This window comes from Magnolia sinica, chromosome 10 (genome assembly GCF_029962835.1).
Source record: "Magnolia sinica isolate HGM2019 chromosome 10, MsV1, whole genome shotgun sequence".
In the NCBI taxonomy this organism is placed as follows: domain Eukaryota; kingdom Viridiplantae; phylum Streptophyta; class Magnoliopsida; order Magnoliales; family Magnoliaceae; genus Magnolia; species Magnolia sinica.
The window spans coordinates 39,412,683-39,701,040 of record NC_080582.1 but is presented as its reverse complement, the minus strand read 5'-3'; the positions used below and the strand labels follow the sequence as shown (position 1 = coordinate 39,701,040).

General features: G+C 40.9%; 2 protein-coding genes and 3 non-coding genes across 7 annotated transcripts; 2 read left to right on the top strand and 3 right to left on the bottom strand.

Annotated features, from left to right (window-relative positions):
- The first annotated feature begins 97,935 nt into the window (after positions 1 to 97,935).
- On the top strand, positions 97,936 to 103,154 carry LOC131258320 (auxin-responsive protein IAA9-like). 3 transcript variants are annotated; one of them, XM_058259560.1, is made up of 5 exons: positions 97,936 to 98,157; positions 98,493 to 98,663; positions 99,036 to 99,232; positions 99,354 to 99,456; positions 102,979 to 103,154. In XM_058259560.1, exons 1-5 carry the CDS (start codon positions 98,111 to 98,113, stop codon positions 103,031 to 103,033), a joined length of 573 nt encoding a protein of 190 aa, XP_058115543.1. In that variant the 5' UTR covers positions 97,936 to 98,110; the 3' UTR covers positions 103,034 to 103,154. The 3 variants fall into 3 exon arrangements, with proteins under 3 accessions (XP_058115543.1, XP_058115541.1, XP_058115542.1); XM_058259558.1 differs by lacking the exon at positions 97,936 to 98,157 and having other exon boundaries at positions 98,278 to 98,663; XM_058259559.1 differs by lacking the exon at positions 97,936 to 98,157 and having other exon boundaries at positions 98,282 to 98,663; positions 99,039 to 99,232.
- A 19,431-nt stretch (positions 103,155 to 122,585) lies between these two features.
- LOC131258319 (uncharacterized) lies at positions 122,586 to 259,957 on the bottom strand. The gene is made up of 11 exons (XM_058259557.1): positions 259,560 to 259,957; positions 233,548 to 233,616; positions 203,292 to 203,381; positions 202,808 to 202,929; positions 178,067 to 178,262; positions 172,507 to 172,682; positions 132,537 to 132,666; positions 131,022 to 131,182; positions 124,481 to 124,572; positions 124,143 to 124,242; positions 122,586 to 122,958 (listed from the first exon to the last, which is right to left on the bottom strand). The coding sequence occupies exons 1-11, from the start codon at positions 259,842 to 259,844 to the stop codon at positions 122,913 to 122,915; spliced, it is 1,467 nt and encodes a 488-aa protein (XP_058115540.1). The 5' UTR covers positions 259,845 to 259,957; the 3' UTR covers positions 122,586 to 122,912.
- On the bottom strand, positions 141,445 to 141,551 carry LOC131217867 (small nucleolar RNA R71). Its single transcript, XR_009157454.1, has one exon. It is a non-coding gene; the product is annotated as a small nucleolar RNA R71 (small nucleolar RNA).
- Positions 259,958 to 276,421: 16,464 nt separating the features above from the next.
- On the top strand, positions 276,422 to 276,530 carry LOC131217971 (small nucleolar RNA R71). The gene has a single exon (XR_009157550.1). It is a non-coding gene; the product is annotated as a small nucleolar RNA R71 (small nucleolar RNA).
- A 4,182-nt stretch (positions 276,531 to 280,712) lies between these two features.
- LOC131217855 (small nucleolar RNA R71) lies at positions 280,713 to 280,820 on the bottom strand. Its single transcript, XR_009157442.1, has one exon. It is a non-coding gene; the product is annotated as a small nucleolar RNA R71 (small nucleolar RNA).
- Positions 280,821 to 288,358: the final 7,538 nt, after the last annotated feature.

The following is a 288,358-nucleotide window of genomic DNA, read 5'->3' as shown; positions in this document are numbered from 1 at the left end:
ACCATCCAAAGATCATCTCAACTGTTGGAATCATTCCCTTGGAGTTCTAGAGGCTATAGGCGGAAGAAGGAAGAGGAGATCAAAGATGTGTGTTCATAGTACTTTTTCTTTTGATTTAGGGCCCACATATGGTGGGACCCATCTTGATGTATGATTTGTATCAATGAGGGACCCATAGTGGATGGGTCCCTCCGCTATTTTATCCCTCTCTCTCTCTATTTTTTTGTGTGATGGTGTGTGTCCCACTTGATCCATGACATCCACGAGATCGACCCCACCTTGAAAATGGATTGGCTGGGTACCTCACACTAGTTATATTGCTGGTGTATTGACGCTACCAAGCTCTGTGGGTCCCATTGACATCAGCAAGTGCTGTGGGTCCCACCATCCACACTATCCATGAACTGGACAGGTGGGAACCACCATGATATATGTGTTTTATATCCAGGCTATCCGTGCCTGGATGATCCTATGGGACCCACGCATGAAGTATGTATTAGATCCACACCGTCCAGCCACGTGGACGGTGGATCCACCACCAAGGTATATGTTACATCCCACCGTCCATCGTGGACCCACCTTTGATGTGAATAAATCGAAACCGTTCATTTGGGCTAGCAGCGTGCTGGATCCATGTCAACAAGTTTTGTGGGTCTGACCACAGGTATGTGTTTAATCCAAACCATCCACCTATCGTCCAGATGCACGGACGGTGGGTCTTGCCCTGATACGTGGGACCCACCTCTTTCTATGCTCCATCCGTCCATGGATTTCATCCACGTGGCCTACCTAGATGTATGTATTCTATTCACACCGTCCATTGACAGTGGGATTCCACCATGACGTGTGGGATCATTTGGACCATCCAGATCACATGGGCTAGTACGATGTATGAGTCATATCAAACTGTCCGTCCGTCCATTTGGAAGCATGGGGCCCACCCCACACATGTGACACGTGTGGGTTGGTGGGACCCCACTGTGATGTATCTGCCCTTCATCCACACCGTTTATTGGGATGTTGTTGTGGTTTCACCTTGACGTATGTGTTTTATACATTCCATCCATTTGTTTGGAACGTGGGGCCCACCCCACATATGTGACACGTGTGGGGGTGGGTCCCACCTTATTTTATGCATTGTAATCCACCCCATCCACCTGTTAGGACGACGGTGTGGACCCCACTGGGATGTGTGTGTTTTATCAACACCGTCTATCCAAGTTGTTGGATCGGTGGGCCACCACGTGGCTTCACCTAGTCTATGTGTTTTATCAATACCGTCCATCCCAGTCGGTCACACCACCATGATGTATTTATTTTACCCACACCGCCCAGATTGTTTGGATGGTGCAGATTTACATGGAAAGTGTTTGGACGGTGTTGGACAAAGTTTGGACAGTGCTGATTTACATAGACAATGTTTGGACAATGCCGATTTTCATAGACAACGTTTGGACAGTGCTGATGTCACACCCTAAACTCGGAAACTGGGCTCACAAAATTTTCGATCGCCGAATCCGGTGTCGATAGCCTCCGTAGTACCCCATTCTTGGCTCCTAGCACCCATTCGACAGGTTTCGATCCTGGGATGCTACGAGGAGGATTTTCAATGTCAATTTGATTTATAATAAGCATAACCAAAGGGATAACTCACAAACAACCAAAAACTCCATCACATTTCCACTATGATAAAAAACTTTACAAGTACAATGAGCATAAAGGGAAATACAATGATAATGGATAAAAAGCTTCAAGATGATCTGTTATGCGCTCCTGCCTCAGCGCTGCTGCAGTCCAACATTACCTGCACACAACGGTCATGCATAAGCTTATAGAAAGCTTAGAGGGTGGTGTAAGTGTGTGCGTAAGGTTGTAATACAATTATGCTGTATTAGAGTAATGCGGAATATACTGATGAATCCATGAATGCTATTAGCCGTACCAAGGCCATGCAGTACAAGGCATGAATGATGTTGGTCATACCAAGGCCATGCAGTGCAAAATGCAACTCAAGCATGCGAATCCTCATCTAAGTCCACATATTAATATAGCTTAACTCTGGAATATTACCGGGGTCTAGTACACTCCAACTAGATTATCGCCCCATCGCGCATAATAAGGTGAGTGGAAGAGACCTTACTATCCACCTGCCAATATCAGGCTCGGCTCATCGATAGCGGACCCATTCCTCGAGCTGGTCAAACTCAGCCTAGTTTTGCCCCCTCCTCTCAGGCGAGTAAGGCCGCACCCCCCTTCCAACCGACCACGACACAGTGGAAAGCGTGGCCTTCTGGTAATCGGCACTCAACGCTCATGCACCCACTCGGTCTAGATGTTAGAGCAACCTCCTGGTACCATAAAGGTTTAGGGACTTTCACCCAGGGATATCTATAGCACCCCATGTAGAACAAAATTTTTGGTATCCAATCCTGCCAACCACGATATGCCTGTGGCGGCTATGGCCCTGATGTCACTAGGGTATACAGTATACATGTCATACAATGCAAGATGTATGAATCATGCAATCCAGTCATACAGCAATCATGCGCATACCGCGTGCTCATGTGGGTATCTCCCTTTTCCAGGGAGTCCCATAACAATATGCCCAATGGCATGTGCTATGATCAATCACTCATCTCATCCCAAGCATGCAGATGATGCGTATGGGCATGTATTATGATGTTATGTTGTCACATACTCATAATCGGTATTAATAATTAACATCGATAATCGACACTGATAATCAGGGTCGATAATCGGCATCGGCCTCGACAATCGGCACTGATAATTAGGGTCAATAGTCGGCGTCGATTTCGACAATTGGCACTAATAATCAGCAGACAAACAAAGCGGGGTCCATAGATGATCAGTCGATCAACCCTAGCATAAGGATCGACACTTGACCGTGGCTATATCAAATCCGATAGCACAGAGTCATCCATCTACGGCGAATGGGGCCCACTTATTTGAGTTAACCCATGAAGAGAATGGGCCTAACAAGGCCTAAGGGAAGGTCATAATGAGGACATCCAACCATCATTGCCGATCAATGTGGACGTCAAACCAACATTGCTCCCAAGGGGTGACCTACATACGGCTAAACATATAGTGGGCCCATGGCCTCACGTACAATCATGATGGGCCTCATTTACGTCACATAGGCCTCCTCATATGGGCTAACATACATCTCATTGGGCCTCAAATACACAACAGGTGGGCCTCACACCTGGGCCTCAAACATATCACAATGGGCCTCTTATGTCATGCGAGCCACATCACATGGGCCGCATTATATGGGCCGCACTGATGGGCTTCATGTATGTCAAATAGGCCGCACCGATGGGCCTCATTTATATCAAATCGGGCCTAACCTTATGTATATTTGAGGTTCGACCTATTCACAAGTTAACATAGAGATAAATGAAGTGGAACAATATTGGGAACTACAGTGGCCCATAGAAGTTTTGAATGGTGGATGTCACGGTCCATTATTTAAATGGTGGGGTCCACTTGAACTTTAGATCTGACCCATTCTTTTGCTCATGCCCTAAAATAATATCTTAAATGGTTGGACGGTTTGTATACAAGACATGCATCATGGTGGGTCCCATAGATAGACGGCGTGGATGGAACAAGTGGGACCCATTAAACTCGATACTGTGTACAGCAGCTGGCGGTGGAGTCCACCTGCTATTGTGCACAACAGAAATAGGGCAGCTGTTGCTGCCTGAAAGGGCAGAGGTGGGTCCATGTAGGGCCCATTGTTCTATACATATAAGGTATATAATATATTTTTATTTTATATAAAGTAGTTGCTGCTGAGCAGCTTTATGCATTAAAGGGGCAAGGTGGGTCCCACATAGGGCCCACCCTTATGCATGTATATAATAATAATATATATATATTATAATAATATATATATTATATAAATGCAACGTCCATGCCGTGGCCTGTACGGTCACATACATTAAGGAGGGCCCCACACATGGGGTGTGTCCCACCGTCAGATGGACGGTGGACACAATACATGCATCACAGTTGGGCTATCTTAAATGGATGAATGGCTTGGATAGGTCTCATGGACCCCACAGTCTATTCACACTTCACTGATAGCCACCCGCACTAAGGAATCGTACCAAGACCTCAGCATTGAAATGAGGTATCTTTTACTCAGCCTACCACTGGAGCTATGGAGTTGGGTGGGTCCCAGCATTTAAACGAGGTGTCTTTCACTCAGTCTACCATGTGAGCTATGGAGCTGGGTGTGCACATGCACCAAGGAGGGCCCCACACGGATGTGGGCCCCACCGTCCAGGGGTGGTGGACCGTCTGGATAAAGCACATACACCATGGTGTGGCCCATCTAAAAGGATGGACAGCGTGGATGGGTCTCATGGACCCCATGTCAGTCCACACTTCCCTTGCTAGAACACCCACTGTCAGTGCACACCTCCGCTGTTAGTACACCCATTGTCAATACACTACACTTTCAGCACACCCATGCCAGTCCATACTTCACGGTTAGCACATGTCCAGCGTCCCTAGACGCTGGACAGTATGGATAGAACACAAGCATCATGGTGGGTCCCAATGGTCGTGGCCCACCTGATGTGATCATTCTAATATTTGGGTTTCTCCTACATCCCGGCCCACCCAAAGATGGTTAGCAAGGTGGGCCCTACGGATGGGACGGCGTGGACCATACATCATAGTGAGGTCCACAATTCATGAGAAAGAGAGAGAGAGAGAGAGAGAGAGAGAGAGAGAGACATTGGCGAGGATGGAGGGGTCCCGCCACTATGGGCCCCTCTTTGATACAAAGCTTACATCAAGGTGGGTCCCACTACAAGTGGACCCTTAAATCACAAAACAAAATAAATAAGTGGAGATCCAAGGTCACCCACCGTTCCTTCTTACTCCCTAAGCTTCCTTTGCTCCTTAGCTTCGATCCTAATGGAGGAGATGGAGTTTGGATGGTTAAGATGGGAGATGAGAGGGTAGGAAGTGGGCCACACACAAAGTTCTCATGGAGAAGGGAAAGAGCTTGGACGTGGGATTTTCTTGCTTGCTTGGGAAAGTGAGTTGAGAAATGAGAGAGAGGGTTGTAAAGAGAGAGAGAGAGAGAGAGAGAGAGAGAGAGAGAGAGAGAGATGAGTGATGGATGTGGTGGTAATGGATGTGTAAGAGACTTTTTGACTTTTGTGGTAGATGGTGTAAGAAAAGTATGGGCTTGTAAGAAACTTTTGACTTAAGAGGTTACTTAGGAAAGGGTGAGAGGTGATGTGTATTTGACATGTACTTGACCCTTGATGGGATTGATTGATGGATTGAGGTGACATGTTGTAGAGATTCTCTTGGGTTTTGCAACGTGCGACGTTTTCCTTGAACCAAACATGGGCCCACATCTCCTGGCCGTGAGGTTGCTAAGGTATAAGTTTCGGGTTAAGTCGACTCGGGTTGACGGCATGTGAATCAGGGTCACGCGTAAATATCAGTTAAGGGTCGAAGGTTGCCGAAATTTGACCGGGAAGACCGTGGAAGTTTATGGAACGGTACGGTCTAGGATATGGGGCTTACAGCTTCCCCTCCTAATAAAAACTTCATCCTCAAAATTTACACAATCATCACAACTAGGCATAACTCATGAGGAATAAGAAACATAATCATCATCATATAATATCAGAGATAATATACAATACAACACATAATCAATCATCAAAGAGATGGGGATAGTTCTCTCGAATCTCGGCCTCGCGCTCCCAAGAAGCCTCCTCAATAAAGCGGTGACCCCACTGAACCTTCACCAATGAAATGACCTTGGTACGGAGGACCTGTTCCTTCCGATCAAGGATATGAACTGACTACTCAATATAGGAAGCGTCCTCCCAAACCTCTAACGGCTGTCAATCAATAATAGGAATAATGTCTGACCCACACTTCCTCAATATAGAGACATGAAAAATGTTATGGACGCTAGACAACTGAGATAGGAAGGCAAGCTGATAGACCATGGCGCTAACACACCTAGTGATCTCAAAAGGTCCTATGAATCTCGGGGTAAGCTTACCCTTCACTCCAAATCGAACTACGCCCTTCATGGGCCAGACCTTGAGATACACATGGTCCCCTACATCAAACTCCAAGGGACGACGTTGGCGATTAGCAAAATTCTTCTACCAGCTCTGAGCTGTGTACATCCTCTGCCTGATGGTATCGATAGCCTCTGACATCTGCTACATAAGCTCGGGACCTAGGAGGCAGTGCTCTCCAACCTCGGTCCAACAACTCGGTGATCTGCATGGTCTACTATATAGTGCCTCAAAAGGAGTCATGCCGATGGTCACCTGATAGCTGTTGTTGTACACGAACTCAACCAATCGTAGATGCACATCCCAGCTACCCCCGAAATCAATTGCACAGGCCCGAAGCATATCCTCAAGGATCTGGTTGACCCTCTCAGTCTAGCCATCGATCTACAGATGGTATGCGGTGCTGAGTTGCAAATCAGTCCCCATCGCTCTCTGGAAGCTCCTCCAAAATTGAGACGTGAACCTAGGGTCTCGGTCAGAAACGATCAAGACTGGAACACCATGCAGTTTCATAATCTCCTCGACAAATAACCTCGTAAGCCGGTCCAAAGGACAAGTCGCACGAATCGGAAGAAAATGCACCAACTTCGTCAGATGATCTATAACAACCCAGATGGTGTCATGACCACGCTGAGTCCTCGGCAAGCCCATAATAAAATCTATCGACACGTGCTCCCACTTACACATCGGGACACTTAACTGCTGCAATAGATCAGGGGGTCTCTGATGATCAGCCTTGACACACTGGCATGTGTCACACTCAGCCACAAAACTGGCGATCTAGTGCTTCATCCCCATCCAAAAATATTGTTGCCTCATATCGCGGTACATCTTCATCGAGTCAGGGTGGATAGAAAATCACAATCGATGTGCCCCGGTCATAAGATCTCTGCGTAACTCAGGAATATCCGGGACACATAATTGACCTCTGAAGTGAAGTCCACCATCTGTACCAATCTGCCAGTCTGTCTGACTCTCAGATGCCGCCTCAACCATATAACTTTGCAACGACTCATCAGCCTGTTGAGCCTCGATCACCGTTATGACAAGAGAGGGTTGAATCGACAGGCTCGATAACTACAGATAGAAGACTGCAGGCTAAACTCAAAATCATACTCTATCACATCCTCAAGCATCCGTCACTCCTGAATCATCATATATGCCACCAGGCCACGTGGCTGATGACTAAGGGCATCTGCCACCACGTTCGCCTTACTCGGGTGATACTGAAGATCGAAATCATAGTCCTTCAAGAGATCCATCCAGCGTCTCTGCCTCACATTCAACTCAGACTACGAGAAGAGGTACTTCAAGCTCTTGTGATCAGAAAAGAGCTCGAATCTAACCCCATAGAGATAGTGTCTCGACACCTTCAGTGCGAAGACTACTGCTACCAGCTCCAAATCATGTGTCGGGTAGTTCAGCTCATGGACCTTGAGCTGATGAGACGCGAAGGCCACTGGTCTCCCATGCTGCTTCAGGACAGTCCCAACCCAATATGCGAGGCATCGGTAAATACGATAAATCCATCACTCCCAAAGGGAAGAGTGAGGACAAGAGCGGACGTCAGTCAGTCCTTCAACTCTATAAATGCTCGCTTATAGGCATTACTCCAAATAAACTCCATGTCCTTCCGAGTCAACCTGGTCAGTGGGGCAGTAATATGAGAGAAGCCCTCAATGAAACGCTAGTAATAGCCCACTAAACCAAAGAAACTGCGGATCTCAGATGCAGTCGTGGGCTGGCCTCACTGACGCACTGCCTCAACCTTCGAGGGATCCACTGTAACACCCTCCCTCGTCACCACGTGACCGAGGAACTTCACATCCTCTTATCAAAACTCGCACTTCTCCAGCTTCGCATAGAGCTGATGTGCACGAAGGGTCTGCAACGTAACCTCCAGATGCTGCTCGTGCACCTCACGGGTCCTCGAATAAATCAGAATGTCGTCGATGAAGACTACAACAAACTGATTGAGATAAGAGTGGAAGGCCTCATTCATCAACTACATGAAGACCGCGGGTGCATTGGTCAGTCCTAAGGACATGACCTGGAACTCAAAATGACCATAGCGTGTTCTGAAAGCCGTCTTTGGAATGTCCTCCTCTCGGATCCGAATCTGATGATAACCGGAATGTAAGTCAATCTTCGAAAAGAACTGTGCACCCTGCAGCTGATCAAATAAATCATCAATCCTCGGGAGTGGATATTTATTCTTAATCGTGACCTTGTTGAGCTCGCGGTAGTCCACGTAGAGCCTCAACGAGCCATCCTTCTTCTTCAAGAAGAGTACCGACACTCTCCACGGTGAACTACTCAGATGAATAAAGCCCAACTCACGTAACTCATCCAACTACTTCTGTAGTTCCCACAACTCCAACGGTGTCATATGATATGGGGCCTTTGAAATAGGTGTGGTACTAGGCACGAGATCAATCCGATTATTAGTCCAATTGTATAGGTCGATTATCAGTGCTGATATCGGTGCCGATTGTCGATACCGATTATGAGTATGTGATAGCATAACATCATGTACATGCCCATACGCATCATCTGCATGTTTATTATGAGATGTTGTTGACCATTGCATATGTCATTGGGTAGGTTGTTATGAGACTCCCTGATAGGCGAAAATTATCTCACATGAGCACATGGTATGCTCAAGATTGATGTATAACTGGATTATATGACTCATGCATCTTGCATTGTGTGTTGTGATTACGCCCTAGCGACATCAGGGTCATACCCTCCACAGGTATGTCGTGGATGGCTAGTCCACAGGCATGTCATGGATAGCTAGATAAGACACCGAAAATATTTGGTTCGAGGATCTGAGCACTTTGGATATCCTTGGGTGAAAGCCCCTAAACCTCCATGGTCAGGAGATGCCCCAATGTCTCGACCAAGTGGATACATGAGCGCCTGAATGCCAAATATCGGTAGGCCGCGTCTCCCACTATGTCGTGGTCGGTTAGGAGGAGGTGTAGCCTTATCCGGCCGAGTGAGGGGGCTGTAAGCTAGGCTGAGTTTGACCAGCTGCAAAATGGGTCGGCTATTGACGTGTCGGGTGGCATTGGTGTACTACTGGCAGGTGGGTAGTGAGGTCTTTTCCACTCACTGGGCTGCGCGCCCGGTAGGGGCGGTAGCTAGCTTGGAGTGTACTAAACCTCAATGATGATTCCAGAGATGTACCACATTGATATGTGAACTTATTGAGTAAGAGTTGCATACTCATTCATTCATTCACTATCCATTTGGGTTGGTGGTACGTAATTAATTGTTGTGTACCTTTGTAATGGCAAGGATTTCGGTTGGGGCGTGCAACTAACCTAAGATCAGAAGTCTACTACATTGAGTCTGGCTATTCAAATTTAGGTATGGGACTGGTTTGGATAGAAGTTCCTTTTGATGGACCCCATAGCCTACGTTACTACGTACTAGCATCCCGACTTCAATCCAGCTTGGTCATTTTATTCGCACTGCATATTGCATTGCATCTGCAACATTTAGCATTCTAGGTTGCCATGTTTCAGCATTGATATGGCCTAAATGGACATAGCAAGATTTTGAATATTGCATTGTATCCTCAATATATGATATTTGGTTCATTATGATATGCATTGCGTACTCTGATATTGTATGACTCATGGACTTACCAGTATGTTTTCACTAACTCTGATATCTTATGATTCTTGATCTTGCCAGTATTTCTGACATTGTATGATTATGGCGTTGTATTTATCTACTTGGCACTTATCTTATGCACACACTTATACCACCCTCTAAGCTTTTTATAAGCTTATGCACGATAGATGCATGCAGGTGGCATTAGGTCCTGGCAGCATTGAGCTTGGAGCGTGCAGTGGACTTCTGGATCTTCTGATATTGCTATTGTATTTCCTTTTATGCACTGTACTTGAAATTTTTGATATTAGTGGATATATGATGATGATGTTGCCTTTGTGACTTGGGTAAACTTATGGTTATGCTTCTTACAAGGTAAATGTATGTTAGAAAATCCTCCTCATAGGATCCTAAGGTTAGAATCTTGCGTATGGATACTGAAAGCCGAGAATGGGGTACTACGGAGGCTGTCGGCACCGGATTCAGCGATCAGGAATTTTTTGAGCCCGGTTTCCAAGCTTGGGGTGTGACAGAAGTTGGTATCAGAGCATAACTTGGGAAGAGCTAAGGATAACATCACATATCTGTTGATAGCTACCCTACACTCTATGATTGTTGAGAACTTAGAATGATTAGGTCCCGAGTTCGAATATCTTAGCGATCTTCTGTTATAGACCCTTAATGTACATGCCTTTAAGAGTTCTCAAAGTTAATAGGTGCCTTTGTTCTTCCCTATAAGCCATGCTGCCCAAGAGACAGACCCGAGCGACTTCCACTCCACTACCACAGACCCCTGTTCCCCAGCCTGAGGATGTCGCTCCTTTACCCAAGGCCAGTGTAGATCCGACCATACACGTGAGTGCCTCCTAGTTACAATAAATGTTACAGGCTGTGACGACCACCCTCTGAGGTGGAGAAGATTTTTAATACAATGGGATGTAGACCCAACAGTAGGTCTGGTTAGTCGTATTTCTTCTCTAGGGTGAGGCCGAGCACTGGTGGACCTCCGTTACCCATGTTGCAGAGCCTAATTTTGCCTAGATATGGGTGGATTTCATAGACCGATTCGACTAGCAGTATTTTCCCGACCACATTCATCAGCAGCGAGCGTTAGAGTTCAAGACCTTAGTATAAGGAGACATGTCTGTGGCGTAGTATGTGGTTCGTTTCGTGGCGCAATCGAGGTTCGCGCCGTATTTGGTTGATGCTGAGGAGCGAAAGGCCCACCGTTTTGAGAACGGATTACGTTTTGGCCTCAGGAGCTGGGTCATTGAACACATGCTCTCGACCTTTGAGCAGGTACTTCATAGGGACCAGATTTACGAGGCAGAATGGAACGATTCGCAGAGGGTCTGTGACCACAGAGGAGACTGGAAGATGAAGACCCTCTCTAGTAATTCCCAGCAGCAGCAGCATCAACGGTCGAAGAGGCACACGAACCGTCCATCCTTTCGAGCATCAGCAGCACCTTCAACACCACCAAAGAGACTGTTTACGGGCCTTTACTTCAGATGTGGTGAGACGGGGCATTATAAGCATGCGTGCCCCCATTTTCAACAGCAACAACCTCCTTCGGGGGTACATACACCTCCTTAGCAGGCTTAGGGCAGGTTTTATAGAGCTCAGTAGGACCCTCAGTCATCAGGTGGAGTCGCCGACATTTGCGTGACCCGGCATTAGGACCATCTTATTAGATTAGTCATTAGTGAAATGGTGAGGCTACAAAGTATCCTAGTTTCGATCGTTTCTGATCTAAGATCTGAGGTTCAGTAGGGGTCACCATAGTGTTGTTGAGGCGTCTTGGAAGTGCAAGGTTGAGATTAGAGAGCGATATCCCCATCCTTATGTAAACTGATTATGCCTTGACACATATATGATGAGTTTCCTCTTCCCTTGTCTGTTCTGTAAATTTTGAGGATGAAATTTTTATTAGGAGGGGAGAGCTGTGAGACCTGTATCCTAGCCCGTATTGTTCTGTAGGCTTCCGCAGTCCTCCTAGTTGAATTCCGGTGACCCGCAATGCGTAAATAGTATTTGCGCGCAACCTTGAGTCGTATCTCATATTCCAAAGTCGGCTCGACCCAAGACTTATACCAGTGCGACCGCGCCATCACCGCGTATTACGTGCCAAGGCAATACCCAGGCCAGGAGATGTGGGCCCATGTTCAGTTCGAGAAAACGTCGCATATTTACAAACCTAAGAGAAACATATCAAATCAATCATATCACTAGTCAAAGTACAATACCCATCCCTAAGTACAACCACCCTCTCCAAAGTCAACTCTCTCTTACAACCAAGTACACCCATCACTCACTCATCACTCACACCCATCACTCACTCATCTCTCTCTCTCTTTTACAACCTCTCTCTCTCCCTCATTCTCCAAGCAACCCACGTCCAAGCTTCCATGAGATAAGCTAGTGTGGCCCACCTCCCTACCTCCCATCTCCACCATCTAAAGATCATCTCGACTGTTGGAATTGTTCCCTTGGAGTTCTAGAGGCTATAGGCGAAAGAAGGAAGAGGAGATCAAAGGTGGGTGTTCATAGTACTTTTTCTTTTGATTTAGGGTCCACATATGGTGGGACCCATCTTGATGTATGATTTGTATCGATGAGGGACCCATGGTGGCGGGGTCCCTCCGCTATTCCAATCCCTCTCTCTCTCTATTTTTTTGTGTTATGGAGTGTGTCACACTTGATCCATGTCGTCCACGAAATGGACCCCACCTTGAAAATGGATTGGCTGGGTACCTCACAGCAATTATATAGCTAGTGTATTGACGCCACCAAGCTCTGTAGGTCCCGTTGACGTCAGTAAGTGTTGTGGGTCCCACCATCCACACTGTCCATGAACTGGACAGGTGGGAACCACCATGATATATGTGTTTTATATCCAGGCTGTTTATGCCTGGACGGTCCTGTGGGACCCATGCATGAAGTATGTATTAGATCCACACCATCCAGCCACGTGGACAGTGGATCCACCACTGAGGTATATGTTACATCCCACCGTCCATTGTGGACCCACCTTTGATGTGCATAGATCCAAACCGTTCATCTAGGCCAGTAGCCTACTGGACCCATGTCAGTAAGTTCTGTGGGTCTGACCACAGGTATGTGTTTAATCCAAACCATCCACCCATCATCCAGATGCGTGCACAGTGGGGCTTGCCTTGATACGTGGGACCCACCTCTTTCTATGCACCATCCGTCCGTGGATTTCATCCACGTGGCCTACCTAGATGTATGTATTCTATTCACACCGTCCATTACCAATGGGATTCCACCATGCGTGTGGGATCATCTGGACCATCCAGATCACGTGGGACCCCACAATGTATGAGTTATATCAAACCGTTTGTCCGTTTGGAAGCATGGGGCCCACCCCACACATGTGACACGTCTGGGCTGGTGGGACCCCGTCGTGATGTATCTTCCCTTCATCCACACCGTCCATTGGGACGTTGTTGTGGTGTCACCTTGACGTATGTGTTTTATACGTTCCGTCCATCTGTTTGGAACGTGGGGCCCACCCCACACGTGTGACATGTGTGGGGGTGGGTCCCACCTTATTGTATGTATTATATATCCACCTCGTCCACCTGTCAGGGCGGTGGTGTGGACCTCACTGGGATGTGTGTGTTTAATCAACACCGTCCATCCAAGTTGTTGGATCGGTGGGCCACCACGTGGCTTCACCTGGTGTATGTGCTTTATCAATACCGTTCATCCCAGCCGGTCACACCACCATGATGTATTTATTTTACCCATACCGCCCCGATCGTTTAGATGGTGTAGATTTACATTGACATTGTTTGGATGGTGCTGGACAATGTTTGGACAGTGCTGATTTACATGGACAATGTTTGGACAGTGTCGATTTACATAGACAATGTTTGGACAATGCTGATTTACATAGATAATGTTTGGACAGTGCTGATCATCATTAATGACCCATGTGCCCCATAAAATGATAGTGTACAATGATACCCATGTTACACCTGCAACTATTGAAATGATTTTTGGTGTAACCCAAGCTCTCACTTGAGGCTCATTGGTGCGGCCCATCTATGAGGCCCATCTTGATGTATTTGTGGCCTATTCATTAAGGCCCTCCCTGATGCAATTGTGGCCCATGTGATGAGGCCCATTGTGGTGTGTATTAGGTTGTGGGTCTTGGCCCATTGTGATATATGTTTGGCTCATTTGGTAAGGCCCATTGTGATGTATTTTCGGCCCATTTGGTAGGGCCCATTGTGATGTATTTTTGGCCCATATGTGTGGCCATTGAGTTGTATATGTGGCCCTGGAATGAGGCCCATGTGATGTATTTATGGCCCATGTGCAGGGCCCACCCATTGTGTATTTGAAGACCATATATTTTGGCCCTTTAATGAGGCCTGACTTGATGTATTCATTGCCCATTGTGATATATTTTCAGCCCATATGATGAGGCCCATTGTGATGTATTTCTGGCCGGATGGCAAGGCCCGATGTGATGTATGAGAGACCCATGTTGTGGCCCATTGTGATGTATTCGAGGCCCATGTCATACGACCCATTGTGATGTGTATTAGGCACATGTCATGTAGCCCATTGTGTTATATGTTAGGCCCATGTGAGCAGCCTAATTTGATGTATATGAGGCCCATGGGTGAGGCCCGATGTGATGTATATGTGGATAGGAGTGAGGCCTAGTGTGTTGTATGTGAGGCCCAGATGGTGAGGCTCGGTGTGATGTGTGAGAGGCCATGCGATGTGACCCACTTGATGTGTATATGGCCCTTATGTGAGCCCATGAGCCCACTATATGTTTGGCTCTATGTGGGCCACCCCTAGGGAGCAATGATGGTTAAATGTCCACATTGTGACCTTCCTTTAAGCTGATTACCAAGGCCGATTCCGATTGTCGAGGCCGATTCTGATTATCGAGGCCGATTCTGATTCTGATTGTCGAGGCCGATTCTGATTATTGAGGCCAATTGTCGAGGCCAATTCCAATTGTCGAGGCCAATTCTGATTCTGATTGTCGAGGCTGATTCTGATTATTGAGGCCGATTGTCGAGGTCGATTCCAATTGTCGAGGCTGATTCCGATTATCAAGGCTGATTCTGATTGATAAGGCCGATTGTCAAGGCTGATTTCGATTACCGAGACCGATTGTCGAGGCTGATTATCAGTCCAATTATATAGGCCGATTATCAATGCCGATTATCAGTGCTGATTGTTGATAACGATTATGAGTGCATCATGTACATGCCCATATGCATCTGCATGTTTATTATGAGATGTGGTTGACCATTGCATATGTCATTGGGCAGGTTGTTATGAGACTCCCTGATAGGTGAAAATTGTCTCACATGAGTGCACGGTATGCGCAGGATTGATGCATGACTGGATTGTATAACTCATGCATCTTGCATTGTGTGTTGTGATTACTGTATGCCCTAGCGACATCAGGGTCGTTGTCTCTGCAGGCATGTCGCAGTTGGCTAGATGGGACACCGAAAATATTTGGTTCGAGTATCTGGTCACTTTGGATGTCCTTGGGTGAAAGTCCCTAAACCTCCGTGGTTAGGAGATGCCCCAACGTCTAGACTGAGTGGATACATGAGCGCCTGAGGGCTGAATCCAGTAGGCCGCGTCTCCTATTGTGTCGTGGTCGGTTGGGAGGGTTGTAGCTTTATTTGCTCGAGTGAGGAGGATGTAAGGTAGGCTGAGTTTGACTAGCTCCCAAATGGGTCCGCTATCGACGAGTCGGGTGGCATTGGTATACTACTGGTAGGCGGGTAGTGAGGTCTTTTCCACTCGCTGGGCTGCGCGGCTGGTCGGGGCGGTAGCCAGCTTGGAGCTTACTGACCCCGGTGATGATCCCGGAGATGTACAATATTGATATGTGGACTTATTGAGCATGAGTTGCATACTCATTCATTTATTCACTATCTACTTGGGCTGGTGGTGCGCAACTAATTATTGTGTACCTTCATAATGGCAAGGATTTCGGTTGAGGCGTATGACTAATTTGAGATCAGGAGTTTACTATATTGAGTCTGGCTATCCAAATTTAGGTATGGGACTGGTTTGGATAGAAGTCCCTTGTGATGGACCCCATAGCCTGCGATACTACGTACTATCATCCTGACTTCACTCCAACTTGGTCATTTCATTCACACCGCATATTGCATTGCATCCACAACATTTAGCATTCTGGGTTTCCATGTTTCTGCATTAACATGGCCTAGATGGACTTAGCAGGATTTACATATTGCATTCAAAATATGATATTTGGCTCATTATGATCTGCATTGCGTACTCTAATATTGTATGACTCTTGGACTTACCAGTATCTTTTCGCTTACTCTGATATCTAATGATTCATAATCTTGTCAGTATTTTCGACATTGTATGATTATGGCGTTGTATTTGTGTTCTTGGCACTTATATTATGCATACACTTACACCACCCTCTAAGCTTTTTATAAGCTTATGCACGATAAATGCGTGCAGGTGATGTTAGGTCATGGCAGCATATAGCGGACTTTTGGAGCTTCCGATATTATTATTGTATTTCCTTTTATGCATTGTACTTGAAAGTTTTTATATTAATGCATATGTGATGATGATTTTGCCTTTGTGACTTAGGTAAACTTGTGGTTATACTTCTTACGAGGTAAATATATGTTGGAAAATCCTCCTCATAGGATCCTAGGATTAGAATCGAGCATATGGGCGCTGGAAGCGAAGAATGAGGTACTACGGAGACTGTCGGCACCGGATTAGGCGATCGAGACTTTTGTGAGCCCGGTTTCCAAGCTTGGGGCGTGACACTCTAGTTCCCTTTTGATTATTTATACTTTATTTACAATTACTCTTAATTATTCCAGATTTCAATTTAGATCTTTTTCTAATTCTAGTTATTTTTAGAATAAGTACAAGTTTAGTCCATGTAAATTTGACCTCGGTCTCACCGAGTTATTACTACATCGCGACCTTACACTTAGGGTTGTGAACAGAATCCAAGGAATTTACCCAAGCTGATGCCAAAAGCGTACTTATTTGGGTTCAATTTCATTTGGTACTTTTTCAAGATCGCAAACATCTCCCTTAGGTCTGTCACGTGATTTGTTGCTTTAGTACTATTAATGAGCATGTCGTCAACATAGACTTCCATTGTGCTGCCAATCTGTTTAACAAATATCTTATTAATTAGGCGTTGGTAAATTGCCCCAACATTCTCTAGTCTAAAAGGCATGACATTGTAGCAATAGAGTCCTTTATACGTGATGAAGGTTGTCTTCTATTTGTCATGCTTATGCACTTCGATTTGATTATATTCTGAATAGGCATCCATAAAGATAAAGAGCTCATGCCCAGTCGTGCTATTGACTAATTGGTCGATCCTTGGGAGGGAAAAACTATCTTTTGGGCATGCCTTATTTAGGTCGGTGTAATTGACACCCACACACCATTTCCCGCTAGTTTTTTTTCACTAGTACCACATTCGCTAGCCAGTTGGAATACTAGACCTCCTCAATGAACCCAACTTTGAAGAGTTTGTCGACCTCTTCCCCAATGTCTACATACCTTTCAAGGTAGAACGCTCATCGTTTTTACCATACAGGCATGTAGTCAAGATCCACGTTCAGTTGGTAGACAATGACCTCCGGGTCTATGCCAGGCATGTCCTTGTGGGACTGTTCACAACCCCAAGTGTAGGGTCGCAATGTAGTAATAATCTCGGTGAGACCGAGGTCGAATACATAGGAACTAATCATGTGTGTACTTTAAAAGTAACTAGAAGTAGAACTAGAGGAGGATCTAATTAGAAAATCTAAAATAAAGGAATAATTGTGAATAAAATTTAAACTATCAATTGAAAGTGGGAACTAGGGTGCCAAGGATCCACTTGTAGCAATCAAGATATTTCCTTACTTGATTCAAGAATCACAATTGGAATTGAAGTCCTATCCTATCCAATTGGAAGATGAGATAATCAAATGTCTGAACTTTGCATAGATCTAGTCATGCATAAGAGAGGATTATGATGATTAGAAGGGATTTCATCACCTAACCATGCCCATGAGACAATGGTGGACAACAAGATATACCAATCTCACAATATCAAAAAAGGAAAAGAAAATATTCAAAGCTATCGCAGATCTATTGTAATTTGAGTCACAACAAACCATCAAAAACTAAAATATTCCTTAATAAATAACTAGAAGTCAATGAGGTTCAACAAGAATAAGAATCAAAGAAAGACAAACATCCCAACACGTTATAAGCTTCACGCCTTAGCCTTAGCTAAGGGATTTAGCCAACCATTGACATGATTAGAATCAAAACCCTAGAAGAAAACATTAAAAACAAACTAGGAAAGAAAAAAAAACTCTTGGGAGGCTCCTCCACCCTTTGGCTTAGCTCATTGAAACCCTAGATATATAAAAAAGTTCCTAGGAAGCCCATATTTATAGCCTTGTTCGCGCAAGATCGCAAAACCGCCTCAATTTACGTAGTCCGCGTAACTCTCCGTAACACATTTGATGACATCGAATAGCCTTCGATGACATCGAACGTAAGTTGATTTCTGAAAGTCACGCCTTTACACATTGCGTAACTCCTTTCACATTGTGTAAGTCTTTGTGTCATCGAACCTTCCTTCAATGTCATCGAGCTGCCTTCGATGTTATTGAATGATCTTCGAGTAATCGAAAAAGTGTCCAAAACAGTACAGCGAGTTGCTTCAGAATTCTTCAGAAAATTCGATGCCATCAGTTAATTCTTCGATGTCATCGAAAGAGGCTTCGAGTACTTAAGAATTGTATCCAATATATCTAGCAACTAACTCGATTTTCATGTAAAAATTCGATATCATCAAGTTGTGTTCGATGTCATATCTGAATTTGATGTCATCGAACGGTGGTCAATGACAAGATCAATGTGAATTCTGCACTTTATTCTTTCGACTTCCTTCCATCTCCACCTGATTTTCTTAAATCATGAGGTCTTGAAATCTTCAATCTTGGTCTCCTAAGATCCATCCTTTGCCATAGTGATTCTTGAGAATCAAATCCATGCTTTTAGCACTCTTTTCAATCCAAGCTCTTAAACTCACCTTGCAACACAAACTCGTATAAAATATACCATTAAGCTTTATCATGTTTGTAAAACCAAGATATAATTAGGGAAAAATATGCAATATTTGACACTCAACAGAGACTAAGCGAAGACATCAATATGTTGTCTTAACAGGTTGATGACCTCTACCTAACATCCTAATTCAAGTAAAGATCTAACCTGATAGTGCGGGTCGGGTCGATTTCACATCGTGGTATTGACACGAGGTCTTCCACTGGCGATCCTCTTTTAGTAGATTCCTCCCATGGATCTAGGGAGGTGATGTGTATTATCTGTTGTCACTATGGTTTTCCTCATGCGTTGTCGAGTAGCATTGTCGAGCTTCATGTGTGATCACCTTTGACCTGACTAGCCCCATGCTCGGTCAGAAAGTTCATGGCAAGGTGATAAGTGGATACGATAGATCACATGGTGTTTAGGGACGGTTTACCCAAGATCACATTGTAGACCATTTGACAGTCTACCACGAGAAAAATCTACTGTGGTGGTGATCTGATTTGCACCTTCGCCTACAGTTACAGGCAGTAGTATGCTTCCTTCAGAGGTCACCTTCTCCCCTGTAAAGTCGACCAGGAATGTATGGACCGGTCATAGTCTGGACCTTCCGACCCCATATGTTGAATGCAGCGGCAAACAGAATGATGGCCGATCTACCAACGTCGACCAGTATGCGGTACAAGATTCTCTCTGGATGGTCGAAGGAGGTCGAGGTCATTGTGTGAGACTCGTATCCTAGCCTGTACCATTCCATAGGCTCCTGTGGTTCTCCCGGTCAAATTCCGACGACCTGCGATGCGTAGATAGCATTTGCATGCGACCTTGAGTGTCATCCTGTAATTTTGAGTCGGCTTGACCTAAGACCTATGTCATTGCGACCGCATCGTCGCTGCGGTTCCAACGCCGCGTCTCGTATGACAATCCGAGATGTACATCAAAAGATGTAGGCCACGCTTTATTTGAACCTTAATCGCATTTGTGGGACCCACCTATGGCATGGCACGCCACCCTATGCATGTATGACATCATCATCCTCATAATTTCCTACCCACCTATGGCTAGTCTAGACCCCTAGCCACCTATAGCTAGCCTAGACCCCTAAACCCCCCTCCCTTACATTCATTATGACATGCATTTATTACTCTCTCTCTCTCTCTTATCTCTCTCCCTCCCTCTTTCTTTCTTATTTCCTAGCAAGAGAGAGAGCTCCCAACGTCCATTAGAGCTCTCAATTTCCAATCCTTTTGCAAGCTCTCCACTCCTAAATCCAACCCTCTAAAATCAATCTCAACCATTGAATTTTGTTCCTTTGGAGCTCTAGATCACATTGGTGGAAGGAGTCTAAGATCTAAGGTGGGTGCTTCTTTCTCTCTCCCCCCTGTCTCTTTCAATATTTTGGTGTGATGATGTGGCTGTGTGGCCCACTCGAATGAACCCCATCTTGATGAATGTTTTATTCAAACCATCCAAGCCATGTGGGCCCTACCCCCTGGATGATGGGAAAACGTATGTATCAGATTGATTCAAATCAAGTGGACCATGTCCACATGGGACCCACCAGCCATGGTCCCCACACGTGGGACCCACCTTGATGATACATATACCCATGCCGTCCATCCAGCGTCCAGGGACGCTGGACGTTATTTTACTATGAAGGAAGTGGTGTGCTAGCAGTTTTTTTTAAATATATATATATATATATATATATATATATTAAGGTTTGGGATGGGCCACTCTTACAGGCCCCACCTTGGTGTATGATTTTAATCCAAGCCATCCATTCCTTTCCCTAGCTCATTTTAGGCGTTGAGCCGAAAAATGAAGATAATCCGCTTGTCAGACGGGCCATATCAGTGGAAACAGTAATTTTCACCGTTTAAATTCACTTTAATTTTTCTACACGCCTAAATATATTAGATATTGGACTCTTTTGACTTGTGTTAAGCTATGAAATCTAATGGGTGGAGTGGATCCACCTAATGTGGGCCCCACCTGTGAAAAAAAAACCATGGGAATTTGGTTTTCAAAAAAAAATAAAAATAAAACAAATCCAGCATGCAGCAGCGCTGCTGCTGCTGTCAGAGCGCCACAGGCACTGTCTGCGCCCGACGACGGACGGACGGGCTGGGGCTCACGGCCCCAGTTGTGGGCCCCACCGTGATGCGTTTCGAACATCTATCACATGCATTTGATGGGTCCCCATGGACCAGCCGTCCACCCCAAAAATCAGCCATATATGGGACTCAGGCGGGCCACACCATCTAAAATCATGTGGAAACATGCCTAAACATATAAAATTATTTGGTGGGGTCTACCTGAGTTTTGGATGTGATTGAAACTTGGTTTGGACCTCTAATTTTATGGGACACATATAATGGACGGAGTAGATCTGGTTAATGTGGGTCCCACTTAGGATAAGAGAAAAAAAATAAATAAGTATGCATGTATGTACCTTGACGTCCAGACTCTCTGGTCGTCCCACGATTAAATAGGAAGGGCCCACTTGGCCCCAATTGTGGACCCTACCATGATGTATGTTCTACATCCATGCCGTTCATTTAATAGGTCCCCTTTTATGATGCGTTGGTTCCAAAAATCAGTCATAAAAAGTTCTCGGATGGCCCACACAATCACCTTTCATGCGGAGGTATGCCAAGCCATATGGAATTAACTGCTGGGGTCCACATGCAGCTTGGATCCACCTGAAACTCGGTTTGGACCCTTAAATTAGTGGGACACACATAATGAATGGGTTGGATTTGTGAACTATATCATGGTGGACCCCAGGACCACATAACCGTACCAAAAGTTTGGTGGACAAATAAACATTACAGTGGCTCAGTCCACGTGACCTTATAAAGAGGTTGTATGGCAGGTAAACATTGCAGTGGGCCCCTGGCCCATGTGACTTTATCAACAGATTGGATGCAAGTAAATGTTGTAGTGGGTCCCAATGTCTGTGACCTTATCAACAGGTTAAAATAATAATAATAATAATAATAATAATAAATAAATAAATATTGTAGTGGGCCCAAGGTCTATATGACCTTATCAACAGGTTGGATGCAAATAAATATTACAGTGGGCCCTAGGCCCATGTGACCCTATCACCAGACCAGTTTGGATGGAAAATAAACATCATGTTGGCCCCAGTTTGGATGGACAGTATGTTGGACCCTAGGATGGGTGGAAAATAAACATTTTGGTGGGTCTTACTTAAGACACATTTATGTATGTATTGTGTCCACAATTGTGGACCTCCATAACGGAATATATGACTTATCTATGCCTTCCATCCCTATGGGACTCACCACGATGCATGTGTTTCATCCAACTGTCCAACCATTTTTGGAAAATGATTTTAAGGTTTAGGATGAAAATAATACAGATTTATTTATCAAGTGGACCATAGTGCACGGTGAGGATTGAACGGCTATCTTTAAAATCTTGAGACCTTATGATTAGATTAGATGGGAAATAAATGTTATGGCGGGCCTTAAAAATTTTAGTAGTGAAAATCATTATCACCACTTATATTTGAGTGTGGCCCATTTGATATACATGGGGCCCATTGGTGTGGCCCATTTGATGTATGTATGACTATGTTATGAGGCCTACTTTGATGTATGTTGTGGCCCGTTTGTCAAGCCCACTTTGCTGTATTTTTATCCACGCCATCCAGGGTAGGCACCCCATTATGATATATATCAGGGCTCATGGGTCGAGGCCCATTAGTGCTGCTTATTTGATACAACCCACTTGATGTGCACGAGGCCCATTAGTGCGGCCCATTGATGCAAGGCCTATCGTGACATGTATTGGGCCCATGACGCGTGACCCATTTGATACGTATAAGACCCATGGGTAGGGCCCACATATTAGGTATTTAAAGCCCATGAGCAGGGCCCACCTGAGGTTTATATATGGGCCCTATTAATGTGGCCCACTTGTATTTGAGGCCCACAGGTTGCGGCCCATGGGTCGTGGCCCACTGTGATATATACTCGGCCCATACGTCGTGGCCCATTGAGATGTGTTCCGACCCATTTAGTGAGACCATTGTGAAATATTCCTACTCATGTGATGAGGCCCATCGAGATGTATTTCTGGCTCATTGATGCGGCCCACTTGTTGGATTGACGCCCATTGATGCGGCCCAATGATGCGACCCACCGTGATGTGCATATTAGGCTAATGGTGTGGCCCAATGTATCGACCCACGGTGATGCGTAGGCCCACGTGTCACGTGTGTAAGGCCCACCTGTGATGACTATTTGAGGCCACCTGTTAGATATTTGGGTCCACCTTATGTTTGACTCTACATGGGCCACTACTTGGGAGCAATGTTGGTTAAATGTCCACTTTGATGGGCGATGATGGTTGAATGTTCATATTGTGACCTTCTCATAGGCCATGTTCGACCAATCAATGAGGCTGATTATTGATCGATTTTGATTGACGTGACTGATTTGCCGATTCTGATTATTGACTACCGATTATGATTGTTGTGGTCGATTGGCCGATTATCGATCAAGGCCAATCATCGTGGCCGATTGTGGATTCCGATTGTGATATATATTCTGTCCGTAAGTTGAGGCCCACTATGATGTATAAAGGCCCATGGACGTGGCCCATTGTGATGTATATGTAGCCCATGAGCCCCAGTGACGCGGCCCATTATGATTGTACGAAGCCCATTGTGGTGTGTTTGAGGGCTAAGCTATGGAGCCATTGTGATGTATGTTAGGCCCATGTGAAAGGCCCATCGTGATATGTATTAAGCTCTTAAGTAAGGCCCATGGTGTTCTATATTTGGCCCTTGTGTGAGGTCATGGGTCCACTATATGTTAGGATCCATGAGGGCCATTCCTTGGGGGGCAATGTTGGTTAAATGTCCACATTGTCGGGGTCGATTGTCGATGCCGGTTGCTGATACCGATTATGAGTATGTGACAGCATAGCATCATGATACATGCCCATACGCATCATCTGCATGTTTGTTATGAGATGTGGTTGATCATTGCATATGTCATTGAGCATATTGTTATGAGACTCCCTGATAGGCGGAGGTTATCTTACTTGAGCACGCAGTATGCACAGGATTGATGCATGACTGGATTGTATGACTTATGCATCTCACATTATGATTACTGTACGCCCTAGCGACACCAGGGCCGTAGCCTCCACAGGCGTATCGTGGATGGCCAAATGGGACACCAGAAATATTTTGTTCTAGATACGGGCGCCATAGATGTCCCTGGGTGAAAATCCCTAAACCTTCGTGGCCAGGAGACGCCCCAATGTTGAGACCGAGTGGATACATGAGCGCCCGAGTGCCGAATACCATGAGGCCGCGTCTCCCACTGTATCATGGTCGGTTGGGAAGGTGTGGCCTTACCCGCCCGAGGGTAGGGGGCAATACTAGGCTGAGTTTGACCAGCTCGTGAATGGGTCCACTATCGACATGCCAGATAGGTATTGGCAGACTATTGGTTAGGCGGATAGTGAGGTTTCTTACGCTCACTTGGACTGTGCGGCTGGGAAAGCGGCAATGCCATTTGGAGTGTCCTAAACCCCGGTGATGATCCCAGAGATGAACCGTACTGATATGTGGATTTAGTGAGCAGGAGTTGCATACTCATTCATGCATTCATTCATTCACTATCTACTCGGGTTAGTGGTACGCAACTAGTTGTTACGTGTGCCTTCGCAATGGCCAGGATTTCGGTTGGGGCGCGCGACTAACCTGAGATCAAGAGTCTACCACATTGAGTCTGACTTTCCAAATTTAGGTATGGGACTGGTTTGGATAGAAGTCTCTTGTGATGGACCCCATAGCCTACGATACTATGTACTACCATCCCGACTTCACACTCCAGCATGGTCATTCCATTCGCACCGCATATTGCCTTACATCTGCGGCATACGACATCTTGGATTACTGTGCTTCTCCATTTATATGGTCTAGATATGGCTGACGTATTTGTGAACACATAAGGAATTATATACCCCATTGCATTCTCGGCATTTGATATTTGGCTCTTTATGACTCCTCGTTTTCGTAGCTATTATATATTGCGTATTCTGATATTGATTGGCTCATGGACTTGTCAGTATTTCTGCTTACTCAGATAATTCATGATCTTGCTAGTATCTTTGCTTATTCCGATATTGTACGATTTATGGATTACCAGTACTTCCAGTTTGTATGATAATGGCATTGTATTGAATACTTGGCACTTACCTTGTGCACACACTTACACTACCCTCTAGGCTTTCTATAAGCTTATGCACGATAGATGCGTGCAGGTGTTTTTAGGTTGCAGCAGCGTTGAGCTTGGAGCATGCAGTTGTATTCTGGAGCTTTGATTTCGATATATGTATTTTCCCTTTCAGCATTGTACTCAAATGATTATATTAGTGGATATGTGATGATGATGTTGCCTTTGTGAATTGGGTAATCTTGTGGTTATGCTTATTATGAGTTAAATGTACAAAAAAAAAAATCCTCCTTGTAGGATCCCAGGATCGGAATCTGGCGTATGGACACTAGGACCCGAGAATGAGGTACTACGGAGGCTGTCGGCACCGGATTCGGTGATCGGGATTCCTGCGAATCCGATTTCTGGGTTTGGGGCGTGACACATTGTCTTTGGTTGAGCTCAATAGGTCTGTTGATGAGCCTTATACTCAAGCTGGGTTAATTGCTTCAGCTTGGCTATCAAGTCTGCTCAGCTCACCTTCTCTATCCCTTTGGTAGCACAAAGGGTCTGCTCTAATTGCCCTTTTACCACATGTCCCATACGTCTGGTCATCTTGATTTTACCTATAATAGTGTAAAAATAATAGGAATTGAATAATCCTAAGTACCTGATCAATATCATGAAAAACGGACAACAAAGATTAAGTAAAAAACTGAAACATTTAGATTTCACTATATATGAATTTTTTATAATTCCAAACTAGCACTTTGGTTCAAAGATTGTAACCATGTGGATTCTAGCTCTTAAATAAAATATAATTGTAACAAATTAATCCCGTTCAAAAGGTTGGAGGATGTCAGAAACACACACACACACACACACACACATAGAGAGAGAGAGAGAGAGTAATGCTCCCACACTAGTTGGACAATTCAAATTAGTCTAACTAGTTGTGTATTAAATAGCACAAAATTCTCTTTCAATTTAATGGAATGCATCTAGCGAGTATGTGTGACATCAAGTCTTACATAAGCATGATAGAAATTGCATGTTAAAGATCCAGTCCATTCATTAAATAGAGTCTACTAATTAAATTTTATCTACTAAAAATTAGTAAATGGTTCTCATATCTGCAGCCATACATGTAAGTTAAATATGGACTATTAGAATGGATTTCTAATGGCTCAATTTTTTTAGAAGAATATCATATTATTGATCACAAAATATATAAATATATATATATATATATATATATATATATATATATATATATATATATATATATATCTTCACTTGCTTATAAGAGACATTATCTAATTAACAGAATAGATTTTTTTACATATGTGGTGCTTTGTCCAAATACATCACATGTGTACAATTTTTTAATCATTTCATTTTCTTTGGAAAGAATCATTTTCCTATTTTCTCTCTCCATTGAATGCATCTCTCTTGTTTAAAGTTCTCTCTCCCCACTGTAAAACTGAAAACGAATAGACTCCTCTTCAACCTAGAGAGAGCTTTGTGAGGCCCGCCATTATGTATGGGTTTTATCCAAGCTGAGAATCCATTTTGCTGGATCATTTTAGGGCATGAACCTAAAAATGAGGCAGATCCAAGGCTTAAGTAGATCACATGATGGGGATTAAACACCGACCGTGTTAAAAACTTCCTGAGAGTTAGAACTTTTTGAACAAGCTGATATTTGTGTTTTCCCTTCATCCAAGTCCATTTGACCTTATGAACAGGTAAGATGGAAAATAAACATCATGGTCAGCCACAGGAAGATTTCAACGGTGGGGTCATTGCTACAACTACTTTTCTATTATGGTCGAATTGAGTTTTGGATCTGACTAGTTTTTTGGCTCATGCACTAAAATAATTTGAGAAAATGGATGAAGGGTATGGATATAACACATGCATCATGGCTGGCTCACAAAATTTGCCACGTCAACACAGCACCAGCCCGGGTTGATGTGTCGCTGCCCAATCCAAGTCAATTTGTAACTTAGTGTTGGTTTGTAACATGGGTCACACTAGATTGGGTGTTTCCCTGACCATGGGGCCATGTTCATATATTTGTTGTATATCCAGGATGTCCATTAGTTTTTCCAGATCAATTTAGGACATGATCCTAAAAATGAAGTAAATCCAAATCTCAAATGGACCACACCATAGGAAATAGGGGTGATTAACCATTAAAAATTTTGTAGGGCTACAAAAGTTTTGGATCAAGCCAATATTTTTGTTTTCCCTTTGTCTCTGTCTCTCTGACCTTATCAACAAGTCGGATTGACCTTATCAACAACTTCGATGGCAAAAAAATCATTATGATGGTCCTTAGGAAGTTTTTTTTTCTTTTATGGCAGGCTCTTAATGTCTGTTATTTCTTATGGTGTGGTCCATTTGAGATTTACTTCTACTTCATTTTTTAGACCATACACTAAGATGATGTGTAAAAACTGATGAATGGCATGGATATAAAACTCATACATGAAGGTTAGCTCTATGGTCTGGAAAGCACCCCACCATTTGTCATTCAGACCGAATTTCTTAGAAAGCCTTCTGCAGGAAGTTCCTTCGCTGGAAACTTAGGTGGAGCCCACCGTGATGTTTTTGAGCAATTTACCTGTCCATTCACTTTTTGAGCTCATTTTGGGACTTAGGAACCAAAATTGAGTAGGATCTAAGACTAAGTAGCCGCACTAAAGAAAAAGGTGGGTAGGGAAATTCTTACTGCTGAAACTTCCCTGGGTCGACAATGATTTTACATGTCATTCATACCGTTCATAACGTCATTTCTTCTAAGATGAACTGAAAATACAAATATTATCCTGATTCAAAACTCATGTGGCCCTACAAATATTTCAACCGTTTATGTTCAATCCTCATGTTTTCGGTTACTTGAGTATTGGATCTGGCTTATTTTTGACCTCATGTGCGAAAATGATCTTAGAAAATGAATGGATGAGGGTGGATTTATTATAAATATTACTGTGAGCCCAACTAGGTCCCAACACACGAACTTCATGCCCACCCTATGAGAACTAACAGCCTTTAGTAGGAAATTCGCCTCCTTGTCATTCAGGTAACGTAACACATTTATGAGAACTAACAACCAAAAGCAATGCCCACCCTATATTTTGTACTGGGCCCACCATGATGTGTACCATGAGATCCACTCTGATCATTGGATGTGGGATTCTATATAGGGCTCTGAGAAAAAAAGGCTCTAAGAAAAAAATCAGGTTGATATGTGATTCAAGTGGGGCATATCACCGGAAATAATTGAGAGAGATGTCCACCCTTGATTGTTACTAGGCTCAACATGATGAGCATGTAAAATGCATTCCATCCATTAGATGCCACACCAAATGCCCAAGGAAAACAATTTTAAAGGTTAGTTTTCCTACACATTATTTTCGATCATGTGGTCAACTTGAACTGTAGATGGAGCTGATTTTCGTGCTCTATGTATAACATGGGTGTTAAGTGTGAAATATTGTATATTTTTTCCTATTTTTACCTTGGTTTTATAAACATGATGGTACTTAATCGATTTAATTATGCATGTTTTTGTGTGAGGTGATTTCGAGAGCTTAAGGTGAAACTGATGCCAAAAGGAAGATTTATACTTAAAAGATTACTAAATGAAGATTTGGCGATTTGAAAGTCATTAATGAAGAATTCACATGGCAAAGATCCAAGAAAACCAAGCGATGAATGAAAATAATCAAAGATTTGAAGTGAAGAAAAGGAATACTGAAATTTTTCTTAAAACAAACATATTCATGAAATTGTCCTGAAAAGCATATTCTTAAACCCTGAGTCTATTTTGGGAAACTACACAGAGTGCGTAAATTTGAGGCGGTTTATAGATTTTTTCAACTCGGTGTAAAAGTTGGAGTTCAACAATTATAAATAGGACTCCCTAAGATGCTTCAAAGCATCTTTTAGAGTTTGAAAAAGTTTCAAGGAGCAGAGCACAAGGGTGAAGCAACCGCCAAAGAGTTTTTCTTTATCACACCCCAAACTTGGAAAACGGGCTCACAAAATTCTCGATCGCCGAATCCAACACCAATAGCCTCCTTAGTGCCCCATTCTCGGATCCCGACACTCACATGCCAGATTCCGATCCTGGGATCCTACAAGGAAGATTTTCAGTATGAATTTTTTTTGTAATGGAGCATAACCACAAGCATAACCAAGTCACAAAACAACATCACCACACATCCACTATATCAAAAACTTTAAGTACAAATGCGGAAAGGGAAATACAAGGTAATCAAAAGTCCAAAATGAACTGATGTGTGCTCCTGCCTCAACACTGCTGTGATCCAATGCCACCTACATGTAACGGTCATGCATAAGCTTACAAAAGCTTAGAGGGTGGTGTAAGTGTGTACGGAAGGTAAGCGCCAAGTGTACAATATCAGAGTAATGAGGAAATATGCGATAAGTCCATGAATACAACCAGCCGTACCAAAGCTATATGATGCAAGGCATGATATTAGCCATACTAAGGCCATGCGATGCGGGACATGAATGCTATCGGCCATACCGATGCAATGCGAGGCCTACGTAGTCGAATGTCATATGCGAGATGTAATCCAAGCAAGCCAGTACTCATCAAGTACACATATCAGTACAGTTCCTCTCTAGATATCACCGGGGTTTAATACACTTCACACTGACTGCCTCCTCCCTAGCTGCATAACCAAGCAAGTGGAATAGACCTCACTATCCGCCTGACCAGTAGTCTGCTAATACCTATCCGGCTCGTCGATAGCGGACTCATTTACGAGCTGGTCAGACTTAGCCTAGCTTATAACCCCCTCACTCGGGCGGATAAGGCCACACCCCCTTCCAACCGACCACGACACTGTGGGAGATGCGGCCTACTGATATTTGGCACTCGGGTGCTCGTGTATCCACTTGGTCTAGACATTGGAGCAACTCCTAGTACCAAAAAGGTTCTGAGACTTTCACCCAAGGACATCCTAAGTGCCCACAGTGCTAGAACTAAGCATTTCCAGTATCCGATATGGCTATCCACGATGTACCTGTGGAGCAACGACCCTGATGTCGCTAGGGCGTACAATGATCAAGTCACTCATATGCGAGATGCATGAATCACACCATACAGTCATGGAGCAATCCTGCGCGTATCATGCGCTTATGTGGGGCACTCCGTCTCATAAGGAGTCCTGTAAATGTTTCAGCCCAACGGCTTATGCTATGATCAAACATTCCTCATATCAAGCATACATATGATGTGTATGGCATGAGGCATGGAATTATACTAAGCATGTTTTAAAGCAATGAACTATCCTCACAGCGAAGATGAGCCTAGACGACCTTCACACAATAAGTATAAGCCTATCAATGAGCCCTAGGGAGAGTCGTAATGCGGACATTTAGCCAACATTACCTTAAAATGTGGACGTCAAACCAACATTGCTCCCAAGGCATATCCTACCATAAACATCATTAACTAAACCATGTTGGGATCACACATTGCAATGGACCTTAGGTACTTCCCATTGGGCCTTCAATACATCAAATGGACCATATCACATGGGCCTTATATTCATCAAGTGGGCCACATCAATGGGCCGCACCAATGAGCCTTATGTACATTGCAATGGGCTATAACCCATGGCCTTGGAATGCATCAAAATGGGCCTAATCACATGGGCCTTACGTGTATCAAATGGGTCACGCCAATGGGCCCCATATATCTATATATATATATATATATATATATATATATATATATATATATATATATATATATATATATTAAATGGGCCACACCCAAAATAAATGGTGATAATGATTTCCATCATTAAAATTCCCAAGGCCTACCATAACATTTATTTTCTACCCAATCTGGTCATAAGGTTACACAGACCTGGATTAAGAGGAAGAAACACATTTCCCAATGATCCAAACTTTTGTGACAACAAGGAATTTCAATGGCAGGAACTCAATCCCCACTACTTTTACTAGGTGGTCCACTTGATCCTAGATCTGCCTCATTCTTCAGCTCATGCCATAAAATGAACTTTCCAAATGGTTGGAAGGCTTGGATGCAACACATGCATCATGATGGACCCCACTGTCATGGGATAGTGTGAATAAAACACATAACGGGGGTCCCACCGTCCACCTGGATGGTGTGACTAAAACACATACATCACTTGTGGGCTCCACCGTCCGCCTAGACGGTGGGAGCCAAACACATACATCTCTGCGGGTCCCATGTGGGGCCCACCATAATGTAAATTTTCCATCCAAGTGCTGATAAGGTCATACGGACCTGGCTGAGTAGGAAAAACAAATTTCAAATTGATCTAAAACTTCTGTGATACCCAAAAGGGTCAAGGGCAGGCGTTAGATCCCCACTGTTTCCTGTGATGTGGGCCATCTAAGACTTAGATTGGCCTGATCTTTAGAGGGGGCCCACTTTAAGGAGGGGCCCACCCAATGAACGGTTTGGAAAATAAACATACATCATGGTGGGGCCCACGGTGGGGGCCATGGATCACTGTCGTCTGCCCGCCCGTAATGACGCAAGTGCTGCCTGCACCTGCAGCAGAAGCGCCTGTTGCATGTTTTTTTTTTTTAAACCGGTTTTTCTGAGGTTTTTCACGTGTGGGGCCACCATCAGGCGAATCCACCCTGCCCACTGGTTCCCATAGCTCGAGACAAGCCAAACAAGCCCAATATCTGATATTTTTCGGTGTATAGAAATGGCAGGATGGTATTTCAACGGTAAAAACCACTGTTTTATGTATTATGGCCCGCTAGAAGATCGGATGGACTTCATTTTTCGGCTCAACGCCTAAAACGGGCTGAGGAATGAAATGGACGGTGTGGATTGGATACATACATCAAGGTGGGGCCTACAAAAGTGGCCCACCCAATAAGCTTGAAATCAAGCTTATATTTGTTTTCACGTCCAGCGTCCCTGGACGCTGGACGTCCTGGCTCATACGAACGTTCAAGGTGGGCCCTGCTCAGGTGGGCCACCACATGGCTGGGTGGTGTGGGACGACACATTTAAAGTGGGCCCCACATACAAATGGATTGGATCTAATACATGCTTCATGGTGGGGTCCATCCAAGTGGGCCACATAGCCACCTCATTACACACCAAAAAAATAAATAAATGAAAAGAGCGGGAGAGAGAAAGATTGAGGAACACGCGTGATGGAGGGACCTCGATACTATGGGCCCTCCATTTCAAGCATCCAATCATACATCAAGTGGGTCCTAATACATGTGGGCCCATTAAATCAAAATTCAATGGTGGAGATTCCTTCTCCACTAAAATGGACGGTCTAGATGACCTCTATTCAAGCTAGAAAAGTAAACATCATGATGAGGTCCATGGAGAATGGCCCCATCATGGAATGATATCGATAATCAAGGTGGGCCATCGGCCACATGTTAGGGTACAAAGTGAGATCCATACCATCGATCGGTAGGCCTCACTTGGCCCATCATAAAAACATAAAAACCTATCCTATAAGGCACCCACCGTCGATTTTCTTGATCCGTTGAAAAGCTGATCTCCTTATGCTTCACTTTGATGGTGGAAGATGAGGAATGAATGGTTAGGATGAAGGTTTTTTAGATGGGAAGTGGGCCACACACATGCACTCTCTCACATGGAAGAGAGCTTGGACGTGAGCATTTTTGGTTGCTTGGACTTGTTTGTTGAGAAAGAGAGAGAGAAGGGGTTGTAACTAGAGGTGATGGATGGCTGAAGGGTGAGTGATGTGTGATGTGTACTTAGCATGTATGGTTGTGTAAGAGAGAGGGTGAGAAAGAGTTGACTTGGTGGTTGCTTGGGGATGGGTTGAAAAGTGATGTGTACTTGACATGAAGTGATTGATTCATTGATGGAGTGATTGATTGATTGATTGATGGAACATGTTGTAGAGATTCTCTTGAGATTTACAACGCGCAGTATTTTTTTCTCGAACTGAACATGGGTCCACATCTCCCTGCCAGTGTATCAGATCGGTATGCAAGATGCGGCATTGGAACCGTGGTGATGGTGTGGTCGCAATGGTATAAGTCTCGGATTAAGCCGACTCAATTCTACAGGATACAGCTTAGGGTCATGCACAAACATCGATTATAAGTCGCAAATTGCCAGACTTCGACCGGGAGGCTCGCGGGAGTCGATGGAATAGTACAGATTAGGATACGAGTCTTACAGCTCTCCCCACCTAATAAAAATTTCATCCTCAAAATTTACACTACCATCACAACTTAGCATAACTCATAAGGGAATAGGAAATATAACATCATATATAATCAAAACACCATACATCATACAGTCAAACATCGAAAAGATGGGGATAACATTCTTGAATCTCCGCCTCGCGCTCCTAAGACACCTCATCCACACTATGATGGCCCCACTGCACCTTCTCCAAGGGGATAACCTTGGTCCGTAGGACCTGCTCCTTCCGATCGAGGATACGAACTGGCTGCTCAATGTAAGAAGCGTCCTCACGAACCTCAAATGGCTGCCAATCAATAATGGGAACGATGTCTGACCGACACTTCCTTAACATCGAAATGTGAAAAATGTTGTGGATGCCAGACAACTGAGATGGCAACGCAAGCCGATAGGCCACGGCGCTAACGCGTCCGATAATCTCGAAAGGTCCTATAAATCTCGGGGCAAGCTTGCCCTTCACTCCAAAACGAACCACACCCTTCATGGGTGTGACCTTCAGATACACATGGTCCCCATTAGCAAACTCTAAGGGACGACGCCGACGGTTAGCAAAACTCTTCTGCCTACTTTGAACTGTGCACGTCCTCTGCCTGATGATGTCGATAACCTCTGACGTCTGCTGCACAAGCTCGGGACCTAAGAGTCACCGCTCTCCAACTTCGGTCTAACAACTCGGAGATCTGCATGGTCTGTCATATAATGCCTCAAAAGGAGCCATGCCAATGGTCACCTAATAGTTGTTGTTATACGCAAACTCAGCTAATCACAGGTGCTCGTTCCAACTACCCAAGAAATCAATCATACAGGCCTAAAGCATATCCTCAAGGATCTAGTTGATCCTTTCGGTCTGTGGATGATACGCGGTGCTGAGCTGCAAATCAGTGTCCATTGCTCTCTTGAAGCTCCTCCAAAACTGAGACGTGAACCTTGGGTCTCAGTCTGAAACGATCGAGACAGGAACACCATGTAGTCTCACGATCTCATCAACAAATAGCTTGGCGAGTCGGTCCACATGCCAGGTCTCACGAATCTTTAAAAAATGTACTGACTTCGTCAGATAGTCCACAACAACCCAGATGGCGTCATGACCGCGCTAAGTCTTCGGCAAACCCATGACAAAATTGGTAGATATATGCTCCCACTTCCACATCAGGAAGCTCAACGGCTGCAACAGACCAGGAGGTCTCTGATGATCGGCCTTGGCACGTTAGCAATGGTCACACTCGGCCACAAAACTGGCTATCTAGTGCTTCATTCCCAACCAAAAATACTGACGCCTCATATCGCGATACATCTTCGTCGATCCAGGGTAGATAGAGAACCGTGATCGATGTGCCTCGGTTATAAGATCTCGGCGTAACTCAGGAATATCTGAGACACATAATCGGCCTCTAAAGCGAAGTCTGCCATCAAAACCAATTTGTTAATCTGTCTGACTCTTAGATGTTGCCTCTACTCGGTAATCCTGTAGTGACTCGTCTGTCTGCTGAGCCTCGATCACCCTTGCAATAAGAGAGGGTTGAATCGACAGGCTCGATAGCTGAACGATAGAAGACTACAGACCAAACTCGAAGTCATAATCTGCTATATACTCGAGCATCCTCCACTCCTGAATCATCATGTGTGCTACCAGGCCTCGTGGCTGACGGCTGACAGCATCCGCCACCACATTTGCCTTACCCGGGTAGTACTAGAGATCAAAATCATAGTCCTTCAGGAGCTCCATCCAACGCCTCTGCCTCATGTTCAGCTCGGACTGAGAGAACAAATACTTCAAGCTCTTGTGGTCGGAGAAGAGCTCGAACCTCACCCCATAAAGATAATGCCTCCACACCTTCAAGGCAAAGACAACTGCTGTCAACTCCAAATCATTTGTGGGGTAGTTCAGCTCATGAACCTTGAGCTAGCGAGACACATAAGCCACCGGCTTCTCGTGCTGCATCAGGACAACACCCAAGCCAACTCGTGAGGCATCGGTAATACAATAAATCCATCACTCCCAGAGGAAAGAGTGAGGACAGGAGCGGACGTAAGGCAGTCCTTCAACTCCATAAATGCCTACTTACAAGCGTCGCTCCACACAAACTCAGCACCCTTCCGGGTTAACCTGGTCAACGGGGCTACAATGCGAGAGAATCTCTCAATAAAACGTCAGTAATAGCCCACAAAAGCAAGGAAGCTGCGGATCTTAGATGCATTCATGGGCTGGCCCCACTGACGTATGGCATCAATCTTCGAGGGGTCCACTGCGACACCCTACCTCGTCAGCACATGACCGAGGAACTTCACCTCCTCCTGCCAAAACTCGCACTTCTCCAGCTTCGCATAAAGCTGGTGTGCACAGAAGGTCTGCAATGAAATCTCTAGATGCCGCTCATGCTCCTCACGGGTCCTCGAACATATCAGAATATCGTTGATGAACACCACAATAAACTGGTCGAGATACGGACTAAAGATATCGTTCATCAACTGCATGAATACCGCGGGTGCATTGATCGGTCCAAAGGACATGACCTAGAACTCAAAATTACCGTAGCGCATCCTGAAAGCTGTCTTCGGGATATCCTCATCTCGAACCTGAACCTGATGATAACCGGACCGCAAGTCTATCTTCAAAAAGAACTGCGTCTCCTGTAGCTGATCAAACAAATCATCGATCCTCAGAAGTGGGTACTTGTTCTTGATCGTGACCTTATTGAGCTCATGGTAATCTACGCAAAGCCTCAACGAGCCATCCTTCTTCTTTATGAAGAGTACCAGCGCTCTCCATGATAAACTACTTGGACGAATAAAACCCAACTCACGTAACTCGTCCAACCACTTCTGCAGTTCCCATAACTCTAACAGTGTCATATGATATGGGGCCTTCGAAATAGGCGCGATACCGGGCACGAGATCAATCTGGAACTCGGTGTGCTGACGAGGTGGTAACCTCGGAATCTCCTAGAATATATCGGGAAAACCACAAACGACCGGCAGCTGGATGATACTCAAAGCAACTGACTCCTCAACGACACACAATAACAGGTAAGAAAGTTGCTCCTCTCTATGCTCGGCAACAAACTTGAACTCTGGCATGCCAGGTATACAAAACGTGACTGTCCTCGCAGAACAGTCCAATATGGCGTAGTACTCGGCAAGCCAGTCCATGCCCAGGAATACATCAAACTCGGACATTGGTAATACGAACAGGTCGACAGGCAAAAAGATATCCCCAATCAGAACGGGGCAAGACAAGCAAAATCGGTTTAATAATACAGTCTTCCCTACGGGCATCGATACTGACAAACCCTCACTGGCAGACTCCATCGGCAAACCGGTCGGTCGACAGAAATCATGGGCCACAAAGGAATGAGATGCATAAGAATCAAACAATACACATGCAATGTATGCAGAAACAAAGAGAGTACCCTCGATGACCCCTCCTGATGACTGAGGGTCCTGCTGTGAGGCATAAAATTTACCCTAGGGCTGCTCGGGAGGTGCAAGTCCCCTCTGAGGTCTTTATTGATGCTGTTGCCACTGTGCCGGCCTGATCTACTGCCTCATCTGCTGTGGGGGAGGCCCTGGAGGCTGGTGTTGTGGTCGCTACTGCTGCTGTGGTGGCTGTTGTGGAGGCTGATGCGGTGTCCTCAGCTGCTGCCACTGTGGATGGGGACACTTGTGCACGTGATGTCCTGTCCTACCGCACCCAAAGTAAGTACCTATAAACGGTCTCGGAGGTGGTGCTAGGGGTACTGGTAGTGCTCAAAATGCTGGGCGGGTCGTGCGTCGCTGCTATGAACGATGCTGCTGCGCTGGGAACTACCAGAGGGCGCCTTCCTCTTCTGATCGCTTCTCTGGTCACGGACTCTCTGCAAACTGGCCCAATCTGACTCATAAATCTGTGCCCTCTCCACGATCTGCTCAAATGTTGGAAGCATGTGTCCGATCATACGACTCCTGAGGGCAGGACACAAACCGTTCTCAAAACAACGGGCCTTCCGCCCCTCATTATCAACAAGGTATGTCGCGAATCTCGACAGTGCGATGAAAAGTGCCTCATACTGGGACAGTGTCATGTCTCCCTGGACCAAAGTCTCAAACTCTAGTGCGCGCTGCTGTCGCACATGCTCAGGAAAGAACTTTTGGTTAAACCGGTCTATAAAGTCCTCCCAGGTCCACTCGAAATCGGCCGCTACCGATCGGGCTACAGATGCCCACCAATGCTGAGCCTCACCCTGTAGAAGAAATACAACTAATGTAACTCGCTGCTGGGTCATACATCTCATGGTGTCAAATATCTTCTCCACCTCAGAGTACCATATCTCTGCTGCAGTAGGGTCTGGCTCACCTCGAAAATGCGAGAAATCGTGCTATCCGAAGTCCTTGAGAAGGGCGCTAGCACGCTCCTACTCGGCCTTGGCTGGTGTAATAGTGGGACGCCTGCTCTGCCCCTGAAGAATAGCGGTTATCGCCTACAACATCTGTTGAAGCTGGGCGACACTCATGAGTATGGTCGGATCCGCACCGGTCTCAGGTAAATGAGTAGCACCCTCAGGCTGGAAAGCAAGAATATCCAGTGGTGGAACGAGAGTAGCAGGTGGTAAAGCGGGAGTCGCGGGTGGTGGAGCGGGATTTGCTCAGGTTGCTCTTCTAGGCATAATGTCCTACAGGAAGGAACAAGGGCCTATCAGCCTTGAGAATTCTCAAAGGCATAAACGTTAAGGGTTTAAATCACTAAGTTATTCGGGCTCGGAACCTATTCATTCTAAGTTTATAGAAGATATGTGATGTGATCCTTAGATATTCCCAAGTTATGCTCTGATACCAACTTCTATCACGCCCCAAGCTCAGAAAACGGGCTCAAAAAATTTTTGATCACCGAATCCGGCGCCGAAAGCCTCCGTAGTGCCCTATTCTCAGATCTCGGCACTAACATGCCAGATTCCGATCCTGGGATCATACAAGGAGGATTTTCAACATGATTTTTTTCTGTAATGGGGCATAACCACAAGCATAACCAAGTCACAAAACAACATCACCAAATATCCACTATATCAAAAACTTTAAGTACAAATACGGAAAGGGAAGGTAATTAAAAACTCCAAAATGAACTAATGTGCACTCCTGCCTCAGCGCTGCTACGATCCAATGCTACCTGCACGCAACGGTTGTGCATAAGCTTACAAAAGCTTAGAGGGTGGTGTAAGTGTGTGCGCAAGGCAAGCGCCAAGTGTACAATATCAAAGTAATGCAGAAATATGCGGTAAGTCCATGAATATAACTAGCCGTAACAAGGCTATGTGATGCAAGGCATGAATGCTATAGGCCATACCAAGGCCATGCGATGCCGGACATGAATGCTATCGGCCATACCGATGCAATACAAGGCCTACGTAGCTGAATGTTATATGTGAGATGCAATCCAAGCAAGTCAGTAGTCATCAAGTACACATATTAGTACAGTTCCTCTCTGGATATCACCGGTGTCTAATACACTTCACACTGACTGCCTCCTCCCTAGCTGCACAGTCAAGAAAGTGAATTAGACCTCACTATTCGCCTGACCAGTAGTCTGTCAATACCTACCTGGCTCGTCGATAGCGGACTCATTTATGAGCTAGTCAGACTCAGCCTAGCTTATAGCCCCCTCACTCAGGTGGATAAGGCCACACAATCTTCCAACCAACCACGACATAGTGAGAAACGCGGCCTACTGGTATTCGGCACTCGGCACTCGGGCGCTCGTGTATCTACTAGGTCTAGACATTGGAGCAACTCCTAGTACCAAAAAGGTTTTGGGACTTTCACTCAAAGACATCCTAAGTGCCCACAGTGATAGAACCAAGCATTTTCAGTATCCAATACGGCCATCCACGATGTGCCTGTGGAGCCACGGCCCTGATGTCGTTAGGGCGTACAATGATCAAGTCACTCATATGCAAGATGCATGAATCATACCGTACAGTCATGGAGAAATCCCGCGCATACCATGCGCTCATGTGGGGCACTCCATCTCATAAGGAGTCCTATAAATGTTTCAGCCCAACGGCTTATGCTATGATCAAACATTCCTCATATCAAGCATACATATGATGCGTATGGCATGAGGCATGGAATTATACTAAGCATGTTTCAAAGCGATAAACTATCCTCACAATGAAGATGGGCCTAGACGGCCTTCACACAACAAGTATGGGCCTATCAATGGGCCCTAGGGAGAGTCGTAATGAGGACATGTAACCAACATTACCTTACAATGTGGACGTCAAACCAACATTGCTCCCAAGGCATAGCCTGCCATAAACATCATTAACTAAACCATGTTGGGATCACACATTGCAATGGACCTTAGGTACTTCCCATTGGGCCTTCAATACATCAAATGGGCCATATCATATGGGCCTTATATTCATCAAGTGGGCCACATCAATGGGCCGCACCAATGGGCCTTATGTACATTGCATTGCGCCATAACCCATGGGCCTTAGAATGCATCAAAATGGGCCTAATCACATGGGCCTTACGTGAATCAAATGGGTCACGCCAATGGGCCCCATATATGTATTAAATGGGCCACACCCAAAATAAATGGTGATAATGATTTCCATCATTAAAATTCCCAAGGCCCACTATAACATTTATTTTCTGCCCAATCTGGTCATAAGGTTACACAGACCTGGATTAAGAGGAAGAAACATATTTCCTAATGATCCAAACTTTTGTGACAACAAGGAATTTCAATAGCAGGAACTCAATCCCCACTACTTTTGCTAGGTGGTCCACTTGATCCTAGATCTGCCTCATTCTTCAGCTCATGCCATAAAATGAACTTTCCAAATGGTTGGAAGGCTTGGATGCAACACATGCATCATGATGGACCCCACTGTCATGGAATAGTGTGAATAAAACACATAAAGGGGGTCCCACTCTCCGCCTGGACGGTGTGACTAAAACACATACATCACTTGTGGGCTCCACCGTCCGCCTGGACGGTGGGAGCCAAACACATACATCTTTGTGGGTCCCATGTGGGGCCCACCATAATGTAAATTTTCCATCCAACCACTGATAAGGTCATACGGACCTAGCTGAGTAGGAAAAACAAATTTCATATTGATCTAAAACTTCTGTGATACCCAAAAGGGTCAAGGGCAGGTGTTAGTCCCCACTGTTTCCTGTGATGTGGGTCATCTAAGACTTACATTGGCCTGATCTTTGGAGGGGGCCCACTTCAAGGAGGGGCCAAACCAATGGACGGTTTGGATACTAAACATACATCATCGTGGGGCCCACGGCGGGGCCGTGGGTCACTGCCATCCGCCCACCCGTAATGACGCAGGCATTGCCTGCGCTTGTTGCATGTTATTTTTATTTTTATTTTTTTAAGCAATTTTTCTGAGGTTTTTCACGTGTGGGGCCGGCATCAGGCGAATCCACACCACCTACTGGTTCCCATAGCTCGAGATAAGCCAAACAAGCCCAATATCTGATATTTTTCGGTGTATAGAAATGACAAGATAGTTTTTCAATGGTAAAAACCATTGTTTTATGTACTATGGCCCACTAGAAGATCGGATAGACTTCATTTTTCGGCTCAATGACTAAAATAGGCTGAGGAATGAAATGGATGGCATGGATTGGATACATACATCAAGGTGGGGCCTGCACAAGTGGCCCACCCAATAAGCTTGAAATCAAGCTTATGTTTGTTTTCACGTCCAGCGTCCCTGGACGTCCTGGCTCACACGAACGTTCAAGGTGGGCCCTGCTCAGGTGGGCCACCACATGGATGGGTGGTGTGGGACGACACATATAAAGTGGGCCCCACATACAAATGGATTGGATCTAATACATGCTTCATGGTGGGGTCCATCCAAGTGGGCCACACAGCCACCTCATTACACACCAAAAAAATAAATAAATGAAAAGAGCGGGAGAGAGAAAGATTAAGGGACACGCATGATGGAGGGACCTCAATACTATGGGCCCTCCGTTTCAAGCATCCAATCATACATCAAGTGGGTCCTAATACATGTGGGCCCATTAAATCAAAATTCAATGGTGGAGATTCCTTCTCCACTAAAATGGATGGTCTAGATGACCTCTATTCAAGCTAGAAAAGTAAACATTATGATGGGGTCCATGGAGAATGGCCCCATCATGGAATGATATTGATAATCAAGGTGGGCCATCGGCCACATCTTAGGGTACAAAGTGAGATCCATACCATTGATCGGTAGGCCTCACTTGGCCCATCATAATAACATAAAAACCTAGCCTATAAGGCACCCACTGTCGATTTTCTTGGTCCGTTGGAAAGCCATCTCCTTGTGCTTCACTTTGATGGTGGAAGATGAGCAATGAATGGTTAGGATGAAGGTTTTTTGGATGGGAAGGTGGGCCACACACATGCACTCTCTCACATGGAAGAGAGCTTGGACGTGAGTGTTTTTAGTTGCTTGGACTTGTGTGTTAAGAAAGAGAGAGAGAGAAGGGGTTGTAAGGAGAGGTGATGGATGGGTGAAAGGGTGAGTGATGTGTGATGTGTACTTGACATCTATGGTTGTGTAAGAGAGAGGGTGAGAAAGAGTTGACTTGGTGGTTGCTTGGGAATGGGGTGAAAGGTAATGTGTACTTGATATGAAGTGATTGATTGATTAATGTAACATGTTGTAGAGATTCTCTTGAGATTTGCAACACATGGTATTTTTTTCTCGAACTAAACGTGGTTCCACATCTCCCTGCCAGGGTATCGGATCGGTATGTAAGACACGGCGTTGGAACCGCAACGACGGTGCGGTCACAATGGTACAAGTATCGAATTAAGTCGACTTAATTTTAAAAGATATGGCTTAGGGTCGTGCGCAAACATCGATTATAGGTCGCAAATTACCGGACTTCGACGGGAAGGCTCGCGGGAGTCGACGGAAAAGTACGGACTAGGATACGGGTCTTACATTCTTCTTCCCTAATTTATTTTTCATGCTTTGTTTAAGAGATTTGGTTTCAATCATATCTATGGTTGGATAAACCTCTTAGCAAAGGCTAAGAGGTGAAGCTTGTGGCATGTTGGGATGTTTATTTTTCTTTGATTCTTGTTCTTATTAAACTTCATTGATTTCTAGTTTGATATTAAAGGAATATTTTCAGTTTTCTATGATTTATTGTGACACAAATTATAATAGATGTTGTGATATCTTTAAATATCTTCTTTTCCTGTTTTGAGATAGTGAGATTGGTAAATCCCATTATTCACCATCATCTCCTTGGCATGGTAGGGTGATGGAATCCCTTCCAATCTTCACAATTCTCTAGCATTGAGAATTAGGTAAATGAAAAGTTTAGATTTGATTTAAATTATTTTATCTTTCAATTGGATAAGATAGGACTCCAATTCCAATTGTATTTATTAAATCAATTAAGGTAGCATCTTAATAGCTACAAGTGGATCCTTGGCACCTTAGTTCTCACCTTTAATTGATAGTTTAAACATAATTCACAATTACTCTCTTTTATTCCAGAATTTAGATTTAGATTTTCATCTAGTTCTAGTTTTAGTTTTTTTCAGAATACGTATAAGTTTAGTCCATGTGGATTCGACCTCATTCTCACGAGTTATTACTACATCGTGACCCTATACTTGGGGTTGTGAATAAGTTTTTGGTGCCGTTGCTGGGGACTACAGCTACGTTTTTCTGGAATTAATTGGTATTAGAATTAGGTTAAGATTAGGATTTATTTTTTTGCTATGTTTTTAGGTTAGGATTTTTTCTGAAATTATTTTTAGAAACTAACATTATTTTCTGTTTTGTAGGCTTCCTAACATAGAAACTCTTATTCGGTAATTTTGTTCCAACTCTCTCTCTTATTTTTTTTTATATCTCTTATTTGTTTTAGTTTTTCGACTTTTCTTTTTAGGTTTATTTTTTTTAGTTACTTGAGGGTTTTGTGTGTTTCATACCCAAGTGGGTTTGTGAGAACACTCAACGTCTCTTGAGTAAAGGAGGATTAGTTGAAGGGTTGCCTATCCATCAAAGGATTAGACACTACTTGAGATCCTCTCAGTTAATTGAAGTGATGACTGCAAATCAACCTCAACCTCAACCTCAACCAATAGTTGAGGAAGTTCAAGATGAAAACGAGGTGCATAATGAACCCCTACCTTGTACTTTACACGATTATTTACAACCGGAGAGGGTGAGTACACCTTCTTACATGGACTTTCCACTTAATGCAGGAAACGTGGATATCAATCCTGAAGTGATACAAATCCTTCATAAGTTTCATGGATTAGATTCTGAAAGTTCATATTCGCACATTAAGGAATTTGATGAGATAGTCGCTACATTACACTTTCCAAACATGTTTGATGACACAATGTGACTAAAAGTGTTTCCCTTCTCATTGAAGGAGAAGGCTAAGATGTGGATGCACTCCTTAAAGCCAAGATCCATCAGCACATGGGCAGAGATGGCTTGGGAATTTCTTGAAAAATTTTCCCATTTCATAAAACTAACACTTTAAGGAAGGAAATTTTCAACTTTGCCCAAAAAGAGGAAGAGACCTTTGTTTCAATGCTGAGAAAGGTTCAAAGATCTCATGAATTCCTATCCACATTATGGCTACGAAGTATGGCGAACAATAAGCTTTTTCTATAATGGATTAACTTCACCAATATGTCAGTTCATAGAGATGGTGTGTAATGGTGAATTCATGAACAAAGAGGCTGATGATGCATGGGATTACCTTGATTAATTGGCAGAAAACATGCAATCATGGGACACCTCTTCAATACTCACCACTTCTAAGCCTACTCAATTAAAGGAAATGGGAGGAATTTATGTTCTAAAAGAGGAAGATGATATGAGTGCAAGAGTGGCCAATCTCATAAGAAACGTCAAGGCCATGGAACTTAAGGAGGTAGAACCTATCAAATTTGATAAGGCTGCGAAAGTTGTTTATGGTATTTGTGTTTATAACATACATATAACTGAGAATTGCCCAACAATTCGTGCTTTTCAAGAGATATTGAATGAGTAATCGAATGCCGTGAACAAACACCAAAGACTATTTAGAGGACCCACTTCAAATACATACAATTCCAGCTGGAGAAACCATCCAAATTTTAGTTAGAGGAAAGGACAAATAGCTAACCCACAAGAGGCCTTGACTCAATTTTTAAATCAAAAAAGGCCTCAAGAGGATACAGTTCAAAAATTCATGCAAAACCAATAGCTATTCAACCAAAATACGGTACAAGAATTCCAGGATATCAAAACAATAATGGGAATGTTTGTATCGTCCATTCAAAGGATTGAGTCACACTTAGCAAGTGGGGAGAAAGAGATGCCTCCAACCCAACCTCTCCCCAATCCAAAGCCACAATGTGAAATTAGTGACCCAAGCTCTTTAAATCAAATGGAGAAAGCCAAGTGTATCATCGCTCTTAGGAGTGGAAAGACAATTGACAAATTTATTCCAGTAAGGGCTGAAAATCACAAGGACCCCGAAGAAAATAAGAATGATAGACCTAACATTACTCCACATGGGATAGAACCAAAACCTTAAAGTAAGCAGATTGCGTCATTCCCTCAACGGTTGATTGCACCAAAACCTTTATCTAATTCTGAAGGTATTCTAGAGGTGCTTAAACAAGTGAAGGTCAACATCCCTCTACTGGATGTCGTTAAATAAATCCCTTCAAATGCCAGATTTCTGAAATATCTATTCACTACCAAAAGATGATAAAACATACAAAAGAAAATCTTTTTGACATAAAAAGTGAGTGCCTTCCTCAAGCAAGATGTGCCACAAAAATACAAAGATCCTAGTAGCCCAACCATCACTTATGTAATTAGGAACTATCGGATTGAGCATGCACTTCTTGACTTAGGGGTGAGTGTGAACTTGATCCCTTACTCGGTTTATGAACAATTGAGTTTAGGTGAATTAAAACCCACCCAAACCACATTACAACTTGCTGATCACTCAGTTCATGTACCGAGAGAGATGATTGAGGATGTGTTGCTCCAAGTTGATAAATTCTACTATCTAGTAGATTTTATTGTCTTGGATACTCAACCCATCATAGATATGAGCACTCAAATTCTCGTCATTCTTGGTCGCCCATTCCTTACTACATAAAATGCAATCATTAATTGCAGGAATGAAATTATGAATTTATCTAATGGAAATATGACATTGGAGCTCAATATATTTTTCAACATGAGCAAACAGTCAGAGGATGTTGATGATATCCATGACATTAACTTGATAGATTCTTTCGTGGAAGATAAAGCAATCCTGACTCTATACTCTGACACTCTAGAGACGTGCTTCGCCCACTCCCATGATTTGAATGATGACATGATTAAGTAGATGGATGTTATGTTTGATGCTACGCTAATACTTGAAGTTAACCAGTGGAGGCCACGATTTTAAGAATTACCCCAAACTAATGTAGTGCCTCTACCATCTAGCCTCAAAATGCCGAAGCTTGACCTAAAACAATTGCCCTCTGATCTTAAATATATATATTTAAGTCAAGATGAGACATATCCGGTGGTGATTTCCTCCCACCTTGAGCAAGAACAAGAGAGTATGCTTATCTCTACTCTCATTGAGTATAAAGGAGCCATTGGATGATCGTTGTGGACCTCAAGGGAATTGACCCTTTGATTTGTACTCACCGCATTCATCTTGAGGATAATGCAAAGACTTCCCAATAACCACAACTCCAATTAAATCCAAACATGAAGGAAGTGGTTAAGGCTAAGGTATTTAAGTTGTTATATGTGGGTATCATATACCCCATATCCGATAACCAATGGGTGAGTCCAACTCAGGTGATTCCTAAAAAGTCCAAAATCACCATTATAGCCAATGTCGACAATGAACCCATGCCAACTAGAGTTACTACTGGTTGGAGAATGTGCATTAACTACAGAAAGTTGAATACCATCACGAGGAAGAACCACTTTCCTTTGTCCTTCATTGATCAAATCTTTGAAAGGCTAGCTGGTTACTCTTATTATTGCTTCCATGATGGAAATTCGGCCTATAATCAGATAGAAATAGCCCTTAAAGATCAAGAAAAGACCACATTCACATGCCCCTTTAATACCTTTTCTTACCGAATATGCCATTTTAGACTGTGTAATGCCCCCGTCACTTTTCAGAGATGCATATTAAGTATATTTTCTAACATGGAGGGATAATATTTAGAGGTCGTCATGGACGACTTCTCTATCTTTGGTACATCCTTCAACGGGTGTTTGGAAAATCTGAAAAAAGTGCTGAAGTGATGTGAGAAAAAGAATTTGGTACTAAAATGGGAGAAGTGTCATTTAATGGTTCGTAAGGGAATTATTCTTGCACGTATCATCTCGTCCAAGGGAATTGAGATAGATAAGGCTAAAATTGATCTTATCTCCTAAAATTGATCTTATTTCTACCCTACCTCCACCCAAGAGCATACGAGATGTACGATCCTTCTCAAGACACGCTGAATTTTACAGACAATTCATAAAGAATTTAGTCACCTCTCTCGTCCTTTATGCAATGTAATTCAAAAAGATGTACCATACAAGTGGAACGAGCAATGCCAGGAAGCTTTTATTAAGCTCAAGGGCATGTTGACTACCAAACCTATCATGCAGCCACCCGATTGAAGAATTCCTTTTGTGATTATATGTGATGCGTCTGACTATGTTATCTGGGCGGTGTTAGGCCAGATAAAATAAAAGAAGCCCTACATTATTCACTATGCAAGTAAAACTCTAAATCCTGCCCAAGTGAACTACTCTACTACGGAGAAGGAACTCTTAGCCGTAGTGTTCGCTTTGGAAAAATTTAGGTCCTACTTGATCGGATCCAAGATCATCATCTACACTGATCATGCGGCATTGAAGTACCTTCTCTCTAAGAATAATGTTAAGCCCCGCTTGATAAGATGGATCCTCCTACTCCAGGAATTTGATTTGAAAATATGAGACAAAGAGGGAGTAGAGAACGTAGTGGCTGACCATCTTTCAAGACATGATCTCCCTGATTCTCTTGAAACACCACCTATAAATGATATGTTCCCTGACAAACAATTGTTTAAACTCTCTCAATTACCTTGGTTTGCTAACATTGCTACTTATCTTGCCACAGGTTTCACACCGACTCATTGGAATGCGCAAGATAAGAAAAAAAATTCCTCGCTGAGGTTCGTAAGTTCTTCTGGGATGACCTGTATTTATTCAAATATTGCCCAGACCAAATTCTAAGGAGATGTGTGCCAGACAATGAACATCAAAGTGTTATCTCCTTCTATCATTCGCAGGCCTGTGGTGATCACTTTTCTGTTAAAAAGACCATGACCAAAATTCTACAGTGCGTCTTTTACTGGCCCACTATGTTCAAGGACACTCATGATTTTTGCAAAGCTTGTGAGCATTGTTAGAAATTGGGTACATTCTCCCGTTGAAATATGATGCCTCTGAACCCCATTCTTATCATTGAAGCATTTGATTGCTGGGGCACCTATTTCATGTGCTCATTGTCACGCTCCAAATCTGAGGACAGACAGCTTCCCTAATGCCCCGAATCTGGCACTCGACTTCCATATACCAAGTCCTGAGTTTGGTGCACCACAAGGAAGATTTTTGACTGATTTTTTTAAATAATAATACCTAAGCATGATGATCCGTAATCATAATACTAAGCAACAGTCTCCATTATAAATCTTGATGGTTATAAGTACAATGCTTTTCTAACAGGTACATAACGTCAATATTGCCAAATCACAAAATAGATACAATACATCAAGAAAGCTATGCCCTCCAGGTTACTCCTACCCTAAAAAAAATGGAAAATAGAAAGCTTAGGCGAAAAGCCTAGTGAGTACACTCGTGTGTGCGTAGTAGTGTACAAGCATATAGTAACAATCAAATATCAGAGTACACAAGTTGAAGCATAGTGACCAAGTAATGCTGCATAAAGCCAAGAGGATAGGATGCAATGCAAGTGATGATATGCAAAGCTATGTTGCATGTATGCAGGCATACAAATCCTCCTCTAAAAGTCCACATCATAATACAGTTATCATCACTGGGAATCACCGGGCCTAGTATCTAGAATAAGTCTGAAACTTGTTGAATAGAGGTCTCGCATACCTACCTTGTCAGTGGGTGGTCTATAGCCATGCCAATACCCACCCAACACACCGATAGCAGACCCATTTTGGGGGCTGGTCAAACTCAACCACATTCACTCCAACTCTTTAGCTACGTGTAGCTGAACCTCTTCTTACCCGACCGCATCAACAAGAGAAAGGCCTACTATGGTCTTCAGCACCAGGTGACCCATGGCATCTAACTAATCTGAATGATGAGGCTCGAGGGTACCACTTGAGGTTTAGGGAATTTCACCCCGGGGTCTGGGACCTAGTATAAGAAACTCAAATTTTTGGTGCCCACAAATATCAACCACGATGCCGTTGTGGTGGTCTCATCAGTATAACCACGATGTTGTTGTGGTGCTCAATCCATCTTATGAGGATGCTATGCAAAATGTAATGATAATCCACAAGCATGATATTTAGTATAATTACACTCAAGTAATGCTATGCATGTAAGCCACATATGCAAACGAGGCAACCCTAATACCAATCGAGCTCCTCTGCCAACCACATCCGATCTGCAATCCACGCTTATCGTGGAAAGGATATACATGTAATATCAGCATCAGCATAAACATAAATTACAATGTAGCATCAACTAAGCTTTAGAGACTTCAACCCAGGTACCATGCCTGATATATTCGCTTAGGGACTTCAACCTAGGGACTAAGCCCATGGTCTCTTGGACTAGATAACATCCTCACATACTCCATCATGTGCACCTCGCACCAACATCCTCTACCAGATACTCCATCATGTGCACCCCACACAAACATCCTCTACCACATGCATATGATCTCCACATGATCAAACTATGCACACCATGCACTCCTCATCCATGATGCATGTACATGTATGTGTGCGTGTAGATGCAATATGCATAAATATCATCAGACCAATCAAAATGATCACAGTACCAACATGGCAAAATAATATTCTAATGTGCACTCTCCCTCATGATCATGGGGTTGTGCGAGTGTCCACATCTTCCACGTCACATGTGTTCACCAACCACACAATAGCACAACTAGGATCAATCCATCACTCGGCACCAATCGCATGGCCGAAACCTCATACAGTGTCACCACAATAGACTATATATTAAACATGTGCAAGGAATACACACATACCATAACATGTATCAAATCCACATATAAAGATCCATAGCTATTCGAAAGCTAGTTCGTATCACCAACATACTCGTTCACGAATAAGAGTTAAGTGGTTCACTTAGTCCATACATCCAATTGAATATCATCCATGCATATAAACATAAATTAGCATTACCATACCATAAAATACAATCATCACATCTATCTATACATGCATCATCATCACCAAAAGTATTACACAATCACCACACATGTGCCATCACCACATGCATAATTAGATTTCAATCCAACGCCTCATTATGTCTAGCTATCATTTCAAGTGGACTAAGGCCCAGTTCATTACCACACTTGAATGGGCTGGTTAGTGGGTCGCTACATCCTAATCTTCTGGCTTGTTGGGTGGTCTATTTGATTACCACAAACGGTTCATTCGAGGACTCAATCATAACTCATTCAAATGGCCCAAATGAGACTTGGCATACATACATCACAAGGAGTCTCATGCACTTACCAAGAAGCCCAAACATAGGCCCAATATGCACTTCTCATGGAGTCTTACATTCTTAGTAAAAGGAAGTAACCTATGAGCCCAATAGGTTTATCGCTAATGGGCCTACAAGGCATCCACTCAAGGTGGGCTTTAAGGTTAATAGGCCCACTACTCTAATGCCTTTGTGAACATATTAGTGGAGTCCACAAATCAAGCCCGATACCATTAATAAGATGGGTTCAACAATCAATCTGACACACATCCTAAGTTCACATACCCAAGAGGTTACACCATCAGCATAGTTCACAAGTCTGAGTAACCACATAATTCTCATATGCCCACATGGTCTTATGGCCACTCCATTATTAAAAGTTTATATGGTTGAGAGGCCACACAAATGTCACTCTATTTATCATAATAAAGGACTTAAGGTTATATGGTTACGTACTTTCATTACATCATAGCTCACATAATGGGGCAACCGCTTTACTAAACTTTCACATGGTCTGGCGGTAAGTACCACAATTTCACATAGTTTAGTATGTGTATGATTACTATCATGATCTAGTATCAATGCATATTTCAAAATATCCAAACATAGTCGAACAATCACAATCGTACCCACCATTCATGGCTACACTACGTTACATTAAGTCTTATACTACGAGCACTTCACACGTCACAAAATTAATGACTCATATTCGGTGTCACATGGTTAAGGGTCAAGAGCTACATTTCATCATACCAATTATGGTTTAGAGATCACATCACATAGAATCCAGGACCTTGATAGCATTAGCTTGGGTAACATAACCCTACATCATACTCGGTCTAATGTACAACTTGGTCATACATGATTCAAGTGGCAATGTCTACGTCGATAAGTACAAACCCACATTGTTGAATGGCCATCAATGCCACTTGATTTCATACGGTTAGGTGGCCTTGTGCGTATTTCACAATAGTACGATTAGATGGCTTCATATACACCACCTTTGTACATGATTAGGTGGCCATACTTATGCCACATGTCCTCATAATTAAGGGGTTAGACCCAAATCACTACCTCACATTGGCCATGCCCACTATTCCATCGGACCCTCACAAAACTAGTACCCACACACAAGTGATAATCAAACATGTTTCAAAGGCTGAATACACATTGCACCAACCTACAACTTGGGGTCACACTCCAATCACAATTTCAAGTGGTCAAGGACTTTCCAAGCATTATGTAATTACTTAACTAAGGGCCAGAAGTCAATTACATGTAATTTAGGGGTGCATATGAGTTCAAATGGTTTAGAGGCCACCACATGCACACCACAAGTTCACCTAGTTTAGTGGTCAGCTACGCATCACATGATCATATGGTTGGGTCACATATTCATAAATCCACTTAGACAAGTAGTTACATAATTGTCCCAATTTCATACAGTTTAGTGGGCTGTAAAATTATGAACTCACATTGTGTGGTGTCCACATGATCCTACCAATTGACAGGCTAAATGAGGAATAACCATTACTATGAGTACCATGAAAATGGTTTAGGTAGCAGTAAATATATAGGTAGCCCCACACTCTAAAATGATCTAACAAAATAGATGAATAACTGGTAAAACATATACATTAGGTGGTCCATGATCAGTCAAAAAGGATAAATGGGTAGATTTCTCACAACATTATTGCAGCTCTAGGAAGTCTTTAACGGTGGACAAGTAATCAATATTGCTCCCATGGCATGAGATTTGGATCTGACTAATCTACGGTAACATACCCTAAAATTATAAGGATAAACTGATGAATGACATGGATTTACGTCATACTACACGGTGGGGCCCATGAGGACTTCCTATGAGGTTGAGTTGTGTGTGACCTACCATGATGCGTGTCAACCCTCAATATCATCAGTCAGATACACCAATCCATGGTGGGCCTGGGGCCTAAAACCAAGCCAATCTGTGGCACATGTGGGCCACACCACACACAAAAGTTGAGAGGATTACCCTCCATTAAAACATTCATAATTATTTGTTGGGCCCACCAAGATGTGGTTCATAAATCCAGCCCATCCATTTTGTGTGTCCCACTTAGTTGAGGGGTCAGTCCAAGTTTCAGATGCATCAAAATTTTAGGTGGACCCCAACAAGTGCTTTTATATATTTTAGCCATGTCTCCACATGATTTTAGATGGTGTGGGCCACCTGAGTTCTGTGTACGGCTGATTTTTGGGGGTATCCCATTATCTAGAGGGGACCCATCAAATGCACAGTGTAGATGCTCGACATACATCACAGTGAGGCCTATGGTGGGACCCACTGTCCCTGCCTTCAACAAGCAACCAGACACTACTTGCTGTAGCATCCTCTGGACGCTAACAGCAAGGGTGTCCAACCCCTTATATATGTGTGTGTGTGTGTGTGAGGTTTTTCATAGGTGGGGCCTACATCAGGACAATCCACTCCATCTGCTGGGTTCCCTAGCTTGTGACAGGTCTAATGAGCCCAATATTCAGTATGTTTAGGTGCACAGAAACATCACAGCGGGCCCTAACAGTTTTGATATAAATATCACTATTAAAACAATCTTTTTGATGGTGTGGCCTACCGGAGATTTGGATTGACTTCATTTTTCAGCTCAAGCCGTAAAATGAGCTAGGAAATTGGATGGACAGTGTGGATCAAATACATACATCATGGGGGGGAGGGGGGGGGGGAGTGCGTTGTGGTCCTATAGCCCAACCCCTTTTAACAAGTAGGTGGGACGCTGCCTGCTGCAACGTCATTATCTTTTTATTATTATTTTATCAATGGTGTGTGCACGTGTGTGCATGGGTGTGTGTGTGGGTTTACACCCTAGTGGCGTCCCAACTATGGACAGTTTGGATGGCATACAAAATTACAATGGGCCCACGGTGGACCCCACCACATTATAATCAAGCTAACATCTGTGTGATCTCCCATCTAGGTCTTTATGACCTTGTGAACAGATTAGATCGCTGACCAACATCGTGGTGGGGCCATGATCAATGGTCCCACACAACTTCCAAATTGTACTTTTTTTTTGTTCTTAAGCCATCTACACCATTGGATGGCTCATCATCTTCACTTGGGGGTCCATTCTTTTGTGGGTCCTTACACCTACACTACATGGGAAAGAAATTAAGGAAACAAGAGAAGAGAAATGTGTGGGAGTGTACTCACCTTAATGATTAAGATAGATGGTTGAGATAGATGGAAGGGAAGGGATTGATGGCCCACCAAGATCACCTCTCTCTCTCTCTCTCTCTCTCTCTCTCTCTCTCTCTCTCTCTCTCTCTCTCCTCTCCTCTCCTTATGGTAGGAAAATGGTGAAAATGTTAAGGGATGGAGGAGTATTTGTAGAGAAATGGATAAAAATGTGGTTAGTTTAGGTTAATGTGATTATGGTTAGCTTAGGCTAGGATTATAGAATTTTGTGAATGATTAGGACCTCATGGTGTATTAAAGGGACATGAGGTGTTATGGTGTGATGAGTTCATGCATAGGATATGGTATGGAGAAGAGTTGACTTTGGAGACACATGAGAGAGGGGTGGTATGGGTGTGTGATATCACACACATGGGTAGAGATTCTCTCACCCATGTGTGGATGGTACATGTGTGCATGGCATGTATTGTGCACATGTGTGGAATAGAATATATGGTGTCATGCGCACGTGATACACTAATTAATGATTCTTTGTTGCATATCTCACTAACGGAGCGTCGTACAGATGCACGAGTGGTACCTCCACAATCTCAGCGATGGGGTAGTCGATATGAAATAGGTTTCGAGGCCTTAGGGTTTCAGTTAGTCAGGTGTGCATTATGCACGGCTAATCCAGGTCTAGCTAAGGACATCGATCATCATGCACATAGGCATAAAAAATGGTATGGAATAGATGGGGTCTTACAGTCATTCCCCAAATCCTTTGGGAATTTGTACATTTTGCTAGTAGTAGACTATGTCACTAAGTGGGTCAAAGCGATCCCGTGCAGAAACAATGACCATCGTATGATCATTCGATTTTTAAAAGAAAATATCCTTTCCCAGTTCGGAACGCCTCAGGCCATTATTAGTGATGGAGATTCACACTTTCATAATATGCCATTTGAAAACTTAATGAATAAATATGGCATCTCTCATAAGGTGAGCACTCCATACCACCCACAGACAAGTGGGCAAGCTGAGATTTTCAACAGGAAAATTAAACACACTCTGGAGAAAATGGTTGACCCTGACCGTAAGGATTGATTAATCTATTTGACTAATGCTCTATGGGCATACATATAGCTTTTAAGACCTCCATTAGAATGTCTCTCTTTAGACTCATCTATGGAAAAGCTTGCTACTTGCGTGTAAAGTTAGAACATAGAGCCTACTGGGCTATCAAAAATCTGAACTTCAATTTAGACAGCGCTGGTTCACTGTGCAAATTATAGTTGAATGAACTTGAGGAAATTCGGAACGACGCATATGAGAACTTGAAAATTTATGAGGACAGGATGAAGGTCTTCCACGACAGGAACATCCTTTGGAAATCATTCATAACCGGTCAAAAAGTTCTTCTGTACAATTCTCGGTTACACCTTTTTCCTAGTAAACTCCGATCTCGATAGACCGACCCTTTCACTATTACTAATGTCTATCCACATGGGGCCATTGAGATAAAGAATTCAACGAATGGCCATGTTTTTAAAGTGAACAGACATTGTTTAAAGTCATTTGTTGAGAAATTTGACTCAAAGAACATGTCCATGCCTCTGACTGATCCTGTGTACCAGGATTGATCTCCTAGCCTAATGGAGGTGTAGTTAGCTTTATTGCTTTCATAGGATTTAGGATTAGGATAGTTTTCTTTTAGTTTATTTGAGTCTTTGTGTTAACCCATATTCATATTGAGAACTTCGAAAAAGCTTCAATCCCCTTTCTTCAGGTACTACCTTTCCATCACTTCTCATTTCTTTTCATTGTCTCATATGCATTGCATGCTTATATTTTTTTTTACATTGAAGACAATGTAGATTTTAGTTTGGGGGTGTGGATTAGGTAACCTAATTAGTATTTTCTTAGTTCTGAGTAACTTTTTTTCTAAATTTTTAATGTTTCAAGTTGAAATCTATTTGGAAAATGATAAATTGTGTATATAAAGAATGTTTTGAGTATGATGATAAGATCGAGATTGAATTTTGAATTGTTGGAGTTTAATCAACTAAGTAATCTATCACCTATAGTTCTTGTACTCAATTGATTAAGAGGAAATTTGAATATCATGTTAATCTAAGTCACAAGACACGTTCAAGTTACTTTCTGTGAATTATGTTAGAATTTTTAATTGTTAGTATGTGAATCATTAATAGAAGATTGTGAATTAAGTCTGGAGAATTTTATCCACCGTAAAAGATGAAAAGAACTAGTTAAAAAAATAGTAAGATTGACAAAAAGGTTATATATGATGAAAATACTGAAAAATAATGAAAAGACTGTAAAAGAATGAAAAAGAATGGAAAGTCTGAAAAGAATAAATAAATAAAAAGAGACTGTCGATATAAAATCAAAAACTGGAAAAAAGAAGGAAAATGGGAGAAATTCGGAATCAGTACTTGATTATTCAATTAATCTTGAGGTGATGATCATAACTAATATTATGTAATGATAGTCTATTTTTGTGAAAAGTAAGCTAGAATTCACTAAGCACGTTAGAAAAACTTGATATATGAACTTATGCTCTGATTTAATCAATAAAGAACCTATTTTATGGATTGTGTAAGGCCCGTATCCTAGTCTGTATCATTCATTAGACTTCCGCGATCCTCCCTGTCGAATTTCAGCACCCCACGACCTGTAGTCGGCATTTGTGCGCGACCCTGAGTCGCACCCTGTCAACCCGAGTTGATTCGACCCAAGACTTATACCCTAGCGACCGTACCATCATCGTGGTTCCAACATCGCATCTCGAGCGCTGATGCGATACCTAGGCCAGGAGTTGTGAGCCAGCGTATATTTTGAGGAAACACCGCGCATTTGCGAATTCTGAGAGAATCTCTACCCAAACATCACATCAATCAATCAAGTGCTAGTCAAATACAACCCATATCTAGCCCATCCCTCTCTTACCAACAAAGCATGTCACCCACCTCTCTCCCATTCCCAAAGTCAACCAAGCCCATACGCTCCTTACAACACCCATACCTCTCCCATCCAAAGTCAACTCTCTCTCTCTCTCTCTCTCTCTCTCTCTCTCTCTCTCTCTCTTTCCACCCATCCCTTCCTTACACCCATCACCATCCCTCTCTCCCATCCATCTCTCTCTCTCTCTCTCTCTCTCTCTCTCTCTCTCTCTCTCTCTCATTTCTCTCTCCATTCCATGCTACCAAAGAGAGGAATCGTCCAAGCAATTCCTAAGGAGAGGAGAAGTTAGGTATGGCCCACTCCTTACCATCCAATCTCCCATCCTAGCCATCCAACCTTCATCAACTTCCATCAAAAGAAGAGCTTAGGAGCTTAACATTCCAAGGAGCCAAGGAGGAGCGAAATCGATGGGTGTTCATAGCCTTAGATCTTGATTTTGATGTAAGGCCTATTTTTTATGGGACATATTTTGATGTATGTGTTGTAAACAAAGAGGGGCCCATGTGGTGGGGCCCCTCCCATATCCGCTCCCCGTCTCTCTCTCTCTCTCTCTCTCTCTCTCTCTCTCTCTCTCTCTCTCCTTCCATCTTCTTGTGGCCCACCTGATGTATGCTTTCATCCATGTCATCTAGCCGTCCAGATGCTTTAGACGGTGGGGCCCTGACCTGTGTTCTATCCATGTTGTCCATCTCAGACACTGGATGAAGGAAAATACAAATATTAGCTTGATCTCATGGATTGTGGGGTGGCCCACTCACATGGACCCCACCTTAATGTATGTACACTATATCCTCACCGTCTATTTGGAGAGATCATGGGCCAGATGGGTCAGGTGCACCGTCCAACTTGTTGTCCAGCAGCAGGCCTAGACGCAAGGAAAATAAAAATATTAGCTTGGTCCATGTGGACCCCACTACGATTCATGCATTTCATCCATGCCTGTGGGGTGGCCACGTGTGGACCCCACCTTGATGGTATTGCCTCCACCATCTAGACCTTGAATGGTGGAGCCCATGTGATGTATGTGCTTTATGGTCCGGACAGTGGGGCCCCTGCCTGATGTAAGTGTTGTATCCCCACCGTCCACGTGGACAGTGGGAGCAACCATGATGTATGTGTGGTGCATCCACACCGTCTAGCTGCAAGGATGGTGGGACCCACCTTGAGGTTATGTGTTGTATTCGCACCGTCCAGCCTCTGGACAGTGGGAGTTGATTGGCTGGTGTACCTCACGACAGCTATATAGCTGTTGTATTGACATTGACGTAAGTAAGTTTTGTGGGGCCCACCATGATGTAATGTTGTATCCAAACCGTCTAAGGGATGGTGGGCCCTAGCAGCTTGAGCTACTATTGACGCAGTAAGTTCTCTGGACCCATCACGAGGCATGTATTATATCCACACCGTCCATCTTGAAATATCATCTTGGGACTGGGCCCAAGGTCTGGACAGGCCCAGCAACAGGGATCTATCCAGCGGCAGCAAGCCTAGCTGCAATGTACGTGTTTTAAGCACTTAGGCCCACTAGTTTGGATGGGTTTATAGGGTCAGCCCACCTTCTGAATGACCCACATCTACTGGGACCCACCATGATATGTATTAATCCAAACCATCCATCCAATCCTCCATATTATTTAAGGCTATGGGCTTGAGAGTGAGATAGATCTAAACCTCAATTGGTCCACACCGCAGGAAATAGTGGGAGTAACGTCCATCACTAATTTTTTTGGGCCACTGCGATGTTTGGTTGAAGCCTAGCTAGGGGTTATGAGGCCCACTAGATATTTTTATGTTATCCAGGCCGTCCATTCACTAGACATCCAGCAAGCGACCCACCTTTGCTGCATGTATTTATATCCATGCTGGCCAACGGTATGGGGCCCATTTGTGATGTGTAAGGCCCTTGTGATAAGGATCATTGTGCCTATGTGATGAAGCCCAATGTGATGTTTATGTGGCCATGAGTGAGGCCCAATGTGATGTTTGTGTGGCCCATAAGTGCGGCCCAATGTGATTTTTATGTGGCCCTTAAATGCAGCCTAATAAGATGTATGTGTGAGGCCCACTGTTGTGTGTGAGGCCCACCTATTGTATATGAGGCCCGTGTTTGAGGTCCGATGAGATGTACATGTGGCCCAAGTGATGAGGCCCATTGTGATGTATTTGAAGTCCATGTAATGCAGCCCATTATGATGTATTTGAGCCCCATGGATGTGGCCCATTGTGATGTATTTGAGACCCATGGATGTGGCCCATTATGATGCATTTGAGGCTCATGGATGTGGCCCATCGTGATGTATTTGAGGTCCATGGATGTGGCCCATTGTAATGCATATGAGGCCCTTATGTTGAGGCCCAATGTGATGTATATATGGCCCATACAATGAGGCCCATTATGATGTATGAGAGGCCCTTGTATGAGGCCCATTATGTTGTATGTGAGGCCTTGTGTGAGGCCATGGGCCCCACTATATGTTAGGTTCTATGTGGGCCTCTCCTTGGGAGCAATGTTGGTTAAATGTCCACATTGATGGGAAATAATGGTTAAATGTCCTCATTGTGACCTTCCCTTAGGCCTTGTTAGGCCCATTCTCATCATTCTCTAAGTGGGTTAATCCAAATCTTTGGGCTCCATTGATGTTGCATGGTCCATCATCGTCGTAGATGGATGGCTCCGTGCTACCAGATTTAACATATCCACGATAGAGGGTCGATCCTTATATTATAGTTTAGATCGGTTGTTCATCTACGGACCCCGCCTTACATATAGGCCGATTATCGGTGCCGGTTATCGATATCGATTATGAGTATGTACTGTATAGCATCATGATAGATGCCCATACGCATCATCTGCATGTTTGTTATGAGATGTGGTTAACCATTACATATGGCATAGGGCGGATTATTATGGGACTCCCTGATAGGAGGAGTTGCCCACATGAGTGCACAGTATGCGTAGGATTATTGCATGACTGGATGGTATGATTCATGCATCTTGCATTTTGTGATATGACTACCATACGCCCTAGCAACATTGGGGTCATGGCCTCCACAAGCATGTCATGGATGGCTAAATGGGACACCAAAAATGTTTAGTTCTAGCATACAGGCGCCACAAATGTCCTTGGGTGAAAATGCATAAACCGTCAAGGCCAGGGGACGACGTCTAGACCGGATGGATATACATGAGCACATAAGAGCCATATACCAATAGGCCGCGTCTCTCACTATGTCATGGTCGGTTGGAAGGGGGTGTGACCTTACCCGCCTAAGTGAAGGGGCAATATCTAGGTTGAGTTTGACCAGCTTGAGGAATGGATCTGCTATCAACGAGTCAGGCCTGATATTGGCAAGCGGATAGTGAGGTCTCTTCCACTTACCCAGTTGTGCGCTCAGATGTAGGCGGCAAGCTGGCGTAGAGTGTACTAAATCCTAGTGATGATCCCAGAGATGTATGGTTCTGATATGTGGACTTATTGAGCAGGAGTTGCATACTCAGCATTTTGCTCATTCATTCATTCATTCACTATCCACTTGAGCTGGTGGTCGCAACTAATTGTTATGTGTACCTTCGCAATGGCTAGGATTTCAATTGGGGCATGCGACTAACTTGAAATCAGAAGTTTACCATATTGAGTCTATCTATCCAAATTTAGGTATGAGACTGGTTTGGATAGAAGTCCCTTATGATGGACCTCGTAGCCTGCGATACTACGTATTATTATCCCAACTTTACACTCCAATTTGGTCATTTTATTCATACCACATATTGCATTGCATCCTCAGCATATAGCATCATGGTTTACTATGCTTCTATATTGCATAGCTTGGATAAAGCTGATGGTATTTATGGACTTACCTGCTTGTTTTTGCATTGCTCTGATATTGCATACTTAGCACTTACCATGCGCACACACTTAAACTACCCTCTAAGCTTTTTATAAGCTTATGCATGATAGATGTATGCAGGTAGTATTAGGTCGCAACAGCATTGAGTTTGGAGTGTGCAGTGGTCTTCTGGAGCTTTGATTTTCGATATATGTATATTTTCTTTTCAACACTATACTCAAGTTTTTATATTAATGGATATGTGATGATGATGTTACCTTTGTGATTTAGGTAAACTTATGGTTATGCTTCTTACGAGATAAATGTACATTGAAAAATCCTTCTTGTAGGATCCCAAGATCGGAATCTGGCGTATGGGCACTAGGAGCCGAGAATGGGGTACTACGGAGGCTGTCGGCACCGAATTCAGCGAACGAAAATTCTGTAAGTCCAGTTTCTGAGTTTGGGGTGTGAAAGATTGCTTATATAATTCATCTCTAGGTTTTTAAAATCTCGCTTTCTCGTCTTAATTCTACTCATCCATACTTGATTGCATAAATGATTGATTTCTAAAAAAGGGTTTGAACATTGAGAATTGAGAATTACTTCACGCATGTTTTGCTCAGGACTAACAAAATGTTGGTTGGGGGGGTATGTTGAGTGTGAAATATTGCATATTTCTTCCAATTTATACCTTAGTTTTATAAATATGATGGTGCTTAATCGATTTAATTATGCATGTTTTCACGTGTGAGGTAATTTCGAGAGCTTAATGTGAAATTGATGTCAGAAGGAAGATTTATGCTCAAAAGATTACTAAATGAAGATTTGATGATTTGGAAGTCATTACTGAAGAATTCACATGTCAAATATCTGAGAAAACTAAGCAATGAATAGAAAGAATCAAAGATTTGAAGTGAAGAAAAGGAATTTAAAAATTGTCCTGAAAACAAACATATTCCTAAAATTATCCTGAAAAACATATTCTTAAACCCTGAGTCTATTTTGGGAAACTGCGCAGAGTGCGTAAATTTGAAACAGTTTCTAGATTTTTCCAATTCAGTGCGAAAGTTGGAGTTCCACAACTATAAATAAGACTCCCTAGGATGCTCCAAAGCATCTTTTAGGGTTTGGAAAGGTCTCAAGGAACATAGCACAAGGGTGAAGAGCCGCCAAAAAGTTTTTCTTATTCCCTAGTTTATTTTTCATACTTTATTTAAGAGATTTTGTTTCAATCATGTCTATAGTTGGTTAAACTTCTTAATTAGGGATAAGAGATGAAGCTTGTATCGTGTTGGGATGTTTAATTTACTTTGATTCTTATTCTTATTAAACTTCATTAATTTCTAGTTTAATATTAAAGGAATATTTTCAGTTTTCTATAATTTATTGTGACTCAAATTACAATAGATGTTGTGATAGCTATGGATATCTTCTTTTCCTATTTTAAGGTAGCGAGATTGGTAAATCCCATTGTTCACCATCGTCTCCTAGGCATGGTAGAGTGATGGAATCCCTTCCAATCTTCACAATTCTCCTCCATTGAGAATTAAGTCAATAAAAAGTTTAGATTTGATTTAAATTGTTTTTTCTTCCAATTGGATAGGATAAGACTCTAATTCTAATTGCATTTATTGAATCAAGTAAGGTAGCAACTTAATAGTTACAAGTCGATCCTTGACACCCTAGTTCCCACTTTTAATTGATAATTTAAACATTATTCACAATTACTCTCTTTTATTCCAGAATTTAGATATAGATCTTCTTCTAGTTCTTTTCAGAATACGTACAAGTTTAGTCCTTGTGGATTCGACCTCATTCTCACGAGTTATTACTACATCACGACCTTATACTTGGGGTTGTGAACAATGGGGTAACTTATCTAATGGTTGGGGTGGATTTTATATAAACACTATGTTGTGGCCATCCCAAGCCAGCAACTTCTCTTCCTCTTTAATTAACTTTTCCATACTATCATTTTTTTTAACGCTAATTAGCATTTAATTCAGACGGTTAGTTAGACGTTCTAATTAGTTGTGTGTGAGCATTTCTTATATATATATGTGTGTGTGTGTGTGTGTGTGTAGTGAGAGAGAGAGAGAGAGAGAGAGAGAGAGAGAGAGAGATATGCTCACACACAACTAGTTGGACAATTTAAATTGGTCCAACCAACTAGCATTAAATAGAAAAAAATAATTCTCTTTATTTATAGGTAATGCTTACTTATGAGATGGTACATGACATCAAGTTTTATATAGGTATAATAAAATATGTATCACATATCTGGTTCGTTTATCTAATAAGGCATGCTAATTTAATTTTATCTGAAAAAAATATTAAATGATCCTAATTGCTTGATCCACACATGTAGGTTAAATCTGAACCGTTGGAATGAATTTCTACCAACCCACTTTTCTTATAAAAGAAGATTATACTGTTAATTACAGAAAAATAATAATTTTATATACTTCACATGCTTATAAGAGACTGTAAATATTTAACGGATCGGACTTGTTACACAAGTGGTACATGCCCGGATAAATCACGAGAGTTCAACTTCTCTAACTATTCCATTTTTCTTTTAAAACAAACTTCTCGTAATCCTCTCCGTCTCTCTTCTTCTAATCCCTCTTTGTAGTACCTGGGCAGTACCATTTTGTTCATGGGTCCTTACTTTTGCCCGGGTGGTGGTAGACTCGCAGGAGTTTCAACTCCCGGTCAAGGATTCGAGTACCCATAGGTGGTGAAATTCCACCAGCGTGACTGCGTGGGGTGTGTGTGCGTGTGTAAAAAAAAAAAATCCCTCGTTGTCAACGCTTTCTCTCCCCTATGTTATTGGAAACGGAAGCCTACGACCCCTGGCTGCAACTGGAAGCTAGCTGGGGCCCATCATGATGTTTGTGATCAATCTAGCCCGCTCAATAGATTTTATAAATCATATTATGACATGGAACTAACAATGATATGGATCCAAACTTCGAGTGGGACACACGATAGGAAAAAGGTGAGAAATGAACTTTCACCATTAAAACAATCAAGCGTCTACAAAAGTTGTTTAAATGCGACCACAAAAGTTTTGGATCATGCTAATGTTTTATAATTTCAGTTCATCCCAGTAGGAATGACCTCATGAACGGTATGTATGGCATATATACATCATGGTGGACACATGGAGGTTTCAACGGCAGTAATTCCCTTACCTACTTTTTCCAGACATGCCGCCCATATGAGTTTCGGATCTGCATCATTTTTCGGTATACATTTGGAGATGATCCGGAAAAACGGATGGACGGGGTGGATTTATCATAAACATCACGGTGTGCGCCACCTAGCTTTGCGTGGAAGGAAGTTCCTGCGGATAGCTATGGCCGCATCGCTGCCCAGGAACGACGAATAGGTACTAACCCCACCCATCCCTGGCTAGGAACGGGCATGGACTCTAAGGAGCCACCGTGATCTAAGATTTTTATCCACACCGTCCTTTTTTTTTTCATATTATTTTAAGGTAAATTTCAAAATATAATGCAAATCCAAGACTCATGGAACACACCAGTGGAAGCAGCAGGGATAATGACACTTGCCGTTAAAAACCTCTTAGGGCCCACTCTGAGAATTTAATTGATTGATTTTTTGCGTCATGGCCTAAAGTACCTGGTAAAACGGATGGACAGTGTGGATATACAATATATGCATCAAGCTGGGCCCCTCGGCCAAGGACACGCCATATAAGGTGAGGCCAGCCACACCTAAGAGAGATTTGCGACTGTACGACCCATTTAGGAACCATTTAGAGAAATTTACGACTGTAGACCCCACCTTTTATCTACCGGTTTTTTGGAAGCAATACAAACTTAGAATATGCACTTGACATCCTCGTACGGCCACCGAATTTGAGGACGAAAATACCCCTGCATTCCTCTGGCTGGCGTGCAGAGACGAGCGCTGACGGACGGTCCGGGCGATGGGAACTCAGTTGGGGCCACTGTGATGTTTGTGAGAAATCGTCCCCGTCTAAGTTCATTCATACGGTCACAAAGACCTGGATGAAGAGGAAAAACAAATTTCAAAACTTCTATAACCCCTAAATGGGTTTCAATGGTAGACGTTCAATTACCCAGTGCCATTTACAGTATGGTCCACTTGATAGCTAGATTTGTCTTATTTTTCATCCCAAGCATTAATACGAGTTCTCCAAATAGATGGACGGTTTGGATATAACACATATCTCATAATGGGACCCACAAATCGGTAGGGATTAGGACAGGGAAGAAAGAAAAAAAAAAAGAACAGCGAGTTGGGGTCGACAGGGTTGGGAGCCGGTCCACCAGGTCAGAGCTGGGCCTATGGCTACGGATTATAACTGTAACTACCGCAGCAGTGCCGCGGCTGTCTGGCAGAATTATTATTATTATTATTATTTTTTACATGAAGAACTTTTTCCCCCCTTACATTTTTCTCTAATACATAATTATGTAAATATGTATATATAAGTATATAAAAATATTTTTCTATCTTTTAATTCATTTCTTTATCTATTTATTTAACAAGCATATTTCCCAAACTAGAGTGTTTTTTTTTTCTTCTTTTTTTTACAAATGCACACACACCCCCATGCACTCACACTAGTGGAACTTCACCACGTATGGATACTTGAATGCTTGACCGGGTGTTGAAACTCCTAAGAGTCTACCACCCGAGCAAGGGTAAGAATCCTAAACTAGAATGATTTACTTACAAGGAAAATTTTGGAAAAAAATTGGTTCATGGTGCGACCCATTAGACGACTGGCCTGGATCACCAAACCATGCATCATAGTTGAATAAACTCAAGCCCAAGAGTGCTATTCATATTATCTTGTCAACGATCATATCATTCCTCTCCAAGTTTTACTGTTGGCTTTGATTTTCATATTTATTTGAATAGGTAGGAAACCATTATGAACTCACAATCATACGGTTAATTGAAAATGTGAAAGCAATGAAAAAAATTAAAGAACACAATTATTTATGTAGTTTGTCATGAAAGTGATTATGAGATTATCAAGTAGAATTAACCATATAAAGATTACGAGTAAAAGCTGTGAACGTGTCATTTTTTGTGTTCTCAAACCCTATTTCAATTGGGAGCAGAAAGAAAGATTCAGACCCAAAAAACTCCAAAACAAAAGTTTCATCCAAACAAAGAAACTATGTGGTTTATACATGACAAAATCACCCATGAAAATTATAGTGGGGCAAGCATGAAAATGAGCCGGGCAAACTGAAATATGAGCAGGGCAAACTAGAAAAACAGCGGGACAAACTAAAAAAACAGCGAGGCAAACTCGAAAAACAGCGAGGCAAACTGAAATATTAGTGGGGCAAACTAGAAAAACAGCGGGGCAAACTGAAGTGTGAGTGGGGCAAACTAAAAAAACAGCAGGGCAAACTGAAATATGAGCGGGGCAAACTAGAAAATGAGCGGAAAAAATATGAAAATGAGCGGGGGAAACTACAAAATCAGTGGGGAAAACTAGAAAATCAGCGGGGGAAACATGAAAATGAGCGGGGCAAGCATGAAAATGAGAGGGGCAAACTAGAAAATCAAGGGGGCAAACTGAAATATGAGCGGGACAAACTAGAAAATCAGTGGAGCAAACATGAAAATGAGCGGGGTAAGCATGAAAATGAGTGGGTCAAGCATGAAAATGAGCGGGTCAAGCATATGAATCGTCATTTTGCAAATACAATTTTGCTATTTGCCTGTGTCATATATAATTGCTACACCTGCATATGAATCGCCATGCTGACAGTGTGTAACAATAAAGCCCATTTTCTCTTCTTTTTTAGTGCAATACTGACTAAAATACGAAAATCTCACGATTTGTTACTGGACACTTTTGGTGTCCTAATCAAAGCTATGAAAAGAGGTTTGATGCCATCGACGAAACGTCGATGACATCAAAGTCCCATCGAGAAAATTCGAAAAATACATGTTTAGTCGCTAGAACATTTTGGTTAGATCGATAACATCGAAGATGTTCGATGCCATCAAAGTGTCATCGAATGTTTCATAAAACGATCATACAAAGTTACACAAAATTGCCTAAGTGCAGAATTTATTTCCTATTTCGATTGTGATTCACCTAGATGTCATGCATATATATGGGTGTAATCGAGAATATGGGATATCAAGAGCTTTCTAATTCGTTCGTAGGGTTTCAAGCTTATAGCTTAGGTGATTCAAGACTTGTTCGAATCGGGTAATCTCTATCTCTTGTAATTTTATTCTTTTATAGTAAATATATGTTGTTTTGTGCCTTGATACATCCTCAGTGGAAGTCAACCGACCAATGAATTATTCTGCATCACCCAAAAATGTCTCCCACTTGTGAAAATTAAAAACTATGCATTCTGTACAAAGATGTGGACCACTGTAATCAAACCATTGTACAAGGACACCAACAAAGTGGATAGTCAAACACTATAGTTTGTACTCTTTTCACTACAGTACAACTCATACACATGATAAGGACACTACCTATTTCACGTGTATACCAACATCTAATATATAAGGAAAGGACGACATCTCGAACACATGCATCATGAATTTCTCCATCTTCTCTTGTTCTAAGGCCATCTATACATTGACACCTCCACCTCTCCTCACCCTAATACCATCGAAGAGCAACAGCACAAACTCATCCATTTCACTCACAACTGGGCTACCATAGGTGGGCCTCCCATACCCAAAATCTAGCTCATGGAAGGGCAGCTTCCACCAAGCTGACACATAAAAATTCTCATCTAAAATGGAAGGAACCCCTCTATAAACCTCCAACCAATCCACTATTGATTTCACATACTCATCTGTCACCATCTCTATTGCTTCCTTCACCTTCTCAACACAAAACCCCAAAGATTCCTTATTCAAATCCACCACCTTTGCACTTGCACAAGCTGTTACAATAACATTCCCAACAAACCCCGCTCATATTTCAGTTTGCCCCACTATTTTCCTAGTTTGCCCCGCTCATAATTCAGTTTACCCCATTGTTTTTCTAGTTTGCCTCGTTGTTTTCTAGTTTGATGTATAGCATACTTTGTAATTTTGGTGGATAGCATACTATAAAAATTTTTTGCATATTCGTCGGAATTGTAAGTTATGATGTATAACATACTTTGTAATTTTTGTGGATGATGAAATGAACTTTATACTTTGTCCCACTATATTTTTCATTTGCCTCACTATGCTCGTCAATCAAGTTCAATGTACATGGAACTCAATGCTTGAGATTGGCTTACTGATTTTCTAGTTTATCCCGCTGTTTTATATTTATACTTTTATAATTCAAATCGAGTATAGTGGTAGCCATCTCACAAACGAACCCCTCGATTTCTTAACACCCAGCACATGTCCCCATCAAAATCACTGTTCGCCATCTCATCTGCCAATGATTGCGGCCCTTTAGTTGGAAAGAAAATAGCATATTAAGAATTTCCAATGACATTCTCTAAATATGTATAATTCATACCTAATTACATGTCCCCATCAAAATCACTGTTTGCTTCGCTGATTTTCTAGTTTGCCCCGCTGATTTTCTAGTTTGCCCCGCTGATTTTTCAGTTTCCCCCGCTGATTTTGTAGTTTGCCTCGCTGATTTTCTAATATCCCCCGCTGATATTCAAGTTTGCCCCGCTCATTTTCTAGTTTCCCCCGCTGATTTTCTAGTTTACCCCACTAATTTATATGTTTCCCCTGCTAATTTTCTATTTGCCCTGCTGATTTTCATGTTCCCCCGCTGATTTTCTTGTTTACCCCGCTGATTTTTATGTTTCCCCCACTGATTTTCTAGTTTGCCCCACTTATTTTCATTTTGCCCCGTTATGATATAAGACAAAAAATGAGACAAATCTAAAAAAATGAATTGACTACTCTCATTATGATATAAGACAAAAAATGAGACAAATCTAAAAAGACAAGTGGGGCGATGGTCGAAATCCTAAAAAAAACAAATGAGCCAACCAACCTAGTTATTTTCCAAGATTCCATCGGGTTGGAGTTACTACTTTCTTGGGACTCAGCACATGTAATGTGACAATGGGGAATACGTGCAAGAAATCCAGACCGTCATTAATCAGACAAACCCCAATGCATGTCTCGTGGCCCAATGATCAGCCCAGACCAGTCCTCAGGTGGACCACACATATGTCAAATTTGGACCACTGGATCGTCCATTTCGAGTAGATGCCTGGCCTACATGAGGATTATGCTGGCCTGATTTTTGGGTCACAAGACCATATATGGTGGGGCTTACCTGATGAAAAACACTAATCTCAAACACACACCCATCCCTGATGAAGGCGGATGGAAAGAAGATTGGATAGAAACCAATTCCTAGTGAAGTTGTGGCCATGAGAGAGAGAGGAACAAGCTGAGGGCACAAGCTCTCCTTTCAAACTACTACTAGCTACAAAATCAAGCCTGATCCAGAATCAAATGAATTCCCCTCTAACATCACGATGAAAATCACCGATTTGGTTTTTCTCCTTCTCAAAAGAAGATGGGATTGAATCCATGACTTCAGTGTTGGCCTCTTAGCAGCCTGCATGACATATCTTGAAACATCTGGCATCTTAGAATACTTCCACAACATGCAACTATATCAGCCCGTCTTCATGCCGGTGTTCAGAAACTTGATAGAACACTAGATACTATCTAGGTCGACTCACCTCATTGAGTCTCGGGTTGAGCTAAACTGGTAGATTGGTTTTAAATACCAGAAAGGAACTTGATGGAGTAATGTAGACTGATAAAGCAACTACATTGAGCATTACCAAGATGTGTATTCAAATGAAAATTGATAAAAATATTCATCTATCAATTAGACTGAGAAGTTATCCCACGCTTGTTTCCGATCTCATCATAAAGGACAAAAATTGGAATATCCCTACCATTCAATCTATCTGGAATCAATCAACAATGCAGAAAATCATGACCATCTAGATAAGGAAAACATTGAAGATTTAATCAGGAAATTCTCAACGAACAGGGAATTCACTGTGATGAAAACTGAGTATTTAACCACGAAGGTTTCAACTTGAGGCCTGTTTGGATGCAACTTTCAAAAGAGGTTTTCCCGCAAAAGCAAGCCAATGGGTTTTTGGCAAGTGAGCTTTTTTTGGCGTCGATTTCGACAAGTGGCAAGATAAAATGGGGTTTGCAAAAGTATCCAAATGCACATCACGAGAAGAGGTTTGGCTCAAAACGTCAGCTAGACGTCAAAAGCCCCTTTTGAGAGTGCATCAAAACAGGGCCTGACAAGGTCCGGAGTCTTCTTCAATTTCAATGTTCTGAATTTCCAATTTCATCACCAGTCTTTGACAGATAAGAAGACCCATGGCCTCTGCCACCACAACCATAGAGATATTGAGGTGCTTCCTAAATGTTGCAATACAGGCTTTCAAGCTATTTGTGACTAAATCTCCCATTCTGTAATGATTGTTTGAGACATTGACTGAGCTGTCAAAATTCAATTTGAATTAACCCATATTTGGGGGTTGCCATATCACTAGGGCCAAACATTGCCTAGGGAAAATTACATTCACTCGGCCACAATCCTTAAGGGTGTTGATTTCTGAAATGGAAAGCGCCAGTTTTGGGGAGAGAGTATTGCAGAATTCCACCACTCAATGAGTTCAATTTTTTAATTTTTATATATTTTGGGATGGCTAGGAACAAACATTATTAAATATTCTAATATTTTGCTCAATCCAAATTTCCCAGATCACAAAAGTGAAGATAGCCTGCCAGATTGTTTTTACATGACCTCAGAAAGTACAACTGGTATTCCAGGCTTGAAACTCTGCTTTACAATTAGGAGAGGATGGGATGTTATTTTAGCAGTTCATCAGTTCATCAGTTTACTAAGGTTTGACTTCTAATTCAGTTCGCCCGTTAAATTTTAGCATCGACAGTTACCAAGAATTTGAACTTGAAAAGTAGGCAAAATACCTCAAAGATAAGAATTTCAGTATGCTTATCTGATAATAGTGATATTGGGACCATTTTCAATCCACAGTCAACCATTCCAATCCAATGGTCCACTGCGTTCATACATGAGCCCACTTGGGTCCTACACATAAATACTAAGACGTGCGAAAAATTAGTATTGGATCAAATCTTCGAAGTCCCAACAATAAATTCAAGAAGAGAAAGGTGAAAATAATCCAAACCCCAAATTGAAGCATATCAAAAGATCAAGTGAATCATACCATGGGAAATAGTGGGCATAATGATTTCCACCGTTGAAATCATAGTCGACCCAACAGGATGTTTGTTTGTTATCAGACCTATTCATAAGATCATACAGACATGGATTAAGCCAAAAAAACACAATTATAAGCTTGATCCAAAACTTCTGTGGCCCACCTCCTCCACTTCAGATCCTCCACCAGATGATGAAACTGGCCCTTTCTCTATTGATGAAAATGATGTCTCCAAATTCGCTTTAAAATAAGAAGCTCAAGTGGGCCACGTGATAGAAAACAGTGCAGATTGAAATCTGACAAAATGGAAAACAGACGGGGTCGATCGGGTCCGACCCGGTCGACCCCAACTCATTGGACAGTTACCCGGTCGACCCCATTTAGGTGAAATTTATTTAAATGGGGTCAACCGGGTCACAACCCGATCGACCGGGTAACTAGTTGACCCAGTTTATTGGGTCCCTGGACCAAGGTACCTATAGCTACGGATTAGAGGTACCTATGGCTACGGTTATAATCTGTAGCCATAGAGACCGCAAATCCGTAGCCATAGGTTGTCTTACTTAAAAACGAAGCCAGCGAGTTGGGGTCGACCGGGTCAGAGCTAGGCCTATCGCTACGGATTATAACCGTAGCCATAATTATAGTTCTATGCACTTTTTTCTCTTTTTTTATTTTTATTGTTTTTATTTTTATTTTTTACATGGAGAACATTTTCCTGCTTACATTTTTTCTATAATACATAATTATGTAAATATGTATATATAAGTATATAAAAATATTTTTCTATCTTTTAATTCATTTCTTTGTCTATTTATTTAACAAGCATATCTCCTAAACTAGAATGATTTTTTTTTTTACACACGCACACACACCCCCATACACTCACACTAGTGGAATTTCACCACCTATGGATACTCGAACGCTTGACCGGGTGTTGAACTCCTAATAGCCTACCACCTGAGCGGAGCAAACATGAAAATGAGTGGGACAAACTAGAAAATCAGCAGGGCAAACTAGAAAAACAGCGGGGCAAACTGAAATATGAGCGGGGCAAACTAGAAAAATAGCAGGGCAAACATGAAAATGAGTGGGGCAAACTAAAAAAATAGCGGGGTAAACTGAAAATAAGCGGGGCAAACTAGAAAAACAGCGGGGCAAACTGAAATATAAGCGGGGCAAACTAGAAAAACAGTAGGGCAAACAAGAAAAACAGCGGGGCAAACTGAAATATGAGCCGGGCAAACAAGAAAAATAGCGGGGCAAACTGAAATATGAGCAGGGCAAACTAAAAAAACAGCGGGACAAGCTAGAAAAACAACAGGGCAAACTAGAAAATCAGTGGGGGAAACTAGAAAATCAGCAGGGCAAACTAGAAAATCAGCGAGGCAAACTGAAATATGACCATTTTAAGATGAAAACCACCTTAGGGCAATAACGATGCCGACTACTCATCTCTTGGTCTCAAGAAAGTGTGTAATTGAAGTGATAGAAATCATCAACCAACAAATGTTTTACATTCATCACCCCACCAAATGGGTGGTTCTTATTTGTAGGAAAAGTAATGATCACATACAATCCATTGTTGCTTAGCTTAAGATACAACTAATCACATGTGCCAATATGTCATGTATAGGATATTTGAACCATGAAAAAATGTGACCCACGAGGTGAAAAATAATACAGATCTAGCTATCAAGTGGACCACACTGTAAAAGGTAATGGGGAATTGAACATCTACCATTGAAACCCTTTTAGGGGTTACAGAAGTTTTGGATCATTATGAAATTTGTTTTTCCTCTTCATCCAGGTCTTTGTGACCCTATGAATGAGCTTAGACGGGGACGATTTCTCACAAACATTACAGTGGGCTCCACCTGAGTTTCTAATTGTTGACGCTCACTCAACACTGTTTCCTATAATGTGGTACACTTGAGATTTAGATATACCTCATTTTTGGTCTCATACCATAAAATGATCTGGAAAAATATATGGACGGCAAGGATGAAAATCCTACATCATGGTGGGGCCCACAGACCACCAATCGTCCGCCATTAGCTGGTGGCAGGCGGGGTACCGAATCCATTTCTGTCAAAAGGAGGGGTATTTTCATCCTGAAATTCTGACTCTATACGAGGAGGTCCAAGTGCGTATTCTAAGTTTGTATTGCTTCAAAAAAACCGCTGGATAAAAGGTGGGATCCACAGTCGTAAATTTCTCGCCCATTTACGAGACCAAGCCCACCTTATTTTACTTTACAAAAATAAGCCCCAACTGTACGGATGGCTTGCCAAAGGTCAAAAATGCCCCTGCTTGTTCCTTCAAGTGGATCGGTGGTGCTCGAAGACGAGTGCTGACACTCCTCGAACTCCGAGTTGTATGAACGGTTCAAAAGATGTCAAAGTTACATGGCCCCACAGTTACATATTTATTATATCCACAGCGTTCATCCATATTTCGAGATCATTTGGGAGCATTATCAAAAAAAAAAATCATATCCAAAGATCAACTGGACCACACCACAAAGAACAACGGTGAAAATTGATTTTCACCGTTAAAAATTTTGTAGGGCCCACCATAACATTTATTTTCCATCCAATTTATTCATAAGATCACAAAGACCTGGATGAAGTGGAAAAAACAATTCATAATAATCCAAAACTTCTGTGACCCCTAAAAGGGTTTTCAATGGTAGACGTTCAATCCTCCACAGCCTTGTACAGTGTGGTCCACTTGATAGCTAGATTTGTCTTATTTTTCGTCTCAAGTCTCAATACGAGTTCGTCAAATATATGGACGGTTTGGATATAACACATACCTCATAATAGGACCAATAAAAAGCGATGGGGATTACAACAGTAAAAAATAAAATAATAATAAATAAATAGGCCAGGAACTTATGGCTACGGTGTTTTCTATAGCTACGGATTATAACCGTAACCATAGCCATAGCCCCTACCGTTTCGATATGTCCTTTTGTATGTATCGAAGGTCCTTCGATTAATCGAAAAAGGTCCAAAACTATCCAGCGAGTTTGCCTCAAAAATCTTGCAATTTTCGAGGTGATATGACCAATAGCTATGGATTATAACCGTAACCATAGCCGTAGTCTGTGCCAGTTTATGAAAAAAAAAATATATTTTTTTTATTTTTTATTTTTTATTTTTTTACATGGATAAATTTATTCTACCTATAATTTTCTCTAATACATATTTGTATAAATATGTATATATAAGCATATGGAAAAAAAATTCTCTCTTTTTTTCATTTATTTCTTTATTCATTTAATAAGAATATCTCCTAAACCAAAATTAGTTACTTGACGTACCCTATATGATTTTGGGGTAAGAGAAGCTACTTTAGCCAACCAACCTGGTTATTTTTCAAGATTCCATTAGATCTATGGTCGAAAATCCATTTCATTCACTTCGTGGTCAATTTTAATCAGTTTACGGTCAATTTTATTCATTTCATTTACTTCGCGATCAATTTCATGCATTTTGCGGTCAATCCCAGCCATTCCGTTTTGATTCACGGTCATTTCTATGCATTTCACAGTCAATTCCCTTCACTTCATAGTCATTTCCATGCATTTCATGGTCAATCGCTTCACTTCACGGTCATTTCCATGCATACCACGGTCATTCCCGCTTATTCCGTGTTGATTCACGGTCATTTCGTCTTATTTCACGGTCATACCCCTTTACTTCACAACCATTTTGGCACATTTCACGGTCCAATCGCCTCACTTCACGGTCATTTCCATTCATATCACGGTCATTCCCACCTATTCTGTGTTGATTCACGGTCATTTCGACGTATTTCATGGTCATGCCCCTTCACTTCACGGTCATTTCTGCGCATTTCATGGTCTAATTACTTCACTTCACGGTCATTTTCATGCATATCACGGTCATTCCCACCTATTCTCTGTTGATTCATGGTCCTTTCAGCACATTTCACGGTCATGCCCCTTTACTTCACGGTCATTTTCGCGCATTTTGCGGTATAATCGCCTGACTTTACGGTCATTTCCATGCATATCACGGTCATTCTTGCCTATTTCGTGTTGAGTCACGGTCATTTCGGCGCATTTCACGGTCAAGCCCCTTCACTTCACGGTCATTTTCGCGCATTTCGCGGTACAATCGCCTCACTTCACGGTCATTTCTATGCATATCACGGTCATTCCCGCCTATTCCATGTTGATTCACGGTCATTTCGGTGCATTTCACGATCATTTTCGCACATTTCACGGTCCTATCGCTTCACTTCACGGTCATTTCCATGCATATCACGGTCATTCCCGCCTATTCCGTGTTGATTCACGGTCATTTCGGTGCATTTCACGGTCATGCCCCTTCACGGTCATTTCCGCGCATTTCACGGTCCAATCGCTTCACTTCACGGTCATTTCCATGCATACCACAGTCATTCCCGCCTATTCCATGTTGATTCACGGTCCTTTTGGCGCATTTTACGGTCATTCCCCTTCACTTCATGGTCATTTCCGCGTATTTCACGGTCCAATCGCCTCACTTCACGGTCATTTCCATGCATACCACAGTCATTCCTGCCTATTTCGTGTTGATTCACGGCCATTTTGGCGCATTTCACGGTCATGTTGCTTCACTTCCTAGTCATTTCCGTGCATTTCACAGTCCAATCGCTTCACTTCATGATCATTTCCATACATATCATGGTCATTCCCGCCTATTCCGTGTCGATTCACAGTCCTTTTGGCGCATTTCACAGTCATGCCCCTTCACTTCACGGTCATTTCCGTGTTGTAACGATGACTTAGTTCGATAGCATCGACTAGAGTTCGATGTTATCGACAACTTAAGCCCAATGTCATCGATTAGAGTTTGATAACATCGAAGCGTACTTTTATTTTTTCCTTACAAAAATTCAGTGGATTCTGTTTTTATAATGGAGTGTCTTTCGATTGATATCGAAATTTCTTCCTTCGATTTATCGAAATTATCTCGATATAATCGGAAAATTGTTTTAAAACATCATTTCGTCTCTGGACAGTTTTAGACTAATTTCGATATATCGCCTGATATTCGATATATCAAAATGCAGCAAATGTCAATATATCATGTACTGTTCGATATATCGAAGGGTAATTTTTACTCTTTTTTTCTTTTTCTTTTTCTTTTTTTTTTTTTAAGGTTAGCTTGTTAGTACACACCCATGTCAGTACACATTCCATGTTTTCCACCCCCACTATGGATCGATACGAAGACTTCAAATCGTGTAAATGAACATAAGTTCTTTAGAGACTTGTGGACCTTTTTCGATATATCTAATCCTACCTTGTCGCACTCTCTCGTCCATTAACATCTCCTACACCCCCATCTGTATGTAAACCGGGCTCCTTGCTAGGATTTAATGGCAGTGTAAATGAACATAAGTTCTTTAGAGACTTGTGGACCTTCATGATCATTCCCATGCATTTCATGGTCATCCCAAACTATTCCGTGTTGATTCACGGTCATTTCGAGGCATTTCACGGTCAATTCCCTTCACTTCACGGTCATTTGCATGCAGTTCACGGTCAATTCACTTCAATTCATGATCATTCCCATGCATTTCACTGTCATCCCAAACTATTCTGTGTTGATTCACGATCATTTCGAGGCATTTCACGGTCAATTTCCTTCACTTCACGATCATTTGCATGCATTTTACAGTCAATTTGCTTCAATTCATGATCATTCCCATGCATTTCACGGTCATCCCAAACTATTCCGTGTTGATTCACGGTCATTTCGAGGTATTTCACGGTCAATTCTCTTCACTTCACGATCATTTGCATGCATTTTATGGTCAATTCACTTCAATTCATGATCATTCTCATGCATTTCACGGTCATCCCAAACTATTTCGTGTTGATTCACGGTCATTTCGAGGCATTTCACGATCAATTCCCTTCACTTTACGATCATTTGCATGCATTTCACGGTCAATTCGCTTCAATTCATGATCATTCCCATGCATTTCACGGTCATCCCAAACTATTCCATGTTGATTCACAGTCATTTCGGGGCATTTCACGGTCAATTCCCTTCACTTAACGATCATTTGCATGCATTTCACGGTCAATTCACTTCAATTCATGATCATTCCCATGCATTTCACGGTCATCCCAAACTATTTCGTGTTGATTCATGGTCATTTTGAGGCATTTCACAGTTAATTCCCTTCACTTCACGGTCATTTGCATGCATTTCACAGTTAATTCGCTTCAATTCATGATCATTCCCATGCATTTCACGGTCATTTGCATCCATTTCACAGTCAATTCGCTTCAATTCATGATCATTCCCATGCATTTCACGGTCATCCCAAAATATTCTGTGTTGATTCACGGTCATTTCGATGCATTTCAGGGTCATTTCGATGCATTTCACGGTCATTTGCATGCATTTCACAGTCAATTCGCTTCAATTCACAATCATTCCCATGCATTTCACGGTCATCCCAAACTATTCCGTGTTGATTCACGGTCATTTCGAGGCATTTCACGGTCAATTCCCTTCACTTCACGGTCATTTGCATGCATTTCACGGTCAATTTGATGCATTTCACGATCAATTCCCTTCATTTCACAGTCATTTTCATGCATGGAACGGTCAATGAAGGTGATTCCACTTCACTTCACGGTCATTTCCATGCATTTCACGATCAATTCCCTTCACTTCACGGACAATTTGATGCATTTCACGGTCAATTCCCTTCACTTCACGGTCATTTTCATGCATTCACGGTCATTCCCGGCGATTTCGCTTCACTTCACAATCATTTCCATGCATTTCATGGTCAATTCCCTTCACTTCACGGTCATTTTCATGCATTTACGGTCATTCCCGGCGATTCCGCTTCACTTCACGGTCTATTCCATGCATTTCACGGTCAATTCCCTTCACTTCACGGTCATTTCCATGCATTTCACCGTCAATTCCGACAATTCCGCTTCACTTCACGGTCATTTCCATTCACTTCATGGTCAATAACCTTCACTTCATGGACAATTCCATGCTTTTCACGGTCAATGAAGGACCTTCGCTTCACTTCACGGTCATTTCCATGCATTTCACGGTCAATTCCCTTCACTTCATGGACAATTCCATGCATTTCACGGTCAATTCCCTTCATTTCACGCTCATTTCCATGCAACGTATGGTCAATTCCGACAATTCCGCTTCACTTCACGGTCATTTCCATGCATTTCACGGTCAATTCCCTTCACTTCACGGTCATTTCCATGCATTTCACCGTCAAATCCCTTCACTTCATGGTCATTTCCATGCATTTCACCGTCAATTCCCTTCACTTCACGGTCATTTCCATGCATTTCACCATCAATTCCCTCCACTTCACGGACAATTCCATGCATTTCACGGTCAATTCCCTTCACTTCATGGACAATTCTATGCATTTTACGGTCAATTCCGACGATTCCGTGCACTTCAAGTGTCCAACCTTCCCACAGTTGAAAGAAATCGAAATTGTCCGTAATCGACTACCTCCTGCCATCCAATGCCTTTGTTGGCCAGATTGGGAACGTTTCCTTGGTTATGCTACCACACCGTTTGTGGTTACCAAATGTGACCCAAGCTCTTCGATCTGCTGAACCTTGTCAACTTCACTTCCTGTACAAGGCAATGGTTGAGATCCTTTCCCATTTGATGTATTGAATGATGCACTCTCTCGCCCATTGACATCTCTTGCACCCCCATCTGTATGTAAACCGGGCTCCTTGCTAGGCAGATGGTAGGAAACCTCCGCCACTTGGAATCCTTCACCAGAAGATGATGGCGGCCGTTTATCTATGAATCCATAGAGTAACATACCCTCTAGTGCATTACCATTTCTTTCTGCCCCTTCATGTAAATCAAGACCCTTGATTGGTGGATGGGTGCTTCCCTCTGCTTCAAATACTTTTCGAGATGATGATAGTGGTTTGTTCTCTATCGATTCATGGAATAACACACCCTCTAAATCACTACCATCTCCTTCTCTCCCTTCATGCAAATAGATATTCTCAATTTTAAGATGGTGGTGCACCTCCTTCACTTCAGATCCTCCACCAGATGATGAAACTAGCCCTCTCTCTATTGACTCATTAAATGACATATCCTCGCATTTATCATCATCTCCTACCCCTTGTTCATGTAGATTAATCCTTTTGATCAGTGGATGGTGTTCCACCTCCACTTCAAATCTTTCACCTGATGATTTCTCTATTGACCGATGCAATATCACATCCTCCAGTCCATTATCATATCCTTCTTCGAGCACTTCGATCAATAAAGATTCTTTACCAGATGATGATGGACAGTCATTCTTAATTGACCCATACAACAACACACCCTCGATTCCATCACCATCTCCTCCCCCTTCTTCATTTAAATCGAGTTTCTCGATCAGCGAATGGTGGCCCACCTCCTCTGCTTGAAACCCTTCCCCAGTCAATGAGATTCTAGTTGTAGTAAAAATGTCTATAACTGGACCAGGAGTCAGGATCATCATAGACGAGACATTTGCAGAAAGAACCGATGGAATTGTCATCTAGAATTCAAGAGCATGGTAAAAATTATAGATCGCTGAATAAATGAACTACAAATAAAGACTATAAAACTGCTACAGAGAAAAGTCATTCCATATTCATTGACAAACCACCTTGGGTGGTGCCGAAACTAGAGTGAAACCACTAGGCAGACACAGTTTCACTTTTTGGCTGACGGCATAGAGAATCCCCAACATGAATGGGGTAAGATCAGACCTGTTGGTGCTCCTAGGATAGACGTTTGTGCAAAAAATTACGTGAAGAATACGGAATTGTACAGACATGTGGGTGGTATCTCGATATATCGAAAGAGGGCAACGGTCGAGCAAAGGTTTTATGGCTTTTCAAATCTTTTACAATCGAGTCTACTTCGATATATCGAATATTAATCGATAATATCGAAAAATTGCTTTCAATAAGCATTCATATCTGGACAGTTTTTGGTGTTAGTCGATATATCGTAAACCATTCGATACATATGGACGTACAAATCGAAGTTTAATTGATAAATCGACGGAGTATTGATATTATCGATAATTCGTTTCAGAAGAGCAGTGTGTCTCTGGACAATTGAGGAACATTTTCGATATATCATAATTTAGTCGATATATCGTCAATTCGATATATCGAACTCTTATCGATATTATCGATAATTCCTTTTAGAAATGCATTTTGTCTCTAGACATATTCTGACCATTTTATGGTAAATCGAAATATACTTGATATATTGACACATGATATCGATTGATATGCGATGTATCGAACTGTTGTAACGATGACTTAGTTAAATATCATCGACTAGAGTTCGATGTTATCGACAACTTAAGCTCAATGTCATCGATTAGACTTCGATAACATCGAAGCGTACTTTTATTTTTTCCTTACAAAGATTTAGTGAAATATGTTTTTAAAATCGAGTATCTTTCGATTAATATCAAAATTTCCTCAGTCGATTGATCGAAACTATATCGATATAATCGAAAAATTGTTTTAAAAATCATTTTGTCTCTGGATAGTTTTGGACTAATTTCGATATATCGTCTAACATTCGATATATCGAAATACGGCAACTGTCGACATATCAAGATGACTGAACAAAACATGGTTTTTGGGAAATGAAATGCTTAGCTGAGACTAGAATTCCTTGAAGTGAAGGGGCATAACCATGAAATGCATGGAAATGACCGTGAAGTGAAGGAGATTGGACCGTGAAATGCGCTGAAATGACCGTGAAGTGAAGGGGCATGATCGTGAAATGCACCAAAAAGACCGTGAATCAACACGGAATATGCGGGAATGACCGTGATATGCATGGAAATGACCGTAAAGTGAAGCGATTGGACCACGAAATGCCGGAAATGACCGTGAAGTGAATGCGATTGGTCCGTGAAATGCGCCGAAATGACCGTGAAGTGAAGGGGCATGACCGTGAAATGCGCCAAAATGACTGTGAATCAACACGGAATATGCAGGAATGACCGTGATATGCATGGAAATGACCGTGAGGTAAAGTGATTGGACCACGAAATGCGCCGAAATGACCATGAAGTGAAGGGGCATGACCGTGAAATGCACCGAAAGGACCGTGAATCAACACTGAATATGTGGGAATGATCGTGATATGCATAGAAATGACCGTGAAGTGAAGGCGATTGGACCATGAAATGTGCCGAAATGACCGTGAAGTAAAGGGGCATGACCGTGAAATGCGTCGACATGACCGTGAATCAACACGGAATATGCAGGAATAACCGTGATATGCATGGAAATGATCATGAGGCGAAGCGATTGGACCGCAAAATGCGCAGAAATGACCGTGAAGTGAAGGGGCATGACCGTGAAATGCACCGAAAGGACCGTGAATCAACATGGAATATGCGGGAATGACCGTGATATGCATGGAAATAACCATGAAGTGAAGACGATTGGACCGTGAAATGTGTCGAAATGACCGTGAAGTGAAGGGGCATGACCGTGAAATGCGTCAAAATGACTGTGAATCAACACGGAATATGCAGGAATGACCGTGGTATGCATGGAAATGACCATGAGGTGAAGTGATTGGACCGGGAAATGCACGAAAATGACTGTGAAGTCGTGACATTTACATGAAATTCACTCCGTTCATCATCTACGAAAGACATTGTAAGGCTTGAACTTGGAAATCAAGCCAATCCAACACTCAGGTGGACCACACAACAGGGAACAGCAGGATATGACGAAGACCATTGAAATCATCCTGGCACCTAAGTCTTAGATAAAATAGATACTTGATTTTTCCCTTCATCCTCAATATACTCACCTTATAAATGGGTTAGATGTCAATGGTGGACGTCTATATTACTATGTTAGCCTATGGTGTGGCCCACTTGAGTTTTGGATTGGCTTGATTTTTCGAATTCATTTTAAAATATGCTGGCGTAGGTGATGGACCTTGATTAGATGTCATTTATACATTATGGTGGGTCTATGGTTATTTATGTTGGAGAGAAAATATTTTATAAGAAGTTAGACAAGAAACTGAGAGACAAGAAGGGGAATTAATATGAAGACAGTGCAACCCAAAAGTTACATGTTATGCTTAAGTCTTAGAATTCTTAGAACACCAAACAGGTAACTAGAGCAATCCAAATGTAATAGAAATTTATTTACATATGCTAGTATGGAAGATAATAGAAATTCATGGTTATGCATTATATGATAATAATTATGCCGTACCCACAAATCCCAACTGATTGGGATTTGTAATAATTTTGTACCATATTTTTTGTACTCTTGTGGGATGTTTTAATTTTGTACTTTATTATTCATTGTATGAATGATACGAACTCATTTTGGATATAATTGTATTGGTTTTGTCTAACAAAGCATGGTCTTAGTCCATATAAAGTGGAAAGTGGAAACCCCTCATGTATGTTATTATTATTTAATTTTCTGAATTTTTCTTGATTCTCTTGAATTTCACAAAGTTTTTCGCATTTTGTATTGATATCGATGATCTCGATAGAGTGTGTTTACAGTGAAAGGCAGTGGCTGATATCTTGCAATATTGTGGGTTAGGAGAAGTATGGAAAAATTTGCGATCGTTAATGAAGCAAAGGTAATTTCACTGATGGTGAAAGTAAACCTTCAAGGCTTAATGTAAAAAATATAAAAGAAAAAGGTTCCACACAACTCCATGTGTAAGAAATGCCATTCCTAGGGCCACCTTTTATGATACATCGCTATAAAAGGTCTCCTCAAATAATTTCGAACCATCAACGTGACCACATATTTGCTCCATTTGAATAGCCCACATTTGGATTGCTCAAGTTATTTGTTTGGTCTTCTCTCTAAAATTTGGTGTATGGCGGGTGACTTCAAGCCAAGTTATGTTTGCAGAAGTTGTACATTCAGTTGCAGGTTTTGCAGAATTAGCTCCTGGTAATGCAGATTTTGCAAACCAGCTCAAAACTAAACCATTAGGATAAAAATATATATGGTGTCCAGAATTAGCAAGTCAAGAACCTGAATGTAGAAAAGAAAAAAAAAAACCCCTCCGCTACTCCACCATCTACTTTAATCCAATCAAAATCAGCTAAGATAAGCTCACGGGCTTATTGCAACTCAAAAAACCCCGCTGTATGTAGAGAATAAAATCACAGCTAATGGTTTTAAACAAATGATTGTGACTGATATTACATTTCCATTTAAAGACAAACAATAAAACTATAACTTCAAATTCCTCAATTGTGTTGAGCTTCTGATCTGCATCTGAAACCAATCAATTGACATGATCGACATGAGCCCAACCTTGTCCATTCCAATAAGTAATCTGAATTTCAAATGAAACTTTACATTAACAGCCAAAAGGGCCTCTCATTCCAAATACTATTGCTAATCGGGTTAAGGTTGTGAATATTATTGATTGTTACCACAGTCATCTCCATTAATCCCTTGCATAAAGCCCAGACCACTATCAGAAGCAAGTGTTATGTTAATACCATTGCAAGAGAGGACTTTGTTTATAAAATCCTCCTAGTCCTTTCTTACCACATGGATCACATAGTGGATATGGAAGCATCATCCATATAGATTTCTTCTAAAAGAAAAACAATCCCTAACCACCCATAAGTAAGGCCTTTCAATGATTCAATGCATTAGAAACAAGGGTGAGAGGATAATTATGTGCATGAGAGATCTATTACCACAAACCGAAACCATACAACCATACAACAAGGGTGAGAGAATAATTCCCTTTCTTACTGCATGAAGTGAAGAGGCATGACCATGAAATGCACCGAAATGACCGTGAATGAACACGGAATAGGTGGGAATGATAGTGGTATGCATGGAAATGACCGTGAAGTGAGGCGATTGGACTGTGAAATGCGCGGAAATGACTGTGAAGTGAAGGGGCATGACCGTGAAACGCGCCAAAAGGACCGTGAATCAACACGGAATAGGCGGGAATGACCATGGTATGCATGGAAATGACCGTGAAGTGAAGCGATTGGACCATGAAATGCGTAGAAATGACCGTGAAGTGAAGGGGCATGACCATGACATGCACCGAAATGACCGTGAATCAACACGGAATAGGCGGGAATGACCATGATATGCATGGAAATGACCGTGAAGTGAAGCAATTGGACCGTAAAATGCGCGGAAATGACCGTGAAGTGAAGGGGCATGACCGTGAAATGCGCCGAAATGACTGTGAATCAACACGGAATAGGCGGGAATGACCGTGATATGCATAGAAATGACCATGAAGTGAGGTGATTGTATTGCAAAATGAGCGGAAATGACCGTGAAGTGAAAGGGTAAGACCGTGAAATGCGCCGAAATGACCGTGAATCAACACGGAATAGGCGAGAATGACCATGATATGCATGGAAATGACTGTGAAGTGAGGCGATTGTACAGCGAAATGCGCAGAAATGACCGTGAAGTGAAGGGGCATGACCGTGAAATGCGCCGAAAGGACCGTGAATCAACATGGAATAGGCGAGAATGACCGTGATATGCATGGAAATGACCGTGAAGTGAAGCAATTGGACCATGAAATGTGCAAAAATGACCGTGAAGTGAAGGGGCATGACCGTGAGATGTGCCGAAATGACCGTGAATCAACACGGAATAAGCGGGAATGACCGTGATATGAATGGAAATGACTGTGAAGTAAGGCGATAGGACCGTGAAATGTACCGAAATGACCGTGAAGTGAAGGGGCATGACCGTGAAATGCGCCGAAATGATCATGAATCAACACGGAATAGGCGAAAATGACCATGGTATGCATGGAAATGACCGTGAAGTGAAGTGATTGACCGTGAAATGCATGGAAATGACCATGAAGTGAAGGGAATTGACCGTGAAAAGCATGGAAATGACCGTGAATCAAAACGGAATCGCTGGGATTGACCGTGAAATGCATGGAATTGATCGCGAAGTAAATGAGGAATGAAATTGACTGCGAACTGATTGAAATTGACCGCGAAGTGAATGAAATGGATTTTCGACCATAGATCTGATGGAATCTTGAAAAATAACTAGGTTGGTTGGCTAAAGTAGCTTCTCCTGCCCCAAAATTATATAGGGTACGTCAAGTAACTAATTTTGGTTTAGGAGATATTCTTGTTAAATGAATAAAGAAATAAATGAAAAAAAGAGAGAATTTTTTTTTATATGCTTATATATACATATTTATATAAATATGTATTAGAGAAAATTGTAGGTAGAATAAATTTATCCATGTAAAAAAATAAAAAATAAAAATAAAAAAATTTTCATAAACTGGCACAGACTACAGCTATGGCTACGGTTATAATCTTTAGCTATTGGTCATATCACCTTGGATACATATTGAATACTCTTCGATATGTATCGAAAATTGCAGGATTTTTGAGGCAAACTCGCTGGACAGTTCTGGACCTTTTTTGATTAATCGAAAGACCTTCGATATGCACAAAAGGACATATCAAAACGGTAGGGGCTATGGCTAATGCTAAAGTTATAATCCCTAGCTATAGAAAACACCGTAGCCATAAGTTCTTGGCCTATTTGTTTATTATTATATTATTTTTTACTGTTGTAATCCCCACTGCTTTTTGTGGGTCCTATTATGAGGTTTGTGTTATATCCAAACCGTCCATATATTTGATGAACTCGTATTAAGGCTTAAGACGAAAAATAAGACATATCTAGCTATCAAGTGGACCACACTGTAAAAGGCTGTGGAGGATTGAACGTCTACCATTGAAACCCTTTTAGGAGTCACAGAAGTTTTGGATTATTATGAAATTTGTTTTTCCTCTTCATCCAGGTCTTTGTGATCTTATGAATAGATTGGATGGAAAATAAATGTTATGGTGGGCCCTGCAAAAATTTTAACGGTGAAAATCAATTTTCCCATTGCTCTTTGCAGTTGATCTTTGGATATGATTTTTTTTTTTTTGATAATGCCCCCAAATGATCTCGAAATATGGATGAACGTTGTGGATATAATAACCACGTAACTGTGGGGCCCATGTAACTTTGATATCTTTTGAACCATTCGTACAACTCGGAGTTCGAGGAGTGTCAGCGCTCGTCTTCGAGAACCACCGATCCGCTTGAAGGAACAAGCAGGCGCATTTTCGACCTTTGGCAAGCCATCCATACAGCTGGGGTTTATTTTTGCAAAGTAAAATAAGGTGGGCTCGATCTCGTAAATGGGCCATAAATGGGTTGTACAGTCGCAAATTTCTCCACACCTAATCCACAGCCCAAGCGTTGGAAATTTTTGTAGTCCCTAACATGATGTATGTGATATATTGACGCCGTTCATCCATTTTTTACAGATAATTTTGGAGTATAAGCCCAAAAATAAGGCACACCCAATGCTCAAGTGGACCACACCATAGAAATTAGTGTGGATTAAGTGCTTACCATTGAAAGCTTCTGGAGGGCTGTAGAAGTTTTGGATCAAGCTTATATTTTTGTATTCCCTTCATCGAGGTCTGTGTGACCTTATGGACAGGTTGGATGGTAAATAAGCATCATTATGGACCCTAGGAATGTTTCAATGGTAGGCATTCACTATCCACGGTTTCCTATGGTGTGTTCGGCTTTAAATTTGGATCTGCCTCATTTTTAGGAAGTTGCACTAGAATGATTTGTAAAAACTTATGAACGGCCTAGATATACAGCACATATATCATGGTAGGTCCTACGGTTAGAGAAACACTGCGCTGCCCATGTTGCTCGGGTAACACCTAATCCGCTTCCTATGTTCGCGACATTGAAAATTTCATGTAACCAATAATAGTTCAACGACGTCCACTTTTTGTATTTTTTTTTTTTAAAGGGCCACCGTGATGTGTTCATGAGATCCACTCTGCTCATTAAATGTATAATGCTATGTTGGGCTCGGAGCCAAAAAAATCAGGCCATGCAATGATTTAAGTCGGTCATACCAATTAAAACAGTTCGGAGAGACATCCAACCTTAAGTTTTACATGGTCCACTGTGATGAGCATGTAAGATTTACTCCAACCATTAGCTGTCGCACCAAATGTTAGTCCTCTGACCCAAAAATCAGGCCCATAATTAATTCAAGTGGGCCACACCAAGGTGGAAAGTTTGGAGGGAAAGCTTTCTATCTATACGTTCTCCAATTGTGTGGTTCAAGTGAATCAGGAATGAGGTTGATCTTTTTGCATGGGGTCTAACATATAGTGACGCACCTAATGATTAGGTGGATTTCACATTAATGCTACAGTGAGCCCTGTACAAACAACCCACTTCTTTTCGTTAATTACATGAAAAGGGTTTTAACATTAACTACTCATTAAATGACCCATCTAGTTAGACCAATTTGAATGGTACAATTAATTATATTACTAATTATATGTGAGCATTTCTAATATATATATATATATATATATGGACAGACATTTGTGATGGACGTGTCGGCAAAATCACAGACACCCTCTGTGTCTAACATCTAACTGATGTCATAAAGGCGGGAGATGCAACTGCATGTCGCCAATTGCACGGCGCCCAGTGATTCTGGCTTTTAGCGTCTAGCTCTGTTATTCTCCACTTTGATTATATATATATATATATATAGCACAAGATGTACCATGCAAGAATCACAACAAAATATACAGGTAACAAAACTGACTTCAAAACTATGCAGAAGCATCTTGATTGGATCCGTATATAACTGTCAGTCGTGCTTAGTTTTGATGAGATTGAATGACATTAGAGTCCCAGGTAATAAAGCTCTTGCCATAAAATGATCAGCAGCAACAAGGATGGACGTGTGGATATAAAATCCATGCATCAAGGAGGGCCTCATGGTAAGGGGTGTTCCATCTTGGGTGAGGTTGGGACCGCACCTAATCCCTTCCTCTGAGGGGCCCACCGTGATGCATGGGTTTTACCCAGAACGTCCATCATTTTTTATCACATTATTTTAAGGCATAAACCCAGAAATGAGGAAGGTCCAAGGCTCAAGTGTATTGTACCTTAGGAAGCAATTGTACCTGGTGATAATGGGGCGGCCCTGGTTAAAACCTTCCTAAGGCCAACCGTGATGTTCATTTGCAATTTCAGATGGGTCATAAGAAGTTTTTAAGCTTATACCTTATAATGGGGGAATGCATGTAACACTTTGTATATTTCACCATATTCAATTCTAGAATATACTTGGGTATTACCATTAAAGAAATGTATAAAATCAATTACAGACTCTTAGGAAGCTAGTACAAGTGCCCGATCACATAAATCTTAGGCCTAACCTTGCGATCTATTAATTTATGGCTAAGATTTTGGCGACTCACCATCAATTAATTAGAATAATTATAATTTAATGAAGATCCATGTAAAATCAAAATAACTAATCGATTAATCGATTAGATTTGAATTATCTCATTCACATAAATCGAATTAACTAAATTACCCTTATGGCCTTCAAATCAATGACATAAAATAATCGTGGCCAAATCATTATTTCGCTAATCTTGCGAAAACCAAACGATAAACTTAAATAATCCAAACTCTTACCTCATACACAAAAAAAAACTCCGCTTCTCAAATCACCATAGAAATGGCTAAATTAACTAAACAAATTCTAAATCACTCATTAATGGGCCATTGACCACGAAGTTATAGAAAAATGTTCGTCTTGGCCGGCTGGACATCCCACATGGATCGAATTGTTGAGACCATATGCTGAATCATTTAACTTAGAACCGCGAGTGAGCACATGAGATACGTGAAGATCCCTATTAGAGATTGGAAGTTTCTTAGTTATCCCCAGTAAGACAAGTTAGTTATTCTAATATGGACTTATTCAATGTTAAAGTGTACAGACCGTTGGTTTTCAATCGCATCAAGGATATCAACCAAAATAATCGTTATTCGGATATCCCTATATCCACGACCTTGATTGACCATCGATCACCACTAAATTGATCTCTTAACTGTATCCATCGATTGACATGTCCAATTGCAGGGCAAGCATAAGATAGCCACCTGTTGTGACAATTTCATGGCTTAAATAAGCTTGTGCACTACAAAATGTACCCTAAAAACTAAAATCAACCTCTCATTGTATTATTAAGCTATTAGCCTTCTTTCTAGGGTACCAAATCTCTAAATGAGACTATAAATACATATTTTTGGGCAGCCTATATTTTCATCCCAGTTTTGCCTTGCCTTAATTTAGTGAAATTAGAGTGTTATAAGAGAAAATTTAAAATTGAGGTAAGAGAGAGAGTTGAATTAGAGGTTTTTGTTTTAGGAGAGGGGAATTGTTGAAATACACCATTGGAGATGCATGATTCCTCCATCTAATTCACATCTATCTACAATTGGAGGTAAACATACACCTTACAATGTAATTAGATAAGTAATATATAATTCTGTATTCTTATTTGAGTTTTCCTGAAATTGAATTAGGGAAATTAGGCTTCTCTCAAATTTCTAACCATAAGTGCAATTAGAACAATAATCTCCATCTAAAGGTGAGGACTATTCCTTTTACGGTCCACTTTTATTAGCCCTTAATAGTTCAATTAGTGGTTACTTACTTTTACTGAATTTGCTTATATTACAAATGCTAGAACTACCCTATTACTCTAATAATTATGCTATTTGTTGCTAATATGATAACATGCTTGATAAAATATTTAATTGTATGGATTTATGAAATTAGAATTCATCTATGCTCCTTGATATGTTGTGAGTATATATAATTGTTTAGGTTGTTGAACATATGTTTGGATTCCAAATTGATTCAATAAGATGTTGTATTAGAATGTTATGTGTTTATAACCATGTTCATGATATTATGGATCTGCATTGTTATTGATTAAACTCTGAAAATTGTTGAGTAGCAGATTGTCTGCCCTTGGTTGACCATCATAGACTTGTTCGATCGATTGAGCCAAAAAACGATCGACTGATAGTAGTTATGGGTACATGGGTCATTTTACACCCAATGTTGGTTTTAGCAGAGTTTCCTCTGTTCCAACGGTCGTTTTACACCCAATGTCGGATGTCTTGATTTATCAGGGGGATCACATTTGCATTAGACGGTTATCAACGATCAATCGAGACCATGACTATATGAAAATGAGCAGGGAAATATCCCTAACTTGTATCTCGAGTTTGGTCGCAGTCCGACGGTTGGAGAATCGCAACTTCACGAAAGAGTTGAGAGGCCCATTTTACTAAAATTCTCAATTCTAGTCTAGGGGATTCACGTATCTCAAGCACCCGACCTTCGGCCTAAATTGAGTGGTTCTACACACTATCCTAGTTCACCATCCATGATGGGCGCCAATCCCAGTAAGACGAACGATTCCCTATAGTTTCGAGCTTAACGAACCTATGGTGTTAGGTCTAACCCCTATTTGGTTTATCCGAATGTTTTTGGAGTCAAACAAATCCTTGAGATTTATTCAGGGCCTCGGTCGCACGTAGGTTTAGCTATGTCTACGTTAGCATCACTTTATCACTTGTGTAAGTGCAAGTTCGATCTTATTTGTGTTAATTCCCGAGATTTTGTGCACTTGGCCCCTTTTGCGGCTAGGTCGATATGGTCCCCAAGCGGGTCCGTTGGTGGACGTCCTAAGACCCTAATGTCATTTTGGCTTAGGTGTTTCAATCAGTTACCTTCACTTCAAAAGTACTCGTCCTCGAGTTTTCGTCCTGCTTCAGTTCATGATACTTGGTTAGGTCTGTGACGTTGAAAGTACACGAGATATCCATGTCATCTAGGGGATCAACAGCATACACGTTGTCATTGATCTTTCGGAGGATCAATACCAGCCCATTCTTCTTGTTCTTCAATTTGTTGTATGTCTCGATCAAAAATCTCTCCTTGCGTAGATGGACTATAACTTAGTCACCCACCTCGAACACCTTTTGTTGCCAATGTTTATCGACTTGCTCTTTGTACTTATCATTTGAGGCGTGTAACTTGGCTTCAACCTTCGCATGAATGCCCATGATTTTGTCTATCATATGTTCTGTTACAATGCGCATGCTTAAAATCTTGGACAAAGGGACCAAGTCAAGTGTGTGGTGAAGTACTCAGTCATAAATAACTTGGAATGGAGACTTTCCTGTCGAGCGGTTCACCATGTTGTCGAATACAAACTCCGCTTGAGACAATGCTTTACCCCATTGCTTCGGCTTTTCTTCTGAAATACATAGGATGAGGTTCCCCAACATGCGATTCACAACTTCAATTTGCCCATCGGTCTGTGGGTGGTAGGCATTGCTGAATTGAAGCCGTGTACCGAACCGGTTCCACAAAGTCCGCTAGAAGTGGCTAATAAACTTCGTATCACGATCAGAAGTGATAGTCTTGGGGACCTCGTGTAGCCGCACGACCTCTCTAAAGAATAAATTTGTCATGTACATCACGTCGAGGGTCTTCTTACATGGTATGAAGTATGCCATCTTCAAGAAAAGATTTACCACCAAGAACACTGAATCCATGCCAAGCTGTGTTCGTGGGATACCCAATACGAAGTCCATCAATAAGTCCTCCCAAGGGCTGTCAGGTACAAGTAAAGGTGTATAGAGGCCCGTATTCTGAGAATGCCCCTTGAAAACCTGACAAACATGACAGTGCTGCACCGCTCTACCCGCATCACGTACTAATTATGGCCAGTAGTATCGTTCTTCAACAAGTGCTCGCATCTTGACCCGTCCAAGGTGTTCACTAAGGCCACCTCCATGTAGCTCTTGGATGATCTACTCCCTCAGCGAGCTTTTGGGGATGCATAATCAATTCTGTTTGAAAAGGATCTCCTATTGCATATGTATGTCACTGGGGTAACCTTCTTAGCATCTAACCCATGTGTCCTTGAATTCGTCGGCGACGGCATATATGTCCTTGAGGCGCTCAAACCCGACAACCTCACTGCTCATAATGACTAATAAAGTTGCATGGTGACTCAGCGCATTAACCACTTTATTCCACTGCATAGACTTATGTTTCAGTACAAACGTGAATTCTTGAAAAAATGAAACCCACCTAGCATATACATGATTCATGTTAGCTTGGGTATTAATGAATTTAAGAGCTTGATGATCTGTGTAAAGGATGAAATCCATTTGAATCAAGTAATGTCGCCAATGTCGCAATGCCTAGACCACTGCGTATAATTTGAACTCATATATTGACCACTTTTTGTGTGTATTGCTAAGTTTTTCACTATAGAAGGCCACAAGCCGACCTTCTTGAGACAAGACTCCCCCAATTGTGACATAGGAAGCATCACATTCGACTTTGAATAATTTGTTAAAGTTGGAAAGTACAAGAACTGGGGTTATGGACAACTTGTGTTTAATTTCAGTAAAGCTCCTATCGGCGTCGTCAGTCCACTGAAATTGTCCCTTCTTCAAGCAGTCTGTAATTGAAGATACAATGGTGCTAAAATTCTTCACGAACCGACGATAGAATATTGTCAATTCGTGAAAACTTCGTACCTCATGGATGTTTGTTGGGACCGACCATTCCCTGATGGCTTTGACCTTTTCCTCATCCACTCGAATGCCCGTAGATGTTACGACAAAGCCTAAAAAAATAGGCTATCGGTCAAAAAGCTGCACTTTTTTAAATTGAGATACAACTTGCTTTCAGTGAGCACTTGAAGGACCTGCCTGAGGTGCTCTATATAGCTTCCTTCATCCTGACTATATATTAAGATGTCATCGAAGTAGACCACAACAAACCACCCAATGAATGACTTCATAACTTGATTCATTAGCCTTATAAATGTACTAGGCGTGTTCGAAAGATCGAAGGGCATGACCATCCATTCATACAACCCTTCCTTGATTTTAAAGGTCATCATCTTCCATTCATCACCCGGCCGTATTCGAATCTGATGGTAACCACTCCTTAGGTTCAATTTTGAGAATATTTTTATGCCCCTCAAGCATGTCCAATATATCGTCCAGCCATGGTATGGAAAACCTATATTTTATGGTGATTTTGTTGATGACCCGGCTGTCGACACACATGCACCAACTCCCATCTTTCTTAGGAGTTAATAGAGCCGATACTGCATATATGCTCATGCTTTCTCAAATAAGACCCTTACGGATCAATTTCTCTAATTGCCCCTACAAAATTTCGCAATCATTTGGACCCATCTGATAGTGAGGACGATTGGGTAACCTGGACCTAGGGACAAGGTCAATATGGTGCTAGATATCTCGCATGGGAGGTAATCCATTGGGAATGTCATTAGGCCAAATTTCTTTGAATTTATGCAACAAGGGCTTTAGTCTTCCAGAGATGTGATAAGTTCGAGTTCCTCCCCTTTTACAATTAATGCATAAGCTTATCATGTTTCTTTAGATTCCTCCACGAAGTCCCATATGGTTAAGAGAGAACGACCCTCCACTGTATAAGTTTTAGGTGGCTCCTCTGGATCCATAGGGGCTAATATGATTTTTCGACCATTCTTGATGAAAATATACACATTATCTCACCCTTTATGAGTGTCGTCACGATCGGATTGCTAAGGTCGGCTGAGTAGCATGTAACAAACGTTCATGTCAACTACATCAGATACTACTTCGTCATTATAATATTTTTCAATTGAAAATGATATGGTACACTGGTTAATTACCTTCGTTTCGCTGACCTTCTTAATCCAACCGATCGTATATAGGGAGGGATGACGCTGTCTTTAATTCCACCATGACCTTGAAGACGTTGTTCTCACTACTCTCACTGTCAATGATTACGTCACAAACTTTTTGATTCATTGTACACCTAGTTTGGAAGATGTTATGTCACTGGGATATACTTCTTCCCATGGTGCATACAATAGTCGTCTCACAACGAGCGACTCGCCATGATCCTGTTGAATCCAACCTATCTCATCTGCCGCATCCTCTATAGCATGCTCCTATTTCTCAACTTCTGGGTCTTCATCGTCGTTTTCAGTGCTACTGTCATTAATGGCGAGGTTCGCGACTTATAGTTGGAAACAAGTATTTGGCCACAATGATAGCAATTGTCGGGTCTTAGTCGAGCATGGGGATTCAGGATCCTGTTCGGACCAGCAGCAGTCGATATACCCCATTAAGGCCTAGCTTGCCCACTTCCCTGATCTCGGTTCATGGTTGTAGGAAGTTGAGTGCGCGCTCATACGGGTTCTTTCCCTCTAGGCTGTGGAGCTCCCTGGGACAGACCCGCCGCAGTGACCCTGGCGGTAGAATAGGTCTATGTGTTGGGGCTTCCAAGATGTGCTTCTGCTCGAGTGGCCAATTTAATGGCATCATTCATTGTCCAAACAGACTGCATCTAGACCCAATCGTGGATGGTCATACGTAATCCAACGTTGAATAGGGTGACTTGTTGCGATTCAGTCTCGACCAAGTCATTACGCGCCGCCAAACAGAGAATTCTTCTGCGTAATCCCTCACTAACCGACTACCTTGCCGACAATTTTGATACTGTTGGAATAGTACGTGATCGTAGTCAGTAGGGAGAAATAGCGTGTATAGCAGTTGCTTCATCCGCTGCCATGTGTGGATTGGTGCTTTTGTTTGTCTCGTCCGTGTGAGTTATAGTTGCTCCCATCAAGCTGAAGCTCTGCCCTTCAACTTGTAGGCCACAAGTTTGACCTTCTCCATTTTAGAGATCTCCATGTAGTCGAAGAATCACTCAACTTTAGAAAGTCAATCGAGGAAATCCTCAATGTGCAGTTGGCCATTAAAGTTAGGGATATCGACCTTCATCCTGGATTCTTGATTTGCTCGATCTGCTCGATCACCACCTTATCTGGAATGTTGGAGGATAATGATGTCGACCTCTTCGTCGTTAGATTTTCCTTCCTCATGGATGATCCTTTAGTTCACTGCTGGCACCATCCTGCAATCAGGGCGATTACGAGTTCCAGCAACTGTTGGGGGCAGATCACTGCCACGAACATAGAGCTTCCCTAGGGCCTCCGTCATACGATCTGTCATGCAATCGATGGAAGCCTACAACCCTTGCATGGCTTGTTGATTCTCTCGATGTGTTGCTTCGAAAGTTGTTAAAAGATGATTCCATGGAGCACCATCCATGGGATTGTTGCATGACCCGTCGTTAGAAGACATCGATCCAAGGAAAAAAAAAAAAGGCCTCTCTCTAATACCAAACTGACACAAGGAAGGATGTGCAGAGATCAAGCACCGTCTTCCTCTAAGATAACTACTTCGAATCCATGGAGTTTCTCTGGACTCCTCACAGAGATTTCTCGAATCCATGAGAAAAGAAATAAGAAAACAGAAATAAATTCTAGAAAATTCATAATTAGATTAATGATTCCAATAAACAAGTTTACAACCCGTTAAATAGGGATACTAAGCCATGGGAGAAGTTTTGGAATCAAACTACAACTAAAACTCCTAGAATTCATGACTTACTATAAATAGTAAACTTATTATTTATAGACAGTCGTGATCTCTACTAGTGCGCATGGTTTTTAGCCAAAATAGTAAGTGTCCTATTTGGCCGAATCGCGATGTTCTCCTAATTATTCTAAACACTTTTCATGTTGGGCGCAACTCCTAAAGCCCAACAGATGAAGAGTTATGCTTAAAGTAAAACTTATTATGAATAGTGAAAAACGTAATTAAAACGGAAATTCAACCGTCGATGTTATGGTATTTCGCAAATTCGGCTTACGCAACTCGGCACAACGGGTTAGGTAGCTAAATTAGCTCGTCATACCCCAAAATTATATATGGTACGTTGAATAACTCATTCCGGATTGCGAGATACACCTGATTTAAGGTCCAGACGATCCGGATCACTTCTGCTTGCGATCAAGCCTTTTCTGGTCCATCTTGGCCATGAAATTATCCACGACCCACTCTACATCACATTCATTCATTTTTTCCAGCTAATGTTAGGACATAAACCCAAAATATGAGGTAGATCTAAATCTCATGTGGACTACACAACAAAAAGCCATGGTGATTGAACGCCTAACATTAAAAATTTCTTGGGGGGTCACAAAAGTTTTGCATTAAGCTGAAACTTTTGTTTTCATTCATCCAGGTCTGCGTGGCCTAATCAACAGGATGGTAAATAAATATTACTAAACAAATATTACAATAGGCCTTGGGAAGTTTTTAATAACGGGCATTCAATCACTAGGTTTTCTATAGCTTAAGTGGGCTCATGCTCTAAAATAATCTAGGCAAATGAATGGAGGATACAGATAAAACAGATACATCATGCTGGGTCCACAAAAGCAACATACAGATAAAACACATGCATAATGCTGCTGGGCCCACAAAGCACCAACCAGCAAGGTCAGTATGCAATCGGCGTGCCTTCAGTGGCCAAGATTATCTCGTGTAATAAGCTTTGATTTCAAACCCACAGTTATTGAAAGAACCATCTAAGATATGAGGCAGCTTTGAGCCATTGACGGACATTACACAGTGGGTCCCCCCCTTGTAGATACTAGCAGGGGCGACTCCACCGTAGATGTCCTCTTTCTCAGTTAATGTCCGTGACACAACTTTCCCTGAAGACATACACCCCATGGGGGTGTGTCTGCTTGTACTCGCTTAAAACAGGATTTCTGAAAAAGTGAAATTCAGCCTGCTTTTTGGGGAGCGGATTAGGGTTTACCCGGGTTACCGTGTGGCCCACTGTGATAATCTGTTGTATACCGTATGTCCATCCGTTTTTCCAGCTCATTTTAGGAGGTGGTCTCAATAATTAAGTATATATTAATCTCAGGTGTAATACATTACAAGAGAAAGGGGTTATATTGAACTCTCACCATTAAAAAACTTTCCAAGGCCCACCCTAAGAAGATTTATAATGTTTATTTACCCTCCAACCTATTGATAAGGTCAACCAGACCTGTATGAAGGGAAATTACAAAGATAAGATTCATCCAAAACTTATGTGGACTTTGAAAAGTTTTTAAATCCAGTAATGGGGTCTACTGGAGATTTGGATATTATTAAATTTTAGCATAAAGTCCTGAGATGAGCTGAAAAAATGGACAGGTGGTGTGGATATACAAAAAAATAATAATAATAAAATAAATTAAAACTTTAAAATTTTTAAAAAATTTAAAAAATTTTAAAAAATTAAAAAAAAAAAAAAAAAAAAAAAACTTAATCAAGTTGGCCCCACATGGTAAGGGTAACACTGCCCGGATAACAGACTAACAACTAATCCACTAACAACTAATCCGCTCCCGCTTTTTGATTGGTTATGTGTTGTAGTACTTATTTAAAATAAATAATTAAAAATTAAAAATTAAAAAAAATTTCAAAAAAATAATAATAGTAATAAAATGAAAGAGAAGGTCGTACGAACGGCTACACTTATGAGGGTATGCAGGGCACGCATGTACGTCACTTTTAAACTCTTTTGATTGTTGGTCCCTAGTGGATGGAGCATACCCTAGATCACTGTCTTATTAGACGGATTCTGGGAACCCGTGAGTGTGGGGTGGGGCCCACCTTAATGTATATGCTTTATATCCATCCATTTTTACAGATCATTTCAGGACTTAGTACAAAAATGAAAAATATCCAAATCTCAAGGGGATGACATCACAGGAAACGGTGGTCATTGAATGCTTTCCACTAAAAAACCACGAAAGTACTCGATGAAGCTGATATTTGTGTTTTCCCTTAATTCAACACGCTTGGATGGCAAATAATTAAACATTATGGTATGCCTTTGGAAATTTTTAATGGTGGCTATTCAATCAACACTGTTTCTCGTGGTGTGGTTCACCATGCCTTAAAATGAGCTGAAAAAACATGTGAACGGTGTGGATATAAAACATATGCATCATGGTAGGCTCCACATGCAGTAACAGACTGATTGACCTCGTCCCATCTTATTATTCCCATTTTGAATATATATATATATATATAGCAACCAATTGGATGGTCACGAGAAGTTGATCAGCAACAATTTCAGTCCATGATCCGCCGACAACGGGGCCGGCTATTGGGATGGTCGGAATATAATTAGATGGGCGGATGAGTGTAAGTAGATTAGTTTGAATCCGTACATGAAAACCATTTAAGATAATGGAAAAGTGAGAGTAGTTTGAATCCGTACATGAAAACCATTTAAGATAATGGAAAAGTGAGAGAGAGCTGGATTGTCCTCGTCTTCACATACAAGGAGCCGGAGAGAATAAAAGCACAAGTGATGCCCAGACTTGAATATTCAATGGTCACGCTACATGCCAAACTCGGTACCTTTTGTCTTTTTAAATATGGTGTCCCTGGCCTGAAAAGGACCATGTTCCCAAAAATACCCCAAGGCCAGTTGCAGCCCATCCAATGGAGGTGGGTGGGACCCATCCTTAGCATGGATTTCTTCTCCAACTGTTTATTCCAACCGTCTAATTTATGTTACAGATGAGTCCCACCTACAAATTGACACTATGGATGGATGGTTCAGATCTCGCAGACAGTTTCCCCACCTTAACTGGATAGTTGAATTACCCAAAAAAATAACAGCATTCCAAAACTTAGATAGGCTGTAATACTGGAATTTTTAGAGGTTTATAGGCTGAACAAGGAAGGAGTGATATGTATGATGGGCGGCTGGATTTTCGTTTCCCGAACATTAGTAGGAAGTAAGCGTGGATGACAAGATTTATTTCATGGCGCAAATAGGCGTGGGAAATTGGGAAAAGAGACAGCATCAAATCGGGTAGGCGGAAAGGCCGGCAAGGACAGAGACAGATGTAAAAAGGGTAATGAGCTCAGCGCTCGCGTCGAGGACGGGCTCTCCCCAGCCTTGTCGGTATGTCCCTAGTACCGCTCCCGACCCTGTCTAAATGCATCTCCCTACCTTTGTCTAAATGCATCTCTCTCTCTCTCTCTCTCTCTCTCTCTCTCTCTCTCTCTCCCCGTATATATATACATAGATCGCTCAACTATACCCCGCGTGCTACAACTCCCTTCCTCCCGTCTCCTCTTACTTGTAATACTGCTACTGTTTTATTTGTGTTACCGTTCAAGTATTATTAATATATAATAGATGGAGCTCGAATTAGGACTGGCTCCTCCTAACCATTTGATCAAGTGTTTTGATCTAAACACCCCCACCCACGTATGGGGCCGTTGCTGTGGATTCAGTGGCACCAAGAGGGGTTTTGATGAGGCCTTCGACCCGACTTGTGCTGTGATTAAGACACTCCCTCTCTTCTGGAATGATGGAAGCCATGACCACGGTGATGATGGTGACGATGATGGCAATGATGCCGGTGCCTGCTTCCAAATGAACCCATCATCATGCCCAATAAACAAGTAAGTTGGCCTTTTCAATAGTAAGTAGACTAGCAATTAGCTTATATAATGCTAGGAGAGCATTGCAGTATTTTATATATATAAATAATAATAATATATAAAATTCACATGAGGCTGAGCTTGTGGTAAGGTCGAGCTGTGTGGCACTTGTACCAGCTCTAGACCATTCACCAAGTATGCGATTGCTTATGCCCTCATAAGGCAGGACGCAAATGGGTGTTGCCCAAATGATGAGTAGAGCATTCTGATTTACAGACCAAGCCAAATTAAATGTGGATATCCCAACATAATCAACAGCCTGGATCTCATCACGCTTCGTAAGTCTCTACATATTTGTATATATATCGTAATTTGATTTGTGTTGATCAAAAGTAGAATTGTGGGGTGGCCTCCAATCAAATCATCACTAAAGCTTCTAAGGGGAGATATTAAAGACAGCTACGTCGCTCCAAATTCTCTCTACGTTAAAGTGAAGATGGATGGCATGGCAATAGGAAGGAAGGTTGATCTCTCCCTCCATGATTCATACCAGACACTCACCCAGGCATTGGAACGCATGTTTGGAATACGTTAGTAACTTCTCATCATCATTAAACTTAGTTCAATGTGTGTTCTTTTTGGAATTACGATGGAATTGAATTTCAGTTACAATGATCGTCATCTTCACTTTTGCTTGTTTGGATGCATTAGATGAGAAAGGCAAGATTGGGGACATTGCACATCGCCCAAACTACAGGATCACTTATCAAGACAAGGAAGGCGATTGGATGCTTATCAGAGATGTATCTTGGCCGTACGTATATTTCATTTAATTCCTGCATCTATCTGTCTCTTGAGGAAATAGCCTTGCCCATCCATAGTCCAATTCAGCATGTATGTAGGAGATTTGAGCTTTACTTTAGTTGGGACGGTGTCTAAGATCTTTTGGTCTAAAAAATCATCCTAGTTGGTTAAAAGAAGAAGAAGAAGAAGATGATGATGATGATGATGATGATGATGACGACGACATCATTTTAAAAAAATAAAAAATAAAAAAACTTTTTTCTTTTTAACTTTTTGGTTGTAATGTCGACCTAAGTGAGATGACCTTATTTTTGGACCCGAAAATCTAACCACTTGGACCAAACTGACGAAAAGCTCTGTTCCTGCGCTCATGTGGCATGGTGAGGAGGTGTGTTCCAATAGGCTGTTCTCCACAAGCTTGTGGGTTATTAATCATTTCAATATATATATATATATATATATATATATATATATATATTCCTTTGAAGCAGGTTAGTTTCCTCTGGAGGTTTTTTGGACCCGAAAAACTATGGGCAGCAAAGATAAAGCACATACATCATGGTAGGCCCCATGGATTATCCACACCGGCTATACTCCTCACTGGGGCATAAGCCCAACATTGAAGTTTATCCAAAGCTAAAGTAGACCACACCACAAGAAATAGTGGGAATGAAATGCCTACTGTAGAAAACTTCTTTAGGGCCATGAAGTTTCCTAGTAAGCTGATATTTGTGTTTTCTCTTCATCTAAGTTCTTATGAACAGAGTAGAAGACAAATAAACATCACTGTGGACCCTAAGAAGGTTTCAATGGTGGATGTCATTACCTCCATTGTTTCTGTGGCATGGTCCACGACCTTTGGATATGCTTCAATTTTGGGCCCATGCCCTAAAATGTTGATGGGAAATGGATGGATGGCGTGGATATATAAAATACATACATCATGATGGGCCCCATAGAGTATCCATGCCATGCAGCGAGCTCCTCGCTACACAATCTGCATCCCTAATAAGTGGGCCTGGCCTTTCTTCACTTAGTGTGATTCATTTAAGAATTTTATATTGTAGTGATCCTTTCTATGCCAAAAAATTAAAGAGAACCAAGGGTCTGAAAATTCTGAGGGGTTTAGTTCATTTCTATTATAGTGTTCATTTGTATCACTGAGAAATTTTGCTCTTCAAAGTTAGTTATTTTACAAATCCAAAGCTCCAACTTAATGCTCTTATTTTGTATAAATGCTTTCCAAATAAATGGATTTACATATTAACCAAAAAATATACTTTAAGAGAAGGTTTAGAGTACAAACCTGTTGGACCACAGCTTTTGATCCACTTAGTGGATATAGCATCCAAACCATCCAAAAGGTTGGCCCCACCACTGGGATCACCTTCTCCAAACAATCAATCATATCCACTCATCGAGTTGACCTTACACATTTTTTTTTTTTGAATCACTTGATGAGTATATTAAGCATGATTTTTGTGGTGGATGATCCTCCTGGTGGTCCAACCTAACGAAAGGACTTGATGTATGTCATACCAACTTAACAGGTTATTTACTGGTCGGACTGTAACATGTGGTCCAACCGGTAGACTTTAAGAGCTTCTCATACGTTTTTTTAAAAGTAATTTCGTTTCCCAACTCTAATACATCTATATTCTCATTTTACTGATATGAAATCCAGATAACAGACATTCAAACATGATACCAGAAGGAAAATTGTTAAAAGGTATTTGTGTGAGAATTAGAGAGATTGAAGACCTCTCAATGTTCTGACCCATCCACTATGAGGGAGCTCCACTTGTCAGCCGAGCAACACCTACATTGAATCATAGTTTAAAACTGGAAACTTGGACTGGACTTGATGTTCTTTGAACAGGTCGTTCTGACTTATTAGATGTGTTGGTTTGCCTGATTTAGGGGCCAAGGTATGTGAGCCCCACCTATTGATTAGTCTGCAACAATTCACCTCTCCAATCAAAATCCTTCAAATCACCTAATTATAATTTTCAAAGAATAATTAGGTTGGGGCTGTTTACATGGCGTCATCAGCTATTTAAGTTGTCGGTGGGATCACTCACATATCATTTATTTACTTTTATAGGGGATGAGCTGGACCATGATGTTAAAAGAATTATTTGGGCTCTAGCCCAAGGACATCAGAGCCTCTCCTTGGTACTTAAGTCCATTCATGTTCTGGTGATCCAGTAGAACCTCATAAAAATGTTTTTCTTTCTTGATACTAATTAGTCCGTGCATGTTCCAGTCATCCAGCAGACCACCCAATAAATGATGTTCTTTCTTTTTTTTTAATTTTTTTGAAGGCCACGTCTTCACAATAACTGCTAAAAATATCAAACCCTTCCCACATTTTTTACTTAGGACTTTATCAATGTTTCTATAGACACAATGGAATTTTACATAAAACGATCTACATAATATCAAATTTACAATGCTGTACCTTTTTCAAAAAAATAATAATAATCAATAAGCTACTTCATTAATTTAAGTAATTATCATGAGAGCACCTTCTATTAGATTTCTTAAGAGCCACCCAAATCGACCATGCCAACAAAGGTGTCAGCATCTTAGGTGGGCCCCACACCTAATGAGTATGTAAAATCAACCAGACCACCACAAGGTGCATCACCCCCTATTAGGCCCAGCAACCGAAACTCAGCTCCATCTATGATTCAAGTGGACCACATGTTGGAAACACTGTACAAGGCAATGCTCAATCTCCAAACTATTTTCCTTGGTGTGGCACTCCTGAATCAGGGATGGGCCTGATTTTTAGGGCTCAGGCATAAATTTTGGTTTTACATTTAGTGGTTGGAGTAGATTTCATGAAACAATTGGAAGAGGGACAGTGCCTTTAATTTATTTTTATTTTTTTTACAGGGCCCACTATGATGTATATGTAAAATTCATTCCAACCACTAGATGTGAAATCTAGTGTGAGGTCCAGAGCTAAAAATAAATAAATCAGCCTGACGTGTGATTCAGGTGGACCACACCAAAGGAAATAGTTGGGAAAGACACATCTACCCTTGAGATTTTTATAGGGCCCACTGTGATGATTATATAAAATCTACTCCAACCATTTGATACCACACCAAAATTTAGACTAGATGCCCAAAAGTCTGCTTTGAGTGATGATAATAAATCTGCCAATTAATGTGTCGCATATGCACAATGTCCTATCCGTATAAAAGATGATCACATGGTCTCAAGATCATAATGATGCACTCATTAGGTCTTTAGGTGGGCAAAGCTGACAGATTGGACGGTTCAGATCAGCCAATAAAGGTAACTTTAAGCCATGTTTGCAACCAGACGAATGGTTCAGATCAGCCAGCATGAAACCATGAGGAGTGCTAATTACATGAGGAGTGTATCTTGATGTCATTATATCTGAAAAGTTATTTGAGCACGTGATAATTTTACATGAAACCATGTAAAATTACATTAGTGCGTTTATTCAGTAGTTGAGAATTATAGCATTTTGATGGAAATGGTTATGTGAATGCAGAACTTTCATAAGGTCGGTGCAACGCCTCAAGATACAAAAGATTAATGGAGACTGAAATGGGCCCATGCTGATGGATCATCTCTACAAATTAAGGAGGAATGATATTTGCAACCACGCATCTACAGGCACCAAACACAAGTAACCCAAATGTGCCAACCTGGCATGTGTGTTCGAGAGATCCTAGACTAGAAGTCAGGCTAACATGGATTTTGGAACTGTTTGGTTTTTGTTTTTTTTTTTTTTTTAAAAAAATTACTATTATTCGACTGTCCATGTGTTTCTTACATGTACGAACGTGTGCCACCCATCCGCTTGATTGGACCATTAACCATGGTTCGCATCGGATATCTGACATTCGTGCCCCATCGGGCATGTTTGGATCGCTTGAGTTTGGTGTGTGCGGAAGCACAACTGCAAATATCACTCCTCATTCACCTATAGCTAGTATTTAATTGTAGTCGCATAGCTTGTAATAGCTGTTTGGATGTATTTATTTATACATACAAGTATGTAATGGAAGCTAACTAGCTCCATGCATGACATTATCATTTGTAGCTTCTATGTTTGTTGCAAGAACATAATGGCTTTCATATGATTTTAATTTATAATAATGTTTGGATCTTAATGACGGTAGAAAACTGCGATACTTTTTAAGTTTTTCTAGTCCCGGGCTGCACCTTGACATACTTGTGGAAAACTGCCTCTTGTAATTTTCATTACTAGGGGTTTTTTTTTTTTCTTTTATATTGACTGCACCAATTATTCTGGATACTCTTGTACACTTGCATCTAATCTTTAATAATGTATTTCAGACGTATTGCATTCAGAACCTTTGTTTATTTTCAAGTCTTTGATTTTGAAGCTTTGCATAGAGATTTGTGATGTTCTGATGTATATACTTTATTTGGATCACTTGTTTTTGTTGCGAAAGTTATAATGAGAATTACTCACTAGACTTTACAACTTATCTTTTTGAGATTTTAAATTTTAGGAATAAGATCTCAAGAAAGTATGGAAGAGAATGAATAATTGCTTTTATTCATAATTTGATCTGCATAAATTTCTTTTATGCTTTCTAAATTCATTGTAATAGACCTTAATTAAGAGCTTAGATTATGGTGGTGATTGGATGTTTTTAAGGCATAGATATGGTGATGTTTTTAATAGTTGCGGCGTGAATATTTATTTTTCTTTAAAATATAATTATTTGTGTAGTTTTGAGATATTATATTTTATAAATGGAAATCACGGGATGATGTATGTGTGAATTATGAAATATAAGCGAACAACATTTAAATCAAGCCCTCGAGTAATGGACCAAGGTCAAATATACACATGCTAGATTTTAAGGTATGACATTGCCAACTATGAATCTCCTCTTTCAAACTTACTTATTGTAGCCCTAAGCGATCCTCTTTTATAGCACTGTGAGTGGCTTAGTGCGCGCATGCATTTTTCATTTACCAAGTATAGTTGATCATATCAAGTTTTTTATCACTCACCTTCATCAACTTCACTTTCCAATAACACTTGTAATGACATAATATCTACCTCGACTAGTAGGACTACCTTCATTTCATACATCAACTTGTAAGGAGTTGCACCCATAGCGATTCTCATGGATGTCTAAGAGGCAACACTAATACTAGTGGATTTAGTAAGTACTTTTTTTATCTTATCAAAAGTAACTTGATAATTATCGTTCCATTGGCGAATTCTTCTAAAGTAGCTTGAAGATGGCCTCACAAATGTGTATTATAGTTGGGTAATTAAGCGATTGATGTTCGAGATTCTGCCAAAAAAACCACAATTTTCTTTCTCAATCTTCGGAGGTGGCATCTTGATGATAACTTTGGTTGGTTTTATTAACCTTAATACATTCCTCACTGATAGTGAAGCTGAATAACTTACCCCCAATTGCATCAAAGACATGCTTTTGCAAGTTGAGACGGAGCTTGAACTTTTCTAAATGGTCGAAGAGCTTCTTCAAATTTTCAAAATGCCCGTCAGAGACTTAACAATCATATCGTCCATGTAAGCATTCATTTCATGTTCATCATGTTATGGAACAAGGCTTTCATATCTCGCTGGTATGTAAAACAGTATTTTTCAACCCTAATGGTATGACTCGATAGCAAGAAATTCCTACATCATAATAAATGATGTCTTCTCTCAGTCTTCTATGCCCATCTTGATTTGGTTATAGTCTAAGAAGACATCCATGAACAAGATCTTGTGACCAGTCATGTTGTCTACTATAGTGTTAATGTGAGTTAGGATAGACTTTGTTGAGGTCTCGAAAGTCGATGTATATCCAAACCTTGCTATCTTTCTTTGGAAATAGTGTAATGTTGGCGAAACATTTCGAGTTGTTGGATACTACCAAAAAGCTTGCATTGCACTACTTGATGGCTTCTTTCCTGATCTTCAAAATCTACTCTAGTCTTATTCTTCTCAGCTTCTTCTTGATTGTCTTAATTTTGAACTTCGTAAATTTTGAACTTCGTAAGTAGATGATGTATAATTAGATCATCATCAAGTCTAAGCATGTCTTTGTATGAGAAGATGAAATTTGACAACCACAATCTTAGGAACTCAATCAATCTCTACTTATTCTCAGGGCATAGGGACCTTCCAATATGCACTTCCTAGGGTTTTGGATGACCCTAAGTTCACAACTTCAAAATCTTTGGGAATAAGATTGGCTTTTGCTTTGAACTTTTTGAGGAGATCCTCTAATTCGAGAGTTGGATCATCATTTTCCATGTCATCGGCTTCGTCTAAACCCATGAGTTCGTTATCATCAAGTTCCAGATCAAAATCATAAAAGTTAACTTCAAACCCAAACGCTTCAACAAGCAAATCAGGCACCTTATTTCTTGAAATTAAAAAAAAAAAAAAAAAAAAAATCTAAATTTTTAGGATTTTATATGCTTTTATATCGTAATGGAGTTTTGGGTATTTTTTGGTGTTTTGTGGCTTTTCTAATGTTTTTGGGTTTTCATGGGTATTTAAATTTTTGGAGGCCCCAAGTAGGATGGCACTGCGAACTAGGAAGGATCCTAGTCTAACTCAAGGAGTCAAAAGCTATTTACATGTGTGTTTTCTTTTATAAGACCAATGTCCTTGGAAGACTCACCGACCGATTCTACCATTATGGAGATCGTGATCCAATCATTGCCTTAACTTCTCTCTCCTCAGGAGATAGGGCCTAAAAAGTAGGATCTTTATCATTATTCTTAATCATCATGATGTTCACATGATTGGGCTTAGAGTTTGACTCGAAATCAGATCCACTCGGGTCTTTCTCCAAGGATTGAAGTTCTTCTGGCTTCTCCTCATTTGACAGGACTTGCACCTCGGTCTAGTCGAATAAGGACAATTTTTGCCCCTTATCCACATCCTCACTAGGTGATTCAGTTAGCCTCAACCCTTGTAGTTGGTTTTCTAGGGGGCTCTAACTTATTGCTAGGATAGATGATCAATGTATTGATAAATTTAGTTGGGATGCATATAAAGATTGTCTTTTTCATCCAAGATTGTCTTTTTCATCCTAATGGCACCTCATTTGCAACCCCATCACTTTGATTTCTCTCCTAGAGGGGACTAATATCCCAACCCTAACCTTTCAGGGTTCTCCCAAGCCTCGACAATTTTGGTTGTCCTAATGTGTGGACTTGAAAGTGAATGATTTAGCATTCAACAAGAGGGGTGACATAATCAAGTCTGAGGGGATATTGGGTAGGGATGTAGTTTACATTTTCAAACTCAAAATCTTGTTATGAAATGTCCTCCTCGAAGTATTGTATGTCAATGATTGGGATATCAAGATCTTAAGGGTTCGCGAGCTCAACAAAGAAGATTTATTCAAGTTTAGCAAGTACGGAGATGACTTTGTCTCCAGATGCGTACTTGACCCTTTAGCAAATGATCGAAGGGGCTCACCCCAACTATGTGGAATCAGGGCCTGCCGAGGAGGAGATTGAATGAGGTTGAGATATCCAAGACTTTGAAGGTAATGGTTGATGTGTCTAGACGTATCTAGACTTCAATGTTAATCCCCCCTTTGACTTATCTCCAGGAGCTATCAAAGCCTCTCAAGTTCATATTGTTGAACCTAAGAGATGATGGTTTTATTCCTAGATAGGCAACAATTTATAGCGACAAACATTTAGATTCGAGTTGTTGTCAATCAACACAAGTTGGACCTTGAGGTCCTTGTGATGAATGCCTATGTTTAGTAAATGCCTATAGTTGTGACCTTAGGGTAAGAACTCATTGGTAAATTTGATTACTCGTAGTGAAAGGAGCTTCCTAATAATGTAACCAACCATTTCAGACGGTGCTTCCTAAGAGATATGTGCATCATTAAGGGTCTTGACGAACATTTCCCAATGCATCTATGAAGTGCATGAAATTTTCCAATTAGAGATTTGGGCAATGTGTAACACCCCAGCCTCCAATACTCGGGTATTAGATGTCCTCCGGTGTTACCTAAAGAATTCTTCGAATAATCCTATAACCACATGTGCACATGCACGTTTAAGCTCAAAGAGCTTAAAGACTGTAAGCAAAAACCTTAATTCTGGAACTCCTAATTAAGAATCCTAACTCAACTAAACCTAAATATTACCTAAAATAGTAAAATTTAGTAAAGATAGTAAGTTCTATTCTAACTTTGCCAAATGATTTTTAACTTGATAAGAAGCAAATCCTAAGAAGACATCTCCTGCTATAACTCTAAAATGAAGAGATGCGTTAATCTAAAACTTTTTTTTAAAAAGTAAGATTTTCATAAAACTATGGTTTTAAACGGGTAGGAGTCATTTTCTTGCAACACGAAGCGATGTAACCTACTTATGTGGGTCGGTTGGCCTCATATGGCTTGTTCAGGTCAACATTCATAGGTTGTGCATCCCTTAACTCATCCCAGATCAAAAGTTATGACGGTGCCTTTTGACAGCGCAAAGCAGGTAGAATAGTTATGCATATAAAAGAAGAAGGCATTTCAAATTCATAGTGGAAGACCATGTTTTTCTAAAGGTATCTTCTATGGAGGGAATGCTGCGTTTTGATAAGAAAGAAAAACTAACCACGCACTACATTGGCCCATTTCAAATCATGGATCGCATTGGTGCAATTGCATATCATCTCACACCACCGACGTCTCTTTCAAGTGTACATAATGTGTTCCACATATCGATATTGAAGAAGTATATGCCTGATCCATTGCACATCCTCAAGTGGGAAGAGGTGGAACTACATGAGGTTGCCACTTATGTGTTGCAACCGAGTCACATTCTTGATAGGAAATGAGTAAGTGCTTTGTACAAAGTCATCTCACTGGCGAAGATACTAGGGACTCACCACACGGAAGAAGAAGCCACATGGGAGACTGAAACTGAAGTCCACAAAAACTACCCTCAGATACTCGCAGATTACGAATATGTTCAATTTTAAGAAAAATAATAATTTTTTTAGGAGTGAAGATTGTAGCACCCCGTAAAATTTACCATACTTAATCCTAACATATGTGCGGGTGTTACTATTAGAGAACCATACAAGTTCAATTAATTAACCTAAAGAAGCTATAGAATACGCCTGATCACTTAAATCTTATGTCTAGCCTTGTGATCTGATCGTCTAAGGCCCGGATCTAGGCAAACCATCACTAACTAATCAAGACAGTTATAACTAAATGGAAATCTACCTAAAACCAAGATAACTAGGGATCGGATCCTAATTATCCTATATACATAAGTCAAATTAACTTAGTCACTATTTTAACTTAAGAATCAATGATTTAGGAAAATTAGGAAAAATGACAATTTCCACTAATTGTGTAAAGGCCAATTAATAAATCTAGCTAATCTAAACCCTACCCATTATGCATAAGAAATCTACTACTAGAATCATTCAAGAAATGGTTGTATTTACCAAACAAGCTATAGATCGCTTATCAGTGAGCCACTGAACTTGAAGCTATAGAAAGACATCCGTCTTAGTGGGCTTGACATCCCTCGTGAAGCAGACAACTAAGACCGCATGCTAAATCATTCAACTCAAACCTATAAGCGAATACATGAGATGTATGAAGTTCTTTGAAAAAGTTCAAAAGGGTAAGTTAATTGAACACATCCGAACGTATATGATATTGAAGCATTCAGAGCATTAGTTTGTGATCAAATTAGGGGCACTAACCTTAATTACAGTTATACGAACATCCCTATAACTGCGACCCCAATCGACGATCGACAATCATCGAACTGATCTCTTAACCATATATGTTGATCGGCGAATCCAAATTGCGGGGTGATCATAGCCTTACATAGATTACCACTTGGGAAAACTATTTCCTAGCTTAACTTGACCTGTGCACTCCATAGTGGGCCCAAAAGCTATAACCAACCTACCATAGTATAACGACTCACATCTTTAACTGTACTTGACCTGAATGAATTTGCTTGTATTATCACTGTAGAACCATATAATTATGATTAGATGCCATTAGACAACTAATAAATGTACCTGGTAAGCTACAACTTGTGCTTAATCATGTGCACTACAAACCTAATAACTTGATGGGATTTTATTCCCTAAATTTCCTTAAAAGTGATTGGAATGTCCAAATGAGCTCCAGACTGCTCGTTAATGGACCATTGATCGTAAAACTATAAGAATATGTTGGCTTTAATGGGGTTGACCTTCCACATGGATCAGATGTCAGGATAGTACCCTAGATCGTGTAAATTAGATCAAAACCTAGGAGTGTAATTGTCATGCCCCAAACTCGAAAACCGAGCTCACGAAATTCTCGATTTCTAAATCCGGTGCCGACAGCCTCCGTAGTATCCCATTTTCAGCTCCCAGCAGGCATACGCCAGATTCCAATCCTGGGATCCTACAAGGAGGATTTTCTAATGTACATTTATCTCGTAAGAAGCATAACCATAAGTTTACCCAAGTCACAAAGGCAACATCATCATCACATATCCACTAATATAAACATTTGAATACAATGCTGAAAGAGAAATACATAAGTCAAAATCAAAGCTCTAGAAGTCAGCTACATGCTCCAAGCTCCAAACTGCTGCAACCTAAAATTACCTACACGCATCTATTGTGCATAAGCTTATAAAAAGCTTAGAGGGTGGTGTAAGTGTGTGCATGAGGTAAGTACCAAGTATTCAATACAATGTCATAATCATACAATATTGAAAATACTGGTAAGATCATGAATCATACGATATCAGAGTAAGCGGAAATACTGACAAGTCCATAAGTCATACAACATTAGAGTACACGATACAGATTAGCTATGCAAATGAGGATTCATAAAGAGTCAAGTATCAGATACCGAGGATGCAATGCAATATGCAGATCCTGCCAAGTTCGTCTAAGCCATATAACCGCAGAAACGTAGCAATCTAAAATGTCATATATCGCGGATGAAATGCAATATGCGATGTGAATGAAATGATCAAACTGGAGTGAAGTCGGGATGATAGTACATAGTATCGCAGGCTATGGGGTCCATCACAAGGGAATTCTATTCAAACCTGTCCCATACGTAAATTTGGATAGTCAAACATAATGTGGTAAACTCCAAATATCAAGTTAGTCGTGCGCCCCAAATGAAATCCAGGCCATTGCGAAGGTACACGTAATAAATAGTTGCGCACAACCAGCTCGAGTGGATAGTGAATGGATGAATGAATGAGTATGCAACTCTTGCTCAATAAGTCCATGTATCAGTACGGTTCCTCTTTGGGATCATCACCGGGGTCTAGTACACTCTACACTGACTGCCGCTCCGCACAGCCCAACGAGTGAAAGAGACCACACTATCTGCCTGACCAGTAGTCTGCCAATACCTACCCGACTCATCGATAGCGGACTCATTTGCGAGCTGGTCAAACTCAGCCTAGCTTACAGCCCCCTCACTCAGGCAGATAAGGCCACACCCCCTCCCAACCGACCACGACATAGTGGGAGACGCGGCCTACTGGTATTCGGCACTCGGGCACTCATGTATCCACTCGGTATAGACGTCGGAGCGTCTCCTGGCCTCGGAGGTTTAGAGACTTTCACCTACGGACATCCAAAGTATCCAAATGCTCGAACAAAATATTTTCGGTGTCCCATCTGGCCATCCACGACATGCCTATGGAGGCCACGACCCTGATATCGTTAGGGCATACAACGATCATGTCACGCATATACAAGATGCATGAGTCACACCGTCCAGTCATGCAGCAATCCTGCGTGTACTGCGCACTCATATGTGTAACTCCTATCAGTGAGTCCCATAAATAATTTGTCCAATGGCATATGCTATGATCAATCGCTACTCATATCAAGCATACATATGATGCATATGACATGAGTCATGGAATTATAGTAAGCATGTTATATGGTGATGAACTATCCTCACAATGAAGATGGACCTAGACGGCCTACACACAACAAGTATGGGCCTATCAATGGGCCCTAGGGAGAGTCATAATGTGGATATTTAACCAACATTATTCTTACAATGTGAACATCAAACCATCACTACTCCCAAGGCATGACCCATCATAAACATCATTATATAAACCATGGTGGAATCACACATTACAATGGACCTTAAATACATCACATTGGGCCTCAACCCATGGGCTTCAAATACAAATATCAAGGTGGGCCTCAACAATGGGCCTCATATATCACATCGGGCTAATCAAATGGACCGAATCAATGGACCGAATCAACTGGGCCAAGTCGAATGGGCCGAGTTGAATGGGCCAAACACAATTCATCTATTTTTAGAGATTAATATAGAATATTGTATAAAAACGAACCATATCAAAAGATCAACTAGATCATACCATATTTAACCGTGGTGATAATGATTTCCACGGTTAAATTCCAGTGGGCCCCATCATAGGGTTTATTTCTCATCCAGCCTATTCATAAGGTCACAAAGACCTAGATTTAGAGGAAAAACAAATATCATATTGGTCTAAACCTTGTAGCCTAATGGTTTTAATGGTGGACATTCAAATCCACTGTTTTCTATCATGTGGTCCACATGATCTTAGATCTGTCTTATTTTTAGTCTCAAGCTGTAAGACGAGCTTGCTAAAGGGTTGGACGGTTTGGATGCAACACATACATCAAGGAGGGTCCACACAGATGGGTTGTGGATGTAATAAATACCACAAGCCCCCAGAATTTACTGATGGCATGACAGCAGCCATGTTGCTGCTAGATGGGCAACATAGATAAAACACATATATCATGGTGTGGCCCACTGCACGGACGGTGCAGATGGAGCCCATGCATCACGGTTGGCCCCACTAGCCAACGTCCATAAAAATGGATGGTGCAGATAGCGGATGGGATCTATAGCAGCTATGTAGTTAGAGTGAGGTACACCAGTTGTCCCTCTTGCAGGTGGATCCCACGTGGGGCCCACCATAATGTTTGTCTTCCATCCAATCTTAATAGGGTCACATAGACCTAATAAAAATAAATAAATAATTTTATATTTATCCAAAACTTCTTGAACAAAAGTTCCAATGGCAGAAGTTAAATTCATCACTGTTTCCTGCCGTGTGAACCACTTGAACTTCCACGTAAGGCTAATTTTTGGGGTGCCCCACAGCTAGAAGGGGCCCCATCAAATGCACGGTATGATGTTCAACACACATCACATGGGGCCCAGGGCTGGGACCCACGTCCCTGCCCTCCAGCGTATAGCAGCAGCAGCACCTACTGCATTTGTTATTATTATTATTATTATTTTCGTTTATTTGTGGTTTTTCTAGGTGGGGCCCGCATCAGGTGGATCCACTCCACCCATTCGATTCTATGGCTCAAGACAGTCCAAAAGAGCCCAATATCCAGTATGTTTTGGCGAGTAGAAACATCAAGGTGGGCCCTAACAAATTTTAAAGGTAAGAATCACCATTTCCTACACTATGGCCCACCAGATAATCGGATTAGCTTCATTTTTCGGCTCAACGCCTAAAATGAGTTGGGAAATAGGATGGACGGCGCGGATTTGATTTATACATCCAGGTGGGGCCTGCATGAGTGGCCCACCCCAAGGCTTTAAATCAAACTAATATTTTTGTTTTCTGGTGGTCAGTACACCACACCATCAATTCACACTTCACTACACGGCCACATCCAGCATCCCTGGATGCTGGATGATTTGGGTAACACATATATAAGGTGGGCCCCCCCTATAGATGGCTTGGATAAAACACATGCTTCATGGTGGGGTCCATCCGAGTGGGCCACACGGCCACATCATCACATAAAAAAATGAAAAAGAGAGGGAGAGAGAGAGAGAGAAAGAGACACATGGGATGGAGGAACCCCGACACTATGGGCCCTCCCTTTCATGCATTCAATCATACATCAAGTAGGTCCCAATACACGTGGGCCCACCAAATCTAAATCAACGGTGGAGATTCCTCCACCAAAATGGAAGGTCTAGATGACCCCTTTCAAGCTAGAAAGTAAACATCATGATGGGGTCCATGAAGAATGGCCCCATCATGGAATAATCACGAGAATCATAGTAGGCCATCGGCCACATCTAGGGTCCAAAGTGAGATCCATACCATCAATCGGTAGGCCCCACTTGGCCTATCATCAAAACATGGAATCTAAACATATAGAACACCCACCGTTGATCTTCTTAGTCCGATGGAAAGGTAGTCTCCTTGGCTTCGATCTCAACAAAAGATGATGAAGAATGAAGGGTTGAGATGGCAGATGAGAGGGTTAGGAAGTGGGCTACACACAAAACTCTCTCATGGAGATTTGGAAGAGCTTGGTCGTGGGACTTCTTTGGTTGCTTGGAAATTATGAAGAGAGAGAGAGAGAGAGAGAGAGAGAGAGGAGGGGTGGTTGTAAGAGAGGTGATGGGTATGAGTGATGGATGTGAATTGATAGATGTACTTAACATGTATGGGTTTGTAAGAGAGAGACAAGGAGAGAGTTGACTTTGGGGTTGCTCTTGTACTTGACATGAGGTGATTGATTTATTTATTGATTGATTGATTGATAAGACATGATGTAGAGATTCACTTGGGATTGCAAACGCGAGGTATTTTCTCGAACTAAACACAGGCCCACATTTCATGACCAGGGTATCGGATCGGTATGCAAGACGCGGAGTTAGAACGCGGCGACAACACGGTCGCAATGGTACAAGTCTTCGATTGAGGCAACTCATATCTGCGAGATATGACTTAGGGTCGTGTGCAAACGTCGACCATAGGTCGCAGGTTGCCGGAATTCAACGGGAAGGATCGCAGAAGCTTATGGAACAGTAGGGGCTAGGATACGGGCCTCACGGTAGTTTTTGTGACTCACCTCAATTTGATAAGAGAGCTTAATATATATGCATGTATAGTGTGTGTGTGTGTGTGTGTGTGTGTGTGTGTGTGTGTGTGTGTGTTTTGATCAGAAACATGTGTTGGAGATTAGAATATCCACGTTCAATAATAACAAAGGGGAAATCAAAGAATAATCATCATCATTTTATTTCATTAATCTAAATTCATATTACATCCCCCACATTGCCATTGATTCTAAAATAAAGTACACTTAATTGACGTAATTGAAAATAATTCAATACTAATTTTGGCAGTATCTCCATTTCTATGGCATCCATCTCAAATAACCAAGAAGTTGTGCAGGTTTGAAACCCTTGTTTAACCCCGATACGTATAGGACACGTACATAGGAGGACGAATCCCTGACAAATCTGTAAATATGTATAGCGTATAGTATGTCTGGGACTCCTGTTGCGCAATCGTGCAAATTAATAGTCTTTGTTGTGCACCGCATAATAGGTCAACTTCTACTCCTCCCATCTTCCTTCCTCCCATGGCACACCACGGGATACCCGAATGCTGGAACTCTCGATTTTGAAAGCTCATGAATATCTCTCTGATCTCTCTAGTGCTTCTTTCTTATTGATGCCTCAAATGAGAAAGTAAATGGGTATTTATAGGCCTCCACACATGTGAACTGTAAAATATGTATAACAACTTTCCATTACATAGTTGCACAACACATCCCTGTTATGCGATCGTACAATAGGTTTCTATTCAGGCTGGGTAGACTGCCCTGTGCCAGTTATCCAACAACCTCCTTCATTAATTGCGTTGTTGTGCAACTCATCTCTGTTGTGCAGTCGTGCAACAGAGCAATATTTGTGTATGTATGTATGTATGTATATATATATATATATATATATATATATATATATATATATATATAACAAACTTCATTTTGTGTGCTCCAAAAGATGCCCCCTCGATCCTCCTTTGGTTTTGTTTACAAAATCAAGTGGGGGATCGAACCCTTTTCATGCAAAAACCCTTTCTTTCCTTATTGTGTGATTGGGTCCATGCAACAGGCTATCAGGTCTTACTAGTTATATAAGCTAACCCTTCCTTCGTTCATCTCACACAACTTCTTATCATTTTATATACTCTACCATTTCATTACGCGACTGTGCAATAGATTTCTTTTACACGATTGCACAATTATCCTTTGTTATGCAACCACACAATACTGATATACTTCGGTAGAAACCTTTCTAAGTACTTAGAAAGGTTTCTGCTGAAGGCAAGAGATCCTCCAGTGCTTCCCAAGATCATACAGACCCCTACCCAGATATTAGAATATCGAAGCCTTTAATCCCCACAAGCTGACAACCTCCCTAGTAAAAGAGTTAAGACCAAAGTCATGCACTCTTCACTTTTAAAAAAGTCGAGTTTGCTAACAATAAATTTTTCTAAAAGAATATCATGTCTGGTTAGCCCTATCTGCTAGGCAATAATAATGGGCAACATAAAAAGAACTCCACAAGAGGGTAAAGAAATATACTGGGAGAACTGGCTTAAGGCCATTGTTCACAACCCTAACTACAGGACCACGATGTAGTAATAACTCAGTGAGATCGAGGTCGAATCCACGGGCAATGGAGAACACAGCCTAGAACTAATCTAAGTTTAATGGTTTATCTGGATTTTTAATCCAGCGATTTAGGAAAAGAGTGTTAAAATAAGTAAATAAAATACTAAGGATCCATAAATCCACTTATAGCAATCTCAATATCAATTTACCAATTCAATGGATAACTCGATTGGAATCGAAGTCCCATCTTATCCAATTGGATGATGGAGCAGTTAAAACATAATGGAATTTTGAACTTTCATTAGTGTAGTTCCATCGTGAAGTACCAATGCAATGATCGCAGGGAATTTAAGCATCTACCATGCCTATAGACGATGGTGGATCACGAATTTTACGAATCATACAATTGCAAATTATGTAAGAATATATCAAAAGCTTCCTAAGCATCTACTGTAATTACAATCACAATAAATCATAGAAAACTAAAAATACTCTTTCATTCAAACTAATAACTAATGGAAGTTCATCATAAACTTAAATCAAAGTAATCTAAACATTAAAAATAACTATACGCTTCATCCCTTAGCCTTAGTTAAGAGATTAGCTAGTTATAGCTAACTCAAAAATAAAAGAAAAACTAAAAGATCTATTAGAACCTGTGAAAAATTTGAAGTAGAAAAACATTGTTGGTGCTCTACATAAGCCTTCTCTCCATTTTCAAACCCTAGAAGATGATTTGAAATAGCCTAGGGACTCTTTTAAATAGTTTTGAAACTCAATCTTTCGCACTGCCTTGAAAAAGTTCACAATCTAACTTGGAATTTACGCAATTACCACGGCTTCGATGGCACCTTCAATGACATCAAAAAATACATGAATCTGCCTAGCAACAAATTGAGAAAATTCATGATTTTCTCGATGGGATCGAAGTTTCTTTGATGAAATCAAAGTTAGCGAAACTTACTTTGATGGCATCGAAGTCTATTTCTGTAATTTTTCAGAACTATGATTTTCTGGCCCCGTAATTTTATAATATGATTCTTCTGGTCCTGAATTTTTAGGATTCCTTTTCCTTGGTTTTTACACTTCAAACCTTTGATTCCCTTCATTCCTCACTTGGTTTCCTTAGATCTTTACCATATGAATTCTCCATTAATGACTTCCAAATCTCCAATTCTTCGTTATCTTCTTTTGAGCTCAAAATCTATTCTTTTAAGTGCATATTCATCATAGGCTTTCAAATCACCTCACATGACAAAAACGTATATAATTAAATCGAATTAACACTTAAATGCCAAGATAACTAATGTAATTGAAGGGTTAAATCTGTGAACAGATAGTTACAGACCATTTGACAGAGAATCCACTCTACCTCCTTTCATGAAGAAAAAGCATCTAAAGAGCAAAGGGAAACAACTCCAAGAAAAGATCAACGAGTTTACTTAAAAGAATCTTCAGAATACTTGGGATGGTGTAAAGCTCCACCAGGAGATGATCAAATTCAACAGTCCCTTCAGGGACGAGATGATCATCATCCTAATGAATCTGCGCCGCCATCTCTCAATCCTGTACATCAAACCCATAAACCAGATGACACATAACATGATTCTTTACACAACCAATTGGGCTATGAGAAAGCGTAGATTTTAAAGGGTCTTTTGTTGGACAGGAGTTCGAGGCAAGGGAAAGGCAAAATCCCTCCCATAATGTTTTTAATGTCATGTTACAACCCTGATACCCTCTTCCCAAGTCACTTCTTCAAGATGATGCAATAGCGCTCCTATTCTTAGGACTCCCTATGGGGCACAGAGAATTTCAAGCTCGTGGTTTCTTATCCTCCCGCAATTATTACATCACGTTGGCCAAGGCAATACTCAAAAAGCATTCGGATGTTCTAATCAAGACCGATCTCCTGAATGTGTTCAAAGTTACATCTGACTATTTTTGCAAAGATGTGACTATCTTAAAGGGCTTCCTCAACTATTGGTGCCCAACAACCAACTCCTTCCATCTTCCTCTCGACGAAGTGAGCGTGACGTTCTGGGATCTCTACAAGATGGCCAACCAGTCTTCGTATAACAGGTCATTTCTTTGACGAATATGTTCCCATGAACAAAGAATTTGTGCACTTTAGAAACCGCCATCAAGCTCTTAAAACAAATGGAAAAGTTTCATAATATTCACAAAGTCCCGCATCTTATCTAGCTTGCTCATTTCACCAGAGATTTACGGTACGCTTTCTATCTCTCTTTGTTCTACTTAGATCTTTTGCATATCACCTTTTTAATAACCATATTACTCCTTTTAACATTGCAATTTTGTGGGAAACCACTCACAAGAACTTGATGGCCTCAGGTAAAAGATCAAGAGTCATGCTAAGTACAATGCTTCTAGTGGGCTAGCTGCCTTTCTAGCCTACTAGCTCAGCCTCGTAGTGCTTCCCATCTCGAAATGGGCTGACACCAACAGACCAACTTCATTCATGATTGCAGGAGTGATGATAGAGGGCAAAAAGTACTCTTTGGCTCCTCCTGTCCTCTACTTACTGTACTGAGCCTTCAGTGACATAGCTACTCATTGTAAGAGCCCAATAGTTGTTACCAGAAGAGAGGAACTAGAGTAAAAATCATATAAAACAGAAACAAAAAATAATGTTAGTAATATTAGAGAAAGATTAAAAAATAAAAAATAAATAAACCCTTAAAAAATTCTGAAATTTAGAAAATTCTAAAAACCTTAGGTTAGAAAAATTCAAAAAATAAGAAAAATCTAGCCTAAAACAAAAATCAAACATATAAAACCTAAACCTAATTGTGTTCAACGCCACTCTCAGACAACGACACCAAAAACTTGTTCACAACCCCAAGTGCACGGTCGCGTTGCAAGAATAACTCGGTAAGACCGAGGTTGAATCCACAAGGAATGGGGAACACAGCCTATAACTAATCTAAGTTTAATGGTTTGTCTGAGTTTTTAATCCATCGATGAAGAAAAATGTTTTAATTAATAAAGATAAAAGACTAAAGATCCAGGAATAAGTGTCTCCATCCTATCACCTTGGCATTACTTTGTATGGTGGCTAGGTGTATACTTTCTAGGGTGGCTAGGTGTATACTTTCTGTGGACTTATGATGAACCTGAGAAGGCATACATGAACTTGGACTGCCTCCCCCTTTGGCACTATCAGCGGCGGAAGATGATCATGAAAACCTATGACTAGGTAGTGGACAAAATCGAGAAAACAAAGTCCATTACTTTCTTTTAATTCCCTCTTTCCAATATCCCCTAAGATAGAGATGTAGTTGACGACAACTCATTGTCTATGAGTGAGTGCATTTTCTTTATTTCCATTAGGTTTAGCAGCCTCCCGCTGAGGGAGGGTAGAGATTTTTGGCCCGAACCCTACTATCCTAGTAGATTCGCATGCTAGTTCGACTACAATCGGACGGTTCCAAAGGACTACGGTGTCGTTACTCGGGTGATTAGGAGTTATGGAGTCAGCCCTTATAATTGGGCCCTCATTTGAAAACAACTTCTGATCGTGTGCATGGGATCTAATTTCATCTTGTCATGCTACAATCATGCGGTTCAAGCCTCTTACTTCTTAATGTAATGGCAAATCCATCAATTCTATCTTATCCATCATTTTCATTCAGTAAATTACCTGGTTTAGGCGCCCCCTCCAAGACTGAAGTATTATATGCCCAAACAAGGACTTGACTACATAGTGGAGAGAGATCATGCTCCTGCCGCCGGCCAAGTTTTCCTAAAAATCTCTTTGGAAGAACCCATTCATCAAGCAAAGCCTGCCAATACTCTAGAAGGCTGGATTGCTTATGGAACTCCTTTAGATGAATTGAGGAGGTCAAGGGAACAATCTGCTGCAACTATAATCCCTGACCTAAACTCAATAGCTCTTGTGTATGACTGAATTCATCAGACAAGGGTGTGTATATGTTAGTCTCTATAGGAGCATCCAGTGAGAACAAATATAAGTCATTGGACTAGGACAAAGTTTGTTGGTTAGTCGATTGAAAACAAACTAAAGTTTCTTGCGGGGCATCTCACAGGAGTGTACGCTAAGTCCTTATGTATGATTGTAAATGTTAGAAATCAACCTAATTTAAAACCTCCGATAGTGAATCTAGTACAATCATTGGTTGTGTGCGTATGCCGGGAGTGGAGTAGGAAAACCAAACTACCATACATGCTTGTGTTTGAGATTGTCATTTGGGCACTTGTTTAATTATGCTCATGTAATTGATTAGTGAATTATATGTATGCATAATTAGATAAATGCTAGTAGTTAATAGTTACTACATCCCCACACATATGTACACTATCATATATAGACTAGTTACTTGAATGACATGTATCTATTGTAGTTTATATAATTGGACCATCATTTTGCTTGGAAGTTTTATAGTTTATTGACTTATTAGTTTAAGTAAACAATTGTGTGTTGATCGGCCAAAATTTTATGCTATGATTCTGCCAAACTTCCACACATAGCCGTGGTATCCTACACACGTGCAATTTTCAAAATCTACTTTTTGAAATATCTTTTGTGATGTGCTCAGACCTGGCATATCAAAGACCATATGGGTATATTCTTTTGGGCCTTTCAAAACGCCGGGAATGTTGCAGCAGCCAATTCAACAACATGCAGATGCAGTAGCATGCTGGGCAACAACAGGAAAAGCCAAGCCGAGAGAATTACTAGGGATCCATCCATTCATGATTGGAAGTGGGATGCTATCAATGCATCGAACTCAATCACCGGCAAGGATGATCCAGGGCATTGATCATTGGAATGGAAAGAAATGTTGAAACATCACAGATGCAGTACACGAGGCAGTTGCAGCAGTTGAATTGACCCACTTCACAATCAACATTTTCTTTCAATAAGTGGGCACAACTACCAATTTTCCATATCTAAATGATCCAATTTTCATCTTCTTTTTTTTTGGTAACAGTGAGGGAGAATATATTCAGAAACATTTTCTCATGTGTGAGTCCAGATTAACTTCTAGTAATTGAGTCCATGCTTTTTTGCGTACTTTACAGCTGAGGTGAAGGTACTAATCATTTAGAGTCTAATGTCTCCCTCTACAAGCAAGGACAGGATGCCTGCCAAAAGAGGAATCCTCAACAGGAGATGAGAGAAAATGCATCCACTCACCTCGCCTGCAAGGATGGACGGATGCAGCCGTGCCAGTAAGATGGTTAGAAAGGAAAAACCCAGCACTGCATCTTACCAAATGGTCGTGGATCAATTTTCAGTCAAACAGGGAATACTTGTCATAAATAAATAAAAATCTCTCCATTGTCATTAGCCGAGCCTCAATGCACTTGGCAAGTAGATGTACAAAGTACAACCCACATGATACAAGTAGAATGAGAAATGATAATATGATAAAATTAATGCAAGTACAATAATTACATGCAATGCAATGTGAAAACCTGGATTACGTTCAAAAAGCAACAAAAGTTCTCAACCTGGATCCTTTTACATTCAATGCATTGTAATCGATGTCTCCTACCAGTATGGTTTTTTTTTTTTTAACCTACTTTTATAGAGAAAAAGAAAAAGAAAAAAGAGAATAATATAGCCCCTCTCCAGTTTCCCAATAACTTTATTTAATAAAAGTCCTAATTAAACATTCGGTATCTATGTTTTTCTACTTTTATAAAGAAAAACAAAAACAAAAACAAAAAACTTGTTTGCATTCTCTATGGTTTTCACTTGCTTCAGATTGATTTATTTTTTTTCAAAGAAAAGAAATACTTGTTTATCAGCTGGATCAAGAGCAGCAGCACTCAACCTTGACCTGATAACGGTTCTAAACAAGGGTTGCCATACACCTGGTCTCCCTTCTCATCCACAACAAGGGTTAAATGCAGTAGAGATTTGTTCACCCCACAGGTGTGTAAGGCAGGCCATCTCTACACACCACTGCCTGTGCAAGCATGGCACATGTGGGTGATTCATTCATTCCATCCACAAGATTTGTTCAACATGTTATGCTCTTCTCATCCATCCAGTGGCGCAGAGAAGCTGTGTGCGCCCAATGGTAAATTTGCCTTATCCTTATAGGGGCCAGTACGTCCTCTTGGTGGAATGCACGTAATGGACAACTTTGATTTCATGCACATGTGCCAAACCAGAACATGGGCTGGAATGTAGATAGTCTATAGTCTATGCACCATGTGGGCTTCACAAGGCTCCATTCTCAAACTCCATATTTGCCCTATTTTGCATACACTTTCCAGATTTGGAAATTGAGGCGCAATCTTACCAATATGTTCCACTAAACGAATATTATAAACTTTGATATTGCCAACCAGATTTGAATAAGAGTATCAAGAACATGTGCTGTAATTCCATTCAACCAAAACACTTTGAACTTCAGCACTATCAGCCAGATTGGTATAAGATCTGGTTTTTCACATTCCTTCCGTTTTCTTTTTCTTTTTTTCTTAACCCTTTTTTTTTTTTGAGATAAGATCATCTGGACTGTTTCTTAGGAAGCATTACCTGTAATTAGTCAATAATAGCAGAGACACAAGTAAGTGAATCTGCCAAAAAAAAAAAAAAACTACCTGTTTTCAAAGCTTGTCTCATCGAGGATTGTTTTCTTAATGGTTTCACCCAGCAACAGCTTCACAAGCACACGCACTAAAGAAACTAGCCAGCATCATTCCTCTGTTTCTATTGGTCCATATTCCTCAGTTTCTGTCGGTCCTTGTAAAGGAATCATTACATAAACTTTGCAAAGAAGAAATTGAGTTTGTTCATTAAATTAAATAATTAATTTTACAAGAAATCACTAAAATTGGTTTGCGGGGAGAGATGAGACCTCTTGCTTCTTCACTACCATCCCAATAAAATATCACCATGGAAATTGAGGCCACATACAAAAAATAATAATAAACTATGGCATCCATGGTTGGTTCCAATCCACAGGAACATAAAGAATCAACACCATCAAGAGAGGCTGCTGGGGTTAAAGGTTATCTTTCATCCATTTTACAGCTCCATTAGCAATTGACCTGCAAGTTTCATGACTACACAGAATTACAAACTGATATTGCCAACCTTGCTTTCACAAAACTCAAATGACAAATTTATTATTTAATTCCAACATGCATGATCTAAGTAGCATCATCTGGACACCCATATGGATCTAATGTAAAGAATTTGAATTTCACCCTATAGCGCTTTGTATATGTGAAGCTCCATTCAAGTGCCCAAGAAACATCTGAAATAAATTTGGATATATATATATATATATATATATATATATATATAGGGGGGTGGGGAAAGGTATTTGGATTGATATTTCTACAAATATAAATTGAGAAGGATGAAGCATGACCATCCATGATAAGATTTCACAGACATCACAATAAACTAATATAATGTCCCATCTTGGCATTTCAGTTGTCATAAAACAGAGGAAAAAAAAAAAAACAAATTGTCATCTTGACAAGAAATTGTTTCCAACCAATTTATATTCTCTCTAAAAAGCACTCCATAACTAGTGGATCAGTAAGACTTGAAAAGCTGTAATTAGATGTGTTTATTTTCTGGTCCATTCCAATTGGGAAACTCTAATGTAGTGGAAATCATGTCTACACCTAATCTAGTGGAAATTACGTCTATGAAGGTCATCCATCTTTCCAAAAGTAGACTGACTCCATAAACAGTGTCGATGACAGCCAGTGATAGCCTCCCCTTGAAGATTTTATTTTATTTATAAACAGTGTCTAGATAAAGGCAGCTGTATTACTGCTTCCTTTTAGACATATGCCTAGGGAGGCAAATTCATTAGCTGACTCTTTAGCAAAGAAGGTTCGATAAGGCCTTCCCTTGGTACTGGCACGCCTATCCTTTGCCATGATACCTTTGTATTCCATTTCTTGTTTGTAATTTGTTTTCTTGTTCACGCAGAAAACTTCAACTGACCTAATCATTAAAAACCATTATGTAAAGGTTGTGGGAGCAGTCACTAGTAGGTAATGTGGGCTTCTTAAATCACATTGAGGAGCACCTGGAATTCAGATGTACTTTTGGCTTCTTGATATCCTAATGAACAGTTTCAGAAGCACATCTCCAGACAAACAAACAAACAAATGAACAAAATGGAAAATAATAATAATAAAAAATAATAAGTGGCTGGGGTGGTTTGGATTAGCATTTCTCTTCTATAGTTAAAATAAAGGAGGAAAAATACCCAGCAAAATCTTTTAGCTTCTGCCACACATCATTCTCTTCAATGGATTTCTCCTCAGAGTTCTCTGTATCGGTACCTTTCTGGCTTTCCATGCTTTTAACTGCAGAAAGGAACATCCCATAAATTAATATGCATTTTTTTTTTTTTAATTTTTTTATATGTGACCTACCTAATAAGTGTTTATCATTTTAGATCAAGTTGATTGCAGAAAGGAAGATTCTATTTAGGGATCATGAATCATGGTCTTTATTCAAAATAAACACTAGTTCTGACATCAGTTCATCATCATATAATTCATCAAACTTAGAGATATTTGTTTTCAAATAACTTCTGCTTACTCTGTGATTTTGTAGTAGGCCGAGCCCGTTTACGGCTGCCAGTGGCATCATTCAGCGATGCAAGTTCTTCAAGCAATTCACGCTCCTTTCCACTGCAACGACAAGTGTCAAAAATAATGTATATGAGTATGGGAAACTAATTAGATTTGGAGAAAACAGATGTTGTAAGTGAGAAAACCAAAAAAAAAAAAAAAAAAAAAAGAAAAAAAAAAAAAAAGGAGAGACCAGGGATAATGGGAGATCCTCTTAAAGTTTTGATGGTAACTATAAATAAAATTCCATTATTATGTCCACAGTTTTTTTTTTTTTTTGAGTTTGGCATTTTATCACTCTGTATTTGTAGCCTCAAGTGTGTCTGACATGAACAAGCATATCAGTCCAAGTTAACAAGGCTCAAATGATCAATAAGACCCATCCCTAAGAATATTAAGACCCATGAGAGTACTTGACTTCAACTTAAAACTAATCAGATTTGCTCCTTCTCTTTCCAAACTGAACTGCATTTTGACCCAACCTAGTTTGTAAAACTTTTAAGACAGGATATATGAGCTTCAATAGAAGAGAGACACTAGAAAGAGATCTAATCCCAAAACCACGCAAGAAATATGCCAATGTCATTCCCTTCCACAGGAAAATTAACAAAATTTTAAACAAAGATAGTATTGCTTATGCTGAATAGAACATTGTGTGGACATTCTTACGGAGCCAGATTGTGTTTACCTTTATGAAGGATAATACACCATTAAAAGGTATACTGGAGAAAATCGTCACCCAGTGCCATGCAAAATTCCCCATACGAAAAGCAAGGCATATCTTAGACAAACTAGTTTAGAAAATGTTCAAGACACAGGATATATGAGCTTCGATAGAAGAGAGACACTAGAAAGACATCTAATCCCAAGAATAAGCAAGGCATACTAATGTCATTGCTTTTTGTGGGCAAATAAACAAAGCTTTAAAGAAAGATGGTCTACTCAAATGATTACTTGTGCTGAATAGAACATTGTGTGGAGATTCTTATGCAGCCAGATTCTATTACCTTTATGAAGGATGATACTGGAGAAAAGTGTCACCTTGTGCCATGCAAAATTCCCCAGATGAAAGGCAAGGCATATTAAGACAATCAGGTCCCAGCTGCTGGTCACGGATTTAGTGTTTGAATCAGACTCAGACAAGCCTGATTAGACTAGTCCGAGTCAACTCAGACGGTTTGGTTACACAAGTTAACCCCCCCTAAGGACCAAACAAGTCGGCTTGTGTCACCTAGTCCTTTAACCACAGGTCTGATCAAGGTGTCCCGTATCGGTATCGGTTGGCGTAATGGTGCCCTCCAAAACCGATACGGATACGGGGGCATAACGGCCTGTAACGGCGCAAAAAAAAAAAAAAAAAATGCCAAAAAAATATGAAAAAATATGGATTAAATCCAGAATATTCTAAGCATTCCAAATATGCATTCATTTATAAATTGGAACATGTTTATGGTGGTGTAACGGTCCACTCTTTGGTGAGAAGTTGTATCGGACTGTCTGATGGATTTATGAACCAGATAACTTGAATTTGACTACAAAATTCATATATTTAATTTTCTAAATATCTAATTTATATACTTAACAATTTGATATCATTTCTCCCAATAGTTCTTTTAAAAAATGAAATTAAATTCAGGTAGATCGTATTGCCAATTTGGGGCTGACTTGGAGGACCAATCCATGCCCCAAATTAGCCTCAAATTCATGCAATTTATTGGCATTATCCCACTTGTGAATTGGTGGACATTTATTGGATAGTGAATCATGAAAAAAAAAAAAACCAAAAGGCCCTATTTTAAAAAATAAGCGTCCACAAATTAACAATTAAAACTATTCAAATAATTTGATTTTGGCATTTTGAGTTAGCAATTACAGTCCATAATTTAATTGGTAAATTTTAAGTTAATACATGTCTCGTGTACAATTTTTTAAGGGCCTAATTTAGGTAGGACTTAGATTATGAAGTGTAGCACACGAGTGTCAAAGTTTTTTAGACCCCACTCGTGATGAATGTGTTATATCCACACCGTCCATCCATTTTGCCAAATAATTTTAGGGCATGAGCCCAAAAATAAGGCAAATCCAAAGCTCAGGTGGACTGCACCATAAGAAACAATAATAATTAAACGACTATCATTAAAAATTTATCAGGGCTACAAAAGTTTTAGATCAAGCTGACATGTGTGTTTTCCCTTCATCCACATTAGTGTGACCCTATTAACAGGTTAGATGGAAAATAAACATTATAGTGGACCCTAAGAAATTTTTAATGGTGAGCATTCTATAACCACTGTTTCATATGTTGTGGTCCACCTGAGATTTGGATCTTACTAATTTTTTGAATCATAATCTAAAATGATGTGGCAAAATGGATGGACGGCATGGATAAAAATACATACAGCATGGTGGGGCCCATGTGGCACGTATACAATTTTATTAAATTGTGCAACGTGCTGGTAATGCGTACCAGTCCATACATTTGACGCAAGCAAGTCCTGTGGGTCTGATCATGAGGTATACGTTATATCTAACTGTCCATTCATTTGACGAGCTCGTCTTAAGGCTTGACACGAAAAATAATACAGATCTAAATATCAAGTGGACCACACTGCAAAAAGCAGTGGGGGATTGAACGTCTACCATTGAAACCCTTTTTGGGATCATAGAACTTTCGGATCAATATGAAATTTGTTTTTCCTCTTCATTCAGGTCCTTTTGACCTTTTGAACAGACCTTTTGAACAGATTGGATGGAAAATAAATGTTACGATGGGCTTATGAATTTTTTAACGGTGAAAATCATCATCTCGCTGCTATTTTTGGTGTGGTCCAGACGATCTTTGGATATGATTCATTTTTTGGCTAATGCTCTAAAATGATATTTAAAAATAGATGAACGGTGTAGATATAATAAAGACATCGCTGTGGAGCCCATGTAACTTTGATCTCCTTTGAACCGTTCGTATAACTCGGAGCTCGAGGACTGTCAACGCTCGTCTTAGCGTGACACGTACCTATTACAACAACTAAGCTGTGTGGTACACCTACGAAAAAAAAAAAGAAAAAAAAGAAGAAGAGGGAAACCGAAAAGAAAAAAGAGGGAAAGAAGAGAAGAAAAAAGAGGGAAAGAGGGAGAGAGAGAGAGAGAGAGAGAGAGAGAGAGAGAGAGAGAGAAGAAGAAGAAGAAGAAGAAGAAGAAGAAGAAGAAGAAGGAAGGAAGGAAGGAAGGAAGGAAGAGGAGGCCCGTAGCCGTAACCGCAGCAGGGCGAGAAGAAGAAGAAGAAGAAGAAGAAGAAGAAGAAGAAGAAGGAGAAGAAGAAAAGAAATTTTAAAAAAAGTATGCTTTTACGGACCATTATGGCCCGTAATGGCCGTTACAGTCATGGAATTCCTTAATGGCCGTTTCGACCTCGTATCGTGTAACGGTGTCAGCCGTTACCGTTACATATCCGCCGATATGGCTGTATCGTAACGGATACGGGACACCTTGGGTCTGATACATAGCATGATCACATACTTTGGGGAAAAATTGCCACGCATTATCCTAACTATTTGGGGTCAGCTTTAAAAATTCCGTTTCACCAAAAAACCCTACAACTTCAAAAAAAATAAAAAAAAAATTAAAAATTAAAAATCCTCAAGGCCCCTAACTTTGTGAAGTGAACTAGCATTCCAAGTCTTTTTAGGTCTTTCACTCATCCAAGTTTCACGCCCATCAACCCAAATCAATGTTTCCTTTCTTACCAAAGCTGTCTCAAGTCTTCATTGCACATGATCAAACCATCTCAATCTGCTCTCCAACATCCTATCTCTTATTTGGACAGCTCTCAAGCTGCTTCAGAGGACCTCATTCTTAATTCTATCCTTTCTACTACTGCACATCCACCAACATCTTCATCTCTATGACACTAAAATAATGCCAAAAAAATGAAAAAGAAAAAGAAAAAGAAAAAGAAAGAAAAAAAAGTAGTCCTAAAGGTTGTGCTTCACTTCTTTCCTAGCGCAATGTGCAAATAGTAGGTTAAAGGAGGTTCCATCACTCTTATTACATGACAAAAACTACCATATCCATCTCTTTTCCATCTCTTCCATGATATGCGATGCATCTTAGTCACAGAAAAAAAGAAAAAAAAAAAAAAAAAACAAAACATATCTATGCAAAAGGAGCCCAAGAGTGGACCTCAAATGTTGTGAGACTCCTTTAACAGATTTAACAGATAAAAATCCAATACTTCCTTATTGACAACAAACCCAGGAGACAGGATATTGATTCTAGGGGTGATCACAGAAAAAGATTAAGGGAGTACATGATGATGCCTAGTTTAGAGCACAATATGTTCCTATCATTAGTGGATACGACACATCAACAACAAAACAGAAGACTCAGAGGCAGTTCTAATCCTTGTTGCAGCACTGTATTTAGTAGGTTATCCAACGCTAGAGTCTAGAGATATGAGATGCAGCAGATTCATAGATTGATCATCATTGATATAGATCCACACCAGCATTTTAAATAGTGAATAGCGCTTCTTGTAGTGTTCACCACTCTAAACCATGTAGCATAGCTATGTTGCTTGTAGCGTAAACCACACACTACTATAATTTTAATTAAAATAATATAAAAAATTATCAAAACTCTTCAACCGTACACTAGTTTTTTGTCTATTATCTTAACATAATAGAAAAAAATAAGGTAGTGTAAGCCACACACTACTATCTCCAGATCAGACTTATGTTGAAGCCTTCCACGTTAGTTTTACACAATTTAAAATGGTTGTGACTCTTCAACCAAACACTTGGCATAGTTGTGCAGTTCGTCACGATTAATTAATACATGTGATTCTAGAGATATGCTCCATCCACACAATATGAACCACAGTTTGGATGATCTGGATAATTGTAAATCAATGCCACATATGAGGATGATGAGTGACCACCATTTTTTAAACTTGTGCTTAACTTACATAAAATCATTACAACATAAAAGCTTACGTTTTTAAGCTTCTAAACCATCATCCATGTAACTTGTTACATCGCGTATAGCATTTGCTACAGCCAAAATAGCATATGTAACATTGATTCACAGAAATGAAAGAGCAGTGGATGAAATCCACTCACCAACCAGATCCCAAAAAATTTTAAAAAGAACATTTTTTTTTTTTCAGTATGCGATTTCTCCCCCAAATGGGAGGTTCGATCCAGCAAGAAGGAAGATGAGGTGCCAAAATCTCCCCCAGCGAAGATCTGGAGAGAAAAAAAAAAAAAAAAAATCAGAAAAAGTCGAATTTTCTTTTTCTTTATTTTTTTTTTCTCGAATTTTGCGATTTACGCACATACTGTCTCAAGAGGGGTTTCGACTTGTATCGATGATATTATCGCTGATACAAGTGACTCCAAGTATACAAAGGAGATTTTGGCGATATTTTAAAGGTATCGATACATAGCAATATATCAGCGATATTCGCAGATACCTGGAATTTTTAGGAATTTTGTGTTATCGGTTATCATCGAGCTGGCAATACCAGTAATGTCAGCAATATTATCGATAATATCGCAGATACTCAGAACATTGCTCCCACCTCATGCTTCAAAGGGGTGAACACTACGCTACATGTTATTCACTATTTAAAACATTATAATTAGCACATGCATTTGACACTTCCATAGATTTTTCATGAAATAGAGAAATAATTTCGTGTAACTGGATGTAGGTTAACCCACATCCCTTTTTGACAAGCATTTTTCTCTTTAAGATATATTACAATTAGCCGTGTGAATTTTGACACTTTCCTCTGATTTGTTATATATAGAGAATGATCGCCTATACATGCCTTTTTCACAAGCATTTCATATTTTCAAGCTCCAGTTTGCGAACAGAAACTCCAGATGCATACTTTAAAGGGAAAAGTTCAAAACTGATCCTGAAGGCATAAAAATTTCAGTTGTTGCATACTACTGGCTGTAGGTGATCAGTCTTCTACATTATATACATCTAGTTTCCTAAAAAGATAAGTATACTAGGGAAAAGTATGAAAATTAGATCCACCTATATTGGACCCTATTGTTTGTAATTCTTTGAACTTTGCTTGATTTCCCAATTCTGTTTTTCCCATTCCCTTCAGGTTTTTGTTCAAACTTGAAAAGTCATTGAGCAATTTTCTTCAATAAAGTATCGGTTACCTATCAAAACAAGCCATGGGCTCTATCAACCATGAATAGGTTCAGATTTAACTGGGCATATCCTCACACATTCAAACTTCTAGAAACTGGATATACGACAAAGGGATAACTAACCACACTTTCACCAAATACATTCAAGTGAACAGCAAGCAGAAACTATCACATTTCTTTGGGAGAACTTTGCAAACATAGGTCAATAATCGGTGGCCACGATGCACAATACAAAACACAAAAACAGACCACAAACCTAAAATTAGCAATATATGTGTAATAGGACAGGTAAAACTAATGCAAAAAAATAAAGGGGCAAAATCAAAGTGAACACTATACCTGATACGACTTGGAATAGTGACTTTAATGGAGAACAAGTGATCACCACGTATTGATGGCTTGTTTAACTTAGGGACACCACGTTTTGTTAAAACAAGCACATCACCAGGTTGGGTACCAGGAGGAATCTGAAGTTCAGTAATCCCATCCACAGTCTTTACCTGTTTATCGCCAATTACAGTCAGAGTAAATGAAATTGAATAACCTAACTCGTGGAAAAAATGGAATCTGTTTTCAGTACATTTCCATCTTTTTTTCCTCCATAACACTAAAGCAAAAAAAGATAAATGCAGATCACATGAAAGTATTGAGTTTCCATCATAATGGTCATACAATGAAATGAAACGAACGTAAATTAAGTTGTTGTTCGGTCTTGTAGTTATCGACTGTCACTTCATCTGGGCTCTTTCCTGTAGGTGATCACTTCTATTCAATTATAGAAGATGAATCAACAGAAATAAGCAAAGACATGCTCTCTGAAACAAACTATGAAGCATGCCCAAATCTGTTTTAACCTAGGGGCTGTTGGGATGGAGGAAAACTAAAACATTGACTCAGAAGAGTAACCTGGAATTCCCAGGAAATCAAGAACCATGGATTCTGATATTCTTACGTGTTTTTTTTCCAGGTATGGTCACCTCAACTCATGTTGCTACTCAGTCTCAGAAACTAATTTAACATCCTGGGAGAAATGAATGTCCACAATTATTTTTTTTTACGAAAAGCTGGGAAATGAAAATCTGGCTACAGCACCATTTTTTTCCTCAAACTGAGGAGAAGGTGGGTTTTCCACAGAAAGTGATTTCATTTCCAGGGTTTTCCACATTCCCAAAGAGAAACTGTTTTTCTTGGACTATGCTTAACTTCATGAAGAAGTGAAAATTGGATAGAAATACAATGAAACAAAAGCTTAATTTCAAAAGAAACTTTCTCAGTGGCATAGTCATGTTAATGAATTTATGAAGATTATTAAAAATGCAAAAAGGAATACAACTACAAGAAGCATATGGATTTGTAGTGCCATCAAGATATTTATGAGAAGTTCTGGAGCAGGTGAAATTTCAAAGCAATTTTCAGAAGGAACAGTCCAAAGGTCCTATTTCACCCAGCTTGTTCATCATAATGGCAGTTCTCAATTCTCTTTCATGGGTTGAAAAGGCAAAAAACCTTGATTTTTCCTTTGAAAACAATGACCCTGACCAAAAGGGAAAGCACAAACAATATATTCAAGGACATAATGGCATCAACAATTCTTATCATAATCAAATAAAGGAATCATGTTCCCATGGAAGATGTCATGCCAATAATTATTATTTGAAGCAAATAGGAGGTATCTTCTTTTCTTTCTTGGATCTTGGGCTCTTGGACTTGCATTTTTAGGGCCCATAAAAATATTTGGATTTTCGTTTAGTGAAGGAAAATTGGGTAATCATATATGGTTCTTTTAACTAAAGATATAGAATTGATAAAGAGGGGAAAAAGTAGCAACATATATGCAAAGGCGTCTTGATTCACCTTAACAATGGCGCCCAAGATTGCATCGATATAGCTAATTGTAACCGTTGACGACAGGTTTATGCCATCTCTTTGAATCTCTGGGATCTTCTCAATATCAAGAGATACATAAAGATCTCCTGGAGGGCCCCTGAATGAAAGAGTTAAAGAAAAGGAAACAAAATAGTTGATTGCCACTCCATTATTCTTAAACAGATTTTACAACAGTGAATAGAACACATACAATTATACTGGGATGAGTGACCTACTGGAAAGGAAAATACATGGAACTTTGAGCACAATGACTGTAACATAACTGTTATTGGTGTACAACTTTGCATGGATTAGGTACACATGTTACTCTGGAAGATTTGGGACTTGCTACTCAAATACATGATAAGAATCCTAATAGTATGAAACTCTCAACAACTTTCATGTCAATGAAAATCATCAGTTTACAACTTTCCACAAGTTTGGTTACTAGAGTAACTGGATTATCAACTCATGCATTCCCTTCAAGTCCTCCAATAGGTGTGGTATTCTCTGTGCTCCTTATGGTCATCTTTGTGTGTTAGTCTATTTTGCGGCAGATTGGCCTGGCTCCATTTATAATCAACAGTCAGTTATAAGATATTGCAACTTTGTTGCAGTTAAATGGGAAGAGTTGTGCAAGCCTTTGTCTGAGAGGTAGGAATTAGGGACTTGGAAGTGATGAATATGGCTCTCCTTGGGAAATGGGTGTGGAGGTTTGGCACTAAAAAAGGAAGAAAATGGAGAGAGGGTTGCCAACAAGTATAGGGTGCAAGAGGGGGGATGGTAAATTAGGGAGTCTTCACTCTATTGGGCATCTGACTTGTTGAAGGCAGACTCCATGGTGGTGTCAAAATTCAAGGAAGGAGTACCCTTCTCGTTGGACAATGGAAATCGCATCTGGTTTTGGGAGGACGCTTGGAGCAGTGACAAACCGCTTTAGTAAGTGTTCCCACACTTAGCCCATTTATCTCCAACAAGGAATATTACAATAGATCGGTGTTGGTCTGGTGGGGGCAAAGCGACGATGTGGGCTCCTCCTTGTCGGCGGGCCCTCTAGGATGAGGAAACGAACAATTACATCAAGCTCTTGGATCTCCTACAGCGATACCATCTATCTCTGAGGAGTAGGGATACAATGGTGTGGCACATTGGAAAATCAGACCGTTTTTCGATTCAATCATTTTTTAAGCTTCTTCAAAAGCAGACTTCGGATGGTTGAAGAATTCATACCATTTACTCCAAGTTCTATGGTGCTCCCCAAAGGTAATGGCTTTTATCTGGTCAGAGGGAAGGAAAAGGGTGCTCACTATCAACATTCTTCAAAGAAGATCTGATGCTCACTAATGTATGCATGATGTGTATGGAAAATGGGTTGTCGTCCATAGATCATCTTTTCATCCATTATACATTTGCTCACAAGGTGTGGGCTGGCGTCCTTAGCCTCTTCAATACGGCTTGGGCAATGCCGGAGGCCATTGTTGACCTCCTTAATCGCTTGGCATGATGGAGGTGTTGGGAAGGAAAGAAAGGAAATGTGGCGATTGATCCTAATAGTAGTTCAATGGGCTATATGGGGAGAAAGGAACAATAGCTGCTTTTGCAATAGAATTGCAGGAGAGGAAGAAGTCATCAGGAGGGTGAAAGTTGATATTGTGGGTTAGGCAACAGACTTAAAAGCTATGGATGATTGTAATATTCTAACCCTACTTGGGCTGTAATACTCCTGCCTTAGCTCCTAGCTTTGGTGGTTTTCTTTCTTTAATAAAATTTCGTTATCTTTCACACACACACACACACACACACACACAACACACACACACACACACAAAAAAAAACAACTTTGTTGCAGTTAATGTTGTGACTTGGAAAAGGAAGAAACAACAAGCAGTCACTAGGCCTAGTGCAAAAGCAGAATATCGGGCTACAGCTCATGCAAACACTCAACATTTGTCATATCCTTTCAAACTCGACTCAACGTTGGCTTTGATTCTTAGATGGTATTATTATGACAAATCAAGCTACAATGCACATTGCCTCTACTCCTATTTTCCATTAGCAAAGAAAGCCAATAGATGTATATTATCACTTTATGGGGGTGAAAGTACTAATATCCAATTTGTGCTCCCTATGTTAAGCCTGAAAACCAACTTGCAGATCTACTAAAGCTCTTGTGGTATATTATAGGCAACCTACACATGAATGATATTTATGCACCAGTTAGAAGAGAGAAGTATAACTTGTTCCTACAGATAATAACTCATTGGCTCTTTATAAAATCCACCATGTGGCTTAACTATGTTTAAGCTTGCTAGGCAAAATTGGTGAGCATACTTTCCTATCTTGACTGTTCAATAGACCAGAAATCTCTTGGATTGTCTATGGCCCAGAATTATCCTAACCACCTGATATGTTGCCGAATCTTTTAACATTATTAACAGTGCGTAGTGTCATACAGAATTGGCAATAAGATCACTGTTTTGATGTCATTTTCTCAAACATGGCCTATCCAAGACATGGGAACTTAGATGAATGGTCTGGGTTGATGAGCACATGCATGAATTGTGTGGTAGATGTTGGACAGAATGTACATTTTGGCGGCAAGCTATTATTCTTCAAGAAGGATGAATGAATACCAATATTTACTGTCCAACTGATAGGCAATATAGTTGCACAAAGTGGCAACAAATTCAGGTGTGGGAGTGGGGACAATCATCCAAGGGCAAAAGGGAAATTGAAATAGTTGACTGCAACTAAACCTGAGAAAAATTGTCATAAATATGAGGAGTGGATTCAAGAGAATGCCCAGATAATGACTTGGTCATGGAATAGTATGGAACCGTTCGTGAGTGATATGATGTTTCTAGATAGTACCAAGGAGATTTGGGAGGCATTACGAGAGATGTATTCTTCAAATAAGAACATTTCTCGTATCTCTCAGTTGTTCGAAGAAATTTTTGCCTTCCGATAAGGTGATAAATCCCTTGGTGAGCATTATGCCCGTCTATAGGATGTGGTAAGAATTGAATGCCAGCCTTAACTCGATATCTTGATAAACAAAGGCAGCAGGTATGAGCAAATTGGTGTTGCTGAATTCTTATATAGTCTTAAACCAAAATAAGAACCAATTCAGGCACACATGTTCAGAGGAAGAGTTATCCAGTCCTTGAATGACAATTATTCCTGTCACCAAAGCAATGTTCGAAATATAGGTATCACTCAATGTATTGCAACCTTGGGATACAGATACATATCGGTTATCACACTGGATATATCATTTGTATCGCGTAATTTATCGCACTTTTTGGGAATCATGAGAAAATGGTTGAATTTTTCAATGAAACTTCAGGGATTATTAAAAAAGACCTTAATACACACTTTTAAATCATAAAATCTCAAAAAAGAAGTGCACATAATAGGTTTCCTTTGTATAGGATCCTAAGCAATGCGCTGTTGATTGAAGGCAACTATATTCAAATATAATACATAACATTTATAAATGTATCAAGACATGTATGAAAACACAACCAATGCGTTCAAAAGCAAAAGATAAACTAGAATTTAAGAAACATACCAATCAATGATATAACTGGCTATGGCCTAGACCCACATAGAGTGTATGTGATGCTCAATTCATTATACACTACTAAATACTTGGTAATTAGTATCAATTCACAATTGATTGAAGGTAAATTAAAAAATATATATTTTTCAATAAGTTTTTCAGGTGGACCATAATGCAGGAAACAATGGTAATCGACCATTATAAACTTTTCATGGGCCACAAAAGCTTTGGATCAAGCTGATATTTGTGTGGTCTCTTCGTCCAGGTCTTTGTGACCTTACCAATAGGTTGGATGGTGAATAAAAATTCCGGTGGACCCCATGTAATTTTAATGGTGGGGATTCAATTACTACTATTAACTGTATTATGGTCCACCTAAGACTTGGACCTGCTTCGTTTTTGGGATCATGCCCGAAAATGAGATTTCAAAATGAATGGCCGGTGTGGATGTAAGGCATATACATTATAGTGGGCCCCATAGTTAGGGATCCACCGAGTGGATCCTGGGATTGCCTACTCACAGCATGAGTAGCAAGGTGGCTACTGACAATGCGCACCCCACCATGATGTAAGGCACATACATTACAGTGGGCCCCATAGTTAGGGATCCACCGAGTGGATCCTGGGATTGCCTACTCACAGCATGAGTAGCAAGGTGGCTACTGACAATGCGCACCCCACCATGATGTATGTGTACTATCCACACCATCCATCCATTTTTTTAGAATATTTTATGGCATGTGCCAAAAAATGAGGCAGATCCAAATCTCATATGGACCACACCACAGGAAAGAGTGGTGATTGAACACTCACCATTAAAAACTTCTTAAGGCCACAAAAGTTTTGGATTAAGCTAATATTAGTGTTTTATGTTCATCCAGGCGTGCGTGACCTAATGAACAGGTTGGATGACAAATACAAATTATAGTGAGCCCTAGGAAGTTTTTAATGTTGGGCCTTCAATCACCATTGTTTTCTTGTGATGTGGTCCACTCGAGATTTGAATCTCCCTCATTTTTGAGCTCATGCTCTATACTGATCTGGAAAAATAGAAGGATGGCTTGGATAAAATACATATATATCATATGGGTCCACATAACACCCTCAATAGCCACCTCACTGTTAATACACAATCCGCATCCCAAAACAGGAAGTTCCTGTGTTGAGAACCTAGATGGGGACCACTGTGATGTTTTTTAATGAATCCACCCCATCCATTCATTTAGAGAGATCATTTTAGGGCATCAACCAAAGAATGAGGCTGATCTAAAGCTCAAGTGGACCCCACCATAGAAAAAACGGGGACAGCGACGCCCACCGTTATAACTTGAAATGTTCCTCAGGCCCATCATAATGTTTATTTGTGATCCAACCTGTTCATAAGTCCAGGAAAATATGGGCTAAGGGAAAACACAAATATCAGCGTGATCAAAAACTTTTGTGGCCCTCAAAAAGTTTTGTTGTGTAAGCGTTCAATCCCCATTGTTTTCTGTGATGGGGTCCACTTGAGCTTTGGATTTGCCCCATTCTTTGTCTCATGACCTAAATGGATATGTAAAAACGTATGGACGGAATGGATACAAAATATATACATTAAGGTGGGCCCCATCGTAAGGGCTGCACCGTCTTAAATACACTAGAGACGCACTGAATCTACTCCTTAGATAAGGAGAGAGAGTCGACCAAGCCCTTCCAGATCTGTCTTCTTCTCCGCAGGGTCCAGAGGTTGTGCGATTTCGAATCAGTTCAAAATCCCCAAAAATCTCACCCAAATTCCATCATTCTTCCAAATCCCTACCAAATTCCCCAAAACCTCAGCAGGAATCTTATTTTTTCTAAGAATTTCTCTCCGGAAGGAAAAAATAAAAATAAAAATAAAAATAAAGTTTAAAATAAAAAGGTTCTAAGGTTTTCTTACCCGATCCGACGTGCTCAACGTTTGGCTCACAAAATCTGGTCAAAGGTGACCACCTGATGCAGATCTTGAGGTAATATATATATATATATATATATATATATATATATATATATATATATATCAAATTTGTGGGGTAGTAGAGAGGATTTTGCCTCATATCACCGAAAACGATGTGATATATAGTCAACATCGCCGATATTGCACAATATTTTGTGATATTGGGGGATATATCATACGATACAATCATTTCCGAGTGTTGAGGGTCAAATATGCATATTAGACCCTATTTATTACTTAGTTTTATGCACATGATAATGCTTAATGTTTTATTTTAATCTTGTTTGCATCGCAAGGTGAATTAAAGAGCTTGGATTGAAAGGGGTACTAAAGGCATGAATTTGATGCTCAAGAATTAGCAAGGCAAGGGACGGATCTGAGGAGACCGAGATTGAAGAATTCACACGCCAAAGATCCAAGGAAACCAAGTGATGAAGGAAGAGAATCGAAGATTGAAGATAAGGAAGCTTGACAATCGTCCTGAATGCAAGATCACAGGGTTCCCAGCATCCGTTTGGCGCAAAACCTTATCTCCGGCCTGAGTATCATAAAATAACCATACACATAAAATTGCAGCCCTTGGATCCTTGAGGAAGTGGTCCAACGGAAAGATCAGCCATAAATCACTGATTTGGGGCCCACCTGATCTCTGTATATGCCTTAATTTTGGACTCAACTCCTTAAACCATATGGAAAAATGAATGGATGGTGTAGATTTCTCAGAAACACCACTGCGGACCCCACCTTGAGCGGTGTGCGCATGCAGCACACGCACTCTGGTAGTGCACCGTATCTGGGAAGGAGTCAAAAGTCAGTTTGACCCGACTTTCCTTTGTAAACGGACTCCAGCCTTTTTCTCGCTGCGTAACGGACGGACAACGTCCCCTTGAGAGATGTTGTGGGCCACCATCATGGCCCACGTGGATAATCCAAGCCATCCATCATGCAAAGGGGTTCGAATCAGTCAAACCCATGTTGACCTTATGCACTCATGCACGCGCACATGCCGACTACAGCGGTCACAAGAAGATCGTTCTGCTGCATTCAAAGCAGTTGCAGCAAATTTGATTCCTTGGGTTGCACCAAACTCGATCAAAAACACGGTTTCTTGGGCCAAGATTCCAAGGGGAGTCTAATGGACGGAGTGGATTTCTCCATCGATACTGATCATGGGCCCACCAAACGTCACAGCTCAAGGTGCGCAGAAATGTGCGAACGCAAGTTGCGGACGCCGCCCGGCCCGCTGTGGGCTATTGTGCGATCATGGTCAGGATCGGATCAATGATCCAGACCATCCAAACTCCAAGAAAGGGGGTTTTGACCCTCCCTATGCGGTCAGATTGAGCGGACTGGACGGTTCTTCGTCCCAAAAACGAATTAAACAATCTGTTCTTGCGTTTTCGCTGCGTGCGCAGTCTGGTTCTGTTTTGAATTGGAGTGCATAAACAGAGTCGGTTTTCCGACCCCAGCCGACCTACGGACAACCTATATAAAGGAGAGAGAGAACTCAAGAGGGGAGTGGAAGGAGGACGTGAACAAGAAGAGAGAGAGCGTGGAGCGGCCGTCTTCAAAGAGTTTTTCCTCCCCTTTTCTAGTTTTTCTTAGTTAGTTTTTATTAAGAGATTTTAGTTTAATCATGTTTATGATTGGCTAAACCTCTTAGCTAGGGCTAAGAGGTGAAGCTTGTACCGTGATGGGTTGTTTTCAATTGCTTTGATTCATGTGTTGAACTCTCTTTGATTTTAGTTTGATTATAAGAAATACTTTTAGTTTTTAATGATTTGTTGTGACGTAAATTACAATGGATCTGTGATAGCTTTGAGTATGTTCTTTTTATTGAGATTGTGAAATTAGGAAATCCTATTGTTCACCATCGTCTCCTGGGCATGGTTGGATGATGGAATCTTCCCCAACCGTCACAATTCTCCCAGATTGGTTGTGGATTGGTAAATTCTATTGTTTGCTTTGTCTCATGGGGATGGTTTTGTGATGGAATCAATTCTAGTTCTCATACCTCTCATCCATTGAGAACTAAAGCAAAGGAAGTTCAGATTTGATTTTACTGAAATATCTCCCAATTGGATGAAGATGGGACTCTAATTCCAGTTGTGTTCGTGAATCAAGCATAGATCTCCCTAATCTTTACAAGTGGATCCTTGGAAACCCTAGTTTCCCACTTTTGAATTTCACAAGTTTTTCATTAAGTTGTTCATAATTATTCTCACTACTTTCATATTTAGACTTACATCTTCTTCTAGTTCTAGTTCTAGTTGTTTTCAGAAAGCACACGAGATTAGTCCAGGTGGATTCGACCTCGGTCTCACCGAGATTATTATTACATCGTGACCCTACACTTGGGGTTGTGAACAAGTTTTTGGCGCCGTTGTCGGGGACTAACGATTGCGTTTTTCTGAGATTAACTAGTCTTGGAATTAGGTTAAGATTAGGGTTTTTCTATTTTTCTATTTTTAGGATTAGGTTTTATTTTCTATTTTTAGAAACTTTCTAATTCTAGGATTTCTTTTTGTTTTTAGAAACTTTCTTACTTTCTATTTTTACTTTTATAACTTTCCTAATTTATTTTTAAAAACTTTCTATTTTTAGACACTTTCCTTTTTTGGAAACTAGTTTACTTTCTATTTTTATTTTTAGGAACTTTCTAATTTTAGAATTTTTGTTTTTAGAAATTGACTTGTTTTGTTTTGCTTTGCAGGATTGTAATTAGGAACTTCTAATTTGGTAATTTCTTTCCAACTCTATCTCTCTTTCTATTTCTTTGAGGGCTGAGAGTGTTTCATGCCTAACTGGGTCCGTGATAACACTCAACGTCTTTTGAGTGAAGGAGAATTGGTTGAGGGGTTATCTATCCATCGCAGGATTAGACATCACTCGAGATCCTTAGAGTAAATTTAAGTGATGGCTGCAAATCAACCGGTAAATCAACAACTTCAACCTAGGGTTGGGGAAGTCCAGGATGAGAATGAGGTGCATCAAGCACCCCCACCTCATACTTTACGAGATTATTTACAATCCGCGGGGGTGAGCATGCCCTCATGCATGGTTTTTCCAGAAAATACGGGACATATGGATATCAAGCCATGGGTGATCCAACTCCTTCCAAAATTTTATGGGCTTGAATTTGAAAATCCATATTTACACCTGAGAGTTTGATGAAACCATAGCCACTCTATACTTTCCTAACGTGTCTGACGACACGATCAGGCTGAAACTCTTTCCGTTTTCTCTGAAAGAGAAAGCTAAGACGTGGTTGCATTCACTACATCCTTGATCTGTTAGTAGATGGAATAACAAGACAGGGGGAGTTCATAAAGAAAATTTTCCCATACCATAAGACGAACACCCTTAGAAAGTCAATCATGAACTTCGCCCAAAGGGAAGATGAAACATTCTTCCAATGTTGGGAGCGGTTCAAGGATCTTGTCAGTTCATGCCCACAACATGGTTTTGAAACGTGTCACATCACGAACTTTTTCTATAATGGACTGACATCTCCCACGCGCCAATTAGTCGAGATGATGTGTAATGGGGAATTTATGAATAAAAGTGCCAATGAGCTGTGGGACTACTTTGATAAGTTTGCTGAGAACACACAATCATGGGACATCTCCCCAAAACCAAGCACCATGTCTAGGCCAACTCAATCCAAAGAAAGGGGTGGAATGTATCTCCTGAAAGAGGACGATGATATCAGTGCTAAAGTGGCTAATCTCACCAGAAAACTCGAAGCCATGGAATTAAATAAGGAAAAGGCTAAGGAAACTGTTTGTGGTATTTGTGCTTGCAACATTCACATAACTGAAAATTGTCCAACAATACCTGCCTTTCAAGAGGTGTTGAATGAGCAATCCAATGTCATGAACAATTACCAAAGACCTTTCAATGGACCTACCTCCAATACATTCAATCCTAGTATGGAGAAATCATCCATACTTTAGTTGGACGAATGGACAAACGGCTACCCCTCAAGGTTTCTTAAACCAAATTCCAAATCAAGAGAAACCTCAAGAGGACCCGGTTCTAAAACAACTTTAAAAGCAAGAGCTTTTTAGTCAGGGTATGCTATGAGCCTTTCAAGACCTCACAAAGGCCATACAAGGACTTGAGACTAAAAGTGCGATTGGGAATAAGGGGAGCCTTCCAGCTCAACCTCTTCCCAATCCAAAACCACAATATGAAGTTAGCGACCCAAGTTCTTCAAATCAGATGGAGCAAGCTAAATCTATCACTACTCTTAGGAGTGGGAAGACCATTGACAAAACTATTCCGGTTAGGGCCGAAAAGCCTAAGGACCCGGAAGAGGACAACAATGATAGACCTAGCATTGCTCCACAAGAATTAGAACTAGAACTTCAAGGTAAGTCGGTTGCCCAATTCCCCCAACGGTTGGTTGCACCAAAACCTCTCTTTAACTCTCAGGACATTCTAGAGGTGTTGAAACAAGTGAAGGTCAATATTCCTCTACTGGATGCGGTTAAACAAATACTTTCATATGCCAAATTTCTGAAAGACTTATGTATGACCAAAAGACGACAAAGTATTCAAAAGAAAATCATCTTAACTGAAAAAGTGAATGCCATCCTAAAGCAAGATGTGCCACAAAAATTCAAAGATCCCGGTAGCCCAACCATACCTTGTGTAATTGGGAACTACCGAATTGAGCATGTACTTCTTGATTTAGGAGCAAGTGTGTAAATGCTATTGTGTAAATCTAGCACCCGTAGTGTTGTCAAATTTTGATGTGCCAAACCATTTAGTATTTCTATCATGCTTTGAGTTGAAGTGATCAGTTTCGTACATTTTAAAATTCTCTGGATCTTCATCGAACTTGCCTACATCTTCAATGTGAAGTGAAGAGTGTTGAAGTTTATGGTTTCAAGCTAAAATTCAAGAACTCAAGTTCAAGTTTGAAGTCCAATTATTGTATGCTAAAGACTTCAGAACTCAAGCGTAACTCAAGCTCAAGTTCAAGAAATCAAACTCAAGCTTCAAGTATCACAAGATATCAGGTCCTTACTCTTGCTCGGGTGGTAGACTCTTAGGAGTTTCAACTCCCGGTCGAGGGTTCGAGTACCCATAGGTGGTGATATTCCACTAGTGTGAGTGTGTGGGGTGCGTGTGCGTGTAAAAAAAATAAAATAAAGTATCACAAGATATAAAGATTCGGAAGCGAATGATGTTTCATTTGTTTCTCTCACAAACAGGTTTGGATGACCCTAGATTGACCTTAGGTTATGTCATATTTATTGCATATTTTACGTGGATCATTTTATATGTTTATAGGTCATTTTCTCGACTAGTCCAAGTACTGGCTCGACCAGTCTAAGAGTTTTCTCGACCAGTCCAAGGTTTGTTGTGAATTTTCGAAATTTTCTGTTGGACTCTCGACCAGTCCAGGAGACTGCTCGACCAGTCGAGTGAACAGTGCTGGACCGGTCGTGCAGGCTCGACTCAAAGTCTAGCAAGCTTTTTTGGTCCCACTCGACCAATCGAGCAGGCCACTCGACCAGTTGAGCAAGCCACTCGACCAGTCGAGTAACAACTTTAGCTTATCACGCCAGAAAATTTGAAATTTTGTTGGTCCTTCGACCAGTCGAACCGACCGTTAGACTAATCGAGTGAACAGTATTTTTACCTATAAATAAAGCACGAATTTTAGAGTTTATTCATTCATTAAAGCAAAATCAAAACACCACTCTGAGAGATAAGTTTGTGAATTTATTAAGTTATTCTGTACTCATTTTATATTTTCTTTAATTAGCTTTTGTAATTTGATTTTGAGATCTTTATTCCAATCGGGATTTGTATTTTCCCCTTTCTTGAGATCAAAATCAAATCAAGCTAGCCCAGGTTGATTTAATTTAAAAATCATTTAAAACTAGAACCTTTTCATCTGTGAGATTGGATAATGAACATCTTCGTCTACATCGGATCAGTTCTACCGAGCTTCTTCAAAGGAGAATTTCCAGATAAGTATCATTTACAATTCTATATCTTTTTGGTTTTTGAGGTTGTGCCAGAAAAATCTTTTTTGGTTTTGTCTGAGGTGATCCAGAAAATCTCAGAGTGTGGGGTTTTTGTAATTGTGTAAGCCCAATCAAAGACACAATTGTGAAGGTTTTAAGGTGAACCTTGGAAAACCTTTTTTTCATAGTGAACGCTAATATCCCGAGGGAGTGGATATTAGGAGTAGAGTAGTTGTGTGGCTGTTTTCTAATAGTTGGTGTACACACAAGCGAACTACTATAATTCCTGGAGTTGTGGTGGATGATTGAATGTGCTTATGTGTGTGAATGTTGTAATTTATTTTAAGCATTTGTGATGAATGGTGTAATTTATTTTATGCACTTATGGGAATGTTGTAATAACTTAGTTTATTTCCTTTGCTATTTCCTTTGCCTCTTTATTCGTTTGGGTTTTTGATACTTACAAACGTTTTAGTAAGGTTGTCCTGCCATAAGCCTTTGGTTTTTGGTCTTAGGTTGTCCTTAGAACTAAGTTTGTATCAACCTCTCAAGACTAGTACATTTGAGGTTGCTATTTACTTGTGCTTATTTATTATTTGATTGTGCTATCTTTCTATCAATTCCGCATTTATTTTTTAATTTAGCATAGTCCTATTCAACCCCCCCCCCCCCCCCCCCCCCAAGGACGTATTGCTCAGCCTTTTCAAAGCTAATAAGCCTTTGGTTTTTGGTCTTAGGTTGTCCTCAGAACTAAGTTTGTATCAACCTCTCAAGACTAGTACATTTGAGGTTGCTATTTACTTGTGATTATTTATTATTTGATTGTGCTATCTTTCTATCAATTCTGCATTTATTTTTTAATTTGGCATAGTCCTATTCAACACCCCCAGGACGTATTTCTTAACTTAGGAGTAAGCGAAAATTTGATTCCCTACTCAGTCTACAAACAGTTAGGTTTGGGTGAATTAAAACCCACCCTAACCACATTACAACTTGTCGATCGCTCAGTTCGTGTACCAAGAGGGGTAATCGAGGATGTGTTGGTCCAGGTTGACAAATTCTACTACCCAGTAGATTTTATCGTCCTGGATACGGAACCCATCAGTAACATGAGCACTCAAATTCCCGTCATTCTTAGTCGCCCATTCCTTGCCACTTCAAACACAATCATTAATTGTAGGAATGGAGTCATGAGTATGTCTTTCGGGAATATGACATTGGAGTTGAATATCTTTTTCAACACAGGCAGACGGTTAGAGGATGATGACGATTTCCACAACATTAACATGATTGACTCTTCTGTGGAAGATAGAACACTTTTGAGCTTATCCTCTGACCCTCTAGAGACGTGCCTGGCCCACTCCCATGATTTTGATAATGATATGATTAGGGAGATGGATGTCATGCTTGATACTGTGCTGGCATTTGAAGTTAACCGGTGGAGGCCACAATTTGAAGAATTGCCCCAAACTGATGAAGTGCCTCTACTGTCTAACTCAAGGCACCGAAGCTTGACCTAAACCTTTGCCCTCTGATTTGAAATATGTCTATTTAGGTCAAGATGAGACATACCCGATGGTGATTTCTTCCCACCTTGAGCAAGAACAGGAGAGATGCTTATATCTACTCTTATTAAGCATAAGGGAGCCCTTGGATGGACGATTGCGGACCTCAAGGGAATTGACCCTTCGATTTGTACTCACCACATTTATCTTGAGGATAATGCGAAGACCTCTCGACAATCACAACGTATACTAAATCCAAACATGAAGTGGTTAAGGCCGAAGTTCTTAAGCTATTAGATGTAGGTATCATATACCCTATATTCGATAGCCAATGGATGAGTCCAACTCAGGTGGTTCCTAAGAAGTCTGGAATCACCATCGTAGCCAATGCCAACAATGAACTCGTGCCAACTAGAGTTACAACTGGTTGGAGAATGTGCATTGACTACAGGAAGTTGAATACCATCACGAGGAAGGACCACTTCCCTTTGCCCTTCATTGATCAAATCTTGGAAAGGCTAGCTGGTCACTCGTACTATTGTTTCCTTGACGGGTATTTGGGCTACAACCAGATAGAGATTGCTCCTGAAGATCAAGAAAAAACCACATTCACATACCCTTTTGGCACCTTTGCTTACTGAAAGATGTCATTCGGACTATGTAATGCCCCCGCCACTTATCAGTGATGCATGATGAGTATTTTTTCTGATATGGTGGGGCAATATCTAGAGGTCTTCATGGACGACTTCTCTGTTTTTGGTCCATCCTTCAGCGATTGTTTGGAGAATCTTAAATGTGTGCTGAAGCGATGTGAAGAAAAGAATTTGGTAATCAACTGTGAGAATTGTCATTTCATGGTTCGTAAGGGAATTGTCCTTGGACATATCTTCTCGTCCAGGGGAATTGAGGTAGATAAGGCAAAAATTGATCTTATCTCTAACCTACCTCCACCCAAGAACATATGAGACGTGCGATCCTTTTTAGGACACACCGGCTTTTACAGAAGATTCATAAAGGACTTTTAGTCTTCTCTCTCGTCCTTTATGTAATCTACTTCAAAAGGATGCACCATACGAATGGACTAAGCAATGCCAAGAAGCTTTCACTAAGCTTAAGGGCATGTTAACCACTGCACCTATCATGCAACCACCCGATTGGAACCTCCCTTTTAAACTTATGTGCGATGCTTCTGACTATGCTCTTGGGGCGGTTTTAAGCTAGAAAAAAGAAAAGAAGCACTACGTTATTCATTACGCAAGTAGAACTCTAAATCCCGCCCAAGTGAATTACTCGACTACGGAAAAGGAATTCTTAGCCGTAGTGTTCACTTTGGACAAATTTAGGTCCTGCTTGATCGGATCCAAGATCGTCATTTACACAGATCATGCGGCGCTCAAGTATCTTCTCTCTAAGAATGATAATAAGCCCCGACTGATAAGATGGATCCTCTTACTTCAAGAATTTGATTTAGAAATAAAAGATAAAAAGGGAGTAGAGAACGTAGTGGCTGACCATCTTTCCCGCCTCAATCACTCTGATTCCCTTGAGATGACACAAATAAATGACGTGTTCCCTGACGAACAATTGTTCAAAGTCTCTCATTCACCTTGGTTTGCTGATATTGCTAATTATCTTGCCACAGGTTTCATACCGACACATTGGACTGCGCAAGATAAGAAGAAACTTTTCACCGAGGTGCGCAAATTCTTCTGGGATGATCCGTATTTGTTTAAATATTGCCCAGACCAAATCTTAAGGAGATGTGTGCCAGACGATGAACATTAAAGTGTCATCTCCTTCTGTCATTCTCAGGCCTGTGGTGGTCACTTTTCTGTTAAAAAGACCACGGCCAAAATTCTGCACTGTGGCTTTTACTAGCCCACTAAGTTCAGGGACACTCATGAGTTTTGCAAAGCTTGTGAGTGTTGTTAGAAATTGGGAGCACTGTCTCGTCGAAATATGATGCCCTTGAATCTCATTCTTATCATAGAAACATTTGATTACTGGGGCATCGATTTCATAAGACCATTCCCCTAATCTTTTGGCCATTTATACATTTTGCTATTAGTAGACTGTCATTAAATGGGTCGAAGCGATTCCATGCCGGAACAATGACCATCAAACGGTCATTAAATTCTTAAAAGAGAACATCTTTTCCCGGTTCAGAACGCCTCAGGCCATCATTAGTGATGGGGGCTCACATTTTTGTAATAGACCATTCGCGAATCTAATAAAGAAATATGGCATCTCCCATAAAGTGAGCACTCCATACCAATCACAAACAAGTGGGCAAGCTGAGATTTCCAATAGGGAAATTAAACACATCTTGGAAAAGGCGGTTAACCCTGACCGTAAGGATTGATCACTCCGATTGACCGATGCCTTATGGGTTTACCGTACCGCATTTAAAGCCCCTATTGGAATGTCTCCCTTTAGACTTGTCTATGGGAAGGTTTGACACTTGCTTGTGGAGTTGGAACATAGAGCCTACTGAGCGATCAAAAATCTGAACTTCAATTTGGACAACGTTGGCTCACTACGTAAACTTCAATTGAATGAACTTGAAGAAATCCGGAACGATGCGTACGAGAACTCAAGAATTTACAAGGACAGGATGAAGGCATTTCATGACCAACACATTCTTCGAAAATCATTCACACCAGGTCAGAAGGTCCTCTTGAATAATTCTCGGTTACATCTCTTTCCGGGTAAGATCCGATCTCGCTGGACCGGCCCTATCACTGTTACCAATGTTTATCCTCATGGGGTTGTTGAGATTCGGAATCCGAACAATGGCAATGAGTTTAAAGTAAATGGACATCGATCAAAGCCATTTGTTGAGAAATTTGATTCAGAGGACATGTCCATACCTCTGACTGATCCTGTATATCAGGATTGACCTCCTAATCTGATGGAGGTATAGTTAGGTTTTCTGTTTTTCATTCTAGGATTGTTTGCTTTATGCCGTTTTAGGATAGTTGGCTTTATGCTATTTAGGATAGGTTGCTTTCCATTTATTCTAGGATAGTTTGCTTTTTGTTGGTTTAATTCTTGTGCTGACCCACTTTCACACTGAGATCCTTTGCGAAAAGCCACTTAATTCCTTCCATAGGTACTACCTTTCCATCACTTCCCCATTACTTTCGTTGTCTCATGTGCATTGCATGCTGATATCTTTTACATTGAGGACAATGTAGATTTTAGGTTGGGGATGGGAGATTAGGTTACCTAATCAGTGTTTTCTCAGTCTTGAGCAAAATTTGTGAAAATTTTTTAAATTTTTTCTGAATATTTTGTGAATTCGAGTGATTTTGAAGGTCATCCTTGATATAGAAGTATAAGATACTAAATGTTGGTGATTTATGACTCTTGGATTCAGTTACCTATTAAAATTCACAGTTAAGTTCGAATTATTAATCCATGATTAAAAGTTTTAAACATTGATTGAGTCATGATTTCACATGTCACATCTAGCTTACACATTAAGGTGTCAGTTTGCTATTGAATTGTTAACTCGATAATCACTAAGCATGGAAGGAACCACCCTAGGGAATTTGTCCATCATGTTCAAAACTTTAAAAAAAAAAAAAAAAAACTGTTGTCATTGAAAAACGCTACCTATTAAAGATTTTTAAAAAGGTTGACATAGCGTGAAGCCATCGATGGAAAAATCAAAAGTTGAAAGAATAAAAAGCTGAACCGTAAGGCAAGTTTCGGTTTAGGTTTGGTTATCTGGAATGCTCTTTTTGATTATCGATGTCATCATGAAAATTGAGAATTAGATCTTTAATTGTGATAAGTCGAGGTTGCACTCTGCACCCATGGAACTCAATGTTTGGAATTGTTCTAATTGATGGATTAATACTTTGAACTTAACCATGAAGTTTACCGTGCGCTCGAGTTTAGGAGAAGGTAATGCTCAACATTGATGTATCTTAGAATTTTGTTATCTAGATTGCTTTTCAAAAATCACATGAGCTTATAGAAATTGTCTTGTAATTCTCAAAAAAAATTTCGCATACTTTGCTCAGGACTAGCAAAATGCTGGTTGAGGATTGTGTTGAGGGTCAAATATTGCATATTAGACCCTATTTATTACTTGGTTTTATGCACATGATAATGCTTAATGTTTTATTTTAATCTTGTTTGCATTGCAAGGTGAATTAAAGAGCTTGGATTGAAAAGGGTACTAAAGGCATGGATTTGATGCTCAAGAATCACCAAGGCAAGGGACGGATCTGAGGAGACCGAGCTTGAAGAATTCACACGCCAAAGATCCAAGGAAACCAAGTGATGAAGGAAGAGAATCGAAGAATTGAAGATAAGGAAGCCGGACAATCGTCCTGAATGCAAGACCACAAGGTTCCCACCATCCGTTTGGCACGAAACCTTATCTCCGGCCTGAGTATCATAAAATAACAGTACACGTAAAATTGCAACCCTTGGATCCTTGAGGAAGTGGTCCAACGGAAAGATCAGCCATAAATCACTAATTTGGGGCCCACCTGATCTCTGAATATGCCTCAATTTTGGACTCAACTCCTTAAACCATATGGAAAAATGAATGGACGGTGTAGATTTCTCTGAAACACCACTATGGACCCCACCTTGAGTGGTGTGCGCATGCAGCACACACACTCTGGCAGTGCACCGTATCTAGGAAGGAGTCAAAGTCGGTTTAACCCGACTTTCCTTTGTAAATGGACTCCAGCCGTTTTCTCGCTGCGTAACGGACGAACAACGTCCTCTTGAGAGATGATGTGGGCCACCCTCATGGCCCACGTGGATAATCCAAGCCGTCCATCATGCAGAGGGGCTCGAACCGGTCAAACCCATGTTGACCTTGTGCACTCATGCACGTGCACGTGCTGGCTACAGCAGTCACAAGAAGACCGTTCTGCTGCATTCAAAGCAGTTGCAGTAGATTTGATTCCTTGGGCCACACCAAACTCGATTAAAAACACGGTTTCTTGGGCTAAGATTCCAAGGGGAGTCTAATGGACAGTGGATTTCTCTGTCGACACTGATCATGGGCCCACCAAACGTCACAGCGCAAGAAGGTGCGCAGAAACGTGCGAACACGAGTTGCGAACGCCGCTCGGCCCACTGTGGGCTATTGTGCAATCATGGTCAGGATCAGATCAATGATCCAGACCATCCAGACTTCAAGAAAGGGGGTTTCGACCTCCCTATCCAGTCAGATTGAGCGGACCGGACGGTTCTTCGTCCCAAAAACAAATCAAACACAATCGGTTCTTGCGTTTTCACTGCGTGCGTAGTCCATTTCTGTTGCAAATTGGTGTGAGGGAACAGAGTCGGTTTTCCGACCCCAGCTGACCTACGGACAGCATATATAAATGAGAGAGAGAGAACGTAAGAGGGGAGTCGAAGGAGGACGTGAACAAGAAGAGAGAGAGAGAGAGCGAGAGAGAGAGAGAGAGAGAGAGAGAGAGCGTGGAGCAACCGTCTTCAAAGAGTTTTTCCTCCCCTTTTTAAGTTTTTCTTAGTTTTTATTAAGAGATTTTAGTTTAATCATGTTTATGATTGGCTAAACCTCTTAGCTAGGGCTAAGAGGTGAAGCTTGTAGTGTGATGGGTCGTTTTCGATTGCTTTGATTCATGTGTTAAACTCTCTTTGATTTTAGTTTGATTATAAGAAATACTTTTAGTTTTTAATGATTTGTTGTGACTTAAATTACAATGGATCTACGATAGCTTTGAGCATGTTCTTTTTATTGAGATTGTGAAATAAGGAAATCCTGTTGTTCACCATCGTCTCCTAGGCATCGTTGGATGATGGAATCTTCCCTAACCGTCACAATTCTCCCAAACTGGTTGTGGATTGGTAAATTCTATTATTTGCTTTGTCTCATGGGCATGGTTTTATGATGGAATCAATTCTAGTTCTCATACCTCTCATCCATTGAGAACTAAAGTAAAAGAAGTTCAGATTTGATTTTACTGAGATATCTCCCAATTGGATGAAGATGGGACTCTGATTCCAGTTGTGTTCGTGAATCAAGCATAAATCTCCCTGATCTCTACAAGTGGATCCTTGGAAACCCTAGTTTCCCACTTTTGAATTGCACAAGTTTTTCATTTAGTTGTTCATAATTATTCTCACTACTTTCAGATTTAGACTTGCGTCTTCTTCTAGTTCTAGTTCTAGTTGTTTTCAGAAAGCACACGAGATTAGTCCCTGTGGATTCGACCTCGGTCTCACCGAGATTATTGCTACATCGCGACCCTACACTTGGGGTTGTGAACACCGAGCAAATTCTACAGTTTCGTATCAGTAGCCAGCGATAGTGATAATATCGACCGATAGTATCAATATTACAAACACTGCTCCAAAGGATACTAGTTGGGGCTATGACCACTGGTGGAGTAGGTGAAAGATTTGCTCGTCTCTTCTGCTAGATAGGGCGATGGTGATCGAGGAAACCATAGAGGTGATCATACAAATCGTGGTGGTTGTGCATGTGGTGGTCAAGAGAGGTAGAGGCTATGGTAGAGGCCATAGAAACAAAAAGTGTACTCGTTGTGGACTTACTAATAATGTGGTTGAGAGACGTTCAGACTAGCATGGCAAGCCACCAAGGCCAACTAGGTGTATTATTCTGAAGAAAACAATGAAAGTCAAACAATTGGACATCTCTCCTCTCAAGAATAGCAAAGTACCATCAATGACCTAGTTACGCTTTCTGGTGAGAAATATCCAAGTTGTTAAAGAGACTTCGAGCTCCTGCTTCCTCTTCCACTGCTACTGGTGTAAACTCAGGTACATCCATTGTTCGGAGTATCACCGATACTATCGAAATATTCCCATGTTCTTTGTATCTAACTTGGCGATACTAATAACACTGGTAGTCTAAAAAATTCAAGGTATCGGTGATGTATCACTAAGTATCACCAATGTATCGATATCGCCTATGTATCGCCAATATTTTCGACAATGTAAATTCTAGGTGTTGCTTGTATCACCAATCTAATGATATCGCCAATATCTTCGATTGTGTAAATTCCAAGGGTCGCTTGTATCGCTAGTGTATCAACAATATTTCGATAATATCGCCAAAAATCTATTTATAAAAAAATTCCATTTCAATTTTTTTTTTATGGGTGCATGCCTGTATGCAATGTTCAAAATGTCAACGATAATATCCATCACACCGCGATAGTATCATTATCAAAACATAGGCGATCTTGAGGTGATATTGAGACTACAATCTTTCATTTCCTTTCAAGTTGTCAACGATTTCTTGGTGAAATATCGTGTGTTGTCGATATTTTGAAATATCGATAAATGCTTGGATTGAAGGTTGGATGGTTGGTTGGATAAATAAATGGGATGGATGGATAAATAGGATGGATGGGATAGTTGGATTGGTTTCTTACGACAGGACATGCTTTTAGGCCCCCATTAAATGGAAACTTATTGTGAATATGTTTTTTTGTTTTGCAATTTTTTATTCCTAAATATGTAAATGTGTATTTTAGCACCTCCTGGAGCAAGGTGTCCCGTATCGGTATCAGTTGGCGTAACGGTGCCCTCCGAAACCGATACGGATACGGGGGCGTAACGGCGATACGGGGGCGTAACGGCCTGTAACGGCGCAATTTTTTTTTTTTTGCCAAAAAAATATGAAAAAATATGGATTAAATCCAGAATATTCTAAGCATTCCAAATATGCATTCATTTATAAACTGGAACATGTTTATGGTGGTGTAACGGTCCACTCTTTGGTGAGAAGTTGTATCGGACTGTTTGATTAATTTTTTAACCAGGTAACTTGAATTTGACTACAAAATTCATATATTTAATTTTTTAAATATGTAATTTATATACTTAACATCTTGATATCATTTCTCCCAATAGTTCTTTAAAAAAATAAAATTAAATTCAGGTAGATGGCGTTGCCAATTTGGGGCTGACTTGGAGGACCAATTTATTCTCCAAATTAGCCTCAAATTCATGCCATTTATTGTCATTATCCCACTTATAAATTGGTGGACATTTATTGGATAGTGAATCATAAAATAAAAATAAAAATCAAAAGGCCTTATTTTAAAAAATAAAAGTTCACAAATTAACAATTAAAACTATTCAAATAATTTGATTTTGGCATTGTGAGTTAGCAATTGCAGTCCATAATTTAATTGTCAAATTTCAAGTTAATATATGTCTCTTGTACAATTTTTTAAGGTTTGAATTAGGAGGGACTCGGATGTAAAGGCAGCACACGTGTCAAAGTTTTTTGGGCCCCACCCGTGATGAATGTGTTATATCTACACCATTCATCCATTTTGCCAAATAATTTTAGGGCATGAGCCCAAAAATGAGGCACATCCAAAGCTCGAGTGGATTGCACCATAAGAAACAATAATAATTAAACGTTCACCATTAAAAATTTATTGAGGGCTAGAAAAGTTTTAGATCAAGCTGACATGGGTGTTTTCCTTTCATCCACGTCAATGTGACCCAATTAACAGGTTAGATTGAAAATAAACATTACAGTGGACTTTAGGAAATTTTTAATGGTGAGCATTCTATAACCACTATTTCCTATGGTGTGGTCCACCTGATATTTGGATATTACTAATTTTTTGAATCCTGCCTTAAAATGACGATGCAAAATGGATGGATGATATGGATAAAATATATACATTATGGTGAGGCCCACTCGGTTCTGATATGATTGAATGGAAAATAAACGTAACGTGTGCCCTAAATTTTTTAACCGTGAAAATCATTACCCTGCTGCTGTTTTTGGTGTGGTCCAGATGATCTCTGGATATAATTCATTTTTTGGCCGGTGCTCTAAAATGATCTCTGAAAATAGGTGAACGGTGTAGATGTAATAAATACATCACCGTGGAGCCCATATAACTTTGATCTCATTTGAACCGTTCGTACAACTCGGAGCTCGAGGAGTGTCAGCGCTCGTCTTTGCATGACACGTACCGCAGTCAGCTGCGGTAAATAAAAAAAAAAACGGAGAGAGAGGGAAACGAAAAGAAAAAAAAGAGGGAAAGAAAGAAAAGAAAAAAAGAGGGAAACGGGAAAGAAGAGATTGAGAGAGAGACAGAGAGAGAGTGAGAGAGAGAGGAAGAAGAAGAAGAAGAAAGGAAGCAGCCGCAGCCGCAGCCGCAGCTGCTCGAGAAGAAGAAGAAGAAGAAGAAGAAGAAGAAGAAAGAGAAGAAGAAGAAGAAAAGAAAGGAAAAAAAAGGTAAGGTTTTTTTTTTTGTTTTTTGTTTTTTTTAGGGCATGGGTCTGTAACGGCCCTTATGGCCCGTAACGTCCCCGTAACGGCCGTTACGGTCACAGAATTCCATAACGGCCGTTTCGACCCCGTATCGCGTAACGGGTCCCACCGTTACCATTACGTATCGGTCGATACGTAACCGATTTGGGACACCCTGTCCTGGAGTCTCTCTCTCTCTCTCTCTCTCTCTCTCTCTCTCTCTCTATATATATATATATATATATATATATATATATATATTCCACTGTTTTCCCAATGTTTCCCCGCATTTCCAAATATCAGTGATATCAATATTGTTTTTGTATCCCCAGCCAACGAAACTTGTAGCAATATCAATTCTTCAAACACTAGGTACATCTTGAATTGTTTCCCATCATTCACCTACATGGGTTATTAACTCGAGACCATACAATATGATTGGTGACCAAGGTATTCAATAACGGTAATGGTGATCATAATGACCAGCCTAATGGTTGTTACAATATGGGGCCCTTGTAATGGCCGTTACAGCCCTGTAACAATCGGGTTTTTTTAAGCAAAAAATGTATTGGTCCTATATCCACTCCGTAACTGACCAATATGGACATGTATTGGTCTATCACAGTCATGAATCAACCCATTAAGGTTACACCCTACGGGCCTCTTTTTCCTTCAAACTGGGCATTACAGCTCAGTATCGCATAACTATCACGATCCTCACCGGTACATAACAGCCATTACGGCAGTAAAATAATCATTTTTTGAATACCACACTAATGACTTGAGTTTTTTCGAATCTTGATAAATTCATGTCTAATTCCTACATTACTTTAATTGATGGTGCAATATCAAAAGATTCATGCTTGGGTATTAGTTATCTTTGTTCTTGTATTCTGTCTTTTGTCCTCTGTGCAAAAGTTTCCTTTCATCCTTACGTCCATTAGTAAACTTACAAAATCCCACAATTGTTCCCTAACATTCACTCCTACTCGTGTGTTCTAGGATCAAGACGAGGAAGAAGATTGTGGAGAACACGTGATGCAGGACAATTAACCACTTGCTCTAAAAGCTCGAACTGATAGAGAGTGGCGAATCAATCCCTTTATCTCATAGCCCAAGCCCCACATCGCATGGGTTAGGACGTCGGCCGAACCCTCCTCATGGGCCCCACTTCACATGGGGCCCGCCTCACACAAGCCACCCACCTCACATGAGCCGCCCACCCCCAGTGTGTCCCTGCATCCCACAAGCTACCCCACTCAAGCCCGATGTGAAAATGGCCCTGCATTAATCACCCCTGGCGAGGAGTCTCGTACACGAGAGCTCCCGCTTTGATACCAATTTGATGCAGGACAATTAACCACTTGCTCTAAAAGCTCGAATTGATAGAGAGTGGTGACTCAATCCCTTTATCTCATAGCTCAGGCCCCACATTGCATGGGTTAGGACGTCGTTCGAACCCTCCTCATAGGCCCCACTTCACATGGGCCCACCTCACACGGGCCGCCCACCCTGAGTGTGTCCCCGCATCCCACAGGCTACCCCATTCAAGCCCGGTGTGAAAATGCCCCTGCATTAACACGAGTCAAGAGGCCTCTATTATCTGAACACAGAACTAGTAGGAGTTTCTCTACAAATGAGTGCATTTCCTCATTAGTGGCATTGTTGTCCTAGTTGCCCCCCATTGAAGAATATAAACAATGTCATTTAGTGTGTCAATCTTATAGTGCCAAGCTTTTTAGGTGAGTAAGCATTATCGGTCATGTTACCACCATAGAGAGATAAACGAAGTCTAGTTTATTTTGCTCTGGTCAATTGTGATGTTTCAAGACTGATGCATGCTCCTACGTGCATGAGTTCACATGTTTTATTACATTTGTTGATGATTATTCAAGAGTGACATGGCTTATTTAATGAAAGAGAGCTCTGAATTGTTTTTCCATTATTAAAATGTTTCATATTGAAGTATAGAACCAACTTAGATTTTATATATATATATATATATGCTCAAACAATGAAAAAGAATATTTGCCTCAATCTTCTTCTTTTTTTTTCTTTTTTTTTTTTTATAACAAAAACAGGTAATAGAACTTTATTAAAGAGAAACACCACAAAAAGAACTGAGGCGAAAATAACAACTACAATCCAAACAAAAAGGCAAAGTAACGGCTACACCCCAAAGAAGGAAGAAAAAATACAATCATCCAAGGCCTTAAAACAAGAGGCCCATCCCACTACATGTAGCTTTTCCCTTCTAAACAACCCCAACACCGTCCCAGACTTATTCCAAAAGCACCTACTATTCCTTCCGCCCAAAGGCCTCATGAGACTACCAGCAAGACAAGACACCACACGACCCTTCCTCCTTTCCAACTCTGCCTTTGTGCCAAGCCAAGAGATGCTCCTCAATTGATCCCAATAAATAACCCATGACATTTGGAGCAACTCTAAGAATCTCTCCCACACCATTTGAGCATAAGGACTACAAATGAATAAATGATTAACTGACTCCACATCCTGCAAACACATTACGCAAATGTTAGGTAGCATCATCACCCTTTTTTGGAGATTATCTATTGTGAGCACCCTCTTCCTCCCCACCAAACATGCAAAAGCCACAATATTAGGAGGGGCATAGAGAACCAAAAATGAGAGGTGAGTTTCTTCTCTCTCCACCTAAGATTTTGGAAACAACTTAAAGAATGATCGGACAGAAAACTAGCCAAACTTAGCCTTATTCCAAACAATCTACATCATTCTCACCCACAGAGGGGCAATAGAACTGGAGACGTGTACGCAGCCTAATGACATCGTCTGCTTACTCATTTGACAAGCTCCTTTGGCAAAAAGGAGTCCAAACCACTACATCTCTTGTGGTGAAAAAGTGCCTAGCAATGGGAATGTTTGTTCATAGTGACAGCTGGATAACCTCAAGAACTCAGACTGGAGTGAGCTCTCACCTAGCCAAACATCCTCCCAAAAGGAATTCTCTTACTCATCACCAGAAGAGAAACCGAGCACCTCCTTGAATTTAGCCTCCAAACTAGAGACTGCCTTACACATTTCTAAAGTCCTATATAACGAGCTCTTTACCACCATCCCCTTCCTAAACCCCATACTTACCAGCAATCACCTCTCTCTACAAACTCCTTCCCTTCATACCAAAACTCCACAACTACTTACCTAGTAGAGCAAGATTCATAGTTTCCAACTCCCCCTTTTCCCATCTCAAAAGGTGAAACTTATGCAATGGCACTTTGCCACAAAAAGTCACATCTCAACCTCTCCAATCTATCCAAAACAGATTTCCGACACCTAAAGTGAGACATGAAGTAAAGCGGAAGGTTTGACAACGCACTTTAGACACCACCTCCACCGCTTTGCTCTCATTTCTAAAGCACCTCCTGTTTCTCTCTTCCCAAATCACCCATGGAACTACCAGCAAACACAACTTCCAAAGCATTCGCTTTTCTTACTCAGACCCACTCCACACCAGGCCATTAGGAGACCACAAATTGATTCCAGCGAAGCCCACGATAATTTGAAGTTCCTCAAAATATCATCCCACATCAGCCGAACAATGCATGAAAAGATGGTCAACAGTCTCAACGCTCTTCATGCACATGAGATGAACATTAGGAATTATCATTACCACTTTTGAAGGTTATCAACTATTAAGACTTTCTTCCAGCCTACTAACAACCCAAAGGCCGCAAACTTCGGGAAGGGGGGGCTACTCTAACCCTCTCCATCATCCCTTCTTGAGCTACTAACGAGATGGCAGAATGAGTGAATTGAGAATTGCCCCAACCTATCAACTTGCCCAATCATTCTATCTGGGGCCCCCTTCATCAGTTAGCACAAATGAAGCTGATCCAACAGAGATACAAACTCGTCCACCTCATCCAAGTAGGTGCCTCCTACACGGGGGCGACCAAACAACTATTTCACCACTAAGAGAGAAGCAGCAAGCTATCAAAATATTGCAATCCCGAGATAGATGGTTGATTCTTGGGAACACAAGCTTCAAAGGGGATTATGGAGGGATGTTTTAGAATCTAGAGGATTTAAAATCAATTGGACTACCCTTCAAAAAAAAATACATGGACTATAACAGAGTATATGGAACGCAATTTTAGCAATAATGGGCATGAAAATGAGGAATTAGTTAAGATTGTTGACCAATAAGTTTCCCAAAAATGACCATTTTCAATACCTTGGGTCAATAATTCCGGAGTAGAGAGATTGAAAAGGATGTTGCCCAAAGAAGTCAAGCTGGATGTAAGAAATGGAGATGTGCCCCCAAAGTTTTATGTAATCGTCATGTACCACTTATAGTTGCATGAAACATCAAGCAAAGTAGCAACAGATTTGGGTGCGAGAGTAGGGAAGAGTCTCTTTCAAAATGTAAACAAAGGTAGGAAGTCGGGAGTGAGAGCGAGAGTCTGAAGCATATGTGAAGCAAGAGTGAGAGCGAGGGTCCAAAGTGGGGATTGGAAGCAGTAGCAATACCTAGTTAGAACTTAGAAGGATCCTGCTACTAAGGTACCACTCAAACTAAAAGGGAAATTTTAAAGGATAGCTATAAGACCAACCATGCTTTAAGGGACAAAATGTTGGACAGTTAAGGAACACCAAGTTCATGGGATGAGCATATTTGAACCGAGGATGTTGAGATGGATGAGTGGCAAGACGACTTAGACGAGAAAGAATAGAATTAGAAATGAATGCATTCGAGGGAACTTAGGAGTAACACCAATAGGTAATAAGATGAGGGGAAGTAGACTTAGATGGTTTGGTCATATGCAACGGAGATCAAGAACTGCACTGGTTAGGAGTGAGTGAGTAGTTCAAGTTGAAGGCTCTGAAAGGCCGAGGGGGGTTATGGGATGCAAAAGGACATGGATGGTAAGAAAGATTCAATGACCTATGGTCTAACTGAAGGTATGGCCCTTTATGAAGTGGAATGGCGGAAAAGGATTAATATACCCGACCTCAATTAATTAGGATAAGGCTGAAATGATGACGATGGTGATAATGATATTCTATCAAAAATTGGACTACTTGAAACTAAACCCATACACACATGGGCTTAAATAATGAACTGGCAAGTGATCAAGAAATTATCGAAGACCCATGACATTATCGTAAATTGGTTGGTAAGCTTGTTTAACCATCAAGATGCCAGATATAACTAAGGTTGTTAGTGTAGAGAGTTAATTCATGCACGCCTCCCAAGTCCAATATATGGATGTTGTTTTACACATTTTGTTGTATCTTAAGGAAAACCTTGGAGGAGGGCTCAAATATAGGCCAAATGGCCATCTTCAAAATGAACATTACTCCAACAGATTAGTTAATAAGCAATCTACCATTGGTTATTTTACTTGCATGGCAATCTAATTAAGTGAAGAGAAGAAAGTAGTATCGTGGCACATTCTAATGCAGAAGCAAAGTACAGAGCCATGGTTCATACTACTTTTGAACAAGTGTGACTGAGAACCATATTAAAAGAGATGAGATTCTTAGTGACGCAACCAATTCAATTGTTCATACAGCCTGTCCAGGTCGAGGTGACAACATGTACAGGTGGCCATGAAAGATACAGAAACTTCAATGGAACCAGTGCAAATAATCAATCCTACATGTGATCCTAAGACGACTTGAGAAAACATCAGATTCAACAAGTTGGTGGGGGCTTCCACAATCTTTTGAAATAGGTCAATTTTTCATATTATTCTTTGTCAGAGATTAAATGCTGGATATTCTGTTCAAACTTAAAATGTGGAGCATTTTTATGATTTCTTACCTCTTAACTGATCAAGACACCAAATTGATCTATGAGTTACCTGGTATGTTTCATGGATGGCTGCGATCATGTTGATGTATATGTATTGCAATAACGGTGGTTACACTTTGATTTCAACTAAAGGATTTCTTTCATCACATATCTTGAATTCAAGGTTGTTTTTCTAGAGTTTCATTATGTGATTTTAAACTCAAAAGTTTATTTGATTCTTTATATAATAATGAAAAAACGTTAAAAGATAATTAAAGATAATTTTTTGAAAGCCTCATTAGGAACTTTCACTTTATGACTTTGACTTTAAAACATAAACAATGTTCATGCTTTGCGAGGAATATTATTTTGAAGTCCAAGTAATGCTTCATCAAATCTTTGAAGTAATGAAATTACCACATTTAGCTTGACTTTTATTAAAAGAATTCCAAAGAAAGTGTGGCAGTAACGTATTCTACAATTATCTACAAATTATGATGTAGAATAATAGAATAACGAATATTTGATCGTATCCTATATCTCAAATGTTTTTCTATATTCTGTCTAATGGTTTACAAAAATCCTACAATCTTACAATTTGTGATTTACAAAGATCGGAATGACGGCAACCTGAAGATCGGAATGATGGCAACATGAAGATCGATAAACGATGACAACAGAGAAAGGATCAGAGACTGAAACAGGAAAAGAATGACAGTATGTTTCGAGACAAAAAGGGGCGAACAAACGGCATGGTAGTAGGACCTGGAATAGATCAACATTCCCAACACTTTTTGTTAAGGACTTCCCGGCAGGATGGTTGCCGGTTAACTTCTCTAGAGTGTTTGGTAGAGCGGGAGCAGTGATGGACGTGGTGATACCAAGACACAAGAATACTGGTCTCTACAGGGGTTTCGCTTTAGTTAGAATGAGCTCGGAAGAAGAACTGTCAAGGGCGGTTCAGATGCTGCATGGAGAAAGCTTCGGGGGAGTAAAACTCCTAGTACAGAGGGCGAGATTTGGACCAGAGCAGATGCGAATGGGATCATCTTCTCTGAGAATAAACCCTCGAGAAGGCTACGTTCAGAACAAAGGAACCATTTCACGCACGAGAACTTCATCTTCCTACAAGGAGGGGCTTCTCCAATCAAAAGGAGATCAGATCCAACCACCACCAGATCAAACTGACAAGAAGGCAGAGCCAGCTAATGGGGAAGCAGTGAAGGAAGTAAAAGATATCCTGATACATATTAAAAAAGAATCATTTGACAAATCAGCACGGGAGTTACAGGTTAGGGAGTGGATTGACGATTGTTGCAGAATAACGACGTATCAATATACAGTAAAGCCGATCGGATGCAACGAGATGTGGATCAGGACCAGTCCAGAAATCAATTCAGATCTACTTATAATGGCGAGAGTGTTACATGAGGGCCTATCAAGAAAATTATCAGTTGGAATTAATTTTCCATGTTCAGTCAGGAAGAACCCTAGATGCTAATATGGTCTATTCCATTGGAACTGTGGAATCAAGAGTTTTTTCTCTCAGCAGAATCATGCCTTGGACAAATGATAGAATTGGATCAAAAGACTAAACTCGGTGAGGAGATGAGTGTGATTAGGGTAAGAGTCAAGAGGAAGAAGGGAGATGAAATCCCAACCATATCCAAGTCCTCCTCAACTATAGGAAGCTGTGGCTACCAGTGCAAAAGGAGGAGACGAATGTCATCACTCCCAGATGGGGAGATCTGTGGAGAGTAAGAGAGGCTCAAGATATCCCAGCTGAACCGGAGGTATCACTGGCGGTGGTGGAAGGTGTACCACTTCCATGTGCTGCTGGAGCACCGAATGGTGAAAAGGAAGGGTGCCAGATGACAGCTCGAAATCATCAATGCGCCGACTGCAGTAGAAGTTGTGGTGCGACATGTGGCAACTCTCCATCCATAAAGTACACGGGCCGTCCTCAATATCAGTGCAGAAAATCCACATCGTCCACATGTAGGGTAGATAGAAGACTTCTGAGCTTTCGTAAATCTGAGGCAATATATGATTCAGACCCTTATCAAGACCTCGGGATTTCAGCGGCAAGGGGCACTGAGGGAGTTTCATGCGATCTAAATGTTGGGACACGTGGCAGCGAAGGAGAAATAGATGAAGTCGAGGAAGGGGCACGTGGCGGCAAAGGTGGTGAGTGTGACTTACAAGAAGTAACACGAGGCTTGTTAGGAGAGGCACGTGGTTATGAAGAAGTGGACGTGATTGCGAAGATGAGCAGTGGGTCTATGTCCAGACGAATAGTCCGCTAGCAGCACATCAACTCCCTCTAATGGAGATGGGCCCACTGAACCTTTTAGTGCCAGGTAAGGTAAAGAAGCATCCTGACCATCCATCGCACCCTATTTCTGTTCTGCGAGAGCGACAGGTGGCATTAGAGGTGAGAAAGGGCCCCCATGTCCGATTGAGTTATAGATAATGGAGCAAGTAACATAGGCTTGAGCGAAAAACCAATATATAAATCCTCTCTGCGATGACTTAGAGACACGTGCGATCGCACCCATTTCTCCGAAGCATAGCGAGATGCTCACTCCGCATGCGCGAATCAGTTCGGCGCGTGCAGCAAGCATGACTTCACCAACCGAAGATTTATCCATATTATCGGACGAGGAAACAAATTTCACGCCAGATACAAATCTCCTTCCCTGGTACTCAGATTGTGCAGATTCTCCAGACAGTCTCACTTCTCGATCGTCGTTAGGAAGGGATGCAAAATCAATAAAGAATCTATCTGGATTATTTGAAGAAATCGGAGAAGAAATTATTGCAGTGGAACCCATACAGTTTAGGATGGGATCTCAATATCAGGATAATGAAGAATTTATCGAACCGAGGGCAAAAATTATCGAAGTTATTCAGAAGAAGAAATGGATAAGACATGTAATAGGACATGTGGGAAGATCGATTGGGCTATCTTTCGGAGATCATCCGGAAGACTTCGTCGCCCTATTTCACTGTGTGGAGAATAGAGGAAGACCGTTGTCTGAAAATGGGTCTTACTCAACAAGTCACAGTAAAGAGCGAAGTAGAAAGAGAATGCATAAACTCATCCTTCATCCAGACGGGCCCAAAAGGAACTCTGCTACAAATGGGCTACAGGGATCACGGGGTAGCATCGTTTCCATATGAACATTATGTCCTGGAATCTGAGAGGTCTAGGGAGAAAGAAAAAAAAGAAGAATAATCAAGGATGTTTGTGGTAGAAATAATTTGGATGTCATTTGTTTACGGGAAACTAAAGTGCATAACTTCAGTGACAAACTTCTTGGGTCGATTTGGAAAGACTCAGATGCGAGATGGGAGGCTCTGGATTCCATCGGTAGTGCGGGAGGAATCCTTGTAGCGTGGAATTTGTCGGGGTGGAGCCTTACGGATTCCTGGAAGAGAGCATTTTCAATATATGTTATGCTGAAGGATTCTACATCTGATTTTTATGTTCTCATCTCTTCTATTTATGGCCCTAATGAAGAAGACAAGAGAAAGGATTTCTGGAAAGAATTGACAGATATCAGGAAGAAGTTTGCAGGTCCCTGGTGCATTGGGGGTGGCTTTAACATTACTCATCTTGTGGAGAAAAAATCTGTCAATCAGGACAACATGGACAGCATGTCAATCTGTCAATCAGGACAGCATAGACAGCATGTCAATCGGGACAGCATGTCAATCTGTCAATCAGGACAGCATGGACAGCATGTCAATCTATCAATCAGGATAGCATGGACAGCATATATTTAGCCAGATAGCAAGTCAATCAGGACAGCACGGACAGCGTATATTTAGCCATAATTAGGTCATCTATTTATGGCATATATCTTGTCTAGTTATTGATTGTATATATCTTGTACAGTTATTGTTTGCTTGTTTGTTAGCCTAGATTGATGTTAATGGCTACAATTCAGCCTTGTAATTAAGCCTAGAATTTCTATATACAGAGGAACCTCACAATGAGGACATTTAATCCAAAATACTTACATGGTATCAGAGCCTGTTCTGAGATTTCTGGGTTGGGTTGGGACTAATTTGTTGGTCTCCTTGGCTATCGATACCTTCAAAGGAAGGTGTAGACAATTCTGGTGGGTTATAAACTGTTGTTCAGCAGTTTCTGTTGAGGGTAGGAAGTTTCTTTCTTGCTAGAAACTCTCATTTTGTGGTGATTAGTGGCTGTCGGCGCGTCCAGTTCTTGCTCGAAACTCCATCTTGATCTCCTTTTGTTTTAGGCTTGCTGGTTGTAGGCTTGTTTTTGGACTAGGGGTGAGGTGGATTTAGTATTATCTGTCGTTATTACTGTGTTCCAAGCACCATGTCTACTAGCAACTCAGATTCTTTTGGTGTGCGCTTCATGGGCAAAAATTATTCTGCCTGGGAATTTCAATTTCACCTATTTGTCCTGGGGAAGGAGTTATGGGGTCACATAGATGGAAGTGATCCAGCTCCTACTGACCTCTCTAAATTGGGTCAGTGGAAAGTGAAAGACGCTAGAGTCATGACATGGATTTTAGGATCTGTTGATCCTCTGATTGTCCTAAAGCTGAGGCCGTACAAGTCTGTAAGGAATATGGGCATATTGCTGCTCACTATGCCAAGAAATCTTACAATTATTGCAAGAAGACAGGACATATTATCAAAGACTGTCCAACTCATCCCCAAAATCGCCAAACTAATGCCTATCAAGCTGCGGTGGGTACTTCTGCTTCCGTTAATTCCTCTATAGCTGGTGATCCCTTTGTTCTTACTCCTGAAACAGTTCAGCAGATGATTATTTCAGCCTTTTTAGCCTTAGGGCTTCAAGGTAACAATACACTACCATCTTTACCTTGGCTTGTTGATTCTGCTGCGTCTAATCATATGAATAGTTCCTCCAACACTCTTACAAATGTTCGAAATTACCATGGCTCATCGTACATTTAAATTATTGATGGTAGTCAATTACCTATTCATGCTGTTGGGGATATTAATTAATTAGTTAAAGAAGTTTTTGTATCTCCTGAGCTTTCTACTAGTCTCATTTCCGTCGGACAATTGGTTGATAACAACTGCAATGCTGGGTTTTCTCGTGATGGTTGTATTGTGCAGGATCAGGTGTCGAGAAAGATACTCGCAAAGGGGCCTAAAGTTGGACGATTGTTTCCTCTACATTTTTCCATTCCTTCTTGCATTTCTTTGGCTTGTACTACTGTAAACAATAAGGGCGAAGTATGGCACAAATGTTTGGGTCATCCTAACTCTATTGTTCTATCTCATTTAGTAAACTCTGGTTTGTTGGGTAATAAAGATCAATTTTCCTCTCATCTCTCTTTTGATTGCTCAACATGTAAATTAGGTAAGAGTAAATCCCTTTCCTTTCCTGCTCATGGTAGTCGTGCTGAAAGCTATTTTGATTTGATCGATAGTGATGTGTGGGGTATTACTCCTGTTATCTCTCATGCAAATTATAAATATTTTGTCACGTTCATTGATGACTATAGTAGGTATACCTGGATTTATTTTCTTCGTTCTAAATCTGAGGTATTTTCTGTGTTTCAACAATTTGTGGCTTATATTGAAACTCAATTCTCTTCAGGCATTAAAGTGTTAAGGTCCGATTCGGGTGGTGAATATATGTCTCATGAATTTCATGCCTTTCTCAAGCAAAAAGGAATTGTTTCTGAGCATTCTTGTCCTTATACACCTCAGCAGAATGGTGTTACTGAACGTAAGAATCGCCACCTGTTAGAGGTTGTTCAAACATTATTGCTTGAATCTTCCGTTCCTTCTAAATTTTGGGTGGAAGCCTTATCCACGGCAGTTTATTTAATTAATAGACTGCCTTCAAGTGTCTTGCATTTTGAATCTCCCTACTATCGTCTTCATCATCAGCATCCCAACTATCTTGATATGCATACCTTTAGTTATGTTTGTTTTGTTCATTTGCCATCACATGAACGACACAAACTTTCCGCCTAATCTGTTAAATGTGCTTTTATGGGTTATAGTAATTCACACAAAGGTTATGTTTGCTATGATCCATGTTCTAACAGATTTCGTATTTCTCGTCATGTTGTTTTCTTTGAAAATCAGTCTTTCTTTTCTACTCATGTTGCATCCTTGCCTGAAATCAATGGTCTTCCTCATTTTGATGACTTAACTCCTATTCCTGAGCGATTCAAACCTGGATTTGTGTATGAACACCGACGACCGACTTTGCCCCTTCCTGAGCCTGACCCGACATCTGAGCCTGTTCAGACTGTTCCTTTTGTGGATGATCCGGGTTCTGACATTGTTCCTCGCCAGTCTACTAGAGTCTCTCGTCCTCCTGATCGGTATGGCTTTTCTCATACATCTCTTCATACTACTTTATGCTTTATTTCAATTCCATCATGTTATTCTGAGGCTGTTAAGCATGAATGTTGGCGTGAGGCGATGGCCGAAGAACTTCGAGCTCTTCAGGACAATCACACATGGGATGTTCCTTGTCCGGCAAATGTTAAAGCCATTGATTGTAAATGGGTTTACTCGATTAAGCTGCATTCCGATGGTACTCTGGATCGCTATAAGGCCCGATTGGTTGCACTTGGTAACAGACAGGAATATGGGATGGACTATGAGGAGACCTTTGCTCCAGTCGCCAAGATGACTATGGTGTGGATGGTTATTTCTATTGCAGCGTCCCAAGGCTGGCCACTTTATCAAATGGACGTTAAAAAATGCATTTCTTCATGGTGATCTCAAAGAGGAACTTTACATGGCCCTGCCGCCTGGCTTGACCTCCTCTTCTTTTGATGTATGTAAATTGAAGCAATCTCTGTATGGGTTGAAACAGGCTCCCCAGGCATGGTTTGATAAGTTCCGGTCTACCTTGCTTCAGTTTTCCTTTGAGCAGAGTCAATATGACTCCTCTTTGTTTCTTCGTAAGACCTCTGCTAGTATTGTTCTTCTTCTTGTTTACGTTAATGATATTGTTATCTCCGGGACAGATTCAGACTTGATCACTCGTCTACAGCAGCATCTTCAGGCCTCGTTTCATATGAAGGATCTTGATTCTCTTACATACTTCTTGGGGTTGGAAGTTCACATGGATCCTTTGGTATCATTCTGAATCAACATAAGTACACACAGGATTTGATTGCTTTAGCTGGTCTTCAGGATACTTCTTCTGTGGATACTCCTCTAGAAGTAAACACAAAGTATCATCGTGAGGAGGGTGATTTGCTGTCTGATCCTACTCTATTTCGACAGCTGGTAGTCAGTTTGAACTATTTGACTATTACTAGGCCTCATATTTCCTTCGTTGTCCAGCGAGTTAGCCAATTCATGCAGACTCCACGCCATCTACATTTGGCTGCCATTCGTCGTATCATCCGATACCTTCGAGGGTCCCCTAGCCATGGGTTGTTCTTCCCAACTGACTCTCCTCTTCGCCTTGTTGCATGTAGTGATGCAGATTGGGCCGGCTGTCCTGATACTCGCCGGTCTATCATAGGCTGGTGTATGTTTCTTGGTGATTCCTTGATCTCTTGGAAGAGTAAGAAACAACCTCGTGTTTCTAAATCTTCTGCTGAATCCGAATACCATGCCATCTCTGCTGCTTATTCTAAGATTGTCTGGCTTCATGGGCTTCTGGCTGAACTTGATTTTTCCCAATCTGAACCTACACCTCTCCATGCTGATAATACTAGTGCCATTCAGATTGCTGCTAATCCTGTTTTCCATGAATGAACGAAGCACATTGAGGTGGACTGTCATTCTATTCGGGAAGCCTTAGACACTCGTATCATTTCTCTTCCTCATGTTTCCACTGACCTTCAGATAGCTAACATGTTTACCAAGGCCATGACACGACAGCGCCATCAGTTCCTTGTGGGCAAATTGATGCTTCTTGATCGACAAGCATCAATTTGAGGGGGATGTCAATCAGGGCAACATGGACAGCATGTCAATCTGTCAATCAGGATAGCATGGACAGCATATATTTAGCCAGACAGCAAGTCAATCAGGACAACATGGACAGCATATATTTAGCCAGACAACATATATTTAGCCATAATTAGGTCATCTATTTATAGCATATATCTTGTACAGTTATTGATTGTATATATCTTGTACAGTTATTGTTTCCATGTTTGTTAGCCTAGATTGATGTTAATGGCTGCAATTCAACCTTGTAATTAAGCCTAGAATTTCTATATAAACAGAGGAACCTCACAATGAGGACATTCAATCCAAAATACTTACAAAATCCAACGGTCAAAAACTCACTTCAGGTATGCGCTCCTTCTCCAACTGGATTGAAGAGCATGAACTTCTGGATCCGCCTTTACTCAGGGCCAGATTCACATGGACCAATGAACGTGAGAATCCAATCATGTCTAGATTGGACCATTTTCTGGTTTCAACTGAGAGGATTGAGGCCTTCCCTTTGATAGTTCAGACTGTGCTTCTTAGACCTACATCCGACCACAGTCCCATAATCCTAGCAATTGATGAGAAGAACTGGGGACCAAAACCCTTCAGATTCGACATGGCTTGGATGAAGATTGAAGGTTTCCAGTAGCTTATAAAAGACTGGTGGATTGATCTCAAGGTGGAGGGTTTTGCTGGGTATAGAATTTGCCGCAAATTGAAGCTTCTGAAAGAAAAAATAAAAGAATGGAAACAAACGGTGCAGCGCAATAGGGAAGTGGAAACAAAGGGGATTCTTGCAGATCTATTAGCCATAGATAAGGAAGGGGAAGAGGGTCAGTTACCAGTGGAAAAGTCGATTAAAAGGGTGCAGCTGATTCAAAGGTACTCTGAAAGAGTGTTGGAGGACGAAATCTCATGCCGTCAAAAAACAAGGTCAGGATGGATAAAACAAGGTGACAAAAATACGAAATTTTTTCACAACATAGCCAGTGCGAGAGCTAGGAAAAACAAAATTATCAATCTGATGGTGAATGGGCAGCTAACTGAAGATCAAAACAGTATTTCGGGAGAGGCTATTCATTATTTCAGTACTCTTCTTAGTGGGGAAGACTGGAATAGACCGACTCTAGACAATCTGCAGTTCGACAGAATCTCATAGGAAGACGCTAGCGTTCTTGAAGGGCCGATCTCTATAGAAGAAGTGAAAGGGGCAGTGGATGAGTTGGGAGGAGGCAAGGCCCCGGGGCTAGACGGGTTCCCGATTGCATTCTTTCAATCCTTTTGGGATATGCTTAAAGGAGACATGATGGAATTCATTGTCAAATTTTTCGCTAGAGGTCATCTATCAAAAGAATTGGGAGCATCTTTCATCACTCTTATCCCAAAGATTTCGAGGGCAGATTCGTTGAAGGACTTTAGACCCATTAGTCTTATCGGCAGTCCTTACAAAATTTTGGCTAAAGTCCTTGCTTCTCGTCAGAAAGAGGTTCTAAGGAAAATCATCTCAGCTAATCAGAGTGCTTTTATACCAGGAAGACAAATCATCGACAGCGCCCTTATCGCTTATGAATGCTTGGACTCGATCCCTAGATCTAAGAGAAAAGGCATCATATGCAAATTGGACTTGGAAAAGGCTTAAGATCACGTGGATTGGGGCTTTCTACAGTACATTCTTCAGCGGATGGGTTTTGGAGTCAGTGGAGGTAATGGATGAGGGAATGTGTGGGTTCCGCTTTATTCTCGATTCTCATTAACAGTTCCCCAAAAGGTTTCTTCAAGAGTTCTAGGGGTTAGAGACAGGGCGATCCGTTATCCCCCTTTCTATTCCTAATGGTTGTGGAAGCCTTTTCGAAAATGCTGAATAGAGGTCAAGATCACGGGCATCATAAATGGTTTAAGAGTGGAAGGGATGGACAATCCGATCTCCCATGTGCAGTTTGCCGATGATACGCTTTTTTTCTGCGAAGCAGAGGAAGATAAAGTTATCAACCTTAGAACAATCATTCGTTGTTTCGAGGTAGTATCGGATCTTAAAGTGAATCTAGCAAAGTCTAAGATGCTAGGAGTGAACATGGAAGGGGAAGAGATTGAGAAATTTGCCAATCATTTTGATTATGCTGTGGGCTCTTTTCCGACTTCTTTTGTGGGTCTTCCCCTCTGTATTGGTAAGCCGCTGCAACGGGTATGGGACAAGGTAATCTCCAGATTTCAGATGTATCTAGCTAGATGGAAATGCAGGTATCTTTCGCTCAGATGAAGAATCGCCCTAATTAAAGCGGCTCTCTCGAATCTTCCTAAATACTTCATGTCTCTATTTGTTTGCCCGGCTTCGATCTTGAAACAATTGGAGAATCTAAGAAGAGATTTCTTATGGCAAGGCAAAGAAGAAAAGAAGAAGCTACACCTTATGAAGTGGAACGAGGTTTGTAAGCATGTTCAAGATAGAGGGGCGGAAATAAAAGACCTGAAAAGAATGAACCGGACTTTATTAGGTAAGTGGATTTGGAGACTTGGATCGGAGGATCGTAATTTTTGGAATTCGGTTACTAAGAGTAAGTATGGGCGCTCTAAAAGGGGCTGGTGGACCAAAGAATCAACCACCTACAAAGCTTCGGCAGTGTGGAAAGGGGTGCTATCCTTGAAAGAGGAAGTTTTGAAAGGGATTGCTTTTGATGTAGGTAAAGGCGATAGAACCAGATTTTGGCTTGATTCTTGGGTGGGAGATAACAGTTTGAAAGAGGAGTTTCCGCGCATCTTCCGCATAGCTTCTAACAAGGACATTTTGGTAGCTGACAGTTACTCTATGACTGGTAGAGAGGTGGTGTGGAATGTAGTGTGCAGATGGAACCTCCTTGATCATGAGGTTGAAGAATACGCTGCCATGCTGAATCGAATTCATCTCGTCAAGATAGAAACAGAAAATGCAGATAAGTTAGTGTGGAAACATCATAAATCAAGGGTCTTCTCGGTTAAATCTTTCTACAAGCATATCGAAAAAGTAGCTACTAAGGAAGAAGAGAGTCACACTGATAAGGTTTGGAAGTACCAAGCTCCCCCAAAGATTGTGGGGTTTGCCTGGCTAGTGGCTAAGAAAAGAGTTCTTACGGAGGATAACTTGAGGAAAAGAGGGATGATCATTACAAATGTTTGTTTATGTTGTATGTCTAGCGAGGAATCGGTGGACCACCTGTTTATCCATTGCCCCTTCATCTTCCGTATCTGGACAGATATCCTAGCTCATTTTATATGGCATGGGCTGCCCCTAATTCCACAGGTAACCTTTTAAAGGCTTGGCACAGTTCATCGTTGGGCAACAGAAGGACAAAGCTGTGGAGAATGGCTTTCCTTGCAGTTTGGTGGGCAGTTTGGGAAGAGAGAAATGGTTGATGTTTCAATGGGACTTCAAAATCGGCAGATCAAGTTGCTACTAGAGCTAGATTGTTAGTAGTCGAATGGGCGGTCAATGTTGATAAGTTAAAGGATTGTAATTTGCTTTTCTTAAGTGTGTAGTTGGCTGAGCCACTCTCTCGGCGGTGTAGTCCTCCGACTTTTGTTCTTCTCTCTTTGTTTTTTCTCTTTCTTAATACAATCAGTGACTTTTCAAAAAAAAAAAAAAAAAACAGTTTACGATTTCAACCAGTGAGTTTACAATCCAGTTCGACTTTTAAAACATTACTAATGATGATGATGATGACTCTTATAATTTCCAAACACAATAAGATTTTTTAAAAAAATGTTTGCCAATTATTAACAGTTGCTTATCTACGCCTTTCAATGGGATGGGCCCAGGCCTGATTTTGAACTGGTTGTGATGGGCCTTCAGGCCGGCCCAGTTCAAAATTTTAATATTTCCAGGACCAGGACCAGCCCATTTCCAGCCTTAATGTATAGACAACTAGAAAGATTCTTTTGGAAAAGGTAAAAATTCATGCATTAAGTATAAAAACACAAAAACGCCAAAATTATCAGCATACCCTTTTGGTCCTGCATCACCCTCCCCACGGACTCGTAAAGTACTACCTTTGCTGACTCCAGGAGGAATTTTGACTTTGATATCTTTCTTAACACGTAGACGACCTTCACCAGCACATTTCCGACAATACTCGGATATAACTTCACCTTCTCCCCCACAATTTGGACAAATGGACACCTACAAAATGAAAAAAAAATCAAACCATTAAGCAATGATGTGAATGCAATTCCTAGAGTAAAAGGCATGAATGCAAATACCTTTTTAAAAAAAAAATAATAATAATAGTAGTTAAGACACTAATAGTGTGCGGGGTGGGGGGGGATGGAGGAAGCTAACAATCGTAAACAGAAAATCCAGTATTTTGATGTCGATTACTCATTCAACAACATTAGTTTAAAATTATAGGTAAAAGTTGTGGAAAACACGCACACATTTAAATACACCAAGGCCATGTTTGGTTACTAGGTACTCCATGCCAAACAATGGAAGACGAAAAGGGTTTTCCTTTCATGTGACAATTTTTGTTGTTTTATCCTTAAGAAGAAAAATGTTTTTTGGATGGCAAAGACATTGATGGATTCCACTAAGCAATCAATATACTTTTCCATAATTTGAATTCTTGGCACAAGAAACTAGGGTTTGTGGGTTTGTTGTGAGAGGAATATGATATTTCCACTTGCTATCCAAACAAGAACTCTAAATTTGGAATCCACGATTCAATAGTGCTCATGGAAATCATCATTAGATAATAATAATAATTTAAAAAAAAAAATCAGTTATTTTCCCCGGATTCCATGTGGAAGAGGAAAAGGGTTTTTCTTTGATGTGATAATTATAATTTGGACAGCAAAGAAAGCAATGGATTCATAACTCTTCAAAAAAAGAAAGTGATGGATTCCACTAAGCAATCAGTACACTATTCCATAATTCAAATTCTTAGCACAAGAAACTAGGGTTCATCGTGAGAGGAATATGATATTTCCATTTGCTATCCAAACAAGTACTCTAAAATTGGAATCCATGTTTCAATAGTGCTCATAAAAATAATCATTAGAATCCTTTCTTCTTTTTTTTCATTTCGGTTCCTTGTATTCCATGTATCCAAACATTCCCTAAGAAGGAATCAAATCCCATATACAAAGTTGGGTAGTCCAAGAGCCCAAAGAAGTCATTTAGTAGCAATCATCCAAGAGCCAGTGTTGCATCGTAATGGGCTTGTATCAATTCCGATATGGGGCATATCTGCCTGTATTGTACAATATGGACTGGTACGGCCTATTTTTTTTCTTAACAGACCAGTTCAACCACGTGATGCATAATTGTGGCAGCAAATACGGTTACAGTAGATTCTTGGTGCGAAGGTCGGCCCCTAGATGAAGCTTATCCTTCCATAGCTGCTTTATCCACTGAAAAGGGCATTACGGTAAATAAATGCTTCTCGGTTGAATGTGGAAGGGGTGTTTGGTGCCCTCCAAGTAGAAGGGACCTCTTGGACACAGATAGATGATTTTGCTAACTTATTGGACCGCCTTCAGTTTTTCTACCCCTCCCCTAATTTTAGCGATTCATTACTTTGGTCAGCTTCTCCTTCTGGCTCCTTCTCAGTCAACTCTTTTTATAATTCGATTCATCCATTTAGATCCAATAAGGAAGGCATGGTCCCTAATGGTTTTTGGTCCTACGGGGCCCCTCCGAAGGCTTCTTCGTCCGCATAGTTGGCAGGCAGAAATCGGCCCTTAACTATAGATAATCTTTAGAAGAGGGGGATGCCTATCCCAAATGTGTGCCTCCTTTGTATGAGCAATGCGGAGCAGTTGACCATCTTCTAATTCACTGCACTTTTAACATCAAGATATGGTCCAACATCTTGTTCATCTTTGAGGTGCGATGGGTTATGCCCCAAACAATATCGCAATTGCCTTCGGCTGGGCATGGGGTGCACCTTTCGAAAGATAGTGATGAGGACATCAGACCCTTCAAAGTTCATCAAAGACGAAGGCGGCCGACGAATACATCTTTATAGCTCGATGATGGTTCATGGCACAACCAAAGAGGATTTTGAAGACCTTACACGTGTCCCTGGATTAATTAAAGGCCCCACATTAGGACGACACGTGTAGGATGAGTTAGAAGACTGATCTGTTACGCATGATTTTTTTTATTTTTTATTTAGAAAGCTTTGTTTTGCGCTTTTTTTTTTCTTTTGTTATAGGGGTAGTTATAGTCATTTTCTTTTAAATCCGAATTTTATAAATAAGGGGCTTTCTACCCTAAACCTAATAATGTTTTTTAAATGAAAGCTTGGTGCATCATTTCCCTTTCTCTATGTGGTAAGTTCTTCTCTTCAACTAATTTCTTCTCTTCTTCTGAATTCTATTTCTATGCCTAGTATTTTTTTATTGCTAATGACCCTGAAAATCTGAGAATTGATCCCAACCCTCTCTCAGATTTTCCAGCCGTCCCTATTCCAGAAATCCTTTGATTTCCTAGACTAAAGAAGTTGCATTGATTGTTGGATTGAAACCATGCAAGGTCGGGAGGTCTCATCCCTCACCGGATCTAATCCACGCATGATTTGAATACAGTACCGCAGGATTGTAATGATGGTCTGCAACCATTGCATGTTTCCTTTCTTATTATCTTTACTATGATGTGGAATGTGAATATTTCAATTGATTTGCTTAGTTTATTTCGCTGGATATTTTCTGTGCTCACACATGCATTCTAGTTCAGACCGCCCTGCATCAAATTTGGTATCAGAGTGGGAGGTCTCGTGTTCGAGACTCCTCACCAAGGGTGACTAATGCAGGGGCATTTTCACACCAGACTCGAGTGGGGTTGCCTGTGGGATGCAGAGGCACACTCGAGGTGGGCACCTGTGTGAGGCGGGCTCCACCCGTGTGAGGCGGACCCCACCCGTGTGAGGCGGGTGGCTCGTGTGAGGCGGTACCTGTGTGATTTGGGGCCCACGAGAAGGGTTCGGCCGAGGTCCTAACCCATGAGATGCGGGGCCTAGGCTATGAGATAAACGGATTGATTCACCATGCTCTAACAGTTCGAGCTTTTAAAGCAAGTGGTTAATTGCCCTGCATCAGATAGATTGAATCTTTGGACAATGTCCCTTCTGGCCATAATTTGGAATATATGGATTGAACGCAATGCTCGCTATTTCAACAACAAGCTGCTGCCTTGCGCTCAAGACTATTGGCAGGTTAAAAGGGATGTTGTGGAATGGGCTGTCTCGTTTTTTCAAGTTGACATTGATGTAGCTCGTTCTATTTTGGCTCTGTAAATTCCGTGATCTTTGTTTTTTTCTGTTCTGGCTATTTGTCAGGCTGTTTCTTTAAAAAAATTATTCATAGCCCTTACAAAAAAATACAGTTACATAAAGGCTGATACAGCTGTAATGTAATGGATATTTAAAACTATAGACTAAAGGCCTGGTGTTATGAGATTGATTTGTATGAAACATTTCTGGTAATGGCTAAACTGATTTTTTTTAAAAAATCTTTCTATCCATTTCTACTAATCAAAAATAGTCTCTACATCAGTTGGATGTAAAAAGAAAAAAATCCTCCATGGTGATCTTCAGCAGGAAGTTTTATGTGGTTCCTCCTAGGATTTGACCTGAGGAAAACAGAGGCAAAGTTTGTCAGTTAAAAAAGGCTTTTTGTGGTTTGAAGCAATCACTTAGGACTTGGTTCGAAAATTCAGCAATGTCATAACTAAATTCGGATGCTGACAAAGTACATCATAGTATCACTCTATGTTACTTAAGAAGCCACATATCACCGTTGTGATAGTAGATGTTGGTAGTTCTTACAGGCATCATTGATGAGATTGGAAACATCAAATCATATCTAAGAAGAGGGTTTGATGTGAAAGATGTTGGGTAACTGAGATATTTCTTGGGATAGAAGTTGGTAGATCATAGCAAAGCATTTTCATTTCTTGGAAAAAGTAAATTCTCCATCTCCTTACGTATTCAGGCATGTTGGGTGCCAAACCTGAAAAATCTCCCATTGAAGTAATCATCACCTTCATGAGAAAAGGTAGATAGTGCTAGGTGTTCCAAGTCCTTATTAGTACTGCTGGCAGACTAATTTGCTCAACCCCCACTCAACAGGATATTAGTCACACAGTCAGTGTGGTTAGTCAGTTCATGCACACTTGTACTAATCACTAGGCCGTGTATCGTATTCTTTGATATATAAAGTCTGCTCCAGAGAAAGGCTTGTTATAGTCTGATCATGGGCATCTGAACTTGAGTGGATCTTGTGGTGCTGATTAGGCAGGATCGTATAACAACATAAGATCTACCAGTGGTTATTGTACCTTTGTGGGAGGGAATCTGGTGACTTAGCAAAACAAGAAGCAAAGTGTTATAACTTGGTCATTACCGAAGCTGAGTATCGGGCAATGGCAAATACTGCTTGCAAGCTCAGGTGGTGAAAGTCTCTCCTCTTTGAAATGGGTTTTTACGCCAGTAATCTTATTACCCATTGCTTTGACAATCAAGATGCCATTCACATGCAAATAATCCGGTCTTCCATGAGTGGACCAAGCATATTGAAGTGGATTGTCACTTTGTCTGTGAAAAAGTGATTGAAAAATTATTAACCATGTCATTCATCCCTTCACACAATCAATTGACCAGCATCTTCACAAAGGCCCTACAGTCAACACCAAACGAGAGAGATCTTAGGCTAGTTTGGTATGTGTGATATCTGTGCTCCAGCTTGAGGGAGTGTCAAAGCTGTTAGATATTCAGAAATCATATAGTGTACCATATCTTTTTGTTATGTTTAGGGTTAATGTATGAGATGCTTCGAGAGTGCAGTTAAGCTCTCCTTTTTCTTCTTTTCTTTCCTGTGTTTTCTTCTCTTATACCATTGATTTGAACAAATACATCAATTACATGAATAGAGGTATTCTTTCCATGGATTTTTCCATTAACTTAGCCACATGTGTCAATATGGCTCTATAAAGCCATATGTGTGGACTCATGGAAGGCAATTGATGAATCTTTACTTCAACTATTTGATATTTCATAACATGGGTCTGTTTTTCATAGTATGTGTTGCTTCATTCCATTAGTTTTGGGCTCAATTATTAAATTTGTGGCATATACATGGACGTTTGATCATATAAGAGTATGTTTCCAGATGCGAAATCCAATTCCTATGATTTTGTTGCATCGTAATCTCATCTATATAATTATTAAAAAAAAAAACAATAATAATAATAAAAACATTCATTAAATGTACAATTTGATTTTCTATTGATGATTCAGTGCATCCATTTTCCAAGATTAAGTTTCAGTTTTCAGATTTTCAAGAAAATATTCTGAAGTCTATGCACTTGATTGGGTAAAAGAAAAATGAAGTATAAACAACTATAGTAACTGCAGTTCCTTGCTACGATATATGATGCTAGTAGTCAAGTAATCCATTGCTATGCTACTCTCCTTCCCACTCCAGTAGAAAAAGATCTTAAAGGAAAAGTGTTTACCACTTCTATTACCTAATTTAACATGAAAATGCTAAAGAACAGCTTGATACCTGAGAAAATAGACCAAAAGGTGTTTGCTCAGTTCGCATAACTTGGCCTCTTCCACCACAGGTTGAACATATCCTCATCTTGGCACCTATCTTTGATCCAGTGCCGGTGCAAACATCGCATGTTTCCAAATGAGAAAGCTCAAATTCTTTTTCCGCTCCAAAGATAGCCTCATTAAACTCCAAAGTCATGTCATAACTGAAACACTTTGGGTCAATAAGTCAGTTTAATATTCCTCATGAAGAAAAAAAAAAAAAAAAAAACCATTAGTTAGATAGCAGCAAAGACGGTTTGACTAGAAATCATGAAGGGCAGAGATAATTCAAAAAAGGCTCCACAAGTTGACTTCACCACAGAAGATTGAATGGCTATCCAATTAGTAAGAAGAAGAACACAAATTCATAGATTTAACAAACTACTATCAATGCATGGATGTAAATTCATCTGTATGTGGATAAATTTCATGCATCTGGGGTCAATGACTACAATTTTGCATTCAATGGCTGTGCAGCAGATCCTTCAGAGACCCATTAAGAGGCTTGACGAAATGGATCTGCTGAGACCACTGAAAATAGCATCTTAGAAGAGACAATCAAGTTATTTAAAATGCATCTGCATGCAGATAAATTCCATGCATCAGAGGTCAATGAGTAGCAATGTTGCTTGCAATGGCTGTGCAGCAGATCCTTCAGAAGCCCAGTAAGAGGCACAACTAAAGGGCTCAGATGAGACCACTCAGATGGCATCAAAGAAGAAACAAGCAAGTTTACACAGCGAAGCAAGTCCAACATTTGACAACGATATGTTTAAGTATATTATACATTAAGTTGTCATCAAGTCTTAAAAGGAGAAAGAAACCTCCAAGAGCATTTCACGACTATCAAATCCACCTCTCATGTCATTGCTCAAGCAAGCGAAACTGAGGAAAGGGTTGTCAACAGGACGAAAGTAGATACAAACCATACAGCAATGGTATAATCAAAACACTAATGATGCATATCCATTACCAACACATCACACAAGCAGAAAACTCAGGTCATGTAATCAGCTATAAATGTAAGTTATTGGTTGCATTGGGTATTAGCTTATCTCAAGATCATTAATCTACTTTTACCAGGTCAAAAATTAGCTGAACTTGAGAACAGGCTAGCCCATTGACCACCTTACCAGGCGAGAATGGGAAATGAGTGAGGTGCTATGCATTTTCGAATTTCGATCTTGGAAAATGCGGACTACTTTATCAAAGACTCTAAACAAGAAACAAAAAGAATGGCACTGTGGACTATTGTTTGAAGTAACCAACAGTTGGTTCTTAATGTACAAGAAATGATGTTAGCATTTACAAAGAACATTTTGATACTGAGTACTCGAGGTGAAATGTCAGGTGAAGATGATAAACCTGTGAGGATTTTACTCAAGTAAGCCATCCACCTAAAGGTGCATCGTGTCCCATATACACACCCTCTCCATAAATGTAAACCCTCTTCAGCCTAGCTAACAATAAGTTTGAATCTTCTATTCCCTTTGTTAATGGACGTGGATGCGAGCCATACCACTGTACGACCCACCTAGGCTCACTTGGATTTGTTTCTATGCTTGCTCTTTTGTTAAGACCGGTTTAGGACATGATGGGGGATTCTTACTTTTGTTATACCAACCTGTCACGCCGTGAAATTCGGTACCCGAGTTGGCCAGACCCGACACCGAATTACAGGTCATGATATAATATTGAAATATTCACAACCACATTTAATGAAAAAAAAAAATCATTTCAACACAAACATTCATCCAATACAATGTATAACACTATCAGTCTAGACTCACCTCTAAATTTTTGTTTTACATTTTTTTTTCAAATACAAATAGAGATATAACTACAACTAAGCCGATGGTTAGATCTTTGCTCTGCTTCGCCCCAATTAAACTCTGAGCCCTGAAACACTGTTATTGTGGGTTTGAGCATAACAGCTCATGGGATCTTATCCAACCAAATCTGACATTTCTAGATTTATATCAAACGAATAAATAATCAAAGTACTTTCTTGAAATTCAAAACATGAATCAAAATATTGAATATTAAATACGACATGAAAGCGATGCTAGAATCGTAAATACGTACTAAATGCCACACTATCATGAATTCAATAATAAAATTAAATAACATCACATCTTACAACACCGTACCCAGGTGTATGGCCACATTGCATTAGCACCCACACACCGGTACCTCGTGGTGAGGGACCCATTTATACGTTAGCTGGTCAAACTACTACTCCAGTTGTACCTCTGATGTATGTTCGCGCACACAATTGTACTCATATGTCGTACATAAAGGAGACTCCGAAGGATACAACAGGTTCTAAGGTCTTTCACCCAAGAGACACGATTGCCCTACTTGTTAGCTTTAGGGTCTCTCACCCAAGGGACACGATTGCCTTACTTGCTGGCTTTAGGGTCTCTCACCCAAAAGACACGATCGCCGTACTTGCTTTTACCATTCCCTTTCTTTCTTTCTTCTTTTTTGTTTCCACAATTCAATAATCAATATAGGAGCATGAATGACATGAATAATTCTAAAATCAACAATAAAACAATTTAATAAATCAAATCTCTACACTATAATGCAGGTTCTATATAAGGTGCATAAATTCGATGTTGTAAAAATTTAATTCATGAAATTTACTGAAAAATCAAGCTATTTTCTTTTCCCTTTAAAAAAAATAAAAATAAAAATAAAATAAATAAATAAATAAAAACCAAAATTTAGAGATCAAATTAGTTAATATTATTCTAAGCCAACTAATTTAAATCAATTACTTTAACACACCTGATTTCATAAATAAAAGTCAGATTCTAATCTAACTCTACAAGTTAATCAAATTTAGTAAATGCTAAAATTTAGAAAAGTAGATATCATGTATAAATGAATTTGACAATATTAATTTAAATTCACTATATCAAAAATAAATTTCAGAAAATACATAAAATCAGAAAGTTCAGAAATGGAGGAGAATCACCCACCTGATGTGTTGAGTTGACCCGAACGCAACCTGGACCCGACCCAAAATCAGAACTCGACTTTGCAAACACAATTAAGAACAAGGCAACGGGTGTAACCCGATTCTTCTTTCTCTTTCTCAAAACTCTCTCTCAAATCAAACTATTAGAGTTTCTAATCTCTAAAAAAAAAAATCATGCCGATGAGATTTTATAAACTCCCTAACTTCAAAATCCGAGCTGCACAAAGAGTTTCATGAACAGGAGTTTCTAGCTCTAACCGACTGTTGCAACACGCTGATGGACAGATCTGATCTTAGATTATACCAGGAGTGATCGTGGGTTATTCTCAAGGAAGATGATGGCGGCTTTTATGGTAAAACACAACTCAAGAAGCATCTCTTCGAACCGAAGATCATGGATTGATGTAGGGAGCTTGCGAATGTCTAAAATCAAACGTTGGAGTTGATTTTTCTAATGAGTCCATGGTTTGAAGGTCTTTCACTGCCGCATGCATGGTTTGACGAACTGGCCAGAGAGATGACATAGAAACTAGGTTTTTCGTATGGGATTTAGTGTTGGAAAGCTAATGATAGGCCTCACAGATTTTGCGATTTGGATTGCAGGATGGTGTTTCCGTAATTCGAATGAATTAAGGAGAAAACACGGATGCAGTTCGTTGCTATGTGATCTAGTGCGGTAGTTGCTGAGATTTGACGTGTGAGTGGGAGTTAAATGGCATAGTTTGAATGTTGTAGATTGGAGATGGATCAGATGGACAGTTGAGATTTCCCAATTTATAGGTTGGCTCGAAAACAGAAAGACAAGAGGAGGAAAAATCAGAGAGGTTTCGATCTTGCGTGGATTGCATTGTGGAAGCCTTCTAAATCCCTTGCTACAATAGAAGCTAGGTGGGTCCATCGAGATGTTTGTGAGAAATCCATCCCGTCCAACTACTTTGTTGGGTCGTAATAATACATGATTCTAAACGTAAGGCAGATTTGAAATTTAGGTGGGCCGTAAGACCGGAAACAGTGGGGTTGAACGTTTGCCGTTAAAATCTTCTTGGGTTGATGGTGAGCAGTCTAGATTGTTTGGTGGGTTCCGCCGATGAAGAACGGTGGAAGAGGAAAGAAGAGAGTTTGAATGGGAGAGGAAATTGGGGACTCTCTCCTGGTTTGACGGTAATGTGTGCTACCATGCACCACACGTTGCTCTAAATTCTAATTTTATTTTATTTTATTTTGAGATACGTTGGCAAGTGGCCCCACACTAGATATTTGTGATGAATCCACACCGTCCATCTGATCCATAAGATTATGTTAGGATATGGGTCCAAAAATGAGACAGATCCAAAATTTATATGGGCTTCATGGTGAAAAAAAAAATGTGGGTAGAGATTTGCCTACTGTTGAAACTTACTGGGTTCACTGGATGGACGGCTTACATCAAAGGTGGGACAGCTGAACTTTCAATGACATTTGGAGGGCCAGATATGTTGAAGGACTAATACATATGGGTTATATATATATATATATATATATATATATATATATATATATGTAAATGGTTTGATTTGATGAACGGTTGGACCACATTGATTCAAGGTTGGATGTGAAGGGCTGGTTGATCGATTTAAGTGAAAAGACCAATGATGATAGAAGTTTTACATTAAATGATAGGCAATTTGCATGTGCTAATGAATGGATGGTTGGATTGTATCTAGCTGGTCTTGGTAGCATGCCATCTTGTCATGCACGTCTACATTACTTCCATTTTGCTGACATCATCATGGAAAGAAATACACTTCTCCTAGCATCTCACGTTCCCACTCCTTCGGATTCCCAGTTACGTGCTCAACATCTCCCCTCTACCAGTGACTTGTACACGTTGCCCCTAACCAGTGCATGTGCGGAGGATATGGTGAAATGGGTGGATGGCTAAGATATATGGGTTTGAATGGATAGCCTTGATGAGTTGGATGAATGAATTTGATGGAAGGATGTTATGTATGTCATGTGATGATTGGTTGGATTAAATTATTAGGTGAGAGGCTGAATGGATGGTCATAATCAAATTAGACAGATGGACGGCTAAAATTTCAATGAATGACTTGTGCATGATGGTATTGTGCACATATATGCTCACGTGTGGGGTGGTACATGATAGATAGTTGAGTGTGCGACGGACGAGCATATGAGGCTGTACATGGCCCATTGGTAATTGTCTAGTGTGATGAATAGGTTGCTGATCCAATGAGTATACCTTGTTGCTAATCTAATGCAAATGCTTTTGGCTAATCTAACATGAATAGCTTTTACATGCCAAGCTTGGTATTTGATGCAAGGTTGGGATGGACAAATGTACACCTTAGGTTGGGTGGGCATAAGATGACCTTTGATGGATGGCTTGGATCTTGATGAGTACGTATTTGAGAGCTGATTAGATTATTATTATTATTATTATTATTATTATTTTGTTTAAATGGTCCAATGGTTGGGCAATTTGAATAGATGACTGCTATATTGTGAGAGACAATTTGATGGGCTAGATTGATAGTTTTAAGTAATTGGAACAGGAAGAATAATTTGAATGGCTTGTTCAAATTTACACACATGAGTTGATGGTTTTGCCATTTATTAGTGGTTGTGATTGGACACATGTGAATTAATGGTCTCGTTGTACGACTTTGGAGCTCAAATAAAAGGTCATATGTGGGTAGATTTTTTAATACGAAATCTAACCGTTCGAATTTGGCTAATTTAAAATGCAAGCTAATGGTTGTTCTTGATTTTTATTTTTTATTTTTAACAACAATCCAGTGGTTAAGATCAGTTTAATCTCAGTGCACAGTCAATAGTTGATGTTGGCTAGATTTGGATTAGTTAGTAATTAAATACGTGGTCTAAAGTATATGAGTTGAGAGAGTGCACTATAAATAAACTTATATATATTCTACCAAAATCACGTAATCATTAATAACGTTAATTAATAGTTCGCACTAAACAAAACGATCACACATATCAACGGTCACAATTTGCATGAGCTGATAGATGCATGTATGCATGGATGCGTGGATGTATGCATGGATCTATGTGTGTATGCTCCAATGGAGGCAAATGTACATACCACTATACGACCCACCTAGTTTTGGATCCCCTCTTTTCTCCCAACCTTCTCTTCCCTCTTTCTTATCTTCTTTTTTCTCTCTCTATACCTTTACATCTTATCAGAGCTTCCTTATTTCTGATTTAACCTTTTTCTTTCTCCTATTCTCTCCTTCTTTCTCCCTCTTTTATCTTTTAGTACTTCTCATCCCTCTTGTGCTGAAAATCTTTTAAGAAACCAATGATTTCTTTTCTTCTTTTTTTTTTTTCTTTTTTTTTCTTTTTTTTTTTGTGTGCATGTTGGACCTTTTGTAATGGTTCATGCATGAGTGGGTGAATAGAGTCCAAATGATCTCACCTCTCATGTGATTATTAGAACCATGTGGGCTGGTTGCACATGTTGGATGTCGTGTTTGTAATCGTCTTCGTCCATAGCCGGTTAGAAAGTGTTGACGTGTAGACTGATTTCACTCTCCAAGCGTAGTGTGCACATTGTGGGAAGCATATATAAGTGATTGTTCGTCAATCATGCTGGGTTGACCTGTGTTTGTGCAAGATTAGTGATATTCTCTTTTTCAAGTGTTCATATGGAGATTAAAACTGATCCAAAATCTGGATTCATAAATCCATTTGATTTTTTAGGGGTCCAAATAAATCTCTACTACATTAATTGTAAGAAACTATCTTCGATGGTCTATCCATCCAAGTGTTTCTAACGGCCAAAGGAAAATTAAGATATTTTATTTGACCACAAAGAAACTTGATGAGAGTTCTAGTACTCAAGATCAATGGATTTAGGAGAATGCCCGAATTATGACATGGTTGTGGAATAGTATGGAACCATCCATCAGTGTGAATGTAATGTTTCCAGACACCACAAAGGAAGTGTGGGATGCATTGCGAGAGATACATTCATCGGACATAAACATCTCTCGTACATAACAATTATATGAAGAAATATGTGCTTCAACAAGGCAATAAATCTCTAAGTGAATACCATTCCAAACTCAATGAAATGTGGCAGGAGTTAAATGTGTATAAGCCTCTTACTACTAATTTGGAGAAGCTATGGCAGTAACATGAAGAGTTTCATGTAGCCATGTTCTTATCGTTGTTAAAATGTAAGTATGAACCGGTTCGTGCACATGGGTAACAGGGATGTGCCATCTCTAAACATGGTGTACACTCGCCTCCAGCATGTATCATTGGGCTCTATGAGTGGAGCCAATAACAGTTCGACTTTAGCATCTTTTACGGGTAGAGGCTGCAGGTGGCTGTAGTGGAAGAGAACTTCCCAGTGGTCATGGTGAAGTGGGAGTAAATCATGGTAGAGATCGTGGATGTAGGAAGCACATGCATTGAGGGCTCTCTTATCACTCTATTAAAAAATGTTACAATCTCCATGGAAAGCCAAATTGGGCTAATCAAGCATCTAACATTGGAGAAAGCAGTGAGCCTCATCCGGCTAGTTCTGCGCCTACAATCCCACAACCACATATGACTAGCAAAACGGTTATACTAACTTAATAGTACTCCAAGTTGCTGAAGATTCTACAGAATCAACTTGTTCCCACCACTTATGTCGCTACTTCCACCCTTACAGTTACATTTGTGACCTCAAGTATGGCCTATTTAAAATCCAAGTCTCCTACCCCATGGGTCATTCAACATGGAGCATCTGACCATATGACAGGTGAGTCCAGTATGTTTTCCTCCATTAATACATCGTTAATAGGTTCATCTGTCACTCTTATAGATGGTACTCAATACAAAGTATGTGAAATGGGTATTATTCATACAAGTTCTTCCCTTTCATTAGCCTTTGTGATGTTTATTCTAAAATTTCCTTTACGACTCTTCTAATGCAGGGCCATTTTCGCACCGGGCTCGAGTGGGGTTGCCTGTGGGATGCAAGGGCACACTCGGGGTGGGCGGCCCGTGTGCCCCACCCGTGTGAGGTGGGTGGTTCGTGTGAGGCAGAACCAATATGAAGTGGGGCCCACGAGGGGGGTTCAGCCGAGGTCCTAACCCATGCGATGTGGGGCCTAGGCTATGAGATAAAGGGATTAATTCAACATACACTATCAGTTCGAGCTTTTAGGGCAAGTGGTTAATTGTCCTGCATCCAAGTGGTAGTAGAGCGGGAGGTCTCGTATTCGAGACTCCTCATCGGGGGTGATTTATACAGGGGCATTTTCACACTGAGCTTGAGTGGGGTTGCATGTAGGATGCAGGGGCACACTCGGGGGGGGGGGGGGGGCCGTGTGAGGCGGGTGGCTCGTGTGAGGCATAACTCATGTGCAGTGGGGCCCACGAGGGGGGTTCGGCTGAGGTCCTAACCCATGCAACGTGGGGCCTGGGCTATGAGATAAAGGGATTAATTCACCATGCTCTATCAATTTGAGCTTTTAGAGCAAGTGGTTAATTGTCCTGCTTCATCTTCTATGTTAGCAAACTTACCAAATCCGTTAAATGCTTAATCACTTTTTATCCTTCACATTGTGTTTTCCAAAATCTAAAGATGAAGAAGAAGATTAATGGAGGACATGAACATGATGGGTTGTACTATCTCGATCATGACATCGTTGGCACAACAGCACAAAAAAGCATCTCCCCTTATCAATGGCACTGCCACCCCAGTCATACATCTTTGAAGATTCTTGAGGATGGCATTCCTTTGTCATTTGTGTCATGTCTAGATTGTGATGTGAGTGAGTTGATCAAACATCATCATGCTACATTTCCACCACGTATGGAAAAGTGTAGTTTAGTTACTTTCTCTTTAGTTACATTTGTTAATGATTCCTTGCGAATGGAGTGGATTTAATTAACGAAAGACAAATTTGAATTATCTCTATTTTTTAGACTTTTCACATAGAATACCAAATCAATTTAATTCAAAAGTGTCGGTTTTGCTCTAATAATACCAAGGAATATATGTCCTAAGCTTGTAGTCAATATTTTTCTAAAACATGTATCCTACATCAAACATCATGTGCACACACCCCATAACAAAATGATGTTGCAAAACGGAAAGATCGTCACCTGCTCAGGAAACTCATGCCCTATTAATTCACATGAATGTTTTCAAAAGTTTTTGGAGTGATGTAGTACTCGGCATGTTTTCTAGTAAATTGAAAGCCCTCGTCTATTTTAATTGGTTAATCAACTCATCAAATGTTACTCCCAAATACTCTGTTATTTTCTCTCCCAAAGGTTTTTGGATGTGTATGCTTTGTTCATTCGTTAGATTGTTGCCATAAATTAGATCATTGAGTAGTTACATGTATTTTTTTTCTACTCCCGGAAACAAATAAGCTATCTTCGTTACGGTCTTTCACTTCAAAGACAATATGCATGTGCAAATGTTATTTTTTTCGAGTCTACTCCATTCTTCTCAAAAGTCAGTAAATCTCTTGATGCATAAGTTGTGCCTATACCTATTGCGATTGACGAAGACATCATCTAATCTCCTCCCACTGTTGACTTCCATTCCCACTATGCCCCAACAAGAGGTCTACTCACGATGAAAATGGGAAGATAGTGCAACCAATTATGATGTCCCATCCACCATATCTTCTTTTGAGCCTTATGATCCAATAAGTTCTCCAGATAGGTTTGATATTACCATTACCTTGAGAAAAGGTAAGCGCACATGTGCCAATCACCATATTTCTAAATATGTTTCTTTTCACTTCTTAACTCTGAATTTCAATAAATTTGCCCCATCCTTGTCCTCTCACTCTATTCCCACTTCATATCTAGAAGCATTGTTAAATATGGGGTGGAAGCAGGCAATTGAAGAGGAAATGGCTACCCTTTTATTGGAATAACACTTGGGAACTAACCAGTCTACCTACCAGTTATATGTTGTTGTCTTCACAATTAAGTTTCATCCCGATGGCATGGTTGAATGTCTAAAGGTTCTCTTAGTTGCTAGGGGATATACTCAAACCCTTAGTATTGATTACACTGGAACCTTCTCTCTTGTGGCCAAGTTGTACTCTATATTGTCTGTGGTTGTTAATCATGGTTGGCCCCTCTTCCAACTTGATGTCAAAATGCCTTCCTCCATGGTGATCTCACAGAAGAAGTTCACAAGGAGAGCAAACGCCCGGATTTGTTGCTCAGGGGGAGCCTGAGAAAGTGTGGAAACTACGTAAGGCGATTTATGAGTTCACAATGTCTCCACATGCATGGTTTGACAAATTCAACAACGTTGTGTTGAACCATGGTGCTTTTTTTTGTTTTTGCTTTTTCTTTTTTTTCTTTTTCCTTTTTTTCTCTTTTTTTTTTTTTTTTTGATAAGTAACAAAAATCTTATTAAAAGAACCACAAGAAAAAGCTAAACGAGAAAAGAATACAAAGAAGGGAACCCTCAGAAATTACAACCTAAAAAACAAGGAAAGATAACAATCAACCACATCTTTTAAAAAAGAAGCCCAATATATCATTATCACCTTCACCTTGGCCACCATTGATTCCTTCAAACCAGGTCTATTCCAAAAACTCCAACTATTGCTCTCACCTCAAATAAGCCACCACAAAGCCAAGAGGGTAAGACGCCAAATTACCCTACCTTTCTTTCCCACTCCTCCATGCCCTGCCCATAAAAGCTCCCTCATATTGCCCGACATAACACAAGGCATGTTGAATATTGCAAGAAAGTGTGCCCGGACCTTGTGAGTTAAGGGTCAGTGGATAAGTAGGCGGTTGACAAAATCTGCCGCTTGCATGCATAAGGAGTAGATATTGGGGATGATCATAGACCTTTTTTGGAGGTTGTCAATCATCAAAACCATGTTCCTACAAACTAACCAAGTGAAGGCGACAACCTTAGGAGGGGCGCTAAAGAACCATAAATGGAAAGCATGATCTCGACCATCGACCATCCCACTCATCCAAAGCATCCTATAGAAGGACCAAACCAAGAACCGGGCCGAATTGTGAACACACCACACCATCGAGTCTTTTCCCCCGGTTGGAAGATGGACAACCTGCAAGAAGAGAAGCAATCTGTGACTTTTACATCTCTGGTAGACGCCAAACGAGCCAACCTAAGAAAGGCTAATTGCAGTGGTATATCACCATATCATATGTCCTCCCAAAATCTGACTCTAGAACCATCACCCATCTTGAAAGAGATACATTTTCTAAACTTTGATTTCAGTGATACAATCATCTTCCAAGTGTTAGACACACTGTAGAGAGGACTCTTTCACATCCCATCCCCCATCTTGAAGCCCATACTTGCAATAATCTCTCACCAAAAGCTCCCTTATTCAGTACCAAAATGCCATAACCATTTGCCTAAAATGGCAAGGTTAATGTTACATGATTCCCTTAAGCCCACACCATCCTTATGAACCGGCATACATGACTTCTCTCATTTCATGAGGTGGAATTTGTGACTTTCTACAAATCCCCTCCATAAGAAATCCCTCCTTAGCTTCTCTAACCTTTCCAGCATAGATTGTGGCACTTGAATAGGGACATGAAGTATACCGACATATTGGAGAGAGCAGCTTTGTTAGAGTTAAGCAGCCTCCCTAAGAAACACAGTAGCTTTTCCATTCTGAAATTTGCTCTCAATTCTCTCAATCAACTTATCCATAGGTACTTGGCTTCCCAATGCACAACAGGAGCCCCGAGTATGTGGAGGGAGGAGACCAGACCTTGCATCCAAACACCTTGGCCAAACCTGACATCTCTTCTTTTTTTAGATGGATACCAAGCATTTCTCATTTTCTCATGTACCTTCAGACCTAATGCGCCTCAAAACACTACTTTTCACAAGTAGTCCACCTTTAACTTAATGTGTTGCAAAATATTACAGCATTGTCTGCAAACTGGAAATGAGAAATCCAATCACCCGTTTTCGCAACCTTGAACCTATTAATAAGGTTTGCGTCTTGGCCCTTGGCTATCATACGGCTGAAAGCTTTTGCTATGATTAGGAAGAGGTAAAGAGATAGTGGATCCCTCTGCCTTGATACCTTGAAATAGCTTTTTGGGGATCCATTCACAAGGATAGAACAAGGTAGAGATCTGACGCAAGCCTAAATCCATTTCCTCCATTTGGTCCCACGCCCCATCCTCTTTAGAAAACAATCGAGGAAGTCCCACACGACAAGGTCATAGGCCTTCTTTATGTCCAACTTACAAATAACCCTTGCCTTCCCTTCTATAAATCTGGAACCAATGCACTCGTGAGCGATGAAAGCACTATCTAAAATATTTCTTCCAACCACGAAGGCTCCTTGATCCTCTAATATTATGCTTCACATAAACGACTGGAACCTCAAAACAAGGATCTTGGGTCTAGAATCCTTTAAATCTATCTTCCAACCACGAAGGCTCCCTGATCCTCTAATATTATGCTTCACATAAACGACTGGAACCTCAAACCAAGAATCTTATATAGGACTTATGGGTCTAAAATCCTTTAAATGTTGGCTAGAATCTTATGCGAGCTAGAATCTTATATCGGCTTCCGATTAGACTATAGCTTTGTTCGAAGCCATGTTGGTCATATTCCATTTTTTTTTTTTGTACGGAAGGTACCTCGGGCCTCATTTTGCTAGTAGTGTATGTGGATGATATTGTTGTTATAAGAAGTGATAATAGAGGGATTGAAGAGCTAAGTACCTGTAACGACATTTCCTTATAAAAGATATGGGTCATCTTCGATACTTTCTTGGTATAAAAGTAACCAGATCCAAGAAGGAATTAATCAGTCTCAACAGAAACATGTTCTGGATTTGCTCATGGAGACGGGACTTCTTGGTAATAAGTCGGTCGATAAACCAATAGATCCAAATTACAACTTGTAAGTGATCAAGGAGATGTAGTGGAAGTCTCAGGGAGGTATAGAAGATTGATTAGAAAACTTATCTACTTAACTATCACACAACCAGACGTATCTAATGCCATAAGCGTGGTGAGCCAGTTTATGAGTTCTTTGATAGTACCTCATGTGGATGCAATTATTTGGATTTTATGATACCTTAAAGGAGCACCAAGTCAGGGAATTTTGTATAAATGAAACAATCATCTTTAGGTAATAGGGTACTTTAATGCAAACTAGGCAAGTTCTTTAGTAGATAGACAATCTACCAATGGGGTATTACACTTTTGTTGGAGGAAATCTAGTAACGTGGAAGAGCAACAAGGAGAGTGCGGTGGCCCGATCAAGTGTTGAAGCAAAATATAAAGCAAAGGTTCACACCACCTATGAGTTAATGTGGAACAAGAAATTGTAGGAAATGGAGTTTACAATGAGTGGTAATCAAGAGACATCCCACATCGCGAACAATCTGGTTTATAAAGAGAGAACTAAACACATTGAAGTTGACTATCACTTCATACATGAAAAGGTCTCCAGTGGCGAAATCTCTACACCATATGCCCGATCTCATGATCAACTTGCTGATGTGTTCACCAAGGCTCAAGCTACACACATATACTCTTAAGCTTGGCATCGACAACATCTATGCTCAAGCTTGAAGGGAAGTGTTAATGGATGTGGGTGTGGGCCATACACTTAGGCTCACTAAGATTTGTTTTTATGCGTGCTCTTTTGCTAAAGGTGGTTTAGGACAATGGGGATTCTTGCTTTTGTTATTAAGAAACTTTTGTCAACTTTTTAAAGAGAAGTGAAAATTTATTAGAACGCCCGCCGAAGAGTAGGAAAAGAATACAAAGCAACACTAGATCTCAAAAAGAGAAGAAAAGAAAGTAGCCTTTACTATAAAAAACATAAGGAGCCCAACCTATTACAAAACACTTAACTTTACTAATCACTTTATCGACTGAGGACATCTCATTTCGGAAGCACTGATCATTCCGCTCTTTCCATATATTGCCTAAAAGATAGCCATGATGAGAAGCCTCCAAACAACTTTTCCAGATTTCCCAATTCCACCTCCGTGCCATGCCCACAAACGATCCTCCACTGACTCCAACATGACCCAAATCATCTGGAATGCAACAAGAAAGTACTCTCACACTTTAAGAACAAAAAGTAGTATAGAAATAAGTGGTCAACTGACTCCGCATTCTCCATACACATCAAACATTTACTAGAAAGAATTTGAGACCTCTGAAGATTATCAATAATCAGAACTCTCTTTCTTCCAACTAACAACACGAAACAGCAACATAAGGGGCTCCGTAGAGCCAACGATGAAACGAATGAGAAGGGTCAGGATTGTGCAACGAATCACTTAATAAGCTGGGGGGGAAAAAAAGTAATTGAGAATTTACCGGATCGGTGTGCAGCTCAAATTAATGAGTCCTCTTCATGAGATGAAGGAACTGTACTCTTGAGACAATCCAGATGGCCAACAAACTATAAACTCGTTGTCTGCCAAATTCTTATGTCAAGGAGGGCTCCAAATGATAGATATGCTAGATGCGTCAGGCGACAGAAACAAAGTAATCTGGTGCAAGAAAGACTAATCTTGGGAATTTATCTTAAAACGCCCTATCACTACACCAAACATCCACCCAAAAGTGGATACAAACTTCATTTCCTAATGTGAAAGTGATCCCTCTACGAACCAAATGCTCTTTCAATGCAATTGCTTTCCAAAGGCTAGAGGCGCGATATAGAGAACTCTTCACAACCAACCTAAGCCTGGTCATTTCAATGTCAAGTCCCCAATGCCACTTTCCAAGAAGCGCTAAATTCATGAGACTCAAATTTTTATCCCCGCTCCCCCTTCTGCAATAGGCTTACAAAGCTCACACCCCCCACTTTGGGAGGTGAAACTTCTGGTCTCTTCTCAAATTTTCAAGCCTAAGTGTTTGAATTATCTCCGATATTATCGGAGCTCCAGCTTAGCGATACCGATAACATCAGTAGCAATACCGATAATGCTGTTAGTATCAGAAATTCCACGTATTTGCAATTTATCGGCAAGTATCACCAACGTATCAATATCACTAATGTAATCATCAATATTTTCAACTATGTAAATTCTAGGTGTTGCTTGTATTGCCAATGCATCAATATCGCCAATGTATCACCAATATTTTCAACTATGTTAATTCTAGGTAATGCTTGTATCATAAGTGTATCGATGATATTTCAATAATATCACCAACAAATTGTTAACGTATTGATATCATCAGAATTCTATTTAGTAGGGAAGAAAAAAATTATTTCAATTTTTTTTTCATGGGCACATGGTTGTATGTAGTGTTCAAATTATCATTGATAATATTAATAATATCTCGATATTATCGATATCGCAATATGCGCGATATTAAGACCACAATCTTTCATTTTCTTTCCAATTGTTGATGAATTCTTGGTGAAATATCGTGTGTTGTTGATATTTTGCAATATTGATGGATGTTCGGATGAAAGGTTGGATGGTTAAATAAGCTGGATGGGATGGTTAGATTGATTTCTTACAACAGCACATGCTTTTAACGCCCCATAAATTGCAAAATATACGCGATATTGAGACCACAATCTTTCATTTCCTTTCCAATTGCTGATGATTTCTTGGTGAAATATCATGTGTTGTTGATATTTTGCAATATTGATGGATGTTTGGATGAAAGGTTGGATGGTTAAATAGGCTAGATGGGATGGTTAGACTGATTTCTTACAACAGCACATGCTTTTAAGGCCCCATAAAATTGAAATTTGTGTTGTATGCATTCCTTTTGAATTTTTTTATTTCTAAATATAAAAACATGTACATTTTAACATCCCCTAAAGTTTCGTTGAAAATACCACCATTTTCCCTATGTTTCCCCACATTTCTAGTTATCAGTGATATTATCGGCGATATCGATATTGTTTCTATATCCCTGGCCACCGAAACTCGTAGCGATACCGATACTTCAAACACTAAGCCTAACCAACAGCGACTAGGGGCATTTGAAGGGACATCAAATACACAAGCATATTGGTGTAGAACAACCTAATCCAACCCTAAATGAATGTGGTATTTAAAAAGGACAGATTTATGCAAAAATGAATGCAGTATTTAAAAGGGGCAGATTTATGCAAGCATTAACGATAAAATTTCAGCATTATACATCATAAAACAAAAAGGAACTAAGGAAAATTCAATAATGATCATGGTCATCCATCACAAACACGTTGTCTTGAACCTTAAAATCTGAATTTAGTCGGATCCGGCAAAAGATATGACTTTCATAAAGTCCGTTTGACGATCCAAGTGCATTTTCTAATCCAGGAAATAAGAATTTTCAGAATTTGGAAATCTGAAAATTTTAGAGAAATTGATAGTTCTTTGATTATAGTTCAAATCTAAGGCCTTAGGTGATGGAATTTGAAAAAGATCAAAATATGTATATGTGGGGATCAAGATCTTCCAAGATCTAATGATTTGGATTGAATTAAAAAAAAAAAAAAGGATCTGCTTCTAGATCTAGAGAATTTAGAAGAAAATGAAGAAAAGAAGTTTGAAGAAGAGAATAACTTGAGAAAAGAAAGAATGAGAGAGAATGAGAACATGGGAAATCACTTCCCTGGGCCTCACGCCCTCTTCCAATCACTGGAAGTCGAAGATGGAATCGTCCAGCCTTGAAGAAACAAAAGCTCTCTTTTTTTTCATAAACATGACATAGCATTCTTTTTAAGATTTAGGACAAAACACACTTATAAATTCGGAATTACATTAAATAACCAAAATACCCCTACTAAAAAAAGTTTCAAAAAAGGAAATTCGCACAAAAAATTGTACGCGCACTGTCTCAAAACTCAAATAAATAAAATGTTCATAAAATAAATTTGAATCCAAGATGCCTGATGGGCCCTGTAATCTAACCACATTGACATGGGTAACGCGCGCCTCCTGCATGAATATACTTTTAATGGTTTGATGTCTACATCAACTCCCATTAACTGAAAGGAGCTCGACTCCGGCAAGATAAAACTCTTGTGCATTTCTAACAAATCTGGATCTAGCCTCTACAACCCCGCTTTCATTAACCATGTACAGTCGAATGATGGTCTATTCTTCCACTTCACCAAGTACATTTGAAATCCACCATCTCGAGTGGAAACAGTTTGTTCATCCACAATTCCTTCAATTTCTTCTCTTTACTCAGGTATAGTGGGCATAGGTGGTGTAGGTTGGGAAGAAAATTCAGCAATTGGCCAATGGTTTGGAACAAAATTAGGGTCTATAGGATGGCTTAAATAAGAGATTAGATCCTCTACATTGAATGTTGAACTAATCCCATGCGAGGTGGAAGATCTATCATATACGCATTGAATCCAATCTTTTTCAGAATCTTAAATGGTCTAGCACTGCGTGCATGTAACTTCTTAACGATACCTTGTGGGAACCATTCCGGCCTCATCATAACCATTACATAATCACCCTCATTAATCTCTTGAATTCTACGATGTAAGTAAGCTGAAATTTTGTATTGTTCATTACTAGCATTGATCCACCTCCTAATCTTTGCATGCAACTCATCAATGTAATAGGAAAATGCATCGGTTAACTTTGAGGGCCTTTGGGTGACTGACATAGGTAACAAATCTATGGGCAGTCTAGGTTTGTAACCACTAACAATTTCGAATGGACTCATACCTGCAGACCTATTAACTAAACTGTTATATGCAAACTCGGCGACAGGCAAGACTAAGTCTCAAGTTTTAATGTGTTCACCTGCTAAACATCGTAGTAGATTTCCGAAACTTCGATTCACAACCTCATTTTGGCCATCAGTTTGAGGATGGTAGGTAGACAAGAACTGGAGTCTCGTGCCCATCATGTGTCATAATATCTTCCAAAAATAACTAGTAAACCGGACATCCCTATCAGACAATATGGTCTTAGGCAAACCATGTAATCGAACCACCCCCTTAAAGAAAATCTTGGCTATGTTGGAGGCATCTGAGGTTTTTGAACACGGGAGAAAGTGGGCCATTTTGGAGAAACGGTCCAAGATCACAAAAATGAAATCGTGCTTTTTAATTGTCTTGGGAAGCCCAAGTACAAAATCCATACTAATGTCTTACTATGGTGCATGTGGCACTGGCAATGGCATGTACAATCCAGTATTCTGCTTCTTTTGTTTTGCCAGTTGACATGTTTGACATTGCCCTAAAATTTTGGCTACATCTCTCTTGAGACTTGGCCAATAAAATATATCCTCCAGTAGGGCAATGGTCTTATCTCGACCAAAATGGTCAGCTATACCTCCAGCATGAAGGTCCCAAACAAGGAAATCCCGAAGAGAAGTGCAGGGAATACAAAGTCGGTTTCCTTTAAAAAGGAAGCCATCTTTGAGCACAAACTCACCCGAACTAATGTGGGGGCATTTTCACACCGAGCTCGTGGGGTGGCCTGTGGGATGCAAGGGCACACTCGGGGTGGGTGGCCCGCATAACCTATGGATTTGGGGCCCATGTGAGGCGGGTGGCTCGTGTAGGGCGAAACCCACAAATTTGGGGCCCACGAGGGGGCGGAACCCATGGATTTAGGGCTCAGGAGGAGGGTTCGGCTGAGGACCTAACCCATGGACTTGGGGCCTGGGCTATGAGATAAAGGGATTAATTCGCCATACTCTATCAGTTCGAGCTTTTAGAGCAAGTGGTTAATTACCCTACATCAAATTGGTATCAGAGCGAGAGGTCTCGTGTTCGAGACTCCTCACTGGGGGTGATTAATGCGGGGGGCATTTTCACAACGGGCTCGAGTGGGGTGGCTTATGGGATGCAGGGGCACACTCGAGGTGGGTGGCCCGCATAACCCATGGATTTGGGGGCCGTGTGAGGCGGGTGGCTCATGTAGGGCGAAACTCATGGATTTAGGGCCCACAAGGGGGCGAAACCCATGGATTTGGGGCTTACGAGGAGTGTTCGGCCGAGGACCTAACCCATGGACTTGGGGCTTGGGCTATGAGATAAAGGGATTAATTCGCCATACTCTATCAGTTCGAGCTTTTAGAGCAAGTGGTTAATTGTCCTGCATCACGAACTATGTTGGTCACCTAAGAGTGACACGTATATTCCCCCAAAATCTGGACACATGGGATACTCATCTTTCAATTGCTCAAACTCGACAGCGTCTATACTTAAGGAGTTGAGCAATGTCACTATCCTACTAAGGGCATCGACTGGTTTGTTCTCGATCCTACCTTTATGTTTTAGGACAAATGAATATTTCTGAAGGAACGCTACCCACTTGGCATGCCTTAGGTTGAGCTTCTTTTGAGAATTCAAATACCTAAAAGCCTCATAATCAGAAAACAAGACAAATTCTTGCAGTAGAAGATAATAACGCCAAGGATGTAACGAGTACACTACCGCATAAAATTCTTTGTCATAGGTGAAATACCTTTGTTTCACCTCATTTAGTTTCTCACTGAAATAGGCAACTGAATGACCCTCTTGGCTTAGTACTCCTCCTATACTTACACCTGAAGCATCACATGCTACTTCAAAGACTTTACAAAAATCTGGAAGACGCATGACGAGAGCCTCTATCATCTTGCCCTTAATATCTTTGAACGCCTTAATTGCGGCCATAGACCATATGAACTCCTCATTTTTAATGCAATCAGCAATGGGAGCCATAATAGTGCTAAATCCTCGAATGAACCGACGATAAAATGTAGTTAAGCCATAAAAGCTTCTCACATCATGTATGTTCCACAGTTCAGGCCAGTCAACTATGGCCTTCACTTTTCCTGGATCTGCTAGCATCCCTATAGACGATACTAGGAACCCTAAGAAGACAACCCTATCAGACATGAACGAACATTTCTCTAGGTTCGCACACCTCTCCGCCTTAAGGACACTACAGACCTGTCTCAAGTGGTCGAGATGCAGTTCCTTAGTGGTACTATACATGCGTATGTCATCAAAATAAACCACTAAGAACTTCCCCATAAAAGGTCTCAAAACCTGGGTCATTACACGCATAAAAGTATTGAGTGCATTAGTCAAGCCAAAGGGCATGACCAACCACTTGTACAACCCATCCTTCGTCTTGAAGGCTATCTTCCACTCATATCCCGGATGTACGCATATCTGGTGATACCCGCTCTTGAGGTCTATCTTGAAAAAAAAAATGGACCTGGCCATCATGTCTAACATATCATCAAGCATCGGTATTGGAAACTGATACTTGATCATGATCGTATTAATGGCACTACTATCCACACATATCCGCCACGTACCATCTTTCTTAAGCGTCAATAGCGTTGGTATGGCACACAGACTCATGCTCTCCAAGATGAAACCCTTTCGCAGGAGCACACCTACCTAACTCTTCAACTCTGCATGCTCTACAAGGTGCATCCTATAATGAGGAAGGTTCGGTAAAGTAGACCTCAGGACGAGATCAATGACATGCTAGATGTCTTGCATAGGTGGAAGCTTATCAAGTAAATCCTCAAGAAATACATCATTGTACTCATCTAGAACCGGGGTCACCTCAGGGTTAACTCTACATGAACCTCGGGTGTAACTTCTCTAGCCATTAGGGCATACACCGTCGAATCATCCTCAGTCTCTTTCTCAAACTCTTTTGCATTTATGATATGCAGAGACGCCGGATTGGATTTCCTCTTTTATTTCCTTGACTCACTCGTTTTTCCATCCCTAGCCTTGTTCATAGGGCTCTTGAGTGGCAACGGATTAATCTTGATTTTCTTGCACTCATGCGTGAATGTACACACATTCAAGCGACCAAAAATCATGACATCTCTATCATATAAACACGGCCTCCCTAGAATGATGTGGCCTACATCCATAAGCAAAATATCACACCACAACATGTCTTTATATGAACCGATCTCGACGGGGACTAAACACTATTAGGACATGGGCATAGAAGATGAGTCAACCCAAGAAACCTTGTAAGGTTGAGGGTGTGGGACAGGCTTCAAACCCAAATGCGTGATTGTGCTAGCTGAGACCACATTGGTGCAACTACCATTTTCCACAATGACTTTGCAATTTTTGTCACTACTCTTGATAAACGTGTAGAAAATTATGCTTTTGTGCCAATCATCACTCTCATTGGCCTATGCTAAAGCATATCTAACTACAGCTAGTGGTGCAGCCTCTAGCACCTATCTCTGGGTGATATTCTTCAACTTCATAATCACCCACGTCATCCACATTTTCATTTGACTCGCCTATGACTAAGGCATTCCCGCGAGTCTTTTCCATGCACTGGTATGTGAAATGACATGTACCTCCGCACTCATAACATCTCAAGTGACTACCACTGCCAGGATTGGCACCAAGGACACATTTGCCCTTATCATCCTTAGGCTTAAGCGGTGCACTCACCTGTGCCCTAGGCTGACTTCCAACGTTAGGTTTGGTTCCCTTAAAACCAGATATAATATTAGAGTCTCAAAACTCAAAGCATCTCATGATAGGAGACTTTAGGTAATGCATTAACTCCTGTACAACTTGGTATGCCTGATCCAAGTCACCCACTACATGGGGTCATAAGCTCACGCTGCAGATCCATGCGAAGACCCACCTTGAAATGCGCCAGCATCACTAAGGGATCCTCCTGAATATCACACCGCATCATGTACTCCTAAAATTTTGCAATGTAATCTGCAACTGACATAGATCCTTGGTGCAATGCTTGCCATTGATCTAGAAGCTTTTGATGGTAAGAGAGGAATATATTTTTCCTTTAATAGCTTCATCTCTACCCAATGCGCGACTGGGACACCTCCTAATCTCTCGATCCTACGCTCCGTATTTGTCCAAAACAATTTAGCTTGACCCACAACCTTCACCTTTGCAAACCACACTTGTCGATTCTCAGACATCATACCATTCGAAATAATGGTCCATGTCCGCTGACCAATCCAGGAATGCCTTTGGGTTAAGGTGCCCATCAAAACTAAGAGCATCTACTTTGACACTCTTTAAGATTCTCTCATCTGCATCATAACGGTCTTGATACTCGACTGCGAGCTGTGGATTTCATACCCCTCCACGGCCTACTCCTCGGCCACGTGCTCCATGACCTCTACCACGATTTCCTACTCGTTCCTCGACTACTCCCCCTACTTGGGACGGATCATCCCCTCCAATGTCAGAGATTTCTCTTAGGGACGCTTCTATCTAATCCATACAGGTATTCGTGTTCCTACATTATGCCTCAATGGCAGCCAAACGTTGGTTGATCATGTTCATCATCACAATCAAATGCTCCACATTCAAGATCGGGTGTAGACCAAACCCTCTACCAGTCCGAGTGGGCATACACTATAAGACTCAACTTAGGTTTCCTAAAACACGACTCTAGGAGACTGTTTTGATACAAGACTATGGACACCGATGATCCTAACCTTTAGAATGATGCAAATGTGGAAAATTTCAGATCCAGACTCTTAATATGATGCAAATCGAAAATTTTCATATGAAGACTCTAAATATTATGCAAATATGAAATTTTTATACCTAGATATATATGTTATTCATGAAATCCTAGAGAAATAAAAATCTAGACCCATGACAACTCGATCTAAGACAACCCAATGCAACATCCTAGTCAAAGATACCAAAAATTGGTGTAGGATGGCCTAATCCAACCCTAAATGAATGTGGTATTTAAAATGGGCAGATTTATGCAAAAATGAATGCGATATTTAAAAGGGGCAGATTTATGAAAGCATTAACAATAAAAATTCAGCATTATACATCATAAAACAAGAAGGAACTAAGGAAAATTCAACAATGACCATGTCCATCCATCACAAACACGTTGTATTAAACCTTAAAATCTGAATTTAGTTGGATCTGGCAAAAGATATGACCTTCGTAAGGTCCGTCTGACGATCCAAGTGGATTTTCTAATCCAGGAAATAAGATTTTTTTGGATTTGGGAAATCTGGAAAATTCAAAGAAATTAATGGTTCTTTTATTATAGTTCAAATCTAAGGCCTTGGGTGATGGAATTTGAAGAAGATCAAAATATGCATATGCGGGGATCATGATCTTCCAAGATCTAATGATTTGGACTGGGAAAAAAAAAAGGATCAACTTCTAGATCTAGAGAATTTAGGAGAAAATGAAGAAAAGAGGTTTAAAAAAGAGAATGCCTTGAGAAAAGAAAAAATGAGAGAGAAGGAGAAGATGGGAAATCACTTCCCTGAGCCTCACGCCCTCTTCCAATCACTGGAAGTCAAAGACGGAATCGTTCAGCCTTGAAGAAGCAAAAGCTCTCTTTTTTTACATAAACATAACATAGCATTCTTTTTTAAGTTTAAGGCAAAACACCCTTATAAATTCGGAATTACATTAAATAACCAAAATACCCCTCCCAAAAAAGTTTCAAAAAAAAAAAAAAAGAAATTTGCACAAAAAAATTGTGCGCGCAGTCTCAAAACTCAAATAAATAAAATATTCGTAAAATAAATTCAAATCCAAGATGCCTGATGGGCCCCAATGATAGCACAATGAAAGTGGGTCGTGACGATCGAACGATCTGATCACACCATCCTCGCAATCCAACAATCCAAATATATCCTTCAAGCAACTTACACACGTCATAAACACGTGTAAGGTCTTGAACTTCTAGAGACCTAACTTGTACCCGTCATCTAACTACATTGACACAGGTAATGCACGCCTCCTGCATTGATATACTTTGAATGGTCTAAAGTCCACATCACATATTTGAGAAGGATGCTTTAATGAGGGCCAACCTCCCTCCCAAAGAAAGATATAAGCACTTCCAACTCACTAATTTCCGCTCAATTCTTTCAACAACCTTGCCCCATAGGTGCTTAGCCGGCTTCCCAATACAAAAAAGGTAGACCAAGATACGCGGAGGGGAAAGAGCCTTTGTTGCACCCAAACACATTCGCAAGCTGCGTTAATTCCTCATCTATCACATGAACTCCAAACATTTAACTTTTAGGAACATAAATCTTAAGCCCTGAAACTACCTTAAAGCAAACAATGATCTTACGAAGATTGTCCACAGAGGCCACATCTGCATTACAAAACAAAAGTGTGTCAACGGCATATTAGAGGTGACTATTTTCTTATTATGAAAATTCATTAATATAAAAGAGGGAAAGTGGGGGGCATCAACCCTAATTTTGGGTCCCTCTATTCTCCCAGCCCCCTCTCTCTCTCTCTCTCTCTCTCTCTCTCTCTCTCTCTCTCTCTCTCTCTATATATATATATATATATATATATAAGTTTACACCTTGATGGAGCATCATACAAGTTTTGTTAACAACAAGACATCCAATGGACACTACATTCAAAGCCGCGTGTTATAAAATTTAAAAAAAAAAAAAAAAAAAAAAAAAAAGTAAATAACAGTCAATATTCCTTGAATTTTAAGAATACTAATTATATAAGCAGTAAATCTAATATTCGAAGTGATGAGAACACCACAGGCTTAACCTAATAGTGACCACTACAAATTAATCATTGTATGAAGCTTCTATTCTGCATAATGTCGGCCATACTGGACTTCAAGTTCATCGAACAACGGTTTTCTTGATATCATAGTTACTCCGAGCAATGTGTTCAAGTGGTTTCCATCATATCAGTGGCATAAATTATCCCACAACATGCATGAAGATATTAGTAACATAGGGAGTCAAGTATATGTTGAAACCTTCCAGTTTAAGTTTATCACTCACCGTATATCTTCGCCCTTAACAACAGTACTACGCCGACGTGTTCTGAATCCACTCTGGTCCATTCCAGAGAAGCCTCCCATACTCGCACCAAAGAAAGTCTCAAATAGGTCAAAAGGATTAGTCTGCAAACAAGAAAAGCCAGATCATCATCACCATAGCCATGGTCCTACTGCTTGGGCTATAAGCAAACTTAAGATATTGACAAAAATACAAAATAAAATAGTTCTAAGTTGGCATGCAATGGTCCATAGCATCTTACATTTGCTTGTAAATAAACCATATTGTTTTGTTGTAGTATTTATTTACAGAAGAACAGAACAACATTTATATTTCACGCATGTCAAATTGGGTAACAAGCGCAGTAATGAGAGCATAATCATGAAATTAATTGTGTATGCTATTGCACACAAATCTTTGTAATAGTTCATACTTATATTCTGGTAAAAATTCTAAGAGAATTGAAAAAAATATATATCCACAATACCGTATAAGCTGAACCACCACCCACTGAACTCTTGATTCCAGCTTCACCATATTGATCATACAAAGACCTCTTTTTATCATCTGACAGCACCTGCAATTCATTACTTCAAAATTCAAAATACTATCATTAAATCGCCCATTTAGAAAAGAGTATTCAGTTGTGCATTCAAATAAAGAGTTCAGCAAAAGTGAGGTTAAGGAAGCTTTACGTGAAGAGTCCTGATGTCAAGACAATGTAACTGAAAAATAAAGTGAACCAAATCCTGATGTCAAGAATTTTCTTTTCTTTTTCTTTTTCTTTTTTTCTGAACTGTAGGATAGAAGAATCGGAACTAGATCACATCAAAGGGAAGGAATTCCCTAAAAGAAGAGCACTTTTAAGAACGCCCACTTCTGCTAAGACCATAGATTAGATCGAAGGGAAGGAATTCCGTTAAAGGAGCATTTGTAAGAGCACCCTCTTTTGCTAAGACCATCCACCTCCGATTTCCTTGCCCTGCCCATATAGAAGAAGGACAAGACCTACAAAGTTCCCTATCCTCCTCAATCAATTTGCCACTCTCCAAGGGAATGGAGCTGACATATTCAGAAGTACATAACATTTGAGGGATCTACCTCAACCACAACTAAGCACTTGTTTGGATCGTAAGTTATTTTGCTTAAGCTACTAATGCAGTTATGCCTCAAGTAGCTAATCTTGGTTTCTACTTATTCAGCAGATAAGTATGTTTGATAAACAGGACACTTATGAGCCAAAAAGTAGAAAAGCTTGTTTGGTTTCCAACATTACATAAGTAATTTTTAAATCTCTTCCATTAATCTCTCTCCCCCATCTCTCTCCTCTTCCATTTTTTTTATAAATCTCATGCACTACTCTCTTTCTACTCTCTTCCATTAATCTCCCTTTCTCCTCTGTCTCTCTTCTCTTCCAATTGTTTTTAGATCTCTTACATCAAAATCTCGCAATTTTTACTTACTCATGTGGGTCCACCTTTAATATCCACCATCCATCATGTGGGGCTAACTTTTGATGTGGACCGTTCATTATGTTGGGCCCACCTTCGCCATGTCTTGGATGTGAACCATCCATCATGTAGGGCCTACCTTCAATGTGGCCCATCCACCTTGCAGGGCCCACCTTCGATGTGGACTATCCATCATGTGAGGCCCACCTTCATTGTCCACTAGTCTACCCATCATGTGGAGCCCACCTTTGATGTGTACCGTCAATAGTGTGGGCCCCACCTTCGAAGTGGGCCGTCCATCATGCAGGGCCAACCTTAGATGTGAGACATTCATCATTAGGGGCCGATCTTTGATGCGGACCGTCCATTGTGTGGGGCCCACCTTCAATGTCTATTGCCCATCATGTGGAGCCCACATTTGATGTGGACCATATATCATGTGGGACCCACCTTTGAAGTGGATTGTCCATCATGCAGGGCCCCACCTTGGATGTGGGCCATTCATCATTAGGGTTCGACCTTTGATGTGGACCATCCATTATGTGGATCCCACCTTGATGTGGGTCATCCATCATGTGAAGCCCACCAATTTAATTATCCATCATGTGGAGCCCACCTTTGATATGCACCACCATCATGTGGGCCCACCTTCGAAGTGGAGCATCCATCATGCGAGGCCACCTTTGATATGGACTGTCCATCACGTGGAGAGAGGGGAGAGAGGGGGAGGGAGGGATGGAGAGTGAAAAAGTAATAAGTAAAAAAAGCAATTCTTATTTTCTTTTTTCTTTTTTTGTTCTTTTTTTTTTTTTTTTTTTTTTTTTTTTGTTTATAGCTATAAGCAACTTGTTATTAAACAACTTTTAAAGAGGAGATTACCAAACTAACATTTAATAGACAAGTAGCTGATTTGTTGTTGTCAGCCAAAAAGCTATTTATCAAGGTGTATCCAAACAGGCCCTAAGCTTGAGTACGAATGAAGGATCTCCTGAACTCTATTCCAAAGGACTCTTCGCTCCACGTCCACTTGATGTAACTAGGAAACTACCATGCGTGTTAAGCGAAGAACTAAAGTGGTCCGCACATGATCACATGTGAGAGAGTACCGCTTAGTTGCTTTTGTAATGTTTCAAAATAAAAGGAAAAGACAAAAGCAACTCATTAATGGGCAATTAGTGCATGACACCATAGGTCAGGACATTTTAGTCCTTTCACTAGTTAGTTATATCACTAGGTTTCTTTAGAGAATAAAAATGCTAGCTTGAGTTTTCTTGTTGTTTTTTGGTAAAGAGACAAAAGGGGATAAAGAAGCACTAGTCCTTGACTAGTGAATTGAACTTAAAGGGACTGTCCTTGACTAGCGAATTGAACTTAAAGGGACTCCTCCCTCAACCTTGAACGTTTTCTTTACTCGTGTGAGTGATGATCCCTAAAGCATTTAAATCTAGATTATTGAGAAAGTGATTCAACACAATCTCATGTTCTAATCTGTAGATCAATATCTAATAATCTCAATCTAAGCAACACCAGTGATTAGAGCTTGCATTAGTGCTGAGTTGCACTATCCCACCAGCCCCGAGAAGGCCCTCCTGGCCTCCTCACCAAGGTATTCCATATCAGTAACGGTGGCCGTAGGTATTCCATATCAGTAACGGTGGCCGTAACAGCCACCACCGTTACCGATATGGGTATTAGTCGTAATAGCCAATCATTATGCCTACCTTCGTAATGATTCAAAAAAAAAAAAAAAAAAATTCGCCCAAAAAAATTTGGAAACATATCTAAAAAATCTAGAATAATGTAAATATTCCAAATCTGTATTCATTTTTTGTTTTGAACATGTTTATGGTAGTATAACGGTCCACTCTTTGGTGAGAGTGTTGTATTGGGTTGTCTGAGGAATTTATGAACATGGTTATGTGTCTTTAATGTTTACACATCACAATCAAACATTAGAATTAGAAATCATGAGAAAAAAAAAATGCATAAATACCACTTTTTCCAATTTTTTGAAAAGAAAAAAAAAAAAAAATGACCCTCGGTGCTTCTATTCACCCAAATCGCTTCAACCTACCATTTTAATCCTAAAAACTATAGTGCGAGTGGTCAAAATCTATTGTAGAATGATGTAGGAAAGTTTTAGGAATGAGAAAAGTGGAAAATGAGGGAAAATGGATTTACATAGAAAAAGAAGTGGTCGTTTTTCGACTGTTACGGGGGTAAAGGTTGTTATGCGTGTTCAAAGTATCGGTATCGCTACAAGTTTCGCTAGCCGGGGATATGGAAACAATATCAATATTGTCAATAATATTGCTAATAATCGGAAATGCGGGAAAACATGGGAAAAATGGTATAAGTGAAACTTCAAGAGATGCTAAAATACACATATTTGCATATTTAGTAATAAAAAATTTGCAAAAATAATGTACACAATAAGTTTCCATTTAATGGGGGCTTAAAAGCACGTGTTGTCGTAAGAAACAATCTAACCATCCCATTGATCCCATCTAACCATCCATCCAAACATCCATCGATATTGCAGAATATCAACAACTCACAATATTTTGCCAAGAAATCATCAACAATTGGAAAGAAAACGAAAGGTTGTGGCCTTGATATCGAGCATGTTGTGATAACGATAATATTGAGATATTATCAATATTAGCAATGATAAATTGAAAACAACATACAGCAATGTGCTCATAAAAAATTGAAATAGAATTATTATTTTTTTTAATAAACAAACTTTCTGTGATATCTCTACATTGATGATATTATTGAAATATCGCCGATACACTTGTGATAAAAGTGTCATTACACAGTCGAAAATATTGGCGATACATTGGCGATATCGATACATTGGCAAAACAAGCAACGCTTGGAATTTATACAGTTGAAAATATTGGTGATATCAATACGTTGGCGATATTTAGCAATGCATTGTTGATGTGTGGAACTTCTAATACTACCAGTGTTATCAGTATCGCCAAGCTAGAGATAATGAAAGTATCAGAGATATTTCGATAATAACAGAGATAATTCAAACACTAGTTATGCCCCGTAACGGCTGTTACGGCCCCTGTAACGGCTGATACAGTCCCAAAAAACCAATTGCATAATGGTCATGGTCGTTACCTATACATATCAACCTTTACAGATCTATCGTAACGGATACGGAACACCTTGTTCCTCACCTCTCCAAAGTCATTCTTAATTATACCTCTGACTCCCACTGGGGTCAAGTACCCATAAAGCAACCATTAAAGGTAAAGTTGAGAGCACCACTGAACAGGGGACTCCACCTTGGTCTTTTCTCTAAATCTCATCTGACGTCTACCAATATCTCAACCCAACCTCCTAGCATATCAACTTTAATCAAACCCTCTTTACGACATGAACACAATAACCCACAATGCAACACTTCCCAAACTCTATTCACTACCCCCTCCATGTTCTCCCCTTTACTCCTAAAAACTTAATTAGCTCCTATAAAGGCAGATTACTTCCTCATAAAGAGATCAAAGAGTCAATATCAAGCTGAGATTCTATATAATATGGCCATTAATGGATCAGAGTCCAAAACTCCATGCTTCAAACAAACACACCACAATGTGAGGGATTACCTAGCCCACCCCAAACAAGCCATTAATCCACTATCAACATGAATGAGCAAACTAACGAGGAATGAAGAGGTGATTCACCAACTACACGCTCTTCAAAAAAAATACACACGTTAGGTACTATGGTTCCCTACTCGAGAGATGATCAATCATCAAAATCTAGTTGAGACAAGCCTCACAACAAAAAGCCATTGTAGGAGCCAAAAATGACCAATGTCTACCTATGGGGTTTCAATCGTCCTGCTACCTAAAAGAATAGAATAGAAAGACATCAAAGTGAAAACCCAATCTATTTGGGAGCACAAAGTCTTCTACCTTGGCCATCCCTAGTAATAAAATTTTAATCCACCATCACCATAAGTTGAATAAACTATTCAAGATCATCATCACATAGGTTTTGTAAGACTCGTACCCTGATTAACTGACCATACGCTTCAATTTCGGCATTGACACGTCCCTTAACAGACCAAATCGGTGAGTTTTGATCGCGACCCTATTTTAATACCGCAACACCTAAAACTTGTACTCTAGCGACCGCACGGGCGCTGCAATTCCAACGTCACGTAGCACGCCTTGTTGTGATACCCAGTGTTAGATATACCTATGTGTGCGCAAATCGAAGTAGGTCGCGCTACGTAGCGTGGGGCCCGCGTAGGGAATCTAGCAAGGAATCTCTAAAAGTAACATTCCTAAAACCCTAAACTATCCCTCACCCTTACCCATACCCTCCACACCTACCTACGCCAAAAGACCAAACTATCCCTACAAAATCCCCCCTACTCACCCTAAACTCTCTCTCTCTCTCTCTCTCTCTCTCTCTCTCTCTCTCTCTCTCTCTTCCCATTAGTCAACCAAGACCATGCTCAACCCATTCCCCTCTCCCTTCAAAGGCATGGGAGCCCATGTTAGCTCATGCCCTTGCATACGATAAGCCACTCCCCCCTCCTTTTCCCTCTCCCCATTCTACCCCTCCATCTTTTCCTAATTCCCTCTTTATCCTAAAATTTCTACGACAAAGCCCCCAAACGCCTCTCATTTCTACTATTCTTCCTAACAAGAGAGAGAGAGAGAGAGAGAGAGAGAGATAAAAGATAAATGAAAAAGAAAGATTAGAGAGATTAGAGGGAGAGATTAGAGAAAGATCAAGAGAGAGCGAGAGAGAACGGAAGAAAGATTAGTGAAGAAAGAGAGATTAGGGAGGAAAAGAGCGTGATTAAGTGAGATTAGAGCTTGAGGGAGGGTTAGAGGAGTTTAGGAGAGGAGCATCATCATCTGAGCCGTTCGATCAACGATCCGGCCCAATCCGACCGTCCATCATCATTATAAGTGCAAGGGAGGATGAAATCCCCCTTTTTCTGTGTTATTTCATTTTTGGTGGGCCCACCTTGATCTATGTATAAATGAGTATGAGGGGCTCCATAGTGCCGGGGGGCCCGCTGATGGCTGGATCCCATCTCCATTTTCTTATTACCCTCTTCTTCCTTCTGTCCTTTTTGTATTGGGCTGTTGTGGGCCCACTAGTGGGCCACGCTATTGGACAGCGTGGGCCACGTGTTGTTTATTTCCATCTAACTTGTTGATTAGGTTCACACAAATCCAGGTGGTGGAAAATTATAGAGATCAATGGATCCAAAATTCCTAAGGCCCACCATGGGCTGGCTAAACTGATGCATGCATTGGATCGTCCGAGGCAAACCCCATCTAGCAAACAAAAAATAAATAAATACAAAAAAAAAAAAAGTGTTGGAATAGACAGTGTCTAGAGGATGCCGCTGCCCAGCAGCTTGGAGGCGAAAGCCTCTCTGACCATGAACAGGGGCCCCACTAGTGGATCCCACCATGATGTATATGTTTCATCCACGCTGTCCATCCATTTTGCCAACTCATTTTAGGCTATGGACCCAAAATGAAGCTGATCCAAATCTCTGGTGGACCACACTATAGAAAACCTTGGTGACAATGACACTTATTATGGGGAAAACCGAACCTACCTATTACATGGAACGATAGGCCACAGAGGGGGGAATCTCATAATGATATTGAATAAGAATCGCCTGAACGAGCTCCTCAAGTTATCAACATATCAATCATGTGGATGAGCCGACCTGGGGGGCTAACCTCGAGTTGAGGCCTAAGAACAAAAATTAGATGCCTAACCCACCTACCGAGCTGAGATGAGACGCCTAAACCACCTGCCGAGCTGATCAAACCGACCACGACCTGAGAGGTGGGATATCCAGAGAGAATCCCGTGTCGTACCAAGAAAGGACAAAATCTGGCAAGATTCTGGCTGAAGATCTAGCCAACCGAGGTGAGCTCGGTAGAATTTTCAGAAGCAAATCCCCATTCGAATTAGGACCCTTCAGCGTATCAAGCAAATCCTATTAAGATACGCAAGCTTAGAAGTTGCTTAAGCATCCTATAAATAACACCCACACCGACTTAAGAGGGTAAGGACAAAAAAAAAAAAAAAAAACATCTCTGATTCAAGTCCTATTTCTACGATAAATCTACCCACCTACCTAAGCATCGAAGGGTCCCTAGCCAACATCGGCGCCCCCATTGTCCTTTGTATTCTCTTGGTGTAGGTACTCGCACGCCCATAAGCGTGGCCTCCTGCCCCTCCAGATTCAAGCAACAACATTTTGGCATTGCCTGTAGGAATGACAGCAAAGCCATTAAAAGTTCTCCAACGTCAACGCAGCCTATCGTTCTCTCTCTCTCCTACCTCAATGGCTAGGAAGAAGGGGAGAGCATTGGCCACCGCCGAGCCTGTGCAGGAGGAACAGCCTGAAAACCCTCAAGCTTCACAATCAGGCCCCCGTTCTTAGCCACCCTCGCCGATAATTGCACGGAGATCTCAAAACAGGGGAAGTTGGCTCATCTCTCTTGAAAACCAAGTAGGAGCTTTGACCGGCAACATCAACCGCATCAGGAGGTTGTTGTAAAGACAGCACGAACTCCCCGCTAATCAACACGCAAAGTTGGGAGCAACGACTAAGCAGTCTCGCCCAGTACCTGCTCCCCCCAACCCGTATGCCGCAAAGACCCGACCAGGAGACAGTATGCATGTCCCAACACAAACCTTAGGAACCACCGTGCTCGCTGAGTCAGACCTGCGGCATACACTGGAAAAAAGGAGACGAACTCGGGGAAAGGCCCCGGAGGTCACAGCCGAAAATGAGGTTCCTTGAGGAGCAGAGATGAAAGAAATCTGAGATCAGCTCGAAGACATCTAACAAGCCTGTTGGGCTAAGACCCCAGCCTCTGTAGAAGCCCTACTCAAGCAAAGTGAACCGCCGTTCACAAATGATATTATGCAGGCCCAATTGCCATCCAGATTTTGGATGCCCCAAATGACCCCATATTCAAGCTGAGCATCTAGAATCCTTCCGGCCATGGATGGAGATCCAACCGAGCATCTAGAATCCTTCCGGCCATGGATGGAGCTCCACGATGCTTCTAGACCTGTAATGTGCAGGGCATTCTCCCTAACACTGGTAGGGGCTGCTTGGAAGTGGTGCAGGCACCTAAAACCTAAATCCATCGACTCGTTTGCGCAACTCAGCAGGGTGTTTGCCACCCAATTCATTCGAGGAAAGGACATAAGGAAACCCTCGACCCACCTCCTCACAATAACATAGAAGGAGGATGAGCTCTTGAGAGACTATATTGTGTGGTTCAATGCTAAGGTTGTTCAACTGGACAGCTACTATGATCAGGTCGCCCTCACAGCCATGATGGCCAGTCTCAAATAGGGGAAATTCATTTTCTCATTTGGGAAAAACCCTCCAACTCTTGTAGACCACCGTAACCAAGCTCAAAAATATTTAAATACAGAAGAGTTATTCAGTGCGCATAGAGCCACTCGAGGCGAAAACAGCTCAATAAGAGAGAGGAAGCGAAAGGGATGGAGATGTCTGGTACGAACTCCAAGAGGAGAAAAGACGACGACCAGAGTAGTGGCCCCCGATCCAACCGCCCTCCAGAAAATCGATTCTGCAGATACACCCCCCTGAATACCACACCAGAACAGGTACTCATGGAGGACAGAGAAGAGAATCCTAAGGTGGCCAAACAAGATGAGAGTTGACCCAAAGAAGAGAGACAAGAAGAAATAGTCACTTTCACAGAGATCGTGGTCATATCACAATCAAGTATCTTGATCTCAAGGAAGAAATTGAGTCTCTTATTCGGAACGGACATCTGCACAAATTCATCGACAGAGGCAGAGAAGATCGACCGCCCAAGCAACAAGAGCAACGTGATGAGCAGGTCGACAATGAAGCGACAGGCGAAATACACACTATCTTCGGGGGTACCACTAGAGGTGAGGACTCAAATCGGGTGCATTGAGCTCACACTCGAAGAACGACCAGCAGTGAAAGAGAACATCAGGTTTACCTTACTGGGCGACCCAGCAAGGAACCTAGGATGAATTCATGAAATCTCACCTTCACCAAGTATGACACACGGGGGCTTCAGCATGCGCATGATGACGCCTTAGTAGTCGCCATGACCGTTACTAACCACAAAGTGCATCAAATATTGGTCGACACCAGGAGCTCGACTGACATCCTATTCGTAGTTGTGTTCGATAAAATGGGAGTTGAGAGGTCAAGACTGCAACTCGTCCAAACCCCCTTGGCTTTGAAGGGGAAAAGGTGACATCCGAAGGAAGTGTTCTCCTGCCCGTAATAGCCGGCGAATGTGCTAACCAAGTCACCACTATGGTCGACTTTCTTGTGGTAGATTGCCCCTTGGTGTATAACGTGATCTTGGGTAGACCATCCTTAAACGCCATGTGAGCTGTAGTATCCACCATCACCTCGCTATGAAGTTCCCAACCAAGCATGGAGCTGGCCAGGTCAGAGGCGACTAACATGAAGCCCAACAATGTTAATCAACAACGCTCCGAGCAAAGGCATTGTACGACAACAAGCAATGCAAATTACCTCTTTGGACCCACACAGAGAAACTATTAAAAGAGGGTCACTAGTGGAAGACCTCATTGCGATACAGCTCTCTGAAGCCAACCCATCCTGTACTGTTCAAGTCGGGTCGTTACTCAAGCCACAGCCTCAGGCAAAAATAGACGATCTGCTGAGACAACATACTGATGTATTTGCCTGTCCCCACCAGGATATGCATGGTATTGATCCAGGAGTCATGGTCCATCGACTGAACGTGGACCCTAACCATAAACTTGTAAGACAGAAAAGGCGAGCGTTCGACCCCGCAGGATATGTGGCAATCGGCTAGGAGGTCGGCAAGCTCCTCAATAGTCGGGTTCATCCAGAAAATAGACTACCCCGACTGGTTGGCCAATGTAGTGCTAGTAAAGAAAACCAGCGGAAAATGACAGGTCTATGGATTATATTGACCTAAATAAAGTTTGTCCAAAGGACAGTTTTCCCCTTCCGAGGATTGACCAGTTGGTAGACGGGACTGCCGGGCATGCACTCCTCAGCTTCATGGGCGCATATTTGAGGTACAATCAAATGACAATGCACGGACACGACATGCATAAAACGGCCTTCGTCACCGACAAAGGGTGGTACTGCTACCGAGTAATACCATTCGGGCTAAAGAATGTTGGAGCAACATACCAACGCCTGGTGAACAAAATGTTCCCCAAACAAATTAGTAACACAACGGAAGTATATGTTGATGATATGCTCATCAAGAATTCCAAGGCAAGTGACCACATAATAGACCTGAAGGAGATGTTTAAAATTTTAAGAAAGTATCGAACGAAGCTGAACCCGAGCAAGTGCACCTTCGGCGTTAGCTCGGGAAAGTTCCTAGGCTTCTTAGTCGATCAGAGGGGAATAGAGGCAAACCCTGACAAGATCCGAGCTTTCCTGGAAATGAGCACCCCCAGCACGACAAAGAAAATTCAACGCCTAACGGGCAGAGTAGCGGCTTTAAATAGATTCGTCCCACGGGCTATAGACAAATGCTTGCCATTTTTTAAACAACTGAAAGGAAGTAAGAAGCCGACCTGGAAGAAAGAATGTGAGCAAGCGTTTCAACAACTCAAAACGTACCTAGGGTCCCCACCATTGCTCTCCAAGCTAAAACCCGGGGAAGAGCTACTACTGTATCTAGCAGTATTGCCTACAGCAATCAACTCAGCCCTAGTACGTGAAGAAGAAAGCAAACAACGACCAGTCTATTACATAAGCAAAGCCATGGTTGAAGAATAAACACGATACCCAGAAATAAAGAAGTTGGCGTTGGCACTTATCGTATTGTCCCGACGTCTCTGACCTTACTTCCATGCCCATACAATTGTGGTCCTGACTGATCAGCCACTCCGCCAAGTACTGTAGAAACCAAAAGTGTCAAGGCGACTGACCAAATGAGCAATCGAACTAGGCAAGTTCGACATCATATACCGATCAAGAGTAGCGATTAAAGGACAAATTGTCGCTGATTTTATCGTCGAATTCACTTACCCTACCCCTCAGCAGCAAACCAAAGTCGAATAGAACGTTGGATCACAAGTGTGGACCATCCACGTGGATGGGTCATCAAAATCTCGAGGAAGTGGAGCAAGGCTGATCCCCATCTCACCCGACCAGGCCAACATAGAATATGCTCTAAGATTTGGGTTCCTAGCTTCCAATAATGAAGCTGAATATGAAGTACTCTTCATTGGTTTAAGACTAGCCAAAGCAATGAGAGCCAGAAAATTGAGGATCTATAATGATTCCCAACTGGTGGTAAATCAAATCACTACAGAATATCATGTCAGAGGAGAGAAAATGATTGCCTATCTGCAGAAAGCTCGGGACTTGCTCAACGAATTCGATAAGTACGAAGTCAGGCTGGTCCCCAGGTCAGAGAATTCCATAGCCAACACCCTAGTGAAATTGGCCTCGGCCGTCGACGATGACATCACCAAGACCGTACCTATTGAGTTCTAACCCGAGCCAAGCATCAACCGGCCCGACCAGAAAGAAGTTCTCCCAATAGACCAACCACCGACTAGATGTACGCAATCGTGCGCTATCTACAACAGGGTGAGCTACCCGAGGACAAGTTAGAAGCTCGGAAGATCAAGTACCGATCCGCTCGGTACACGATATTGGGGGACGTCCTATATAAAAAAGGATTCTTACTACCTTATCTGAGATGCTTACGGCCTGATGAAGCCAAATATGTACCAAGGGAGGTCCACGAAGGCGTCGGTGGAAATCATTCAGGTGGAAGGGCCCTAGCCCATAAGGTAATCCAACAAGGATACTATTGGCCCACAATACATAAAGGCGTGAAGCAGCTCATGAGGAAGTGCGACAAATGCCAACACTTCGCAACAGCCACCTGAGCAAATGACCCCAATGAGCGGCCTTCGGCCCTTTGCATAATGGGAGGTCAACATCATAGGACCTCTGTCAATGGGTAGGGGACAAACCAAATTTTCCATTGTTGTTGTCAACTACTTCACCAAATGGGCAAAGGCCGAGCCCCTAGTAAGGATCATTGAACAGACGACGACTGACTTCATCTAGAAAAATATCGTTTGCAGGTTCGATATCCCCCACACCATTGTTACGGACAACGGCAGGTAATTCGACAACGCTCGTTTCCAAGGACTGTGCGAGAAGCTCAGCATTCGCCTCACCTCGACACCCCCAAACCAACGGAAAAGTAGAGGCAATCAATAAGATCACAAAAACCCACCTAAAGACCAAGCTCGAGAAATTCAAGGGAGCCTGGGTGGAAGAGTTGTCACACATCCTATGGGCATACCGAACCACTGCTCGTTTGACAACTGGGGAAACTCCATTATCCCTAGCCTTTAGCGCAGAAGTTGTGGTCCCAATAGAGATTGGAAAGCCCTCATGACGAACCGAGTTGTTCAATATGGAGGAAAATGATGCATAGCTGACGTTAAGTCTCAATTTGCTCGAAGAGATAAGGGAGAAGACACAGCTGAGGGTCATCGCCTACCAGCATAGGGCTGCTCGGCATTACAACACGAGGGTTAAAGTACGAAAATTTAGAGCAGGAGACTTGGTACTCCAAAAAATCTTTCAGAGCACCAAGGAGCCTAGCTCGGGAGACTTAGGGTCGAGTTGGGAAGGACATTACAGGGTCACTGGTGTGGTCCGCCCAGGGTCGTACTGGTTCGAAAACATGCAAGGGCAACCCTTACCCATACATGGAACGCTAAGCACCTAAAGATCTACTATCAGTAAGAACAGACCCAAGGAAACTTACATCTTAGCGTGGTGAACTGACTATTCACCTCAAGTGCTAGCTATTGACCGACAATTGATTGATGCCTATAAAAGCTTCCCTTCATGAATAAAAGGAAAAAGTTTTTTCATATCCCACTAAGTCTACATGCCCGACAATCGGCCTACCAAGTTTACGCGCTCGACCTATGTGCTCGACTGCCAACAAACAAAAATATATAACCACACACACACCAAAACACGAAGTTGAGCAAATATTCCTTGTATTAATGAAAATTAAAATTGTTACAAAAGCTACTTAAACAAATACAAAGATAATCGCCAACTATGCGGGATCTTCGGCATCAGCAGCAGCAGCCTTGGGGGCTTCGGCAGTGTCCACGTCGAGACACCCCAAGTCAAGCTCGGGATATTGGCGTTGAACATCTTCTCTGCAATGTTGAAAACCAGTGTTGAACATCTCCTACAATTCAGCCACATGACCTTCAGACGCGTTGAAGGCTTCCACCGCAGCCACCTCCCTCCCAGGTATCACGGCCTCGAGCTCGACCAACTTAGCCTCAGCATCCATGGAGTGCGTCTCCACCTCAACTGCCCGAACTCCCGCCTCAACCAGGCAGGGCTCGACTTCTAAGGCCCTTGCCTCCACCTCAACAACCCTGACCACCAGGTCGGCCTTCTCCCATTGCTCGGTGGCTACCAGGGACATGTTGGTTGCGCAATCCTCCATGGAGACCCTTAGGGCCTCGCAAAGGGGCTCAACCTTGGCATGAACCATCGCATGGGCCTCCGCAGCCAATTCCGGCTCCACAGCCTTTGCCTGCAGCTCAGTCCCAGGCTCCCAGCAAACCTGAGCCTCCGGTTGGCTTCCTCCAAAAGGTGGTAGAGGGCGAGGGCCCCAAGAGCACCCTGAAAATAAAAATAAAAATAAAAATAAAAAAAATAAAATCAACAAAAGTAATGGAGATCGGTACATATATAAAATATTAAAAGCGGGGGGGGAGAGAAGGCAACAACGTCTTTCCCTTGGTGTGCATCAACACCAGGCTATTAAGGAGGTCAGGATGTAAGGAAAGCATCTCAGTCACCTCCTCGTGAACATGACTTCATCCCCATTGGCCAGCACGGCCATATGCCTCGGGAGGGGCGCAGACAACAATACCCCTGCAGCAGCAACTCCCTCGGGAGACAGATGTTTTAGAGACTTTTCTAACTCGACAGATTTTATTGCTACCAGAGCTATAAAAAAAAATTATATCCGAATGGGTCTCCTACGTCGATTCCCTAAGGGGATGCAATCTCCTTTTTTTGGGTTCCTAGCTCGTAGTCTGCTGTTTGGGCTGGTTCTGAAATTAGTTTTAGGGTTGTTTTTATTTTTCTGTTTTGCTTTTATTTCGAGTGCAGCTGTTTCGCTACCTCAGCGGCTCAACTCCCTCTCTTTTTTGTATCCCTTTCTTTTTCAATGAATCTCCTGTTATCTTTCACAAAAAAAAAAACCCCCTCGCGAGCCAAACTTTGGTGCTTGAACGCACCGTCTAGAGTGCAGGCAACCTTAGCTCGGTCCTCCTCAACACGAGCAAGGGAAGACTCTAAGTCAACCACCTCCCTCGAGGGCATGCTTGAGGGAGGTCAGGCCTACACAGCTGCAGCTGGAGATGCCTCTTAGCACTCCATGGGGACTGCTGCAGCATCTGCCCCCATCCCCGCTCGCATGGTCGGGAGGCGGACCTCGGGTACGACCTCAGCCACCACCCTCTCTGCCGTGTGCTCAATAGAACAACCCTCGGGAGAGGCCGTAGGCACGAGCCGAGCAGAAGCCGACAAGGCAATCTACCTCACAATGGCCTTTAACAGCTCCATCTCCACCGCGGAGGGGAGTCTCAGCCTCTTCGACCGAGGACAATCTAGCATCTCTACAGAAACAAAAAAGACAGTCAAACGGCTCGAGAGGGAAAAAAAAATAGCCACTATAGAGAAAATGTCAATTACCTGCTTGCTCGACCAACAACAGTCCAACCTGCTGCAAAACTTCCGGAGTGATCAACCTCCTACAGTCTCGTTGAGCGGCAGGTCACTCTTGGGCAATCCTGACCTGGTGAAGGAAAGGGGCCGAGAGTTTGGGCTGAGATCTGTGAAGAGCTGTAAAACAACAACAAGATGAGTTAGATATCCAAGAAAAATCAAAACAAAACAACTTGTACAAGACCACGGCTCAAGTTCTGACCTGGGAGGGTGAATAAGGTGGGAACTTGAGCTTGCAATCCACCTAGCTCCAACGCAGGGACCTCCCATTCTCCCGTAGCGAAGAACCACATGTCTTTCCAACCCTTGTTGGAGGACGAGTTGTTTGTAATAATGGCTTAGCCCTTGCCCGGCCAGGAAGAAAAATAGTACCAACCTCGAGAGCCAAGGCTACTCTTGGCCTGACATAAGTAGAGGAGCTCATCCGCGAAGAGCTCAAAGTTGCCGACTTGCTGCCATAGGGTGTAAAGGAGCTCATACATTAGGGTTCAGCTGTCTTGGAGCAACCCTTAAGCGGTGCAGCACCTCTCACCAACGGATGGAAAGGCAGCCATAGGCCGCAAGAGAAGATAATTGGATACAAGGCCACCTCCCCCGCGGGAGGATGGCGCGGAAGCTCTCTAGCTCAAGGAAGTTGTAGCCCCACCAAGCTCGGGATTCGAAACTCCGACTGAATGGACTGCAAGTCCTCCTGCCACGGTCGGGAAACAAAGATATTGGCCGACAAGGCCAACCCCTGAGAAGAGGAAGAAGCCGCCTCCACCTGAGGCAAAGAGGCCTCCCTAACACGAGCTACCACCACCGACAGCAGTCCCCCCGACGAAGCTAATCGGGAGTCTGTACATGACAGTACAGCCTTCTAACCCCCCCCCCCCCCCCAAAGTTCTCCCGAAAGACATGGAAAAGAGGAAAAATAAAGGAAAGAAGAGACAACGAGCTTGAAGAGAAAAGGAAGGAAGAGAAGGGGTCAAGCTGGCACGTACCAGAAGCACTAATCTCCAGTTGTTGTGAATCGACTAGGAAGAGATGCACGAAACAAAGGAAAAAAATGAAGAATTAGGTGGGCAAAGCTCGTGAAGAAGTCAAGTAGGCGCACAATGAGAAGAAAAACCTATAGAGAATGCTAGTGTATTGTATTGTGTATTGTGTGTGGTTAGTGGGCTCTTTTAGTTGCACACTTCCCTATTCTCCTGCAGTGTACCTTATGCTTTATCATAATAAAATATTATGTGTTAGGGCAAGCAAGCCTAACACATCATCTCTCCCAAACTCTCCTCCTTCTTCTCTCTCAATATTCTCATCTCTTCTTCACTTTATCCTCATCAAATCATTCTCTACTTGGTATCAGAGCAAAGATCCAGACATTCCGCATCCAACAGGTTGAGAGGCGACACGTCACCTGCTGACGTCAACAACCGTACAGCTGACGTCAGCGTTGTACGGACGTATGGACTCCGTTTGAGCTAAAAGTTTAGGGGTTTGATAGAACTTGATTTTAGAAGATTTGTCATGATTTTTTCAAAATTTATTGGGCCTCATTTCATGGTATTTTGGGCAAAATAGAGAAATTCAAAAATCGGTCCCAGATTTCGTTTTTCTTCAGTCTACCTCAAATCGGTAAGCTTTTCCTTGGTTTCTTTGCTCAAGATGGACCGAAATCTTCCTCCCAAGCTATCCATGATGGATTTTTTACTTAAGATCAATGTTTGAGAGGTTTTTAACCTCAAACGGGCATGCGGCTGGGCCGTTTTTTCACTCGTCAGGCCCTTTTTGACTGCGTTTCATGGTTTTTTGGATGATTGATATTTGTTTGAGGTTTATATCTTGTTATCTTGAAAGATTGAGTTAGATAGAATTGTTTGAATCAGTCTTTCTTGGCATAGGGGGTCTCTTGGCATAGGTTTATTTCTCTTGGACTCTACTATGGCTGACAAAGGGCCCTCATCTCTTGGCATAGGGTCTCTTGAATCCAACCCCTTGCAAATTACCTCCATTACGTTGAATGGTGACAACTATCTTCAATGGGCACAATCTGTAAAAGTATTTTTAGAAGCCCGTGACAAGTTATCGTATATTTTGGATGATCCCCCAAGCTCTACAGATGTTACCTATAAGTCTTGAACAAAGGAGCATTATCAAGTTATTGCATGGTTGTTGAATAGCATGGATTCCTCGATTAGCCACTCAATGATGTTTTTATCCTCGGCTAAAGGCATTTGGGATGCGCTTCATGATATATTCTCGGAATCTCAGAATTTTTCACGGGTATTCCAACTTATTCAAGAAATTGGTCGGTTTCAACAAAACTCCAGATCCTTAAAAGACTACTATTCAACGCTTCGGGGTATGTGGAATGAGTTGGATATGTATCAGCCTCTTCCTTCCAAATGTAAAGAGGATCATGAACATGCTCATAAGCAACGGGATGATACACGTATCATGCAGTTCCTCGCTGGTTCGAGTTCTGATTATCTTCACGTTCGCGATCAGGTTGTAATGCAAGATCCTCTTCCCCCATTGACGACAGTATATGCCATGTGTCAGCGTGCTATGGCCTCTACTCTTCCTTCTCATTCATTTGTGTCACCCGAGCGTTCGGCACATCTTGCTGGCAATCAGTCCTCCCTTGGTCTTCGGGTTCCATCCTTGAGCTCAAGGCGCATTTCTAGTTTTGCTGGTCGTGGTAGAGGCCGCGAGAGAAATCGCAGTCGTGGCAGCCGTAGTCTTCGTGGTCGTGGTGGACGTGGACGAGGACGTGATGGTTCCCGCATTTGTTCACATTGCGGTGGAACTAATCACACTGTTGATTATTGCTGGTAGCTACATGGTCGTCCTAAGTATGCCGCTACTTCTGTTGCTTCAACCATTGCTTCTAGGACACAGTCTTCCACCCCAACAGCTGAGCAGACTACTTCAGGGGAGTCTCTTATCATTTCTCGGGCGGCATATGATGCCCTTATGCGGCTTCACATTAGGGATATTCCTGAGCCTTCTCACGCAGCCTCGGCCCAGTCAGGTACTACCCTTCTTGCGTCATCCTCTCCTACCTCCGGGGTCATCGACTCTGGAGCTTCCTCCCATATGACTGGTAAGTTGCAATTCTTTTCTTCTTATTCTCCTTCTTCTCCCACTCAGTATGTCACAGTCGCAGATGGAACCCAATCTCCCATCTCTGGGATTGGTTCCATCCCTCTCTCTTCTTCCTTCTCTGTCCTCCGTATTGCATGTGCCTCGTTTTCCATTAAACTTCTTGTCTGTTAGCTCTCTTACTAAATCACTTAATTGTTCCATCACCTTCTTTCCCTCTTATTATTTGTTTCAAGACCTACAGACGAAGAGAGTAATTGGTAGGAGGCATGAGCGAGGAGGCGTTTATCTTCTCGATGATACACCTGTTGCCGCTTCTAGTACCCTTTCTCTAGATCGAGTCCATGACTCAGTGGCATTGCCGCTTAGGCCACCCATCCATTGCTAGATTGAGACTTTTGTTTCCCTCCTTATCTGTCACTAAACCATTATGTTGTGATATTTGTGAATTGTCTAAACATCATCGTGCTACGTTTCCTCCTAGCTCTTCTGGGAGGAAATCTCAACCTTTTCATCTGGTTCACTCGGATGTCTGGGGACCAGCTCCGATTACATCGACTTTTGGATTTAGATATTTTGTTACCTTTATTTATGATTATTCCCGCATGACTTGGATTTATCTTTTGAAATCTAAAAGTGAAGTGTTTGATGCGTTTAAAGTGTTTTATCATGAAGTGTGCACTCAATTTCATTGTTCCATCAAATCCCTCCATTCTGATAATGGGGGAGAATACATGTCTACTGCCTTTCTATCCTTCTTGCAGGAACGTCTAGGACGTCATGTGCTCGCACTCCTCAACAAAATGATATTGCAGAACGAAAGAATCGTCATCTTCTTGACGTTGCTCGCACCCTTCTGCTTGGTATGCATCTACCCAAACATTTTTAGGGTGATGCTCTTTTAACTGCTACTTTTCTTATTAATCGTATACCCTCACGTATTCTGTCTTACAAATCTTCATTTACTATATTGTATCCTCATGATAATCCATTTCCTCTACCACCTAAAGTTTTTGGTTGTACATGCTTTGTTCAAATTTTGGATGGGAGTAATGATAAACTTAGCCCCAGGGCGATTAAATGTGTCTTTATCGGGTATACTCGGAGTCAAAAAGGGCATAAATGCTTTGACCCATTGACTCGCAAGAAATATGTCTCTGCCGATGTCACCTTCTTTGAAGATCTTTCTTTTTTCTCCTCTCCAGGCCGTTCCCTTTGTGATCCTCTTGCGAGTCAGGGGGAGTATGACTCTTATCCTCTCCCCTCTATTCAGCATCCTGTTGGTGATATGGGTGAGCCTAAGCCTCTGCAAGTGTATCATCGTCGAGATAAATCCTCACAAGCTCAGCCATCCACCCTTCTGCTCACTTTGGATGTTGGTTCAGGTGACTCTCCTAACTCGAGTTTAGATCTTCCCATTGCCTTACGCAAAGGGTCACGATCTTGTACTCAACACCCCATTAGTAATTTTGTTTCATATGATTATCTTTCACCGTCTTTTCAGTCGTTTACAACTTCCCTTTCATCACAGACTATTCCTAGATCTCTCTCACATGCTCTTCAGAGTCCTGCGTGGACAAAGGCGATGATGGAAGAAATGTCTGCTCTTGAGAAGAATCATACTTGGGATCTTGTGCCACTTCCTACAGGCCATAAACCTGATGGCTGTCGATGGGTTTATACAATCAAGTTTCTTCCAAATGGCTCAATTGATCAATTGATCGCTATAAAGCCCGTCTTGTTGCTAAAGGTTACACACAGACTCATGGTGTGGATTACTTCGAGACATTCTCTCCGGTGGCTAAGCTTAATTCCATTCGCGTTATGCTCTCCTTGGCCGTTAATTTAACATGGCCCTTGTTTCAGCTTGATGTTAAGAATGCATTTCTCCATGGGGATCTTGCAGAGGAAGTTTACATGCATCAACCTCCTGGCTTTGTTGCTTCTCACCACCCTACAATTGTATGTCGGTTGAAGAAGGCTCTTTATGGCCTCAAACAATCTCCACATGCATGGTTCGAAAAATTTAGTCAGGCTCTCTTAGAGTTTGGCTTTTTTCATAGTCATGCCGATCATTCTCTTTATATGTCGTCGATCGACGGGTATCATGGTTCTCATTGTCTATGTGGATGATATTGTTTTGTCTGGTAGTGATTCTGCTCGAATGAGGGAGGTCAAAGATTTTTTGAAGACCAAGTTTGAGATCAAGGATCTTGGTCCTCTTCGCTACTTCCTCGGAATTGAAGTTGCTCGCTCATCATCCAAATTGGTCTTGTCACAACGAAAATATGCGCTTGATCTTCTCATGGAGACCGACATGTTAAGGTTCAAGCCTGCTACCACTCCCATGGATACTTCACAGAAGCTTCGACCAGATGATGGTGCTCTCCTTACTGATCCCGAGATGTATCGACGACTTGTAGGCCGGCTTATTTACCTGACTATTACTCACCCAGATTTCTCATTTGCGGTAGGGGTTGTTAGTCAATTCATGCAAGCTCCCCGTACTTCTCATCTCACGGCTGTCTACCGCATACTTCGGTATTTAAAATCAGCCCCGGGTCTTGGCCTCCGCTTTCAGTTGCATGGTCATCTTCATCTTTCTAGCTATTCCAATGCTGATTGTGCAGGTAGTACTTTTGATCGCCACTCTACATCCGGCTTCTGTACCTTCGTAAGTGGCAATCTTATAACCTGGAAGAGCAAAAAGCAGCCAGTTGTTGCTCGGTCCTCGGCTGAAGCAGAATATCGTGCTATGGCTCATGCGACGTGTGAACTCGTGTGGCTTTGCAATCTTCTTGAAGAACTTGGCTATCCTCCTTCGGATCCTATTCCTCTTCACTGTGACAATCAAGCAGCCATCCATATTGCTCGTAACCCAGTTTTCCACGAGCGAACCAAGCATATTGAGGTCGACTGTCACTTTATTCGGGAGAAAGTCGCTTCTAAGGAAATCGTCACTCCTTTTGTTCAATCCGGGGATCAACTTGCAGATGTTCTTACAAAGTCCTTGAGTCGAGATGATCTTCATCGTATTCGTGACAAGTTGGGCATAATCAACATCTATGCTCCAACTTGAGGGGGAGTATAGAGAATGCTAGTGTATTGTATTGTGTATTGTGTGTAGTTAGTGGGCTCTTTTAGTGTAAGTGCATGTGCACACTTCCCTATTCTCTTGCAGTGTACCTTATGCTTTATCATAATAAAATATTATGTGTTAGGGCAAGCAAGCCTAACACATCATCTCTCCCAAACTCTCCTCCTTCTTCTCTCTCAATATTCTCATCTCTTCTTCACTTTATCCTCATCAAATCATTCTCTACTAAACCTGTATTTATAAGCAACCAAGTGGCAGTGCATTTAATACTGGCAGCATCCATGGAAGCACGAGAAGATGCCTCGATTAACGAGCTCTTCCATGTGGCATCATAGGGTTTGCCCAAGCAAAGCATTAAATGGTCGAGCGACAGACGTCCGCCGGTGAATCGCTCAAAAGCTGAACAACGCTCGTCACTTAATGGGTGTTCCCTTGTACTACGAAACCGCCATCATATCTTGTTCAATTCCCATGACAAACGCCATCCTTCTCAGTTCTCGTCCTCATCATTAGACAACAAATTTGAAAAAGAAAAAGATCGGGCTACCTACGGTTTGAAATTTTAACTCCCGCACTTACAGATCAGTTCAGGCTCTTACTTCCCGAGCTTACATACGTCAAGCTCGGAAGTAGGGGGCAATTGTTATTGGGAAAACCGAACTGACCTATTACATGGAACGACAGGCCACAGCGAGGGGGAATCTCATAATGACACTAATTAAGAATCGCCTGAATGGGCTCCTCAAGTTATCAACATATCATGCAGATGAGTAGACCTGGGGGCTAACCTCAAGCAAAGGCCTAAGAATAGAAATTAGGCGCCTAACTCACCTGTCGAGTTGAGATGAGACGCCTAACCCACTTGCCGAGCTGATCAGACCAACCACGACCGAAGAGGTTGGATATTTGGAAAGAATCCTGCTTCGTACCAAGAAAGGACAAAATCTTGCGAGATTCTGGCCAAAAATCGCGCTGACCAAGGCAGGCTCAGCAGTATTTTCGGAAGCAAATCCCCATTTGAATTAGGACCCTTCAATGTATCTAGCCGATCTTATTAAGATACGCAAGCTCAGAAGCCACTTAAGCATCCTATAAATAACACCCACGCCTATTGAAGAGGGTAAGCACAAAAAATCTCTGATTCAAGTCCTATTTCTATGATAAATCTACCCACCTAACTTAGGCATCGGAGGGTCCCCGACCAACACCGGTGCCCCCATTGTCCTTTGTATTCTCTTGGTGCAGGTACTCGGACACACATAAGCGTGGCCTCCTGCCCCTCTGAGATCTAAGCAGCAACAACAAACCTTCTTCAGCCCATTGTGATGTTTCTATGCATCCAAACCTATCCAAAGTAGGGCTCATTGGGCCCGCCATGAGTTGCGGAACTTGATAGAGGAACTGGATCATCCTCATGTGGGCCCCACTTGTTGAAAACACAAAAATATATATAACAGGAAGAAAAAAAAAAAAAACAAAACAAAACAAAGGATACCTGCTGCCCAGCGTCCGATAGGTGCGGAAGCCCATTTTGGGCAAGAACACCTTGATGTGTTTGTTCCATCCACACCGTCCATCCTTTTTGCCAAACCATGTTAGGCCCAGGGCCCAAAAATCAAGAAGATAAGAAACTCAAGTGGGCCATACCATATGGAATAGTGAGCCAGGGGACTACCCCTTTTCTGCAGCAAGAGGTGGCCCATTCATGGGACCCACCATGCTGTATGTGTTTCATCCATGCCAACTATCTATTTTCCCATATCATTTTAGGACATTGGCCAAAAATGAGGCCGATCCCCCCAAGTGTCTAAAACATTGTCTATTGCAGCATGAGAGTGGGGTCGACACTCGTGGGACCCACCATGCTATATGTGTTTGATCCACAACGTCCATCCTCTCACCCAAATCATTTTAGGCCAGGGGCTAAAAGACGAGGTAGATCCAGATTTCAAGTGGGCTACAATAAAATAAAGAGGGTGGATAGTAATGTCCACTATTGAAACTTGTGTAGGCCCCATCATATTGTTTAGTTCCCATCCAACTAGCATGTAAGGCCGCACACAACCTGGATGAAGGGGAAAACACAAATATCAGCTTGATCTAGGACTTACACACCCCCCCCCCCCCCCGGATTTGGAACCCCCTGGCTGTGTTTGGCACCCTGGATTCAGAATCCCTATAATCAAAAGTAGCCATGTATATTATATTTACAAGGGTTTGAGTTTAATTACAAAGTCAACTCTAATATATCTAATTAGTGCATGTATGTAATGTTTGACACAATGGTTGTAATAAGCCTGTTGAAATAGATACCTTGCCTAAAAATGATGAAATCCCAAGTCTCGGATGGGCCACAAGCACAGGATTAGATCCTAGTGACTAACCAACGATTTGTAGCCATTGATTTACACCGGCAATGATTGGACGGTGTAGATCATGCTATTAAAGTAATTATAGTGATGCAGTTGATAATCCGATTGTTTTGGGATATCATTAGTGGACCACATGCCCAATAGATTAGTAGCCTAGGGACACGTCTCACATGCGGGTGTCTATTCAGGCCATCCCAAGAGGGTCCCGCCCTGGGCGTATGTATTTTTATCCATGTCATACATCTAGTTGCTAGACCTTTTAATACATAGGCTGCATGATGAGCCGATGTTTCTCTAATGTGGGCTACACCACATAGAGACTTACATTATTGGTGGGGCATGTCGTTTGGGTCCCACTCTCTATATATACTAGACCAATTAAGGTCGATTATCACATGATATGTTGGATAACATGCTAGTGTACTTAGCCTAATAGGGCACACCAGTAACATGCTTAGTGTAATGGATACAATGCCCATTCATATGCCCATACACATCATCTGTATGCCTGTTGTGGATGACAATTGATCATAGCATACGCCTTTCGGCTTGAGATACTTAGGAGACCCCATATGAGATAGGGTCGCCCCACATGATTGTGTGATATGCGCAGGTTGGGTACATAACTTGGATAGTATGACTCATGCATTTCGCATTCTGTATGTCACGATCACCTTCACACCCTAGTGACATCGAGGTTGTGATCACCACAGTCATACCGAGCCTAGCAGGATTGGATACCGGAAATATGTTCTAGCACTTGGGCGCTATGGATGTCCTTGGGTGAAAGTCCCTAACCCCTGTGGTACCAATAGGATGCTCCAACGTCGAGACCAAGTAAATAACATGCAAATACCAGTATGCCACGTCTCTCACTATGTCGAGGTCAGTTGGAAAGGGGTGTGACCTTATCCGCCCAGGTGTAGGGGGCTATAAGCTAGGTCGAGTCTAACCAACTTGTGAAATGGGTCCATTACCAACTTGTGAAATGGGTCCATTATTGGCAAACCGGTTGGGCATTGGTAGACCACTGACGAGGAGAATAGTGAGGTCTTTTCCACTCACGTGGTCATGCGTGCGATGGGCGACAGCCGGTGTCGAAGTGTACTAGACTCTAGTAATGTTTCCAGTTATGAATTGTTCTGAAATGTGGACTGGTTAAGGATTGGCATGCTTGCATTGCATCTCTAGCATACGACATTCGGCCACGTAAGCCTTGCATTGCATAGCCTTGGTATGGCTAACAACATTCGTGGACTTGGCAGCTTAGCCCTCCATTTTCCACTTACTCTAATATCTGTATTCTTGTCATATGTACTGCACACGCACACACGCACTCTACTAAGCTTCGTAGGAGGCTTATGCGCATTTGTTTACACAACAAGTGATCATAGGGCGTATCAGCAACATTGAGCTCAGAGCATGAGCCAGATTTTTTGGATTTTGGTTACATTTTGTATTTCCCTTTCCAGCATTGTACTCAAAGATTTGATAGTGGATATGTGATGATGTTTGGTGACTTTGGTACACTTATGGTTATGCTCCTTTACCAAAAAAAAAACCGTGAAAATCCTCCTTGTGGGATCTCAAGATCGGAACCTGGCGAATGGGAGCTAGGAGTCGAGACTGGGGTACTACAGAGGTTGTCGGCACCGAATTCGACGACTGGGAATTTAGTGAGGCTAGTTCCCAAGTTTGGGGCACGACAGGTTTCTTAAGAGTGTGGCTCTAAAGCACCTACCCTCCCGACCAACCAAAGCTTTCTTGTGTTCGTTAGCCATTAAGTGACACAAGGATGGGAATTCTCTATTCATGGGGCTTCTTTCCACACGGAATACTCATAGAAGCAAGCCTTGTTACCAATATAAACTATTAACCTTATCCCTTCATTAACGAGAGCTTCGACCTCTTGGAACCCCTTCCATGCCCCAGACCCAAGATAAAGTGAACTACGACTAAACGACCACTTGCGCTGAGAAATCCTGAATTTTGAATCTATCACTTCACATCTGAGTACCACCATCTTTGTTATGTAACCACCATAGCCATTTCCCAAAAGCACTCATTTCTTAACGAGGAGAGATTTGAGGCAACCTCTATCCCCACCCCCACTTTCGAGGTTTGTAAATCTCTTCCCACTCCACTATGTGATGCTTGTGCTTCTCCCCCTTACCTTACCACAACAAATCTCTTTGCAAGCTTTAAATTCAAAAATCAAACTCTTCAAGTGATAGGAAAGAGAGTTGAAGTAAAGCACAAGATTGGATCACATCTTATAAGAGTTATTCAGCCTCAAGTGAAGGATAACTATTCTTCAACCTAAAGAGTTTCCTCTCCATGCATTTAGTAACCAAATCCTACAAACCGTTAGAAGCCCTTCAAATGCACATGGGAAGTGCCATTTCCACATTTTGCACCCCAAAATCACAGCCAAGTCTACAGACCAACCATCCTCCAAAGTTAGTCCCAGAGTTTTGCTTTTTGCTAAGTTCTAAAAGAACTTCAAAGCATTGCAAGATCCCCTTCAAGTTCCACACCTTGTCTCTCAAATTATCAGAAAATAAAATGGTGAGAGTAGGGAACGAAAAATGTTAAGAAAGTCCAAACTTATATTGCCTAGGCAAGAGTTATACTCTCTCAATGTCCATATCTCGCCATGAATATCTTAGAAGGCCCAGGGGCTCCGATTACAAGTGACTTTCTTTTAACAGTAGGATTATGAGTGGCATGTTTCATTGAGAAAGACATAGCCGTTTAAATTAAGAAATTGCACTAGTATGTTACTAAAACCCTACGAAATTTAAATATTCTTTAAGGCCTTAGAATTAGAACAGACTCTAGTATTCTCAGACATCCTATAAAAATTTAAACATCCTTCAGACAGACTCAAGGAAAAGTATATGAATTTGATCCTTTCTTTCTTGAATTATAACTAAGTTTTATTCCAAAATAAAATTAAAATTAAAAGAAGAACAGATTGAGATGATGAGCATCGGAAATTTAACCCGAAAAAAAAAAAAAAAAAAAAGAATCCTAATTGTAACTAGCAGAAATTATGCTTTCCCACGATAAAAACGTGTACCAAGAGACGAGGGAATTTAGGATAGTAGCCCAGCTGAATTAAGGTTCAAATTCTCGCACGAGGATTTGTTCCTTACCCTTCATAGGAACTACAAGTATTAGGCATACACTCACCTCTTAGGCATGATATATTCATTCCGTTATTGTTTAGTATTTTAGGGAGACTTAAGTCATACAACCCTCGGTTCCCTCTCTTACCGAGAACAATCTCTTTTTTTTTTTCATTTTGTAGCAAATTTATTAAAAGAAAGGGCAAAAAAATACAGAAAGCCTGTCTTCTGTCCTTAGGCCGTTGGCCCCAGTGTTCGTAATATCGATAATATCGGCCGATAATATCTGCATCAGCAGTCAGCGATACGAAACCCCCAGAAAATACTGAAAAAATGCCAAACTTCCATTTATCGTGCGATATATCACAAAATATCGTGAGATATTGCCGATATATCGCATGATAAGGCCTGAAATTGCAGATTTTTGCGTAGGACTGTAGCCGTGCAACATCCGGCGACATCTCATCCACATCCCATCCAGAAATTCCGAAAAAATAAAATCACTTACCTGTTTAATCTGCCTAAGAGAGTAGCTTTCGACTGGATTTGGGCAAAATCCACAGAAATCCTCTATGAAATCAGGAGAAATCATCGTCGAGATCCGAGAAATCATCACTTTGGGAGAGATTTTAGGGTTCCAGAATGCCAGAACCCTATCTGCGTCGAAAAAAAGGGCGTCGAGCCTTTTTTTTACTGGTATTTGCATTGGTTGGTTTACCGCACACCATCGAGCTTACTAGCGCGTTGACGTCACCAAGTTTTGTGGGTCCCATCATAAGGTATGCGTTATATCCAAGCCGTTCGTCCATTTTTCGGGCTCGTCGTAAGGCTTGACCCGAAAAATAAGACAGATCCAAAGATCAAGTAGACCACACTACAAACAGCAGTCAGAGATTGAACGTCTACCATTGAAACCATTTTGAGGTCACAGAAGGTTTGGATTAATATGATATTTGTTTTTCCTCTTCATCCAAGTCTATGTGACCTCGTGAACAGATTGGATGGAAAAGAAAAGTTATGGTGGGCCCTACGAATGTTTTAATGGTGAGAATCACTGTCCCACTGTTATCTGTGATGTGGTCCACTTGAGCTTTGGATATGACTCATTTTTGGGATCATGATCTAAAATGATCTCTCCAAATGGTTAAACGGTGTGGATATAATAAATACATTATTGTGGGGCCCATATAACTTTGAACCATCCATGCAACTCAAGCTCGGGAGTGTCAGCGCTAGTCTTCGGACGTCAAGGATGCTGGGTGGGGCCCAATGAGATGTTTATAAGAAATCCACCCCATCAATAAGTTTTGCGAGATCGTTTTAGGACATGTGACAAAAAATGAAGCGTATCCAACATTCAAGTGGGCCACACGAGAGGAAAAGGTAGGCATTTAGTGAGCACCGTTGAAGCATTCTTATGGCCAAAAAAGTTTTGTATCATGCTATCTTTTGGGTGTTTTCACTTCATCACATTTGTAAAGACCTTATAAACGGTTTGGATAGCATATAAATATATAAGATGAAGCATATCCAAAGCTCAAGTGGACCACACCAGAACGTCTACGTTGAAAAATCTCTGGGACCAAAGAAGTTTTAGATTAAGCTAATATTTGTTCTTTTCTTTCATCCATGTCTTTGTGAATTTATGAACAGGTTGGATGAAAAATAAACATCACTTCAGGCCTTGGGAAGGTTTCAATGATGGAAATTAGTATTCCTACTGTTTGTATGGTCCATTTGAACTTTGGATATGTTTCAAATTTGTATTCAACACCTAAAATGAGCTGAAAAAACATATGGACAGCGTGTATAAACCACGTACATTTATGGTGGGCCACAAAGTTTACTTAGTATGATAAGATCCAGTGTGGTGCCGGGAGCGGATTAGGTGAGACCCATCCTCACCTATGAACGTACAACCCCTACCATGGGGCCCAACTTGATGTGTGTATTCTATATCCACTTCGTCCATCCATTTTTTCAGATCATCTTATAGCACTATCCCAACAATTAAGAAGATCCAATTATTAGGTGGACTATACTCAAGGAAAGTGGTGGTTGAACACGATACCTTTAAAAACTTCTTAGGGTGTACCTTGATTTTCCCTATATTTTATTATGCGCCTAATATGTTGATAACTTCACATAAGTTTGAATGAAGAGAAAAAACAACTATCAGCTTGATCCAAACTTTTGTGGCCCACTAATGGTTAATCACCATTGTTTCCTATGCTATGGTCCACTTGATTATTGGATCTGCTTCCTTTTTTGGATAATGTCCTAAAATAATATGAAAAAAAGGACGGACGGAGTGGATACTGAATATAGTTGTCTTAGTTCAATCGAACAATGCATAGCTTAGGACCCTATACAAAGAAAACCTATTATATTCACTTCTTTTTTGAGATTTTATGATTTAAAAGTGTGTATTAGAGTTTTTTTTAATAATCCCTGAAGTTTCATTGAAAAAATCAACAAATTTTCCAATGTTTCCCCATGTTTCCCAAAAATTGCGATAAATTACGCGATACAAACGATATATCCCGTGCGATAACCAATACGTATTTGTATCCCAAGGGTGCGATACATTGCGCGATACAGATATTTCGAACACTGGTTGGCCCTAATAAAAACCATCATCTTTCCAAAAAAAAAAAAAGAAAGCCAATGGTCCAAGACTACGGATAGAATGAAGCCTCTTTAAAGCTTGTTTGTTACAAAAAGTTTTATTGTTGCACTCTTTCCAAATCAACCATAAACCTTAGTTGCATGATCCTTCCAACCAATCGATGCTACCACTCCAAATCACACTTTGGACTCGTGCTCCCGCTCCTGTTTCTTGGCTATTTATACTTGCTAAGATTTAAAAAATTGATGCTTCCCTGCTCCTAGGCCTGAATCTATTGCCACTTCGCTTCATGCTTCGTGTAACTTTACAATAAACCTGAAAGCATTGAGAGACGCACTCAAATCCTGTGACACACTTGTAAGAAGTCCTATATCTGCCCTAGCATCACCCAATCTCTCCCGAATAAACCAAAGAGCCTCCACCATATTTCTCTAGCAAACTTACACTGCAAAAACAAGTGATTGCAAAGGCATAGAATGCAAACGATAGGACTGACCAAATTTCTACTCTCGGGTGATCAATGGTGAGGACTTTGTCCCTTCCATGTGTGATTATTGGAAACAATCTGTTTTCACCATGCTATGTAAATATAAACCATAATTCATCTTCTACAACAACACTTCATTGGTCGACTTCCGAAAAATAATTTCAAACAAACCCGCCAAAACAAACTCAGAAGAAAAACTTCCCCTTTATTACTCCCAGTAGTATTGAACCCTCTCCACTGTCACCCAATATCCTCAAATTAGAATCCCGAGAACTTTAGCCTATAAAGCACCCAACTTGCACTCAGATAGAAGATGCTCTGCTTAATTGCTTCAACAATGACAATTTGCAGTCAAAATTGTTCCATTTCACTCCTACACAAGCCCTACATAATGTTGCAGGGTAACATTCTCCAAAAAATACTTTCACCTGTACTCACTTGAACTAGCATGTATTCCAATTATATATACCAAGATTGAAATAGCATGTCTAGATAGGGTTCCTGCTTAGACTTAGTTTGAAATGCTAAGAACATGTGGCTTCAATAAAATAGTATAAACAAATGGGAAACTTTTAAAGATAAAAGGAAATCAACAAATAGGGTCAAAAAAAAAAAAAATGCATGGAAGATCTAGAAATACCTCATATGCAGTGCTAATCTCTTTAAATTTTTCAGTGGCTCCAGGTTCCTTGTTTACATCAGGGTGGTACTTTGGAAAAATGGAACAGCGTCAGCATTCAACGAAGTAAAAGAATGGATGAATTAAGACTGCTTGGTAAGATTTAAAAAAAAAATAATTAAAATTAAAATAAAATAAAAAGAATCTCATGGTTGAATAAAATGCGTGCGAGTTCAACCAACTACAACCACTACTGGGTTACATCAATCTACTGCTTATGCAGCAAGCACAAGATTATTCAATTCAAGTACATCCAACATATAATCAAATGAGGTCAGATTAAATTTCCTTTGTTATTCTACTAGCAATATCATAATTGACCAAATACAAAAAAAAAATATAATAAAAAGTCGGGTTAGATTAAAGGAAAATCATCAAAATGCACAGCAGAAGTTCATCTTATTTACTGATACTCATACTCCAGATAAACTTCTAAAACTATCCCTTGAATGTTAAAAGGGAACTTAATGTGCTCAACATTCAAAAACTTGTGACAATCAACTGATCTCATAAACACACTAGAAACCAAATGGCTCCATTGCAAGGCATAATTCCATTCTCTTTGTAAAGGGATTCCCTCAACAGTGTGGAGAGGATTATCATGAGATGTTTCCCCTGTTGCTAGGATAAACTCCATACAAGTTCTTCTTGCTATTGCTTCTCATCAGTCATCACAATGGCGTCTTCATCAGTTGGATGTGAAGAATGCCTTCTTGCATGACAATCTTCATGAAGAATTGTAGAGAACATTGCCTCCAGGTTTTCGGTCATCAAATTCCACGAGTAAAGTGTCCTGGTTGAAAAGGCCTTACAAGGTCTTAAGCAATCCCCGACGGCATGGTTCGAAAAGTTGCTCAATGCTCTTTCTACACAGTCCTATCATAGTGTGTGTTATCATTCTATTTTTTGTTAAAGGCACAATTGAGTATTTTATCATCATAGTTGTTTATTAATGCAGGACATGGAAATTAAATATGATCAAGGTGTCCCGTATCGGTATCGGTTGGCGTAACGGTGACCTCCAAAACCGATACGGATACGGGGGCGTAACGGTGATACGGGGGCGTAACGGCCCGTAACGGTGTAAAATTTTTTTTTTGCTAAAAAAATATGAAAAAATATGGATTAAATCCGGAATATTCTAAGCATTCCAAATATGCATTCATTTATAAATTGGAACATGTTTATGGTGGTGTAACAGTCCACTCTTTGGTGAGAAGTTGTATCGAACTGTCTGATGAATTTATGAACCAGATAACCTGAATTTGACTACAAAATTTCATATATTTAATTTTCTAACTATCTACTATCAATGATAGATATATTAGAATGAATTTAATATGAAAATATCTTACATTTAGGTGTTTGCAATTATTTTTGAGGGCCAAAATTCATGCGTAAATAGAAAAAAATATATTAAAAATATATAAAATGGCACCCCAAATATGTAAAATGCACATTAACATGTTCTACTATGATTAACACATCATATGGCATCATTAAAACAGCAAAAGAATCATTAAAAAATGATTTTTCGAATTTTCAAAAAAAGGGCCGAAATAAATGCGTAAATAGAAAAAAATATAAAAAAAATATAAAATGGCACCCCAAATATGTAAAATGCACATTAACATGTTCTACTATGATTAACACATCATATGGCATCATTAAAACAGCAAAAGAATCATTAAAAAATGATTTTTCGAATTTTCAAAAAAAGGGCCGAAATAAATGCGTAAATAGAAAAAAATATAAAAAAATATAAAATGGCACCCCAAATCTGTAAAATGCACATTAACATGTTCTACTATGATTAACACATCATATGGCATCATTAAAACAGCAAAAGAATCATTAAAAAATGATTTTTCGAATTTTCAAAAAAAGGGCCAAAATAAATGCGTAAATAGAAAAAAATATAAAAAATATATAACATGGCACCCCAAATCTGTAAAATGCACATTAACATGTTTTACTATGATTAACACATCATATGACATCATTAAAACAGCAAAAGAATCATTAAAAAATGATTTTTCGAATTTTCAAAAAAATGGCCAAAATAAATGCGTAAATAGAAAAAAATATTAAAAAAATATAAAATGGCATCCCAAATCTGTAAAATGCACATTAACATGTTCTACTATGATTAACACATCAAATGGCATGATTAAAACAGCAAAACAACCATTAAAAATTGATTTTTCGAATTTTAAAAAAATGGGCCAAAATTCATGCGTAAATAAAAAAAAATATTAAAAAATTATTAAATGGCACCCCAAATCTATAAAATGCACATTAACATGTTCTACTATGATTAACACATCATATGACATGATTAAAACAGCAAAACATATTAAAAAAAGTATAAATACCTATTTTTGACGAATTTCTGAAAAATAGCCCACCGAGCTTTGATTCAAAAAAATCTGTAATATAATGTGTTTTTATCTCAAATACCTAGCCAAGGTTGGTCGAAATTAGTAGTAGAAGGAGTGAGAAACAGTTTGGAAGCAAGAGGTTTCAAAAAAACAGCAAAACAGAGCTTAAAATGAAAAAAAAAAAAAAAAAAAAAGTTAACGGGCTTGTATCGGCCGATACGACCCCGAAACGCGTAACGGTTCCCACCGTTACCATTACGTATCGGCCGTAACGGCCGATATGTAACTGTTTTGGCACACCTTGAATATGATATGCAAGATTTCAGACTTTAGATCATACTAAGTTAGAAACATTCACAAAAATTCCACATCCCACATAAAGTCAAGCATTCAACAAGGGGGATCTACAAGGGTTCAAGCCTACACATGCTAGGGCTGGACCAATTAAAATTATAGACCAAACAATGATCAAAGGAGAGTAGATGAAACCACACATGCAAGGGATTATTTCCCCAATCCAAGGGATTCACATGTTTCAATTCGGGAAGCCCTAGGGTTGTAAAAGGGGAATAGAACTTGGGATTTAGGATAATCTCGGGTTAGGGTTGGGGAAATAAGGTGAGAGAGGAGTGAAAGAGAGGAAAGAGAAAACCTATAATCAATCCACACGTGTGGATAGCAGGATGGCCTAACGCACGTGCGTGGATTGCTACCCGCACGTGTATGGGGCCCACAAACCCAAAAAGGGCCAACTAGGGGTTGGTCGCCAGGGGTGGACCATCCACACACCAAGTTTCAGGGCAATCAGATGACTGGTTTGAGCACGGTGCTCCATCGAAGTTTCGGCCCTCCTGCAGGGCCTGATTCTGGAAATCTGCTGTAGAGAAGGATTAGCTGTAAATTAAACGTGGATTTGAAGAGTGGATGGTTTTGAGAGATGAAGAATATAGAGGGTAGGAGGTGGGGGCGAATCAAGATGGGTGTGGCTTCGCACAACGGTAGTTAGCCCTTCGAAGAAGGGAGGGATTCGCATCCAATTAGCTTTCCACAACTCAGAGAATTAGAGAAGCAGGAAAATGCAAAATTTTATTCATAATCTTCAATTAAAAAAACTTACAAGGGATTGCCTATTTATAAGAAAAACCTATACCCCAAAAGCCGCGTCATGTGCGCACCCTATTACTTAGAGACGAAGTAACAAAAACCACAACCAATCAAAGCAATCTAAACCGTCCACGATATTCCTAATAATAATAATAAGCAAAACTCAAAGTACTAGATCATCTAGAGTAGTGGGCCATAATCATAAGATCTAATGGTGGGATCCACATGACGATCGAGTCCACTCCAAGGAACCACAACACAGTCCTCTAACTAGGAGGCCCTCCCTGGACGTCGTCATCGATCCAGATCGATGGTGGGGCCTTCCTCCTCCTTGTGTACATGCGTACAGGGGGGCGTCCCCATCAACTCTCCCCGACTGCGAAGATTTCGCCACTGGCGAAACAAAACTCCCGAACCGCTCCAAGATGTCAGGATCAACTCGTTGAAGCTCCTCCTTAGTGAGCCACGTACTATCTGAAGCTAAACGTGACTTCCACTTAACCAGGTACTTTTGAAACCCACCGTCCAACGTTAATACTATCTAATGGTTCAGAATATCTTCTATCTCCTTTTTTGGTGTGAGAAGGGTAGGTATGGGAGGTTGAGGCTAGGAAGAAGGGTCAGGGTGAGGTCATAGATCAAAGGAAAGGTCTGGGGAATCAGGATGGTTAGGCGAAAGGCTAGACAATGTATTAGGGGTCTCCTGAAAAGTAACTAGATCTTCCACATTGAATGTGGAACTAATTCCCATGGAAGGTGGAAGATCTACCACATACGCATTGAGACCGTTTCGTTTTATAATTTTGAATGGTCCAGCGCTACGCGCATGTAATTTACGAACGGCTCCCTGAGGGTACCGCTCTGGCGTGATGCGGACCATCAGAGAGTCTCCTACATTGAATTCCTTGAAACGTTTATGTTGGTCTGCAGAAAGTTTGTAATGTTCATTACTAGTAGTGATCTTTTGCCTGATTTCTTGATGCAATGAATGAATGTGATACGCAAAAGACTCTGCGGACTCTGATGGCCTATGGGACAGTGACATCAAGATAAGATCAATAGGCTTCCTAGGTTTATAAAGGTAACGACTTCAAAAGGACTTAACCTGTGGACTTATTGACAGAACTATTAAATGCAAACTCAGCTATAGGTAGTACAGTGTCCGACATCCTGGTGTGCTCCCCCACTAAACATCTGAGCAAACTCCCTAGGCTCCTATTGACCACCTCAGTCTAATCAGTGATCTGAGGGTGGTAGGCAAAAAAAAATTGGATCATAGTATTCATCATATGCCATAGTGTCTTCCAAAAATAACTCATGAGTCATGAATCACACATCACGGTCAAACACTATGGTTTTTGGTAACCCGTGAAGTTTGACAACCTCACTAAAGAACAGCTTGGCAACATGAGATGCATTATTAGAGGTCTTAGAACAAGGAATAAAGTGGGCCATTTTAAAAAAACGGTCCACGACAACAAATATGGAGTCATGTTTCCGAATAGTCTTGGGGAGCCCAAGCACGAAATCCATACCGATGTCCTGCCAAGGGATGAAAAGAACTGGCAAAGGTGTGTTTAATCCCATATTTTGTTTTTTCTACTTTGCTAGTTGACAAGTACGACATTGCCCTATAATTTTGGCCACGTCTCGCTTGAGGCTTGGCCAATAGAACCTATCCTCGACTTGGGCAATGGTCTTGTCTCGACCAAAATGACCCACGACCCCTCCTGAATGTAACGCCCATACAAGAAAATCACGGAGGGAGGTGCGCGGTATGCATAAGCGATCGCTCCTAAACAAATATCCGTCTAAAATCAAGTACTCACTGCTAGCCCCTGACGGACTCTCTAATAACAACGTGTACACAACTCCAAAATCTGGGCATTCAAAATAATCCTCCTTCACACGCTCGAGGCCCGTGACTTTGACACTCATGGAATTGAGTAACGCAACTCGACGACTCAATGCATCGGCAGGCTTATTCTCTGCACCGGCCTTGTGCTTAAGCACAAAAGTGTATTCTTGAAGGAATTGGACCCACTTGGCATGCCTAGATTTTAATTTCTTTTAAGAGTTCAGATATCTCAAAGCCTCGTGATCTGAGAACAAGACGAATTCTTGCGGCAATAGATAATGACGTCAGTGGCACAGTGATTGCACTACCGCATAGAATTCTGTCATAGGTGGAATATTTTTGCTTCGCCTCATTCAGTTTCTCACTAAAAAAGGCGACAGGGTGCCCTTCCTAAGTACTCCTATGCCGACTCCTGACGCGTCGCATGCGACTTCAAAAACTTTCGAAAAATCTAGAAGTCGCGTGACTAGAGCTTCGGTCATCCTGACCTTTATTTCCTTGAAGGCTTTCGAGGCTATCTTCATCTATTGAAACTCTCCCTTTTTAACGCAATCCGTGATATGAGCCATAATGGAACTGAAGCCTCGAATGAACCGTCTATAGAAGGTGGCCAAGCCATGAAAGCTGCAAACCTCATGAATATTGCGGGGTTCCGACCAATTGACAGTGGCTTTGACCTTCTTGGGATCCGCTGATACACCCTCAGCCAACACAACAAAACCTAAGAAGATAACACTACTAAACATAGACATAAACGCACACTTCTTTAAGTTGGCGTACAATTTCTCGGCTCTAAGGATCCCACAGACCTGCCTCAAATGGTTGAGGTGTTGTTCCTTGATCATGCTATAAATCAAGATATCATCAAAGTAAACGACCAGGAACTTCCTCATGAAGAGTCACAACACTTAAGTCATCACACGCATGAAAGTACTTGGGGCATTAGTCAGCCCAAAAGGCATGACTAGCCACTCGTATAGCCCATCCTTCATCTTGAAGGCCGTCTTTCACTCATCACCAGGGCGTGCATTGGCCATCATATCCAACATGTCATCAAAACGCGGTATGGGAAACCGATACTTGACTGTGATTTTGTTGATGGCCCTACATGTGACATCCTTCTTGGGTGTAAGAAGGGCGGGCACGACACACGGCCTCATGCTTTTATTAATGAAACTCTTTTTTATGAGCTCATCAATCTGTCTCTTCAACTCTGCATGCTCCTTTGGGTTTATTCTGTAATGAAGGAGGTTTGGTAGAGTCGCCCCAGGGACTAAATCAATGACATATTGTATATCCCTCATAGGGGGAAGCTCATCCGATAGATCTTCAAAAAAGACATCACGGAATTCATCCACTACCGAAATGGCCTCAGTGGGTAACTCTACGCTAACCTCTGGTGCACTCTCCCTAGCCACAAGGGCTACACTACCAAGTCTAAATCAGTCTCTCGCTCAAAGTCCTTGGCATTTAGAATATGAAGAGGCTTAGACTTGGATTTCGATTCCTTCAATGCTTTTGAGCCGTTCATATCACTCTGTGTGGTGGACTCCTTTTCAATCGTGCTCTGGGGCGGAAGTGGGTTTAGCTTGACTTTCTTGCCCTCAAACCAGAATGTACACACATGCGAACAACCAAATATGGTGACATCCCTATCATAGAGTCAAGGCCTACCCAGAATATATGGCCAACATCCATGGGAACAACATCACACCAAAGTGTCTGCGAGACTGGAATGGAAGTTTCATCAACCCAAGACACTATAGGGTTGAGGATGGGCTTCAAGCTTCAAGCCCAAACGGCTCACAGTGCTAGTTGATGCCACGTTGGCACAACTACCACTGTCCACGATCATCTTACAGCTCTTTTCACCACATTTTGCATAAGTATAGAAGATCATGTTGCAGCACCAATCATCAGTATTCTTGGCTTGAGCAAAGGCGCAACGCACAACTACGAGGGTCGCAGACTCTTGCACTCACTTCCTCATCACAAGGGGTTTCTGCTGGCTCATATTCTTCGCCTTCACCGTCACTTTCTGGGGCCACTACTTCTACTTGCCCATCAATAAGGAACACCCTAGTGCCCTCTTTCGTGCCACACTGGTGGGCAAAGTGACCAAAACTCTGACATCTAAAACACCTAGTTGCCTAACTTTTGCGCGAACTAGACCCGACAACCTCTTTACCCTTATCATCCATGGGCCTAGACTGAGAACCACTCGAAGGCTTGTGTTGATATCCAGTGCTAGGCTTAGCCCCAAAAGAGTTGGCCTTAGCACTAGAATCACGAAACTCAAACCGTCTTCCCACAGATGCTTTGAGGTATTGCTTGACCTCTAACACTACTTAATACATCTGTTCAAGAGTGTTTATGTCCTTGGCAAGCAACTCTCCTAATGTCACCCGTCTTAAATCGAGCAAGAGTGAGTACGGGGTCCTCATCAACTTCACATCAAGTCAAGTACTCTTTGAACTTATCAATGTATTCAGCAACACCATAGAAACTTGTCGAAGAGACTGTCATTCCTCAACCAACCTCAAGTGCTAAGAGAAATGGAGGCATTTTTCCTTAAGAGTTTCTTTCATTTCTCCCCAATGGACTATTGGGAGCTCCCTCGACCTTTCTTTCTTTCGTTCTACAGTAACCCAAAACCTCTTTACTTGGCCCACGAGCTTCATCTTGGCGAATCAGACTCGACAAGTATCCAACATGTCATACCGCTCAAAATAGTGGTCCATATCCACCAACCAATCTAAAAAAGCCTTAAGGTCCAAGTGGCTATCAAACGTAAGGGCCTCCACTCTAACTCCCTTAAGGAGTTGCGCATTTGGGTCATAATGATCATGATGCCCTTCGCGGTGTGGGTGCACGGATATGCACCCATGACCAATTCCTTGGCCACCTTCATTCCTTAGTCTATCCTCCTGACCACCTGCCTGAGATTGAGCATCTTCCCCAATGGTGAGGTTTGCCCAAGCAAAGGTCTCTAATTGGGTAACGCGCACATTAAGCTATTCAAAGTGTTGGTCAATACGTTGTTCCAAGCACTTACCCAAAGACTCTGTCGGGTTATATTGTTCATTAATTCTTACAATTGCTCCATGTTTATTGTAGGGTGCAAGCACGTGCGTGGATTGCTGCCCGCATGTGTGTGGGGCCCACGAACCCAAAAAGGGCCAACTAGGGGTTGGTCGGCCAGGGGTGGACCATCCACACACCAAGTTTCAAGGCAATCGGATGAAAGGTTTGAGCACGGCGCTCCGCCGAAGTTTCTACCCTCCTGCAGAGCCTAATTTTGAAAATCTGCTGCAGAGAAGGATTAGCTGCAAAATAAAGGTGGATTTGAAGAGTAGATGGCTATGAGAGATGATGAATATAGAGGGTAGGAGATGGGGGCGAATCAGGATGGGTGTGGCTTCGCACCACGGTAGTTAGCCCTTCGAAGAAGGGAGGTGATTCGCACCCAATTAGCTTTCCACAACTCGGAAAATTAGAGAAGCAGGAAAACGCAGAATTTTATTCATAATCTTCAATGAAAAAAACTTACAAGGGGTTGCCTGTTTATAAGAAAAACCTATACCCCAAAAGCCGCATTATGTGCGCACCCTATTACTTAAAGACAAAGTAACAAAAATAACAACCAATCAAAGCAATCTAAACCGTCCATGATATTCCTAATAACAATAATAAGCAAAACTCAAAGTACTAGATCATCTAAAGTAGTGGGCCACGATCATGAGATCCAATGGTAGGATCCACATGACGATCGGGTCCACTCCAAGGAACCAAAACAGTCCTCTAACTAAGAGGCCCTCCCTGAACATCGTCATTGATCCAGATCGATGGTGGGGCCCTCCTCCTTGCGTATGTGCGTAGGGGGGCGTGCGTGTGCGCGAGATGTCCCCATCATTTATGTTTATGATATTATCCTTACTGTGGATCAGTGTTTTCAGTAGCGCCCGTAGCGTAGCGGTAGCGTACACTACGTAGCGTAGCATAGCGATTTCGCTACGTAGCATTACAAATAGCGTTTTAACCCTGTAGCGCGTATGCTACGGATACGTAGGGTGTAGCGCAGGTAGCGTGTGCTACCTATTTGGTATTTTTTTTTCAGTGCAGGAAACAGTGGTGAACTCACACCACAAGCCAAACTTAAGTTAAAAAAGAAAAAACCTAATTCGAAAGGGCTTCCACCCCCAAAGCGAAGCAGCTGCTCTCCCCACCCTTCCATTTGGAGACCAAAAATCCTCTCACAGGGCCAATCCGACGCTGCCGACGCTGCTCCTCTCCCCACCATTCAATGTTGAGGTCGAAAATCTGCTGTCAGGCGCAAACCGACGCTACTGACATTGCTCCTCTCCCCACTTTTCAATCTTGAGTTTGAAAAACTGCTTCCAGAGGCAAACCAACATTTGCAGTTTTCACAGATTCAATCTCATCTTGAGACAAAAATAGGTACGCTCCTACCTTTTTCTTTTTTCTTTTTTCTCTTCCTCTTCCTTCTTCTCCTTCTTCTTCCTCTTCTAACTCTCTCCATCGATCCAAGAAGCAGAGAAGATTTCTTCTTCTTCTTCTTCTTCTTCTTCTTCTTCTTCTCTCTCTCTCTCTCTCTCTCTCTCTCTCTCTCTCTCTCTCTCTCTCTCTCTCTTCTTTCCCTCTTTTCTTTCGGTTTCCCCCTCTTCTTTTTCATTTCCGGAATAGACTGCGTGGCTGTTTCATAGCCACGCACCTATTATTATTATTATTATTTTGTGTTCTGCGGTGCACGTTGAACAGTGCACTTGCACTATTTTGTTACACGGTCCGCTGTAATGTTTATTTTCCATCTAACCTGTTAATTGGGTCACACTGACATGGATGAAGGGAAAACACACATGTCAGCTTGATCTAAAACTTTTGTAGCCCCCAATAAATTTTCAATGGTGGACATTTAATTATTGTTGTTTCTTATGGTGCGGTCCACCCGAGCTTTGGATTTGACTCATTTTTGGGCTCATGCCCTAAAATTATTTGGCAAAATGGATGGACGGTGTGGATATAACACATTTATCACGGTGGGGCCCAAAAAACTTTGACACTTGTGTGCTACACTTCACAATCCGAGTCCCGCCTAATTCGGGCCCTTAAAAAATTGTACACGAGACATGTATTTGTTAAAGGAAATATCAATCTACACAGCAGATTTACAGCTTTACAGATTTACAGATTTACAGATTTACAGATTTACAGCAGATTTACAGCTAATATCTACAGCAGATTTACAGCTAATAGCAGATTTACAGCTAATATCTACAGCTTTGACTGATATGACAGTTATACAGATTTATTCCTTCCTTAATTAGGATATATTAGCTGTACAGTATATTTAGATAGATGTATATATGGTAGGGGCTGAAGATCAGCTTGTATTTCTTCCCTAAATAGCTTGTAATCTACCTATATAATGGGCAATTGTCAATGAAGAAAGGCAGACTTTTTCAAAAGGACTCTAAACTGTCAGTATTAACTTAAAAATAATAAGACCCTATCCATCAACTTCTTACTATTTAATATTTATCACATATATATATTTTTTAAAATTAAAAAATAGAAGTATTGTGTAGCTTACGCTACACGCTACAGAGGGTTGAACGCTACGCAACACGCTACCGCTATTTAAAACACTGCTGTGGATAATGACAGTGGGGTATTAGAACTGAAGTAGTTTTTTACTCAATCCTTTGAGATCTACTTTATTGGGAATTTGGGATTGAAGTTGCGCGCTCGAATAGTGGAATTTTCATATCCAATGGAAGTATGCTCTAGACCTTCATGGGACTAGCCTGTTACATGCACGAGCAGCATCTACGAATATAGAAGTCGATCATCGTCTCCACCAAACAGAATCTACTGTTTTTAGTGACCTTGGCAGATATTGAAGCTTAATCAAGAAGTTGATATTCCTAACTATCACTCGTCTAGACTCCAATTATCGTGTATGTCATTTGTGTAGTCAACCAGTTTATGCACTCTTCTTCTCATCATCTTGATGCAGTGTATCTGATTTTGTCATTTTGATGTTGTGTATCAGATTTTGTGAAACTAAAAATCAGCTCTAAGAAAGGAGCTATCATACTTGGATCATGGCCACTTAGGCATCCTAGCGTATTATGATGCAGATTGGCAAGGGCCATCCAATGATCACCGCTCCACTTCCAATTATTGCATGTTCTTTGGTGGAAATTGTCTAGTGGAAAAGCAAGAAACAAACTGTGACTGCTCATTCATCTGGGAAAGCAGAGAGTTGTTTTATGGCCAATGTGGCCTGTGAAATTCTCTGACTTCAGCCATTTCTGCATGATTTATATGCTACTATTCCTACACCCATTCCTTTCAAATGTGAGAATCAAGCAGTGCTCGACAATTGCTTCTAATCTCTCATCTCAAGAGCGGACAAAGTGCATCAAAGTTGGATTGTCACTTTATTCATGAGAAGATCCCATCTGGAACATTATGCACATCACAGGTGAGAACAAACAACCAGTTGGCTGACATATTGAACAAAGCCATTCATGTCTTCTCTTCAAGCAGGTATGGGCAAGTTGGGCATGTTTGACATCTTTGCACCAACTTGAAGGGCGGTGCAGAGAGAGTGTGAACAGAGAGTGTGTATGTTCTTTTTTCAACATGCATTTATAGGATATTTTAAGTGAGTGTGTGTTTATCTTCGGTGCTCCTCTTGTGCATCATACCTTTTTTGTAGTGAGGATTTTTGTATATAAGGATATTATATATGGGAGAGGTTAATTCTCTATAACCCTACCTCTCTTTGCTTTTCTTCTTCTTCTCCCTCCTTTCGATAGGTATGGCTTGGCTATGTACGGAAAGTTTTTTTTTTTTTAAGTGTTAACACGCACAGAGGATTTTTACATATAAGGATATCATATGTGGGAGAGGTTAATTCTCTATAACCCTTCTCTTCTCCAAAACCTCTCTTTGCCTTTTTTTTTTCTCCTTCTTCTTCTTCCTCCTTCTCATAGCTATGGCTAGGCTATGGATGGAAAGTTTTTAATGCAAGGCATTTTCACATCGGGCTCGAGTGAGGTTGCTTGTGAGATGCAGGGGCACACTTGGGGTGGGCAATCCGTGTGAGGCGGGTGGCTCGTGTGAGGCGGGGCCCACCCGTGTAAGGCAGGTGGCTCGTGTGAGGCGGTACCCATGTGATGTGGGGCCCACGAGGGGGGTTCGACCGAGGTCCTAACTCATGCGATGTAGGGCCTGGGCTATGAGATAAAGGGATTGATTCGCCATACTCTAATAGTTCGAGCTTTCAGAGCGAGCGATTAATTGTCCTGCATCAAAGTGGTATGAGAGTAGGAGGTCTTGTGTTCGAGACTCCTCACCGAGAGTGATTAATGCAGGGCCATTTTCACACAAAGCTTGAGTAGGGTTACCTATGGGATGCAGGGGCACACTCAAGGTGGGCGGCCCATGTGAGGTGGGCGGCTTATGTGAGGCGGGCCGCACCCGTGTAAGGTGGGTGGCTCGTGTGAGGCAGTACCCATGTGATGTGGGGCCCACGAGGGGGGTTCGGCCGAGGTCCTAACCCATGCGATGTGGGGCCTGGGCTATGAGATAAAGGGATTGATTCGCCATGCTCTAACAGTTCGAGATTTTAGAGCAAGTGGTTAATTATCCTACATCAGTTTTTTAAGTGTTAATTGTCGAGGCCTACACACACACACACACACGTGTGTGTCTGAGACACACACGCACGCACGCACTCATAAATTCATTGATTGTAATCAACTTGTTGATCGTAATCTACCATGCAATAGACTATTAGATAGTGCTTGATTGTAATAGACTATTAGATAGCTCCTGAGTACGTGCTTTACGTGCAAAAAAGAAGCAGACATAGTCCATCATCTTTTCAACCATTGTCGTGCAACTCAAAATAACGCAAAACCATGCAAATTAACTTTAAAATAGAATGAGGGAATCTAAAAATGGATCGTAAACAAGTAGAAGCAAGATATAACTAATCTACCACGGTTAGATGCCATTCAATAGGGAAATAAAGCATGTAAATTCAAATAATCACAGTCCCACATTGATAAAAATCCACAATTTACAAAGAAAACTAGGATCTAAGGGTCATGGAAGCCCTCCAATTAGCATAGGTTTAATTTTATTTCAATTAGGAAGATTTTTTACTTCTAGGGTTAAGGTTTCTAGGGAATAATCAACTAGGGTTGTATGGGATAGGGTAATTTGGGACTTAGGATTTAGGAAATTAGGGATTTGGGAAGTAGGGTTAGGAAAGTGGGGGTTTTGATTTAGGGTATTTGCTAAAGGAAAAGGGAATATGAGAAATTAAGAGGGAAGAAGAAAAGATGTGAGAATGGTTCCTATAGGATTGTATGGACGGCCGTATGAACAACGTCGTACAGTTAAAGGGTTGTCCGTGTTAGGTTTGATGGGTTGGATTTAGGAAGGTTTGGGTTTCGGGGAGTGTAGGTGGAAGCAAAAGGAAAGATGGGAGATGGAGAAGAGAAAATGAAGATTTGAGAAGACAACTTAGCTTGAAAGGTCTCCCTTGAAAGATGTAGGAATCGCTCCCACCATGGCTTCACACCACTTCCCTTCATAGGAGAAATAAGCTTCTTCACAAAGCAAAAAGTTAAGACTCAAATCCTAAACAAAACTGGGGTTAGGGTTGGACGCCCACCCCACTTCTCTATTCATAAAGTAATTTCTGGAAAATTACAATCAACCCCCTACTCCTTAACAAAGTTACAAATAAACCCCCTATTTCTAGCAAAAGTCAAATTAAATGCTTCAAAGTTTCAAATCTAACAAATAAACACCTAAACATCCATAAATCTCTAAAAATTAATAAATAAAACAAATAATAAGTCCTACTACAATCTTATGATCAAGGGTCCACGTGATCCATCCATCCAATCAATGTGTAATGCCACATGATCCAATGGTTTGATCAACATGATATTCCACATGACCTAACGGCAAGATCCATGTGTGACAACTTGATCTACGGTCCAAAACTCCTCTAGGGTCCTCAATGTCCATCCGCCTGGTCTTCAAGCCAAAGAGAAATTGGGGCCGATCTCCTCCTCCTCTGGTACAATCTATGTGGTGGTATGATTTCCTCATCACAAAAGATTTTGGATGTACTTCTTAAAACTCTTCAACATTGATTGGACTTTTCAAGACAAACTCAATGATGTCATAAGAAGTTAGGGCTAGGGGCTGTTTAACTGAGTGAGGACTCTTTCATGTTCACTCCTAATGACCTTGTGTTGAGAGATTTTAAAAGAAAGAAACAACAGAATTTTTATTTACAAGAAAGCTCCCTTGAAGGTGATGGGAAAATGAAGGTAGCCTCATTAAATGGGACCTTTTGAGATGCAAGTAAAGTTGCACAAAATGTGCAGCAACAGTTAGGTGCAAGAGCATAAGAATCTATTTCAAAATGTTAACAACAACAACTAGCTATGAAGCAGGAATGAAAGCATGATTCAAAGGAGAAGCAGTACCTTGAGTCAATAGAAGGAACATGCAACCAAGTACCAAAGTTTAAGGGAGTTTCCACTCTCAATTTCTTCTAAAATTGGTCTTTGGCGATGAATAGTATAGCCCCTACAGGGAAGGTGATCCCTGGATAGAAATGCATGCTGGTGATTGCCGGAAGCTCAATTTTGATGGTTACTTCAAAAGAGAACACAGCTCCAAGTGGGGTATTTGAGACTCTAGAAAATGATAATGAGAAGCATCCAAGAAAATATTTGATCATCAAAATATTGCCAAGGTGGACGCCATAGCCACCATGGTGAGAGATCTAATCATCAAAATTGTTCTGGAGGCTGGACTGAAGCTACAGTCTAGACTAGTTTTTAGAACCCAAATTGATTATCAGAAGGTCCAAAATATTAACATATATATTTTAATGGGCCCCACATGTGGTCCCACACATGGGGGTAGAAAAATCAGTCATATCCACATGCTTGTAGTAGCCATATGGTTAAGAGTTCTGAGTTTTGAATTGCCTTGAGCAACAAGTATCTAGATTAAGTTTTCCTTTATTAAAAAGTTTCCTTTATTTCTAAAAATCTTAGTAAGCTTGAGTCTTCATTTAGTTGGAAAGGCAACCGTATACAATCATACATATGAACCATTGTAAAGGCAACCATATATAATCATTTTTTTAATTATATATAATCATACATATGGAGCAAAAGGTACAGCTGTACCTTTTGTCCCTGTAGCTATATGAAGCAAAAGGTATATCTATTCCATAATGGTCAAATGAAATTGTTATTTCTTGAGACTAGAAAGATCCCTCTATGGTTTCCTGTGCTTTTTTTTTCTTTTTTTGTCTTTTTTTCTTTTTTGGAAGATTGGTTTCATGTCCTAGTCATCCACCCTAAAGTAAGACTCTTCTAGGATTTGAGGAAAGACTCCACACTTATCATCTCTTCTTATGATCTATCTATTCAATCGTTATCTCCCTCCGTTACTGCTCCTATGTGTGATATTTCTGGAGACTTGGAACGCAAGAAAGCCCCTACAATTTGCCATTTGTCTCCATATCTTGATCACTACACAAAGCTAAACCTGTAAACCGATTCGTGATCTAATTTTCTACAGAAATTGGATCTGCAATTTTGATTTTGGATTTAGTTAACAGTTTGCCATCAGAGCAAGTTCCTGTCTAGCAAATTTGTATTTTTTTTTCTCCTCCTGAACTGGGATATATATATATATATCTAAAAGAGGAACAAAGATGAAAACGAGATCTGCTGAGGTAGCAGAAAACTTGGCATCCTAGAAATAGCAGATCATAGTCCTTCAGACCATTTACATTGCCCACCCATTCAAAAATCAGATTTTTGACCCTGGTACACACGGCTTGAACCGAAGCAGACTTGTCATTGAAGCATCTATCATTTCTTTCCTCCCAGACTGACCACCATATTGCGAGAATCGCCAATCTCCAAATACGCGTTCTGATTTTTCCTATCTTGACCCCATGCCAAGACGACAGCAGGTTGCAGGATGAATACAGGATGCACCAGCTGATTCTGAATCGCGTACAAAATTCAACCCAAACTTGGGATATAAATGAGCAGTGAACAAGGAGGTGGTCCACCGTTTCCTCTTCTTTCATGCAACAAAGGCAGATATTAACGATTTGCATGCCCCTTTTCTTCAGATTGTCTACCGTTAGGATTCTATTTTTACCTACTAGCCAGCCAAAACAGATGTATTTAGGGGGGGGCAGCGTACTTCCAGACAAAAGGAGCAGAGGGGACCGCTGGATTAAGAGTAGGTGCGAGTTGAGAATAAAAGGATCAGACCGTAAACACACTAGTTTTATCTTGGGTCCATATAAGCTCATCTGGAGAGGTAAGATCCGGCAGAGATTTGGAGATGAAGTCAAGAAGATCCACGTACTCAGAAATCTCCCAGCCGTGAAGGTTGCTGGAGCACTTCACGTCCCATACTGTATTCGCATCGGCAACAGAGAAGCAGCTAGCGACAGTTGCATTTTTAGCTGGGGCCAGACGGTAGATATTCGGAAATCGGAATTTCAACGGTATTTCTCCTAGCCACTGATCTTCCAGAACCGGATTGATAAGCCATTACCAAGCTCGAAATTGATACTGTCGAGCACTGCCTTTTTTGACCGCAAAATCCCCTTCCATAAGGGAGAAGCCCTATACGTTGACGAGTCTTTAGTCCACCATCCGACTGCGGAGCACCCGTACTTGCCTTTAATGAGGGAGTTCCAGAGAGTGCCTCCTTCAGTTCCCAATCTCCAAATCCACTTGCCAAGGAGGGCCTGATTCATAATCTTCAGGTTTTTGATCCTTGCTCCACCCTCTTGGAAGTGTTTGCAGACCTCATGCCAGTCAAGTAGGTGCAACTTCTTCTGATTGTCCTTCCCACACCACAGAAAATCACGCCTCAACTTATCAATGGCCAGGAGCACCGAAGAGGGGCATCTGAAGAGGGACATATAATAAATGGGAAGGTTGGAGAGGGCTGCCTTGATGAGGGTGAGACGGCCTCCCAACGAGAGATACCTACATTTCCACCTTTCGAGAAACTTCTAAAATTTGTCAACAATCTTGTCCCACATCGACTTCGAAGGAGAGCCGATAGCGAGGGGGAGCCCCACGAAGGAAGAAGGGGAAGTAGAGGGACAGCCAAGGGATTCTGCATATCTGGAAGTTTCGTCTTCCGATAGGTTGACTCCGAAGAGTTTAGACTTTGCCAAATTAATTCTCAGACCTGACACTGCCTCGAAACAGCGAAGCGTAGTGTGCAGATTGTCGATATATTCCTGAGAAGCCGCGGAAAGGATTAGGATATCATCAGCGAATTGGAAATGGGAGATAGGAGGTGACACCCCAGGCATCACGATACCTCTGAGAACCCCTTCCTCTTGGCCTTTGAGCAGCATTTGGGATAGGGCCTCACCAATCACAAGAAACAAGAGAGGGGATAAGGGGTCCCCCTGACGAAGGCCTCTGGAACTATTGAAGAATCCTGTTGGGGTGCCATTTAGAAGAACTGAGAAATGGGCCGAACCTACGCACGCGCCAATCCACTTTCTCCATCTTTCCCCAAATCCCATACGAGCCAGCAGGTATTGAAGAAAACCCCACTCAACGTGACCATAGGCTTTTTCAATGTCCAGTTTGCATAGGACAGCCTTGTCTCCGGATTTGTGGCACGAATGGAGACATTCGTTGGCGATGAGAGCACAATCTACGATCTGTCTTCCCCTGATGAATGCACTCTGGTTGATCGAAATGAGTTTCCCCATCACCTTCGAAAGACGGGAGGAGAGGACCTTGGCTAGAATCTTGTATGGGCCCCCTATCAGGCTGATAGCTTTGAAATCAAAGAAGGAACTTGCTCCTGCCACCTTAGGGATTAAGGCTATAAAGGAAGCACCTAACCCTTTGGATAACCTTCCTCTATTGTAAAATTCATGCATAAATTCCATGACATCTAAGCGAATGATATCCCAGTATGTTTGGAAAAACGCCATCGGAAATCCATCAGGGCCCGGTGATTTGTCTCCTCCCAGCGAGTCCACAGCCGATTTCACCTCTTCCTCAGTGAACGTGACCTCCAGGAGGTCCGCTTCCAAAGCCTCTAGCGTGTTGAATTGGATGCAGTCGAGGAGCGGTCTGTTCCAATCTTCTGAAGTAAGGAGAGATCTGAAGTGGAGGATGGCGTGTTCTACTATCTCCTGTCTGTCCTCTATTCGGACACCATCCACTGTGATACTGAAGATAGCTTTAGCACGGGCGCGCATATTAGCGATGTTGTGGAAGTATTTGGTATTCTTGTCTCCTTCAGCAATCCATCTCGCTCTGGATTTCAGCTTCCAAGTTGTTTGATCTTCTAGCGCCCTGGCCGATATGTTTTGGATGATTTGAATGCGCCTACCCAAGGATTCTGAGGACATCGAGGAACCCTCTGCTTCCGAATCAATTCGCTAGAGTTCCGAAAGTAAATCTGCCATTTCAGCTTCCCTCTTGCCTAGCTCGCCCACTTTCCACTCCTTTAGCTTCTCCTTGAGGAGTCTGAGTTTGCAGAGGAGTTTGTGACCCGCGAATCCTTCAACCTGAAAGGTGGGCCACCACTCCGCTATCCGTTGACTGAAGCAATTGAGCCTGATCCAAGAGGAATTGAGTATGAATGGTTTAGGGCCCCAGCTATCATCTTCCAACATCAGCAAAATCGAATAGTGGTCCAAGGTAGTTCTAGGAAGAGCCAGTTGGTTCGATGACGAAAAGGCCTCCATCCAATTAGTAGACAACAAAAATCTATCTAGCCTAGATTGGATAGGAGATTTACGCCCGTTGGACCAGGTGAACCTTGCCCCAGATAGGGGAAGATCAACCAACTCGTGGGATTGGATCCACTCAGAGAAATCCTCCATGGCTGATGTAACTCTTCTCTTGCGAGAGTGTTCCTCTGCAAATCTGACTACGTTGAAATCTCCAATGATACAGCTAGGACCTGAGAAGGACTATCTGATACTAGTCAGTTCATCCCAGAGATATGGTCTGATGGAGTCCACATTAGGACCATAGACAGCAGAAATAAGACAACAAAAGCTAGATAACTTATCTTGTAAAATAACTGAAACCGAAAATACGCCTACTGAGGAAGACTGAATCTCCCATTTGAATGATTTCCAGGCTACTACAATACCACCCGAACTTCCTGAGGCATTAAGAGAAACCCACTTAGCGTCCTTCGCTTTCCACAGGGTGGCCAGAAGCCTATCTTTGAATAGGGGAACCTTAGTTTCCTGTAGACACAAGACGTCCGGATCTCTCCTACCTATGGAATTTTTGATCAGGCACCTCTTCTGCTTGGAGCCCACCCCCCTTACATTCCACGAGAGAATTCACATTGGGGCACAGAGCTTCCCCGGGATCCCTGTCTCCCTTGTCACACTTTGGACGCTGACAATAAGCCAGGGCTCGGTTGAAGTCTTTGAAGTTCCCGGTTGCTAGTAGATCTAGGAAGGTGTTTCGTAGGGGTACGGGGAGTGGGGAGGGGTCTTCCTCTGTTTTCGATGCATTGGAAGAGGGCAATGTAGTCTTCTGGTCTGTCCCCAAACGTCAGCCCGAGAGACCTTCCGATGTGCCCCACCGCATCTCTAATCCATTTCTTGTTTTGAATAAAATTAAACACTTCTTCTCTACTTTTGTCTTCACTTGAAATCATATCTATGGCCCCCTGTTGATGATGGGGGTAATCAGCACACATCTGCAGTGGTTCTGCTACTATCACTTCAGCTGGCAGTTCTTCCTGGAAGAGGGTGATAGGGCCCAGATCTGCCCAGTCACGAGAATGGGGTACGGAATTGGGTGGGGATGTGGGAAGGGAGGAGAAGGTTTGAGATTCCGAGTATCGGCTATCGGAGTCGTCAGCTCTGGAAGTGTCATCACCCATAACGGAGGAGGGATGCATCCTAGCGAGCAAAGGGGGAGTCGGATGTTGCAGGGCCCACCACTTCGCTGAGGGAGAGGGTGGACGAGTTGGATGGGCGAAAAGGTTGTCGAGTAAGGTTATGGTTTTTGGAATGGGAGGGAGAGTTTGGGACTCGGGTATGGGGCAGGCAAGAGGACAAGTATGATATGGAGGGGCCCGAACCCGGACCCGATTCGGAGGATCCATTATCGCGGGGCGCGAAAGACAATATTCTCGGGTTGGATGAAGAAGAGGCCACGTGTCGAGAGATAGAACCTTCTTCAGAATGGATTGCAACGCGTCGACTCCCTTAAGAGAGAGGGCCATCAGAACTCGGGCGTCTCGGGGAATAGCAATAAGGAGAATGACGTGGCTGAATTACAGCCGCACACGTGCTCCTCTCCGCCGGACACTCGATGAGGGAGCTCTTTTCTCGAAGCATCGTTTCTGCATGCCTGCCACATGGTGGCTTCTCCGGCAACAGGGACTGTCACCCCCCATATCGATAATCGGGGTCGTCAGGACGCGACGGCAACGCGCTTGCGATCATGCCACGTGCCTCTTCGAAGGGTAGGATGCGAGCTCGATCATCGATGGGACCAAAGGCGCTGTCAGAGGCAACAACCGGAGCTCCGCTGGAGTATGGAATTCGTGCTCCTTCACTGATCGTCTTCTCTAACACTGGGACCTGAATCGGAGAAGATACTTCTTTCGCCCTCCATAAGTCACCCCATGGGGTAGACAGCGTCGGGCATTTCTCTTCACAACGGGAGAAAGATTTGACGATTATCAACCTGAACTATCAAGTGGGGAGGCAGAGGGGAGGCCTTCTTCCTTCTCACCCGAACTCTAATAACGGCCAGTTCTTCCCCGAGCTTTGTCTTGGAATCGAACTCTAGGAGGGATCCAAGGCAAGAAGCTGACGAGATAAAGAACTCGTCATACCAACATTCCAGAGGGATGCCCCATATAAGAACCCAAACGTTTTCCATCCAAAGATGGAATAATCTTCCCATGACAATACTTTAGCGACCAGCCCTTCCGAATGTAGATGCCCCGCCATTGTCAACATTTCAAGGTTCGGCCCCGGGCACACCTTAACCCACAAATCATTGAAACCTAGAGGTTTGATGATGTAGTTTCCAGGGTGGAAACCAGTACAATCTTTGATCCATTCTTTGACTTGAGAAAGCGAAGCTCCATCTTTAGTGATGATAACCACTGTCCCCAGTAGCTCCGCTCCGGCTCGGTTGAAGCTTTCCTGGCTAATAGAGAGGGTGAAATCCCTTTGATCCTCCTTGTGTTCCTTTCTGGCTGGCCTGGGCAAGATACTAGCTTCCATATCGAATTTGGATTGGATGTTGGGTTGCTCGGTAGGGGTCGGGGCATGTTGGAGGAGGGCGTCTCTAAAGGAATGACCATTCATTCACATAGACTGAGGAGCAGTAGGGTGGTTCTTTAGATCTTTATGAGACTCAGAAATGGATACCTTCCTTGGTTGATCTCTGTGATTCGGCCCAAACCTAGCTCGCTGGACAAGCATCGGAACTCCTCCGAACCTCTCGCCATGAAGCATTTCAACTGCTCTGGCAAGCTCCGTTTCCGAACTCATCCTTACCAGAGCGAAACCCCGATACGAACCGTTATTCCGATCTCTCGGCATAACTACATCCATAACCGCGCCCGCGCGTCCGGAAACTCTAGATATGTTAATGGGGAGCCATCCCTCCAGATATCCCCTAACGAACAAGGTTGGATAAGAGTCCGCTTCCTGCCCACTGATGTTGAAGACGTCTAAGGCCGTTTTGAATAGGACACCTGCTTCCAACCATGGATCCCATGATCGTCCAATTCTGCGTTGTCGTCATTGACATCAACAGGAGTTCCCAAACCATCGGAGGCTCTTCCCCTATTAGATTTGCCCAAGCCTCCTGTCGCCCTTGCATCTGTTGTTCCGTAGTCTTCTTTTCTTCTCGTGTTCCTCGATCTCGCGTTGTCTTCTTTTCTTCTTGCATTACTCATTCTTCTCACGTTTTCCCCAACTTTTAACTCAGACCTGTGTACTCCCACCTCCCAGATATGGAAATCCAACTTTGAGGAAAAGCCCAGAGCTCTAATTGAAATTGTGAAAAAAAAAAAATCCGGCCGCGCTCTTCCAATCCAACAAAATCTTCCGAAATGCGGCCGATTCAGGAGTCAGAGACCTCGAATCCCGGGTTTCCAACCATGGGAGATCGGATTCCGAGGCATGAATTGAGAAAAAACAAACAGATCGGAGAGAAATCGAGGCGTTGGTAGAGATATTTTCTAGGGTTTCTGGACAAGAGCTCTTCTGAGAAATCTCTCGTCTGGTTTTTTTCTCCTCCTGTGTTTTCCTAATCAACTGAATCCATAGCCCTAAACCTAATACCATCCCTCAAACCTTAATCCAGCTGCTTTTACATCTCAAAAAACCCTAAAATCAAATCCTAATTTATCTTCCAAATTTAAAAATAAAAAATCCTAATTCCAAGTTTCCAACCATAAACCTCACCCAGTTGAAACACTAAGCATGTCCCAAATACACAGCGATCACAAACCAACACCCTTTCTAGCCCTACAAATCTAACCATAGCTCTTAACTTATCCTTTCCAACTAAGCCCAAACCTAAACCTTTTAACCCCAACTTCAACATTTTTAATTCAAAAAACCCTACCAATAGCACTTACACATAAATTCTGCATACAGCCCCTAAACCCAATTTCCAAATCCCAGTACATCCTAAACCCAAAATCCTAGCCCTAAGTCCATATCCTAACCCTTTCCCAATCCCCAAATCCAAATTATAGCCCCTAAACATTCCTTAATCCAAACCATACCACTTATAGAGTCACAAAACTCAACCCATAAACCCTACAGTCCCCGAGAGCAAACCATGGCCCCAATTCAATCAACAATCCCTAGTAATGCAAGGGAATTTTCACACCGGGCTCAAGTGGGGTAGCCTATGGGATGCGGGGGTACACTCGAGGTGGGCAGCCCGTGTGAGGCGGAACTCATGGATTTGGAGCCTACGAGGAGGGTTCGGCCGAGGACCTAACCCATAGATTTAGGGCTTAGGCTATGAGATAAAGGGATTAATTCGCCATGCTCTATCAGTTCGAGCTTTTAGAGCAAGTGGTTAATTGTCCTGCATCAAATTGGTATCAGAGCGGGAGGTTTCACGTTCGAAACTCCTCACCAGGAGTGATTGATGCAGGGACATTTTTTACACCGGGCTTGAGTGGGGTGGCCTATGGGATGTGGGGGCACACTTAGGGTGGGCAGCCCGTGTGAAGCGGAACCCATGGATTTAGGATCTGGGCTATGAAATAAGGGGATTAATTCGCCATGCTCTATCAGTTCGAGCTTTTAAAACAAGTGGTTAATTATCCTCCAACAACTAGCCGCCCCCACCCCCCCCCCCCCCCCCACAAAATCTGAAATTTATAGGCCCTAAACTACCACCCAACAGGCCTAAACCTATCCATATTCACCCATTATACACAATCACAAACTCAAATAGCCCCTAATATGCAGCCCATTAGTCCACCCAACCTTTCCAGCCTATATTAAACCCTGAAACAGTAGACTTTCAGGCCATCACATAGCCTACAGACCAGACCAGCCACAGCTCAGCCCACTAAAATTGACCTGTAACTGTCCTGAAACATGTGCACAAACTGAACACTTCAAACCAGACCCAGAATCTGCCCACAACCTGTCCACCCATAACTGCCCCCAAATTTATACACTGCCCCAGTCACAAACCAACTCCCAATCAGCCCATAAGCGGTCTCCATATAGCACAAATGATAAGCGGTCTCCATATAGCACAAATGATAAAGAGGTTCAATTGATTGGGATAAGGCTTAGATGATGATGATGATGGATGAGGTTCAATAAGATGGATGGTCAATCATATAGGTCAAATGACATTTTCAAAGAAAGTTGTAGAAGAGATCTTCAATCCCCGAGGACTTGTCAAAAGAGCGGATAGATTTGGAACGGACTATGGATACGGGTAGCATCTCTCTAGACAAGCTCGTTTTCCCACTCCAGCCAAGGAAAATTATTCTTATTGATACAACCATTGTCCTTACCACAAAATACGGATGCCAGTAACCCCATTATCCTCGGAAAGAACCAGCTGCAGCAACACCACCTCACTAAGATTTCTCATCTTGAAGCAGGACACCACCCACGCATCAATGATCCAATGAAGCGCATGAGGGTAGAGATAAAAGGCTATGGTGGTAGCTCAGCCCGAACACCTTCAACAACTAGTTAAGAATCAATGAAAGATTATGTTAGTTGGTACCAGATGACCAACAAGGTTAAGTTATGTTTCGTGGCAATGTTAATTTATGGTTTGTGGCTGTAAATTTCAAAGGGTTAGCAAGAAATTAGTGGTACCAACTACCAAGTCAAAGCAAACTTGCAGCATAGCAGTCTTATTCCCATATGTGGGTGGAAAACAAAAGGAGAATGAGAAAAAGGTTGCTGCCTCTGGATTATGAGGTTGCATCATTTAGGGATATTTTTTGGGCATGGTTCACCCACGATGGAGCCTAACAAACCAATGGTCCATATCACTTAACCATGCTTTGTACTTATACAGACCTTAGTTTACTGTGCATAATCCACAGGTCAAGGACTTTAAGATTCCTCATTTTGAAATGCTCGGCTAACTACTCCCAGTCCCATATGAGAAAGTCAACAAATAAAGTGGAAATGGATACATTCTGACCTCCTTCATTGGCATTCATTTAAGAGTACGACCACAAAATTGCAATCCCATTACTTATAAGTTGGACTAAAGAGGAGCTTTGCTAAGTGCACGTGCATGTGCAATAAAGCTCACGTACACACCACACATGTGAAAGCATGGGACAATAGGTCTGAATCCAATCCATCCATCAGAACAGCACCGCTGTATTGCTGCCCTGGCCCAAGAATCAGGTTGGTCTACTTGTCAGGTAGGTCACAGTTTGCAAAACAAAGGTACAGCTCTGAAAAACTTGGCTGAAGTTTCTAAACAATCCACCTGTTTCCAGTATTGGGACCCAAACGCTGAGTGGTCCAGACTTGCTTGTGGGAAAACATGTACAAGGTCAGACTAACCTGATGTATGGATTGGATCTCACACCTATGTGCCATGCTGGCACATGTGTGGCGTGACATTGAGCTTTATTGCAAACACGTGTGCACATAGCAAAGCTCCTAAAGACAGATAACTATGAACTAAGGGTTAATTCCTCATCATGATTTTCTTTTTCTTTCTCTTTTTAAATGAATACAAGGAATCATCATTTGTTTTAGTCATTTCGTCTTGATTAAACTCAATGTTCATGATTCACTTCACTAGTAGTGCATTACGACCATCAAAATACAACAAGTGATAGCTATCAGATGGCCAAAAACCAACTGGTGAAAAAAGAAGATTGTGATCATATGATCAGCATGATTTCATCCATTCACAATGTGGTCTGCAATTTGTACGGTCGAGATTTCTGTAACATGTGAGAATAGCCTGGCCAACAGTTCTAGACATAATCTTCCGTGGACAATGAAGAGAGAAGAAGAATAGGGAAATGCCAACCTGACGAGCGAGCCTCCGGTAAGCAGCCTTAATCTCCTTGCTGCTGGCGGACTTGGGAACACCGAGAGTCGAGTAGTAGTCAGCAGAGGCGCAGATGGAAAAACTCGTCTTTTTCTTCTTACGCTTTTTACTGAAATCGGAGGAGGAAAGAGAGATGGAAGGAGCAATCCAGAGCCTGTTGCTGCCGGTGAGGAAAGACCTGCTGAGGGGAGGGAATGGCGAGTGCTGCAGCTCGGACAGTTTCTTGGAAGGGGCGAATGAGAGAGAGGAGAGTGAGAGCGCCATCTTTTATTTCAGTAGCGCCTGTGCTGTTCGGCTCTTTTTATTTTCATAGCGAGAGAGAGAGAGAGAGAGAGACAGAGAGAGAAGGGAAGGGGGGCTGTTATGCAGAGCGCGTTCTGGAGCGGGGATGATTTGGGAAGCGTTTATGGAGGAGAAGGCGTTGGCCAGTCGCCTCCCACACGTTTCCTCCCAACAGCCAACTTCACACGTGGGGCCCGTGCAGTGTGTGGGATGCATTACGTATGCAGAAATGCATCTGACCCGCCAATAGACTCGTCAGCAGTCGGCTGGACTAGGGAGTTGCTTTGGGCCTGCTTGGATGCCTGTAAATTCTTTTTAGTTTTATTTACAGGTGAAAGTTATTCACTGGTAACCTGTTTGGATATAAGTTGTAAGTCACTTATAAGTAAGTTAGTTTTTCTTTTTGGATGACCTGTAAATTACTTGCAGGTAGAAAGCTGAATATTCACATCGATCAGAACTTAGATTGGAGAATCATTCTAAAATGTTATAATCATATAAAAAAAAAAGTGGGATCAAATATGTTATTTTGTTAAGCACATTAAGATGAATATTTGAGATAATTATTAAGCTAAACTAATCATCAAGTGGGCTATAAAAGTGGGCCCACGAATTCAAAATATCTATAATATGAAGTAATAACTCAATTTAAGCATTAAGAATAAACTTAAAAACATTAATAAAAAATCTATTAATTAAATTACAATACCAATGTCTTCTTTGACTATACAAATTACATTTAAAACTTTTCACTTGGGAATCATCCTCTCCAACTATTCATTCCTTTGAATAGGACTTATTCTAAAGTGTACATCAATAGCCCGTGTTAAACTGAAGAAATGCTACCCATGGTCAACCCTATTGCGGCCTATTCATCTGAATTGCTGAACCATGGCTCCAGTTATAGAAATCAAGAATCAAATGTACCGTGGATATTTGCAATTGAACAGTTATTAATGATCAAGTGAAGAATTGGGACATGGTCCATCCATAGTGGGTCCATTTGAACAATGGCCTTAGTTGCAAGGGCCATAAGAATAAATAGGATTTATGTACCAGATACATGATGGATTCATGGTTTTCATATCCAGGCCACTGGTCCATATAAGGGAACTGTGGTTGCTGGCCAATGAAAACTTACACTGTAAGCATACGTCCCACCAATCAAATCTCAATGGGCTTCTACTATGAATGGAAATGCCGTGCAGTCCATGCAAACTAGAAAATCTAAACCATCTAGAAATGTCAAGCAAGGTGGGCCTAAAATCCCTGATGGAGAAACTGCAGCATATTTTAACATGTCATTTCTTCTTCTGTGAAAAACCTGGCAACACAAGCAAGGTGAGCCTAAAATCCTCGATGGAGAAACGGTTCAACAGAGTGGATATATAACACATCATCAAGGTGGGCCCACGGCAGGGGTAACACCCACTACCGTGTTACCAGTAACGCAATCAGACTGCGTACTGAGTTACTGTTGTACTTTTTTTATACTAAGTAAATTCAGTTGGGCCCATTGTAAATGTATACGGTTTATCCAATCCGTCCATCCATTTTTTCATCCAGATGTAGACATTGAGGCATAAATTTAAGAATATCCAAAGCTCAAGTGGGCCATACCAGAGGAAATAGTGGAAATACTGATTGGAACATTGAAACCTTTCTAGTGCCCGTAGAGATCTTTATTTGTCATCCAACATGTTCATAAGATCACAAACACCTAGATGAAGGGAAAAAAAAATCATCTTGATCCATAACTTCTGTGGCCCCCCAAAAATTTTCAATGGTATACACTCAATTCACACTATTTCCTATGTTATGGTCCACTTGATCTTTGGATATAACTAATTTTTAGGATCATGACTTAAAATTAAGTATTAAAATGGATGGACTGTGTGGATCAAATACATATATCATGGTGGATCCCACAGATTTTACGGATTACTCAGCACACGATCCCTTCCATTTTCAAAGGAGAAAAAAAAGGTTAGATGAAACATACCGTTTCAGGAGGAGAAGAGATGGAAGGCGGTAACTGTAGTGAGAGATTGCAGAGACAGAGAGAGATTGCAGAGAGGGAGGGGGAGAGATTGCAGAGACGGAGAGAGATTATCGTTTTCAATGGCTAGTGCTTCTTCTTCGTTGGCTGGAGCTTCATGGCTATAATGGTGGTTGGTGGGTTGGTGCGTTTCTCCCTCTTCCCATCTTTTTAAAAATCTGACCGTTGAGCCTGTAAGTGACTTACAGGGAAGCGACTTCCCAACCCCATACCCCTACAGTTTTTTGGTAGATTTGCCTGTAAGCGACTTACCAGTTGTAAGTTACTTACAGGTGATTTTTCTCCCCCAAACACCACCTGTAAGTGACTTCCCTGTAAGTCACTTCCCACTTACCCAACTTACAGGCATCCAAACAAGCCCTTAGATTTATTTTTATTTTTATTTTTATTTTATTTTTTAAAAAGAGAGGGTAAGATAAAAGTGTTGATACACTAGTAGTGTGCAATGGAGGATACGACATCACTAAAAATTACATACTTGGAATGTGTATACACTCCAAATTAAGTGAGATCTAATTTTGTTCATTGGCTTTAGTTGGTTGACAATCAAAGCACCTATACAACGTATGGCATACCCTAAATACAAGCATCGGATCGGTCATAGCCAGGGTGTGTACAAGTGATATACCAAATGAGAGAGTATAGTCCTAAGAGCACCCATGAGACCAAAACACTATTTCCAAATAATATGAGATTTTTCCCATTGTAAATATCACCTTTTACCCATTGGCTTTTCTATACCACCCAAACTTTACTTTCCAAAACTCAACCACTATTGTACGGATATAATATTTGTGGACAAAATTACTCTTATTATATTTGTTATATTCCTTTCACTCACTTATGCCCAAAAACGCATGAACACATCTTCTTTTCATTATTTTTCTTCCTAAAATCTCCATTGAATCTCCAGATATCATCATTCTATATTAGTCATATGACATCTTGGTCAGGGTTACGTTCATTCCTTCAAACTATTTGCATTAATAAACTTGGAATCTTTCGAGTTTTTCCATAAAGGTTTTCTCCAATCTTTCAAAGGATTCTAAATCTTGTTTCACTTTAAAGCACTCTTCTTCTACTTCTTCAACTCAGGTTTCATTGGTACGACGACTATGGAAGGTAAGGATGTTTTAAAAAGATGGTGAGTTAAAGGTCAAATTTATAGTGAGATAAATCTCAAGAATGAATGTATTTTTGTTGCAGTCAACAACAATTCACCGACTACCTGTGCAAATTCAGCTAGTAATTCATCGAGAGTACTTAATCAAATTTAACTAGTGCTCGTTGAAAAATGACGAAGAACTCACGAAAATTGACCTATAACTCATTAAAATACACTGAGAAGTTGATGAAAATTGACTGAGTACCCACTGAAATTTGACTGAAAGTTCCCTGAAATTGACCGAGTACTTCATGAAATTGACCGAGTACTTCATCCAATTGACTGAGTACTTCTTGAAATTGACCGAATACTTCTTCAAATTGATCGAGTACTTCATCAAATTGACCGAGTACTTCTTGAAGTTGACCAAGTACTTCTTGAAATTGATCGAGTATTACATGAAATTGACGGAGTACTTTATCAAATTGAATGAGTACTTTTTAAAATTGATCGAGCACTTCACGCAATTGTGAACATCCACTTGTAACTGTTAAATCTTTCTCCCAAAAATTGCTCGCCACATGTTAGGGTTGAGCTGTCTAGGGGAAAGCCTAAGGCAATGGATTACCTCCCTCACAACTAGGTGGAAAGGCAGTTGTAAGCCGCAGGAAAAGAAAATAGGGTAAAGGGCTACCTCCTCCTTGGGAGGATATCCCGGAAGTTCCCCGCCCTTGGGAAGCCACAGCCCCACCAAGTCAGGAATATGAAACTTCAACCGAAGGGCAATTAGATCTTCCTGCCATAACCTCAAGTCGAAGAGACCTGACAATGAAGTCGGTACGTCCCTCAGCAGATGAGGAAGCTGCCTCCGCTTGGGGTGGTACAACTTTTTCCTCCCAAGGTGGTACAACTTCCTCCTCCCGATTTACCATCAACGGAGATGGCTCACTCAACAACGCATTTAGTTAGGAATCCATGCTATCGTGGATGGACTCCCAGTGAAAGGCCCTCGACATAGAAATCCTCCTGTAGCCCTCCGATGACATTGTAATGAAGAAAAAAAGAAAGAGAGCTGAGGAAGGAAAAAAGGAAACGCAACAAGGAAACATACCAAAAAAAGCCTAAGTGATTGGACGAGTCACTTAGTGTTGAGTGTGAAATATTGCGCATTTTTCTCTATTTATACCTTGGTTTTATAAACATGATAGTGGTTAATCGATTTAATTATATATGTTTTCATGTGCGAGGTGATTTCGAGAGCTTAAGGTGAAATTGATGCCAAAAGGAAGATTTATGCTCAAAAGATTACTAAATAAAGATTTGGAGATTTGGAAGTCATTAATGAAGAATTCACATGCCAAAGATCTAAAAAAATCAAATGAGGAATGAAGAGAATCAAAGATTTAAAGTGAATAAAAGGAATCTGGAAATTGTCCTGAAAACAAACATATTCCTGAAATTGTCCTAAAAAAGCATATTATGGAACTCAGATAATGTTGAGAAACTGTGCAAAGTGCGTAAATTTGAGGTGGTTTCTAGATTTTTTTAACTTGGTGCGAAAGTTGGAGTTTCACAACTATAAATAGGACTCCCTAGGATGCTCCAAAGCATCTTCTAGGGTTTGAAAAGGTCTTAAAGAGTATACACAAGGGTAAAGCAACCGTCAAAGAGTTTTTCTTTTTTCCTAGTTTATTTTTTATGCTTTGTTTAAGAGATTTGGTTTCAATCATGTCTATGGTTGCCTAAACCTCTTTACTATAGCTAAGAAGTGAAGCTTGTAGCGTGTTTGGATGTTTATTTTTCTTTGATTCTTATTCTTACTGAACTTCATTAATTTCTATTTTGATATTAAGTAAATATTTTAAGTTTTCTATGATTTATGGTGACTCAAATTACAATAGATGTTGTGATAACTTTGGATATCTTATTTTCCTGTTTTGAGATAGTGAGATTGGTAAATCCTGTTGTTCACCATCGTCTCTTGGGCATGGTAGGGTGATGGAATCCCTTACGATCATCACAATTCTCCTCCATTGAGAATTACATCAATGAAAAGTTCAGATTTGATTTAAATTGTTTTATCTTCCAATTTAATAGGATAGGACTCCAATTCCAAATGTATTCGTTGAATCAAGTAAAGTAGCATCTTGATAACTACAAGTGGATCCTTGGCACCCAAGTTCTCACCTTTAAATTCATAAGTTTTAATCAACATTATTCACAATTACTCTCAATTATTCAGATTTCATTTTAAATCTTTTTCTAGTTATAGTTTTAATTATTTTCAGAATACGTACAAGTTTAGTCCCTATGGATTCGACCTCGGTTTTATTGAGTTATTACTACATCGTGACCCTACACTTGAGGTTGTGAACAAGTTTTTGGCTAGCAAAGGGGAAAAAGAAGTTGAAGGAAGATGTCAGCATAGCTCAGACTCTGCAGAAATCAGTGAGCGAACGAATGAAGGGAAACCCATATTTATAAGAATTCTAGAAGAATGGCATTTAATGCCTGCATTAATTGCTGAGACGTGAAAAGATGCCTCGACACACTATCTCCTCCACATGGCAGCTCGGGGTTCACTCTCATCCTACATTAATGCATCAAGGTGTAATGTCCCGAAAAAATTCGTACAAAGACCCGAGTACCACCTCAGGCAGAAATCACTAAGGACCAAATCCTTTAGAAATTAGACGAGAATTAAGTAAGTGCTAAACTAGATTACCTGTGAAATTAGTACTAATCACTTTAAATATGATCTGTAAGACCCAAAACGAGTAGAACCGTTGTCGCTACATTACCCTGAAACTTAGGATCCATCTCAAAGCCCAGTTGCTCTCGGGAGCATCATGAAACTCCATATCGGACCTGGACCACGCGTCAAAAGTCCGATTATCCTGAAACTATACGGTTACGATCGCCTTGCTGGACTTGATAATCACCTCAGAAATCAAGTCCTAATAGTACCCAGAAACGCACAACTTGAGCTCGGAGCGAAGTGTGTGAGAAATGCGAATATCTTTAGGAAATGAATTGAAACTTAAGTGAATTGAGTCGGTTCGCTTGCAGGACAAATCTAAGGATTCAGACCGTCAGAATTTGACCCAATTACACCCTTGGACCAGGGAAAATTGCCAGTACAGGTCAGTGCACTTGTGGCCCTGATTGAGTATCGGTGACCGTTAAATTGAAACGAGTTTGCCGCGGCCGATCTACTGATCCGATCGGGCCGAGATCTTAACCTAACCTAGATCCATAGTCAGGGATCTTAAGTCCGACCGCATGCAGAAAAGGGGCCTCTAGAAGAGCTCCGTTGGACCGAAACAGACCCCTTTTGGCTGCACCCTAAGTATACCATGGCCCTGGGGCCATTCCCATCAGTTCTGGGCCTATAGAAGGGCCTTAAACCCTCTCTCTCTCATTCCATATGAATTTACAACCCTAGGAGAGAGAAGAAAAGAGAGAAAGTGTGAAAGAGAGTTAGGGTTTTCTCCTGGGATTCGATCCTTGTTACTCCACGTGCTTAGCTACCACTTCTGCATCGCTATTCTGGCGATTCTGATTCTGAAATTGGGTAAGAAATCATAACCCTAATCTTTTTTAGGGTTTCAAATAGAGTAAAGGATGAAAGAGCTAACCTATTTCATGTTATAGGTTGCCGTTGTGCCGTAGACGAAGAAGCAATGTTCGAATTGAGTTCATCACGAGTCTATCGGCGAAAGGTGCGGACTATAAATGTTTAGGTTATGGTTTTCAAGGCTTTCAATGTCAGTTAATGATCTATGACTGACTTGATTGCTGTCACATGTGCTTAAATACAATGATTTCTGTTTATTACATATATTGTGAACTATGTTGAATATAATGCATTCCATGTGTTTGTTGAAATATTTGGATGAATATGGAATTAGGATTTGTGCTTGCTATGATTACTTGAGTGAGAGTACATGATTGTTGTACTTGTGGCAACTCCTCGTGAAAGGATTTACTACAATATATGTTATAACTAATTTATTATATGTATGTTAATATGCGTAGTCTAAGTGTTTGATAAAATGTCTGAATGAGAAAATGTTTGATGAGAATTGTATTTAATAAGGGTGTTGAGATAGAATTCTCAGTTACCTTATCTATATGTATAGTTTCCTTCATGTAACCTAAATTCCAAGTATGAAATTTATGGATGAAATGTAATATATGGTAATATGTGCAATGTGTTCGATGAAATGCTCGAATGAGATTCGTGTTGGGAATGTTTGTTAAATGCCTATATGATTATCACATGTCTCCATATGCTGCATTTGAATATGATTGGGACTACTACGTAGTCCAGGCAATTGGTAACAATTCCTGTTTGAGTGGCCGAGCTTGTCTCACCACATTTGATGCGTTTGGTGAATCCGAGTCGTATGATGATTGTCGATAATGGTTAGTGCTCCATGTCGATTAATTCAGCGTACGCTCGTACCAATCGAACTTGTCAAGTAACCCGATTTGCCTACTATGTGTTCACCATGTATGGACGCTACTGCTTAAACCTAAGGCACCAAACTTACCAGTGAAAAGCCCGTTTAACTTTGGTACCTTGATCCGCTAAGACTCATGAGCCAAGCATGGTGGTATGGGACACTGTGGTCGAGCTGTCAGCCTACGTGGGGCGACGAGCCTCCCCGTAGTGACCAGTGAGCAACCCAAACTCGTGAGCCGAATACAGTGGTATGGGACACTGTATTCGAGCTGTCGGCCTACGCTGACGTAGCCTAGCTGTGGTCCCCAGTCGGGTTGGTGACGAGCCTTCGAAAATAGACTGCCAGTTGGTAGGGCGTTAGTGGAGTGACTTCGAGTATGAAACAGGCCTACCCTGGTGCAGCCTGGCTGTGGTCCCCAGTCGGGTTGGTGACGAGCCTTCGAAAATAGACTGCTAGTTAGTAGGGCGTTGGTGATAGTGACCTAAACTTGCCTATCGTATGTGATTAACTAGGATTGACGACCCTAGATGGATCAATGTTTGGTAAATGATATAAAGGGTGGTACTTTAGTTTCCTAATCCTGCTGTCTGAATAAACCTAAGTAAGAACCTCGCTAATCACATGCATGCACCGCATTACGTGTGCCTTTGGCATAGCAGGTCAAGCACTGAGGAAGGGTTGCATGCCGCGATCGTGAGATGAAATCGCTGAGGGAGCGCAGGCGAGGGCATGCATCATTATTTCATATCATTCTTGCATTAATAAGAGTACTTATGACCTGATTGTTGTATTGCGTTATCATTACTGCTTGACTGAATTGATAACATGTTAACCTTTGCTTTATTGTTCTACCGAGTTGATCACTCACTCCCACGTTACGGGACGATGTTTTAAATACCAACCAGACTCTGTTTTAGTTTCAGATGATGGCGATGTTTGCGAAGCGGAGCTGAACTTTTATGATGATGAGGAGGGTTTCTCCTATATGCAGCTATCAGGCGAGTCTATGTAGACCATGTTCTGATCGACAGGGTTACAGGGATGCTAATTAGATGCCATTATACTTGTTATTTTGCACTTTTGGAACACCCATGAATCTTCATTTTGTTCATTTTTAGAGTATACATGTATATATTTAACATGGAATCATGTTTACACTCTGGAGACTTACAACAGTTTATATATTTTATATATTTATCACAGTCTTCCGCTTGCAAAAGTTAACTGTCTCTGGAGTATGATATGTTGATATAATCCCACTCATGTTTAATGCACTAATATGAACAACATTCAATCATCATTATCTATGTTGTATAAGTGATGCGTTGGAACTCGGGAGCTAAGCTTTTGCTTGACCCCCAATTTTCAGGGCATTACACAAGGACAGGTGTTTGCCTACGATTCGCTCGGAGGCGAAGCAACGCTCGTCATTCCGTGCACGTCCCCTTATACAGAGCCCCTACAATAATATCATGATGTATATGTTGAATCCTCACCATCCATTTGTTTATCTGGCTTATTTTAGGGTTGTTCACAGGTCCAAGTGTTGGGTTGCGATGTCATAACAACTCGATGAGACCGAGGTCGAATCTACAGGGACTAAACTTGTACGTATTTTGAAAATAACTAGAAACTAGAAATAGAAAAGGTTTTAAATTGAAATCTGGAATAGTTGAGAGTAATTGTGAATAAAGTATTAATAATCAAAAGGGAACTAGAGCGCCAAGGATCCACTTGTAGCTATTAAGATGCTACCTCACTTGATTCAAGAAACACAATTGGAATTAGAGTCATATCTTATCCAATTGGAAAATCAAATCTCTGAACTTTTCATTGATGTAGCCCACACATGAAGGAGTATTGTAATGATTGGAAGGGAATTCATGCATCCACCATGCCCAGGAGACAATGGTGAATCATGAGTTTTACCAATCTCACAATCTCAAAATAAGAAAGAAGATATTCAAAGCTATCACAACATTTATTGTAATTTGAGTCACAATAAATCATAGAAAACTGAAAATATTCATTAAATTCAAACTAAAAATCAATGAGGTTCAACATAAACAAGAATCAAAGCAAGATAATCATCCCAACACACTACAAGTTTCACCTCTTAGCCCTACTAAGAGGTTTAGTTAACCATAGACATGATTAAAATAAAACCCTTAAAGAAAACATGAAAAATAAACAAGGAAAGAAGAAAACTCTTGGAAGGCTGCTCCACCCTTTGGCTCTGCTCCTTGAAACCTAATTCATGTTTAGAACTCCTTAAACAACCCATATTTATAGCTTTAGTCCAACCATCTTTGAAAACTGCCTCAAATTTACGCACTCTGTGTAATGCCTTCAATGTCATCGAACATCTTGTGATGTCATCGAATGTAAGTCGAATTCGGAAGTCACGCCTTTTCACACTGCGCAACGCCTTTCGCACTGAGCAACTTTTCATGTCATTGAACATACCTTCGATGTCATCAAAGGGTGTTCAATTAATCGATAATGTGTCTAAAATGTTCCAGCGAGTTACTCCAGAAATCCACAAAAATCTCAATGTCATCGAAATGCCTTCGATGTCATGGAGCAGGTCTTCGAGCAATCAAATAGGGCTTCAATGTCATCGAGAAATGCATCCAATTTGTCCAGCAACCAAAGTTGATTTTCATGTAATTCTTCGATGTCATCAACCCGTGTTCGATGTCATCGACCGATGGTCAATGATATAGACAGTGAAGTTCAGATTTTGTGAATTTATGTACTTTGTACTTTTAACTTCCTTCATTTTTCTATTGATTTCCTTGAATCTTGGGTCTTGAAATCTTCAATCTTGGTCTCCTAAGATTCATCCGTTGCCTTGGTGATTCTTAAGCATCAAATCCATGCTTATTACATTCTTTTCAATCCAAGCTCTCAGATTTATCTTACAATACAAACATGTATAAAATATACCTATTAAGCATTATTATGTTCATAAAACCAAGATATAAACTGGGAAAATATACAATATTTGGCACTCAACACCCACCCCAACCAGCATTTTGCGAGTCCCGAGCAAAACATGCATGACATAATCTTCAATTTTCAATATTCAAACCTCTTTCAGAAAATAATCTTTTGTGCAAACAAATAGGAATGCGTATTATCCAAAGAGGTGAGAGTGAAAATTTAAAAACCTAGAGCCGAATCACACGACCAATCAATCAAAAAGGTTCTTCATCAATCACTTAAGAGTATAAGTTCATATATCAAGCTTTTCCAATGTATTTAGTGAATTCCAACTTACTTTCTATAAAAATACTATCATTTCATAATGTTAGTTATGCTCATCACTTCAAAATTAATTGAATAATCAAGTGTTGATTCCGAACTTATCCCATTTTTCTTCTTTTTCCAGTTTTTGATTTTATATCGACGATCCCTTTTTATTTGTTCTTCTTTTGATTCTTTTCATCTTCATTCTTTTCAGACTTTTCATTCTTTTCCAATCTTTTCATCGTATATAACATTTTTATCGATCTCTCTATTTTTAATTAGTTCTTTTCATCTTTTTAAGGTGGATAAAATTCTTCAGACTTAATTCTCAACAATTATCAATGATTCACATACTAACAATCAGAAATTCTAGCACAATTCACAGAAAATAAATTCAACGTGTCTTATAATTTAGATTAACATGATATTCAAACTTCCTCTTAGTCCATTAGATGAGAGAACTTAAGTGATAGTCTACTCAGTCGATTAAACTCCAACAGTTCAAAATTTAATCTCCATTTGATCATCATACTCAAGGCATTCTTAATTACACAAGCTTTTATTTTTCTAAACAGATTTTTAATTTGAAAAATAGAAAAATTTTAAGATTTTTTCTCAAAGACTAAGAAGATACTGATTAGTTCACCTAATCCACACCCCCTAACCTAAAATTTACATTATCCTCAATGTAAAATATATAAGCGTGCAATGCACATGAGACAACGCAAAAAAAAGGAGTAGTGATAGAAAGATAGTACCTGAAGAAGTAGAATTGAAGCTTTTCCAAAGCTCTTAACATGTAAATGCGCTAGTACGAAGACTAAACAAACTAAATAAACAAATTATCTTAATCCTAAATCCTATGAAAGCAATAAACTTAACTACACCTCCATCAAACTAGGAAGTCAATCCTGATTCACAGGATCAATCAGAGACATGGAAAAATCCTCTAAATCAAACTTCTCAACAAATGGCTTTAGACGATATCCGTTTACTTTGAAAATATTGTCATTCGTTAGATTTTTTATCTCGACGTCCCCATGAGGATAAATAGTAGTAACAGTGAAAGGGCCGGTCCAACGAGAGCGAAGTTTACCCGAAAAAAAAGATGTAACCGAGAATTGTACAGAATGGCTTTTTGACCAGTTATGAATGATTTCCGAATGATGTTCCAGCCATGGAATACCTTCATTCTATCCTTGTAAATTCTCGAGTTCTCGTATGCATTGTTCCGAATTTCCTTAAGTTCGTTCAATTGAAGTTTGCGTAGTGAACCAGTGTTGTCCAAGTTAAAGTTCAGATTTTCGATAGCCCAATATGCTCTATGTTCCAACTCCACAGGCAAGTGGCAAGCTTTCCCATAGACTAGTCTAAAGGAGAACATTTCAATGAGGGTTTTAAAAGCTATACGGTAAGCCCATAAAGCATCGGTCAAGCGAATTGACCAATCCTTATGGTTAGGGTTAACCCTTTTTTTTTTCAGAATTTGTTTAATTTTCTTGTTGGAAATCTCAGCTTGCCCGCTTGTCTGCAAGTGGTATGGAGTGTTCACTTTGTGAGAGATGTCATATTTCTTCATTAAGTTCTCGAATGACCTATTACAAAAGTGCAACCCCCATCACTAATGATGGCTCGAGGTGTTCCAAACTGGGAAATGATGTTTTCTTTTAAGAATCGAAGGACCGTTTGATGATCATTGTTCCGGCTTAGGATTGCTTCAACCCGCTTAGTGACATAGTCTACTGCTAACAAAATATAAATATTTCTAAAGGATAGGGGGAATAGCCTCATGAAATCGATGCCGTAGCAATCGAATGCTTCAATGATAAGAATTGGGTTTAGTGTCATCATATTTTGACTGGATAATCCTCCCAATTTCTGACGACACTTACAAGTTTTACAAAACCCATGACTATCTTTGAACATAGTGGGCCAGTAAAAGTCACACTACAAAATTTTGGTCATGGTCTTTTTAGCAAAAAAGTGACTACCACAGGCTTGAGATTGATAAAAGGAGATAATACTCTGATGTTCATTGTCTGAAATGCATCTCTTAAGAATTTGGTCTGTGCAATATTTAAATATATAAGGATCATCCTAAAAAAGTTTATGTACCTCGGCAAAGAATTTTCTCTTATCTTGCGCAGTCCAATATGTTGGAGTGAAACCTGTGGCAAGACAATTCGTAATGTCAGCAAACCAAGGTAATTGGGAGAGTTTAAATAATTGTTCATCAGGGAACATGTCATTTATTAGTGTTGGTTTAAGGGAATCGGGAAGTTCAAGCCTAAAGAGATGGTTAGCCACTACGTTCTCTACTCCCTTTTTGTCTCGTATTTCTATATCGAACTCTTTAAGTAGAAGGATCCATCTTAACAAGCGGGGCTTAGCATCATTCTTAGAAAGAATGTACTTTAGCACCGCATGATTAGTGTAAATAATGATCTTGGATTTGATCAAGTAGGACCTAAATTTGTCCAAAACGAACACTACGACTAAGAGCTCCTTCTCCGTAATAGAGTAGTTTACTTGAGTGGAATTTAAATTTTTACTCATATAGTGATTACATAGGGCTTCTTCTCTTTTCTTCGGCCTAACACCGCCCCAATAGCATAGTCAGACGCATCACACATAATCTTAAAACGGATGCTCCAATCAGGCGGCCGCATGATAGGAGCGGTTGTCAACATAGCCTCGAGCTTAGTGAAAGCTTCCTGGCATTGCTCAGTCCACTCGTATGGTATATCCTTTTGAAGGAGATTACATAAAGGACGAGAGAGATAGCTAAAGTCCTTTATGAATCGTCTATAAAATCCAGCGTGTCATAAGAAGGATCGCACGTCACGTATGCTCTTGGGTGAAGGTAGGTTAGAGATAAGGTTAATTTTAGTCTTGTCTACCTCAATTCCCTTGGACGAAATTATATGTCCAAGCGCTATTCCCTTGGGAACCATAAAATGGCATTTCTCCCAATTCAAAACTAAATTCTTCTCCTCACATCGCTTCAACATATTTTTAAGAATTTCCAGACACTCGCTAAAGGATGGACCAAAGATTTAAAAAAGTCGCCCATGAAAACCTCAAAATATTGCCCCACCATGTCAGAAAATATGCTCACCATGCATCGCTCAAAGGTAGCAGGGGCATTACATAGTCCGAATGGCATCCTTTGGTAAGCAAAGGTGCCAAAGGGACATGTGAATGTTCTCTTTTCTTGATGTTCAAAGGATATCTCTATTTCATTGTAGCTCGAACACCCATCAAGAAAACAGTAGTAAGAGTGACCAACTAGCCTTTCCAAATTTTGATCAATGAAGGGCAAAGGAAAGTGGTCCTTCCTTGTGAAGGTATTCAACTTTCTGTAGTTAATGCACATTCTCCAACCCGTACTAACTCTAGTTGGCACGAGTTCATTGTCAGCATTGGTTACAATGATGATTCCGGACTTCTTAGGAACCACCTGAGTTGGACTCACCCATTGACTATCGGATATAGGGTAAATAATACCCACATCCAATAATTTAAGTACCTCACCTTTGACCACTTCCTTCATATTTGGATTTAGCCGACGTCGTGATTGTCAGAAGGTCTTTGCATTATCCTCAAGATGAATACAGCAGTACAAATCAAAGGATCAATTTCCTTAAGGTCCGTAATCAACCATCTAAGGGCTCCTTTATTCTCGATAAGAGTAGAAATAAGAATATTCTTTTGTTCTTTCTTAAGGTGGGAAGAAATCACTACCGGGTATGTCTTATCTTGACCTAAGTAGACATATTTAAGATCAGCGGGCAAAGGTTTTAGGTCAAGCTTCGGTGCTTTGAGGCTAGACGGTATATGCACTACATTGGTTTGGGGCAAAGTTTCAAATTATGGCCTCCATCGGTTAACTTCAAGTACTGGCGCAGAATCAAGCAAGGCATCCATCTCCCTAATCATGTCATCATCTAAATCTGGGGAGTGAGTCAAGCACGTCTCTAGAGGGTCAGAATATAGAGTCAAAAGTACTCTATCTTCCATGAAAGAATCGATTATGTTAATACAGTGGGTATCATCATCATCCTCTGGCTGTTTGCTCATATTGAAAAAGATGTTGAGATCTAATGTCATATTTTCGAAAGATAAATTCATAATTCTATTCCTACGATTAATGATGGCATTTGATGTAGGAAGGAATGAGCGACCAAGAATGATGGGAATCTGAGTGCTGACATCTATGATGGGTTGAGTATCTAGAAGAATAAAATCGACTGGATAGTAGAATTTATCAACCTGGACCAACACATCTTCAACCATCCCTCTTGGTACACGAACCGATTGATCAGTAAGTTATAATGTGGTCCGAGTGGGTTTTAATTCACCTAGACCCAATTATTTGTAAACCAGTAAAGGATCAGATTTACACTGGCCCCCAAGTCAAGAAGTGCATGTTCAATTCGGTGGTTCCCAATTACATAAGTGATGGTTGGGCTACTGGGATCCTTGTATCTTTGTGGCACATCTTGCTTGATGATGACACTCACTTTTTCTTTCAAAAAAATTTTCTTTTATATGTTTTGCCGTCTTTTAGTAGTGCATAGATCTTTCAGAAATTTGGCATATGAAGGAATTTGTTTAACGACGCCTAGTAGAGGGATATTGACCTTCACTTGCTTAAGCACTGCTAGAATATCCCGAGAGTTAGATAGAGGTTTTGGTGCAATCAACCACTGAGGGAATGTCACAATTAGCTTATACACTTCTTCTAATTCTTCCTCTTGTGGAGTAATGCTAGATCTATCATTCTTATCTTCTTCCGGATCCTCAGACTTTTTTGCTCTCACTGGAATAGATTTGTCAATTGTCTTTCCACTCCTAAGAGTGGTGATAGACTTTGCTTGCTACATTTGATTTGAAGAGCTTGGGTTACTAATTTTACATTGCGATTTTGGATTGGGGAGGGGTTGGGCTGGAAGCATTCCTTTCTCCCCACTCGCTAAGTGTGACTCAATCCTTTGAATGGACGATGCAAACATTCTCACTGTTGTTTTGAAATAATGGAATGCTTGTACCATATTCTGGTTGAATAGCTCTTAGTTTTGCATGAATATATGAACCGTATCCTCTTGAGGTCTCTTTTGATTTAAGAATTGTGTAAGGGCCTCTTGTGGGTTAGCTGTTTGTCCACTCCTCCAAATGAAATTTATATGGTTTCTCCAGCTAGAGTTGTATGTATTCGAGGTGGATCCTCTGAAAGGTCTTTTGTAGTTGTTCACGACATTTAATTGCTCATTTAATATTTCTTGAAAAGCATGAATAGTAGGACAATTTTCAGTCGTATGTATGTTGCAAGCACAAATACCACAAACAACTTCCGCAGACTTATCGGGTTTGATAAGTTCTGCCTTCTTAAGATCCATGGCCTCGACTTTCGAAATTGGACACCCTTGCACTCATATCATCTTCCTTTTTTAAAATATAAATTCCTCCCCTTTCCTTTGATTGAGTAGGCTTAGAAGTGGTGGGCCTTGGGTAGGTGTCCCATGATTGTGTGTTTTCTGCCAATTAACGAAGGTAATCCCACGCATCATTGGCCTCATTGTTCATGAATTCACTGTTACACATCATATCTATGAACTGGTGCATCGGTGAAGTTAATCCGTTATAGAAAAACCTTATTGTTCGCCATATTTTGTAGCCATGATGTGGACAGGAATTCGTGAGATCCTTGAACCTTTCCTAGCATTAAAAGAAGGTCTCTTCGTCTTTCTGGGTGAAGTTCATGATTGCCTTCCTTAAAGTGTTAGTTTTATGAAACAGAAAAAACTTTTTGAGAAATTCTCGGGTCATCTTGTCCCATGTACCGATGGATCTTGGTTTTAAGGAGTACGTCCACATCTTAGCCTTCTCCTTCAGTGAGAAGGGAAACAATTTGAGTCGCATTGTGTCTTCAGACACATTTGGAAAGTGTAATGTGGCTATTATCTCATCAAACTCCTTGATGTGCAAGTAAGGACTTTCAGATTCTCGTCCATGAAACTTAGGAAGGAGTTGTATCACTCCAGGTTTAACATCCACGTTTCCTACATTCAATGGGAATATCTTACAAGAAGGTGTACTCACCCTCGCTGGTTGTAAATAGTCTCGTAGGGTATGAGGCGGGGGTGCATGATGCATTTCGTTCTCATCCTGGGCCTCCTCAACTGAGTGTTGAGGTTGATGTGCAACCATAACTTCTACTGACTCATAAGATCTTAAGTAGTGTCTAATCCGGTGATGGATAGGCAACCCTTCAACTAATCCTCATTCACTCAAGAGATGGAGAGTGTTATCACGAACCCACTTGGGCATGAAACACTTGCAGCCCTAAAATTCTACACAACTAAAACCTAAGAAAAAGAAAACTAAAGAAAATAAGAAATCTATAAAGCAAAGAGAGAGGGTTGGAAAGAAGTTACCCGATTAGAGTCGCTATGTTAAGATTTTATAAAAAAGAAAACAAAGTTAGTTTCTAAAAATAAATTTCTGAAAATCCTAACCTAGGAACAAAAACCTAACCCTAATCCTAAACTAATTCTAATACTAATTAATCTAAAAAAATGTAGCCGTAACCCCGTCAATGACGCCAAAAACTTGCTCACAACCCCAAGTGTAGGGTCGCGATGTAGTAATAACTCGGTGAGACCGAGGTCAAATCCATAGGGACTAAACTTGTATGTATTCTGAAAATAACTAAAACTAGAACTAGAAAAGGATCTAAATTGAAATCTGGAATAGTTGAGAGTAATTATGAATAAAGTATCAATAATGAAAAGGGAATTAGAGCGCCAAGGATCCACTTGTAGCTATGAAGATGCTACCTCACTTAATTCAAGAAACACTATTGGAATTGGAGTCCTATTCTATCCAATTGGAAAATCAAATCTCTGAACTTTTCATTGATCTAGTCCACACATGAAGGAGTATTGTGATGATTAGAAGGGAATTCATGCATCCACCATGCCCAGGAGATAATGGTGAATCACGAGTTTTACCAATCTCAAAATTTCAAAATAGGAAAGAAGATATTCAAAGCTATCACAATATCTATTGTAATTTGAGTCACAATAAATCATAGAAAACTGAAAATATTCCTTAAAATCAAACTAGAAATTAATGAGGTTCAACATAAATAAGAATTAAAGCAAGATAATCATCCCAACACGCTACATGCTTCACCTCTTAGTCCTACCTAACAGGTTTAGTTAACCATAGACATGATTGAAACTAAAACCCTTGAAGAAAACATGAAAAATAAATAAGGAAAGAAGAAAAACTCTTGGAAGGTTACTCCACCCTTTGGCTCTGTTCCTTGAAATCTAATTCATGTTTAGATTTCCTTAAACAACCCATATTTATAGCGTTAGTCCAACCATCTTTGAAAACCATCTCAAATTTACGCATTCTGCGTAATGCCTTCGATGTCATCGAACAACCTTCAATGTCATCAAATGTAAGTCAAATTTGGAAGTCACGCCTTTTCGCATTGCGCAATGCCTTTCGCTCTACGTAAATTTTCTCGTCATCGAACATACCTTTGATGTCATCGAACGGTCCTTCGATGTCATCGAAGGGTGTTCGATCAATCGAGAATATGTTCAGAAGTTCCAGCGAGTTGCTCTAGAAATCTGTAAAAATCTCAATGTCATCGAACTACCTTCGATGTCATCGATTGTTGAGTGTCAAATATTACATATTTTCCCCTATTTATATCTTGGTTTTATGAATATGATAATGCTTAATGGGTATATTTTATGCATGTTTGTATTTTAAGGTGAATCTGAGAGCTTGGATTGAAAAGAATGTTAAAAGCATGAATTTGATGCTCTAGAATCACGAAGGCAAGGGATAGATCTTAGGAGGTAAAGATTGAAGATTTCAAGAACTTAAGATTCAAGGAAACTAAGTGGAGAAGGAAGGAAGTTAAAAGTACAAAGTGCAGAAATTCACAGAATCTGAACTCACTATGTCATCAACCGGTGGTCGATGACATCAAACACAGGTTGATGACATTGAAGAATTACATGAAAATTGAGTTTGTTTGCTGGACAAATTAGATACAATTCTCGATGACATCAAAGGCAGTTTGATGACATTGAGCTTTTTGTTGATTTTTGGAGCAACTTGCTAGAGCACTCTGAACACATTCTTGATTGATCGAACACCCTTTGATGACATAGAAAGACTGTTTGATAACATCGAAGGAAGGTTCGATGACATGAAAAGTTACGTAGTACGAAAGGCATTACGCAGTGCGAAAACGCGTGACTTCCAGACCCGACTTACGTTCGATGACATCGAAGGCGTTACGCAGAGTGCGTAAATTTGAGGTGGTTTTCAAAGACGGTCGGACTAAGGCTATAAATATGGGTTGTTTAAGGAGTTCTAAACATGAATTAGGTTTCAAAGAGCAGAGCCAAAGGGTGGAGCAGCCTCCCAAGGTTTTTCTTCTTTCCTTATTTATTTTTAATGTTTTCTTTAAGGGTTTTAGTTTCAATCATATCTATGGTTAACGAAACTTCTTAGCTAGGGCTAAGAGGTAAAGCTTGTAGTGTGTTAGGATTTTATCTTGCTTTGATTCTTGTTTATGTTGAACCTCATTGATTTTTTGTTTGAATTTAATGAATATTTTCATTGTGACTCAAATTACAATAGATGTTGCGATAGCTTTGAATATATTCTTTTCCTGTTTCGAGATTGTGAGATTAGTAAAACTCATGATTCACTATCATCTCTTGGGCATGGTAGATGCATGAATTCCCTTCCAATCATCACAATATTCTTTCACGTGTGAACTAGGTCAATGAAAAGTTCAGAGATTTGATTTTCCAATTAGATAGGATAGGACTCCAATTCCAATAATGTTTCTTAAATCAAGTATGGTAGCATCTACAAGTGGATCCTTGGCACTTTAGTTTCCTTTTGATTATTGATATTTCATTCACAATTACTCTCTTTTATTTGCAGATTTAGGTTTAAATCTTATTCAAGTTCTAGTTCTAGTTACTTTTAAAATATGTAGAAGTTTAGTCCCTGTGGATTCGACCTCAATCTCACCAAGTTATTACTACATCGCGACCCTGCAATTAGGGTTGTAAACAAGTTTTTGACACCGTTGTTGAGGACGACGACTACATTTTTATGAGATTAATTAGTATTAGAATTAGGTTAAGAATATGATTTATTTTTCTGTTATGCTTTTAGGTTAGGATTTTTCTGAAATTGTTTTTAGAGACTAACATTGTTTTTTTTTTTTTTTTGTAGAACCCTAACATAACAATCCTAATTGGGTAACTTCTCTCCAACCTCTCTTATCTTTTCTAGATTTCCCATTTGCTTTATTTTTTTTAGTTTTTTTTCTTAGGTTTAGTGTTAGGAATTTTAGGGCTGCAAGTGTTTCATGCCCAAGTGGGTTTGTGACAACACTCTCTGTCTCTTGAGTGAAGGAGGATTAGTTGAAGGGTTGCCTATTCATCACCAGATTAGACACCACTTAAGATCCTCTAAGTCAATATAAATGATGGCCACCCATTAACCTCAACACCCAGTTGAGGAGGCCCAGGATGAGAAAGAGGTGTATCATGCACCCCCGCCTCATACTCTACGAGATTATTCATAACCGGTGGGGATGAGTACACCTTCCTACATGATGTTCCCATTGAATGTAGGAACTGTGGATATTAAACCGGGTTGATTCAACTTCTTCCTAAGTTTCATGGACTAGAATCTGAAAATCAATACTTGCATATAAAAGAGTTTGATGAGATAATATCTACACTAGGCTTTCCAAACGTGTCCGAGGACACAGTTAGACTAAAATTGTTCCCTTTCTCCTTGAAACAAAAGGCTAAGTCATAGTTACATTCCTTAAGACCATGGTCCATTGGCACATGGGCTGAGATGACAAGGGAGTTCCTTAAAAAGTTCTTCCCGTATCATTAAACGAATACCTTAAGGAAAGCAATCATGTATTTTGTACAAAAAGAATATGAGATCTTCTTCTAATGTTGGGAGCGGTATAAGGATCTCATAAATTCATGTCCACAACATGGCTACGAAACATAATAGATAATAAGCTTTTTCTATGAAGGATTGACCTCACCCATGTGCCAATTTGTGGAGATGATGTGTAATGGGGAATTCATGAACAAGGAAGCCAATGATACATGGAATTGTTTTGATAAACTTGTTGAAAACGCGCAATCATGGGATACCTCCTCAAGAACCACCACTTGTAAGCATACTCAATCAAGGAAAAGGGGAGGAATTTATGTTTTAAAAGAGGAAGATGATATAAATGCAAGCCAATAGATATGTTAAGTTGATTCTTAGTTGCAGTATCCTTCTAATTATGTGTCGCTCCTACTTGAAATCCTCTTTTTTATTTATCTCATTCCTACTCTCACTTCCTGGCTATTCATACTTGCTTACATTTTGAAAGAGGTGCTTCTCTGCTCTCTCACCTGAATTTTTGTGCTTCTTTGCTTCATGCATCATACAATTATAAGTTGACCCATATCATTTATATGATTGAGGTCAGTTCCCAATGATCTATACCATTAATATTATAGGGCCCTATTTAGTTTTACAAACTATTGAGATGATTGGTCTGTTTTTAGCAATCTGAGCCATTCATATGGTTTCTTGAAACCACAGTGCAAACCTTAATATAATAGGCATGTGCTTAACAAATCGATCAGCGAATGTCACATGAACCAAAAGTTATTAGTAATTTGAGTTTTTCTAATGATTGGGCTCTTTTTTAGTGCACAAACCTTTGATGTGCTTGAACCATTTCAAGTGATCTCAACTATTCATATGCTTGGTCTTATTTTATGTGATCCATACCCTTCATATGATTAGAGTTGTTTCGGTGATGTAAACCCTTCATTAGTTGAGGCCTTTTTGAGTGATCCAAACTAGTTGATATACTTTTGCCTCTTTTCACCAATCTAGTTTAATAGTTAGGCCTCTATTCATTATATAACACTTAATATAATTGAGGTTGTTTTTAGTGATCTAAACCCTTCATTTGATTGGATCTAGATTAGTTTGATATATATTAAGGCCTATGTTTATCTATCTTATCACTTAATGCTATGTACTCCTTGTTAGATTGCATGAGCGTAGAAAAATTATAGGAGAGGAGGTATCTCTTCTCAGAATTGTGCTCATTTTCAACAATCCAAATTGGTTATGTTATTAACCAATATTTAGTGATCCAAACTGTTAATAAGGTAGAGTTTGTTTCCAATAATACGAACCATTCCTATGATTTTGCATGTTTCCAGTAATATGAACCATCATCATCATCTAATACTTATCCCAACTAATTGGGGTCGGCTAGATGAATCCTTTTTCACCATTCCACCTCCAAGTGCCATTTCAATTAATCCAATCCATTCATGTGGCTAGCTGGTATTAACTTACCCAAATCTTTAATTGGGGTTGTTTTTGTGATCCAAACCCTTCATATGATTGGAGCCATTTTTATTAAGTTGAACAAATTGAGATACTAAGATACATGTTCAACAATCAAATATGTTGATGTTTTGTAGCGGTAATTGTATGCAAAATGCACAAAAAATCACTGGGTTGGAGGAATCTAGATGTTGAATACTGGATGTCATACAGTTGATATGTTTAAGTACATATTCAATGGTCCAATTAGTTAGAGGTGATTTGGCCCTTGGGGGATGTACAATGGTGAGTTTTTTTCTTTTTCTTTTTAGAGACATCGATACAAGAGTCGGCTACAATGGGTCTATTTTTTGTGATCCAAAATTGTGTCATGCAAACCATTTTAGTGGATATGAACCGTTCATATGAGTTAGTTGTTTCGGTGATCCTAATACTTCCTATGATTTGAGCTGTTTTTAGTGATCCCAACTCATCTTATGACTAAGGTTTGTTTTTGGTGACCAAGCTAATCGATTTATTAAGTTGATCCATGTCGTTCATATGATTGAGGTTGGTTCTCAATGATCTAAACTATTAACATTTCAAAGCCCTATCAATTTCATAAACCATTTGAATGATTGCACCTTTTTTCTATTATTGAAACCATTGATAAGATTGCTTCCTTACCATGATCCAAACTATCAATATAATGAGGCATGTGCTTAGCAAATCAATTAGTGCATTGCATGCTACAAAAGTCATTAGTGATTCAAGTAGTTCTAATGGTTGGGCTTGTTTTCAGTGATGTGCCCGAGACATTTTAAGTGATCCTAGCCATTCATATGCGTTGTTTGTTTTGAATGACCCCTACCCTTTGGGTTGGAGGAATATAGCATTTCAATTTGTATGCTAAACCATTTATATGTTCATTAATCTAGTTAGTTGAGTTGATTTGGCCCTTGGGAGGTACAATGGTAACTTTTCTCTTTTTAGAGACTTTGGTATAAGAGTTGGCTATAGTGGTTCTATTTTTTATTGTCTAAAACATAAAGTATCATGAGGACCATTTCTAGTGATCCAATCCATTTTTATAATTTGGTCCAATTTTAAATTGTCAATTTGTGGGCTCATTTTATTAAATTCAAACAATTCATATGTTTGACATGTATTTAGTAAGCTAAATTCTTCATATGGTTGGGTTTCTTTTTACAATGATCTAAACTCTTCGTATGATTTGCCCCATTTCCAGTGATCCAAACCTTTGACATGCTTAGGCCATTTCTATGGATCAAAATGTAACGCCCTGAAAATTGGGGGTCGAGCAGGTGCCCAACTCCCGAGTTCCAACGCATCACTTATGCAACATACATAATGATGATTTGATGTTATCCATGTTACTGCATAAAACATGAATGAGATTAAGCTAAATCAACATATCATACTCCAGGGACAGTTAAATTTACGCAAGCGGAAGACTGTAATCAGAATATAAAATATATAAATCATTGTAGGTCCCCAACGTATGAATGCATTGCCAGGTCAAATAGTTACAAGTATTGATTCAAAATACAAAATGTCAAAAGAGTGGTAGTCCTCTACAAGCATGAACCCTAAAGCCCCGTCGATTCAGAACGGTCTACGAGAACCCGCCTGAATACTACATATATGAGAATGCCTCCTCATCATCCTCAAAGTCCGGCTCCACCTCGCAGGCTACGCCCTCATCTGACAACAGGGTCTGGTTGGTGTGTACAACACTGTCCCGTAACGTGGGAGTGAGTGATCAACTCAGTAGAACAATTAAGCAAAGGTTAACATATTATCAAACCAATTAAGCAATAATGATAAAGCAACACAATCAGGCATCCTTAAATACTCTGATTAATACAAGAATGATATGAATTAATGATGCATGCCCTCGCCTGCGCTCCCACAGTGACTTCATCTCACGATCGCACATGAAACACTTCCTCAGTACTTGACCTGCTACGCCAAATGCACACGTAATGCTGTGCATGAACATGATTACCAAGTTCTTATTAGTCCTTTTCATATAGCAAGATTGGGAAGCTAAGGTACCTCCCTTATATCAATTCCCAAACAATGATCCATTCTAGGGTCGTCAGTCCTAGCAATTCTCATACGATGTTGCGGTTCTAGGTCATTGTAAAGGGCTTGTCACCTTATCAGTGCAGGCCTAGTATGTACTCTTGTTGCTACGTAAGGGCTCGTCGCCACTACGCGGTCTTAGAGTACGCTCGAGGTCACTACAAAGGGCTCCTCACCTTATCAATGTAGGCCGACAGCTTGAATACAGTGTCCCATACCACCGTATTCAGCTCACGAGTCTGGGTTGCTCACTTATCACTACGGGGAGGCTCGTCACCCCAGCGTAGGCCGACAGTTCGACCACGGTGTCCCATACCACCATGCCCGGCTCATGAGTCTTAGCGGATCGAGGTACCAAGGTTAAAAGGGTTTTTGCTGGTGCGTTTGGTACCTTAGATTCAAGCAGTAGCATCCGTACATGGTGAACATACATCGGGTCAATCGGGTTACTTGATGAGCTTGACTAGTACGAGCACACGTAGACTTAATCGACATGGAGTGCATAAGCATTCCGCATGGCCTAGCCACTGTCGTCAAGTGACGTACGACTCGGATTTATCGAACGCATCTGTCATGGCTAAAACAGTTCAGCCACCGGTCGTAAATCATTACCGATTGCCTGGACTACTACGTAGCCCCAAACACACTCTAGATCATAGCATTCAAATATAATAGCCAAGACAGTATGTAACAACACAATTAAATATAGATCCCATATCAGCATCTCAACGAACACATAGAATACATGTTAACATACATGAGCATCTAATTCACAAATCACACAGTAGTAAAACAGACTACATGAAGGAAACTGTAACCCTAGATAAGGGGATTGAGAATCCTATCTCAACACCCTCATTAAGTACCTTACATTAAGCATTTTCTCACTCAGGCACTTTATCAAACACTTAGACTACACATATTACATACATGTAATAAATTAGTTTAAACGCACATCGTAGCAAATCCTTCCACATAGGAGTTGCCACACGTACATTCATCATATATCCTCACACACAAATCATGGCAAGCTCAAATCATGAATCCATATTCATTCAGTCATTTCAACAAACACTTAGAATGCATTAAAATCAACATAGTTTACATCTATGTGTAATATACAGGAAACACCGTGTCCGAGCATATGAGATAGTAATCAAGTCAGTCATAAATCGTTACTGACATTGAAAGCCTTGAAAACTATAACATAAACATTTATAGTCCGCACCTTATGCCGGTAAACGCGTATCGAACTCAGTTTGTATACCGAGTCTATGTCTACGGTACCACAACAACCTATATCAGGGAATAGGTCAGCTATTTCATCTATTACAATAGTTGAAAACCCTAAAACAGGTTAGGGTTAGGATTCCTTACCCAAGTATGGAATCGAAATCGCCTATATAGCGATATAGATAGGATGGCTAAGTGCGTGGAGCAACGGGATCAAATCCCAAGATGAATCTCCAACTCTCTCTCTCTCTCTCTTTCTCTCTCTTTCCTTTCCTTTTCCTCTCCTCTCTTTCTTAGGGTTTAAAATTCGTATGGAATGTAGGAGAGAGGGTTTGAGGCCCTTATATAGGCCCAAGGCTAATGGAAATGGCCCCAGGGCCAAAGTATACTTAGGTTATATCCAAAGGGCGCCTGTTTCAGCCCAACGGAGCACTTCTGGTGGCCGCTTTTCCACGTGCGGTCGGACTTAAGCTCCCCGACCATGGATCTAGGTTAGGCTAAGTTTTCGCTCCGATCGGGTTTACAGATCGACCGTGGCGGACCAGTTTCAGTTCAACGGTCACCGTCACTCAATCAAGGCCACAAGTACATTGCCATGTATGGGAAACTTCTCCTGATCCGAGGGTGTATTTGGGTAAGATTCTGATGGTTTGAATCCTTATATTTGGCCCGCAAGCGACACGACTTAGTTTACTTAAATTCAAATTTTATTTCTAAAGACATTCACGTTTCTCACACACTTTGTTCTGGGCTCAAGTTATGCATTTCTAGACACAATTAAGACTTGATTTCCGAGGGGGTTGTCAAGTCCAGTAATGCGGTCATAGCTGTATAGTTTTGCGGCTATTGGACTTTTGACGTGCGGTCCAGGTCCGATATGGAGTTTCAAAGCGCTCCCAAGAACAACAGCGTTTAGGGATGGATTCTAGGTTTCAAGGTAATGTAGCATCAATGATTCTGCACGTTTCGGGTCTTGCAGATCATATTTAAAGTGATTAGTGCTAATTTCATAGATAAACTAGTTTAGCACTAGTTAATTCCCGCCTAATTTCTAAAGGATTTGGTCCTGTGAGATTTTTGCCTGAGGTGGTACTCGGGTCTTTGTATGGATTTTTCCGAGACGTTACACAAAACCTTTGACGTGCTTAGGCCATTTCAGCGGATCTAAACTTCTTATATGATTTCGACCCATTTGGCGATCCAAATTCATCATATGCTGCTTTTAGTAATCTAAACTTATTGTATGATTGAAGCTGCTTTCCATGACCCATTGCAATGGAAATGTTAAGTTGATCCATCTTATTCATAATATTTGAGGTTGGTTCTTAATGATCCACACCGTTAATTTTGTAGGACCCTCTTTAGTTCTATACACAATTTAAATGATCGTGTTTCTTTTTACAATGATCCAAATTCATATGATTTGGCCCATTTCTAGTGATCCAAACCTGTGACATGCTTGGGCCACTTCAATTGATCAAAAATTTTGACATCCCTAGGCCATTAAGTTGATCCAAACTGTTCATATGATTTGGCTCATTCGGTGATCCAAACGCATCATATGATTGAAGCTGCTTTTCATGATCCAAACTCATCATATGACCGAAGCTGCTTTTGTTGATCCAAACTCGTCATATGATTGAAGCTTCTTTTCATGATCCATAGTAATGGATAAGTTGATCCATGCTGTAAATTTTGTAGGATCCTCTTCAGTTTTACAAAAGATCTAAACTATTCATATGATTTGGCCCATTTCTAGCGATCCAAAGACATGCTTGGGCCATTTCAATGGATAACCTTTGATGTGCTTGAGCCATTTTAGTGGATCCAAGCTATTCATATGATTTGATTCATTCGATGATCCAAATACATCATATGATTCGTGCCTCTTTTAGTGATCCGAACCCATTATATGATTGAAATCACCTTCCATGACCCATGTTAATATGTCTAGTTGATCCATCTTATTCATATTATTGAGGTCGGTTCCTAGTGATCCAAACCATTAATTTTGTAGGACCCTCTTTAGTTATACAAACAATTCAAATGTTATGGTTTCATTTTATAGTGACCCAAACTATTCATATAATTTGGCCCATTTCTAGTGAACCAAACCTTTGACATGTTTGCACCATTTCAATGGATTGAAACCTTTGACGTGCTTGGGTCATTTCAATGGATTCGAACTGTTCATATGATTTGGGTCATTTAAAGATCCGAATACCTCATATGAGTTGTGCTACTTTTAGTGATCTAAGCTAATCATATGATTGAAGTTGCTTTCGATGACCCATGTCAATGGATATGTTAAGTTGATCCATCTTATTCCTATTATTGAGGTTGGTTCTCAATGATCCATACTGTTAATTTTATAGGACCCTCTTCACTTTACAAACAATTCAAAGGATTGGGCCTGTTTTCACTTACCTAAACCATTCATACGAATGCTTCTCTAATATTGTTGAGTTTGTTTATAGTGATCCAAACTTTTCACATGATTTGGCTTGTTGTGGAGATCCAAACCTTTGACATGCTTGGGCAATTTCAGTGGATCTAGACAGTTCATATGATTAGGCTTATTCAGTGATTGAAATGCTTCATATGATTGCAGTTGCTTTCAATAATCCAAACTAGTTGCATGATAAGGCCATTTTTAGTGACCCAAGCCTATTGATATGCTAAGTTGATCCATATCATTCATATGATTGAGGCCTATTTTTAGTGATCGATTTAATTATTATTGTATGGTCACTATGAAGTGTCACATGCCCGTTCAAATGATTGGGCTTGTTTGTAGTGATCCAAACAATGCATATGATTGCTTCGTTACCATGATCCAAACCATTGATTT

Excerpts from the sequence above, each read along its gene's own strand:
- LOC131258319 (XM_058259557.1), bottom strand. The coding sequence starts at position 259,844 with ATGGCGCTCTCACTCTCCTCTCTCTCATTCGCCCCTTCCAAGAAACTG. Across the intron at positions 131,183-132,536 it reads TCTTGGGCGCCATTGTTAAG|GTAAAGACTGTGGATGGGAT; the intron begins GTGAATCAAGAC and ends GGCGATAAACAG. Across the intron at positions 122,959-124,142 it reads AAGCTAAAAGATTTTGCTGG|GTCAATTGCTAATGGAGCTG; the intron begins GTATTTTTCCTC and ends TGAAACTTGCAG.
- LOC131258320 (XM_058259558.1), top strand. The coding sequence starts at position 98,395 with ATGGAGCTCGAATTAGGACTGGCTCCTCCTAACCATTTGATCAAGTGT. Across the intron at positions 98,664-99,035 it reads TCATCATGCCCAATAAACAA|TAGAATTGTGGGGTGGCCTC; the intron begins GTAAGTTGGCCT and ends GTTGATCAAAAG. Across the intron at positions 99,233-99,353 it reads GGAACGCATGTTTGGAATAC|ATGAGAAAGGCAAGATTGGG; the intron begins GTTAGTAACTTC and ends TGGATGCATTAG.